General features: G+C 33.2%; 2 pseudogenes; both read right to left on the reverse strand.

Moving 5' to 3' along the window:
* Positions 1-34267: 34267 nt before the first annotated feature.
* LOC114204738 (ER membrane protein complex subunit 2 pseudogene) lies at positions 34268-35170 on the reverse strand (annotated as a pseudogene).
* An 8810-nt stretch (positions 35171-43980) lies between these two features.
* On the reverse strand, positions 43981-220049 carry LOC114204737 (small COPII coat GTPase SAR1A pseudogene; annotated as a pseudogene).
* Positions 220050-288358: the final 68309 nt, after the last annotated feature.

Consider the following 288358-nt stretch of genomic DNA (forward strand, 5'->3'; position numbering starts at 1 on the left):
GACTGCCTTCGGCTCAGGTCATGATCCTGGAGTCCCGGGATCAAGTCCCGCATCGGGCTTCCTGCTCAGTGGGGAGTCTGCTTCTCCCTCTGACCCTCTTCCCTCTAGTGCTCTCTGTCTCTCATTCTCTCTCTCTCTCTCAAATAAATAAATAAAATCTTAAAAAAATAAAATAAAAAATAAAAAAATGAAAACACACTTTGAATCGAGTAGTTAAATAAAACCCCAGATCAAAGTGTTATAAAGTGAAAAAGATATATATTTTTACTCATCAATAAATTTAATACCTTAACATTTGTGATAATTTGACTTACCCAATGGAAATAATTCTGGAACAATTACTGCTTATTTTAATAAAGCTCTACTTGGGAAAAAATATGCTATTCTTTATTTTATTTTTAATATGGCGTAAAAATTCTTTTCCTATTTTTCAATTTAAATTATTTTCAAGATAAAGTATAGGACATAATTAAATGCATGTTTAAATAAAGATATTTCATTATGGTTTTGATGTACAATGCTACAATATTAGAAGCATATTGTAAGCAATAAACTCCTCATTTTCAGCTGCTTTTAAATGTCAGGGATTACTTTCTAAGCCTTTTTTCTATTAAGAAAGCACAATTACCATTTCACTTTTTTTTACTGATGAGCATCACAGGGGAATTTATGTGTATAATTTTTTTTCCTGCTGTTGTTGAAACTCTATAAAATGTTATTCATACAGCACATGAACTTTCACAAAGTAGAAAATAAAGCATGAATAAAGCTTTAGGAAATGCCTTTCTAATACATTGAAGAATATCACAATTACCTTTGAAGAGTTAGGAAAATGATAAAGGGTTTTGATGAGCTATTCAATTATAAATTAATCATAACACTGATATAACATTTTACTTTAATGTCCATGATGGTTAATTTTACATATCAGCTTGACTGGGCTATGGAGTAGCAGATACTTAATTAAACATTATGCTGGGTGTGCTTGTGAGGGTGTTTCTGGATAAGATTAACATTTGAACTGGTGAACTATATAATTCAGATTGTGCTCCACAATGTGGGTGGGCCTCATCCAATCAATTCAAATCTTGAATAGAACAAAAATCAGAATAAGAAAGAATTCACTTTCTCTGTCTTTGAGCTGAGACGTTGGTCTTCTCTTGCCTTTGGACCAGAAGTTATACCGTCAAATCTTCTTCCTTTAGGCCTTTGTACTCAGACTAGAACTATACCATTTCTTTCCTACCTTGAAGTAAGGGGAAGTATAAAATGCCAGTAATGCATTCACTCATTCATTCAGCAAAACAGACTGAAGGTATGTTAGATGCCAGAAAATATTCTATATACTATTTTTAAAATAATAATAATGATAATTTCCTTCCTGAAGTTTATGTTTTGTTAGAGAAAGTGATTTAAAAATATGTTAATAAAATTTGTGATATATTATATGGTTCTAAGAAGATATATTTTTGTTGAGAATGTGGCATTTGAATAAAAATCTGAAAGAGGTGCATAAATGAGCAGTGTAGATATTTGAAGAGGGATACCTCAGGCTAATGAAAGAGTAGGAATACAGCCCTTGAGGGGAGTGCATATCTGCAGTGCCTAAGGAATGACTATTAAGTAATGTATCATGTATTATAGATCATTTTAAAGCTTTTGGTTTTTACTATGAATGAAATGGGAATAGAGTGGAGGATTCTGAGCAGTGATTAGCATGATCTGACCTCTATTTTAACAATGTCCTTTTAGCTTTTGGGTTAGGAATAGATAAAATGGAACACATGTAAAAGCAGGGAGACTGTCTATTGTAATTACCCAAAAGAGTGATGATGATGGCTTGTACTAGGGTGTCAGTCAGTGGATGTGTAAGAAATTAGTGGGTTTTAGACATATTTTGAAAGTAGAGAAAGGTTTTGCTCACACCTGAATGTGAGATAAAATGTATGGGAATACTCAAAGATGATTCCAAGTTTCTATAATCTGTGTAACTGGGAAAATGGACTTGTCATTTACTGTGATTGGAAAGATTGTAGAGAGATCAGGTGTTCTGTATAATACAAGATCTTTTGGACATAATTTTGATATGTCAAAAAAGCTAATAGGAGCCATAAAGCAGGGAGTGAGACATATGATTTGGGAACTTATGAGAGTTCTGGTTGGAAATATATATTTGGAATTTTCTGTGCACAAATGGTATATAAAAAGCTACAAATTAGACAAGATCAGAGAGGCACTAGATTAAGATAGAAAAGATAAGTCTTCTAATAAGTGAATCTGGGACATTTCAATATTAAGAAACAATTAAGGAGGAAACTTTAAAGGAGACCAAGGAGGAGTGGCCAATGAGATAGGAGAAAACCTTGAGGGTGTATTGTTCTGAAATCTACATGAAAAAAGTATTTATCTGAAGAAAAGAAAAAAAACTGGATAAATACAAGGAAAACTGAGAAATTATTAGTATGCAAAACAGCTAATATGCTTAGCATCCATGCTGGGAGAATACTGAAGGAGTAAAAGTCTGTTTGGAATGGTTCACAAAGTATTGGATGAGAAAAAATTGAGTAGAATTTTTTTCAAGAAATTCATAAATTGAAAAAGAAATAGGTGGAGGAGAAAGTGGCATCAAAAGAGAATTTTATGAAATTTGTAGGAAGCTGCTTTTTTTTTTAATGGAAATGATACAATGTATATGGATAGAATTGTCAATGCAGGTGCAGTGTAGGCAGTGAGTAGGTTCTATTTACCCAGGGGAAGAATTTGCTTCTGTCTGGACCATAGCTGATTCTTTCTAAATAAACCAGGTTCTGGGAACTTTCTTATAACTTGAAAAGTAAGAGAAGAAAATACAGTAGGGAAATATGGTACCTTTTCCAGACATTACTCAGGGTCTTTTTCAGGTATTATATTCTCCTGGAATATATTACAATTTCTAGTGTCCTGTTTCTCCATATCCTTCCTAGAAATGGGGAGTGCTGGTATGAACGGGTGGGCTGACGGGGCCATGTTTTGTTTTGTTTTGTTTTGTAAGTGTCCAATTTAGTAAGAAGATTAAACATAGTTCGTAGGGGTTCTTTTGATTCTTTTTGTTTCCACACAGCTTGGGGTATGGAAATTGAGGGTGCTTCCACTAGGGAGACTACCCAGGAAGATTCCTTTTCCCTTTCTTTGCAAGCTGCTTCATCTCCCAGGGGCTAACTGACACAGGGACTAGAGACACTACCTGAAGAATATTTGAGTAAGAGTCCTAGACAAGACCAAACAGATAGATATTGAATCAAAAAATATTTCTTGCCTCATTGTTATTATTTGTTGTCAGCAGGCAAATAATATATTAACATATTAATCTTTTAAAAGAATACAAAGGAAACCTAATTATTTGCTTTGTGGGCCTAATCTGTCATGCAGTCCAGGAAAAGGATAGTTCATGACATGGTTTAGCCCACATTAATATTGGCATTTGGATGCCAAATGTCCTGTTAAGGGGTGCCTGGGTAGCTCAGGTCGTGATCCCAGGACCCTGGAATCGAGCCCCTCATCAGGCTCCCTGCTCAGCAGGGAGTCTGCTTCTCCTTCTCCCTCTGCCCTGCTTGTGCTCTCTCTCTCTCTCTCAAATAAATAAATAAAATCTTAAAAAAAAACCCTGTCATGTTAATAAAGATGATTAGCTTCTCAGTCCCTGGATACTTCCCATATGTGGTCTTTGGAAACTTTTTGCATTTGATGGCTGGGAGCAGAAAGAATTCCAGTGTTTGTAAGCTTCTTTGAAGAATATCATGTCAATATCAACTATTAACATATTTACAATATTTTGGAAGGCAATGCAGAAAATTTCAATATCATGTGTTATCAGATTTTGTACAAAATTCACTTGTCCCAGGCTTTTTTTGTAAATTAATTATTTGAGAATACTCAGTTCCTTTTACACAAAAGTCACGTTAACCTATAGATTTAAACATCTTTTGAAATAGCATTAACTAATTTCCTTTCCCTCAAACACTATCTTGATAATTGACCAATTCAGTTATTGTAATCAGGAATAAGTTCCTTAGGTGCCAATGAAATATATTGCTATTCAAGTCAGTTTTTAATTCTGGCTTCTTATTTTTGATGGTACTCCTCTTTTTTTTTAAAGATTTTATTTATTTATTTGACAGAGAGAGACAACACAAGCAGGGGGAGAGGGAAAGGGAGAAGCAGGCTTCCCGCTGAGCAGGGAGCCAGACGTGGGGCTCCATCCCAGGACCCTGGGATCATGACCTGAGCTGAAGGCAGACGCTTAATGACTGAGCCACCCAGGTGCCCCCCCCTGTTTTTAATCTTTGTCCTTTAACTTCATTTCTTCCTGCCTATCTGGATCAGATAAACTCTGTTATCCCTAAGAATATTCAATTATAGATTCTATATATATATATACACAAATATTTTTAATTATTCCATATGAAAATGAATTTAAAACTGTAAAGTGTGTATCAACATAGAATTCACATATTGGAATATAAAAATAACTTTAATATTTAAAACAACTCAACCCAACATTTGCAATCGTAAAGGAAAAACTGAAGAAAAAAGAGCAATTGTCTTTTGATTTTATATCACCATTTGTTCTATTTTCCTGTGGAGAATTCATATAGAAGTACAAGGACAACAAATTGTCAAGTTCAAATAAAAATTTATACCTTGAGATAAAAACAAGAGGCACAAGAAAACAACATAGATCTTTTCAAGAGAAGGCCTCCTGTTGCACTTGTAGATGGTGATGCTATGTGGTCCAAAGGTCTATGAATTAATTACTCTCTTGACACTTTGTTAGGAACCTATTGCCAGCCTTCTTCCTTACAGAAAGCCTTTGATGTTTGGAAAAATAGGAAGCAAATTGTATTTTACCTTCACCTTAAAACTGAGGAAACTCTAAAGAAAATGCATTTTTTTGCCCTTCCATTGTTTTACATGGTATACTATGAAATGAAATATTTTGGGGGTAAAATTATGATTCTCCTAATTACTTAATACACTTTGTCATCTTAATTTCTGTCTTATTATCAAAACCACCATCATGGGAGCGACTGGGTGGCTCAGTCCGCTAAGTGTCCAACTCTTGATTTTACATCTGGTCATAATCTCAGGGTTGTGAGATCAAGCCTTATGATGGGCTCAGTGCTCAGCAAGGAGTCTGCTTGTCTCTGTCCCTCTGTCCTCTCCCTTCCCACCCCTCACTGCCTGCACACGCGCTCTCTCTCAAAACTAAATAAATAAAATCTTAGAAAAAAAAACACCATCATATTTCTATATTTTCAAATTGAAATCTTGGTTTCAGTTTTGATTCGTAAATCACTACCTTTGTTCAAAGAATCCCCAATGCTTTAGTTTCATTCTTAACTATTATTTTAACCATCATATCATAGTGTTTTCTATGACCAAAATCATTTCTATACTGTTATTTTTTCTACTCGTATCATTTAATTATGGAAATTATAATTGATCTCAGATTCATATTATCAATTCAGATGTGAGTTTTCAACTATTGAGAGTGATTTTGAAATCACATTAATCTCCTATTCAAAAAGGTCAAGAACTCCCCATGCACTGTCCAAATTCCAATAAGGTTTTCACATAAGAGACACAATGAGATCATTAAATATTGATCTAATGGAAATCCAACATAGGCACTTTTTTGTTATAAATGTTCTTTGAATAAGTGAGATATAAGGGTGCAAAAGATCTCCAAGACAATTTAGAGGTGACTGGAGTAAAAAAAAAATAGAAAGGATACAATAGATAGTTCAGAATCGTTTCCTTGGGGCGGGGGAAACATCACACATTTTAGCTACTATGGGATAGTGAGGGACACTACTATCTCATCCTCCTGTTGAGCACAATTTAATTAAGGCTCATGACTTAGTGAGCTTCTCAGTTTCTGCAATGTCAAATAGTCAGAATATCAAAATCCAAAGATAGGGACTTCAAGTCAATCTTCTCAGATTTTCCACCGCTGGATTTGAGACTCCAGAAATCTCAGAAGCACCTAAGAATGTGACATAAGTAGTAAGGGTCTCTTACTCAGAATTTGTTATAGATGGCTCCTTAAATCTATGTGTCTTCAAATCACTGCTATTGAGATTCCACTGTTCATAAAATAGTAGAAATCATTAATGTATCATATTCAAAGACTACAGAAAAAGTTAGAAGCAGAGTTTGGATTCAAGTTCATTCCACACAAGACAGATTACTTATGTTTTCTGCAATAATGTCCAGCCTATTCTCAACTCTGTCTCTTCTCTTAGATTATTGTTTCTCAATTATCTTTCCCTTAGTTTCCAAAAATGCCCACTGAATTTCTAATACCAATAGCTAATCATGTCACTTATTATTAGGCAGACATTGTGCTGGATGCTTGAAGTACACAATTTTAATCTACTGGGATATTAATCTAGTGGATTAGATATTATTTTAATTTTAATTAACCAGAAATTGATATCTTCAGCAAATTATACAAGATAAGATGGCAATATCAAGTGAGTGGAATGTATTGGTATGGAGTTTGGGAAATAGATCCAGCTACGAAGAGATATGAAACCCTCAGCATATCCATTGTAATTGATGACAAGAGAGAATATGGGATCATTCAAGGAAAACAAGGTACTAGAGAAGAGGTGAGAGCCAGAGTAAGATCTTGTTTAATTTCAGCATTTAGATGTCAATTGGAAAAAGAGAAGCAGAAAAGTAAGACTGCAAATAATTACCATAGACCAAAAACATAGAGTGAAAAAAGTAGAGTGAAGTAACACAGAAACCAAAAGAAAAAAAAAGGTTTGACAATGTTAAGCAATTTCAAATGGTCTGCACATTTTAAGTTACATAAAAATATAATTCTATTAATTAAATTTAGTGACACGAAAATCTTAGGTACATCAAATTCAATTTACCCAAAAATGAATTATACTTGATTTTAAAACTTAGAAAAATGGATAAATTGTTATCTTGGAAATTTATACATGTTCTAATAAAAAAATACTTGAAATTTCTAAAATTGAGGGATCCTATTTGCTTGAAGAAAATGGATACCACTTGAATTAAATCTTTCTATCCAAAATAACAAATGTAAGATCAATAAGACATAGGAAAAAAATCCCACATTATCTAAACCTTGATCATTATTACTAGGATATGGAAAATATCCTGACTTTCAAATTACTCATAAGCATAGAAATAGATGCCAAATTCCAACACAGTTACCACTGGAACTTGAGCCATTGCTGCAAGCCTTTTCAGATTGAGAATGGTGGAAGAAAACCTTTAAAAGTCAATGGAAAAGAAGACAGAACAGCAGATGTCTTTGACAATTCAGACAAAATCACGTCCAGAAAAAATAAATTCAACTTTAAGTGCAACAGTTGAATACAAATAGATGCAAGAAAAAATTTTATATTCAAAGTATCCTTCAAATATTATGAAAGAGCTGTAAATACACACAAATTCTGTCTATGCTGCACGGCAAACTGTTCTTACAAGCCCTTCCTTACACTAGAGAATGGACCTCATACAACCAAAAAGGGATTGAAAAGACTGGCAAAAGCACTGAAGGTCAGGTGTCATGAAGACAGCAGTGTTCTTACAAGGTAGAAAAATAAGGTAGAGAAAAAGGGGTAGAATAATATCATTTACTGTTGTGTAATAAGTAGGAGACAGATTATATCATGTAAACTTGACAAACTAGATATTCAGGCATAATCAATAGAAGAGGATTGAGAGCATTATAAAAGATATAAACAAGATACAAAATAAATATTCTAACCATTCTAAATACCACAAGCATCAAAAAACAAAGCTGCAAATAATGAGAAAGAAATAGAGTAAATGTAGCATATGAACATTATATAAATTATAATATTTAGTATAGCATAATATATTATAATAAAGTATACTATATAGTATAGAATAATACAGTATGATATAATATATAGTATAATAATCATAAATTATAGTAATTATAAAATAAAATAGTATGACAGAGTTCCTGTATAATTTATCAAGCATATCAATAATCCAAATGGGCTTTATTTAGTAATAAAAAAAATTCAGATTGGATCATAAGGCAATCCTCAGCTCTCTTCTCTAAAAAGAGCCTCATTTAAAAACAAATTATTGATACAAGTTGAAAATAAAAGTGTGGACAAGGATACAAACACACACAGGAGAAAGGAAATACTAATGGAATAAAAAATTAAGAAAGTAGGGATCATAATATAAATATAAAAAAGAAGAATCCCACCAAAAAAACATTAATAAGAGGGGTGCTTGGGTGGCTCAATTTGGGTAAGTGTCTGACTCTTGATTTCAGCTCAGTGATGATCTCAGGGTTGTGAGATCTAGTCCTGTGTGGGTCTCTGCCCCAGGGATGGAAACTGCTTAAATTCTTTCTCATCCTCCCCTTCTGCCCCTCCCTTCTGCTCCTGCACTCCCTCTCTCTCTCTCAAAAACAAAACAAAATGAAAATTAATGAGAAATATTTTTAGGGCTAAGGGACAAAAAAAAAAACACATGAATAGCTATTCTTCTAATAATATAGCAAATACCTATGTAAAGCAAACTGTAGAAAGTAAGTAGATATAAATTATTTAACATTGAAAATAGAACACATTAACACACAATACTCAGTTAAAATCAGGGCACATAGACAAAGAATAGATAAGATTTTAAAAGATTTAAAAACTTAATATGGTAAAACTTTAAATACAAAATTTATAATCTATAATACACCCATAAAAACATACAATTAAAATTCAGCATTTGGAAAGAGGGCAATGATCTGAGAGAAGACAACAAATAGATCCATTACACAATACAAAATAAGAAACTTCAAATTGATCATAGCTATAAATGTAAAATATAATCATATAAGCAGTAGAGAAAAAATATGGGTAGAATCCTTTGTATTCTTTTGTAACCTTGGTATAGAGGAAGGTTTTCTAATTATAACTGAAAATCAGGATGCAATAACAGAACAGATTGATAAATCTAACTAAAAATGTGGGAAAACATATTTATAAAATATGTCATAAGCTATTAAGGGCTAAGTACATAATAAGTAAAAGACTAAAAATTGAGGATATAAAGACCAAAAAAAAATGAGAGAAAAATAGGAGAAACATATGAACACATATTTCACAAAAAAGGATACAAGATGGTTCTTAAATACAGAAAAATAATTCAAATTCAGTTATAACAAAAGAAATGCATATGTAAATATACACAGATACAATTTTGTAAACCTTGGATTGCCCCAAATTCCAATATTCCTCAATATGCTGTTAATGAAGCTATTGGGAAACAGGCATTTACATGGATTACTGGTAGGAGGAAAAAAACATCCAGTCCCTACAAAGATGGCTTTAGTGCATCTGAAAATCTTATGTTTTCCCTTTATCCTTTCACACAGCAATCCTACTTCAAGGAATTTACCTTGGAAATAGACCTCTGATATCATGAAAATACACATACAAAAGGCTGTACATTGAGAGTAATTATGAAATATTGGGAACATTATAAGCATTCTAAATTTTGTGTATGAAGGATTTTTTGTCCACTTACTTTCTTTAATGAAAAACCGACACTAATGAAACTGGTAATTAACAAGGGTGGAGGAGCATGTGAGAGAGGGATAAGAACAAATAATCCCAAACTGAGAGCAAACTGAACAAATAAATCAAAGGGTATTTCAGGTGAATAAACTAAAAAATATAACAAGAATAATAAAAATAACCTTTCCAAGTAACATTTGAACATAGTACTTTAACTATAAACCCTCAGCTAAAACACATGTACAAACACACACACAAGTGCACCTACTGAAAGTTGGCATTTCTGAGATAATGATATGAGTTTAGTAATTTTTTAAAACCATAGTCTGTAATTTGTAAGATTGAGCAAAAACAAATATATTATTGCTTAGAACTGGGTTCCTCAGTGGGGAAGAAGGGCAATATCAGTCAAGAAGACAAGGAAGAACAATGTAGGATTAGAATAAATTCAAAGGTATAAATATAACTCCTGATGTTTGTGTATGTGTATGTGTATATACATTATTTCTGATATACGTATATATAAACATATCTATTAGAATACATCCTCATATATTTCAGAGTATATGTGTGTATGTGTGTGTGTACACCTTTCTAGCATAAAGTTGAGAAACAAAACCAATGAGTTAAAAAATTTCCGCAGACTCACATAGCTGGTAAATATTGAAGGTAATATTTAAAATCCAGCACATGCTTAAAAAGTATTCAGCTGATTATACTGTAGTCAGAGTTTAGGCATTACAGATGTATATTAATTTTCATTATGCAAAATGTGCACATTGTTGCCTACCAGTTAAAATAGAAACTAAAAGTTGCATTCATAATATTGAAACTGTGTTTGTTAATATCTGTTAAAAAAATAATTGTAGTCTTCTAAAAGTAAAAGAAAATAAAAAGCAAATTCCAGCACAAGTTCAAAAGTATATGGTCTGAATCATTTATAGATTGCTTTTCCCAAAAAAAAAGTTAAAGTAAAAGGAAATTGATAAAATTATGAGAGCCAAAGAGAATTTAAAAATGTATATTCCTAATATTTGACAAAGGAAATGTGCCCAAAACAATAACCGGAACATAATTGATATACTTGATAAACATAACTGATAAACTTGATAAACTGATATACTTATCAGATAATTTGATCTGACAAATTATACATATTATATACCGTGAAATATAAAGCATCCATGGAACATTTAAACATGATCATTTTATTTCACCAAGACAACTTCAATAGATCAAAATTTATAGTACAGTTTATGAAGTCATGTCACAAAATTCAGATTTTAAAAATAAAAATTTAACTATAAATTAATTTTTAAACATATTTTAAAGATTAAATTACATTAAACTAAAATTAACTAATTAATTAAAAATTGATACAGCTTCCAGCAAAATCTCTTTGTCTCTAAATATTATTGGCCATTTAGAGGTGAAAACATTAGCTACAACCTATCAAAATGAAAGAATCTCACTTATAAAAATAGATGGAAAAATACTGAAACAACCCCCAAATAGAATCTGTAAACATATTAAAGGAATAATACATAAGGACTAAATAAAATATGTTGTATTTCAGTTGTAGGAAAAAATAAACATTTACTCTCTTTAAAAAAAAGCCTTCATGTTAATAGTTTAAATCAGAAAAAAATACAATGAGACAATATCTAGATATGAAGAAGCTATTGTCAAATTGAATAAAAATTTCTTTCCAAAGAGTAAATCATGATACAAGAACATATGCCTTATCAAATTGAGAATCTCCAATTGAAGCCAACAGCCAAATCATACTATGGATAGGAACATATCTATTAAATGAAGATAAAAGCACAGATCAAAAGCTACTGCCATATTATTTATTCAATCTCATGCAGTATTATAAAAGTGAATACAAGAGAGAAATATTAGCAATGATGAAAAATGCCATTTCCAAGTACAATTATGATTGTTTCCATGTAATCCAAGAGAAACATTTTGATAGGAAGATTTAACACTACTTTATTAATTATCCCATAAACATTCCCAATTATTATACAAATCAATAAAAATTCCAAAAAAATCCATAATTATATCTGATTTTAATAGTCATTGGGTAATGGAGAATTAAGTTACAGAGGTTTAAATTCTGATGAGAAGGAGACAGTGGGGAATAAAGCCAGATAATACAAGGCCCTAAGTAGACTGGTGGGGAGTAGATTCAGAATAGAGTTAGAAAAATAAGACTTACCCAATATGAAGTATACATATTTTTATGAGAATAAAAGAAAGAAAGAATGTGAGATGAGGTGACATTATAGGATTTATGACAAAACATGGTGGGGAAAGTACCAATGACACATGTGAAAATGTGCATATATACACATATTTCTTCTATTAAATATATGTTGAAGATGGAATATCAAATCACTGAGAATTAGATGGAAAAAATAATTGACATTAACTAAGTTGGTGAAGTTAATTTTAAAAAGAAAAAAAAAAGAAATCACACCAGAAACCAAAAAATTTTTACATATATTGCAAATCTACATATATCAATTTCTTATGGTTGCTCTAAAAAAAAAAAATACCAGAAACTCAGTGGCTTCAAGTAACACAACTTTATTATTTCACAGTGTTGGCTTTCAGACCTGTGAAGTAGGTGGACAGGGCTATGTTCCTTTGGAGGGACGGGGAGAGGATCTGTTCCTTACTGTTTTCCAGGTCCTAGAGGCTGAACTATTCCTTGACTTCTGAGTCTGCATCAATCTAACATTTATTTTGGTCATCACCTCTCCTCCCAGTTTTGAAATTCATGCCTCCCTCTATTAAATAACCTTTTGATTGGATCAGGCTCCCCCGAGTAAGTCAAGATAAGTTCCCCATCTCAAAATCATTAATTTAATCACATCAGCAATATCCCTTTTGTTGTGTAAGGTGGACATATTCACAGGTTTAGATAAATAGACAAGGACATCTGTAGGAGAACTTTATTCTACTTCCACATATACAAAAACAAGCAAGACCAAAATTAAGACACAAGTGCTCTATGTGCTTCCTACAAGAGATGAGTTTTAGTCCTAAAACACCTGCAGATTGAGAGTAAGGGAATGGAGAACTATTTATCATGCAAATGGACATCGAAAGAAAGCCAGAGTAGCAGTACTGACAACAGACAATATATGGTGATTAACATAACAATAAAAATTAAAAAAAATAAATTAAAAAAAAACCAGACAAACTAGATTTTAAATCAAAGACTGTAGCAAGAGAAGAACAAGGGCATCCTCTCCAACATCTGTTATTTCCTGAGTTGTTAATTTTTGCTGTTCTGACTGGTGTAAGTTGTGGAGAACAGTTTACCATGCCAATGGACATCAAAAGAAAGCTGGACTAGCAATCCTTATATCAGACAAATTAAATTTTAAACCAAAGACTGTAATAAGAGATGAAGAAGAACACTATATCATAATAAAGAGGTGTATCAAACAAGAAGATATCTAACAATTATAAATATTTATGCCCCCAACTTGGGAGAACCCAAATATATAAAACAATTAATAACAAATATAAAGGAACTCCTTGATAATACAGTAATAGTAGTGGACATTAACACCCCATTCACAGCAATGGACAGATCATCTAAGCAGAAAATCAACAGAGAAACAATGGCTTTGATGGACTTAACAGATATATTCAGAGTATTTCATCCTAAAGCAGCAGAATACACATTGTTTTTCAAGTGCATGTGGGACATTCTCCAGAACAGATCACATACCGGGTCACAAACAGGCCTCAACCAGTACAAAAAGATTATGATCATTCCATGTATATTTTCAGACCACAATGCTATGAAACTTGAAATCAACTGTAAGAAAACATTTGGAAAGACCACAAATACAAGGAGGTTAAAGAACATCTTACTATAGAATGAATGGAGATTATTAAAGAAGAAATAAAAAATACATGGAAACAAATGAAAATGAAAACACGATGGCCCCAAATCTTTCGATGCAGAAAAAGTCGTTATAAGAGGGAAGTATTTTGCAATGCAAGCCTACCTCAAGAAGCAAGAAAAATCTCAAATATACAACCTATGCTTAAACCTAAAGGAGCTAGAAAAAGAACAACAAATAAGGCCTAAAGCCAGCAGAAGGGAAATAATAAAGATTAGAACAGAAATAAATGATATAGAAACAAACAAACAAACAAAATTCATTAGAACAGAAAGATGAAACTAGGAGCTGGTTCTTTGAAAAAATTAATAAAATTGATAAACTTCTAGCCAGACTTATCAAAAAGAAAACAGAAAGGACCCAAATAAATAAAATCATGAATGAGATATTCAACCAGCACCACAGAAATACAAGCAACTATAAGAGAATATTGTGAAAAATTATATGCCAATAAATTAGGCAATCTGGAAGAAATGGATAAATTCCCAGAAACACATAAACTACCAAACTGAAACAGGAAGAAATAGAAAACTTGAACAGACTGATATCCAGCAAAGAAACTGAGTCAGTAATCAGAAATCTCCTACCAAACAAAAGTCCAGGACCAAGTAGCTTGCTAGGAGAGTTCTACCAAATATTTAAAGAAGAGTTAATACACCTATTCTTCTCAAACTATTCCAAAAATTAGAAATGGAAGGAAAACTTCCAAATGCATTCTGTGAGGCCAGCATTAACTTGGTTCCAAAACTAGACAAAGGCTCCACTGAAAAGGGGAATTATAGGCCAATATCCATCCCTGATGAACATGGATACAAAAATTCTCAACAAAATACTAGTGAATCAAATCTAAGAGTACAGTAAAAGAATCATTCACCACAATCAAGTGGGATTTATTACTGGACTGCAAGTGTGTTTTAATATTTGCAAATCAATCAACATGATACACCACATTAATAAAAGAAGGGATAAGAACCATATGATCCTCTTAATAGATGCATAAAAAGCATTTGACCAAGTATAGTATCCATTCTTGATAAAAACCCTCAACAAAGTAGGGATAGAGGGAACATAACTCAACATCATAAAGGTCATATACTAATATCATCTCAGCTAATCTTAGCTAATATCATCCTCAATGTGGAAAAACTGAGTGCTTTTCCTCTATGGTCAGGAACAAGACAGGGATGTACACTCTCACCATTGCTATTTAACATAGTACTGGAAGTCCTACCCTTGGTAATCAGACCAAAAAAAAAAGGCATCCAAATCAGCAAGGAAGAAATCAAAGTTTCACTCTTCGCAGTGACATGATATTCCATGTAGAAAACTCAAAAGACTCCACCAAAATTTTGCTAGAACTGATATACAAATTTGGTAAAGTCGCAGGGTACAAAATCAAATTACAGAAATCGGTTGCATTTCTATACACCAATAATGAAGCAGGAGAAAAGAAATCAAGGACTCAATCCCATTTATAATTGCACCAATTTATAATTGCACCAATTTATAATTGCACCAAAAGCCATAAGATACCTAGGAATAAACCTAAGTAAAGAGGTAAAAAATCTGTACTCTGAAAACTATAGAACTCTTGTGAATGAAACTGAAGATGACACAAAGAAATGGAAAAACATTCCATACTCATAGATTGGAAGAACAAATATTGTAAAAATGTCTATACTACCCAAAGCAATCTACACAGTTAATGCAATCCCTATAAAAATACCAGTAGCATTATTCACAGAGCTAGAATAAACAATCCAAAAATTTGTATAGAACCACAAAAGACCCCAAATAGCCAAAGCAATCTTGAAAAAGAAAAGTGAAGCTGGAGGCATCACAATTCCAGACTTCAAGCTGAATTACAAAGCTGCAGTCATCAAGACAGTATGGTACCGACACAAAAATAGACACATATCAATGGGACAGAATAGAAAACCCAGAAATGGACCCCTAACTATATGGTCAACTAATCTTCGACAAAGCAGGAAAGAATATCCAATGGGAAAAAGGCAGTCTCTTCAACAAATGGTGTTGGGAAAACTGGACAGCCACATGCAGAAGAATGGAAGTGGACCACTTTCTTATACCACACACGAAACTATATTCAAAATGGATGAAAGATCTAAATATGAGACAGTAAACCATTGAAATCCTAGAAGGAGAACACAGGCAGTAACCTCTTTGACATCTGCTGAGGAAAGGGAAACAAAAGCAAAAATGAACTATTGGGACTTCATCAAAGGGTTTGAATCCTTGACTACATCTGCCTTCGGAGGTCATGAACCAGTCTGAAGAGGAAGGCAGCATTCTCTATGAGATTTTTGTACTTACCCATGGTTGAGCCTGAAAAATCATCCATAGGTTTTCAACCAGAAGCCATACTCCTCAGTCAGACCAGAATTTTGTTCCTTAGAGTTTTAGCTGACTGGTTTAAGGTAGTGCATGGATGTGAGTGCATGTGTGTCCCCCACCCCACGTCTAAACAAAAACAGTTCATGATGGGTATAGATGGTGGAAAATTCCATTTTTATATTTGCTTATTTAAACATTCTAATTTTGTCTATTAAACTGATATTACTAAGCAATATTGCACTAATAAGAGTTGGGGAAAATGTGAAATAAAGATAAATAGAGCCAGTAAAAATTTAATGTTTGTTTAAAATAATGATGACATGAAACAATTTTATAGTCCACAGAAGACAATAAAATTGTTCACTATGGCTGAAATTAAAAGTAATGAACCTGCTTAATGAAGAGCAATTGTCTAAGGGAATTTAGAATAATCAAAGAAGTAAGTGTACTTAAGTAAGTGTACTTAAAAAATAAGACTCTTTGTTCGAAGAAAACACAAATACAATTTGTCTACATATTCTTGAATACAGAAAAATGCTTTTCAACATTTTGCATATTTTAAGATTGTTAACAGAAACACATTTAGAAACATGGAATTCATTTCAGAGTGCATAGACTCCATTTAAATTATTTTTTTCAATAATACTCCGACTTCCATAATTGAAATATGAGCTCATACTCCGCACTTTCTCTATACATATGTTCCACAAAAACTTAACAAATAAAGAAATATGGGATTGCAAAAATATTATTAAAATGGTTTAATATATTGTAGGACAAAAAGCCTAGATATGTGTGTGTGAGTTTTCTATTGATTTGTCATATAAGATAAAGAAAAGTTCTGCTTAAAACTTGCACATATACACAAAGGCTAGACTGCTGCAAATCCATAAATCTGCTTAAACCTAAAGGACTCATCTTTGGGAGAACCACGCCTGGCTTCGTGCCCCAATAAATGACATCATGTAGTAATGACCAATCACAAAAGAGACTTTTCAATCACCTTCTGTAACTAATCAAATTGTATTTTTCTGAATCCAACCTTATTTAGAATGAAATTCCTCTTTTCAGCATTATAACTACCCTTCAGACTACACATGCCAAAAGACTCATTCTACTTAGATATGGGCTCTTTTGACCTAATAAACTAATAAACTCAGTCTTGATTTAAGTGATTATTTTGGTTTTGACGACTATTTAACATTTTCCTACTAAGAAGACATGATTTCAATGAATTTTACATGCTTCCTACACCATAATATTAAATAAATGTTAATTTAAAAATCTTTTCAGGGGCGCCTGGGTGGCTCAGATGGTTAAGCGTCTGCCTTCGGCTCGGGTCATGATCCCAGGGTCCTGGGAACGAGTCCCGCATCAGGCTCCCTGCTCCTTGGAAGACTGCTTCTCCCTCTGCCTCTCTCTCTCTGTCTCTCATGAATAAATAAATAAAATCTTTAAAAAAAAATCTTTTCAGCATACATATGATATTTTTCCTTTTGAGACTTCAACTCTTTTTCCTATTTTATTTTTGTTTATACATTGATTTTTGTCTCTTGTCATAAGGCATACCGAAGCTGTCTCTGTCTCCCTAAGCTCAAGTGGCTAGATCATCCTGTTCTTCACCCCATGCTGATAGGGTGTGACTAGTAATGTGGGTACCTTTTTCTCTCTACAATTGTTAATTTGGGGAATTTTTGAAGCCACCATGTGGGGAATTTGGGGAGATGAGTTGAAGTTATACATTTCAGTGAATATATAAAATCCTATACCATGTGGGTACATTGATCTTATTTGACTGACTGATTTGTGGTTGCTACTGTATATATCTCTGGAATTTTGTCAATTCATTACCTCCTACCCCCAACATTTTCCAAACAGATTTTTCAATTTACTATCAATTGATTTTAATTAATTGTCTCCATGCTTTTTAAAAAAATATCTGAGATCATATCATATCAATTGCAATTTATAATCCTGCCTGATAGATAAATTGCTATTAAACAGTGGGTTGTAGGGGAAAAAAAAACAAATGTGGGGGAAAGTGGGGGACTGAGAAATAACTAAATCACTCAGATTAGGCAGAAGTCTATAAACACCTATTAATGAGCCAGGCTGGTGAATTAGCTGACCATTTGGAATCAAATGCTCATTTAGACAAGCTCTTGCAAAATGTATTGTTGAAAGAATCCAAGAATTCTGAATGGAAGTGGCTGTTTTTGACAGTGTTCTGCAGGCTAGAGAAAACTTAAGACCAGGTGTGCGCGCGCGTGCACGCGCACGCGCGCGCACACACACACACACACACACACACACACACACACACCATATAAACTATAAATTTCTTAGCCTAAAACAGGAACTAAATTCAGGGATATTCTACGGCAGTGGAGAAACAAAGTTGACACTCCTAACCTCTTCAGGACAGAGATAACTAGAAATCCCATGCAGAATTTGGCATGGTAGGTTGTCACATTAGGACCTCCATTGGTTAATCCAAGCCTGGTTTTAATATACACAGTCCAAATAAAGAAAGATGATAGAAATGCCCTGACATAACCAAGAACAATTTTCCTCAATAACTTTCAATTCATGTCAAAAAATAAAAATTAGTATTTATATGACATCCCAGGCTAAGTAGAAAAGACTACTTATAACTCTAAAAGACCAATCCAGCAGACAGGCCCTTCCTAGCCCTTCCTAGCCCTTCCTAGGAATTGGGGTGGGGGTCAAAATATAAGCACACATTTATGTAGGTACCACACCCTATGTTGAGTGAAAGATGCATAAATATTTAGAAAGATGGAATTATTGGATCATGTGTTTTTGGGTTCAAATAACCTTTAACTATGATTTTTGAAATAGTGTAGAAAAGAGTCTCATTACTAAAGGTTCTATACATACTCTCAGCGGGAGGAAATTTCAACATCCATGGAAATCTTCCAGGCAAGTCTGTCTGCTGGAGAAGCTAGTATGAACTTCAATAATTAAAAGAGATCTGTGGTGATGACATAATCATTTCTGGTGGTTATGTGGTCATATATGTGGTTTCCTTAGAAATAAACAGATTAGTAGTCTAAATGACTAAATTTGTACCTCCCTTTAAAAGTCCGTCAATTCAAGCCTAGTAAGTAAAAGTTATAATGGAGCAAAAGGGTAGAGAATCATGATTTCCTCCCCCAACCATCTCCCATATTTGAGTCCAATCAGAGATGCAAAACTTATATAAAGAAATATATTAGATGCTATTATTCTGTGTATTTTCTATTCCTTTCTATTTGGTCCCATGACTTTATAGCCTCTCCCATCTGTCTCTCCCTTTGAGAAGTCCATATTTTCCATTTCTAAGTAAAAGTTTTAAAAGCCATCTTGGTAATGGCTCTTTTTTCTAACCCTAAAAGTGACATGTTTCAAAATGGACTGTTTCCTTAAGATGCATCCCAGAATGAAGAAAACAGGTGAAGTAGAGTCACAATCAACATGCAGTATGAAAAAAATAAAATAATTTTTTGTCTTGCATATTTCTTAGATTTTGGATTTGTATGTCAATGAAACATAACTTAGTAAAAGTTAATGAGTTTAGACAGGTGCCCAGGTATACTTGAAAAAAGGGTGTGCAGTAACAGCTCAAATAATGTTGATAGGTATATTTCTTCTAGTCTTCCCTAAAAGGATCTCTGGCTAAGTCATTTAAATATATACTGGTGGCACCTGTGTGGCTCAGTCGGTTAAGTGTCTGACTCTTAATTTCAGCTCAGGATACGATCTCAGGGTCGTGGGATCAAGCCCCACATCAGGCTCTGCTCTGGGCAGGGAGTCTGCTGGAGAGTCTTTCTCTCCCTCTCCCTCTGCCCCTGCCGTGCTTGCTTGCATGCATGTGCTCTCTGTCGCTCTCTAAAATAAATAAAATAAACAAGCAAGTAAATACTGAAGAAAGCAAAGCTCAGAACTTTCTAGAAATTTCATATACTAGCTCTAAATTATCATTAATTCCTGGAAACTCACAATATCACTGTAGCTCCATAATTAAAATAGAGACATTGAATTTTGATGACTAATGATATTTTGACTTCAGTTATATTCATGGTTACCCCAAAGGAACCCAAAACCCATCCTATGATTATTTCCTCAGTTTCTGAGTATAAAATAAAATATTTGGGGTCCAAAATTGTCAGGATTTGTTTTCTTTTTCTTGATTTAGCCCAGAAGTCAGGAAAGATAAGATAATCCATTGAGGAAGTGATTTAGCTCTTATATGAAGAGTAGGGGCTTTTGAAGTGAGAAGGTAGGAGAGTATCATCCAAACATAGGAAGCGTTATGGAAAGTAAAAAGAGGTAACTTCTAGAGAATGAAATAAAGCCGGTACTACCAGAACAGAGAATGGAATGGGAGGAGCACCTGTGCATTAATAAGACTATGGCTTTATGCTAAGAGCTGTAAATAGGAATAAACATATTTTAGCCACGTGATTAAATATTCATGTTGTAGTGGTCATTTTGTGTGGATGTTCAGAATGAGTCAGCAGGGTGCAGATAAAGGAAATGGTTAGCTACATTTCTATACTTAGATATGTCCAATTCTAATTCCTAGACATTTGCAGCAGCATACTTGAGAAATGATGCGGGGTAGAGAAAAGTGGACAGAGGGATATCAAAGTACATTATGAAAATCGGGGAGACTTAGAGGTAGATTGGTTAAGAAATGTAAGAGCAAAGGAGGTAAAAACTAAAACTTGGATTTCTGCATAGAACCCTTGATTATCTTACACACACACACACACACATACTTCTGTTTCTTCCTCCTTAGAGATTTCCATTTTTTATCCTGATTACAGCTCTATTTTTTCCCACACTTTATAAATCATTCTTATATTTCTCTGAATTTACAATGTAACATCAATCCCAGTGGTTGAAATTTCTTAACTTCTACCTTTATTTTTTTTTCAATTTTAAACATTTTGTTGAATATAAGTACATAGAGGAAATCCTAAAGGTACATGTTGATAGATTTTCACGAAGAGAACACACCCCTGTAAACAGCAGCTCCTCACAAAAAATTAACTAAAACTCAGGAGCCCCATGGGGCCACGTTTCATTCACAACCCACTGCTTCAAGAGTAACTGTTATTCTGACTTCTAGATTAGCCATGGTGTTTTTCAAATTTATATATGTTGCCCAAAAAGGCAGTGCACTGAGTTTTAATTTTGTTTTTCAAGGTGTTTGTTTTACATTGTTTGTAACTTTTTTTTAAAGATTTTATTTATTTGAGAGAGAGAGAATGAGAGAGAGCACGAGAGGGAAGAGGGTCAGAGGGAGAAGCAGACTCCCTGCTGAGCAGGGAGCCCGATGTGGGACTCAATCCTGGGACTCCAGGATCATGACCTGGAGCCGAAGGCAGTCACTTAACCAACGGAGCCACCCAGGCGCCGTTTGTAACTTTTAAATTTAATATAGGTAAGTCAAGTAATTCCATCCTACCATATTTTGGTTCATGCTTTTGTGGGCATAGGGCTGACTGTTTCTTTGAAAATGGTTACTGAAAAAAGCAGAGTGAGAGTAGAATATAAGGAAAATTAAAGACATGTACTAAATGCAAAGTTGTACATGTAAGAAAGAGAAATTTCAAGATAAGTTATATGTGTTTTCATGATGTTTGAATACTTGATTGCTGGTTTTTCCAATAAAATTCTAATTTAGTTTTAGTAAGGTTGTCAATATATAATGGCAATCCATGGTGATATTCACTTTATTTTTAATCATCACTAAAAAGAATTTATTATAGTATCAAAGAAAAATTTTAATGTTTATTGCTCTGCCAGTGGCTGTTCTAAATTCCTTAATGAGTGAATTCCTCAAGATCAGACAACTAAGTGTTCAGGTTAGAATTCCATCATGACAGGATGGCTTCAGACACTCCTGCACTCTTAGTGCAAGAATCTGAAATCCTCTTAAACAGGAGACTTGATACAGAACCAGTGAATGCACTATTCCTGGTAGTTCAGGGGTAGATCTAGGGGATTTTTATACTCTATTCTTGAATGTTAGAAGGAGGAGAATCTCTAAACTGTTTTAGCTAGTCTATACTCCTGAATACTTCTAACTGAACCTTAAACCCATTTCTAATATTTATTATGCTGTTTAATCGGAAACTGTTTAACGAATATAAAACATTTTAATCCAGTATGCTAATTAGACAGTGCTGATTGTTGAATAAAATATGGCTAACTGAAGGATATTTAATAGCCCAGTCCACAACATGCCTCTTTCTCTACTGCCTTCAAACTATGCGTTCTTGATAGAATTTGTTATCTAATTACACTTACAATTAAAGTAACTGACATATACGTAATAAACCTTTCACATTGGATATACCACATTGTGTGAAACCTGTTGTCTTCAAAAAAGGACTGTTATCAATGAGAATAAAATATATTCAATGTCTTACAATGCAAAGTATGCTTTTAATGTAATGATCCATCTTATTTAAAGAAAAATTTCACTAAGATCTTAGCAAGCCTAAAGCTCTAATAAAACACAGGAAAATTATATTTAAACTATTTTAAAAAATTATTCTTTGGCTGTCATACCTAGCAGTAGAATTTCATGCATATTAGAGAAGTGAGATTTAATTATGGCTGTTTTAAACTGCAAAAAGCTCATCACTTGTAAAGAGAAAATTGATGAATGGAATATGTTATTATTACATTTTAGATTACAAGTATATATATATTGATTTTGAAATGTAGGTTTTGGCAATTTTATCAGAGCCCATCAAAACTTTAAAACAATATTTTGAGAAAGTATTACTCTGGGGGAATAATGACAATACCTATAATGTTCATTTATCCTTGGTTTTAGTAGAAATACCACCCAGTAATTTCGAGAAATGAAAATGATACATCTCCATCACTTTTCTTTTTTAGCTGACACTCACTGCTCTTGAATTTTCTTGCCACTCTTGAATTTTCCTGTCAAGAATCATTATTGTTGCCATGCGTTTAAATGTGACCTTGCCCACCTGGCCCGAGGCCAGCGATGAGTACAAGTCACACCTTAGGAGAAAATGCGACATGCAATTCCTTAAAACAAAGGAAAACAATTTTTAAAAGTAGAAAGAATAGTACTTTAAAAGTAAAAAGATATGGTTAATGTTGAAAATGCTTTGAGCTCTTTTATGGTATGGACATTTCTTAGGCCCTTTGTGTCGATAGAGACCCCATTTATCCCTTTGATGCTTTCAAATCTCAGATGTTATTTCTGGGAGCCTAACATCCCCCCCATCTTACAACATAAATTTGATCATTACATAGAATGTAGGTTCTACATCTTCCCTACCCTGCCCATTTTTTCCAACCTTGTCTTATTAACTACCCTTTAGTCCTGTGCTCCAGCACAGTGGGCTGCTTGCTCTCCTACAAGCAAACTGAACTCTTTCCCACTTTAGGATTTTTGTACCTACTCTCATGGCTGCTTTTCCTCTCATCTTGGCTCTCTCAAAATATCTCACAAAAGATGCCGGCTTTAACAAAACACTAACGTGACATAGTCACTCCCTGAAACAAACCACTCAGGGCTCCCTATTTTCTTCTAGGTCAAATCCCATCTCTGATCTGACAGATGGAACGTCTTAGGTTTGCTTTTGGCAGAATTTTCCCCTTTCTTCTCCCTTTATTTCATTTGTCCATTTCCATACCCTGATAATTCCAGCTGGTTGACATTTTCAACTTTCATGTTGTTTCTTCAGCTTGAGAGTCCTTCCTCCACTCTCTTCCCTCCCTAACTCTCTTACTTTATGGTATTTCAGAGAACATGTCCTAACTTAATCTCAGCCATCACAAACTCTCCTGGTAGGTAGTTCTTCATATACTCCAATACCATCATGCATGCTTGGTATACACACCTGCCATACATATGTATGTGTGCATATATGTATATATATATAAGTACATGTGTGCATTAAAAAAAAACTTTACATGAATTGCATTGCAATCCCACATTCGCTGTTTCATTTTATGACCTTATATCACATTGAGCAAGACAAATCTCTGTGCCTCAATTTCTCCTCTGAGATCTGAGAATGAGAATCAAACCTAAATTAAGGGACTGTCATAAAGATACAACAAACCATGTTTTACTCAAGGAAGGCATCTGCTAAATGCTCCATGCTTATTTTGTTGTGATTATTATTTGTATCATGAACATCTGTTTCTTTGTCCATCTGTCCCTGTCAACTACCAACTCCTTGAAGACAGAAATCATGGCTTATTTATTTTGATGTCAGCATAGTGTACAACAATGGAAAGCACATACACTTATTCAAAACTTTCTTTAGTTAACAAATGGAAGAATAAACAAATTGAGTATCCTGAAAACACAAAAACTTTCCTACTGGTATAGCAGGTTTGATTTATATGTGCTTTTAGTGTTTTGCATATATTTAATCAATTAATATATATTAAAAAGCATCTACATATCATCTATGCATTTTAATAGCAACCTCTGCAAACCGTGCCTCAATTAAAAAACAAAAACCAAAAAAACAAAAAGCAATTACTGGAGAATGGCAGGCAGTGAAACCTGAAAATTATGCTTACAAACCAGCTTTGGCTTTGACTGTGGCTTATTTCTATTCTACCCCAGACTTTAGTTATTTTCCTGTAATGTGAGCTCTGTGATCCAAAAGGAATTTATTTTTCAAACTTTGAAATACTTAAGGATAACATTGAGTTGATGATGAGGAGGAGTGAACATTAAGAGATCACACTGCATTTTGTTATTATTCATGAAAATGGATGATTTCTTATTTGCACATGGTTTTGCTGAGATCTGCAAATGGCAAAGTAGTAGTGACTATTTGACAAATTGGCCAATCTAGAGTATTTTTTTGAAAACTCATGTGTATAGTCTAATAATCTTACACTAGTTATGGCTTGGAATTTTTCAATATGTAATTATGTGTGTGAATGAAATAATTGGTAGAGAGGAAAGAAAATATGTGTGTGTGGGGGGAAGTTAACCACAAAACAACATAATTTTAGGAATTGCATATAAAGCTGTAAAACCAAATGTTTCCAGAAAACAAACAAAAATCATCAAGATTGATCATTATGCTTACTTGAGTAAAGCTTTTCATTTGAAATAATATTTTTGACATCGTATAGTCAATAATTTTAACTAAAAGGCAATTTATTTGTTTGCTTATTGTTTTTAAGGCCTATACTGGAGATATTTATTTACAAAGTAATTTAAAAATCTCTCTTGTTCTGTTTACTGACATTGCATACTGCCCTATTCAAAAAGTTTGCAATTATTGAAACTCCAGAATTTTCTTCCATATTTAGGTATAATGCAAATATTATATAATAAATAAATATAACATATATACATAATACAGCACTTTGAATCATAAGTCTATAAAACTGTACTGACCTTTGTAGTCCAAGTTCATTTATAAGTGGTATATTAATCTAAGCAAGAAAAAACGGCCTTTGTGTCTCACACTCAAAATATTGTGATACTTTTGGAAAATTGTAAGTAAGGAAAGATCAGATAATGGCTTTTTTTGTTGAATATGACAAAAGGAAGAGAAAGGAAGTCAATTCATGGTATCTGGAAATTTGTCATAATAACTATGGACCAGAAGATCTTTGCTGTACCATGAAGAAAAGTGCAAAGGAAAAGGTCATGATTAAGAGTGTCCTGAGAATAGCTAATCACAAGAGGATAACTAAGATGTTTCAATTACTGATTCTTTTAAGTGATATTTCTTGTGTCAGCAAGACCAGGGTATACTCATAGGAATCTGTGAGGTGAAGAGAGAAAATATCATTGGTGGTATACAAGTGAAGAAACAGTTTGGGTGAATATATCAGTGTCCATCCATACGGATTCATCAATGTTATCTGAGAGTGATGGCATGATTTTGGATATATAAGAAACCTGTGAGTCATTTTTATGCCTATATATATATAAATACATATAGTTCCATCTTCAGTTCCACTCTGATTAATGTTGATTTGCTCTTCCCTAACGTCTATGATTTATTAGTTGTATGTCTTTGGGGTATTAAGTACAAAGTAAGCATTTGGGGAAATGAAAGAAAAGATGCTATTTCAACAAACTTATCGTCTGATGAGAAATAAAAATGAGTTGACAGGTTTGACATTATGCATTATAAATGTGAAATATTTACTTATGCATGTTTTTATTTTCCCCTATTTCATTTTGACCACGAAACCAAGATCTGTCTTATCTCCAAGTGACTAATTGTCCCAAGAGAATCAGAAAAGAAGAAAAAGTGTAGTAGGCCAATGAAATATTCTGAGAAAGAACCATCATTTTAATGCCATGCATTAGGGTTCTGAGGAGAACTGTATGCTGAAAAAAATTAGAGGGGCCCCTTATTTCTCCCCCCTCACCAACATGGTCGGGCAACAACAGAGTTATATGATGAGACAGCTGAACTGAATCTTTCTCCATTTACCAACAGTGTCAAGAGATGGACAAATTATCTTAAATATTGAGGGAAAAGCATGTGCTTTTAATCTCACTGCACATGAGATGTTATATAAAAGCAGTGAGATGAGGGTATATACGGATAACACAGCAAGTAAGAACACAGAAAGGTAAACAAATCTGAGACTCACATGGGATGTCAGTATGGAGAAAAGCAGAAAAGGTAACTCTTCTTAATGCCTGGAAATTGCATAATCAACTTAAAACTTAGAGGTTTTTCCAGTGTGTGCTTGCATGTGAGAGAAATGAAGAAAGGTCAGAAAGGAGAAGCTCAGAAGAAATACTGTGTTGTCTAGATACACCTTAATTTCAAAGATCTAAATCTTTAGCTTTTTTCCTCTTACATGGTACATGATGTTGATAGAATTAGACAAGTGATCTTTAGTCCTCCCAGTGTTCTACGTTTGTACAGCTTATCATAGAATGATCAGCAGGGGGCTATTCTATCGGTGTTGGAAGACTGGAGAAGCAGGAAGCACTGATGGAGATCCAGTTTCCATTCTGAGATTATCATACAAATGCAGAAGAACGAGTCCCAGGGAATTTTGCTTCTGGCAAATACCAAGGATTATCATGATTTGTGAGACACCTTTTCCAAGGCAAAAAAAAAAAAAAAAAAAGTAAGACTGACTACTTTGGTTTATCAAGGAAATTGACAGGAGCCTCTCATATCCAAATTACTTTTTAAAAGTAGCATACAAAAGATGCACAAAATCTCAAATTTGTGGTGTGTAGTTAGTAAAATGACAATAGGGTTTATTCCATGTCTTTTATTAATTTGAGAGTTAAAGTAGTTGAGGAAAATATTTATAGGTAGCAAAATTCAGTAAATTTATTAATTCCTAAATTTGTGATAAATATGACCACCTACTCCACAAAATAAAGTGGAAAATTAGAAGCCTTTTTTACATCAGTCATTTACATGCCTCCACACACCCAGCATCATGATTCAGTACTCCCCAAACTCCTGGTTATCTACATAATGACCAATTTCTTTTAATACAACCCTGACCTATTTAGCAGCATATCTTCTTCATTCATTAAATACTACTTTCTTAACTAAAGCCCTAAATACTCGTTCCTTGGTTTTTACTGTCATACCTTCTCAGTGGTTTCTTTAAGAATTGTCCTAAAATACAAAGCTTATCATCCCAGTCCCCATCTTTAAATTTATTGATGATTCACCAGATTCAGGATATTCAGCTCCCTGGCTTAGAACACAGGGCTTGTTGGGATCAGAGTAACTGCTGACCTCTCCAGTTCCCTTTCTCCCAGATTTTCTCCCATGGGTTCCTGGTCACTTTACATGCTCCACTTAAAAGGAATCTCAAGTACTATGACCACTGCGAATTTGGTACCCAAACTCTACTCCTACAGAGAGTTTCATCATTTAGCAAACACCTCAGGATTATGGTTATTTGTCTGTTGTTATTTCTCATTAGAATATAAACTCTTAGAAAACAAAAATTATGTCTTTTATCTTTATATCATGTATGTTTAAAATAGGGCAAGATTTATATTTACTAAAATAACAATAACTGCCAAATATTCAAATGTCTGTATGGATGCACAGATTCAGTGCTTGTAGGTTTCATATATTTTATTATATAAAAGAATACAAAGCACCTTAATCCCAGTGTTTGCAACAAGTTACAAGAGTAGTCAAATTTTAGAAACTGGTATGTTTTAGACAAAGGACTTGTCTTACTTGCTTTATTTTCCTGTGTGACAAAATTTTCATTAAGTTAAATATGAGTCCAATGTATTATAGATCTATACTTCTCCTACTCATGAAGGTTCAAAGATTTGTTAGCATCCGTAACATTAACATTTTCAGAGTGTCAATAATTAGGAAATCGAATACATAACTGATTATGGCCCAAAGCTCAGCCCATTGCAAGTTGAACACACCTATCCCTAGTATATTAGTGAAACAATGGGGTGGATGATAAAACAGTGAGGAGACTGAGATTATTAAATAAGAGAGTCAACTTCAATAAGAAAGAACAAAATAAAAATAGCAGATAAACATTTAGGAAGGCAGGAAAATAATTTTCAAATTCAGACATTTTAGTTTATGCTCCTTGTATAGTTTCATCCTTGCCAACATCTATTGTATCCTTTGTTGTTAATTTTAGTCATTTTGACAGGTGTGAGGTGGTATTTCATTATGATTGATTACTGTGTACTTTTTTTTTTTGAGAGAGAGAGAGCAAGTGGGGAGGGGCAGAGGGAGATGGAGAGAGAGTGAATCTTAAGCAAGCTCCATGCCCAGCATGGCCCTAAGGGGGGGCTCAAAATCACGACCCTGAGATCAGACCTGAGCCAAAATCAAGAGTCAGAACTTAACCAACTGAACCATCCAGGTGCCCCGATTACTACGTACCTTAAATACAACTTTTAATTACTTGAACAGTACAACATACAATTTTGGACTTTCTAAAATAAACACCGGGGATTTATTTTCCCCCAAGGGTAAGCATTTTAGTTCCAACCCCAAGGTACTTGAAATATTTCATTATAATATTGTATGTACATTTATATAGCATACTTGTTAATATGAGTAGGCTAATTTCTATAGAGCAGAGCCTGTGCGTTTTCGGAATAGTTGTATGAGGAAATAGTTGTTTATCATAATGTTAAAATTGTTATTAAAATATTTTTCTTTGTTTAAAAATCATATTATATAAAGGATTAGTTATATTTTCCCAAAATATATTAGATATGTAATCTCAGAAGAAGATATTCAAATCTAAAATGTGATTCTTTGTTCAGAAAATAAATTGTAGATTAGTTGAAATTCAAGTCATGGGATAGTATCCATTTATTTGTCATGTATATTGGTCAAAGGAGGTTGGTCAACAATTTTACTCATATCCTATTAAAGGTTAATAGATGATCTAGACAATCTTCTGAATATTGAGCTCATCTCACAGTTATTAATGTTTGTATCATTATTATGTATATAAAAAGAGATTTCACAATAGTTTGTTCTATAAATTTGAAAATAAATGCAATGAATATTTTAATAGCATTTAATAGGGAAGCCCTTCAGGGATCATAAGCAGTAATTATGCTAACAAGCTTTTTAAAATTTCACAGCAGTTGAAACAAACATGAATATTTGTATCATAGTATTTTTAACTCACATTTAGAATGAAATCAATTTCTTCAAGTAAAAGCATCTACTTTTTAAATCACATATCCATTGCTTTCAGCAGAGGAAATTCTTAAATACAATTCTGAAGCTGAATAATTTTTTGTCAGATCAGTTCCTCATTTGTATCAGAATAATTCAGTAATTATCATCACATTTCAAGTGGCCATCATGTTCCACCTGGGCTATTACAGTAGTCTCCTAATTTGTCTCCCTGCTTTTAACTTTCTTTGCTCTATAGCCTATTTTCTATAAGCAGGCAGAGTTCCTTCCTAAATGTAAATATGTTCATTCCAATTCCCTGCTCAAACCCTGTAATGGATTTCCCAAATTCTTAGGATCAAAGACCTTAATTCTGTTCTGAACGTCCAATATAATCTGACCACCATTTTTTTCTGACCTCATCGTCTGTTAACTCTTGCCACTTGTTCACTCTGCCCCAGACATACTGGCCCCCTTGATTCTTGGCCATGCCAAGAGTGCATAGTTTTTGAAAATGCTGGCTTGATTCTCTTTCTTCATGTATTTGCTAAAATCATCCTTAAAACTTAAGAAGTTCAGCCCAAATACAACTTAATCAAAAGACTTATTTGACTACCCTAAATCAAGTTTTATCCCTACTTCACTCCATATCCTCTTACCTTATTTTCTTTTTCTTTAGAGAACTTACTGCCTAGTGATGTATTATATGTTTCTCTTTTTTTTATCTGCTTGCTCTTTACTTTCTATGTCATTACCCCTCTACAGTGTATCATGAAAACAGCGATTTTTAAATTTTATTTTGCTTTTAGTTTTATATTGTGTTGTTTTATTTCTATTCTTGTTGCACTGTCTCTCAGATTTATAATAATTCTTGGCAAAGTATGGAGTTCAACGAAAACACATTGAATGAATTAGTGCATATTATCGTGTGATTAAGCAAGATAATAGGTTCGTGAATTTTCAGCATTTCCCTCTAGTCTGCATGTTTAAAAAATTATATTTTTAAAATGTATAGGGACTGAATTAATGTAGAATTCTAAGAAAGTTAGAAAAGATACATTTAGGAAATAGTTCAGATAAAATGTTTAGGAATTTGTCCAGCAGAGATGAATTATTAATTATTTTTCAGATGCATAGAAGCATGAATAGAACTAAGTATTTATTGGGTGAATAAATAGATACATGCATAAATGCATGAACAAGAGAGAAAAGAAATAAAATGAAATACTTCATTATGGACAGATGTGTTTTGTTTCCTTTTTGCTCCATTAGTGAGGGAAAGATTCCTGCCATAGTTTATGGGGATGGCTGAACACACAACACCTGACATTGGACAGATGGGATTGACAGCTGGTTAGTCACACACGCTTACAGCCAGGGGGCAGAGGACACTGTGCCACACAGGGCCTCATGGGGGTTTCACTCTAGAGCACAGTGAACAAGCAGGGCCTACAGGAAGTAAGCTTTGTAGTAACAAAGGGGAAGATGTGATTGAGTTATTTGAATAATTCTGAGAGTTGGCAGAAAATGAAATCTGATGCTAAGGAATAAGCAGCCATTGTGCCCAGCCTCTGTGATAAGGGGATTGTTTGGCTAGGGAATCTTATCCATAAGAGAAGAGAGGGCTTAGGCCATTTATCCCCTCCAAACTTTATTAGATTTTCAGGCAGCACATAATATTTAATCTTATTTTTAGGCCCTGCACCACTAGATGTTTATGCATAAAGAGAAGTAGGAGTGAAGACTGACTCAGGATTCTGAAATGGAAGATGGCGAAAGCATCAAGTGAGAGTAATTGCATAGAAACAGGAGGGATTGAGGTATAATGTGATATGTCAATTGTGCTGTTTGCATATAAAGCTTTTGAGGTTTGATTTTGTCCAAACAAAGGTTTAGGAGTTTTCACTAGGATATTTAATTCCAATTTGAGTACCAAATTTTATTTTTATTTATTTTTTATTTTTTTAAAAGATTTTATTTATTTATTGGACAGAGAGAGACACAGCGAGAGAGGGAACACAAGCAGGAGGAGTGGGAGAGGGAGAAGCAGGCTTCCTGCGGAGCAGGGAGCCTGATGGAGGGCTCAATCCCAGGACCCTGGGATCATGACCTGAGCCTAAGGCAGACGTTTAACAACTGAGCCACTCAGGCACCCCATGAGTACCAAATTTTAGTAGCATAAATAAGTAGTAGGGTTTATGATAAGCATGCGTATATGCACAATTTTAGAACATTAAAAGTAGAATTCGAACATGTTAATGTACCTATTAAGAGGCAGAAACTGTTGTGTAATTTATTTAGGGAAAAAATTAGGGGGCTTATTTTTTATCATTTTATAGATAAAGATATTGATTTTCAAGCCATCAAAATAATCTAGTCATGCTTCTGACAACTTCTATCATTTACCAAATCCAATAATCTTTCTAGCAAACCACAGTTCCCATTGTAAGTGCACTTTGAATATTTGTAGTATGTATCCAGGAGAAATTACCAAAATTTTTCAAGTATAAACTAAAAGTATCCAAATATTAAGAGAGTAAGAATATATGATACGAAGAAGAAATACTCAACCATATGTTTATTTTTCTTCAGTGGAAGAAGCTAAAGACTACGATTGGGATAAACTTGGGAGTGGGCTGAATAGGCAGTTGAATAACATGTCAGACAATCTACTTGACATTATATTATATTTGTTAAAGTATACATTTAAAAAATTTAAACATATGATGGTCATACAAATTTAAAATAAATAAATGCCAAAATTTTTCACCTGATTAATTAATGAGGGAACTAGCAGTAAGTTAAAACCAGTTCAATGATCATCTGAGGAGTTAGGTCTTTATAGGTAATTTATAAATAAATGTTAAGCTAAGAATTGTAGATACAAATTTGATTGTGAAATTAATTAATATTGTAAAGATAAAAAATTGATTAATATCTTAAAGAGCAAGAAATGTAACTTTTAGGATTATCTTTTCTTCAAGACAAAGGTGAAAAATGGTCTAATCAGTAGAAAACCAGTTAAAGATGTCAGCCCTATACTTCACTGAAAGAGCATTCAGTAATTTCTTTTGCCAATTTCCAAGTTTAGTTTACTTTTTCTGACACTTTCAATCTTTACCAAAAATATATGAAATGAATCTATGTAAATGTATTTCTCTTCATTTTACAAATGAAAAAAATAAAGCTCAAAAATTACAGAGTAAATAAGTAGAAAATATTGGATATTAATGAAAGTTAGTCCACTCATTTGTAAATCTATCATCTTTCAATTACAACAACGTTCTGCTTAAACCATTCCTAAAGGTGGACAATCACTCAGCAGAAATATATTAGAAGGAAAGCAAATACTAGATTGGTAGTTGTTTCTACAACCAATATGGATATGGAGTGAGGTTTAATATCCTCAGTATCACCTGATGACACTGTAATAATAATTTTAAAAGTCTACAAATTCCTAGCCATTGATCTACCCATCTTCCTGCAGCTATCTATGCATATAGTCTTCTTTCATACTACATACTATGGAAGCACTGCCCCCCTGCTCCAAATATGCCCAACCCTTTCACCTGTGAATTAAAACCCAACCTTTACTACTTACTCAAAGATACTGATGCAGAAATTCTATCTCCTTTCTCTTGCATGTCCAGTTTTTCCCCTTTCTCTCTTTAATTCCCACACAACAAACATGATGTATCTTTATTCATCTCTAAAAGAAATTGACCTAAATTTAGCTCCAACTATGAATCTATTTTTCCTCTTCTCTTGAGAGAAAATATTCTATGAAAATATTGTCTTTGTAGTTTCAGAATTCTTTCTTATATTTGTCTTAAATCCCATCTAGAGAGGTTTTCATCCCCTCTCCACTGAAATTGCTCTTGGCAAAGTAACAAATAATGTTTAAATTGTGAAATCCACAATCTATTTCTTAGTTTTCATTTTACTTTAAATGCTTTTACCTGCTTGGATTCCAGGACACAGCATTCTTCAATATCACTTAGTTCTCTTAGTATATTTTGCTAATTCTATCTCCCTGACTTGTTAATTTAGGAGGGTTGAAGAACTCACTCTTAAAATAACATCGATAAATTTACATTTCCAGAACTCCAGTCTCTTATATCCAATGGCCTATTCAAGGTCTCAGATCACATGTCAAACTGGCATCTGAAACATAGTAAATCTAAAATGAAGCTCCAAATCTTCCCCTGTCTCTCCTGCCATCATCTCCATTTCCTACTCCTCCAATGGCTCAGCCAAAATAAATTGACATCCTTGACTTTTCTCTTTCTCTCTCATGATTTCTATTTAACCTACCAGCAAATCTTCTGTTTTATCTTCAAAATGTATCCAGAATCCAACCATATATAACTACTGTCAATACTAAAATCTTGTCCAAGCTACCATCACATTCCCATTAGATTATTCAATGACATTTTTTTTGCAAGTTGAATAAATCACATGATTTATTTATGGGATTTCTACATCAGGTTGTGGTTTAAAAGAAGTTATATATGTGTGCTATGAAGAGAATGATGTACAATCAATATGAATCTTGTTAAATCTCTCTTCTGTGGACTTTCTCCATCTTCCTGCTTAGCAATAAAAGGCATTTTTAGGTCTACATAAACATTCTTTACAATTGCCCTCTTAACAAAAAATTAGAATATAAATAGCATTAGGCATTTAGTAGTCACAGGCCAGCAAGTTCAATTGTGCAGTTGTGAAATGTAATGTGAAAGAGTTTGAAACCTTAAGGTTGGGTGATCTGCAGTGTTTCCAACATGTCTTCAACTGCCTTAAGAGAGTATTTGGTTTCCTTCTTACTTAGACCTGCAAACTGATAAGCTCTTTTTATTTGACTAGCTGCCCAACTAGCATATTTCATGTTGTCCTTTTTTGTTTTTGCACTTGCTTTTGGATTAGAAGCAATATGACTTGCCGACACGTAAAACCCAAACAAAGCTCTCATATTTCTGTTGTTCAGTTTCAGTGCCTGAGCAAAATACTTTCTTGAAAGTTCAAGGTTTTCAAGTCCACCCTGGGTATATTTAACTTCAGCATACTGCTGACAGTATAAGTGGTTGTGTGGATTAGTCATCATTAGCTCCTCTAAACAAAAGGCTACTTTAGCATAGTCATGTTCATTGATATAAAGTTCTGCAAGTTCATGCCAAGCTTCTTGGTCCCCAACAAATTGTTCCAGATACTCATTCAGTTCCCGAATGGCCTCCACATTTTTCCCCCGGGCTTTTCGAATGGCAATCTTACGCTTTCTTGCAGCAGTGTTAGTTGGATCTTCTTGTAAAATTCTATCATATAGTTGTATAGCATCATCATATCTTTCCATGGCCTCAAATCTCATGCCAGTTAGTCTCTTGACTCTGTGACTGCCAGGGAACTGTCTTCTCAACTCCCGAAGACAAAACAATGCCAAGTCATCTCGACCATAGTCTAGGGCTGCAATCATCACTTGCTCATATATGATCCAAATATCATCTCCAAGCTTAGAAGTATATTCATTAATTAATTCCTCTCCAACTTCCACAATTTGCTCACTGTTTCGTGAGTTTTCTTCTCTCCATTTTCTCATTTTATCTCGCATTTCTTCCCAAGTGACATCGTAAAGCTCTGAGACCTTCGCCATCTTCTCAGAACCTGGAGGCAGGGCTATTCAATGACATTTTAACCTGCCTCCCAGCTTCAATTTTTCTTCCCCTTTAATTTATTCTCAATGAAACATCCAGAGAAGATCCTTATATATGCTATTTCTCCATTCAAAATCCTTAATTGAATTTCTATGTCAAGGACTTTCCACCAAAGTCTTTATACTGTTTGACAAGACCTTACATCAACTGACCTTTCATTATCTCTCAGGTGTCTTTCTACTTCTCAGACTCTCACTTGCTCTGTCTTTTTCCTTATCAATCTTCTGTTTTTTTACTAGAAAACTGCAGGAATGAATGCAACTCAGGGTATTAGTATAGGTTTTTCTCTTTAATGAAACTCGATTTCCCCAGTTATCTACATGGTTTATTCCCAAACTTAATTTCTGTATTTATTCTAATATGATTTCTGTTGGAGTTGTTTTTCCTAACAAAAGTATTTTAAAAATAAACATTCTTATTTCCTATACCATCATCCCTGAATTATTTTTTCCATTAATCACTATTAAGATCCTTTACATTTCAATCAATATGTTTTAATATCTGTATCCTTTATTTGAATATAAGATGTCTTCGTATAGAAATTTTGTCCTCTATTTTTAACTCTCCCTCCTCAATCTCATAAAATAGTTCCTGAATTCTTAGCATGTAATAGACATTCAATACGCATTTGTTCACTAAGATAATGAACAGTGAATAGATGAATAGCATCTGATCAATAGGTTATAGGTGCTTGTTAAACAATTTTCTCTTTTTTCTTGGCCCTTCATTCCAAACCAGATCAACCTTCCTATGATTTATTGATTCTAGATATTGTTCAACTTTCCAAGATCAGAATGACAGTAGATCTAAGAAAGATACATACATAACCTCTACTGCAAATTACTTTAATTTTTTTCTCAATGACATTTATATGCATACCAAATCTTTTTGACATGAATCTAAAGGAATTATTTTCTAATAATTATTTAAAATATTATAACATGCTGCCTAACATATTGACACTACTAGAAAGATAGAAAAACCTACTATGGATTCTAAAGTCTTGTTGTTCTCTCTTTTAAGGAACGTGCTAAAATCAAGGTGCTGGCAGGGATGCATTCCTTTCTGGAGGCTCTAGAGAAGAATCCATTTCCTTGCCTTTCCTAGCTCTACAGGCTGCCCATATTCCTTGGATCCTTAACCTTTTTTTTTTTTTTTTATTTTTTAATTTTTTTATTGTTATGTTAATCACCATATATTACATCATTAGTTTTTGGTGCAGTGTTCCATGATTCATTGTTTGTTCATAACACCCAGTGCTCCATGCAGAACGTGCCCTCCTCAATACCCATCACCAGGCTAACCCATCCCCCTACCCCCCTCCCCTCTAGAACCCTCAGTTTGTTTTTCAGAGTCCATCATCTCTCATGGTTCGTCTCCCCCTCTGACATACTCCCCTTTTCTTCCTCTCCTGTTATCTTCTTCTTTTTCTTCTTAACCTTTTATTCTTCAATGTTAACGATGGCCAGTTCAGTCTTTCCCATGATGTCATCTCTTTCTTTCTGACTCTTCTACCTCCATCTTCCCCACTTTAGAATCTTTGTGATTACATTGTGTCCACATGGATAAATCCAGATAATATCCTTTATCCTTCACTTTAAGGTGAAATGATTAGCAACTTTAATTCCATTATAATCTTGATTCCCCTTTGCCAAGTGACAGAATGTATTCACAGATTCCAAGAATTAGATGTATACATCTTTAGGGGATCATTCTGACTATTACATCTATAAATAGCAAAAATATCAACTATGTTTGGCTAGAAATGCAAATTATTGCACCCATTCAAGTTCTACTCCTTCAGAATCTTTGAGGGTGGGGCCCAGGATTCTGTTTTACCAAGCTCTCCAAGTCATTTTTAGTCACACTAAATTTTGGGAAATGATGGTTTAGGAGACACAAATCAAGAATAAGTGACTTTCTTTGTCTCATAAGAATTAACATCCTAAACTAAAAACATTTAAAGATATTAACTTATGTATTTTAGATATTTTTTCCAGCTCTCCCTTCCTTGCTTTTGCATTGCTCAATAGTCTACTACCAAATCGTCAAATGAGTTGCTGTTGCTATAGCTCTTTCTCTGATCACCTTCCATTCTCTGGTTTGTGGACATTAAATTTCTTTCCTTCCTCTTTTCTCACCCATTCCAGGGTCATCACTGCTGCTCTTACTCTCTCAAACCAAGATTACACCATGCCAATGCTTCTGGAAAATGAACAGTATTGGGGATTTCTAATCCAGAGTCTGGTTATTGCTATCACCTTTCTGAATATTGGTTTTGTCATTTCAATCTCTACTGCCAGGGAGCTGTAGTGCATTTTATGAATTGTAGCTGGGCATATCAATATTTTTTTCCTGATGGAAATATCCAAGAAACCAGGTAAAATCACAATTCAAATTCCATTAAATGTTTGTTTTAAAAAATCTGTTGTAAGAATTCTACCATTTATTATATAAAAAGTGACTTATAAGATTATTACAACAAAGATTACAGTTTTAAATAAAACTGAAGAAACAAAATTGCTTTCCTACTTTGCCACTTTTTCTCATGTCATCAGATATTTATTATCTAATTACATATTAGGTAGCATTATTTTTCTTTATCACTCAGGTAGAGACATTGATTCAAATCCTTTCTCAGATATATATTGGTTTCAATTCTTTCTCAAAATAAATTGTTATCTCTGTGACATTAGGCAAAAGGTTTAGGATCTGCAGGAATCTGGGAGGCAGAGACCAGTTAATATTCACATAAAGCCCTCCCTGTCTATGAATTATTTACTAAATGTAGGGCCAAGTAATACTTCACACTGATGTTCTTGCTGACTGAAAAGGAAATCCCCAAATATTCATAAAAGTCCAGAGCATCTATCCTGCTTAGCATTCTGAGTGAAGGGATATCTGTCACAGCCTGTGCTGAATGGATTCCTTGCTTATATTATGAAACAAATACATTTATGACTCAACCCCTGTATGATATTATTCCTTCAAAAAATTTGGGGCCTGATGTAATATCTAATAAAAACAATAATAACATAGTTCAGGGAATATTCTTAGCTTTTTTTCTGGGAAAAAATAAGCTTGATATCTAACCAGAGGATCTTTAACCCAGAAACATAGATCATGGAACACTTTATGTAAAAACAGCAGAAAAGGGGTTTAGTTATTTTACCCCGTCTAATATCCACTGGCAAAAAAGTTATTCTGGTGTCTTGAATTTTCCGGAGCCTACATCAAGTTTCTTTTCTTTCTTTTTTTTTTTAATCAAGTTTTTAAAATACCCTTACATTCTATTCTTCCACAGATGATATAGAACTAAGATCAACCTCATGCAGTTATTTTGAAAAATAAATGAAATAATGATGTACATAAAACCCTCAGTGGATTACACGACCTACATAAACTCCTCAGTAAATTGCAATGGGAATGAGATAATATATCATTATTTACATAATTAATGTCTTTATTTTTTATCTTATTTTTATGTTTTTAACTATTATTTAATTTTAAAATTATATATATTTAAGGTGTACAACATGACATTATACATATACATAATGAAATGATTATTACAGTCAAACTAATGAACATACCCTCTCACATATTTACATACAAATGGAAACAGGTATATGATCAACTCCACTAATCATCAGAGAAACACAAATCAAAACCACAATGATAGATCACCTTACACCTGTTAAAATAGCTACTATCAAAAACTTAAAAATAAATAAAATAAAATATAGTGAGTGTTGTGAAGGCAATGAAACTCTTGTGTATACTGTTGATGAGAACATAAATTGGTAGAGCCCTTATAGAAAACAGTATGAAGGTTACTTAAATAATTTAAAATTGAACTACCATATGGTCCAGTAATCTCTCTTCTGTGTATATACTCAAAGGAACTAAAACCAGTACTTTGAGGAGATAACTGTTTTTATTATTTTAACATGGCAGTCTACATTTAATTCCATGACTTTTGTCACTGGATCCTTCTTTCTTTTCTTTCTTTTTTTAGATTTTATTTATTTATTTTACAGAGAGAGAGTGTGCACAAGCAGGGGGGACAGCAGGCAGAGGGAGAAGCAGGCTCCCCGCTGAGCAGGGAGCCCTCCATGGGGCTCTGATCCCATGGGATCATGATCTGAGGCGAAGGTAGATACTTAATTGACTGAGCCACCCAGGTCCCCCGGATCCTTCTTTCTATGGAGATTTTAGATAATTAGGTAAAAGAATAAAATAGAGAATTTAGGAGTTGAAGTCAATGACCTTAAAAAAGATATTAATTCCTAGTATCTCCATTTTTCTTGTTTTCTAAATTGAAACAAAAACAACACAAACAAATAAAAAAACAAAGTGATCTACCTTTTTTTTTTTAACACAATTTGGAGACTCTTCAGTAAGTACTTGTTATAACACCATTTTCCCCTTTCCATTCAATTAGATCCCAGCCTTCTACACTGGGGGCATCTCTATCCAACACTTTTTATCACTTTACTCCTGTTAGTTGACACCATGTTTCCTCTCACCACTCCTGAAGTCGTTTTTGAAATATATTTTGAGTGCTATAAAACACAGCATGCAATTGTTTAAACACGAAGAGCAACTACTTTCTCATTCAGGGATCTTTGGTGGTTCAAAATATGTGCTTAATTTTAAAGAATTCAATGGGATGTGCTTTTTAAAAAAAAAATGGGTTTCCCTCTCTGTGATAAGTGCACATTTCCTTAAACACACACACATACACACACTAAGAAAATATCATAGGAGAGTAATCTCATTTGAATGTCTATTTTGTCATATCTGACAGATAATCATACTCCAATTTTGTACTTCTCTATATTGTTTAGGGTATTCTGTGACAGTAATGGGAACTCCATGGAAAACCAAGACAGTGATATCAAATCCTGAGTTACCATGGTAAGATAAATGATACAAATAAAACGAGCTGAGAGAAATAAATGTTTAATTATCTAATATCTTGTGATAAATATTTAGAAATAAAACATAAACCAGAAAAAAGCATGTCTTCATATAAGCCAATATATTACCAAGTCAATACATAAAGAAAATAGTTTTTTTTTTCACAGACATCAACAACATTAGTGGCAAATAATTGATTTTCTTAAAAGTTCTTTGCTTTCAAGTTATTAAAAATTTGAACAAAAAGGTTCACATTTCAAAAGAAAATGAGAAAATTGTTTTTGTCTACTCTACACATTCATTCAAAATGAAGGGTTATCAACTGGTATGTTCTTGTGTATGTGGTAGCTGTCTTCCCTACTATAGTGCATGATCTTGGAGGGTGGAAATGATTTATTCTTATTTGCTACTGAGTCTACAACCAGAAAGAGTAAATGGAATATTTTTAACTAAATAATAGACAATATTTGTTTTTCTTACTTGAAAAACTGTAAGGAATTACTAGGATTCTAAAATTTAAACTGTTCCCTAATCTAGGCAACCCTTGGGCAACCTAGGCCTTAAAAATATCCTAACTTTCTGCCTCTTCCTTTCTCTACCTCAAACCTATCTTCCCAATTTTCAGTTGATTTAGCCTATGTCTCTCTATATTTTCATATGACAATTAGTCAACCTGTTGTAGCTGTGACATTATTATTTAGGTTTAACTTCAATCACCAGTTGTTTATTTTTGATAATTATGTTTGATCTCCTTTCCAATAGATTTTTCCCTTTGAATAGGAGGTTTTAGGTTTACACTGACAAAATAAGGTTATATAGTCATCAGATGTGAAACATCAATGTATATTCTTACAGCTAAATTTTGCAATTACATACTTTTTCATATTTTTAAATACTTAGGAAATAAGCCATTAAATTAAAGCATATGTCCTACTTTTTTCTGGGTCATAACTATCCATTGCATTGTCCATGGTTTGACATTTCAGGAGAAAATTAAAGCAATACCTTTTGATACTGGATTTTTGTGAAAGCAGATTGATATTTGTCAAGTTCCGTGTTACATCTCCATAAGACAGCACCTTTGCTGGCACATATTTGATCCTCCATAAATACTCAATAATTGAATGACTTTAATTATTCTCCCTTCAGTGCATCATTTGGTGCAACCCTTCAATGCACTGCTAGAACTGCCGTACAGAGGGATGAGGAACAGCAGGATATGGCTGGAGAAAAGGAGCCAAATCCAAAAATCTGTTAGGGTAAGAATATTCTGGCAGATTCCACTTGTAGGTCTACAAGAAATTGTATAGAACTAAATATGTCTAAAAGTATCAGGTGGAGATTTTTGAACTAGGCAGGAAAAACATTCAGTTTAGAAAGTCAGGGAAGGTCAAAAAAACTACCAATCTGTCTACCCTCTGTTTTAGTTTACTTAGGTATTTAGTTTGACCAAAACCACTGAGATTTGCATGATGGAAAAATAATCTTCAGAAAAATAAGATGAAGTGAGATCATTTCCCAAATTACACATTTGGATCTGTCAAATTACATGTTTGGACCTATACTTTTAGGTGGCGCAAAAAAAAAAAAAAGTCACATAAATGAGTACATCAATACCAGCCCAGTCATAGAAATGAGTCCAATTCTTCATTATATTGTGATTTTTAAATGAGATTTTGTGAGATTTTAATATGGGTCCTCATAAAGATAATAGTAAAGGTAGTAAACTTTAACATAAATAAATAACATTATCACTATTGACAGAAATAGCAATATTCAGATATAAAGGCAAGGTTTCTGATAAACCGTGAGATAGCAAACTGTTTAATCTCTGTGCTTCCAACCAAATTAAATTTAACAAATTTAAAATTTCTATTGAAAAGCAATTCATATTTAGGGTTTTCTATATTAATGAAGGGTAAAGAAATAGGAACCAAATGCGTATCAGTGAAAGCATTTCCATTGGGGGTTAAAATATACAATCCATGTTAGTAGTCTTCCATGATTATCTAGTTTAATTCAAACACAAAGGGTGAAAATATATTAAAACAACATTTTCAAGACATTGGCAATAAGACAATGGAGACATTGATCTAGCCATAGAAAACAAACAATGTGAGTCCTACAATTGCCCCAGGCTATTGCCCTGTGAATACATTACAATCATAAGACAGAAGAATAAAAAGTAGATCATAAAGCAGGGAGAAGAACTCAGTCAGAGGCTGACAGATTCCCAAAGTGAGGTTATGTAACAGAGATTGCAGGGAGGCAAAGGTACTTGAGTTTGCAAGGCAGAGTGTCAGAGAAGAGAGAAATGAACAGAGAGAGAAATCTAAAGATCTACAGCAGGTCTCCCTCGAGGAGTTGGCAGTGTATAGATCAATACAGGCACGTGAGGCGACTACTCTAATTTGCAGAAAGAACATCCATTAAAAATTAGAGAATTTTAGGAAAGCTCGTGATCACGGCCCCTAGGTAGAGCATTCAGAAGGATCTCAGAGGAGAATAATTGGACCTAGACTACAGCCTGTTCTGGTCCCACCTAACACACTTTAAAAGCAAATCTCAAAAGAATCAGTTTCCAGGTAACTTAACTACACTTCTAAATGAAGTTCAATAGCACTTAAAGGAGTACAAAAAAAAAAAAAAAAATCCCCTGCAACTAACAAGGTGCAAAGCTCATAGTATCTGCCATCTAATCAAAACTTTTTTTTAAAAGGTTTTATTTATTTATTTATTTGAGAGAGTGAGAATGAGAGAGAGAGCACATGAGGGGGGGGAGGGTCAGAGGGAGAAGCAGACTCCCCGCTGAGCAGGGAGCCCGATGCGGGACTCGATCCCGGGACTCCAGGATCATGACCTGAGCCGAAGGCAGTCGCTTAACCAACTGAGCCACCCAGGCGCCCTCATCTAATCAAAACTTAACGGACATGTAAAAAGAGCAGAAAAATATAACCCATATAAGGAAAAAAAAAAAAAGCAAATGAATTGAAACAGACCAAGACTGAAACTGATGTTAACATTTTTATAACTTGCTTCATATGTTCAAAATGTCAGATAAAATATTGAACATGTTTAGTATAGGTATGGAATATATAAAAAAAAATCAAATTGGTAGAGATGTAATGGATGTAGTTGGAGTACATGGACGATTGAAATAACAAAAGGAGAAGACAGAGAGAGAAACAAAATAAATATTTAAAAACATAATAACCAAAAAAAGTCTAAATTTGATCAAAACTGTAGACTCACAAATCCAAGACTTTCAAAGAAACCCAACCACAAGACACGTGAAGATAGGGGCGCCTGGGTGGCTTGGTCGGTTAAGCGTCTGCCTTCAGCTCAGGTCATGATCCCAGGGTCCTGGGACTTAGCCCCACGTCAGGTTCCCTGCTCTATGGGGAGCCTGCTTCTCCCTCTCCTTTTGCCTCTTCCCCTGCTTGTGCTGTCTCTCGCTATCTCTGTCACTATCTGTCTCTCTCTACCAAATAAATAAATAAAATCTTTAAAAAAAAAAAAGGAAACATGAAGATAACCACACAAAGGATCATCGTGGAGCTGCCACACCAATCCCTGAACCACCAACCTCTGTATATTTTATGTATGTTTTTTACTAATAAATCCTATTAGGCATCATTAATCAACACTTTCCCAATCATGACCCTTATATTTCTCTAACTATTATCCTGTTTGACAGAAAGTTTATATGGGAGATTTCTTTTTCTTAATCTAGTTTGAAAGATTTTTCAATTGTTTTATGACCAGGAACCTGTATTTTTGCCTACTATTCGTAGTTTCATGTTTCAGCCGCACTATTTTATTTTTCTGTTATGTATTAGATCCATCTTATGCCTTGTTTTGGATCTTCGACCTCATTGATTTTGACTTTTTTTCCATTAGATAACCTGTTCATTTCAGGTCCATCTGCGTCCTCTAAGACATTCCCCTCTCCAACTATGCCAATCACTTGCAGAATCTGATGAAATACTGCAATACAAGGACTGGGATCTGGCTTCTTGGCAGCTGTGAAGGGAAAAGTGATGTAACCCCAAATTTCAGGAGTAACAATTCCCTGATGAGCAACTGTCAACCAATGGGGGTGGGGGACAAAAAAGGGAACTTCAAAAACATGTCTTCTCCATCATGCTGTCTAAAGGAAGACTTGTTTCTCTACGCCTGTCCAGTGATGTTCTGCTGGGCTGAGGAGACATGCTATGTCTCTAAGTGAAGCAGTGGTCACCTGGAATACATCACTTGTTATGTTCTCCAATCCATTCAAGACTGACTTCCTTTTTTCTTCACTTTCCCTGCTTAGATTTTACACCTCCCAAAAAAGCATCGCTCCTTGAGCTTTGCTTCAGGCCAAACACAATGTTGCTCGAAGTTTATTCTAAAGTTTTAGTGTGGGGGTGTGTGTGTGTGTCTTTAATCTCTGATTATTTGAGATCTATAACCTATTTTACACCTTTTACTTCTTTACATTTTGTATGTATTGAAATATGTTGTATTAAAATGCAATATTCTCAAGGTATAGAGATAATAGTCATTTCAATTTTTTTTAAAAAATAAGAAAAGAGGAGAAAATACAACTCAGAGTTAAATACGATTAAATTTTTAGCATATTTCCTTCCAGTCATTTTTCTGTATGTGTGTAAGTGTGTGTTAAATGGAGATGTATTTCCTGATAAAATTTCTATTATTCAATGTAGAGCTTATTTTTCTATTTAACAATATACGGTAATTGTTATTACATACTATTAAATATGCCTTCAATACATGATTAAAATTTTATTTCATAAAGTGGAAATGTCCTTAATTATGCATAAGGTGAATATCAGACTTTGTATGTGTGTGTGCACGAATCAGTTCTGGACAAAAATATCATACTGTTTTTCATACTTCTCATTAGGATAATTTATCTAAAATTGGTTCACTTGGTCAACGATTAAATGTTATGTCTATTCTTCAAACTCTTAATACATGTAAAGTACATTTAAAAGAATATTTTCAGTTTATAGGTAATATTCTATCTTATACATATAAGGAATGAGTATATTTTAGATTTAGTATATATTTTATATTTTCATGATTATTTATACTTCATGTACTGTGGCCTATTTGTACTGATTTAAATCTTTACTTTCTATTTGCTGGTTACCAATAGTCTCAGCCTTATGTGTTTCTATAAATTATGCATAAATTAAGGACAATAAACTATAAGAGGAATATATTCTAATAATAATATTTGAGTTTGAGACAACGCTGTAGCTCTGTAAAGATTTTACATAAAGCTCACAAATTCTTACAATAACCTTATAATACGTATAAATACCAGGGAAATTAGGCATCAAACAGTAAATAAATATGAAAAGTCAGCATTAGAATATTCTGATTCATTGGTCAAGTCTACATATTAAATATTCTCAGAGTCTTTTTCTTTCAAAGATGAGTTATAAATGTAATTACCTTTAAATATGAAAATATGCAAAAGTAATTTGGTTGGAAGCACAGAGATTCAACAGTTTGCTATCTCATGGTTTATCAGAAACCTTGCCTTTATATCTGAATATTGCTATTTCTGTCAATAGTGATAATGTTATTTATTATACTCCTTATTATGGTGAGTAATAACAGATGTAGTCTCATTTATATTTTCACTGTTAAAACAACTACAGTAATTTTGCTGTGGAAAATATACTCCATCATGCTGGCAAGGAAAAAATAATCAAGATCACACACATTTTTGGCCTCTTAATTCACATATTAGTGTGGGATAGCCAGTGAAAAGCATATATCTTTGGAGGAGCTTGTGGCTCAATTTTGACATTTTAAAATGACATTTTAATATATTCAAAGGAAAACACCTGGGCAAGCTGTTAGAGTCAGGCTAGCTCAGTCCACAATAGTCAAGTGTAGGATTTTTTTTTTTCATTTATGCAAAGTACCAAAACAAGAAAAAAAATATCATGCTATAAATCAGGAATGTGTTTATTCTTGTTGGGGTGGTGAAGGAGTGGCAGTGACAGTCAGAGGTGAAAAGAGGGGTTCTTAAGTACCGGTAAAATTTTATATTCCAATCTGTGTGCTCTTACAGGTGTGCTCAGTTTGTAAAAATTCATCATCTATGTACTGATAAATACTTTCCTCTATGTATATTTATATTTCAATAAAAAGTTAAAATTAAAAAAAAAGATGACACAATGAGCCCCAGGGCATTTTTCAGTACTTGCAGTGTTTGTATCAATAGCCTATGCTCTTACAACCTGTCATAACATGCTCATAATGAAAGTTTCTCAAAATGGAGATCAGGAGGGCTTTGGTAATATTTGCAAATTTGAATGTTTCCTTTCAAGAATGAAATTCTTGCTGCTCTCCACTATAACTATGTTTATATGCAGTACTACTAAGGTTTGGTCCATGCTGGAACACCTCTTATTATCTCTATCACAAGGTTAAGATATTGTTCTATATTTCTCTCTGTGCCTTGTTAAATAGTATCATGGTGAAACTTCCAATAATCTTCCACATCAGCAGTACTTCTACGATGAAGAATATGGTTTTGAATCACAGTGTATATAACACAAAGATATTTGTGGTTTACAATGTCTGGGTAGTTTTTGTTTATTTGTTTTACCTATTTTTAAACAAATAGTTGGAAAAATAGTCCAAGTAAATCTGTATATCTTTCATCTAGATCCACCAAAGGTTGATATTTTGTTATACATGTTCTATCATCCATCTATTTATTATCTATTATCTATCTATCTATCTATCTATCATCTATCTATCATCTATTTATCATCTATCTCATCCATCCATTTCTCTCTAAATAAATGGAAAAATATTATTATTATTCCACTTGAAAATATTTCCATGAATTTAACATAGGATCTTTCCCAGATCCAAAGTCATTCTTTTTCAAAAGCACAGAAAATTTAACAGTCATCTAACACAGACACAGTGGTATTTTATAATTTACGATCCATACTCAAATTTTGCTACTTATCTTAATAATATGCTTTAGAGCATTTTCTCCCAATCTAGCATACGATCTAGGATTACTCATTTTGTATTTAGTTGTTAGGTCTATTTAGTATTTAAGTTGGAAAAGTTCTTAACACTTTTATTTTTCTCTCATGAAATAGACATTTGTGAAAAGTACAAAACAATTTGCTTGGTAGAATGCTTATTATTTCAGATTATCTGATTGTTTTCTCATAATTGGATGTCGATTTTCCTTTTTTGGAATGATACTGAATAAGTGATACAAAATCCTATCCTGCTTATATATTTTGAGGAAGTACTGGATATCAAATTGTCTCATTATATTTATATAGTATTTGGTCATTTGGCTAAGGTAGCATCCATCAGATCTCTCTTTTCTAAGATTATATTTTACTTGTAATTAATTAATTGTCTGTGACTGGTTATTTTTCAAAACATAAAAATACAAGGGATTTGAAGTGAACTAAAATACTGGATGTGGATTTCATCCTCTTTGATTATTTTTATTGTGGTGAAAAGCATATAAAATGAAATTTACCTTCTTAACAAAATTTTAAGTGTACAGTATGCTATTGTTACCTATATACACATTGATGTATAGCAGACCTCTAAAATATGTCTATCTTGCATGAATAAAGCTCTATACCCATTCAAAAGAACTCCCCATTTTCCGTTTCCCCCAATCCCTGGAAAACACAATTCTACTTTCTAATTTATGAGTTTGAATACTTTAGATGGCTCATATAATTGGCATCTTACAACATTTGTCCCTCTCTGACTGGCTTATTTCACTTAGCATAATGTTCAAGTTTCATCCACGCTGTAGTGTGGGATGAGATTTCCTTTTTAAAGGCTGAATAGTATTCCATAGTATATATATATGGAATTCATATATATATATATATAATTTCCTTTTTCATCTGTTAATGGAAATTTCAATTGTTTCTACCTTTGATTATTGTGAATAATGATGCAATGAACATGGGAATGTGCCTATCGCTTTGAGAGCCTGTTTTAAATTTTTTGGATAAGTGCCCAGAAGTGGGATTGCAGAATATATGATAGTTATATTTTTAATTTATGAAGAATCTCCATCCAGTTTTCCATAGCACATGTATCATTTTACCTTCCTACTAACAATGAACAGGAGTTTCAATATCTCCACACTTGTTATTTTAATTCCTCACTCTGTCTTTCTCTTTCTTTTTGATAATGGTCATCTTCTAGGTGTGAGATAATAGTCCAATATCCTTTGATTTGCATTTCCTTGGTGACTAGTTATGTTGACCATATATCTCTTTCATATACCTCTTGGTTAATTGTATGTCTTCTTTGAAGAAATGTCTATTCAAGTCCATTGTCCATTTTTTAGTTCGGTTATTTGTTTTTTTGTTGTTTTTTTTAGGGTTTTGTTCTGTCTTGCTATTGAGTTGCAAGAGTTCCTTATTTATTTTGGAAATTAACCCTTATCAGATATGTGGTTGGCAAATATTTGTTTCACATTTCATAGGTTAGCTTTCACTTTGTTGATTCTTTCCTTTGCTGTGCAGTAATGTTTTAGTTTGATGTAGTCCCACTTGTTTATTTTTATATTTCTCGCCTGTGCTTTTGGTATCATATCCATGAAATCATTGCTAAGAGCAATGTTATGAACTATGTTTTTTTCTAGGAGTTTCAGTCTTTAGAGTCTTACATTTAAATGTTTACTCTATTTTGGGTTAATTTTAAGTATGGTATAATATAAAGGTCTGATTTCATTGTTTTCTTGTGGATATCCAGTTTTCCTAAAACCATTTGTTTAAGAAACTATCCTTTCCCCATGGTGTAGAACTGGCATCCTTGTGGGAGATATATATATATATATACATATACATATACATATATACTTATTTCTGGGCTCTCTGTTCTGGTGTATTTGTTTGTATGTTTGTATGTATGTATGCCACTACCATATTGTTTTGGTTACTGTAGTTTTGTTTAATGTTTTGAAATCAGGAAGTATAACTCCAGCTTTGTTCTTCATCATTGACATTGTTTTGGCTATTTGGTATCTTCTGTGGCTCATATAAATTTTAGGATTGTTATTTCTATTTCCAGAAAAAATGTCATTGGTATTTTGATAGAGATTTTATAGGGATAGCCCCCAGTAGATCTCATACTGTAATCTCTGAGAGAGTGGATATGTTTGCTTATATGGTAAAGATTTGCTGATGTAATGATGATCACTAATCAAGGACCTTAAAATAGGTAAACTGTCCTGGTGGGCCCTTCATAATCACATGAGCTCTTAATAGTAGAAACAGAAAAGGGAGCAAGAAAGATGAAGCAGAAGAGAATTTCAGAGATATATAAATTATGAGGGAGCCATGTAACTGGGAATGTGGACAGCTTCTAGGAACTGACAACTGACAGTGAAAAAGGAAATAAGAACGCAACTGACAACTAGAAAGGAATTAGAGACCTCTGTCCTAAAGCAACAGAATGGGATTCTTCCTGAAATGAGTAAGACTAGAGGTGGACTCTGTCCAAGAATCTCCAGGTTAGAGCCCAGGCTGACAAGCACTGCGATTTTTCCTTGTAAGATTCTAAGTTGCACAGAGTCACCTAGACTTCTGACCTACCTAACTGTGATATAATAAATGGGTGTTATTTTAAGCCACTACATTTGTGGTAATTTATTTTGCAGGAATAGAAAACAAAAACAGATTGTATGTATGTATGTATATATGTATGTATGTATGTATGTGTGTATATTGGCTTAGAAATAAAATTTCCGCCTCTGTATTAGTGATTTAAGTTACCTTGGGCGCTATTATATTCTTTAGTCACAAAATTATTTTGTCATAAATTCTGCCTGAGGGAGTTATATATGTACTAAACCCAGAAAATATTTTGGTTTTATTAAAGGTGTTCTACTTTCCCTAATTAATTATTGGTACAGACTACCAATCCTAACTTCTAATGCTTTCATATTTGGAGTAAAATATAAAAGAACTGACATTTTTAGTGATCCTTATCTTCATCTGAATGTGGTTGTGTTTTCCTCAGCTCTATTGGATTTTATTGTCAAAATCTTTATTCTTTCAATGCCACCTAAATGATCTTACTATTTGTATATGCTGGAAGCACACCACCAGCTTTCCTAAACTACAGCATTTAAACAATTTTAATTTGACTTACTTCTTTCTAAAATAATATTTATTCCATAATTTAAAATCTTGACCACCATAAAGATAATCATTCATGTTTAATCAGTCATTTAGAACTCAGTCATATGTATGTATTTTTTTTTCAGTTTCCTGAACTGTAACTGTAACTGTTTACAGAGAAAAATGTGTTTCCCAGAATTCAGAAAATAGAAACTAAATTAACACAGTTTCTTATGAAATATGATTGTAACATAGATATAGTCTTGTACAACTGGATAACAATAAGGGCAAACTGATTATTTTCAACCTCATTTATGAAAAATAAAACCTGTTACTTTAAAATTATGTTTACATATTTAAAAATATGAGGTTAATAATGTTCTTGTGTGACTGTGTATAAATATTTTTTTCATTTTGTGTTTTGACACTATATTAACTTTTGCTTTAGTTCTTAGAAATAATGCAATATAGTAATGATTTTTATTTCCCATTTATATGTTTTAAATATTTCCTATATATCTGTTTATATTCAAAGCAATCTTTTAGAAATTCATGTAGCATTTCCCCCCTAGAGGTTTAAATGCAAGACATTTTTATCTTTAGTGGTAAATAGATCTGACAACATGTTTAGCCACAAAGTCAACAAGATTAATAATATCTGTTAAAGGAAAATTAAAAACATTCTTTTCCATCTAAAAAGAAAAAGTAAATTACTGCCACAAATACGTTAATGCAGTTAATCCATTACATTTATAGATTCCATTATGTAAATTTATTAGATTTTTATCCAACATCATTTATTCAGAATAATACAATCTTATAAGCCATAAATCGAAGCTTGCTAATGGATTCAGATATGTTTATATTTTTTAAGCACTGAGGAATAGAAATGCAAATACTGTTGGGCCACAAGTGACTTAGATCATCCATCCATGAATGAAGACAAAAAAAACTCATCAAAGCTATAAAATGATGATCAGGATTACATGATTATCAGAACATGTTTTTGAGGGAACACTACCATCTACTAAAATCTGCATTCAATGTCAAGGAATGGGAAAAGTATGTGTCATTCATTCAGCTTAATGACTCCCAACTTTGTGTGAATGTTGGTAGTTTTGGTACAAAAGAAAACCTCTCAGGTTCTCTCCTGACAATTTATTTTTTCTCCCTATTTGTTTCTGTTTTCCAAAATTAATACTTAAGATAATTACAGAATTTCTAAAAGTGACTGAAGGTCAAAGATAAAAGAAAGGAAAACATATTATTTATTTTTGTGCTTTAATTAGATCCTACCAGCTATTATTCTCATTACAATCTCACCTATATGCTCAAAAACAAAAACAAAAACAATCTCACCTATATACTAAATAATTAGTATAGTCTCCAGATCCTGTAGCCCTTATTCTGAAAACCATTTTATTTATATTAAACCAATAGTGTTGACTTAATAGTCCTCTATGATAATTTAATAATATAATTACTGATAATACTGACAGATAGAAGTTATATATTTTTCTTTTTTTCTTTATTTATTTGACAGAGAGAGAGAGTGAGTGCACAAGCATGGGGAGAGGCAGAGGGAGAGGGAAAGGAGGCTGCCCACTGAGCAGGGAGTCCTATATTTTTCAATGAGTGTGTATTCGCATTCAAAATTTGCTCTATGTAGAACAGTATTTCTCAAATTATTTAGAAGAATACTTGCTAGAAGAAGTAACCTATAAAAGTGCCTCTATTTATAATATTTTTAAATACATAATTTTTGGTAGAGGGTTTGGAATGGGATCTAAATATACATATTCTAAAGAATATCTCAATAAAAACATAATACCACATCTATGGTTCCACTTGAATCAACACCATCATCGTAGGTCTATGGAACTCTAAACATGTTTCTGTAAACAGAAACTCATAATAAAAGTCGCATCTTTCTTTTGAAGTTGATTATCTTACATAATGAAAGTCCATGTTATATTACAACTATGGGGAAATTTTCAGTGTGCCCTGGGAGGACACTTAAATAAGCTCATTTTACTTTTAATTAGGTGACAAAAGAAAACAAATGGCATTATTTCATTTAAAAAAGAATTCTCTCAATGAGTGGTAGAGGTTTTAAGTATGTAAATTAGTGACAGGTCAGAAACTGAATATATGTATACATTATATGAATATATAAATAAATTGGTCTCATTTGTTAAAAATATATTAATTAATTTAACTAAATAATTATGCATAAAAATGCAAATATAGTTTAAATGAATGCTTTAACAAATAAATACCTAAAGATGCACCTATGTTAAATAAATCTTAATGAATATATGCACACTTTATTCAATATATCCTGTTCACATGTGGTCACTGCAAGTCCTTGCCCCTAATGAACAATGAAACAGCATGAAGAAAAATAAAAAAAAAAAAAAGAAAAGGGAATGTAAGAGTTGGGCTACAAAAGTTCTAAAAATTATGGAACAATGATATTCTACAGAACATAAAATTCCTACTAGGTATAACACAGATGGAAAATATTTCAAAGGTCCTGAGGTCCAACTCACAAGTAGTCTTTCTTAGAACTTACTGTTGCAGTAGTAAATTGACTAGCCCTAAGATGACTCCCTTTTGGGGAATGTAGTATCGTCTCAAACATGTACCTTCCTAAATCAATAATCTTGGATAAATTATCTACCTTAATTTCCATCAATGTATAAAAAATTGGATCAATGGTAGTATATATTTGTGTTGGTTTCAATCACCTAAGAAGATCAAGACTATATAAATGTGTGGGGATGTTAGAGAGAAATTGGAGAGAGAGTTTCATAAGATTGGAACAGCCATCTAAGCACAATTGAAGTCTGACCCAAAAAGGAGAAAAAAGAAGGTAGATTGGGTAGAAGGTTTGTAAACTGCTATGCAATGTGGCAAATTTCACAAGGCTGTTGGGGAGTCTTTAAGCCAAAAACAACCATCAGAGATATTCCCATCCCAGGAATGGGTCTCCAGCAGTATCCCAGCTGAGCTCAGTTATTGTCTGGGAGCAGCCCAAGTGAAGTGTGGACTCAGCACACATGCAGAGATGGATTTCAGAGCAGAGTAGCTGGGGTTTGGGTTGACTTTTCTCCTGGTAAGTGGGGGTCTATGAGGTACATTTTTGTGGCTACCACATTACCTCAGAGAGTTATGAATCTTATGAAGACAATTCCACAAAACACTTAAAATAGTTTTAAGACCATGCTTGGTAAATGCTTGTTATTATTTGAAAAGATAAAGTACCTGCCCTCAAGTAATGAAATAAGCTGCAGTTCACTTGTAGACACTTAGGACTTTGAAGATTAATAGTAGTCAGAATTGCTAAAGGAGAATGCTCAAGTACAAACAGGAATGCAAAGGATACATATTGCAAGAACAAGTCTCCTGCTTGACCTCATAGGTCTTTTTCCTGACCTAGCAGTAGCATCATCAGCCTCAAGATCAGACTTTCTAAGAGAGAAGACCAAGGGAAAATTGGATGTTTCAGGTTGCTCCTGACACAACATATTCACCAATTACAGAGAATAAATTGTATTAATGCAGTACAAACATAGAGCAACCAGCCTCCAGGGGCACATGAACAGAGGAGTCTTTCACAGTATTTTTGTAAACAAGTGAGCTATATAACTTTCTGACATATTTAAAAATGTAAATTAAGTTAAAATAATACATTATTTTTATAAGATTTTATACTTAGAATATGATTCAAATGCAAAGTCCTCCCTATGCACACATTTTTCTCAGGTTCTACATTGCAGTATTTAGATATTAGACAATAAAGGTACTTGACATTTCTAATGATGCATTTATATTCAAGGATAGCATTTTATATCTGTTCCATGATACTTCAGTTACAAAAGATACACTATATTCAAATTTAGATCATGCTCAAAGACTTGCATTATCAAATTTGAATGAATGTGGATGATGACAGGAGGAACACTCAGCAATGAGAAGAATATAAGAACTTAAAATTGCATGACATTATTGAGATAAGGACTATTCATCACACAGAGCACAGAAAAGTTTTGGGAGGTAAAGGTATTTATACATTTTCTTTCTGTAGTTACAGATTTCCACATGTGTAGCTGATTATATATATAAATTTTATTTTCATTTTGGCCATAATGGAGATTACCAGGAGTAGATTTCTGTTCAGGAAGCACTGTGATATCAACGAAAGGAATTGTAGTCATGAATCATTGCCAATAACTTAAACTTTCTGGGCCTCAGTTTTCATATTCATAAAGCAAGGTGGAAATAACTCTCATAATAATGCTCTTATATTAAATTTATAATATATGTAATTATTTACCATATGTCTAGGTCAGAGTAAGAAATCATAAGAAAAAAATTCTTAAACTCATTTAACGAACTATCACAGAAGGAGGCAGAATTTCCATATTGGTAGGAGCTTCTAGCTTGGTGAAAGCATCCATATCTTGGGAGGTCACACACCCCAAAGCCATGGCACAGAAGCTCCTGTGCTCTAGACCCTTCTGGAACTCACCTTATATACCTCTACATCTGCCTATCCTTCTATATCTTTTAAAATATCCTTTATAATAACAGCAAACATAAGACATCTATGAACATAAAAACTAGAAATCTGACTCAAACTGAATACATGAGTTATTCAGATAGCAAGTGAAGACAAGACTTATTTCCCAATGCTTAATTCTGAGATGGATAGAAAGAGTTTTAGTTTTATTTGGGGATGAAGTCATAACTACGGAAGAGTTTAACAAATTTTTATTTATGCAAATCATGTTTAAATTCATCTGGCTATCTCAATATACATCTGAATATCAATGTGTCTCAAGGAGGATAGAACCAAAAGTACACTGTATTTACCTAGAAGACAATAAAACTTTTGGAGTTGGCTGAATATATATGACTCTCAGTATAAGCCTAAAAATTTTAACTCTGTGGCCAAATTCTAAACAACATTTGGGTTCATCCAATTCTGAAAGTACAATTTCAGTCATGAAACTAGTGAAATCAAAGACTGTTACTTAAATCGTATATTAAATTCACTATATCTTAAATCTCATTACTACACACAACCCTATAATTTTCTAGCATTAGCATTTTACTAATTTTTAATTAGTAAGGTTATATTTTCAATTATTAACAGATGATTCCATATGTTGTTAAACAGAGAAAGTTTTGTAAATGCATACTGATTAAAATTCATGGTATTAACTTCTGATGATACAGGAATTAAACTGATCCAACTCAACTACTTTAAAGTATGTCTACCAGAGTAAAGAAAAAAGATTTTTGTATATCTGATTTTTAGATATTTTAGAATATTTTTTATACTTATATAAATTTTATTAGCAAAACTATGATTAATTATGCAAATAGCATAGCAAAATTATGATAAATTATGTTCACTTAAGAAAAAAAGTGTTCACAGAAAGGCAGGATAAATTTTAGGCTTGTTTATTTAATTGAATATTAAATCACTGGGAAAGTGTTAAGTCCTGCTCAGAAAGCCTATACTCCCCTAATAAGCTTGCATTATGCAATTGAAATTTTGGATAACTATTTCTCCGAAGTTTCCCCTTAGTTATTTCCTTTTCTCTCTTTTTTCTGTAATTCATTTTCTTATTTACACAAAAGTAATTTACTCAAACATGAAAATAAGGCTAAGGCAAAATGACAACTGATGATGAAATATTTTGAAGTGTGTTTTTTATAAGCTTACTTTCCACTCATCTGATTAAGAGATAATCTAATCAAGAGATATCTCTATATTTGACTGATGATTTCCAGCCCCATAAAGTTAGAAACTAGCTTATTGAAAAAACTATGAGTTGTGATTGTTTGTGGCCTATAAAAAGGATAAATCAAAACTTGCGATTTTGTTGCTCTGTAGAAAATTAACCTGTCATTTAGCTAACCTGACTTTCTTACTTGTACATTTCCTAATGAGTTCTTCAAATACCTATAGGTATGATTTCTTGCCTTTCTGCTGGTGCCTTATTAGTAATTCAAGAAAAACTTTGACCTGAGCCAAAATCAAAACCAAAACTAAACCAAAAGTCATTCAATATTTTGCCTTTACCCATTTCCCTTATCTCCTTTCCTTTCCTAACTTACCTTTATTTCTTCCTTCTTTTTCCTCCTCTCTTCCTTCTTTCCTTTATGGACTTTCTCGTCTTCATTTCCTTTTCTTTGCCTTCAATACTTTCTTCCTTCTATCTTTCCTTTTATTTTTTTCTAAGTTTATCCTTCTTTTGACGAAGCTGAATTCTAGATTATAACCAATTTTGTAAGTACTGACAATGTTTGTATCTCATTATAGCTTTACTACAATGCACCATGAAATTCTGCACAAATATCTTAATTTTGATAGTTCAATATACCTATATGTTCTTTTACTGCCTGTGCTATTTTTTTAAAAAGATGCATTTATTTGAGAGAGAGAGAGAAAGAGAGTGAGGGGGGAAGGGGCAAAGGGAGAGAATGTTCAAGCAGATTCCCTGCTGAGCGCGAAGCCCAAGGAGGATGAGCGGGGCTGCATCCCAGGATCCTGAGACCTGAGATCACGACCTAAGCCAAAACCAAGAGTCTGATGCTCAACCGAAGGAGCCACCCAGGTTCCCCTGTTGTCTATGCTATTGATTTCATATCCTAGAAATGATTACCGATGTCATAAAGCTTTTTTTCTTTACGTTCTCTTCAAGAGTTTTGTTTAGAGTTCTTGCACGACTTTTGGCTAATTTTTATATATCGTGTAAAGTAAGGATCCAGATTCATTCTTTTGCATGAGTATTCCAATTTTTCCAGGACTATTTGTTGAAAAGACTGACATTTCCCCATTGAATGGCCCTGGCATGCTATATTATTTTGAGTCACTGAAGTGTCAAATATGGTTTGAAGTTACCTTAGTAAATAATGTCTTATAGGTCGTAATGATTTATAACCCCAAACTGTAAATATTTATGGTATTATAAGATAGCACTTCTAGGTGCTGAAATATGTAATTTATTGTGAGGCTTTGGGTTTGATCATTTAACCAATTTCATTTTCCATTTATTTTTCTGAGATAAGTGAAAGTATTGATCATAAACCTCCAGCCTATAGGCCACACAAAACCAGATTTATATGGATAGTGAAATAAGAGAAAAGATATCATACTGAAATTTATAGTCATTTTTAACTGACACAGACTTAAAAGTGTTTAGTAGTATAAATGGAGAAAGTGCACAACATAGCAGTGTCAATTTATGAAAGGTTACACTTGTTTGTGTCAAGTGTCTGAGTCTCCCTCTTATATTTTTGGTTTGCCTGACTTTAAGAACCAGCATATTTTAGAGGTCCCCACTTCTAAGACCTTGTTCTGATAGAAGGAGTTTCCAACAGACTGGAAGAAATTGCAGGTAACTGACATTTACACAGTAAATTATTTCAACTATTGCTGTTTCTGTAATCACACACTACATGTCTGCCACTTCTAATAACAGCTTGGTGTCTGGCAGACATTCCTCTTTATCTCTGAATTTCACTGCTTATGTGATCCTTCATGAATAACTTAGTTTAGTCATTATGTACATTTTTAGATTCATGTTCACTCTAATTTCACTGCTCCCACGTACCTCTGTTCAAGACTAACTGGCACTGATGCTTGGTCTGATCTGACCTATGTTTTCCTTCTGCTTCGGGTAGAGTTTCCACAGACCAGGTACCTGCCACATTTATTTGTAGAAATTGCTCCTTGGTTCAAAAACAAAAACAGAAAAGCTCTCTCTTCTGTCTTTTGCACAGTTGTATTGAACATGACTTTGTGTTTCTATTTCTGAGTCAGCCTCAGAATCACCTTCTGTGTCTCTAGTAGACATTTTTTCTCTCTGAATTCTCTCTCTCTCCTATGTTAAATCAATAAAAGGGGTGCATTTTATTAACCTGTTTACTTTTAAAGGGTGTTTAATATTCCCAATTCTTAATTTAGAGTTGAAATAAAAAGAATATATGTGTATTTACAAAATAGTGATTCAACACTTCCATACAATACCGGTGCTGCAACTTTAACCTCTATCACCCTCTAAACTATGAATTGCAATATTCCTTTTATCCTTACTCTATAAAAACTTGCCACCAATGCTCTAATCAAATTGAATAATTTTTTTTCTTAAAACTAATGACTGCATCCTCATGCAGAATCTCTAATACATGCATCTTTCTTATTGAATAATTTAAATATCAGTTTGTGTTTTTTAAGCATTCTGTTAGACACACATTCATTCCTTCTAGATAAATCCACCTAAAAATTTTATATGTCAATTTGTGTTCACCGTATTTCTTCTAGTCTAGCCCACTTCTTAAAGTTAATGGAGTAGGAATATAAAGTTAGTAACAGGTATTTTTTTGGGAATTATTAAAGCTCAAAAGTCATAACTTTTGAGTAAAAATTAAAGAACTTGTCAGTATTTTAGTCTGCTTGTTAATTTATACTCAGTTAAGTTTCAAAGCATTTGAAAGTTGTTTATGCTTCATATGTTACTTGGTATTTTGGTTATAAACTATACATCCAAAGTTAAGAAACCAACATGCATCTATTCTTTCTGTATTACATATATTAGCTTTGTTTTGTTTTTTTAGATTTTATTTATTATTTGAGAGAGAGAGAGTACATGAGAGGGGGCAAGTTCAGAGGGAGATGCAGACTCCCCACTGAGCAGGGAGCCCGATGTAGGACTCAATCCCGGGACTCCAGGATCATGACCTGAGCCGAAGGCAGTCACTTAACCAACTGAGCCACCCAGGCACCCCCATACATTAGTTATTTTGAACTGGTATTTATTAAATAGTTTCAGCTAAAAGGAAAAAAAATTTGAATTGATTGATTATATTAGAAAGCTTTAACCTCTTTTCTAGCTTTATGTATCATCAATAAACTTGTAGTTTGAAGAGAGAAAATATTTATTGGTAAATAGTTTTATCATTCTACCACTATTACGTGAGTGTCATATTATTTTTCTTTCTGAAATATGATGTATCCAACTACATAATGAACGGGGAAAATTCCAATTCCAATTCCAATTCCATAAGAAGCAAATAATTCTAAAGTATCTATTTTTAAGTTAATGATAGTTAAGTCCAATATTGTTAATGATTACAAGGAATAAAAGCTATTATAATGCTACATAAACATATCCTTCAAAAGAACATTAGGGTTTACCCAGAAGGCTTCCATTTTACTGTGGTGTACTGCTATCCCATGAACAGATAGGAAGTATATAAAAGATAAGGCAGCTGGGAATGTTATACTCAGACAGTCAATCCAAAAGCTTTGAGATTCAAATTAAACCGGAATTCAGTTATTGATAGCAAAAGAAATCTTTTGCTTGGGAAACTCCATTTAACATTTAAGAAAAGAAATAGAAAAGTTAACTGATTTCCATAGTAACAATTCTAAGACTATTCTCTAAAAATGAAGAAAAGACCTTTTTAATTATAAAATTGATAGACATCATTTATCAGAAGGGAACTTAAAAATCTACTTTATTTGAATTTCTACATATATTATTATAGAAACCAAGTATTTTACAGCAAATACTTTATATAAATATTTAATATTATATCAAAATTCACTTTTTTAATAGTTTTTTTAATGTAAGATATTATAGACTACAAGTTATTTGAAGAGAGTCAAAATTACATTTAGAGAAGTCAAAGACAAATTATTCAAAAGTGCACATATCAGGCCTATTGGATCAGTTTTTCCTGGGGGAAAGTCAGAGGCCAAGGTAAATCACATGTGTGTGGGTTTCCAGTTTTCCTTGCATTCCAAGACATTACACTGTGTCTAGTAGACTGCACCTCACATATTATAAAGGAAGCCTGACTTTGGGCAGTGGGCTTTTTAGCTTCAGGGCTGGGAGAACATTAGCCCACCCTTTGACATGTTATATAGGATTCAAAGCTTTTATTACAGAGTGTTATAACAAAACAGGATTTGTGGCCTGAGCCACATCTTAGAATTATACAAGTTTGGTTAAATTCAGTACTTAGTTGAAGCATTTTCCATGAAGCATCAAGCTTCCAAGCAGGGCTAAATGCTGACATCTTAATGGCAGATATAAAATCATGACTGAAATGGGCCTGATGGTCACTCTCAGGGAGCAGGTCATGTTACTTGGAATCAAACGGAGAGATCTCTTTATAAATGTATGATACACTTATATGAGATACTTGGGTAGCCAAATTCATAGTGACAGAAAGTAGAATAGCAGTTGCCAGAGACTGGAGGAAATAGGGAATAAGAATTTGGTTTTGGCTTGTTTGTTTTTGTTTTTGTTTTTAATGGGTACAGAGTTTCAATTTGGGAAGATAAAAAATTCTGGAGCTGGTTTGTGATGGTAATTGCATAACAATGTGAATGTACTGAAAATCACTGAACTACACACCAAAATATGGTGAAAATGGCTCATTTTATGTAATGCATATTTTAACACACACTTTAGAAAATGACCAGTATACAAGATCCAGTAGAATATAGGTACCTAAATCTTTATAAGATTTAATATAGAAAAAAAAATCTTATTTCTTACTGGGAAATCATTTCTGAAACAATGAAAACAACTAGAAGGAAAATTGTAGTTGTAAGCTAGGACTATTAAATATACATCAATCAAAAATTAAAAAAATAAATTTTAACACCAAATACATAATGAAATCCAATTAATCTATGTAAATAATGCTTAGATAATGATATCAACTTAATAAGATTAAACAGAAATTTCCAATGAGTTTCACTAGCTGACAGCTATATGTATATATTAAAATGATATGCCATCTTTAACTCCAAAACTTGAAATCACCCCTTTTTTTAAGTTTGCAATGTTGAATAATGGCAAAGGTTTGGAAAATGAATGCTTTCTTCCTTGATTGTGGCAGATCAAATTGCCATGATGTTTTCAGAAATCATTTGAAAGTGAGGTTTTTAACACATCAGTTATTTTATATGTTTAATGTGTGGCATATTGGTTTAATCTTAACAATGGAGTAATCGATTTTTTATTCTTATATTTTAGATTTCTAAATTTTATAGACGCAATATATACTGGACAGATCAGCAGAAAAGGAAGCACTCGGTTGATGCTATTTTTTTGAGGAAAAATAAGTATATGTATAGTTATAAGAAAAACTATTCTGGTTAACCCTCGTGACATTCATTAAGGGCTCTTAAGGGGATTTTAGAGCTGAGCAAAGAAAGAGAAATGACCACGAGGTGGCAGTAGCACACACGCAAACTTTCTTGGTTGATGCCTGTACAGGTTTGCATGGAGGAAATTCTTCACAGCACCAAACTGTCCAGAAGCTACAACAAGGGCCACCAGAAAGAAGGTGAGAAGGTCAAGGGAGCTCTGGGCAACAAAGGGATGGAAAAGGGGCCTTATGTGTCTAGGTGATATCACTTGGCAGCACAACAGACATTCCTTGAGTCAGAAGACACTTGAAGGTAGCAGTGGTTTGTGGGTCTTTACGGCATCAGTCTTATCTTACCAATGGCTAGCAGATTCTGTGCACAATTTTGTTGGTTATGCAGAAAAATCAAGTTCTTAGTGGCTAAAAATTTGCTTATTTGGACTTTATTTAAAACAAATACTTGAGTAAAAACTTCGTACCGGTGAACTTTTTTTAAAAAGATTTTATTTATTTATTTGACAGAGAGAGAGAGACAGTGAGAGAGGGAACACAAGCAGGGGGAGAGGGAGAGGGAGAAGCAGGCTTCCTGCTCAGCAGGGAGTATGATGCAGGGCTCGATCCCAGGACCCGGGGATCATGACCTGAGCCGAAGGCAGACGCTGAACGACTGAGCCACCCAGGCGCCCCACCAGTGTGTTTTTGAGCTAAGAGTTCTCAGTGTGATGTGAAGAAATATACAATATAGGAGCCAATATACAGAAGCCATTTTTGGCCATCTATATAACACACTGGAAGTATATCACCTAAAGAAGATGCTCTGTAAAAATTTCACTTGCACTGAAAGAAACACTGTGACTTCACACTTCAGAAAATAAAAGGATAGCAAGTGGCTCTGTTGAATTCACTCAGCAAGCTAGCCACAGAGTCTGATCTGTACTGGGTTCCCCTAATGTAGAGCCAACTCTTCTTTCCAACACTATTCTTCCTTCAAATACTCTTAATAAAGTTAGTAAGTTTACACACATATTTCCAAATCCTTAATTTATAAAATTTATTCACCTAATTCAACTCCTGGTGTTTGAATGTTGAATACCAGGCTCTTTGTGTCATGTAAGGTATGTGATAGTGAATAAAACACAATCTTATTTTCCACTTCTGTGCATGGTGAAAGTATTATTGGTTAGCTAACTTTCAATTTTCTCTATGGGTTAAATATATCGATATATACATACAGATATGGATGCATTCTGAAGAATGTTTAAATATGGGACATTAAGTTTATGAATAAGGAGGGAAATTTGTAGCTAAATATTATTGATGTGTGTGACAGATGGTTTAGTAAAAAGAATTCTGAGTTAAAAGTTCCCTTTGACAAAATGTGAGTTCTGTTTAATTAAGCAAGGAGGCCAGTAGACCATGTTGCCTCTAATGCCATGGCGACCTATGTTAGCAAGCCAAAATCTAAACCTGTAAATATCTCAAGGTTGCAGAATTAAAGTGCTAAGGACAACCAATCACAAATAGCCAATGAGGCATTAAGCTATAGCCAATTAATGATCGCCTTACTTCGCTCCTGATTTTTCTTTCTAAAAGTCTCTCCCCAACATCTATTGGCATATCATCCTAGCCACTTCTGGTTTGGCACTGCCTGATAATTGATTTTTGCTCAAATAAACTCTTAAACATTTTAATATGCCTCAAATTATCTCTTAACAGTCCCAATTCTGGCTCATTCAATAACACAAAAAATTGATATTTTTAGGAAATACTGGGACTACGTTTTAAGTGTAGTATAAATCTCAGGGTATTTGTTAATGTGTAGAATCTCAAAAAAATAATAAGACTATTTACAACTTGAAGTCTTAAATGTACAAAATGGAAGGCTTTTATAGGCAGAAAGGAGGTGGGACAAGCAAATTATATCAAACCTTTCAGGCAATGTCACCGTCCTTTTATAGGGTCTCTCCCAGATGACCTCTCTAGTTTTGACCAGATAATTCCAGATTAAATGGTTAAAGGTTATATTACTATCAGAGGCTTAAAATGCAATTAGGTCAGGTATTAAGTCTTGGTTTGCTGACATGGGGCTTAACACAAGTGACTCCATTTTGGTTCTGTTGTCTTTATTTTTTATTTTTTATTTTTATTTACTTATTTTTTTTAACAAAGTCAAGAAGGAGAAAGGACTCCAGCAGAGAAACAATTTTTGAGAATAAAAAAATCAGTGACTATTCAGAGCTGCAGGTATAGGGGATGAAAAATCACTTTTATTTTGCCTTTCTAGGTTCTTGGCTGAGACCTCCTGTGACAAAAGACAGATTAACAGGAGAAAAACAGAAGTTTAATAACATGTATACCTTCTGTCTATGTAGGAGATACCAAGGAAAACTTGAGTAACACCCAGAAATGCTCCAAGCAACCACCTTAAATATTATCTACAGCTAAAGACAAAAGAAGATATTGGGGAGTTGGGACCCAGTTATGGGAAGTTATCAAGAAAAGCACAGTAAATATGGGCTGGGTTGTTACTCAGATTTAGGTCAGTGCCTTCTTCACTGATAAGAGATTCTAGAGATTTAGTTATCCCCTTCTTCCTGGTACAGAGAGAGGAAATGGAGATTTCCCTATAAATGTAAATGCATTTTACAAAAGGCTAACTTCTACTCAGTTTTCAGAGCTTTTCCTATGTTGCTGTTTCTTAAAAATAATCAGCCTAAAATAATCTTATGTCAAAGAGACATAATTTATGGTAGCGAATTCTTCTCCCCTTCATAGGCAATATATTAACTTGTTTAGAACAACAAATTAGTTTACAATATGAAAGTAATGCAAAAACATCATGTTATATCTGAAATAAAAATGTCTGACATACAAGCAGAAACAATTGTGTATAGCAACAGATTTAAAAGACGATAATATGAGGGTTGAAACAATGTACCTTCTCATATTTTTATTTTTATCCTAGGTTTTCCTAGGATGGTGGTAAAATAAGTTAAATCTCTATACACGTCTTTGGAAACTATAAAGTTCAACAAAAAGAGCAAATAAAACCACTCACAATCCACATGTAGGAAAGAGGTAGGATACAGAATCCAGTGACCTTCTATTTGTACTTAAGTAATATGACAAATTTCTGGAACCAGAGGAGTGGACTCAGGAGTCTGTAGCAGAGCACAGAATCTGGCATGAAAAAGAAGAGTGCAATAGAGTTCTATTGGTGGCAGGTGTAGATAACATCACCCAGAGGAGAGTCCTACTGAGGGAGGAAAACAATGAGAAGGGGAGGGAGACTTAGTGGAGCAGAGCACTGGCTGCTGGGAAATTGAAATAGGTTCTCCATGGTGCCTGTGATCAGAGGGGCAGCCTTGAGATGGCAATGCTATGGAGAGGAAAACAAGTTGAAAAGAGAGGCATACCTTGTTGAGTTTGTGTAGAATAAAAAAAAAAAAAAAGAATAAAGTAGTAAAAATAAGAGTCCTGCAGTAACAAGAGCTTCACAGTTCTGAAAACCATAGTTGTTTTAAATGGAATGTTTTGTTGGAAAAAATGCACTTCATTCTACTAATGGTAGGAAACAGTAAGATAATGAAACACCTCACACTATCCATAGAGACAAGGGTTACTGCCTCTCAAAACACTTAGCATAATAAACAGAAAAAGTCAGAAGTCATATCTTAAAGTTAATATAAGACAATATAAAAAGTGATAAGATTTCCACATGATGAAAATACTAAGCTGGCAGCTAAAGCTATTAAAAAAAAATCCCTTCAGGATAAATGAAATATCTTTAAATTAACAATTATAGCAACACGTGCAATGAATGTATTATACATACAATACAATCGTTTGTAGCAGTTGTACATAATGAATCAGCATTTTTTTTAAACTCACAGTAAGAATTTTAAAAAGAAAGACAAAATGTGAGAAGAGAATTCAGAAAATTCACTGAAGAAAATCACCAAATCAAAACAAACAAAAAAAAGGAAGATAGAGTTACAAGACCAGGAAACAATAAGTGTTACTATGAAAAGAAACAAAACAGTGAAGAGAATAAAAACAATATAACGTGCTAACCAATGAGAAAGTGAAATATTTAGAACACCTTAACTATAACACTAAACCTAATCCTAATCTAATCCAATGTGCAAATCGAGTTCTCAAAGAAGAACAAACAAAACAAAGGGATAGAAATAATATTTAAAACTATTACATACAGTTTTTATCCATATTCTGAAAGTTTCATTATGTAACTAGGAAAATTGTACATGACTGACAATTTTAGGACATATAACACTGTTGTACTGTAATTCATAGGGAAAAAAGATGCAAAACCTCCAGGCAAAATGATCAAGTCACTTCTAAAGAAAATCAGGTCAACAGCAGCTTCTTGACAACACATAAAATAAGACAACAGTGAAATAAGATTTTAAGAACCACAAAGAAGGAAAAAGAAAAACATTTTAGAATTCAGACAAGCTGTCGTTCAACTATCAAGAACATGAGAATAATTGATTTTTTAAGAATGTAGTAATGAGTCCTTTCTGAAGAATCAACTAGAGGTAAAACTGTAGTGAAGAACAATCCTCAGCAATAAACATATTTAATTGTAGTTATTGGAATCTAAGTGGGAAAAAATTAACTGATAATATTTAAATTTTATAAGTTCTATACAAGTAGAAATAAATAACATGAGAATGTAAAATAACCTCATTGATGATTGTATCAATGAGTGAGAGTTGAAGATATATAGAATCCCAAATAAATAGCAGCCTAAGGATATTATGAAATATATTACTGCTACATGATAATTTGAACAAAATCAAAATCCTCATAAATACCAGAATTAGTACAAAAGAATCAAGAAAGCACACTATATAAAGACATATTTAATACACACACGAAAGTAATTTAAGATCTCGTGAAAATATGGAACTAAGTATATCAATCATATCGAGATTTATAAATGGAGTTTAAGTCTTCTGCTTTTGAATTTGCTCACTAATCAAAATTTAAGTTTATTTTCTATAAGATACTTACCTAAAATAGAGAGACTCATCACGACTAAAGGGGTGGACAAAATTATACCAAGAAAATAGAAGCAATAAAAAAGTAAGGGTTGTAATATTGATATTAGACAAGGTTTTCAAAATATTTTTTGAATAAGGGAATGCCTGGCTTTGGAGAGGATTTGGTCTAAGGATATAAAAGCCCATGTCCTGCCCCTAACAGTACATGTATGTAGGTTGATATGGGTAAAGATGAATGAACAGCTAGATCAGATTTTGTTAAAATAAATTGATGTTTTGAATTACTGGATAAGCCATTCTTAGAATTAAACTATAGATTTAACAGAATTCAGAACATGTAATATTATTTCTTTGTTTCACACTAATTAGTATTATTATAGAAGTGCATGATAGTTATCTAGAAGTGTTATGCTTTTAAAGAATAAACAATAAAAAATCTATGCATATGTTAAAATTCTAAAGAAGTGGGAAATTGAGGAGATTGAAAAAAACCTTAGTTTTATGGATGATACACATACGATAATCACAGCCTAGATGTATTCTGCATGATTTTTCAGATAAAATCTCACAAACTAGAAATGTTGCTAATACAAACAGAGAAATGGGAGAATTTTTATTGCTTCTTAGGGTAACAGCAAATTCATGGTCAAATTAGGCTTTATACTTTCTGAAAGTAATATTCTAAGGCTTTTAGCAATGATTGAATGGTGTATGTGCACTTAGAAGATGATTACATCATACTCAGAAGAACTCAGCACACTGAATACAATGGTGAAGAGAAGAATAGTATCAGATAATGAAGATGTTGGTGGCAGAGTGGGGATGCATTACTGGTAGTAATGGATAGAACTCCTGTCCATGAAGACCATTAGCTTGTTCAGTGTGGCTATTCATGCTGCATTCTTTCAGCCAGAAAATTGGCTGATCAAGGAAATGAAGTGAAAGCAGATGTTTCACTAACATATCTTCAGACAACTTATGACTAATGCAGGCAAACAGAATCACATCTAGTTATTTACTATGGGAGGCTTTGACATAAATTATTTTAAAATATTGTAGTTGTGTTGCCACCATGTTTCTACAACAGGATTACACAGAAGAGCGTCAAGGAAAAAAAAACAAAGTGGAGATAAACCTCATTTCTGTACCCTCAGAACCACACAAGTGAGTTATATTCTTTGGCTTTGCCCACTTTGTTTCTATTTAAATTTTGAAAATAAAAAGTATATATAGCCAGTACAATGTTATATCTAAAACACTTCAATGTTCACAATCTAAAAAAACTCAGTGAGAATTCCTAAATCTACAAAATCAGTAACGTTATACAGATGATGATCTTTGTCCTGATTTCTGCTAACAGACATATAAGAACTATCAACAAATCTTTAGTATATTATAAGAACAATGCAATATGATCTCCACTAAGGAGTCAAGCAAGTAACTTGGAAAAATAAGCTGCATTATTTGTTAACCATATTTTATGATTAAATCGTTTGTATTTACTCAACACTACAGAAATAAATTACCATTCTCTGTCTTGTATGTACTGAAATTCACTGTGTAACACAAAGTAAATTTGGTCATAGTTAAATCTTGCTGCTTCCACTGCTTTATAATACATTGAAAACAGGGTTAGAGATGAGGAAACAAAATGTTTATCTTGCATTCACACAAAATCATGCTCAGTTTGCTTTTATAATTAATAAACAGTGATCGTATTTATTTGTTTATTCTGTTTTAAAATTATATCTTATTAACTTTATTCTTTTTGTCATCTGGTGAATCTTTATTCTTTTCCATATGTGAGATAAATCAAAGGAGTTATCTCTTTCATTTGGTTTTCAATTATTTTCTTCAATTTTGTTTTTTTTTTAAGATTTTATTTATTTATTTGAGAGAGAGAGAGAATGAGAGATAGAAAGCATGAGAGGGAAGACGGTCAGAGGGAGAAGCAGACTCCCCGCTGAGCAGGAAGCCCGATGTGGGACTCGATCCCGGGACTCCAGGATCATGACCTGAGCCGAAGGCAGTCGCTTAACCAACTGAGCCACCCAGGCGCCCAATTTCTTCAATTTTGAAGAGAAGAAAAGGGTTTGGATCTTGATTTAAGATAAAAATTTGACTTCTATGCTTATTAGAACCATGACAATAAAAAAGTATTTATGTGGTGTCCACTGTGTTCAGTATGGTGAATATAAATGTTATTCAGACACAATAATCTTTTCTAAGATTTTAAAATCTAAAATACTTAATAAGATACAGACAAATATAACATAGGATTGAAAAATATACGTCATAAAGAGTTAAAAATAGGAGTCATTATTTATTTAGAAAAGGGAGAAAATGCTTTAGCACACATTTTGAGAGATCAAGAAATATTTTGTCCCAGTTGAGACAGACTCTAAAGTGTAAGTGGAACAAAGGAGATGAGTCAAGACTGAAGAACATCTTTGTAGAAATAATGAAGATCTGAAAGTATAGGCATGTATTAAAAAAAAAATCCTTAGTTTGGACAGGCCTTGTGTTTCATTAAAAGGATTAGAAAAAGATAAGGCTGAGAAAGTTGAGTGGGGTTAGTTCAAGCAGAAAATTAAATATCAGGAAAATAAAATTGGGGTATTAAAAAAAGACATTGGCAATTTTGTTTTCTTTGGTGCTATTTGTTTACTTGGGAACTGAAATATCAGAGCCTATGGGAGAGACAGGAAAAAGAAATTGCACAGAACTTTATGGATATTCCAGGCAAGACACACTGAGATTATGAACTGAAGAACTGGAAGTAGAGAGGTGCCAAAAGGTAATTTTGGTTATATTTTAGAATTGTCCATGTATCTCCTTACGGCAGTGAAAAGGAAAAAAATATGCTAGTCTTTGTGTGAAAAGAGAAGCAAAAGTTTCAACTTAGCTAGTTACTCTAACATAGATTAAAATATACAGTAAGTCATAGATAATGTTATATTTTTGATCTTTGAGTCAAGCAAGAAAAGCATTATGATTCCAAAATAATTTCCAGATAATGTGTTTTAAAAAGAACCTCATTATTCTGACTGATTTTAGGAAAAACTCATACAAAAAGAAAATGCTGCTCCTTCCAGGTCCCACCCTACCTGATGAGGAACAATAAATGCTTATCCAGGCTAAGGCTTATCTACAGAGTACGAATGTTAAAATGCCCTCTTGCTTTTCATCACCTCTTGAGAATATCTCAAACTCAGTTACTTTCCACATATGACAGATCAAACACCAGCCATTGCTGCTCTTTTTCCCAAAGAAGTTATTCCCATTATATTCCTCACTAGCTTTATACATTTTCAGGACTAGTACACTGATAATTAAAATATCTTGCCTTAATTCTGAGGACTAAGTCAAGAGACAGTAGAATGAAGGAGACAGAAGGTACATAATGCCATAATTTGTTCTGCAAAGCTCCCTCCTAAAATATTTTAAAGAAACTGTGGCATGTAAATTGGTAGCAATAGCCTAAGTACAGGGATATGCCTCAACTTTCAGAAACATGGCATTCTAGCTCTATGGAAATGTCAATTACCACCATTTGTGAGTGACCTATTTTATTTATGTTGTTCTAGAATCTTAATTTTAAGATTTCCATATTAATAAATTATTTCTCTTATGGTTGTTACTTTTAATGTCTTCTCTAAAAACATGTCTTTATACCCAACTTTTACAAATTAGTGCAACGTGTTTTAAAACATTCATAATTTTGCTTGTCATATTTACTCTACTGTGTATACTGTGAGATAAATATCCAATTCTTTTTTAAATTTTGGAATAATTTAATCTTTTTCTATTTCTTAAGATCCTTTCTCCACTAGCGAATTGTACTACCTCTGACCAATATATTATTTCATCATATGGTCTAGTCTGTTTTTAAGCACTGTATTCTTTCCATTGTTTTATGTTTCTTTTTGTATATCAATACCATGTTGTTCTAATTAATATAGTTTTATTATAACCATTGACATCCGGAAGGGAAAATATCCCTCTTTGATTTTCTTTAGTTATGCATTGACAATTCTGAATTATTTACTCATTTATATATATGCTAGAATTATTCTGTCAGATATATTTTGTCCCATGCAACAATATACATTGAGATTTTCACTAGAACTGTATCAAATCCATAGTTCAATTTGGGAAGGACTGACATGTTTTCCATGCATGAATATTATTTATATTTCAATAAGTTAGCTTATTTATAAAATCACTCCATAAAATGTCATTATATAATGTTTAAAGTTTCTAAATATATTTTGTTAAAAATACACTCAGGTACTCTGAACTGTTATTGATATTATAATAATTTCTTCATTTAAATTATGCTGTTAATTGGTTTTTACATGTGTACAGACATGATATTGATTTTTGTATATATATATATTTTTTAATAAAAGTTGTAAAAATCTCTCCTATTCTAAGAATTTAGCTGTTTTGGAAAATTAATTTATGAGGATATGGAACTTCTATCATTAGTTTTTACATTTTGGTTAATAAAAGTTTATTAGATTTTATAAAATACTTTTTCTTGAGCTATTGAGGTGATCACATGAATCACCTTCTCCAATATGTTAACATGGTGAATAGGGATGATTTTTATTTATTTTTTTAATTTTTATTTTTTTAAGATATTATTTATTTATTTGTCAGAGAGAAAGAGAGCGAGTGAGCGAGCACAAGGAGGGGGAGCGGCAGGAGGAGGTTCAGAAGCAGGCTCCTCACTGAGCAAGGAGCCCAGGGATTTGATCCCAGGACCCTGGAATCATGACCTGAGCCGAAGGCAGACACTTAACCAACTGAGCCACCCAGGAGTCCCTAGGCATGATTTTTAGTAGTTCAGTAAACTAGTGTTTTTGAATAAATATTAAATTGTTATTATAACTAATTTCTATACCTCTATTTATATCTATCTCCATATTGTTTACTTCCCCCAATCTGTTTGAAATTATATTTTTTAGTTGTTACCCTTAAAATTAAGCATAATTGATATTTTAAAAATTAAGTATTTCAAAATTACTAGTGTTATTCCTCCAAATTAAAAAGACTTAAAAAGCCTAATTACCTCCAAAGAGTTTGCATGTTTTTGTTATACATTTTATTATTCTTCACTACTATTTTAAGTATCATCATCATATTCCTCATCTTCCTGATCATCATCATCATCATCATCATTTGCATAAATGTTATGTTATTCAGTAAATGTATATTTAAGCTTGTGTACTGTTTTTCCAATGTGTTTCTTTATAATTTTTCAGATTTTATTTTTCAAATATGTTGATTCTTTTTTTTTAATGTTTTATTTATTTATTCATGAGAGTCAGAGAGAGAGAGAGAGAGAGAGGTAGAGGCAGAGGGAGAAGTAGGCTCCCCGCCCAGCAGGGAGCCCAATGTGGGGCTCAATCCCAGGACCCCAGGATCAAGACCTGAGCCGAAGGCAGATGCTCAACCGACTGAGCCTCCCAGGCGCTCCTCAAATATGTTGATTCTTATTAAAGTGCATTCTTCATAATCTCTTTGTTTAATGTTATCTTAACTTTAACTGTAATGTTTACAGGTCTCCAAGAGATTCTCAGTGAGAGCTCTGTGCAGGCAATTTCACCAGTGAGAGGAAAAAACCCAAAACATTCCCTCCCCCACCGCCCACACAGACACCAGTTCTCTTGGTTGAAGTAGAAATTGTCTAAGAGAGGAAGGAGTCCTGGGAGGACATGAAGAAGGGACATTCTCAGTTTACTGTACTGTACTAAGAGATGGTTGCTATTGCTCTGATATCCTTACCAAATCTTAGAGAATTTCAGTAAATTTTCAAAGTTCGCATATTTATAGTGTGAAAGTCAGACTTGGAGACTGACCAAGAGCATACTGTAGAGTAAGCTCTCCTAACCATAGGTTTTACTGCATCCCAGGAGAACTTTCTCTCATGACCTAAATTATAGAGCCAATGTGATAAATATAAATATTCTCCAAGTCATTAATTGATGAAAACCTAGTTTGGGCTGAGATATCAAATTGGTTTTAAAAATATAGCAAAGATTATCCTCTATCCTATTACAAATACTATTTTAAATAGCAATTTACCAAGTAAATATATGAATTCTACTTCTCCGAGTAAATAGGATTCTCAAAATTCAGGATCCCTATTTATCATGGAAAAGAAAATTTTTGAAGAGGAAAGCATTTATGAATGCAACTTTTTTTTTCACCTCTGAGATATCTGATCACTACGTTGTTGACTGAAGTGACTGGCTGTTTTCCTTACCAGGCAAACATAAGCTTAATACTATTGCAAAGGCCATCAAGAGCTTCCAGAAATCAGATTTTAGAGCCAAATGTGCCGTGGAAGTATATTCTTTTCCTTTCATTTTAAGACTGCCATTCTGGAATATTCAAAAGTGTTATATTCATAACCAGAGACGGAACAAACATGCAAAACTATGGTTTTCAAATTTTGTTATGCATTTCAAGCTAAGTACTGTTTTGATTGCTGAAGAAAAATAAAACAGCTTGCAAACTGATACAGAATACAGAGCTGATACGGTCATTTTCTAGCATTTTTGGATATTTATGAAGGTTTTTTCTGAATTTTTATTTGGCACACAACTGGATTTCATTCCAATAAATTATCCTGTTTTAAGTACATATTTGCAACATAGCAGAGCTAAGAACCAAACGCAGTTTTTCTGCCCCAAAACCTACTCTATAACCCTTCCCTAAAAATAATTTGCTTTAATAAGAAAAATAAATAAATAAGCAGAAGAAATATTTCTAAATTTTAAAACACTATGGCAAAACTCTGTCCCATTATTGTCAAAAGAGGTACCCTTACATATGTTATGAGATATTTACACACAAAAGAAATTGAAATGTGAACTTTATCCATACACGCATTTGATAATTTTGTTTTATTTTCTCCTCTGATTTTGTGGGTAAGGGGTAAAAAGTGAACAAAGAATGACTTAAGGAGAGTTTGTTCAATATATGCAGAGAATGGTCAATTCTCCACTTGTGAAAAGGAGTAATATAAAGTATGTTGGTTTAACAGCACTCCAGCTGGTCTTAAGGGTTAACTTGCTTCAAGTTGACACACTCCTTGCTTGCTGACCTAAGGCCCTTGATCTGTAACAAATTTACTCTCTTTAAGATCTGCAGAGGACTGGCCTTGGGGAATGAAAGACTAGAACTTTCCCAGGCCAGAGAGGCCAGCAAGTCTGTTTGAAGCAGCCTCAGCTTTCCAATTCATCCATCAATTTTTTAGCAAAATGTTTTTTTTTTTTTAAGGTCACACAAATGACTTTACTGACCTCCCTTTGCACATCTGTAGGCCTTGCCCTCCTTTCCAGAAAGAAGAGAATACTCTTGGAGTGCCTGGGTGGCTCAGTTGGTTTAAGCGACCAATTCCAGGTTTCGGCTCTGGTCCTGGTTCAGGGATCATGAGATTGAGCCCTGTGTGGTGCTCCATGCTCAGTGTGAAGTCTGCTTGAGATTCTCTCTCCCCACCTCTGTCCCTCTTCTCTAAATAAATAAATAAATAAAATCTTAAAAAAAAAAAGAATACAAGTACTCTTGCACAACCACTGTGTACCAAGGAGCCAGACTTTGCATAATCTCTGAACACGGTGATCTCTGAACACAGTGAGGTAACTGTAGCTGGTATCATTGAGTCTCCATATAATCAAGAAATGTCACAGACCCCGGCCTTCCTTTAACTAATGTAATGCTTTTAAAAATCTCTGGGCCAGGCGGAAAACTTGGAGTTGGCTTTTGGACAAGAGTCCGCCTTCTCCCTAGTAAGGACTGGCCTTTTGAGCGACAACAGCCAAACCTGGGTTTCAGTAACACTGGTAGATCTCGGCTGCTGTAACAGAATATTATATATAGATTTGGTGGCTTATAAACAAGAGTAATTTATTTTTAGAAGTCTAGGAGTCCAAGATCATTTTTTCTGTGCATGTCTAAATTAAATATTTTCCCTAGACAAGCAGTATGTTATCCGTTTACACCATATAAAGTATTAACATTTATAAGCAAATGATAATTTTAGCTACTGCATGTAAGAGTTATAAGATGTTTTATCTTGTTCACAAAACATATTGGCTTTTTGGCACCCTGGAGAATTCATGGAACAGTAAGGGATATAGATTGATAATTTGTGAGATCGTTCTGTGATATTAATGATTTCTTTAAGATTTTATTTTTGATTAGTGGTATAATAGAAGAATTTGGTAATGTAAGGAATAACTATCAGCTGTGTGCTGCCTCAATTCTTCAGTGTATCATCCATGCTGGCTACCAATAGATAGCCAAGTCAAGGGATATACAAACTTAGTGTTGACCAAACTTTGCAACACCTGGTAGGTACATTTCTTGGTACTAGTGTAATAGCTTGTAAAATGTTGATTCTTATTATTGATCTCATGTACATATTTGTATAGACATTAGTGTGTGTATAATCATTTAATGATCATCTTAGAATGGGAACACATCTACACTCAAATTGACTTTTTACCCAGTCTCCAAGAATTTTTATTTTAATATAATTCTACTCTGACTTATGTTTTCATCTTCATATTCCTATGTAATGATTATTGCATAATAAAAGTGACATAAAAGCTACATAAAAGTGACACAAAACTAATGCTTATGTTTGGATTGTGCTTTTTCATAATAACATAATGGTACTATAATCATAGATAAGGAAACTCTGCCAAATTTTATTCTTAAATATTTTTATAGAAAAATTAATGCAAGTTACAAATAAAACAAGTGGCTATCAATCTATTCATCTCCATTTATGGCAGAAAATGGTCTCAAATTTGTTGACATTTCAATATCTCAGATTCTAAGTGATTCTGGAGGCTCAAAACCAAAACAGTGCATTATTTACATTCATAATTTGCCTGCTTTTGAGGAAAATGACATCTGTGCAATTTTTTCCTTCCAAAACACATTAATTTCTACATAGGCTGAATTTAGAGCTGGGAAAGCTAATGCAGAATACCAGTCCTATCTTGTCACATATAAAGTAATATCATTAAAAATATAAATTTATTTTCTAGTAGATATACTCTTCACAAAAAAGCATAGAACGATGTTTTATGCCATAAATATGTTAATTTCATAATCAAATTCCTTAAAGTATTTTTAAATAATTTTTAGCTAAAAATAATGCAATTTCTTTTTGGGGGGTTGGTTTCCAATTCTTTGAGTTTTAATATATGCAAAGATTCATGTGTCCATCTCCATAATCCAAATACAGGAAAATTCCATCACCCAAAAAATCCCCTCATGTAGTCAAACCCTTCCTTCACCCCATGTCCCTTACAGCACTGATCTGTCTTCTATCTTTATAGAATTGTCTTTTCCAGAAATTTGTAAAACTGGAATCATATTGTATTTGGCCTTTTAAGATTGGCTTCTTTAACTTAGCATAACATAATTTGTAGTTATTCCATACTATGGGTTGTGCCAATATTTTGTTCCTTTTTATTCCTGAACAGTATCCCATTGAATGAATGTATAGCTTATCCATTTACATCTTAAAGAACACCTAGCCTACCTCCAGTTTTTGGAGATTAAATAATGGTTCAATAAAAGTTCATGTTCAAGTTTTTGCATTACATGATTTTTGTTTATCTAGTTGGGATTCCAAGTTATATGTAAGTATATGTTTGGCTTTACAAGAAACTACCGAATTGATTTCCAAATTGACTGTACCATTTTTCATTCTGACCAAAAATGTATGAGATATAATTGCTCTATATCTTTGCCAGCGTTTGGTAATATTTTGTATTATTAAGTTTTTGTTTTGTTTTTGTTTTATCCATTTTATTTATTTATTTAAATATTTATTTATTTATTTTAGAGAGAGAGTGCGCACGGGTGTGCATGAGTTGGGGAGGGGTAAAGGGAGAGAAGAATCCTCAAGCAGCGTCCCCGCTGAGTGCAGAGCCCCAAATAGACTTGATCCCAGGACCCTGAGGTCATGTCCTGGGCCAAAACCATGAGTGGGCTGCCCAGCCAACTGAGTCACCCAGGCGTCCCTTATTTTAGCCATTTTAATAGGTAAATAGTAGTAGCTCATTGTGGTTTTAAGTTGTACTTCCCTAATCACTAATGATTTTGTGTACATTTTCATGTACTTTTTTCCCATCCATTTCTTTTCCTTGGTGAAGTTTTGTTCAATTTTTTGCTCACATTTTTATTGTTTTTTTGGTTTTGTTTTGTTTAATTTTGAGTTTTTGTATGTTCTGAACACAAGTCCTTTGCCAGATGTGAGATAGGCAAATATTCTCTCCCAGCCTATAGCTTGTCCTTTTATTTACTTTTTCATTATATGGTGCATGTATACTAAGAACATTTATAGTTGATGAAATCATAACTTATTTTACTCTACATATAGTTGTCTTATTCACATAAATCTGGGTGGCCGCAGGTTCTATTCTGTAGAATTACTGTGTAAGTTTGAATTTTGTATTTAGTTTAGAAACTGTGTGACTGGGGACCCTGGATGGCTCAGTCAGTTAAGCATTTGACTCAGCTTGAGTCTCCCCACCAATGGATCTCCACTTCAGAATATTCTAGTTCATCTTTGTGTGACTTCTCTTGACCCTGCCATTCTGACTTGTAGTAGCATTGATACAATGGATGATTCTGCGTTTAGTGTACCTTACAAATTTCCATTCACTCTTCCTTTAGAGTCATTCAACTTATGCTACTATACTTTCCAGGTCCTTCTCCCTCCAATTGTGGGTTTTTATCAAATGAAAGAGGAAGAAGTACAAGTAAAAATAACAGTTAATTTAAAACTTCATGAAGGTGTGAAAAAATAATTCTGAATTCTGTGAAGCTCATACATCTTTTTATAATAGAGGTCCAATTACACATGTGGAATGCAAAGTTAATTTTGGCCAGCCTGAAGTATTTTGAGAGAAAAGCTTATTGTTCTGGATTATTGGATAGAAGTTCCCCAAATGAATGGAAATTAGTCTTTCTGGAACTGTAACTTTTGGAGCCAAGAGTCACAAGAAGCAGCCATTTGGCCAGATTTGCATTGGAGGTACAGCATATTGAAAGCTTCATTTTAGAATCTTAGATTATACATTCACTGGTTGTAATATGGATCAGCATTTAGTTCAAGTTTTTGCATCAGGAAAACGAAAAATAAGGACATACTGGAAACAAATTTCTTCTGACTATTACCTTTGATAATATAAAACTCCTGCTCCAGTACCATATGGATCATTATTACTGTAATTATCCCATGCTTAAATAGGATTGATACAATGATAACATAGCTTAAATTAAATGGTGGTCTTATTTTTAATGTGTATGCATATAACCTATGAGTGAAAAAAATCATTGAATGATGTAATTATAAAAATGCTTTCGTTTAATGTTTTTAGTCTGACATAGTTTGAAAGAACATCTTTTTTTTTAAGATTTTATTTATTCACTGGAGAGAGCACGAGTGAGCGGAGTGGTGGGGGGAGAAGGGGCAGAGGGAGAGGGAGAAGCAGACTCCCCACTGAGCAGGTAGCCTGAGGTAAGGATTGATGCAGGGCTTGATCCCAGGACCCGGAGATCATGACCTAAGCTGAAGGGAGACACTTAACTGACTAAGCCACTGAGGCTCCCCATTTTGAAAGAACATCTTAAAGACTAATATCTTCTATGTTACTCTTGGATTTTACTCAAATATGATCCAGAGCATAAAACAGTAGTGATTCACTTTAGGCTTACTTTAGATTAGTCCTGGGTCACCCTACCATACATGTTCCTTCCTATCCCTGTGGCAGATGTGGCTATCAGTTGCAGCCTTATTTCTCCACTGAGCTTTCCTGGATATGGGCTCAGGCTCTTTCTCAATGCAAAGCTGCAGGCAGCTACTCCCGATGGATTGCAGATGATGTGCAAGATAAACAAAACAAAACAAAACAAAACAAAACAACTCTTTTTGCTCTTCAAAGCTGAGCAGTAAGCACCTAGTACAATGTGTTCTTATGGAATACCAGATTCCACGTCAGAAACTACCATAAATCTCTTGAAAAACAGTCGATGAAATTGAAGGAATATTGTTTAAATAGTAACCTGTTCATAATCAGAACTATCTTATTGACTAATAAAAAACCTGCATAATTCTAAAAAAACTTAAAAATAAATAAAAAATGTAGAAAGCCAGAGTACTTGAACGTACATTTTTTATTTTTCAAAAAAGACATGTAGATGGCCAACAGACACATGAAAAGATGCTCAACATCACTAATCATCAAGGAAATGCAAGTTAAAATCACAATGAAGTATCACCTTATACATGTCATAATGGCTAAAATCAAAAAGATAAGAAATAACAAATAGTGTTGTCAAGAATGTGGAGAAAAAGGAAACTTCATGCACTGTTGGTGGAAATGCATATTGGGGCAGCCACTGTGGAAAACAGTATGGAGATTCCTCAATAATAAAAAGTAGACATACCATATGATCCAGTAATTCCACTATTGGGTATTTACCCAAAGAAACTGAAAACACTAATTTGAAAAGATATATTCATCCCTATGTTTATTGCATCATTGTTTACAATAGCCAAGATATGGAAATTACCTAAATGTCCATTGATTGATGAATGGATAAGAAGATTAGATGTATATAACATATACAATATATAATTTATGCATCCATAAAAAAGAAGGAGATATGCCATTTGAAACCACATGGGTGGTGAATAACCACACACTAAGTGAAATAAGTCAGACTGAGAAGGACAAATACCATCTGATTTCACTCCTATATAGCATCTAAGAAACAAATTAATAAACAAGCAAGGAAAAAGCAGAATCAGACATAAATACAGAGAACAGATTGATGGTTGCCAGACGGAAGGGGTTGGGGAGAGATGGGGATGGGCAAAAAGGGTGAAGGGAAGTGGGAAATACAGGTTTCCAATTATGGAATGAATAAGTCACGAGAATAAAGGGCACAGCACAGGAAATTAGTCAATGCTATTGGAATAGCGTTGTGTGGTGACAGATGGTGACCATACTTGTGGTGAGCATAGCATAAAGTTGAAATGCTGTGTTGTACACATGAAACTTATGTAATGTGTGTCAACTATATACTGAAATAAAAATAAATAAAAATAAAATTAAAAAGTAAATCATACTCTGAAAAATATGTTGTTTGGAGCTTTTTTTCCCCTAAGGAAAAACAACCAAAACATCAAAATAAACACAAATACTCTATAAGAATATTTCCAATATATAAGCTTATATATTTAACTTTCTTTTCCATAAAATTATGTTATCAAGAATAAAACTTTAACAAATATAAAATAAATCCAACCTCCTGAGAATCAGGGACAGAGGCAATAAAAAATCATAATTAATTTTTATATTTCTAAGAAAAAGTTGATATAAATACTTTAAGAACATAATTGAGTAGATGAATATCAACCTTTTTATTAAATATATTCTAGACCAGAATATACAGCATAATAACATATGATCTACTCTTGAATATGCCCCAAAGAGTCTAATCATCTGTATGGAATGATATATTGCTCATGTCATTACTAATTTTTAAATTTAATTTAATAAACTAAGACATACTCCTTACTTCATATGACTAGATAAATTTTCTTAAATGTGTATTTTTAATAATAAAAGTCTCATGAAATATAATTACTTATGTTGAAAATAATTTAAAACAAATACCAATTTTGGAAAAAGAATCTTAAAGTACTCATTAATGCAAAGTCACTAGAGTTAAGAGAGACATTCAATAATTATTCTTTTGCAATAGAACAATGAAACTGATTGTGAGTCACTACATTTTTTTTATTAGAAAATTTAAGCAAGTCTGCTCTTGTCACTTCTATTTCACATTATACTGGATGTTCTAGCCGGTGTAATTGGACAAAAATTATAGATAGGTAGGTAGGTAGATAGACAGACATCATCTACATTGTAAAGGAAAAATAAAACTTTGCTATTTGCAGATAACATCATTCTATGTGTAGAAAATCCCAAGGAATATATAATAAAACTTCTGGAATTAAAACTATTTCATCACATCTCAAGATACAAGATGAATATAATAAAATCAATTAATTGAGTTTTTAGATACCAGCAATGAACTAAAAGATGAAATTGAAAAAATTCCATTTATAATAACATTGAAAAGAATAATTTAATAAAATATGTTCAAAACTTGCAACTTGAAAACTACAAAACATTGCTGAGAAATATTAAAGAACACCTAAGTGAATGGAGAATTTTCATTCTATATGTATGGCCTGGAGGAGTCAACATCGTCTAGAGAGAAATTCTGTGCAAATTTGTATTATATTCAACACATTGTTTTTTAAAATCTCAACAGCCATTTTTGTCAATATTGTCAAATTGAACTTAACATGGTTTTGGATAAGAATTATTTAAATATACAGTAATCAAGATAGTGTAGAGTGTAGCTTTGGTGAAAGAACAGGTATATATAGATCAATCAAACAGAATTGAGAGTCCAGAAATAACCTTTGCATTTATTGGTTGTATCAATCTGTAATAGGTTTCATTGGGAAAGGATATCTTCAAACTGTGTTGAAATAATTGGGCATTCATCTGCAAAATAAATTAATTAATTTATATTGTACATGAAAATTAACTCAAAAAGATGCATAAACCTGATTACAAAAATGAAACCTATAAAATGCCTAAAAGAATACATAGGAGGAAATATTCATGACCATGGGTTAGGCAAAGAGTTCTTAGCTGAACCAACAGAAGCATGATCCTTAATAAGAAAGAAAAAATAATGACACATTGGACCTTATCAAAATTAGAAACTCTTTGTACTCAAAAAACACCATTGTGAAAATGAGAAGATAAGCCGTATATTGGGAGAAAATGTTTAAAAAACATGTCTGATAAAGGAAATATATTCAGAGTATATAACGAACAGTTCAAACTCAATAATTAGATGCTAAGTAAACCATTAAAAATAGGCCAATGACTGAATAGACGTTTTGACTTAGGAGAGTTTTTACCTAAACATAATTTTATATATAACAAACATAATTAATTTTATTTCTTCTAACATTTATGTTTCTTTTAACACCTAAATGTGTTCCACTGATATATTTTTAAAGATTTATTTATTTATTTGAGAGAGATAGAGGGGGCGGAGAGAGAAATCCTCAAGCAGACTCCCTGCTGAGCACAGAACCAACCTGGTGTTCCATCCTAGGACCCCAAGATCATGATTTGAGCTGGAATCAAGAGTCAGCCACTTAACTGACTGAGCTGCCCAGGTGCCTCTCCACTGACATTTAATAAAGAACATTTCTTGAGGTTGTATTTTTCTTTTTTAAAATATCACATCATCCTATTCTAATTTGCTGGCTACAGAGCATGGCTACATGACTGTCTTATGTCAAAATGTTAGCTTGTATACCTTGGTTATTTAGATAAATTGCAACTTAAATTTTAAATGCAGGCATGAGGAGGAAGCATAATGTTTGCTTATAATGTATTATAACATTTATTGAAAATATTATATCTCATAGAGGTGGCATGTCAGAATATATTTAATTTAAAAATATCTCTTGAGTTTTTATTCTGATTTTTTAAAATAATTGAAAGAGAATTGCATGGTTTATATACATCTAAATAATTATATTTTATAAGTGAAGAAGGCCATGCTTTTCTAATATATTTAGAAACACACACCATGAATGTTAATGCAGATGACAGGGAGATATTTAAATGATATTTTTCTAAAGCCTTAGTTCACAGTTTATAATGATGCTTTAATGCAGATAAGTGATTGGATTGTGCAAGGTATCATTTTGATCCTATATTTGTTATCATGGATATACTCTGCAAACTTTTATTGTGCAACAAGCAGATCACTCTTAAATGTAAATTGGTGATAAAAAAAAAATAGGCCCCTAATGAAAAAAAAATGTTAAAAAAAAGAGAGAGAGAGAGAGACTATTTTAATAGCTGCATCTGTTCCTCAGTGACATGGGCTGCATGTTGAGGCAGGGTTCTAGTACATGACCTAATAAAAAAAATTACATATAATCACTTTTGGAAATATTGTAGTGCAGAGTCCCAAAACTTAAAAGTGTACAGAAGTTTGCAGAGTGGTAGAAATGAAATAATCAAGCCAGATGTAAGATTATGAAGCCCATTGATTTTTTGTAATGTCTGGTTTTTATTGAATCATGGAAACAGAAAATATGCTTTTTCCTTCATGAACTCTCTCTTCATGAGAAAAGAAAGAGAGAAAAGCCAAAAAGGAAGCATTGGTGATTAATGGCTGACACTGGGCCCGAATGTCAAAAAATCACTGGGTAGGAGTAGATAGGAAACGATGTGCTGTGCTGTGATCTAGCTAATAGATGACTAATGGATGACTGTTATTCAGCTTTGCCACATTTTTGCAAAGGGGTAAATGTATAATTTTGTCTTTTTTCTTTTTTTCTGAGAAGAGTACACATCTCAAATATTATGTGGTATTGCACATTTGAATACAAATTTAATTAACACACACACATTTGTGCACCAATATTTTCTTATCCAAATGAAATTTCAATTTAAGTAATGTAGAGCATGTACCTTGCCAGTTTGCAACATCTAATTGTAGTGATAGCGGAATTGTATGGGCATTTGAGTTAAATGTTGCTGTAAAATTCTTACCATGTTGTAAATTCAATGATTCGGAGTTTAAAGCATCAGTGGTCGATAATATGGAAAACTCTCAACATCTAGAATCCAAAAGCAATGGCTGTCTCTATTTGCAATTTCAGCTTAAAACATTAATACAGTATGCTTCTGGAAAGAAAGGGTTTGTCAGCTATTTTTTCTTTTTTTCTTGTATGACTGTGGGGCAGTCAGTAACGTCCTATGTGTCCTCTAAATATTTTGCAATAAATGAGTGAACCTACAAATCTATATAGCATTCTTTATATCCTTAATTAAATTATTGGAATAGGTTATTATAAGCCTCTATAAGATAAAGATATTCCTTTCTTCTCCAGCTTTTCATTTTCAACTCTGTCAAGTATATATAGGGGAAATTAACTTTTGGAACCATACAAAGCATCTGTTACAGACGTGAGTGTAGAGGAGAATGAGTCCCTATGGACTACTATTTCTGCTGTTAAGTGAATGTCATGAAGAAGTCATATCCATTATAATATAGTAATGGTGTAATTCCTGAAATAAAAAATATCCATAGAACCAAGAAATATTTAAGAATTGAGTATAACTAATTCAAATTTGAGGGTTTTTTATATTGGGATATCTTTATGATTGCTGACTCACAATTTCAATTAAATATATATGATAGGTGATCATGAATGTAATGATTCAATTAAAAAATCCTAGAAAAATTGCAGTTTCCTAGTTATAATAATAAAAATATTCCATTTAATCTAATTAGACTTCAAAGAAGATGACTGTACTTTCCAGCTCCACTTTTTTCAAACTGTGTTGTCAAGGTGAGATATTAATACAACTGAGCTATGTGGCAGAGTATCATCTTATACTGCACCAAACAAGTATGTGACTGCTTATTTCTTAAATCTTAAAACAAAGTAAACAAACATTTGAAATATATTTCCTCTTAAAAATTTTGCCATATAAAAGGACAAGTAATTTCCTCAATCAACGTTTCCATGTTAGTCGATCTCTAGCTTCTTCACCAATGCTCAGATAATTAGGTGGCCAGTAAATAATGCTTGTCAAAAAGCCTTGCTTTGGAACCTGGAAGGATGATCACTGTGGTTAAAGAACACTATTATACTGGACCTAGAACAAGATAGAATCGATTCACTGGTCTGTACAGCTAGTGCTGGTTACTTAAAGTAGAGAAAGTAGAAAGTAATGGATTTTTTGTTTTCTTTTTTTTAGTGTTCTCAAAGTTCAACACATTTGGCTTTAGATATAAGTTGATCACTTTGTAATCCCATCTATTCTTCATAGAGCCTGCTGATTATTGCCCCACACACTTATTATAAATAAAGGAAATACATTCAGTTTAAATAGCATTTCTGTGAGTTCCATTTGAGGCAAATATATTATACATATGCATTCTAAAATACTTTATATTTCAAATACTTTTCCGTTTAAAAATAATACTTTAAAATTTTATCCTTAAAAACTGAGATAAGGATATAGATATTATAACCAATAAAAAACTGAGAAAAATGAATGGTAACTGGAAATCATCAAGAGTGGAAAGAGTATGCTCCTGTTTCTGGGTAGGCTATCATAACTACAATTTACTCATTAGTCAAAGTAAAAAAAAAAAAAAGTGGGATTTTTTTAAGGATACTTAAAATATGGATTTTATTACTTTGAAGTTTCAAAAGAGTCTGCATTTTGTTGTCTCTTGTGAAAGAAAATCCTGAGCAATAACTAAATGAAAATATCACTCAGAGCAATATTTTGAAGCCAATAATGCAAATTATGAATGAATATGACCAAACTGTTTTTGCAACTCAAAAGAGAAAATTCTTGGCTGGGAGCAATGCAATGAAAAATATAATCAAAAAGCAAATTAATTAATTGCTTGGAGCTTCCTTTTAGAAAAGTTTGAAAATTGCCTTGATAAGTGAATTTTATGAAATAGATGAAAACTTGGCACAGCCCAGCCAGTAGATATCTGTCTTGTGTCAAAGAGGGCAGTCAACTCCAAAAACCATCACCTTAGGACATTACTTTTAAATGTACAAATGGGTACATTTAAAAGTTTACAGAACATGCTTGAAAATAATAAGAATACTAAAAAGACCAAGATTTAGGCTAATCTTTACAACTATATAAAGTGATGGATGTCATCTACTAAGCCTATTTCTTCATTTTTATTTATTTTATTCATATTGCTGACTTATAAAGTTGATAATTAACAAGGTGCTTTATTAGTAAAAACATATCTTTGAAGAAAAGAAAAAAATGACTGTTTTGGAAAATACTGAAATAACAGGAAAATATGAATGCTTGTATAGATAGTTGTCAATTCAGTGTGTGAAAAAGTATTAATTGTGCAAAAAGTATTAACAATATTCCAACCCTAGTTCCATTTTATTCTTTCTTTTCTCTATTATTAATGATATAAAGGGGGAAGTTTAAAAGACCCATGCCTTACATATTTGATTTGCATTATTTCAAAGGACAGTAAAATGTTTCTAGGATACTTCAAATAAATTAGAATTCAAATCATTTAAAATTTTAAGATAAAATAATATTTAACTTTTTGAAAAGGATGGAAACATATGCCGTATACTAAGCACAGAAAGATCTGAGAACTTAAAATAATTTATTTCATTTAATATTCAGCACATACCAGAAATTATGTTTTATTCCAATTTTAGAGGTGGCAGAAGTAAGGCTTAGAGAGGATAAGTAAGTTGACCTAGCTATCCCTTAGTAATATCAAGATTTAATCTCCTCTGCCTAGCAACAAAACAAATCCTTTCTCTGTTACATCAGACTGACTTCTCTGGTGGGGTGGATGTTACAGTTTCAGGTTTACTGAGAAATTTATTGTTGTTTCTGACTGTTTTTTTCATTATTTGGGACAGAGTTGTGATGGTTATAAATCTGTGCAGGGGAAGTTTCTGAGTTCACAGAGATACAGACAGCACTAGACAAGTGTGCAATATCCTTGCTAACATTTGAGGGTAATATGAGGATAGCATGTCCAGAAATGTTTGCGTTATCTATATAGAGAAAGAAAATGTCTTCAATTCCTTGTACATGTGATTCCTGAGTGATTTCAATTACTTTCCAGTAACTATGCTAGCAACTCTTTTAGCCCAGGCTGTCAGGTAGCAAATTAATTTAGAAAGGTCCTCCTGAGGGTGGATTTTCTGACTCAATGCTAGTTGCTGAAGAAAAATATAGTTAGGATTATACTACCTTCCTCTACACTAGAAGACAGCATGTGGCCCTTATTTTAAAAGTGATGATAAAGACTTAGTGATTTGAGTGTTTTTTCTAAAGGAATTTCTAAACTAACTTCCTAACTGATGTAGTATTGGTAATCCAAATTTATATATCTAATATATATGTTCATGTGTATGTGTGTGTGTGTGTGTGTGTGATATGTGTGTATATGTAATATGTAATATATGTGACATATATACAAGACGTATGATATACATCATATATGGGTATGTGTATTCATTGTCTAGTCTAGGATGCAAGCAGCAAGAAGCTTTGTCTGGAGGGTTTTGTGCAATGCAAATAGAATCAGAGTTTGGGAAACAGAAGATAAATGAACATACCCTACAGGTATTAAGACAACCTCATTTGTTCTCAACAGCTTGCATTTGCAAAGCACTTGGTAAGGAATGTATGTTGCCAAAGTTAATAATCTGTTTTTTTAAATGCAAATTCACAACAAAGACTTTTCCATTAAAGATTATAAATATTTAAAGTTTATAATTTTAAATATTTCAATATCCAATAGGGGTTCAATTTAGCTATATAAACCAGATAAAATATTTTTTGCATTTTTTTCTTCCATGTAGCTGGAGTTAGATTTAAATGGTTAGAATAGTAATTTTTTAAATGATCATATTTAAAAATAAATACTAATTTCCTGAGGTTTCTATTGATTGCTCTCATATAAAGTAGTATCTACTAGTAGATTTTTAAATATATATTCATACTTGAATGAGGGGAAGTCACAAGCAGTTCTATTGCCTGTAATGGAAATATGTATGCAGATTCTGTCATTGAAATGTTCCTTTTACTTTATCATATTTCACAGAACTTTATATCCAAAGGGGAAAGAGAAATTTGCAAATATTTCTATTCAATGAATAAACATAAGGACAATCCTCACAGCACTTTGCAGATTGTGCTAAAGCGTCAGACTGGCAAGAATGTAAAGGCTCCAAATGCTTTTGTTGGTCTATTTGGCATTTGCCAGCATGTATGTGTTCTAGTTGCCGACACCTGCTTCTCCAATTTATTTTGCAAAAATCTACCTAATTTTTAAATGAGAGGAAAGCAAACTTTAAAATTTAAAGACAATATATTACATGAAAAAAACCCCTCTGGCATTATGTCAAAATCCAACGCTTCTCATTCAAGATAATTGCATAAAAAGCGATATTAATGTAAGGCTATACACCTCAGGAATGATTCCTGCATACTGAGTCACTGAGAATTCATGCTGTATGAATTATTAGGAATTCCGTGTGCAACCAAGTTAACTGATCAAAAATATTTGATTACTTTTAGGATCACAGAGTATTTTTGGAGGAAAGATTTTATTTTTTTTATGGCTAAGAATAACATGTCAGCCATTTTGTCTCTGAACAAATATTTATTTTGGCAGACACTATTCCAGCCACCTGAATCATGTCATTAAACAACAATAAAAAAGACATTTGCTTTCATGGAGCTTGTAATACTGAAAAAAAATGATTAGAGTGAAAAAAAAAAAGTATTCCCATTTGCTTGTGATAGTTTCAATTTGTGCCTGTTTTCATGACATGTTAATAGCAAACTCTTCCATTCTTCAAATTCTACTAGTCAGATAATACGTTAAATGGTCAACTTATCAAAATAAATAACTAGATAAATTATATAGAATGTTAGGTGATACGTGCTCTAGAAAAAGAAATAGTGAAGTGGGGTGGATGGTATTGAGTGTGGGGGATGGTGGAGAGAAGGCTGCATGTCACCCTGGCTGTCAGACTAGGCCTCATTGCAGATTCAGAGTTTCAGCAAACATCAGGATGGCTGGCAATGGCCATCTAGAAAAACCACGTCTACACAAACGAAAATATCTTAAACTGAGCCTGTGCCTTAAGTCGCAAACACAGAATAGCTGGAACAGAGAGTAAGAATATGTGAGAAGAAGAGAGGCAGATCATGCGGCTCCTTGTAGGCCATTGTAAGGGTTTGGATGTAACTAAGAAAATTGAGAAAAACAACGGGATTAGTTTCAGCAGAGGAGTGACAGAAGAATCTTTGTGACTGTTGGTAGAAAAGAGATGGCAAGAGGAAAGAATGGAAGGGGAAACTGTTTTGGGGATCTTGCTTTTCCTTTTTCACTGGCCAAAGTTTTTAATACTAGGCTGATTTATTAATAGTGGTATCCTTGTTATTTTTACCTTTTTATGAAATGCTTTTATGTTTTCACCACACAGTACCATGGTTGTCCTATCCCTTTGATTTCTATTTTGGGAAGTTTTTTGTTTGTCTTTATTTTTGCTTCATATGGAAGGCGTTACCAAATGCTTCCTTCTGTATCTTGCTACATGCTTAGGTTGTTCCCCTTTAATATGTCAGTGTGGTGAATAAATGTGTATGTATGCATGCACGTGTGTATATATATAGCATCCTTTAAATACATTTTCTTATTTCTTTTTGAACTTTTGCATGTATTTTGTGATACATTTGACCATAATACTCATTTCTATTATCATCTCTTTTATTTTGATATCATTGGAAGAGTAGACTGACTTTTTCTACTTTTTGCGTTCTCTGAATAGTATAATATTGGAGTTATATTACCTGGAATATGTGACATAACTCATCTGTAACAGTGGGCTTTCTATTTTGTTGTTACAGTAATTTTTCAATATCGATTTATTTATTTTATTATTAAGTGTCTACACTTATTCATAATTTTGCTTTCTTAAGTGATATTTTTGTATAATTTTTTAAATTTAAATTACTAAATATATTGAATATATTGGCAAAATATTGATATTTTCCTATTTTAAGTATATGCTATTTTTATGATTATTTTGTTTTTCTTCTATACAATTGGTACTTGTGCATTTTTTTTCTTCTTTGAGAGAAGGAAATATTGCAAATGTTCTTCAGGTTTTTTTTAGATTTTTCTTAACTTATTTATCTGAAAGAGGTGGGGGAAGGGTAGAGGGAGCGAGTTAAAGCAGACTCAGCACTGAGTGTGCTGAGTAGGGGGAGCCTGACACAGAAGTCAATCTCATGATCCTGAGATCACGATAAATCAAGAGTCAGATGCTTAACTGAATGAGCCACTCTGGCATCCCATTCTTCAGTTCTTTTAAAATTTTATTTGATTTTAGTTTTTAAGCATTTGACTAAAATAAACGCTTTTGTAGACTCATTTTAATTTTGTAATCTCTTTAATTTCTTGTTTTAACTATTTACTTTTTGTTTGGATTAGCCATTAATTTTCATCTTTTCAGGTATATTCATTCATTTATGTCTTTCTTAAGTTCTAATTTAGTTCATAAGTGGTTCTTGAGTTAGCATTTGTGAAATTTTTATAAAGTGTTATTTTCATTATTATTTACTTCTAAATATATTTTCACTCTTGTTATGATTTATTTTTTGATTTGGGATATAGAGAAATGATCTTTAAAATTATTATTGTTCTATACAAAATTGTATTAAGTATTGTATGAATTTGAACTTAAATATATGTCATCTGGTAATGTGTACTTTATAAATGAGTTTAATAAATATTGCCCCACAAGTCAAATCGAGCCCCAACCCTGTTTGATAAAAAAAAGTTTTATTGCAATCCAGTCATGCCCATTCATCTACATATTTTCAATTCTACTTTTGCATTGTAACAGCAGAGCTGAGTAACTGTAATTGAGACTACATGGCAAAGATGTACATATTTACTCTCTGCACTTTTACAGAAAAAAAATTTTGACTCCTGTTATATAATGTTTTGAAATTTAATAAGAAAGACCTAATTTATGAAATAATACATAGAAAATGTAGTGGTGTATTCAAATCCATGTGTGCTTGAAAATGTGTGTCTTATAGTCATGTATTGTTTTATTTGTTCACTGCATAAGATTTATTATATGTTTTTTAAATCTATAAATGTGCTGATTTTCTGAATATGCTCAGTTAATTGTTGAGCGAGTTATGTAAAAAACTAAACACCTTGATGATAGGTGGGCATTTTTACTTTTACGTCTCTTAATTATTTTAATTTTAGTTTTGAGATATTACATTAGGGGCGGGGCATGTGAGCTTAAAATTAAATTTCCATCATGCTTTCCATGTTGCCTTAAAATCTTTTCCTTTTAATTTCAGGAGATCTACATCAACTTTTTTTTATTATTAGATTTCATTATATCTATATTTTTTCTCAGTATATCTATTTATGTGTTTTGGCCTTTATTCTGGTGAACAGCACATAGATGCAGTTGCATTTTAAACCAGCCTAAAAATATTTATCTTTCATTTATTTATTTTTTATTTTTTTAAAGATTTTATTTATTTGACAGAGAGAGACAGAGAGAGAGGGAATACAAGCAGGGAGAGTGGGAGAGGGAGAAGCAGGTCTTCCACTGAGCAGGGAGCCCGATGTGGGGCTTGATCTCAGGACCATGGGATCATGACCTGAGCCAAAGGCAGATGCTTAAAGACCGAGCCACCCAGGTGCCCCTAAAAATATTTATCCTTTAAATGAATAATTTATTTCTTTTATATATAATTTGATTACTGATTTATATTTATCTTTAAGTCACTTTTTATTCTTTATAATCACTTCACTCTATATACCAAAGTGTGTGTGTGTGTGTGTGTGTGTGTGTGTGTGTGTGTGTGTTTGTGTTTCCTCTTTTGGTTTTGATTTATTTTGTTTTCTAATTCCATTAACTTTTTTCTACTAATTTCAGAGTATACTCTTTTGAATTTTCTTAGTTGTTTCCTTCAATATACTAATTTAATAAACTATAAAGTTAAGGATAACGTTACTACACTTCTATAAGATACAACTGGAAAGAGCTCTCAGACTGATGATACACTTTCTAAATTATATGTCAACTTTGTAAAATAATTTGGCTTTTCTTTTTATGCTACTTGTTAGAAATTATTTCCATTTTAATATATCAAATTATTTAAGTTCATTGGCATGTTTAACTTTTTTTTAATGGATGTTCTTATTTGGACCTCAGAATTTCTTATTATGTTCATTTTCCTTCTCTCTGAGGTATATGTTTAAGAAATTCCTTTAATGATAGGCGCTAAATTGTACAATCTCACATTTTAGCTTGTATTTAAATGTTTTTTAATGTAATCTTGTGTTCATTCTAGTTTCTATTGTTATTATTAGAAATCAGCTGATAATCTAATTGTCATCCTTCTGTACATAACGTCCTCCCTCCTTCCCCAGCTACTTTTAACATAGTTCATTGCCTCTGGTGCTTTACTGCTTCGTGATGATATGACAAAATGGGAATTCTTTCTGGAATCCATTAGTCTTCATTTAAGAATTTGTGACTTTAAACACTTCTGGGAAATTCTCATTCAGTGTCCATTTGTATTTTGCCTCTTCCACATTCTCTCTATTAACTACTACTGGAATTCTAAAAAGTCATATGTCAAACTGTCTCATTTTATCTTCCATATCTGTTATCTCCTTCATGCCCTCCATTTCCTTGCTTATGCTGTTTTTGCTTTTCAGATCTATTTCGGGGCTTCTAATCCCTTTTCAGATATTTAAAATCTGTTATTCAACTCATATACCAAGTTTGTAATCTCAAATATTATATGTTTACTTCTTAAAATTTTAATTTTTTTCCAAATCTAGTAAGTTTTTGAAGATCTCTTGTTCCTGTGTTATAATTTCAAATCCATTTTTTTAAACAAATTAAAACATACTTGTCTTTTCTCTGTTTCATCTGATTACTGTCTAGAGTGGTTTGTTTTTTATGTACTTACTGCCTTTTTCACTGGAGTTGATATTCCTTTATGTGTTAACTTTTGAAAGCCTGAGTTTAAAGATGCTTTTCTTCAGAAATGTGGGTCTGTCATTGGCCTTGTGTCATTACAACTCAGGACTAGTTTAAGCCATCTTCTAGGATTATAGTTTTCCGGGACAGAAGAATACAGTGAATTCAGATCCCAACTTCTGTTTGTGCATATTCTGGAAACTTTTCTGATCTTTCCAAGGAAAATGAAAGTTTATAAAAGCAAGTGTATATACAGTCTAGCTCCATGTGGTGGATTTCCAGATTTATTCAATTTTTATGTATGGTATCCCCTTCCAAAGATTCAGCCTTTACTTGGGAGTCTATAATTTGACATTTACTATGTTGATTCAGGGGTTTGTTTTGTATCTTCTATATAAACAGATAATTAAAACCCAAACATAAGATCAAGTGATTATCAAAAACCCTAAGGTGCTACCAACTTCAAAGCTTATTTTCTTCTTTTAGTTCACACTTTATCATCATTTTAGGCTCACACATCTCCTTTATTTTCCTGCCTGCTGTGAAATGTTTTGGAAAAAAGTTTTCATATTATTTTTTTCTAGAATTTTTGATTTTCTATATTATGAGTTTTGTTCACACTGCTCAGATTGCCCATAAACATAACTAATCCAGTTTCTAATACATTTTCTGAAAATGGAAAATTGCTAAGACAAGTCATTGTTTATATTTTCTTATCCCATCTATTTTTTTCAAGTAAAGTTTCTGTATATTTTATTCCTCTTTTCATTTTAGTTAATTGAGGCATTAACATTTTGGTAATCCTATCTTGAACTAAAGTACTTATAACTGCCAAGTTTATAACCCTATGGCTTTTGTGTAGTACTCAACATAGACTCAGGAACTCAGTTATCTGGGCATTTCTACATAACTTTCTTCCCTTTGGGGTTTTGGTGGCAGACTTGTAAACAAATACTTGATATGTAATGAATTATTCTAATTATTGCTCCAAAACATCAGAATCCTTCTACATTATTTAAGACAATGACTTATTATTGAACCGTTCAGTTTTCCAAAAACTTACCAAATTATGGTAATAATGTCTCTTCTAGGCATTTTCATTAATGTTATAAAGGTACAATTTACCTTTTTTGCTCTTTTTGACCTTTGATAATAAACTAGTTTTTTTCCTGGAGCAATTTTGTTTCAAAATATTATAACTGGCAGACACGGGGAAATGGAATGAAGGAAAAGCAAATTTGACCAGCAAAGGTTATAAATGAAGATCTCTACATTGAAAGACAGAATAATTAGGTGAAAATTAAAAGGCTACAAATAAATAAATGTTATCCTATAATTTCAAAAATATGCTAGAAGTATCAACTAGTGCTGATATCTCTTTCTAAATCTAAAGCATAATAAACAATATTATGTCAATTTATAAAATGAAAGGCACAAAGCCTTACCTAAGGTAATAGATTCTTAGTGAAACTAGAAACTGGAAATGAATATTTTCAGAAAATAAAAACATAAGCTACTTCCCTTGTCTTGCAGCTACTTAAACATTATCATTAAATAAATTAATAAAGCAACAGATTTTTGGCAACCAACTTGTGAAAAAAATAATTTTTTTTCTAATTTCCATAAAAATGGCACTACAATAAACTCCTGAAATAAGAAAAGAAAATATGTACACATTAGATTATAACCAGGACTGTCAAAGGCTTGGTAAAACTGTATGAAAATAGAGCTTTCAATTTAATATTGATACTACTATTTCAGGTCCTTGCTATATATACTAAATACTGGCTTATATGTGCATGATTTTAAACTAAGAACCCAACTTCTTCTACTCTACTCTTTCCATTATGCTAAAATAAAGAACTAGTTAGGTTTTCTTTTTCAAGATTACTTGAGTTTAATTTTCAAGTTACTAAGGGAAGTGCTTCCTTCATTTTATTTTTAGTTTTAAAGATTTATTTATTTATTCTGAGAGAGAGAGAGAGAGAGAGGGAGAGAGAAAGAGCATAAGCAGGAGGGGCAGAGGGAGGAGAGAGAATGTCAAGTAGACACCATACTCAGTGCAGTGCTTGATGCGGGGCTAGATCTCATGACCCTAAGATCATGACCTGAACCAAAACAAAGAGTTGGACCCTTAACAAACTGTGCCACCCAGGCACCCCAAGAAGTACTTCTTTTAATTTCTATTTCAAAAACCTAAAATCAAAAAAATGAAGTTATTAACTGATTAATTCTTCATACGGTGCTTAAAATAATGAGAGTGTAAAACTAAAGGGGGGAAAAAGGCCTGTCCACCCCTGAAACACACACAGCAGAATATATAATATAATCTGGATTCTAAAAGATGGAGAGGATGATATTCCTATTACTCTGGATATATGGAAAGGTTATGCACCATACTTTGGGGTCTGTGTGTGTATAGGCAAGGGAGACTAGGTATCTTATATAAGCTTATAAAAACTTCTCAGGTAGAAAGTTGTTATAGCATAGGCAATAAAAAGGATTATGAAACTATTAACTTAATCAAAGGAAGTCTAAAATCCTGCTTTATTATTCACTTCTCCAATGTACTCCTGAGATTATATGAACTGCTGTACAGACTTTCTAAATATTATTCAGACTTCTATTAGCAATAGAGTGCTAGCCAATGGGAAATATACTGAGCAAATAAATGTGACTAAAAAAATAAATAAAACTCTCGTATAAAGCTTATAGTCTACTGAGTAAAGCATCAATCAAAAATAACATACAAAATCAGGTAAAATTATTTTTTTTAAAGATTTATTTATTTATTTGAGAGAGAGAGAGAATGAGAGAGAGAGAGTACATGAGAAGGGGGAGGGTCAGAGGGAGAAGCAGGCTCCCTTACTGAGCAGGGAGCCCGATGTGGGACTCGATCCCGGGACTCCGGGATCATGACCTGAGCCGAAGGCAGTCGCTTAACCAACTGAGCCACCCAGGCGCCCCCAAATCAGGTAAAATTATAATTATTGCCACAAGCACTTTCCTTAAAGTCAATATTTGAGGTGAGATGTAAGAATGAGTAAGTAAGTGAATGTGGTTAAAAAACAAACAAACAAGATAAAGCTTCATATTGGGAGCATGTTTGGCAATGAGGAGGGAACAGAACATGGCATTATTGGCATCAGCAAACAAGGAGCAAAGGGATATTACTCACAGAGGATGCTGGAGTGGTAAATAGGGACACAGAGTCTTTATCCTAAACCCAATTAGAAATTAATGAAGTTAGAGTGAAGACAATACAGATTTTTTTCTTTTTAGACTGCTCTTCAGATTAGGGCAGGAAGAGTGGTGAAGAAGGAATTTTATAAATTTTATAAATAAACCATTTAATTTATGCCACCCTAAAGATGCATATGATTTCCAGTAATTCTGTCTAGTAATAAAGAAAGGATAGTCTTTTCTGATCTTTCCCATTCTAATTCAAGCAGGTATACAGATATTCCTCCATTATCTGGAAAGTGAAAGAATGGCTTCTTCACCTCAGTTCAGTCTTGTTCCATGGGATATATGTATCCCACTACCTACTCAAACATATGGATCAACAATGTTGATGTTGGCCCAGTATACAGCAGATCACTGCATTTCAAATTCTTCCATAGACAATGGGATATGGTCCATTGAAGAAACAAAACTTACACTGACTAACCAGTGTACTACATGCCAACTCAAACTTGGGTCTATGTATCAGTAAACTGAGAGCCCCTTGAAGGCAAGCATAGCCCTCATACTAGGCTCCCAATCAATGATTATGGAAATAATAACTTATCCATCAAACATATGTGATATACATCTACATTTTCCCACAATAGAACAAAAAGCCTCACAGCATCATAAACTTTTTTTCCATACCTCTTAGACAATTTCAGTCCTGATTTATGATTTATAGTCTCAGGGTCAAAACATCAGTTATTAACTCAAATCCAGTAAGAACATTAGATCCCATAAGAAGGGTTATCTATATTGCTGGGCTCCGAAATTATTAGCCACATTACATTCTTAGTGGATTTGATAATAGACTAAACAATTATAGAACTATCCAAACAAACAAAAAAATAATAGCTGAGGAATTTAAGAATATACTGAGATTTATACAATAAGATTATTCTACTGAAAATATTTTCCTTAATTGACATAATGTATATTGTCTCAGAATATTCCTTAAAATAAACATGGCATAATCTCCTCCAATCTTCATAGCAATCAGAAATTAATACATATGGTATATTCTGGCTTCTTTGATCTTTCTATTTATTTAAAGTATTAAAATAATAAAAATAAAGCATATATATTTATGCATCTTTAAGGAAACGACAAAATTTAAAATACCACAGTCCTAGATATTTTATTGTTTTTGGTACAATTGTGAATGAGATTGTTTTCTTAAAAGCTTAATTATTAGTGTATATAAATGCAAGAGATTTTTGTACGTTGATTTTGTATCCTGAAACTTTACTGAATTCATCAATCAGTTCTACTAGTTTTTTTGGTGGAGTTTTTAGGGTTTTCTATAAATAGTATCATGTCATCTGCAAATGGTAAGAGTTTTATTTCTTTACCAAACTGGATGCCTTTCATTTCTTTATGTTGCCTGATTGCTGTGGCTAGGACTTCCAGTACTATGTTGAATAAAAGTGATGAGAGTGGACATCCTGGACATTTTCCTAATCTTAGGTGAAAAGCTCTCAGGAATAAACTTAACAAAAGAGGCGAAAGACCTGTACTCTGAAAATTATAAAACACTGATGAAAGAAATTCTAGATGACACAAAGAAATGAACATTCCATGCTCATGGATTGGAAGAACAAATACTGCTAAAATGTCTATGCCACCCAAAGCAGTCTACACATTTAATGCAACCCCCATCAAAATACCAACAGCATTTTTCACAGAACTAGAACAAATAATGCTAAAGTTGGTATGGGACAATGAAAGACCTCAAATAACTAAAGCAATCTCGCAAAGGAAAAACAAAATTGGAGGTCTCACAATACCAGATTTTAAGTTATATTACAAAGTGGTAGTAATTGAAATAGTATGGTGCTGGCATAAAAACAGACACATAGATTGATGGACTAGAACAGAAAACCCAGAAATAAATCCACAATTATACGGTCAACTAATGTTCAACAAAGCAGAAGTGAATATCCAGTGGGAAAAAAGATAAGTCTCTTCAACAAATGGTGTTGGGAAAACTACATGGCTATCTGAAAAAAATGAAACTGGACCACTTTCTTACACCATACACAAAAATAAACACAAAATGGATAAAAGACTTCGATGTGAGACCTGAAACCATACAAATCCTTGAAGAGAGCTTAGGCAGTAATCTCTGACATAAGCTATAGCAACAATTTTCTAGATATATCTCCTGAGGCAGGAAATAAAAGCAAAAGCAAACTAGTGGGAATACATCTAAATAGAAAGTTTCTGCACAGTGAAGGAAACAATCAACTAAACTAAAAGGCAACCTACTGAATGGAAGAAGATATTAGCAAATGACATACAATAAAGGGTCAGTATCCAAAATATGTAAAGAACTCATACAACTCAATACCCCCCAAAAAATTATCCAATTTAAAAATTAGCAGAAAACATGAACAGATATGTGTGTATTATTATTCAACCATAAAAAAGAATGAAATTTTGCCATTTGCAAAAACATGGATAGAGCTAGAGAGCATAATGCTAAGCAAAATAAGTCAGTCAGACAAAAAAAAATAACATATGCTCTCATTCGTATGTGGAAAAAAGAAAAACAAGCAAAGAAAAAAAAGAGAGAGAAGAGAGACAAACCAAGAAACTATAGAGTACAAACTGATGGTTACGGGGTAGGGGGGCAATGGGGGAAATAGGAGATGGGGATTAAAGAATACACTTACCACAATGAAAAAAGTAAAATGATAAAAAATAAAGATGCAATATTATTAAATTTAAGAGAAAACTTTTTAGCAAGTTAAAGTCATTTCAATTTCATTTCTGTTTTTTGAAAGAAAATTGACCTTTAAAAATGTATCATTTTTAAAAAGTGAAAAAAATCAGATTTGAATATCATGCTTTCATTGTCCCATACAGTTTGTATCCATCATCATTCCCTGCATTGACCCAAAAGTATATTTATAGGATGAACAGCCTATTAGGAATTATTTTATTATAGCAGAAAAATGGAATAAATACCTTTGATGATTCCATTGTGTCCTCATTTGGGCAGTGGGGGGTTAGGGAGGAGAAGGGACAGTTTGTCATTTCTATTAAACTTTACACAAGTTATATGCTGTCCTTTTCCCTTAGCATTTATTTTAAATGCATATCTAGGACATTTGTAGAAGTTGTAAAGTGACAAGCAAGTCAAATATCTAAGAAACATATGACATCCTTACAGAAAAACTCGTGGGTTGTTTGTTTGTTTTCATCTTGAAGACTTGACACCAAGCAGTTATGATGGTATCTCTCCTGATATATCATGTCAATTCAAGAATAAAAGCTACAAAACTACAACTTAGTAAAGAGAGTCTTTTCAAAACAAGTCCAGAAGTTCAATCAGATCATAAAATATCCTGATGCTTGTAATAGAACATTTTTATTTTTTTCATTGTGGGCCTTGTTTTTGTCACAAATGGCTAACCTCTATGGTTCCAGTAATACTTAAATGTAGAAAATACTTAAAACTGTATTGAGATATATTTATTCCACCGTTTCGATTATCAATAGTGACTGTAGAGAGTAATTATTTAAAATGGGCACGAGTTTGAAAGTTTGAAAGATTATTCTTTCCTATACCATCATTAAAATCTCCCTAAACTTGCTTTTTTCAGAAAGATGGCAGAATATTTTAACATGAAAAGAAGAATAATTATCTACCTGACAGTCCCAAATATCATATAAAGCATCAAACATGCCAAGGTGTGCAAATTATACTTTAATCAAAGCAGTTTTAATGACATCTATCTAGAAATCCAAGTCAAGAAACTTATGGTGGCCACCTATAGCTTTTCAATGGGCAATTATTAGGTTATAACTTCCCAACATAAATTTTGATTTTTGATCATTTCAGAGGAGTCAGAGCACACCATAATGGTCTTATTGATAAAGATCACCTGACTGCTCAATTCTTATTTTAAATACCATTCTTAATTAGAATGTAAGCCTATCTAGCATTCCAAATGTTATTTAGAAGATTATTTTATAATTATATAGCACACTGCTAATAAATACAGATTAATACCGTATCTATCTATTTATCAAGGTTTTTTATGTAGTGTCTTTGGGAAGTTAGTAAAAAGTTACAAGATCTTCCTTTGGGAATGCTGAAAATGAAGCAATGGAAGTAAAAGACTTCTTCAAGGAAATATGGGATATAGGGACTTTGGATCTGAAGTTAGACATCATTTTGAGGCCTGTATTCATTTTGACTAAAATGAATTTAGTCAACTAAATAATTTAAACTTTAAACTAAATAATCACTGTTTAGGCTATAATTCAAAGTTCTGTCAAAAGCCTTGCAAGCCTAACATTGCATGTTCCCATATGCATTGTTCTTCTTACTCACCATCTGCACCTGTGTCTATGGTGAATTACACAAAGAAAATGTAAGCATGGTGGTTAAAAGATCGCCTATGAAGACATTATAAAGTTCAACTTAGAGAAATTTGGCATAGCTGCATACAGCTGGGAAGTGAAAACAGCAGATGGGTTATGTTGACTTCCTAAAATCAGAAATGAGATGGTTTATATCTAACAAGAAATTTGCATAGCCTCTAAGGCAAAGGCATTGCAGGATTTGCAAATGATAACCAGAAAATAATAAGGTGACATTCCTGAAACTGCATGCCAACAATAATATAATTGGCAAGAATTTTATAGATAAATTTCTCCCTTCCTCCCTTCCTCCCTTCCTTCCTTCCCCCTCTCCCTTCCTTCCTTCTTCCCTTCCTTTTTCCTTTCCTTTCCTTCCCCTTTCTTCCTTCCTTTCTTTCTTCCTTCCTTCCTTCCTTCCTTCCTTTCTCTTTCTTTCTTTCTTTCTTTCTTTTCTTTCTTTCTTTCTTTCTTTCTTTCTTTCTTTCTTTCTTTCTTGTAAAAAGGAGAAGATACCAACAAATAAGATCAAAAACTATTTTTATGTCACAAAGCTTACTTTACAAATGAGTTTTCTCATACATGTACAGAATATATAAACTATTATAATTATATCACTAAAATAGAATATTTACTGAAGTAACTAATAAAAATTCACGAGCACAAATATGTATAGTTTTATTTCCTCGTTTTGTGTGCTTTCTTTTCCATTTTTGTATTGAGCTATAGTGTTCCTATAACCTAAGGACAGATAATCAAAAAAATGCTGGTACTTTGCAGATTGAATTTACAAGCAACATTTAGCATTCACTTAGTAAAGACTTCATAAGACCCCCTTTTCTGATAATGACTTGATCAATAATAGAAAATATAAGTTAAAGTGCATGATTTAACTTCTTCCTGCAATAGAATATTTAGCTACACTATAGTGATAATAATATAGTCTCTTTACCAAGTGCTATGACAAATTAAATTAAATATTTAATTTTATTAATTATGGAAATATATATATTATTTTATTTCTATGAGTTATGTTCAGGAACTATGATCAGCTAAATTTCTGCAGATCAATATCTACATAGCTAAACAATCATATTATTTATTATTGTAACAAGTTCAAATTACACAAAACTATTTAAAATTCTTTTTAAAAAATACTTTAAAAGAAAATTTTAGGGACCAAGATATTAGTATATTATTACTTGGTTTTAAACATTTTCTAATTCTTCCCTCCTTTGTGTGTTTATTTGGTTTTGCGTCAACTCCTAGTGTCTCTGAGAGGATCGGAGTGGCAAGGATCAAATGCTGAGTGGTTTCCTGCACTTATCATTCCCCCCCACTTATATAATTTCAGTATTGTTGGTTTTTATCTTAGTTACTTGAAAATCTATATAAATGAGCTTCCTTCTTTAACTGTCCTTTCATTTCTATGGCAAGAATAACTTTTCCCCAAATCTAAAAGGAAATGTTAGAGTTTACATGACTGCTTGTGTAATAAAAAATGTCAAAATACACATTTCTCAAATTAGTTTCATATTCCACAACCGCCCATTTCTGTTTTAATGGTCATTTGGCTGTCTGGAATCAGTATCCCAGCCCATTTGAAACTGTTTAGTCCTTGGTAAAATTGCTCTGCTGTTCTTTCTCAAACGGTTCAAATAGAGCAATCATTGTCAGGGTGATCTTGAGGTTTTGAAAGAGGAAAAAAATAGATAAAATTATCCTTTCTGAAGAACTATAAAAAAGTAAAATACACATTTAAGGAATGCCAAACATGACTTCTTCATGACACGCATAAAACTTTTCCCAAGGCCCTTACAAAGTTTTCTTATTTCAACATTGTTAAGAATCAGGTTACTCATTTTCAATTTTAAAATCTCATTTGTTTTTAAATTAGAATAAACAGCAGTGATGCTAGACACAGGCAGAATAGGTAATTAATTATCCACATGACTCAAGAGAAGCTGAAATGCATTCTCTTCACAAATGTTTTTTCAAATCTTTTGATGTTCCTTTGTGTCATTGTTTGATACGAATTCAGTAAAATACTTTTGTGATGAAAGGCAAGTAAACAGGGATTTACAGTATATCTTGTTTATTTACACCTTAGTACAGACTACGTTTCTTTTTCTTCTAGTTGTTAGTTAAGTTATAAAAAAATCTAAATTAGAACTTTGATGAGTTATATTGGAAATAGAAAGGTAATTTTAGAAAAAAATATTTTTTTCATATGAAGTCTAGGTAGATTGGCTAGGTCTTATAATAGGAAATATTCTAGGATATCAAGGAAATAAGATTAATAGACGATGAGACAAACAAAGAAGGAGGTAAAGGAATAACAAAAACACCATTATTGATTTGACAAATTTGCTGAGAGTTTTCCATAAGATTACATTGGATAAAAGACAGAAATAGTGTTTTTTTTTAATGTGCAAATGCTGACCTACTGGTAATGATTCAAAAGACTGTTGGCTATGAGTTTTGAGGTTAAATTGGAAAAGCTCAGTGATTTATGCAAATTGTCTGTGGTCAGCTCAGGAAAGCATTGTTGCAGTGGTCCAGCAGTGAATTTGGCACTCTTCCCTTTTTATCTACCTATTTATCTTTCCCATTTTGCTTTTTTCACTCATCTAGGCTTTTTTTTTTTTTTTTCACTCTCAAATGTGTCTTCTTATTTCTACCTAAGTTATATGGCATCTCATTTGGTTAATTTTTTCAGGCTACAGCCTATGCCAATATATTTTTATTTCTGTAATTCTGCAAACTATGATTGATCAGCTAAAATTTCTTTAACCATAGTTCATGACACTTTTTTTGAACCAGTACCAAATAAATTTCTACCAGATGATACTCAAAACTTTTTTGGCTTTTAACTCATTCATTGCATATTTAATTGAATCAATCATTTCACTTGCACATTAAATGCTTGTTTTTTTCTATATTTCATATCTTTGATTTATATTAATGAGTGTGTCCTAAAAGTTATCCTGTCTTAATTTCCTACTTAGAAAATTGTGTAACTGGGTCCTAGATTATTGGAAATTTATTCAGAGATATATAATTAGTTAATGGATAAAATTTGGAGTCAAGGTCATAGAGATGATTTTCCAATGTTTTTCAAGATCATCTGTAGATTTTTTCTTTTTTTTAGATTTTATTTATTTGAGAGAGAGAGACAGTGATAGTGAGAGAGAGAGAGCACAAGTGGGGAGGAGAGGGAGAAGCAGGCTCCCCACAGAGCTGGGAGCCCGATGAGAGACTCAATCCCAGGACCCTGGGATCATGACTTGAGTCAAAGGCAGACACTTAACTGAATGAGCCACCCAGGCGCCCTCATCTGTAGATTTTCTTGGTATGATACACCTTTTAGGGAGTTCTTGGTCTAACACACGTGTCATCACACTTTCGGTGTATTGGATGGTATCTACCAGTTGTGCGCTGTCAGTGTTTCTAAGCTACTGAATTTAGAGCTAAGTATAGACACTTGAATGTGGGTTTTCTCAGCTGAAATCTATGATCAGTTATTTTGATTAGAGAATCATCTAGAATTCGGGGCTTTAGTAACTTCTTGGGCTTTCTCTAGATTTCAACTTGGTGCTGTTGGGCATGAGTACTATTGCAAGAAAGAAAGGCTTTGATGTTACAGAGAACTGGGTTTAAATATTTTTTCCACTCAGGGTGTATTTGATCTAGAAATCTCTTACTACCACTCACAATAAGTTCTTTCAGGACTGCAGTTAAACCTCGGTATATTTTGTGTTAGGTGAAAGTATCTTATATGTGGTCTTGGCTGGTACTCATTGACTCCAACCTCTTATGGAAAAAATCCAAATCATATTTCGGGGTTTTGCTTCATCTAATTAAATACCCTCAAACTACCTCCTCTATGTTAGTTTTCAGCTTTCTCTCTAAGAGTTTCTCACTCTTATAATAAGTCATTGATGTTGGCTAGAATAAGCTTTCTTGAATAACAGATATTCAAGCAGACATATATGACATTTCATATTGTGATACTGGATTTATTATTATTATTACTATTTTTAGTGTAAGTGTGAGTCTTGGAGAGATAAGTCTAAATAAAAGCTGTGAATCACAAGTTATATTTTTGGAGACCATTATAGTAATAGACATGTTCCACGGGACATACTTCCTTTGAGTGAAGAAATTATTTTGGGAGGTGATAGGGTATATATGCATATATGAAGGCTAAATTGTTAGTCACTGGCAATTTTGATAGGTCAGGTTTTCCCTAACTTAAGACATTAGATACTTTGATGCTAATGTAAAGGCAACCAATATTTAACCACTGAAAAGCCATTAATTCCATTTGTGACATTTAAAAACAAATTTTTTCTTGCTGTGTCTCAATTATGGTGATGCTCATTGGTCCATGCCTACTTCACACTATATGGCAAGGGCTAATTACTTGTGGGAATAAAATCAAGGTACATGCTCTGGATCCTATGTTTATATTTCAAATAGAAGATACCATGAGAAAGACGGGATAAGACTTTAAGAAGAGTGAAGAAAGGCATTAACATATGAAATACATATCTGGAAAATGTTTCTAAACATCCTAACAAGGTGGTAGGCATCCTATGTAAATAGCTTAGTAAATGCATAAATTTTTTTAGAGTAGGTTCAATTTGGATTAGTAGAAATATTAGCAATGATGAATAATTTGTGCACTGAGGCACTAGTAGTTTTAAAAACATGAGACTCTCTTAATTTTTCTTTTTTTTTCCACAAAGAGGATTTCTTTTTTCAATAATAGAGGAAATCATGCCAATATAGTTGGATAGAACATTGGCCTTGAATTTGGAAGGCACTGATGGGAAGATAGCCATCAGGCTCCAAATACATTGAGTCACCTCTATTTTTGTATGGAGATACACCCCACAAACAGAAAAATCTAATACATTTTGGCTATTGTTATAAAGGAAGTTCATAAAAGAAAATGTCTATAAAAGTACAAGTTTTTTTTTTCTCCACAGCTTGCATAGTGCTCTTAGGAAATTCTTTACTAGTGAAATCTGTGTTGAGACCCACTGAAAAAGTCCTATATTAAGGCAAAGGAAGCAGCATGTATAATGGTAGAGAACTATGAAAATGAAAGAAACCCAAAGGTTTGGGACCAATGGAGTGTAGAGGGAAAATTAAAAAACCTGGCTTGGTATGGGAAGTAATGTGATGTCATCTTTGATGTATCTTCAAGGTTAAAATGATCCATTTTAGTATTTTGAGTAAAGAAATGATGCAAAAAATTACTTATGTTAATAAAAACTTATTTTGATAAAGACAGTAAAATAAATTGTGAGGAGATAATCCTAGCTAAGAAGACAGAAAAGTGACAATGTGACCCTGAATTACAGTACTGGTTTGGACATAAATAATAATGGGCAAATAAAACAGATATTTATGAGATAGAATTGTCAGCTTAATCGGTTGTAGTGAGTCAGAAAAAGAAAATATAGAATAAAGCATGTAAGATGTCTTCTCGATTTCTGGCTTCTCTAACTGTATGGATTCTAAGAGTCATCCACCAAGACATAAACTTTGGAGGAGCAATGGGTTTGTAGTGGGATGATGTAAAACATAAGATGCTTGCAGTCCATCCAACTGAAAATGTCTTTCCAGGCAGGAAGTTCTGGAGATTATGGAATATTGTTGGCTGAAAATGCAAATTTTGGATTCATCATTGTGTTGGTAGAAGCTGAAGGAAAACAATTCCTAGAGAAATAGCTGCACTAAATTGAATTCTGTCTTTAATGAAAGCTGTATTAGAGTTAATTCAGTTTGTATACAGTAAGTAATGTATACTAGACAACTAGAAATCTGGTGCTACCTAAAAGACAACCTATGTTGCAGATTCATATATATCTGTGAAAATATATTTTAAAGTTAAGGACAAAATTAACAGAATAGCTGCAATACTGAAAAAATACCTTATTTGGTAAATTTTAATCAGAAATATAAGTATTGTAATAAATATCCAATATAAAATATGCATACATATATTTCATATGAATGTATATCATTTTTAAAATTTTTTTGAAATTTGAACCATTTTTCTCAAAGTATTTTACTTTACCAAGAGTAATTGTCAGGAGCTAGTTCTGTGAGTACATCCTTTTTGTTGTTTCTGGAATTATTGATATTAGCCTTTAAAATATAATTATTTTCCTATACAGAAAATTGTATTTTGTATCTTTGTATTTTGTTTACTTTATGCTTAAAATCACAGCAGTGACTTTAGTCCTTGGCTTTACATAAACAGATTTCAAATTTGTTACTGCTTTTTCTAAATCCTAAAGGTCGGTCTAATTGGGCTTGATAATATGAGATACTTGCTCTTAGAATCACTAATGGATATTGGCATTTTTTTTTTTTTAAGTAAGCTTCATGCCCAGTGTGGAGCCCAAGGTGGGGCTTGAACTTACCACCCTGAGATCAAGACCTGAGATCAGATCGAGAGTTGGATGCTTAACTGACACAACCACCCAGGTGCCCCTGAATATTGGCAGTTTTAATAATAATGAAAAGTCATAAGTAATGTCTAGTATTTTCATATTAAAAAAATTGATGACCAATATTAATTTGTTCAAATTTGCCTAATGTACATTGAAAACACAATTATATATATATATATATTTTTTTTTTTTTCCTGATAGTGTCTTCTTTTCTTTTTTTTCAAGTTTTCATTTAAATTCCAGTTAAGTAACATATAGCGTAATATTAGTTTCAGGACTAGAATTTAGTGATTCACACTTACAACACCCAGTGTTCATCACAACAAGTGCACTCCCATCAGCCATTTAGCTTTACATCTATCTGCATTGTCATACTACATATTTAAAAATTTCATTTCTTATGTTTTTTCCTCCTCCTCCTCCTCTTTCTTCTTCCTCCTTGTTTTACTTCTCTTCTCCTATGTCTTCTTAATTTTATTGCCAGGCAGTGAGAAAGGATTACCCCTTTAGTCAGGTATTCTAGACTTGGCTCTGATTATCCCATTCTACACACTTTTTTTTTTTTCATTAGTTTCAGGTGTATAGCACAGTGATTCAACAATTCTATACATTACTTAATACTCAACATAAGCGTAGCCACCATCTGTCACCATATAATGCTATTACAAAATCATTGGTGATATTCCCTATGCTATGCTTTTCATCTCTGGGACTGTTTTATAACTGAAAGTTTGTACATCTTAATCCCCTTCAATGCACACTATCGTTTTTGATGCTAATAATTTACTTTCAGTTTTTTATTCTCAGTAACTTCCAGATTTTTTTTTCCTTCTTCTGAGGCTTGTTATATGACTCTCCAGGAGAATTTAACAATACCTTAAGTTGTTAAATTTTTCTGTTCAATATTTTTTCTTTCATTTATTTTCATGTCTTCTTTTCACATTTCTCAGTTTAGTTTTCTGGTTAAGACAACAATGTTTTGCAACTTGTCATTCTGTTGCAATAACAAGGTAATGTGAAGGTAATAACAGGTACCCCCCAACCCCTTTTCAAAGTTTGTGTTACACCAATTGGCTTTTATGAAAGCCCTACAGTAGTTTCAATTTTTGCTAACTGAAAGAAATCTGAAAAGGATTTTCACTTTTATGAAACAAGGCAAAAAGTGAAAATAGTGTTTAGCATTTGTTTTGCAGTGAGCACCCCGAGCAGCAAGAGTGACATGCCTAGCTCCTTCCCTGGGAACTATACTCAGCATCTCAGCATCAAGCCACCATAGCTCCCAACTGTCTGTGAGTATCTGTGCTTGATATTTCAATTAATTTTGTGCATCTGTTAGCAAGATGTGTCCTAAGAAAAGCCCAAGAGAGGTTATTTTTGGGGTCTGGAAACAATTTTTTTTCCATATAAATTAAATATAATTGCTTCTTCATTTTACACCATTTTTGCTTACAAAAGTTTGCTTAGGGTATGCCTGAGTGGCTCAGTCAGTTAAGCGGCTGCGTTGGGCCCAGGTCATGATCCCAGAGTCCTGGGATAACCCCCCCACCCATGGAGTCCCAAATCGAGCCCGCATCAGACTCCCTGCTCAGCAGAGAGTCTGCCAGGGAACCTGCTTCTCTTTTTCCTCATGCTTTCCCCCCCCAACCCCCTCTACTTATTTGCACGCTCTCTCTCTCTCTCAAATAAATAAATAAATAAAATCTTTTTAAAAATAGTTTGCTTAAGAACGTTCTACATGGATAGTGGGAGAAAACCAGTATATTTTCTGCTCTATTGTGAAACAAGGTGGTATTTTATTTGAGTTAACATTTGCCATAGTCATCAAAATTTTAAGCTTAAAATTTTTTCTATTAATATCCCTAAAAGGAACCCCTTGTTCTATTTAAGACATTTATAAACATAACCATAATACAATAATTAAAATACAAGCATGCCATATACTACATTTAATGTTACTATTATATTTATATACATAAAAAATATATGAATTCATGAGAAAATAGCAACATAATTATAAATAATCTGATTTAAATCATTTTGCTAGTAGTCTTTATTCAAAGATTTAAGAGCTAAGAATTGTACAGTTGCTGAATACAGCTAAGTAGATTTTTTTTATGCTAAAAAATCTACAATGATATAGAAATCTTTTGCCATGGCGATATATTGGAACTGCTCTTTAGGCATAGTATGAACACAAACTAGAACATATAATATACTTTACATTTATTACGAACTAGTTGCTTGGGCCATGAACTTCCAAAATGGGAATATTGTCTGGTTGACCTAAATTACTTTTTCTAGGCATATTGTCCCCAAAATTCTTATTATAATTTTTTATGATTAAATCTTTGATATGTTGCTATTCAAGTACTCTTAGTTTCTTATTTCTAATGGCAGTGGAGGAAAATGTAATTAATCTAAACAATTACCTATTTTATTTTACCTCTAGTTATTGTTATTTAGATTATTTTTAGGTCAGGGTATGGCAATGTAAATCACTCATTCACATACCACATGGTACATCTTAAATCACTGGTATTTGCATGTTGAAATAAGCATGGGTATAAGTGGTGTCTTTGATTAAATCTGAGTGGACTTCAGAGAAACCATGGAATCTATATGCTAAAATTACATCAGAAATTAAATAGAGCTTCTCAGCACCTTTGTTTTACATAAGATCCCTAGAAGTGAGACCGAATCATGTGAAAATTAGGAGAGAGAAAATGAAGATAATGGAATTTCTCTCATGCCAAGAGATAGATAGATAAAAATATTTATTAAGCAGATAATTTGTGAACAAAGATATTTACCCGCTTCAGATATTTTTTAACAGAACATAAAATGATAATCTATCATTGGGCAAAACTGTCTACCTTAGTGATATAATCTGCCCATTAGTGGAAGAGACAAAAATTCAGATTAACAATACAAAAGCAAAGAAGACATTGTACTCTCCTTCTTCACTTACAAAGCCAAACACCATTAAGTGCTTTACCCTTATTTTGTTAAAGAATCTAGAGAACGTTTTGTAGCCATAGGGATTATTTTTGAAGTATTAATCAATGACCCCACACTTAATGTTGTAATATTTTGTATTAGTTATTTTTTTCATCAAAAAATATGTTAAAGTCACTTGTTAGACTAAGTACTGATGATCCAACCAAGTTTCTCTTCATGAGATAAATAACGAACTGGATTTCAGTGCTGAATTGTGAGAGGACAAAGAGGAGGTAGATATGCATCAGTAACACAATTCAGACATATTTTGGGTAAGTCTTATTTTGGGGTGCATTAGGTTTTTTGTTTGTTTGTTTGTTTGTTTTAGCAGTGTTCCATCTGGGATGTCAAGAGAAGAAAATCTTCCTATGTTGCCAGTTTCTAATAGATCTTACTACTAAATGAATTCTCTGACAAGTCACTTCTGTGCAGGTATAAAAATGTTCAAAGAAGGTAAACAAGTGACATATAATTGATCACAGTCCTGTCAGTGTCCTTTGCCAGTAGTGTCTGCTATGAAACATGGTGAACTAACAATTGTTCCTTTATGATGATAACAGGTTTAATAATTTCAAAGAGCAATTTTCTTAATAGTTTGTATTGTTTCCCACTAAAATTTCATAGAGAACAAAATCAACTCAATGTAAAAGAAAACCATATGATTTTTCCATAGCATGATCTGCCCAATGGGTACTGATACAATTTCTGAGAATGTGAGTGAGTAGGCTCACTTATCAGTTCAACAAGTCCAATGAATATTAATTCATCTTATCTCATATCTGATCACATCCTTGTAATATCAGAAGCAGAACACTGGATGATTAAAGCTCTGAGCCTCACACACTGGGGGCATTCTTCAAAAATGCCCCTACATTTTATCATCTCTCTCCAACAATAAATAATAGCAGGATGGTATATAGTAATGATGACAAAAACTGTAGAAACATTATAAGTTTTGCGGATCTTATCAATACCCCTATAAAATAACTTCTTATAACCTGCTGACCATGGATGATGCAAAGTTTTGAATACATCTCACAGTGATCAATATTATGAACGGAGACCTATGACTCAGAAATAAAATGCTGCACCATCCCCTGAGAGAAAACAAGTCACAAAACTCATGTCTAAATGAGTTTTCATGGCCACCTGAAAATGAAAGCTGGTTCAAACTTGAGATTTTTAAAAAGGAAAACTCCATTATAAAAAAATAATATTTTCTTGTTAATGTTATCTCTGGAGCTCAGTACATTGTGAAAGCCTTGGCTTTCCATCAAAGATGTGAAGTTTGAGAAATTCTGGAAAAAAAAAAAAAAGAAATGGGGAAGGAGTGTCTCCAAGCCATTACATTGAAGGTAACTTTTCCCCAAGGAGGCTGTTGTCCACTATCTGTCCATATAAGTCTTTATAATTTCACAGGAGCAGGAAAACATCCTGACTGGCTTATAGAGCCTGGGATCATCATTAGAAACATTGTTATTTTTACATTTCAGTAAAAGAACCAAACCAAAACAAAACAAAAAACAGCATTTAGTTCCCAGTGTCTGGACTCTGCTGCAGATGAAATTTATAGAGCATTATGCTTGGTATAAAGGTAAGGCAGAAAAATCTATAATCAATTACATGTAACAAACACATATTTCCAACTAACAAATTACCAAGAAAGCAAAATTAAATTACCTTTAAAAGATGCACACATGAGTGCCTGGGAGAAACAGTGTCTTAATAGTGGAGAAAAGAAGACATAAAAAAAGATGGATCCTAGAAGGAAGAGTATGACCTAAACTTACATTTCCTTCCTAAGCCCTGGCCAAAAAGATTGGATAATATCTAAGCATCACTGAAATAAGTCTGAACAATAGGCATAATGGATCAAAGAAGTCACAACAAAGGCACATTATCTCATAGTGCAGACTTAATTTTAACTCTAACCCAGTCATATTTTCAGGAGATTTCCAAGAATTACAAGTCCAGTGAACTAATGTTTTAACATCATTGACTAAGTATGAAGCCTCAGGAAACAGTTAAAATGATTAAATGAGTATTAACTTCCATATCCAGAAACTTATCTACTGACATTAACCCTAGAGGTGAGGGACACATTTTATTGATCTAATTACCAGTGTTCAGGAAGCAACTGTGCCTGTGATATGATTTCCTGAATGCAACTTATAGCCCTGGTAAATTTACTTGATAAGGATTCTACTCTACTTCCTATCTAAGAGGCCAACTGTAATGAATATTTTAGACCAGATCCAAAATGCTAATGATAGAAATTTTCTAAGATGCTAAAAAGCATTCTGCTGTAGTTCTTAGATCCAAGGGATGTAACTATGGACACTACAACAAAAGCCCTTTAACACAATCATGACTCAGACACTTATGCCAATCACCACAAATCTGGCATGGAATGGTAAAATCAGGTCTGGGAAAGAAAGATGTATTTAAGGTTTCTGCACTCTAAAATTTATATTTAACTATCAACTTCATTATACAAGGAGGTTCCTAGGGAATTGAGACAATCCTGTTTTATGCTGGTAATGTGATCATTCAGAAAATATGAACCATAGATCCTATCACAGATTTGAGATCTGATGCCTTTACCACCATAGGTTGCACCTGAGTAAATATCTCAGAATGTTTAAGAGCAGAAGTATTTTTAAATGTCTCATCAAAGCTTTGAGACAATATCAATCAAGGTTATGTAGACAAAAAGTAACCTAATTTTGACCCTCTCTCAGTGTGTATATTATAATAATAACTGAATTCAGATTGGTCACATGCATTTTTTAATTCAAATCCCTTATAGAATTAGTTCTATAATGTATCCTAAAGTGACATATGATCCTGTGATCTCTTATTATCACATAATCAATCAAATTCAGTTACATTATTAAGGAACTGCAAGTAAAAATGGTTGTTTGTCCATAACCACAATCTTTAAAATTCTGGGTGGATCAACAAAAAACCATATGGAACATATCAATCCACTGTGAACTACTAGCATGTAGGTCAGGTATTCTTAATATTATAAAAGGAGTGTTAGGCATTACTATAACTTGGAAAAGTCATAACACCAGCCGTGGACAAGTTTTACAAAATCTTGAATTTAACAAATGCACCATTTTCATCATTACTGTACCTGGTGATCAAGTTCCCATTTTATTGGTATGGTAGTGAGAGCGATTGCCCCCTTTTTTCTTAGATCAAACAACATTAACACTCTGTTCCTATGCTGTAATTTATTTGGAAGGAATCCAAACTGGGCCATTGATTAAATTCTACTAGTTGTCAACCTGATGTATTAAATCAATAATATATTATTAATCAGGTTAACTGGAAATATTGAAACGAATACTCTAGATTTCTTTTTGCTGTGTATATTGGAACAAGTATGAACTATAAACACAAATAAATCCAAAGCATTCAACCAGTGACAAACTCATTGGGGTCCAATGTATGAGAACTATGTTTAAAGATTTGACATTACACCTAGCCCCAAATGCCTCTTTGGATACGGTAGACAGAGCACACATCCAGAGAAACCTATTTATATGATTATATTGGTTCATAAATAATGCCAATTAATATAGCAGAATGCAGAGCAGGAAGAATTTCAGTATAAGTGTAATTGGAAGTTGAGCGTATATTTCTCATTATGTCCATAGTAGATGGGCATGCCAGTACCTCAAACCTTTTGCAGACCTATAAGGGAGTTAAAAATGACACTTCCTAAAATTAGGGATGGAAAGAATGGTCATGTTAATTAAAATGTATGTGTAACAGATATATAAAGATAAACATAAGACTCCACCAACTAGCAGTGACTAGCACAGTACCTTATGAAATGGGTGATATAGAATACCAAAGCTAACCAAATAGGACAAGCTGAATAGCACACAGTCATAAAATGGGAAGTACATATATTGCACAGGGCTTCGCGTCATGCTACTTTTGTTAATGACCTTTGTCAGTTGATTGCATAAGATGAATTAACCTGGTCTCTTCCAGCACTTTTTGAAGGGAGACTATGAATGACTGTTGATGCTTTAGTATTACCTAGTCTTTGTTGAAAAGAGTGAATGTTATTCTTTGTTGGCGTCAGACATTTTCTAAAAGTGCAAATTTTAAAATAACTGTTTTACTCTATGCTGAATATTATCATCCTTAAGACAAGGAGATCAGTGGGGTTTATTTTAATAAGAAATTCTATAATATTATCTATATGATTAAGTTTAACTTAAGTTAGAAGAATAAAGTCATTTTTAATGCATACACTTCAACTCACTTCCAGCCAATCCTATCCAGTATTCTTAATCATATGTCATTCTGTTTCCTTTTTTTTTTAAGATTTTATTTATTTATTTGTCAGAAAGAAAGAGAGAGCATGCACAAGCAGAGGGAGTGGCAGGTAGAGGAAGAAATAGGCTCCCCGCTGAGCAAGGAGCCTGATGTGGGACTCGATCTCAGGACTCTGGGATCATGACCTGAGCCAAAGGTAGACACTTAACCGACTGAGCTGCACAGGCATCCCCATCATTCTGTTTTCAGTAAAGTCCTATTATAAAACAATAAAATAATTAATGAAAGGCCAAACTTCCAGTAAGATGAAACCCAATCTACAGGAAAGAAGTATGTTGATATGCCTCTCTTGGATGATTTTGTCCTGTGCTCAAGATTACTGACCTTTATAAAATTTGAGAATGTTTCATTGTGTTACTGTTGCTCAAAATATGACCAAGAAAGCCCATCTGATAAGGATCCTGGCATACCAACTAATGATTAGCAAGCAGTTTTGAGTCAAGCCCTTGTAGATTGACTTAAATGTTTGGTCAGGCAAGCATTTGTCTTCTTGAAAGGAGAGTTAGTCCAACTATTGCTATTGCCTTAGCATTAGCCACCAGATGAGGGTTTGGAATCAATGGTATCACTACTGGACATTAAAAGAAGCAAAGTTTAAGTTGTAAAACTAGTTTTAAGTAGAATAAAATTTGACAGATGCCCTTAAACTATTCTGATCTCTCCACTGTAGTAGCAATTGGCTTTACAGGCAATTGAATTCATGAGCTCATCTTCTAACATAGGATAAAATATCCATGGGTCTGACTTTGTTTTGTTATGTGCTGCAAGAAGCAAAAATATATTGATGAGAGAGCAGAATAGCAATATTTTTGGAGGTAACAACAATGTAGAAGAAAGATACTAAATTATGCTCCCTTTTACTGAACCCAAGGTCCATATGATTGGTGTGAAAGAATAATCATAGCTAACTAGAAAAGCGCAAGAGAACTATTGTTTTCAAAAGACAACCAACAGTAAGCCAGAGAGATAAAGAGATGGAGAAACGTTTTAAGCTATGATAAATAGAAATAAATTTGATGTAGAGAAACAGTACTTTTAGTCAGTGGAAGGCTTTGTGAGTGGGAGAGTTCAATACCTGGGTAAGACATCTGGGTTAGAATTTAAGTACAATGTAGGCAACATGCTGCTAGAGAACAAGTGGTTCTCAAACTTTAAGCCACATACAAATCAACTGAGAAACTGGCTACAGTGCAGATTCTGGTTCTGGAGGTCTGGAACAACCTCAAGATTTTGCATTTCTTATAAATCCTCCACATGATGGCAGTGCTGCTGGTTTGTGGAGGATGATTTTGGTAGCAAGGCTATAGGCCAAATGACTCATAGGCTTATACTGCAGAGCAAAACCAGGAATGAGGAAGATAGTTGCATCTTTTCTTTGAGGAAGGTGAGCACTAACTTTAGTAGTCAGAAGACAAATATTAAACTGCCAGGATGGATGTTTGGATATACGTTATTACTCACATATTTCCAAATGATTTGTGAGCTATTTAAGGAGAGAAATCATGTGGAATTTTAAAATATTTTATTAATTTTCAAGAAATGTCTACTTGATCCAATGGAAGTTCCAAATAAATGCCTCTTTTTTGATTTATTCCTTAGTGTGTGCCTTTTATCTAAGGGGAAAATGTATTTGTTCATGGGTGGATTGCATTAGCTGAATAATAAAGCAGTCACAGCATTTTTAAACAACTGTAACTTATTCATTACTTTGAATTAATATTATGCCACTTTTAGTGATTTGGTTTCATTTTTATATTTGTTATAGCCACTTATCACAATTTTAATTTAATGAAATTTTCCAAATATACTTCATTATTATGCAAGACAGAAATAGTCCTCAAGATAAATTGTACATGGAAGTGGTATAATATGTAATCTCATATTTTAAAACATCTGTGTATGTGTTGTATTATCATGAAACTCAATCGGTATGTAGCAATTATTTTTCTTATATAAATCCATATAACATTTTTCTAATAATATTGAATAATTTACTATTAAGCCAAATAAAATATACACTACTCACAAGTAAGCATTTAAATAGTATATTGCCTGATCCAATATCTTTTCTTTTGTCCTATTTGTTTGGTGGGATTTTATTCAATTCCATATAATGGAGCAAATATTTACTGCACAACTTTTATCACCATGCTCTGGGGATGCAATAATGAATTAAAGCTCATGGTGTTATTCACATTAGAATCGTATGAAAGCAACAGACGTCTAACTGCTACAATACATAGTATTCTGTGTAAGCAATGTAACAGCAGAGCAAAGTGACCCAGGAGTGCAGAGAATTAAAATGATTTGATTAATTACATATGAAGAGGCTTCAGAAGGGAATTTGTGCATTTGATCTGGACCTTGAAAATTAAATAAGGTGCACGGGGAAAAAGTGGGTGTTGGGGGGAAATAACATAAATTTCTTAGTTGGGGCAGCTATGACAAAATATCATGAATTGAGTGGTTTATAAACAACAGAAATTTATTTCTCATAGTTTCACAGTTTGGAAGTCCTAAATCAGGATGCCAGCACGATAAGATTCTGGTGAGGGCCCTCTTCCCAGTTGCAGATTGCTGATTTCTTGTATCCTACACGGTGGGAAAAGGGCAAGAGAAGTCTCTGGGGTCCCTTTTATAAGGGCGCTAATCCCAATCAGGAGGCCTCCACCCTCATTACCTAATTACCTCCCAAAGTCCCCACCAGCAAATGCCATCAGATTGGGGTTAGGATTCCAACATATGAATTTGGGTGGGCATAAGCATTCAGTCCATAACAATAAACAAAACCAAAGACATGTACATGTAGTGTAGGGAGTATTGTAGACAAGCAGCATGGTGGGCCTGGAGGGGGAAAGGTAGTCAGAATAGAAGTTTGGAAGCACAAAACATAATGGCACAATATCAGTATGGTTCCTGAAAAGATGATAAATGTATCTTGTTTGGGTTAGTAATAAAGAAAGAGGGTCCGATGTGTTTACACTGACCATGATTTTTATAATTGTTATTACATTTTTTGTCTGATATTTTTATGTAATTATGATATCCACAACCATAAGAAATTGAAAATATCAGAAAGGACTGAGTTTGAACTGAAGACTGGCATGTCATATAAAGCAGCCCTTATTTTCTTGGTGTACTCATTCAGCAGCAAGAAAGGCTTATTAGGGGTATTTTTTAAGTTGCAGCATTACTATGTTGTGTTAACTGTAGAAATACCAGTAGGTTTGATTTCATCAGTTGCAGTGATGAACATGGAAATAAGGAATTTTGATGAACCTGATTCTGATCATCCTCAGTTGGATAAAAGATGGGTGGTCTTTTTAGGGTTGGGTCTAGTACAGACAGTGACCTGGTGTCAAAGCACACTTGATTCAAAGAAGTTGTGGGGTTTAAAATTGTGCTGTGTATATGGAATATTATTCTATATATGTTGGAAAAGATCAAAAGGAGAAGCTGAACAAGGTTATGACATTAAAGAAAAGTTTTTCAGGGTGTCTGGGTGGCTCAGTTGGTTGAGCATCTGACTTTTGGTTTTGGCTTAGGCAGTGATCCCATGGGTTGTGGGATGAGCCCCACATCTGGATCCATGCTCAATGGGGAGTCTGCTTGAAGATTCTTTAACTCTGCCCCTCTCCCCACTCACATGCTCTTGCTCTCTGTCTCTCTCAAATAGGTAAATAAATAAATTAAAAAACAAAAACAAAGAAAAGTTTCTCAAAGGAGCATTAAAACGTCCTAGGGACAAGAGATGACTGGGAAGATGAGGCCCTAGAGAGCTAAGGAGATGTCATAACACAGACAAGGATGCACAGAACAACTGATGACAATTGTAAATTAGAATGTTTTATTGAATAATATCTTAGCTGGGGGCTGAAATGATTGTACAAAGCTGATTTTTATGAACTCTCTCTCTTTTTTTTAAGATTTTATTTATTTATTTATTTATTTATTTATTTATTTATTTATTTATTTAACACAGAGAGACACAGAAAGAGAGGAAACACAAGCAGAGGGAGTGGGAGAGGGAGAAGCAGGCTTCCCGCCAAGCAGGGAGCCCAATGTGGGGCTCGATCCCAGGACCCTGAGATCATGACCTGAGCCAAAGGCAGACGCTTAACGACTGAGTCACCCAGGCGCCCCACACTCTTTTTTTTTTTGAAGATTTATTTCTGGGACATCTGGGTGGCTCAGTCGGATAAGTGGCTGCCTTTGGCTCAGGTTATGATCCTGGAGTCCTGAAATTGAGCCCCACATTGGGCTTCTTGCTCAGCAGGGGGCCTGCTTCTCCCTCTGCCTGCTGCACCCTCTGCTTGTGCGCACACTCTCTCTGAAAAGTAAATAAATAAATGGGATCTTTAAAAAAAGTAAATAAAGATTTATTTCTTAGAGAAAGCACACATGCACACGAGTAGGGGGAGGAGTAGAGGAAGAGAATCTTCAAGCAGACTCACACCTGAGCAGAGAGCCCGACATGGGGCTCAAACCCATGGCCCTGAGATCACAACCTGAGCCAAAACCAATAGTCAGATACTCAACTGACTAAGCCACCCAGGCAGTCACTCCTGCACTCTCTTCTAAGTAAATGATTTGACTACATTGAATGCAGTGACTATCAACTAAGACTTCACTTGAAGTTATCCATGAAAACATCTAAGCAGTGTTGATGCCCATGCCTTATTGTAGATCAATTGAGCCAAAAATCTCAAGAGTATACTGTCATTTTTAAAAATTTTTTATTGTTATGTTAATCACCATATATACTGTCATTTTTTAAAGCACCCCAGATGATTCTCATATACAACAGGATTAAAAACTACTAATCCAATTGATGAAGAAATGGTAGCCAGACCAAAAATTCTCGGGAGTTGTCGCTAAGAAATTCACCTCCATCCATGCAAATTTTGGAGGTTTCGTGATGAAAGGATGGGAAAAGTAAATACACCTATACTGTTAGTTGAATGCAGATTGTTTAAAAAAAGAAAAATTTTGGTAGAAAACTTTGATAAAATATACTAAAATTAAGTATCTGAATGTTATAAAAAAGATCAATCCTGCTTCTGGCAAATGCCTTATGGAAATATTTGACACATCTGCCCAGGGTATTCAATTGAAGAAGATGTATCCCAGCATTAATTGTAATAGAGAGAATCAGGAAATAACCAAAATTCTTATAAAATAAGATAGTAGATATATATTTTGGTGTATTCAAACAAATGAATTAAATAAATGAACAATCATTACATATATCAATATGGGTAAATTTTACGTATGTGTATACATGTAGGGGTGTGTGTGTGTGTGTGTGTGTGTGTGTGTGTGTGCGTGTGCGTGTGTTCATTGGTTGTGTACCTTTAGTAAATGACTTTGTCAGGGAGTCCTGATACATTAAATGTATAAAGTAATTCATGAGAGAAGTATTACCACCTACTGAAGAGTGTTTGATATGTCAAGGGGCATAGAAATAGGATCAAGAAAGAATCATAGGACATTGAAGTATCTCTTAACATTTATTTTTTGAAAAAAATTTGAAGCAAATTTTGAAAAATGTAAGATTAGTTTTAGCTAAAGTGCCTGTTACTATTATTTTCTATGTTGGGATGTGCATAATAAAACACACATTAAAACATCAAATTTAAACAGTTCCTGGGAGAAAATTAATGATCAGTACCATTCCTGTTATTGTAGCCTGTCAGTTGAACACAGTTTTTCTTTGGGGGAAGGGGAGGGCAAGCCTAGCAACACTGAGGTTCCATAGAATGTTATGATTTCCTGTTTCTCTTAAATTTTTTTAAAGATTTTTTTTAATTGAGAGAGAGAGAAAGAGAGAGAGTGCCTCAGTGGGAGGAGCATGGAACCCAGCATGGGTCTTGATCCCATGACCCTGAGATCACGACTTGAACCAAAACCAAAAGTCTGGCACTTAACTGATTGTGCCACCTAGGCGCCCCTTGTTTCTCTTATATTTCTATGATCCATGCCAAAATGGAATTAAATGGGCATTCCCACTAAAATGTAAACTTCTCAGGTTGGGGATTTTTGTCTGTTTTGTTTATTTCTTATTTATATACAGAAATAAATACAACAAGTATTTAAACATTGCCTGACTCACAGTTATTCTCCAAATATTTTCTTGATAAAGAAACACTTTTAGTGAGATCACTTTATTTTAATCCCAAAGTCAAGGATTAAATATGATTTTACACAAGTTATTGAATAGTAAAAGAAAAAAATAATAAAATAAATCCCAGACTAAAAGTATTTGTTGTAGCAATTTTCTTGATGACCAATCATTATTTGAGTCTATTTTTAGGCACAATAACAGTCTAGGCCAGCATTGATAAAGAAAATGAATGAACTCTGAATGGAGTTAGGGTGAAGATAAGGACATCCTTAGCCAAAGCTTCAGAGAGTATGTGACAATGAGCTGCTTGTTCTGGTTTGATTCTCTCTCTCCCTCCTGCCCCTCACCCCTCCACCCCTAAAACAAACAAACAAACAAACAAAACTAGCATTATAACCTTGTTTATTGAAATGTTCTTGGATTAGAGTTGTTATTAACTAGGCATCCAAGTCTTTGAGGAGGAAAAACAGGAACTCTTGATTAGTATAAATCCAGGCTTTGACAATCATAACACTTGGACTTAAAAGAATCCAAGTCCATTCCCAACCAGGGGCACCAGGAACGTATGGTCATTCTGGGTTTGGTCAGGGAAACAAAGTCACTGCAAGCATGAAGGAAATACAGGGCACAGATTAGGAACTAGGGTGTCCATAGATGTGGAGAAGCTGGGAGAACAAAAGCTGGAACATTGCAGTGGGCAGGCAGATCAGAACATTGGAGCACTGGAGCTAGAAGATGAAACGAATCTTGGACAAAAGTGCACCAAGAGTTTTCTAAGGAAGTTTAGGAAGGTATCTGCAAAGTCTCTCCAAAGTGAAAAATGGCGATGGAGTAGAAAATTGAAAATTGTGGGCCCAACTGCATGGTCTTTGAACACAACAGTCTCAGGAGAATAATGCCTTCTTTCTTCCTTCCAACTTTCGAATTTGCCTCTCATAGCAAATTTCTGGGCCATACCAGAAATGGATTTTTGGAAAAAATATTTCCCATGATGGAAGGAAATGGATGTAATGCTTAGTTAATAATAGACAGCCCTGCACAACATATAAGCCCCAAAGTATATAGTCATAAAAATATATGTCAGTCAGAAATTAGTCAAGATAGGTGTGCCTGGGTGGCTTAGTAGGTTAACCGTCTGACTCTTGGTTTCAGCTCATGTCACGATCTCATTGGTCATAAGATCAGGTTGTCAGTTTCCACGCTCAGCAGGGAGTGTGCTTGAAGATTGTTACCCTCTGTCCCTTCCCCAACTCATGCACACACTCTCTCTCAAATAAATAAATCTTTAAAAAAATTAGTCTAGGATGCCTATGTGGCTCAGTCAGTTGAGTGTCTGACTCTTGATTGGAGCTCGGGTCATCATCTCAGGGTCATGAGATTGAGCCCTACATCAGGCTGTGCCCTCAGCAGGGTGTCTGCTTGAGCTTCTCTCTCCTTCTGTCCCTCCCCCTGCTTGTGCTCCCTCTCTCTCTAAAATGAATAAATAAATCTTTAAAAAAATTAGTCAAGACAAGTAGATGCTTACTAACTTCCTACTTTAATCATAGAACTGTTCAAGAGATTCAGTAATTACAAATTGAAAAAGGTAGCTGTTATTTTAAATGTCACATGACAGTTTTCCCATGAGACTTCTTTTTTAGACATTTTTAGACTTCTTCTTTCATATGACTTTGGTATTAGTGGATCTTTCCATGAAAATATGTGACAGTGGAGATGTTGGAGGGATACAAAACAGAGCATTATCTCATAGGAGAAGGTTCATATGTTAATATGGCATTATCCAAATAAAATGGCTGGATTTTTGGGAAAAGCCTAGGTTAAATGGAAGGACTGAATACAAGATTCCCTAGGGCAAGATGGGATAAGTCTTCGCTGGTGGTACTCAAAACTAAGTTGCCAAGTCCAGGATGCTGAAGTAAATTCAAATCCATAATGCTCAGCAGCATTTGATATCTAAGGGAGATTAGAGAATGAAGTTTGCTGGAGACCATTTGGATCATTATATTTTTAATACCAAATGAGCAAAATGTTTAGTCCCAGAAAGAGATTTCAGTCCTTTGAAGGGAAACAAAACAAGAAATAGAAATGAAATTAGAGTCCAAGTATGTGGTTAAGATCTATTTAAATCCAGAGGAAAAATTATAAATCCAAAGAGAAAATCTTTAGGGAGAATGAACAGACACACTGAATTATAAAAGGGAAGTAAATATGATTCCAACATTGAATTCTAGAGTGCCAAATTCACACCCGACCTAAAGCAATGCTATCGTAGACCCCTCCACCATCTTCAACTAAGTGTGAATAAAGGACAGGAGAGTGAAGTCTTCTCCCTTTTCCCCAGTGCTTCATACTGAAGCCTAGTTACTGTTTCCCAAATTCAAACAGTAGAAGTAGTAGAGAGTATGCAGAAACCCAGAGGTCTAGGTGAGGTTTATCTTTTGGTCTTGGTTTTATAAGAGAATACCCATCTAAAACCTACACAGTTAGGGGACAATTAGAGTAAACATTTCAATAAAGCAAAAAAAAAAAAAAAATCAACAATGGCATATCTGAAGAGGAAGAGAGAAACATGGTGAGAGGGAAGAGAAAACTCTTCTACTATGTCAATTAGAAGTGGTTCAGAATATTTTTTCAATTGAAAAATTATGGTCCAAATACAAAATTCAGTTTAAAGTGTCAATATTTTCAATGTACTAATCATAAAATTCAACTCTGAAGCAGACCACAAAAAATTAAAAGATAATGTTGAGAAAAAAGGCATTATTCATAAAAGTATCAGTGACACAGTATTGGAGACAACTATAATTAAGAAAATAATTATAATATGGGAATATGTATGAAGAATACCAATTCTGTATGTGTTATTTCTTGATTTTCAGATATCAATATATTTTTGTTTTAATTTATATGAATATGTTACCTTTTCAGAAAGATTTTGATTATTTTATTGATTTAAAAAAATTTGGGGGGAGAGAGAGAGAGAGAGAGTGAGTGGGGGGAGGGGCTGAAGGAGAGGAGAAAAAGAATCTTAAGCAGGCTCCACTCTCAGTGAAAAGTCCAACGCGGAGCTCGATCTCATGACCCTGAGATCATGACCTGAGCCAAAATCCAATCTGACGCTTAATCAGCTGAGGCACTCAGGTGCCTCATAATGTTAAATTTTAAATATGTTTCCTGTTGTAAATTACCACCCAGCTGGATATGAAAATCTATAAACAGGTATTTATCAAATATATTAGTCCCTTCTTAAGTTATGAACTGTGTATAATGTTTTAAAATTAAACTTACAGGATTCTAACTGCAAAAAAATTCTGATTTTCCTCTAAATTGAGAACTTTTATTTAACAAATATTTAAAGGATTTGTTTTATGTGCTAATATTATAACACAATACTGTGATTATAAAAAATATGTCATTGATTTTGATTCTACTTTTTAGGATAATCCATCCATCATGTGAGATAACTTGTGAACAAGTAGTTATAATTCAAAAAGATAATTCTTTTGAGAATAGAGTTTTTATTTTTAATTATTTGTGTGTGTGTGTGATTCACCAAAAAACATGAGTCAAGCTAACCCTTGTGTGTTATTTCAGACTCTGAACCTAAATTGATCCAGATAATAGTGATTTGACAAGGTTTATGTTTTTCAGCCTTTTAAAGTAGCAAAATGAAAATGATCCTATATATAAGACAATGATTCCATATAGGCACTTGAAATAAAAGGAGTTGCCAAAACAGTCAAAATATAATCAGAATAAAATATTTTTCAGTAGATATGATAATTGAATTGTTTAGTATAAATGTTCAATTTTATATTTAGAACACTTTAAGAATTGTATAAAATATAATCACAATTTACTCCATTGTTAGAAGCAATCAACCAGTAAATTCACCTAATGCTAGTTTGTACTTTTGGTTGAAGTTTATTGCTCTTTTGATCAAATTTGGTTTGGAAGGGAAAGAAACTAATAGCAATAACATTAATTGGATAACTACTAATTATTGTGAAAATGAAAATTACATTTACTCCTAACTTTGAAAGATTTGTGATATCAAATTATCCTAAAGAGCACATCTAAATGTGAGATTTCTAAAGAATGCACTTTTCCAACTGCTCAAAGTTTTTCAACAATCTTGGTGTGCTAATTATCTAATTAACTGGGATAGACAGTCCAATTATAATTCTGAGGTTCACAGTGGAAGTATAATTATTTTTGTAATCATTAACTTGGCTTAATCACCTTTAACACTAGTTTGTAGGTCCTCAACTAATTAGTTTTACTAGCTAATTACTGAATATAAAGAAATTTGATTTTCATTAAGATCTGATAATACTTATTGTCATCTGGGTAGGAATGTGAGGACATTGCGTACATAACACTAGATAAAGTTCACGAAAGGTCAAGTTTTGTTGAACTCAGAAATTCTACAGTATAATTGATTTACAGGAACACATATAGATGCACAGCAAGTAGCCCATCATTAGCTTCTAACAGAATCTTTGATTTTAGCTACCTGTAAATTCCTCTTCCATAAAAATTAAGTAATGTTGAAATGGTCAATTTCAGTTGCAGCTTTAACTAAAATGACTTTTTTTAAAGATTTTATTTACTTATTTGAGAGAGAGAGTGAGAGGGCACATGAGAGAGGGGAGGGTCAGAGGGAGAAGCAGACTCCCCGCTGAGCAGGGAGCCCGATGCGGGACTCGATCCCAGGACTCCAGGATCATGACCTGAGCCAAAGACAGTTGCTTAACCAACTGAGCCACCCAGGCGCCCTAAAATGACTTTTTAAAATTAAACTCTTAAGAGAAAAATGATAATGAGTAAAAAATAATACTTTATTTGGAAGGCAGTACAATTTTTCTCGCCCTATGTTTATTTTATTCATTTTAAGGTTTTCTTTTATTTCAGTGCCTTTCTTCTTTTCCCTAAATTTTTAAATTTCTATTTTTCTATTTTCAAGCCAATATGCAATATCCTCACCTTGTAACACCAGTTATCATCGTTTCTCTTAGCAGTGTGATATTCACTTTGAAAAGTCAGATCCTGAAAGTCATTTATGTTGGCAAACTATATTCATTATAAATTCTGGAACCAAGTTCAATACTTGTTCCCTTTGGATTGTTATTTGGATGTAATACACTGATTTTCTCCCAAAAGATGAAACAAAATATTTACATATTTATGAAAAATAAGTAGTCAAATATCTGAAATTATGCATATGAATACCCAATGGCACATACAATATAATTTAAATTTATAACTTTAAAGGTGTTGCCATCTGTCTTACAAACAGCAAGAGAACAGCCTAAAATATCTCTAATGTAATTTATTTTGACTAAATTTTATTGTTTGTATATTAAAATATAAAATATTTCACATACATTGACCAAAACCTAGAAATAAAAAAAATGTATCACCTATTCCTTTCTTATCTTTGTTTTAAACAGATTAAAAAAACATATTTATGAAAAAGAGTTTGAGAAATACTGTATGTATTTACTAATGTCAAACAGTAAGAAGTCAGAATAATTCACAACTTGTAGTGTCAAATACAAATAAGAACTAGCAATATTTAAACTACCACTGCCTATAGACACTGTTTCTTGCATTTATTTTTTTCACCAGGCATGGAGATGGATACCCAGAAAAATATATATAAATTTTGCTTACAATGAAATGGCATTAAGTCCTGTAAATTTGTGACAGTTCTCTATGAATCTCATTGCACTTCTACTGTGTTTTATGCTTCTCACTCCCAACAACCTTAGAGGACAGAAGAAAAATCATTGCTTCTTCCTTCAAGAAGAATTGTCATCTTACAAGTGAAACTAAATACAGGAAAAATTACCTAAATTAGTCATTGAGAAGGTGCCCAGCCATATTCATTAATTCAAGTGCTAGACACACAAAACTCTTGGCAATTCATATAAATTACATGAAATTTACATATTTTGAGTCATTTTTCTATTCTACATATTGCAATTTCTTTTAATTCAGACTAAAATAATTTGAAGACTGGAAAACATGTTGGAAATACCTTCCTCCTTGGAATTTATTATTATATAGTTGCCCTCTCAATTGATGTGACATACAAAAAAAATGTTCAGAAATTGCTGTGTGAACAAATAGGTAATAAGTGAAAGAGGTAATATATGCCTATGGGATAGAATTTTAAAAAGATTGAAAGGTATATTGTATACAGTAAAATTATGAACACTTTAGTTGCTCAGACCTCCTATCTTTTCTCAAATATCAACCATTATCTTTAGCACTTAATTACTATTTCTTCAGATATCAAAGTATATTTTATTTATTTAAAAACATGATAGCATATAGTATCCATTTGCATTTTGCTTTTTCATTTACAGGTATTATTTACCACAAATAATTTTCAGTAGCTACAGAATATTCATTTGGAAATTTTGTAATTATACATGTTTAATATTCTTCATACTGGATATATCTTAGTGCTCTGCTTTGAAGGATATTTTACTAAATATTATTATACCTAGGTAGGTCATGTCACACATGTCCAAGCATATTTATAGGAAAAACTATATATGAATAACTTCACCAAGGAATAAGGTAGTATTAATGTCTCTAATACTTCACCTTCTCCTGTATCCATGCCCTTTGAGGTGTAACTTTCAAATTAATTTTGATAAAGAGATGTAGCTTATTTCCCCACACCTTGATTCTGAGTGTAGCCAGTGGACTGGCTGTGGACCAGTGCAGTGTTGGAGAACAAGATGTAAACAGAAGCTTGGAAGACTTTCACAACTAGGCTTGTTTGCCCTTGCAACTCTGCCTTCACCATGAAACATGCCCCCAGGAACCTGTGGCAGTGATGTAAGAGATAACTGAAGGAGAGTCAAGTAACCCTGACTAACAGCCAGCTAGTCCCAGAAATGAAATGGAGGCCAGACAAGACCAGAAAAACTAACATGCCTAAATCACTGATCATAGTTTTGTGAGTACAAAACTGACTATGTTTAAGCCATTGAGTTTGGGATGGTTTGTTATGCACCATTATTATGGTAATAGATAACTGATATAAATGTGTGTATTTTTCATTTTAATATATATCATGTTATTAATAAGAATAGTACCAGATTTTACTCTAACCAGTAATGAATGAGAGAGCAAAGCAGTATGCCAATAATTTGTTGTTCTTTGCCAACTGGATAGATGACAATATTTTCCTTTATCATTTTTATTTCACATATTGTAAGTGAGATCTTTGTGCAAAATTAGAAATTAAAGTATTGGCAGTTCACCTGAAGGGTCTTATGATCCTTTTTTTACATCTCCCAAATTTGGTGTTTTTATTATATATAAATATAAATTATTCAGATAAAAATACCATTTTAATTTTGGTGGTATTTTCTAGATATAGCCATTATCATTTTCTTTCACTTAAAATTCCTGTATTCTTTTTTTTTTAAGTTTTTATTTATTTATTTGAGAGAGAGAGAGAGAGAGCACTCACGCAGGCGTGCACACTTGCCGGTTGTTGGGGGGGGCGGAAAGGGAGAGGGAGAAACAGACTTCCTGCTAAGTAGGGAGACCAGTGCCAGCTTGATCCCAGGACCCTGAGATCATGACCTGAGCCAAAGGCAGATGGTTAACCAACTGGGCCACCCAGGCACCCAAAATTCCTGTACTATTGTTTTTAGAAATGTCTCTTTATATTATATACAAATATTTTTCATCTAATCTACATTTAAAGGATAATTTTAGACCAATAATTACTATTTTAAATATATATATATATATATATCTTGATATATTCAACATCCTTTGTGTACTTTCTAATTATCTATGTCTACTTTTTTTAAAAGATTTATTTATTCTAGGGGAGGGGGAGGGAGAAAGAGAGCATGAGTGGGGGAAAGGGCTGAGGGAGAGGGAGAGAAAGAATCCTCCAGCAGATTCCCTTATGAGCAAGGAGCCCGACAAGGGCTTGATCCCAGGACCTCCAAGATAATGACATGCGCTTCAATCAAGAGTTGGCCACTCAACACACTGAGCCACCCAGGCACACCTATCTAGGTTTATATTTAAATTTTTGTCATTTTATTTGTTAAACTTTATCGTGTTATTTTTTACTGTGTTATTTTCCCTCTACTGTCTTGAAGTAAACTTTTACTCTTTTAGTATTTACATTAAGCATTTTAAATAAATTTATGTATAATAAATCAATTTTACTGGAAAAAAACAGAAAATTCTTTAACTTTGATCATTCCTCTTCAGTCATATATATTAATATCATCCAGTATTTTACTAATTCTCCAAATGAACTTTATCATCATTATCTTTATGTAGTCAAAGTTTGCTAAGGTTCATGTACATATTTATCAATTTTTTATCAACTTTTACATCTCAGAACTTTTTTAATGGCATACTATTTCTCTTTTCTAAAATACCACCTTGAGAATTTCCTTAATGAAGTCTGCCTACAATAAAATGTCTTAATGCTTTTTTGGCAAATGATTTCACTTTGCTTAATTCAAAAAGATGAGGACACAATTCTAGGTTGACAGTTACTTTATACCTTTTATATACCATAAAATCTATTGTTAGAGAACATTTATGTTGCTAGAAAAGTAAATAGGTGAAACTTCAGAGGATAAAATTCACATCTGTAAGCAAGATAATACAAGTAAATGAAATATCCAAGTGTGTTGCTTCTGTGAGTAACGAAATCTCTTTTCTTGGAAGTAAATATATTGCACTTGGATAACCACTGTAAGAGGGATTTCTATTAAATAAGTATAATGTTGAACTTAAAGACTTACAGGTTTTTCTCACCTTAAGTTTAGATATCACTAATATTGAGGCTTATAACATGAAACAATGGATAAAGAATATTTTATTTTGTGTTGCTTTCCTATGGAGATTTGTAGTCTGGGGAAACCAGGAAAAGTGTGACCTTTGGGTGATGAAAGACTTAAGTGAGGCTATTGTGAACATAATCTTATCTCCTAACCTCTCTGAGATGCTTTTTTTTTTTTTTTTTGGTAGAATGGATGTTAGCGTTAGGGGAACTAAATATAAATATCTAATGCAGCACTTGTCATTCTCCTTCCATTCTTTTTCTCTTTTTCTTCTATAATATAAAAAATGTATAAACCTCAGTGCTGTTCTTTCAATTTCACTCATTTCCACCTCTGGCTTCTGATACAATTTAGAATAGGTAGGTAATTTAAATGTTGGCACTTAAATAAATTACGTTATATATACATATTATATATAAATTATACAACATATATTATACAATGCATTATACATTATACATTGTTATATTCATATAGATCATACATTTTGTGACATTACTGTACATGAGTTCAATTCATGTTGTATTCCTGAATTAAATTTGCATGCATACTTGCCTCTAGGCCAGGTAGAAAAATAATTCAGGTTAATGACTCTGTGTTTATAAATATTTCAGTTTTTCTAACAAAATGATGGACTCCTCTTTTTGAGGCCAGTGATGACCATTGTTCTGGGAAATGAGACCTGAAAAATGTATCTAAGAAGGGACTTGATACTGCCTGGCAGGAGAATGGTAACAGTTGATAGAAGTTGCATAGGGCACAACAGTGGGAACTGTACTCTGCCCCAGGAGGTTTGCCTTGGGCAAGATATTTAACATTTCTGTTTCAGTTTCTTTAACCCTCCTTCATGATTCTTTTGCAATAATGCATCCAAATCCTTAATATGTGATAGCTATCATTTTAGATATCAAATTATAGATTAGACAATAGATTTTAGGGTCATATATACCTATGTTAAAACTTTGTGCTGAAGCTTAATTCTCTGTGAATCTGGGGCTGTTAACTTAATCTCTCATCTGAATATCTGAACTTGATTTTAAGTCTTAATAGTAGTAGGTGTTGAAAGATGAGGAGTGTCAAATATATGTGTGTAGAATTCTAGTTGTTTTAATTTACTTTCTGTAAGTGGTGGTTTTATAAACCAAACAACCACCACAACTAAAACAAAGGGCACATTGGTGGTTTAGTCAGTTAAGTATCCAACTCTGGATCTCAGCTCAGGTCTTGATCTTAGGGACATGAAATTTAATTTAAGCCTATGTTGGACTCCACACTGGGCCTGGAGCTTACTTAAAACAACAACAACAAAAAAAACAAAAAACCACAAACAGACAAAAAAAGATTTCCCAAAAGGTAATAGTAACTGGATCACTGTAGAAGAAGTGATGTTTCACTAAGTGAGTCAATAAGATTTTTAACATGCCTTTACTATGAGATAAAATTTCATGCATATAGGAAATTGTATTGTAACTTATGGTTAATAAAGAATAAAGAATTTGAAGCATCTTTAATAAAAGCAAATAAAACTATCAAGTCAGGTCCTCCAATGTAATAGACCCAGTTCAAATTAAATAGTTTCCAGCAGATTTGTATCACGTTATAGCTTCCCGCCCTCCATCTTTTCTCTACATTTGCAAATTTTTACATTTGGACTAAATTAAAACATTCATCTAAACTTTTATTTCCTCTTAGTGCTAATTAATATTGCTCTGTGCTCTCTGAACTATTTTCTGGCTCAAAAGATTCTCATAATCTTTTATTGATCTTATGTACTCTTCAGCCTTTCATAAGTTTCTACTTCATAAATAGCAAAATGAGTTTATGGCACATATTATGAGTCATATATGCTTAAAAAATTCAAGGAAATCTCTGGAAACAAAATAAGTTTGTGAATGTGAAGAAGTAGAAATGATCTACCCAAATAAAAGGGCTATTACATTTTTTAGTCTCAGGTTTTTGGTATTTTTTTTCCCCTCAAAACATACTCCCTAGCTACTTCATATTCTCCCAGAGAAGCTGCAAAACATCAAAATATCTGAAGTCCACTCAGTTTATTGAATCATAATTGTTGAGGACAGAACTAGATTTGAGTTAATGAAAAAAATCTTCTCATCTGATTATTCAATACTATTAAATATATTAAAGTCAATTTTATATTTTTATTGACTTATTAACTTATGTTAGTTTTCCATTTAAATGTTGCCTTTTAGAAAATACTTGCATAACTCAGTGCTATAAAATTAGTTTTCACTTCTGTGTATGTATCATTATTTTGAATTACTTATTTGAGTCCCCAGTTCTGATGATAAAAAAGATATGATGATTAATTCATAGTAAAGATTAGCTCACACAGGGCGCCTGGGTGGCTCAGTTGGTTAAGCGACTGCCTTCGGCTCAGGTCATGATCCTGGAGTCCCGGGATCGAGTCCCACATCGGGCTCCCTGCTCAGCAGGGAGTCTGCTTCTCCCTCTGACCCTCTTCCCTCTCGTGCTCTCTATCTCTCATTCTCTCTCTCTCAAATAGATAAATAAAATCTTAAAAAAAAGATTAGCTCACACATTGATAATCTTAAGAACATAATGTTTCATGTTATGAAAAGTCATTCATGGCTACAAGTGAAGAGGTCATGATGCGTCAACTGGAAGTATATGTTAACATAACCTTTCATTATAATAGTGAATACATTTTATTTATCATTTGTATTGTTTACTGAATGACATCTCACTATAGGAAATAACAGACAATATAAATCACCAAGAAAGTATAACTTATTCTACTTTCTAGACAATCTCTCTGTAAATATACGGATAAGATTTTTTAAATCACTAATAGGCCAATATATGCATCATTCTACTGTTAATAACTTGTTTCATGCAATAAAAAATATTTGTTTTCATAAATCACTCCATTATGCAGCAATTGAGACAAAACTAGATGACCTCTGATTCACATAATAGTAGTTTCAAAAAAGAGAATTAGAAACAAACATAGGATGGAGAGCATTAGAATAAATAATAGAGAAAGCTACACTTGGTTTGAAAAAACATTTGAGTCAAAAAATTATAAACATTCATTGAGATATAGGCAAGTTTGAGGAAAAACAAAAAAAGAGCTATTCACTTATACATATCCTAGTAAAATTTCTGAATTCTAAGTATTAAAAGAAAAGGAAAAGACATCTTTTTAAGTTTCTTGAGAGAGAAGTCACTGAGAAGGTAAAATTTTAAAATGTATTAAATTTCTCATCTCTAACACTGGGAGCTAGAAGAATATATGAAAAGACTCCTCTACCCAGGAATCATACATCAAGTTAAGATGACATTACTTTTTAACAGATATTTCACCTTCTTAGGATTGGAAAAAAAATTTTTTTGTAGATATGTAAGAATTCAAAGTCTATATCAAGATGCAACTCACAGAAAATACTTGACAGAGGACTCTACCATAAAACAAACTCAATGAGAAAAACAGACATTGATATAAAAGACAATGAAGAGAAAGTTAGGAGTGGTGACCTTACAACAATGAATGAAAAGGTTAACATGGGCACCACACTACTGAATTAAAAAATTCAAAGCTGGGTGTGGGTCTATAAAAACCTATATCCTTTTAATGTTGCAACAATGATTAAAATGTTAAAACACTGCTTTAAAAATATAGAAAGTATTTCTTCACAAAATAAGGACTCTGTCAGAATTCTTTATGTGACTTTTATTAGGATTTAAAATGTATGCATTTGAATTTAATTTTCCTTCCTCTTTCATCATTAGGATTAAAAGTACTAAGATGAGGATTTTTTAATCTGAGAAAAGAATAGCAAATGTTATCCTGGAGAAATTTCTAAACATGCAATTTTTTGAGGACAAATTTTGTTTTTAGTGTAGATTTTTCAGTAAAAGAAAATTTTCAGAAAAAAAATCAAAATGCAAAATAAGTAAAATCAAAACTACCTTCCATACCTAAACTAAATTCCCTTGCTTTTCTATTCTAGTTGCTTTTTGAAATCATATCCATTTAGTGACTGGTCACAAAGCCTTTTTTTTTCTTTTTGTCCTTTTCATATCTTTTACCTTGGGTATTTTAAAAAATAACAATCCTTCTGTAAGTAGATCTTTCTTCTTCAGTCTTTGTTATGCTGGCTATTCTGTTCTGTTCTGTGCTCTCTCCCAGGCACCCTGAACCACATAAAACATTTTTTTTTTTTTTACTTTTCATGTGATATGTTAAAGCTATGTTTTTTCACCTTTCCTCAGCCCCTAAGTTCTGTTTTTTTTTAATTTTTAAAATTTTCTCCTTCTTTCCTTCAGAGTTAGAAGAAGGAGAAGGAGAACATGAAGGAAGTGGAGGAGGAGATGGGGAAGGAGAAGGAAGGGAGGAAGGAAGGAAAGAAGGAAGGAAGGAAGGAAGGAAGGAAGGAAGGAAGGAAGGAAGGAAGGAAAGAAGAAAGAAAGAAAGAAAGAAAGAAAGAAAGAAAGAAAGAAAGAAAGAAAGAAAGAAAGAAAGAAAGAAAGAAAGAAAGAAAGAAAGGAAAAGAAAAAAGAAAAGAAAAGAAAAAAGAAAAGAAAAGGAAGAAGGAAGGAAAAATATACATAAACTCTCAAGGGAATCTTAGGAACAAAATTTTTTGGGTTCAAGAATTTTTGTTTTAACTTCATGTTTTTCACAATGGAACAAAACCCAGTCACTCAAGGACTAAGCTTTGAGTAACAGTGGGCTCTATGCATTTTTGTTTCAAGTTCCTTCTCCACTTCCCACATGTAATCAGTCACCAAAACCTGTGAATATCGTCAACCCCACTGTAACTCCTTGGATAAAGAGACATCATCTAAAAACAATTTGAACTTATTCTTTTCTTTAGGTTATTTACAAGGAAAACCCTATTCTATAATCATTGATCTATCTTAAAGACTTGCCTTTCTAAAATCGTTTCCCCTTTAAAATCTTCCATAAGCCTTGATGAGTTATGCAATAATTTGCCAACTCCTCAGCACCCCATTCTAAGACTTCCTTTAAATATCTTTACTTTTCTTGAGGATAGTCACTATTGCTTATTTTTTACATTTACATTTCTTCACATAACTTGAATGATATATATTCTCATAGGTTTTTATAATCCAGTTGATTTAAGTTACTATTAATTTTTATCATTTGGTTTAATATGTTGAGGCAATTTGAGAAATTGCCTTCTATACCTTCTTCCTCTACCTGTAACAACATGGACACTATGGTTTGTTATTTTAATTCATCAAATGTGAAAAAAATATGTTACATATATTAAGGAACAATTTTAAGTTTCCCCTTTTATTGTGAGACCTAATATGTTGATCAAATACATAGTTGATGAGGTTGTTACTACCATCATTTGAAAACAATATGCCAAGCAAAATAAGTTAGTCAGCAAAAGACAAATGCCATATGATTTCACTCATATGTGGAATTTAAGAAACAAAACATAAGGTAGGAAGAAAGAAAGAGGTAAACCAAAAAACAGAGTCTTAACTATGGAGATCAAACTGATGGATACCAGAGGGGAGGCGAGAAGGGGGGATGGGTTAAATAGGTGGAGGGGATTAAGGAGAGCACTTGTGATAAACATGGGGAAGTGCTGAATTGCTAAATTGTATACTTGAAACCAATATTAAACTGTATGTTAACTAACTGGAATTTAAATAAAAACTTAAAAAATTAAAAAATAATATATAAACAATTCACAGTGCTCACCATAGCACATACTCTCCCCAATGTCTATCACCCAGCCACCCCATCCCTCCCACCACTGTTGAATCACAGACCTGTACCCCTGAAACAAATAATACATTATATGGGGGGGAGGAGGAGGAGGAGGAGGAGGAGGAGGAGGAGGAGGAGGAGGAGAAGATAGCAGGAGGGGAAGAATGAAGGGGGGGAAATCGGAGGGGGAGATGAACCATGAGAGACGATGGACTCTGAGGAACAAACCGAGGGTTCTAGAGGGGAGGGGGATGGGGGATGGGTTAGCCTGGTGATGGGTGTTAAAGAGGGCACGTTCTGCATGGAGCACTGGGTGTTATACGCAAACAATGAATCATGGAACACTACATCAAAAACTAATGATGTAATGTATGACGATTAACATAACAATAAAAAACTAATGATGTAATGTATGGTGATTAACATAACATAATAATAAAAAAGTAATATATAAAATAAATAAGTTTACATGTCTCTCTTTTTTTTAAGATTTTATTTATTTATTTGACAGAGAGACACAGTGAGAGAGGGAACACAAGCAGGGGGAGCAGGAGAGGGAGAAGCAGGCTTCCCGCTGAGCAGAGAGCCCGGCATGGGGCTTGATCCCAGGACCCTGGGATTATGACCTGAGCCGAAGGCAGGCTCTTAATGACTGAGCCACCCAGGTGCCCCTACATGTCTCTTTTAATATTATTTAGCTATCTATCCATTTACCTACCTACTATTAATTGAATTTAGGTCCTCAAAAAAAATATGTTGAGGTCTTAACCATCCCACCCCCGCCCCAGTACCTCAGAATGTAACCGTTTTGAACTGAGGTCTATACTGAGGTAATAAGTTAAAATGAAGTCATTAGGGTGGGCCCTAATCCAACCTGACTGGATCTTATTAAAAAGGGAAAAACATGGACACAGAGGCAGACTTGCCAGAAGGAAGACCACATGAAGAGATACAGGGAGAACACCATAGAAATGTGGAAGATTTGAGTGACACCATCTACAAGCCAAGGAACACAAAGTAAACCACCAAAAGTCAGGAGAAAGGTATGGAACAAATTTTTCCATACAGCCCTCAAAAGAACCAACTCTGCCAAACTTTTGATTTCAGAATTCTAGCCTCCAGAGATGTAAAATGGTAACTTTGTTATTTTTAAGCCACTGAGTTAGTGGTAATCTGTTACATCAGCCCTATGAAATTATCTACAGGTCTAGGTATCATTAATGTATCTATTTACCTAACATCTATCTATTTCAGTTGCATTCCTGCTTTACAAATATATCAGCCCTGTTTTATTCAAAAAGGAGGGAGGAAACAAAAGTTGCTGGTTGCTATACTTGTAACACCCGCTACATGTAAATTATTTCATGGACATATTCAATTTTCAGAAATGATGCCCCATGTCCAGGTTGCTAAAAGCCCACAAAGTTGGGTGTGTGTATTTCTAATTGTGTAGCTCTTGTTTAATCACAGTTGTTATCCAAAATAGCATCTCTTGGATTATGTGGGTACAGTTGGGTTTTCAACCTCAATTTAAGTTGTTTCAGGATAAGACCTCATCAAATGTTCTTTGTGTGAGTCATGAGATGTCAGATAATACTCTCCCTTACTTCAAGGTAATTTTAGTTTGGCCACTTCCATATGCTTTCTTGTTCCTGAATCTTGATCAGAGTAATCTTGGACTACAATAGTACTTCTTAATCAAGATTCTGAGGCTCAGTTCCTATTCTCTCAAGAATCTAATGTGTAAATTATTCCACCTATACCCTAGTGATTTGCTCAGAGTATTAAAATGTCTGGCAACATTTGGTAGATACCACAAAGAAAATAAATCTTGTTACCCTCATATTCCAGGACAATGAGTGCCTATTGTGGGGGCCAGTGGGAGGCCCCACAAAATGCACCACAATGGCATATTGATTATTTTGAATTGAAGCTACTTGGGAAACAGCCAGTGGAGGGACACTCAGAACTTCCTCTGAAAAGCAGTAAATAAACTCCCCCATGAAATGTACCCTCCCAGTACTAAGAAGTAAAGAGACATCCTTTATCACCAGAGATAAGAAATTTGGAGCCAAGAAAGCTGTTATACACAGTGTTACTTTACTAATCTACTACCTCAGCCTAAACTGTGCTTAGAATTCCTTACTAATTAAAGCTCCCTGGGGCGCCTGGGTAGCTCAGTAGTTAAGCGTCTGCCTTTGGCTCAGGTCATGATCCCAGGGTCCTGGGATGGAGCCCCCTGTCTGGCTCCCTGCTCAGCGGGAAGCCTGCTTCTCCCTCTCCCACTCCCCCTGCTTGTGTTTCCTCTCTCACTCTCTTTTTGTCAAAAAATAAATAAAATCTTTTAAAAAAGTAAAAATAAAGCTCCCAAACATCTGCTTTCTTTATCCTGTCAATTCTTCATAAATTTATTGTTTCTTTGTCTAAAAAGTATAAAAACTGCCTGCCTTAGTCATTTGTTTTTGGTCTCAATTTCATTTTTGGGCCTCTGTGCGCACATAATAATTTTTTTTTCTTTCTTCTGTTAATGTGTCTCATGTAAATTTAATTCTTAGTCCAGCTAGAAGACTTTGAAGGGGAGAGGGAGAATTTTTCCTTCCCTACTCACAGGTAATTTATAAAACTATTTATATGGATGCATACACATACACAAAGGTACACATAAACACATGCACACATGCATGAGTCCAAACATACTGGATTTTGAAGAGGATAATATGGCATTTATTGAAATGATATGATCTAATTGGATGATATTTGTGGAAGTAATCATGAAGTGAAATATTTCAAAAAATCTCAGTTCATGGAGATGACATTTTCTCAAATCAAGTCATTCACTCTCCAATAAACTCCCAGGCAACATTTATTTTGTTCAGTGTGACAGCTCTGGAAAAATATCATAAGCTAATGCTGACAGTATCAATTAAACAGAGTGATGTTGCCAATGGAATATAAAAATAGGTAACAAATTATAAAATAAATAAGTGATGGGGATGTAAAGATGTATAGCATTAGGGATATAGTAAATAATATTGTAATAATTTGATATGATGACATATAGCAACTAGACTTATTGTGGTGATCATTTCCTAATATATATATAAACACTGAATCTTTCTATTGACACCTGACACTAATATAATATTGTATGTCAAGTATACTTCAATTAAAAAAAATAAAATAAAATATTATAAAGGGAAAAATTTTTTAAATGTAAAATAAATCTACCTTGCTGAATAAATTTGTGATTACTTGTTAAGATTGTTTTGTGTTTTTTTTTTTAATCTCTCTTAGTGGTAGTGTAGATGTTTGGCAATAGTGTGAAATATCCACAAATCTTCCAAGACGAGAAAAACCACATGTGGTTGAAGAATGTTAGTATTGTTAGAAAAATTAATGTAACATAACAAATGACCAAAATATGTCTTTTCAAAGTAGAAACACTACAGTTCAAATATTACCTCACCACTTCCATGTAGTAATTAGACAAACAGGAATAATTAATTTGATAAAACAAAGTACAGATTTCTCCCAACCCCTGATATCAAAATGTCCAATTATAAAGAAGTTGTACTGGAATGTTGAGTAAGAATATAAAAGTGGAATACTATAGCCTTCTTCATTTAAATTATCACTAATAATTTATTCAATAATTATTATACGTATATCATCAGTACCCTTCTGGTATTATATACACAATAATTAAATTCAATTATTTCTAAAAGTTCATGTTTATTCTGCCAATCTATTTCCTATTAATTGTAGACTGGCCTGCAGTGTGTGTTTTTTCCACAAAATGGAAAATTTGTAAATATTTTAATGGTCAAATATTAATGGATAAACCTTAATAGGTAAATGTCAGAAGCAAGGAATTTGATGTGCATTATGTGAGTTTTTGATATTCTATTTTTAACACTGTTATTATTTTTAAGCACTCCATTAAGGATGTACTACATTCTTAGCATTGTAAAATAAAATAAAATCGTTCTGTATATCAAAGATGTTTCTATATTTACATGCTTATGGTTAGATGATAATGCTCAATACTTAATACTTAAATGAAGTCCAAATAAACATTAAGCATTATTTTTTTCTTTTTAAATTTGGCTTATTATCATGTACAAGCCAATTTTTGTCTGCTTGTTTTGTTTCATATATTCCACTAGGACACCTCAACATTTTTTCTGTAAGTATGTGGTTAACTGAGCAATGAATACAATAAGGAAGGCCAACTGTTCTGGGAAATTCAAAGCATCATTTTAATAATTATTACTTTTCTTTTCTGTTTTTATTTTTTTTTCATTTGGACAGATGATAAGAGTATGCAGCCAAAAAATGAAGGGGAATAGAAGTATTATAGAGGCTTGTCAGAGAGTTACTTAATAGTTTTAATTCTGTTATTTTTCTGCATTTTTGTTTATGTTGTTTGCAAGCTTCAGAAATCTTGTAATTAGAATTATCACTGTATAATAGCATTGTTTATTACCTAATTTTGTTTGTGTATTTTATCACTCTTCTTAAAGTGGGCCTTACAAATTGCATAGCTGTCAGGCCTTGCAAACCCAAGTTTCTGTTTTGGGCACTGTTAAAGATGTGGCCCCGTGGTGGACTGGTGTCTTTATGTTCTCCAATCTGAAGGCTCATGACCTGGTTTTTTAAACCAGGCGCCCCACAGTTTTGATTTTTAAGAGTGATACCACAAATAAAACAAGATGTAAACTAGAAAAAAATTTTTCATTTTACTGCTGGAATAGGTGCACTGAGTCACCTATATATAATTAAAAACCCAAATACTCTGATTGGTCTCTCATATTAAAAAATAAAAAGAAAAGAAAAGAAAACACATATTGATCAAAGCGCCTCAAATTCTCTTTATCTTCTTACAAATAATCATTTTCAGAGTAATGACAGACCAGAAGTGTACTGATGATATACTTATAATTCCTGCTTCAGATGTTGCATAAAATAATTTATAAAACTCATCCATGAATATCATCCCATTCCACACAACTCAAAATTGACTCTGATTCTCTGTACTTCCTTCCATTACTAAGGCTCCTCTTGGTCAGCTAGTGTGAGGTGTTACGTTCCTCATTAGCATGTTAGGTCAATTTCTTTCAGACTAAAGACTAGTAAAATTTCACTCTTTGGCTCTGGTTTCATGATATGACCCTGTAATCTGGAAATCCTCTCTTTATAGAGGATTTATCCCTCAATCTGTCCAAATCTATTCACATTGCTTTTATCAAAAGCCAAGGGCAACCAAAAACTTTTGATGTCAATTGAATTAAACTGTAATAGGCGTAACATCATCTGACATTGCAGAGTCTAACAACAAGAGGCAATTAAACAAACACTTAAATATAATTATTTGTTGTGAAATTTGTGAAAATAAATTCTATAGAAATTAATCAAGAACTTAGTGGAAAAAAAAGGAAGGGGTATCAATTTAACATAATTTGTCAAAAAACCCCAAAACAACTTATTTTGTCAAGAAAGGCCTCTTTGAAGAGGTGACTCAGTGCACCTATTCCAGAAGTAAAATGAAAAACTATTTTTCTAGTTTACATTTTGTTTTTATTTGTGGTATCACTCTTAAAAATCAAAACTGTGGGGCGCCTGGGTGGCTCAGTTGTTAAGCGTTTGCCTTCGGCTCAGGTCATGATCCCAGGGTCCTGGGATCGAGCCCCACGTCAGGCTCCCTGCTCTGCCGGAGGCCTGCTTCTCCCTCTCCCACTCCCCCTGCTTGTGTTCCCTCTCTCGCTGTCCCTCTCTGTCAAATAAATAAATAAAATCTTTAAAAAAATAAAAACTGTGCATATGATTATGTGAATTAAATGCTATTTTAAACATTATATTTCTGAAGCCTTTTCAGGTTTTATATTCAATGATATACTTTTCAAGTTAATAGACTTCTATATGATTAAAATTTACAAAAGCTATTTCAAAAAATGTGACTGATTTCTTTCCAGTTAAAATGTTTTGACAGAGACAATTACTTGATCAGGAGAAACTTGATTCAGAAATAATTATTATTTCACACAAGCTAAAGAAATCCTATTGCTCTTATCATAGTCTCTAGAAAAGAAGTTGATCAACATACATAAACACTTTCAACATGGATGTTCTAAAATAATTTATTTGACAAGTATAGCTATTTCAATGATTTTTCCTAAGGTTTGTTATGTCTTTCCATAACAAAGTAGGTGTTTCTTTTCTCAGTAATATAGTATGACTACCTATTTCATAGTCTAATGATACGCATTTTTACTATATAAACTCAATTTTCATGGAAACAGGAATAACAAGTTCTTGGAAAAGCTAAAGATTAGAGTTTAGCATAACTGTGATCAAAACTGGATGTTTTGAAGCACTGTGGCTAACTATAATTATACAATTAAAACAGTGGAAAGAAATAAAATGGTAACATTTTATATTATCAAATGCTGTTTTCATTTGGCAATATTCATTATATGTGATTTCAAACTTTCCAGTATATTGCTCTAATTTGTTCTACAGATGTTCTTTTTAAAATATGCAAGAGGGTTAGAAATTCGATGGATTTTGAATACCAGCAAAATGGTTTCATTTTTTGATAAGTAGGTTCTGGAGATAGATAGTGGTCATAGTTGTGCAACAATATAAACATAGTTAATGCCACTTAATTGTATACATGAAAATGATTAAAATAGTGAATTTTGTTATGTGCATTTTAGCCCAACAAAAACAGCAACATTTTACTATGAAAATGAACCAACTAGCTCAATGGTTAAAATGTGAACTCTCAACATTAGATTAGCCAGGCTCAAATCTCTTCTTCACTATTGACTAGTTTAATAAACTTAGCCAAGTTACTTAATCATTCTGACCTCATTTCCTTTAACCCTGAAGTGAGCTTGATATAAATATCCAACACAAATAATATTTGTGAGAATTAGATGATATAAAACTGTTCTTAATTTATAGTAAGAACCATATATGAAATGATTCAAAATCCTAAACTTTCAACTGTGATTCCTGTAGTCCAGGATTTGTTAATAAACTCTATAATTTTATAATATGCTTTGTCAATTTTATTTCTATTTTCCAGTGATTAAATTATCATTTCTGTGAGAATTAGGAACTACTGTAATATTTCAGTGATGTTCTTAGGATTACCTACTACTTGCAGACACTTTTTACACAGTCATAAAATTAGAAGTGGTTCAAGAATATAGAAAGTCCCCAAGTAAATGCTAGTTTATGTCAAAAACCTATAGAAATACACTGATATGAAACATTCAGTATGGCATGGCCCAAGGTACTAGATTTTTAACCAAAAAGACTACATATACACAACAACAATATAAGTCCCCAGTTATACTGAGGCACATTTATGTACACTTTTGTTCTAAGATCTGCCCATAAACATGTATAAGAGCATTGTATTTCATTGATATTTAATACTAAACTATTTTAGAATCTCGCTGGAAGAATATGCTCTGCAATAGTTAGGTCTACCAATTTCAGCATCTGTGTTCTGAAGAATGCTCTGAAAGAAAAGTGAATACTCAAAAGCCTTTTGCACACTATTGTATTTTGTTTATGATCTCAATCTTGCTGCTGTAAGAAATATCAGTCAATAGTTAAGAACAAAAAAGACATGTCAACACAACAAAAAGTGCAAAAAGTAATGTTAAGTATTAACTCATTATATACATATAAAGTATAAATTATTACAAAATATGTAATTTTCCCCCAAAATAAAATGATTATGATTTAAACAATGATTGCAGCATAATTTAAATAATAAATTAATGAATACATTAAACTCTTGCAAATAAATTTTCAATATTGATGATGCACTATTTTTCTGAAGTATTATGAATTAATTACTAGTAATGCAAATTACTGTTTAGAGTTTACTCTCTCTTTTATCTTTTTTCTTTTTTTTAGATTTTGTTAAATTTCCTAGGTTTAAAATAATAGTCTTTGAAAATCTACACTTAACAAAATAAATTTTATTTTGTTAACTTTTTATTTAAATTCCAGTTTGTTAACACAGTGTAATATTAGTTTCTGGTGTAGAATTTAGTTGTTAATCACTTACATACAACACCTAGTGCCAAACACATGTGCCATTCTTAATATACATCCCCCTGCCCACCTCCCCTCTGGTAACTATCAGTTTGTTCTCTATAGTTAAGAGATTGTTTCTTGGTCTGCTTCTCCATTCCCCCCCCATATTTTCACCTGTTTTGTTTCTTACATTCCAAATATGAGTGAAATCATATCGTATTTGTCTTTCTCTGACTGACTTATTTCACGTAGCATAATATTCTCTAGCTCCATCCATCATTGCAAATGGCAAGATTTTATTCCTTTTTATGCCTGAGTAATATGCCACAACAAAATAAATATTAAATAATAAATAATCATACATGAAAACATTTTTGTGTGTGTATGTGTATATACACATACATATACAGTCAAATCCCATTATTCACAGTAGACATATTTTATAATATCAACACAAACACTGATTTTGCAAATAGTACATCATTGCTCCTAGGGAAAATATAGGATTTGAACCTCTCATAACATTTTTGTCAACTGGTCAATACACAGACTTTTTTTTACATGTGTTTCTGTTTAAAGACACCTTATTTAAAATAAACTAACGATTCATTGACATTGAACTAAGTGCCAACAGCACTTTAATTCATGCCTGAACACATATTTTATCAAAGCTGCTCACACTCTTCTTGTTCTTAGGAAACTTTTATAACACCTCAGAACTATTCATGGTGGCCATTTTATTTTATTTTATTTTGTTTATTTATTTATAAGATTTTATTTATTTGTCAGAGAGAGAGAGGGAGAGAGCACAAGCAGGGGGAGCTGCAGGCAGAGGGAGAAGCAGACTCCCCACTGAGCAGGGAGCCTGATGCGGGACTTGATCCAGGACCTTGAGATCATGACCTGAGCCGAAGGCAGTCACTTAAGTGACTGAGCCACTCAGATGTCCCCACGGTGGCCATTTTAAACAGTGAAACAACCAACAAAAAAACCCCAAAAGAATGCAAAATATGTAGCACTATATAGACCATGAAGAAGGCACTTACATGAGATCGGAAACAAGAAGGCAGATTTTCCCTTAGCTGGGAATGCTCATGCATGTGGCAGACTCAAAATTTTTACCTCTGATTATTTATTATTTAATATTTATTTTGTTGTGGAATATTACTCAGGCATAAAAAAGGATAAAACCTTGCCATTTGCAATGATGGATGGAGCTAGAGAGTATTATGCTATGTGAAATAAGTCAGTCAGAGAAAGACAAATATGCTACGATTTCACTCATATTTGGAATGTAAGGTTATTCCCATTGCATATATTCACAAATGAATGACAATGTAAATGCCACAAATACTGACTTTGGAGTTACAATAAATACATTTTTGTGAGGAGGAGAAATCACAACTATGGAATTTACAAATAATGAGGATTGACTGTACATACACACACAGTTGTGTGTATAGAGATTTTACCTCACATGGCAGGATAATTTGACCATTATTTATCAACATGTAACAATGCAATATATTTTCAAGAAATGAAATAAAATACATTTCTATAAGTGCTGTTTTTCTTTGCTAAAACAAATGTAATTAATGACATATAAAGGTTTGGGGAAAATAGAGGTTATTCCAAGACTAACAAATTTCCAGATATTTAGTAGCCAAGAGAAATTCTTGCCTTTATATACCTTTGATTCACTTTTAAGTGTGATGCTTTTTTCTAAGTTTTATTGAAAAGACTAGTCTTATAAATATTTAAGCTGACTGTTGGGAAACTTTAAATAGTTGAACACAAGAAAGTCATTGAAACATTTCATTTCTTAGGAGAGGAAGACTCACCACTTCGTGGAAAAGAAGCTTTGATATCTAGCGTCAGATACCCTGAAAAGGAGAGGAATCTCAAATTAAATGTAGAATATGTTCATAGAACATTTATCATTTTTAGTAACAAAAAAAGATAATTCAACCAGATGTATTAGCTAATAAAACTGATAAACATCACTGAGTAGAAAGACTTGACTAAAATCTAGTTTCTCACTTTGTCTTTTTGTTAACACACTCAACTGGGTGGGAGAAAAATATATTTCTAATAAACAACACTTTGATAATTTCAAAGCACTTGCCTCATATAAGTAGGTTTAATGTATAACTTAATAAGGACAATTGTTAAAAAGGCTCATGGCAAGAATTCCAATTATCTTAAAGCATGCTACTCTTAAAACAAATGTGGAAATATGAGACAATTATTGATATGTTTTCACATAAAATATGTAGATACCTTAGCCACTAAATTAAATAATCATATTAATACTATTTTTGAAATCAGGTTGTATAAATACACAAATGATAAGAATACTTTGACAGATCTGAAAAATAACTAATTCAACATTAACTAAAACAAACTAAGATTAATATACTGAGTAAATAATTTAGATTAGGTGACTAGGATCAGTAATAGACATTTGCTTTTCATTATACATCACTTTTGAAGGATTAAACTTAATGTTAAAAACAGCACATATATTTTATATTAAGATATTTATATATATTAATAAAAAGAGGATATAAAGAAAATACAGAAAACATAAAAGTTTTTAAAGTCCAATGGATTTACTAAGTGATAGTTAAACTGTTGACTATTAAACCAAAATGAAAACTACAGGGATGCCTGGGTGGCTCAGTCAGTTAAGCATCTGCCTTTGGCTCAGGTCATGATCTCAGAGGTCCTGGGATCCAGCCCCACACCGGGGTCCCTGCTGAGCTGGGAGTCTGTTTCTCCCTCTTCCTCTGCCCCTCCCCCTGTTCATGCTCTCTCTCTCTCTTTCTCTCAAATAAAATAAAATCTAAAAAAAAAAAATGGAAACGACAGTATAAAGTTTTCTGCAATTTCAACTCCATATCCAAAATGTCATAACATTTATTCACTTAAAATGAAACAAATCCATAGATCTATTTTTCATCCTCTAATTTTCATGAAAAAGAGCTTTATAATAATAATTATATATATATATATATATATATATATATATATATATATATATAAAGGATGTTTGTCATTTCACAGCACATCTTTTTTTTGGAGTACTTTTTGGTAAGCAGCCAGTGTATCAAGCAGTTAGACAATGATTTCATGGACTGGTCATGGCAAAATCAACACATTTCACAGTATGGCACAAATTAATGAAAACAGCTGCAAAAATATGAATAATGTCAAATGCCTTTTAGATGTTTCTAATGAACAAAATGAATCAAAATAAAAATATATCTAAATATGAACTTGACATTTCTTGTTTTATTTCCAAGGTTATACAAAACTATAGCAAGTGTATATGAATCAATTACTTGACTATACACTAAATTTTTAAAATGCTATTTTCTTTGATAAGAATAGATTATTTTTGGATATATCATATTTCTAAAAAATGCTATGTAATTGTTGCTTTTCATTTTTTCTCAATAGATTTGAATCTAAGTTTTCTTTGGCATTATGCACTTATTCCCAGTCTTTAAACACAAAATAATAAACAAAATCCAAAAATTGAAAACAATAAAATATACTTCTTAATATTATGTTTAGTTATAATTACAAAGTAGAATTAATAACATGACTCTTAGGGGTGCCTGAGTGGCACAGCCTGTTAAGCATCTGTGGTTTTGGCTGGGGCCCTGATCTTAGGGTCGTGAGATCAAGCCCCATATGGGGCTCGATACTCAGTGGGGTCTGCTTGAGAATCTCTCTCCCTCTCCCTCTGCTCCTCTCCACCCCTTCTAAAATAAATAACAAATAAATAAATAAATAACATGACTTTTATAAATAACAGAAGAGAAACATATAAAATATTATTCAGCTAAGTAATTAACAATGGAACCAATGAAGTGGTATGGCTGGCTCAAATTCAGTAATAAAAAAGAATGAAGTACTGATATATGCTACACTAGGAGAAAAATCATTAAATATTACGCTAAATGAAAGAAGCAAGTGGGAAAAAAAAAGACCACATTTTTTAAGATTCCATTCTGAAATGTCTAGAATAGGCAAATCTATAGAGGCAGAAGGTAGACGAAGGTTTGCCTAGGATTGGGGCTGGAATGAATGAGAAAGAAAGGCAGGGGAGGTTAGTGCTAATATATATGGTGTTTCTTTGTGGGAGAGTGATGAAAATTTTAAAATTCTAAAAGTTGTGAAACTTTGTGAATGTACTAAAAAACATTTACTTTACATTTTAATAGGTGATGTGTATGTATTTATTAAATTATATCTTAACAGAGCTATTTAAAAAAAAGAACCTAAGGTACAGAGGCTTTTTTTTAAAGATTTTATTTATGTATTTGAGATAGAAAGACAGTAATCAAGAGAGCAGGAGCAGGGGAGCTGAGGGAGAGGCAGAAGCAGGCTCCCCGCTGAGCAGGGAGCCCCCTGCAGGGCTGGATTCCAGGACTCCGGGAGCATGACCTGAGCTAAGGGCTGATGCTTAACGGAGTGAGCCTTCCAGATGCCCCAAGGTACAGAGTTTTATTTATTTATTTATTTTAAAGGTTTTATTTATTTATTTAATTGACAGAGAGAGAGAGAGAGACAGTGAGAGAGGGAACACAGGCAGGGGGAGTGGGAGAGCGAGAAGCAGGCTTCCCGCCAAGTAGGGAGCTTGATGTAGGCTCAATCCCAGGACCCTGGAACCATGACCTGAGCCGAAGGCAGTCGCCCAACCAACTGAGCCACCCAGGCGCCGCAAGGTACAGAGTTTTGAACAGTCTGTCAAAGAATGCTAAAATAGAGGCGCCTGGGTGCTGTTGTCAGTTAAGCCTTCCACTCCTGGCTTGGCTCAGGTCCTTATCGCAGGGTCATGAGATCCAGTCCCTTGTCGCACTCTGTGCTCAGCACCGAGTCGGCTTAAGATTCTCTCTCCCTTTGCCCCTCCTCCTGCTCTCTCTCTATAAAATAAATAAATAAATCTTTTTTAAAAAAAGAATGCTGAAATAAATTTTCTAGTAAATAAAAATACAGAGCATAAAATTTTAATCTTTGAAATGGTTAATTTTCAACTCAAAAAATATTTACAAGTTTATTTGTAACTTGACAGTTAGTGGTCTATAGTCAAAGAGCAAATAACAAAGTCAAACATAGGTATCTTGTCCTAGAAAATTAAGTAGTAATCACACTATAAACTTATCAAAGATGTTCCCAGTATGATATGTAAGAACCTATTTATTCTGTGTATCAAAGCTTCCAATATTATTTTTTTCTTAACAACTGTAAAAAAAAAAACAAAATAGGAACCACAGATAATGAGTAAAACTGACAAGTAGAAGCTGTTTACATTATTACTGAAGATTTCTGCACATTTCTTATTTTGAAGTTGAAAAATTTTTCTCAGCACCTCCTTTGTGCTGTTTGTGACCATAAATAATCTCAAAAGATTGTTCGTGATCATGCATGCACAAACTCACTCCACTGGTCTCATCCTGTTTTATATACGATCATTTACATAGGTGCAGCAGTAAATAATAATCAAGACATAGAAACCGTGTTGAACACTATTAAGGCAGGTGAGTTAACTTGAATGTACATTTTTGTAAAGAATGTGATAGGACATTCAAAAGACGATTAGTTGTTTTTCTATTCTGTCGCTATAAAACTAAAGTCAAGAATCTTTTCACAGAATCTACAGTCACAATATAGAGAATTTCCTCTTCAGGGTTCAGACACCCTTTTCACTTGTCAAAGACACAAATTTTGCCTGCAGTTTATAATAAAGCCTCCAGGCAAACTTCCAAGGAAAGAACAATTCACCTACTGAATGATACAACTAAATAAAAATGATTAATTTATTACAGTAACCAACTATCAAATTGAAAAAAAGAAAAAAATTCTCTATGGGGTATAATAAAAAATATTTCATAAGCACTCAATATTTTTCCTGATAATAAGATACATGTTGAAAAGCATTCACAAGGACATATTAGTAAGTTCTTTTTAGTTTATTTAACTTATATTATAAATAAGTCCACCGGCAGTGCATACACTTAGTTAATATTTTAACACATTCTGCTTCATTTCTTATTCAGATATTATAAATCAAGGGCATATAATTTGCCTCCCCCAAATATTTTATGCTTTGCTATGAATGGTAAAGACTTATTTGTCACTATCTCTTTCATATTACAGGGAAGATGGCATTTAATTTTAGGTGAACATTACTATCACTTTCATTGAAATGCAAAATACATCCTGTTACCTTGGATACACAGAGTATTTATCTGTTGTGATTGTTGATAGTGTATCCTCAACCACCTGTGCTAATTGTAACACACCCAAAGTTATTAATTTCTCCTTCCTAGAGAAAACTAGGATGTATGTATGTAACCGAGAAGTAGAAAGTACGTAATTGTATGCATATATTACACGTGAATATATTATCACATTAGCTAAGCTCATGAGGACATATCAATAGATCCATGCCCATGCACAATTCTTTTCCACTTGTTTAAAATTGCAAAATGTAATAAAATCATTAACAGAACTAAAAGACTGTAGCTACTCTGGAGCATATTAAAGTCAGAAGCAAAAACACCTGTATTAAAAAGATATATAGAAATCAAGCAAATATCCAAATATTATTGAACTGCATATATATTCAAAGGTTAAACTTCGGTAAGTATCTTGAAAATATGTTTTATCTGATCTACTATAAGACCTAATTAGTATTGATAGCACACATTTTGTCAAAATTACAGTTCTTTCATATTCAATATAATTTTTCAATTTTAATCTTAGTATATATTAGTAATTGCAGTTTATCTAATTCATGACTCAGTATTAGAATTTTGAAAGTTTAGTGTAACTAAGGGTTTTATGAGAGAACTAAATATTATTTTTAAAATGAAATGTATGTTTTCAATTCCCACACTGATTAAATCATTTCAAAGGGATATAGACATTAATTTATTGACATTTTGACAAGAACAACAACAAAATATTGAGCATATCTGGTTTGTCCAAAGATTCAGGTTAATTACATAAACTTAGATGTTTATATAAAAATATATCTGATCTCTCAATTTCTGTCAGGATGATTTTGTTTTAAAGTTTAGTATAAATATTATACTAGCAAAACGGTAGGATCAGAAGTCTTACTAGTGCTTGTTCCTCCAAAGAAACTCCAATTAAACAATGATATATGGACCAAAATACCTTTATAAGAAATCCAAAATAGCCAAGATGTTGCATTTGGCAGACAACTTCTAAAATAACTTAAGTACAATTACAAAACTCTAAAAACATGACTCTCCTACAAAATAGAAGGAATACATGTCAAAATCCTTTAGTTAATTATGGAACAAGTAATAGTTTAAACTTGGTCTAAGGAAGAATTAGAGAAACAGAAATTAATGTACTCAGCCAGTCAAAATAGTGTTAAAATGAATTTGCTTACATATACAAAACTGGTTAGTATCTTTCAGGGCAATAATGCCAGTATTTTTTGAGTTATCATTTTTGTCAGACAGAAATCTATAAAGCAACATTTGCACTATAATTAAATAATAAATTCCAAAGTCAGACACAGGTAAATATTCCTAGAGGCTTAAGTATTCCTCGGGAAGACATTAAATGAGGGCTTATGGTACTTAAAGGATATATATATATTCAATTTGATTTCTAAGTTTGAATAATTTTCTTAAAAAATATAAAAGAAAAATATATCTACCTAGTCTAATGAAATAATAGGTGATATATAGAATTAAATTTTTATACCATTGCTTAACTGACATATTCTTGACATATTCCATAACAGTCTTCTCATCTAAGAGAAGCAATTTTGGAAGATGTAAGAAAAACAATAATTGCAAGAAAATTATTACATTGTAAATTTATCTGGAATAGCCAAAATTTAGATCAATTATAAAAAAAATCCCCATATATATATATTGGCTTATGCCTTGTTCATAAAAGATATGTGTCTACAAAAATTACCCTCTCTCAGAAAGCAACAAGAATACTGGAAAATATATGAAGAAAAAGTTTTTAGACTTGAACAACAGGCAGAGCAGGGCTGTGATCTCTGAAAGAAATTAAATTAAGTAAGCCCTGTGATTAACCTAGCTTAGAGCAATTTCCAGGTCATACTAGACGGAGAAGAAAACTAACCCTCATCAGTGATCTCACTGAGTTGAGAAGTGGGGATTGCTTTTGGAGGATGATGATATGACTAGTGTTTGTGTGGCAGAATATCAGAGAAGAGATGCAAAGAGACAGAGCTACAAAGACCAGTTGTTGGGTCTCCTTGAATCTTTTACAATGGGTTCATTTGTGTGTAGTAGAGAACTCTATGAGGATTGTAAAAGAACCACTGTATGCACCTGGCCACATAATTTCCAGAGCTCATAGCTGGCTGGGAATAGTTCAGTTTCAACCAGTGGAAGGCGAGAGACATTGTAACATATAAAGCTTTGGAAAGTATCCAAAAGAATAAATTTTATTTTATTTTTTTAATAATAGCACTTTTTTTTTAGGATTTTATTTATTTGTCAGAGAGAAAGACAGACTCAGGCAGAGGGAGAAGCAGGCTCCCTGCTGAGCAAGGAGCCCAATGTGGGACTCAATCCCAGGACCCTGGGATCATGACCTGAGCCGAAGGCAGACGCTTAACAACTGAGCCACCCAGGTGTCCCCAAAAGAGTAAATTTTAATAAGAGGACTAAACTAGGCCTACAATAAAGATTACAGTGGACTCAGCCTAAGGAAGCTTAGAAACAAGTCATGGAAAGATTAAACGTATCCCAAGTAACTGATCTTCAACAAGGTAAATTTCACTTCATTAAAATTTATTCTGTTCTTCAAAAAACAGTGTTAAGAAAACAAAGGACAGGCTAGACACTGAGAGAAAATACTTGAAAAATACATACTTGATAATAAGCATGTTAATAATATATGAGAAACTCTTAAAATTTAGTAACAGTGAAGACAAACAGCCAAACTTTAAATAAACTGGCAAAATATTTGAAACAACTCCGAAAATGATATATATGGATGACAACCAAGTACAGAAAAAAAAAAAAATACTAAACACATTATTCTCTGGGGAAATGCAACTTAGCCATAGTGAGATACAACTGAAGACCCAATAAAATGGCTAAAAATTTAAAATCTGTAAATAAGGGTGCCTGGGTGGCTCAGTTGGTTAAGCGACTGCCTTCGGCTCAGGTCATGATCCTGGAGTCCCAGGATCGAGTCCCGCATCGGGCTCCCTGCTCGGCAGGGAGTCTGCTTCTCCCTCTGACCCTCCCCCCTCAGGTGCTCTCTCTCTCTCTCTCTCTCTCTCTCTCTCAAATAAATAAATAAAATCTTTAAAAAAATAAAATAAAATCTGTAAATAAAAAATAAGGCATTAAGAACAAGAAAACATAATCTTAATGGGATAGAGCTATATATTGCCCACAGTTCACCAGATATTGTCAGTAAGAACCCTTAATGAAAATATGGCATGAAACCAAAACAAGGTCTGTTTTATTTCCAAACACAACACAATGACAGTTTGGCAAACTTTTGAGATTTTCAAGGAAAAAGTAAAATACACTCTTCTTATAACAAACTCAGAGTATACACTCTGTCCTAGTGACTGAATCACTTCGAAAAAAGCACATGCAAATCATGGAAATCAAGAAAAACTGTTATAATTTTAGCTGATATCATTATCTAACTTGTAAACATAAAATAATTAATAGCTAGTCTATTAAAAGAACTACATGATTTCCTTAACTGCCCAAGAACAATTTAATAATACAAATAACAAGTGTGAAAAAAATAATAGGAAATGATTAGATTTACGTGATACCTTACTGAAGAATGAAAGAAAAGCTTGAAAATGTAGAATGATGTATCATGTTTCCATGGCTACATATAATATTTGAAAATTGTCAGTTTGGGCTCAAATTCAAAATATAGCAAAATAGCCACCAAATAAAAAATTCTAAAACAATTGTTTCTGGGACAGATTATAACATTGTAAAGTTCATCTGCAAGAGAAAATTTGAGTGTCTTCACCATAAAATGGTATATCATGCCATGAAATTTAATGCCATAGAGAACAGCGGATGATGGGAATAGATCCTTGAGGTAAGCTGGTACTGAGAGGTCAGTTAGAGTAGGAGGAGCCATTATCAATAAGATTGGAGTGAAGCTTGCAGTAAAATGGAGGACAGCCAGAAGTCTGCAGTACCACAGAAGCCAAACCAAGAGTGTTTTTAAAAGGTAAGAGAAATCAGTTGTGTTTCCAGTTAATTAAGATGAGAAGTGCATAGTAAACTTGCTAATGCACAACAAAAAAGATTTTTAAAAAAGAAACTAAGTGAAATGTAGGTACCACAGACCAGATTGTTGTAAATCAAGAATAGGTGAGCATATCAAAGAAATAAATGTTAAACGACATTGAAGTCTGTCTGGGGAAAAAAAACAAAAACAAAAACAGAAACAGATGTAGGGGTCCACCGGTCATGGACGCTTCTTCTTTTTAATTGGAAGTGTTAGTTTGCTATGGAAGGTAGGTGTTTTATAAGTTATTGAAGCTGATTCAGTGAAGAAGGACAAATGTTTTGTGAATGTTGAGGCCCCAGCAGTGGGTGTATGAGGAAGAGATAAAGCCCTCTTTGGCTATCTTTGAGGCAAAGATATTAATTGAACTTATAAATTAATGTAATGGCCATGTTTAGTCCAAACTCACCATGAATGGTAACAAGAGTTGGGGTGGGGGGTGGAGGGTAAAGAAGGAAATCTTGAGCCAAGAGGCAAAAATCAGTGGGGGGTGGCTCAGGTTGGTTAAATGTCTGCCTTTGGTTTAGGTCATGATCCAGAGTCCTGGGATGGAGCCCCATGTCAGGCTCCCTGCTCAGCAAGGAGTTTCCCTCTCCCTCTCCCTCTGTCCCTCCCCTTGCTCATGATTGCTCTCTCTCTTTCTCTCAAATAAATTAAAAAAACCTTAACACACACACACACACACACACACACACACACACACACACACACACAACCAAAAAACATCAATTGGGGGAAGAGTGACCAAAATCTTTCATATTGCCAGTAAGTCTCAAAATGAGCTATCCTCTGTACTTCCCTTAGTTCTCTGATTTCATCTCCCACTCCATTTTCCCCATTCTGTTGCAACCACACTACAGACTTTTTCTCTCAAATATCCAGCCATTCTTACTGTCTTTGCTCAAAGGTACTTTCTCCTAGGAGGTACACAGACTACATTATGTAAAATTTCAACACTTTAGCACTAAAATCCTCCATGTCCTATTTTACTTTTTGCCCAAATAGTTACCTTCCAACAAATCTATTAAGTTATCATTATTTATCATCTTTCTCTACCTACTACATTGTAAATTTAGAGAAGATGATAATAATAGGAGTAGCAGTACATAATATATTTAGGGGGCATGAGCTTCAAATAAGGGAACAGAAAGGAAGAAAACTAATTTGGAAGTGCCAAGGTGAAGTGATTAAAGTAAGTAATCCATCTCCTGCCCTGAAGCATGTGAAAAATGACTAATAAAACAAATCCCACTGGAAAGGACTGCAGCACCATTGGACGGCATACATTTCTCAGTTGGGTGAATCAGGTAAGGGGGGTATTCAGAAAAGAGGATGAGAATATAGAGGAGTTTGGGGATCACTTATTTTGTTGTCCAAAAATCACAGTAAAACTTTTGTGAGGATGTGAAGCCTTGGGGAAATAGTTCACATCAGGTGCTGTACACGTTGGTATGGGAATGATGGTTGCAGGGAAACAGATGACCTGAAAAACAGATTGCCGAGGCGTTAACGTAGGTATGGCAGCTGGTTCAATATATGGTTTTGAATACTCTGTTCCCAGCGACGTTAGTGATATTAGGAATGAACATACACTTTTCGGTTGAGATTAACTTAATGCTTAATCGATGAAGATGTCTTTAAACACTCAACCAATAGGGGAATAATAATACTTTCATAAGTTATCCTTTGTTGGGGAAATTTCTTTGGGCCATTCCCATTATAAATTCACAACGTTTTATAACCACAATGGCTGCAAATAAAATATATTTTCTCAGCTGTAAAATAAGATTAATTATTTCTAAATTGTGTTGAGGTCATATGATTTTATTCTTTGTTCAAGGTGGTTTGCAAACTGGTTTTTGTTTCTGAATTCCATGCTTAATCTCATTGGAAAATCAATTATGGAATTACAGAGGGCTGAAGACTATGGGCACAGAATTTTTTATTTTTTATTTTTTTTATTCTTTAAGATTTATTTATTTATTTTAGAGAGAGAAAGAGCATGAGCGGGAGGGGCAGAGGGAGAGGGAGAGAGAATCTCCAGCAGACTCTATGCTGAGTGTGGAGCCCGATGGAGGGCTCCATCTCACAATCCTGAAATCATGACCTGAGCTGAAGCCAAGGGTCAGATGCCTAACCAACTGTGCCACCCAGGCACCCATGGGCAAAGAATTTTTTAAAGGTTAATGGTGCGATCTAATAGCTAAAAAGAGTAACTAAACAAAGCAAAGGAGGTTATTAAATCATTAACCTCCTGCTTTGTTTTTATATTCCAAGGTAATGAGAACTTTTGTGTGACAAATTTCCCCAGATTCACCTATCGAGAGAGATGCAGTGGTCATGATATTTACAAAAAGTAATGAATTGACTCTACTCCCATTGACAGAATCATATTACCCTCACATTCATATTTCAATTCTGGCTGCTACAAGGGAAGTTTTTGGAGTTTCTCTATGCCCTAATCGATTTCCATAACTTCTATTTTCTTCCACCTCTTCTATATTATCTCCACTGAATGACTGAATGAAACACCATGTGATATTTTCTCCTGCTATTGACATTGGTATTGTCAAAATAGGTAGGAAAATTGATCTAAATCTAAATTGTTAATGCCCAGTGTTAAGTCCCCTCTAATTTCTTAGCATTAGATCAATTCATGGGTGTTCAGTCACACTACAGATTGATTGCCAGTGGCTTAGGTAAGCAATAATGATTAAATCAACTGATGTCAGTGTGCAGAGAGATACATTAGGAACCATGGCAAACTCAGTGGAGCACTTATGGGTTATTAAGTTTGGTGTTTATAGATGGAGAAGTTTTGTTTGTTTGTTAGAAGCAGGTATGGACCTGGTCAGCATTAGAAAGAAAATTATGGTAATTTGCTGCTCTCTATTTTTGAATTAATTTATTTTGAAGGACATTTCAATTGTAGCTAATGATATTTTAGTTAATGCTTATGCCCATTTTTTAAATCATCTTTTTTTGCCAACTGCATTCAAACTTTTAGGTTGTAGATATGACTACTGGTATCTGGATTGAAATGGAGACAAAATTCATTTAAACAATGTAGTCAGGGAACTGAGTGTTTGCATGATTTGTGGAACATTAAGATATGTCTGTATTGATTAATTACATAAGATACACTGAGCCACTGGTAAAAGGTAATTGAATGTTTCATAAAGGAGGGGAGACAGTTTTAATCTACAAAGTATGTACTAAAATTTTATGACAAAAGAGTGATAACAAAATAACTGTCATTATTTACAGATGATAGGTTCCTTTATATATGAAACTCTGATTTATTTCAATACATAGACATCATTATATATGCACAATAATTTTATAACAAAAATTATAATATTCTATTAAGAAATATAAAAAACAAAAATATTAATTGATAGCTTTAATACCATTCAGATCCTAATTATCTCATAACTGACTTATAGTTTTAATGGAATTTCAATCAAGAGGCCTAATAGAATTTTACAAAAAATTGATATTCTGATTCTAAATATATCATGTGAAGGACAGTGTAGGCCAGAATAACTAGGCCACTTCTGAACAGGAAGAATGAGAGGTGGTGTTCTGTTATTCTAGATATTAGAACTTACTGTGAAACTGTAGTAATTAAGATACTGTTGTATTACTATTGCAGAAATAGATATATTTCTAGTAGAGTGGTATGAAGAGCCCATAAAAATATCCAAGTTCTCTAGAACTTTATCTTATGAAATATATTGCATGCCATATCAGTGAGGAGAGGTAGTTTTCTTTAACACATGGAATTTTAAAAAAGATTATGTGTGCGAAAAATGAAAGCATATATTGAAGGCATGCCATATATATGCATATGTGTATATATACACATAATCTAAAATTAAAATAGATTAAAACCTAGGTTGATTAAAAAAATCCTTCAAATACATGAATAGAAAATATGGTTAATATCAGGGTAGGGAAGTATTATTTTAAATTACTAATTAAACGAAGAATGTATGAAAATTTAATTATGTTTAAATCAAGAGATTTTTTCATAAAAAGACACCCTAAGGAAATTTCATAAAAGACATTATAAACTTCTTAATGATGCTTGCAATTTTAAAGACCAAGAAACAATTATTATTAAGAATATGTAAAGGACTCTTACAATTTCATAAGAAAATCAGAAGCAATAAAAAAGTAAAGAGAAAATGGTTAAAAAGCATTAACAGACAGATCCCATGAGAAAGAATCACATATGGCCAATATATATTTGAAGAGATATTCAATCTGGCTAATGATCAGAGAAATTCAAAACAGTACAATTATCAAATAAAATTTTATACCCATTTAATTGACAAAAATTAGAAAGCCATATGTATTAGTTTCATATTCCTGCTATTTAAAGAAATACCACAAACTTGGTAATTTAAACAACATGTATTTATTAGTTTATAGTTCTGGAGGTCAGAAGTATGACATGGGCCTCAGAGGGCTGAATTAAGGTTTTGCAGAGTTAGATTTTTTTTCTGGAGTTTCTATACAGTTTCTAGAGGTTACCTGTACTCTTTTGCTCCTAGGCTCCCTTTGCATTCAAAGACAGCAATGTTCCTTGCGTCTTTCTCACATGGCATCACTCTGACTGACTTTCTTGCCTAGCTTTTCCACATATAAAGGGACCATGTGATTACACTGAATTGCAGGTAGTTGTAGGCAATGTATATCATCAGCATATATTATAGATAATTCAGAAAAATCTCCTTATGTTAAGGTTAGTGAGTAGTTTTATCTTCATTCCACTTGCAACCACATGTCTCCCCACTCCCTTGCCATGTAACATAATGCATACACAAGTTCTGGGGATTAGAATATGGACAACTTTGGGGGGGCATTGTTCTGCCTATAATAGCACCCAATAACAAGTATTGAGGAAGATGAAATTCATAGTCTTTTTTATTCATTGCTGGCTGAGTGTCAAGTGACAAAACCATTTTATTAGGATGACAAGAATTACATAACAGATAACCTCATTATCTTAATAGTTTAACAAGCTAATAACTTTATTCCTTGATCAACAAAGTATCTACTGGAGAAGAGTTTCTCAAGATGTATACTTAGAAAACTGGCACATCAATTGAACTCTTAGGCTTATATCTAAAATAAATGATTGCCTTTGTACTAAGAAACACATGTAATAGGTCCTGAGACCTGGAAGGAAACACCCATCAAACTGTAGTATATTCACATGTTGAATATCACATCTCAGCCAAATTAATACAATGTAGTGTATTCCCAAAATGAATATTGCATCTTAGCCAAAATGAATAAACGATGTAAGCCCTAAAGGCAAAAGAATGTTCTTGGGGAAGTCACTTGTTTCATACTATATCAGATTCAATCTTACATGGGGAAAAAAACCACAATCATTCTTTTTGAAATGAAATGCATAGTTATAAAAGAAAAAATGAGAGCAAATAATTTATAATAATAGGTTTTAATATAGCATTTCAAGTATTGTTTTTGCTTTGAAGTCTTTCAGGAATCAACCCTAGGTAAACTTGTGTTTGCAACCCACCTATATCTTCTTCTAACAGATTTCACTGCATTAAATTGATATTGTTTTCTTCTGAATCTTTATCTAGGCAGAGAGCTCTTGAAAGGATCTAACTTGTGTTTCTCTTTATTTCCAGCTTTTAAACCATGGGTATGCAAATTTATTTTGTAAAAAAAAAAATTGTTTTGCTGGGCCCATGTAGTCTGTATCACAACCACTCAATTCTGATGCTGTAACATGGAAATAGGAACAGACAATACATAAAGAATGGATTTGGATGTGTTCAAATAAAACTCTATTAGTAAAAACAAGTCAGGGGATACATTTGGTCAAGGGTCATAGTTTGCTAAAGGCCTGTCCTAGAATAACCCCTCACATCTTAACACAGAAAGTGTTGCTGGATTAGTTAGTTTGGTAAATGGTTTTCTTATAGAAGTAATTTGCATTGACTCAAATTGATACAACTGAAATGGTTTAACAAAAATGTGAGCCCACAAGCATGTTAACAAGAAAATGAGACTTCAATCTTGGTCTAAATTTTATATTGTAACTTATAGGGACATGGAAATAATTTAACACATGTTTATATGTGAGTATGTGTTATTATATGTTTTCATGGCATCCATCTACTAGTTTTCTATTGGCTATGCATCATTATCCAAACCATTCCAGAGGAATGGTGAACAACACACACCCTACTTTATTTTATAATGCTAATTTTATATAAACATACAAACGTTCTACATGTGGTCAATCATGCTTTTCACTTTACTTTGAATGTTCTATGTATTTCATTTATTATCTTGGTTGTGTTTGTATTGCTTTCTCCTTCTGTTTAGTGATTATATTGTTTACTTGTTTGTATCATTTAATATTTAGCAAGTCAATCAATTCTGTGAGAATTCCCTCATAATTGTCTAAAACATTTCAGCAAACTTAACAGGGAACTAATACATAAATAATGCATAATAATACATAACTAAAGGGAAGCAGTAAAACTTATCTATCTATTCTTGTATATATCCTGAAATTGTATCTTTAAATATCCTCAAATTAGGGATAAATATAGTTTCTTTAAGGTGCTAGTACCTCATCATTAGGTTATTTATGGTAACTGTTAAGTTAATGGCTTTCCATTTTTGCTGCGTATCATAAATTGTTAAAGAAATACATATTATAAAAAACAAGGTACTCAGGTATTTTATTTTAGTTTTCTCTAGTCTAATGATGGGTATTTTATTCCATTTTTTAAATTTAGGACACAGTAAATTAAACTGATTATGTGATTGAAAAGCTAAATGTAACCCTCAGTTTGAAAATCACTGTTACAGCACATAATGATATAAAGTTAGTGGTGAAAAGTCTTTTTTCACATACTGCCCATTACCTCATTTAGTTACATGCCATGTGCTTATATTTTTAAAATTAAGATGTTAAGACTTATAGAAAATTGAAAAGTTTTCACTTAATTCAGAAAATCCTGGGATAAGTAAGAAGATGACATCTTCTGTTTTGAAGATAACCTCCCACTGAATTCATTACAGAAATTTCAGTTATTTATCATGTAGTTCCTTTTATTAAGCTTTGTCAATTTTCTTAGTTATCAGTACTACTTATATTGGGTATTTTTAAAAATGACATACTGATACTACTATACTCAGAATCATTAAAAATAAATATTGATTTTTTTATAAATATCTAGTTATATACAGCATATAATTTTGTGAAAAGAAATTCATTTCTAGTGAATTGATAGAATCTATTGATTCATTTAGATTTATTTGATCTATCTAGTTGAATTTTTTATGGGAGAATGGCAATTTTACAATTTTATGATTTATTTCTCCCGATCACATATAGGTAAACTCCTCTGGAGAAAAATAAATTTTCTTTCTCTTCTTCCCCTTCTTTTTCCTTCTACTCCTACTCATCTTTTTCTTCTTTCTTTTCTTCTTCTTCTTCTTCTTTTCTTCTTCTTCTTCTTCTTCTTCTTCTTCTTCTTCTTCTTCTTCTTCTTCTTCTTCTTCTTCTTCTTCTTCTTCTTCTTCTTCTTCTTCTTCTTCTTCTTCTTCTTCTTCTTCTTCTTCTTCTTCTTCTTCTTCTTCTTCTTCTTCTCCTTCTTCTTCTTCTCCTTCTTCTTCTCCTTCTTCTTCTCCTTCTTCTTCTCCTTCTCTCCTTCTCCTTCTCCTTCTCCTCCTCCTCCTCCTCCTCCCCCTCCCCCCCTTCCTCCTCCTCCTCCTCCTCCTCCTCCTCCTTCTCCTTCTCCTTCTTCTTCTTGCAGCTGTGCAGTTCAGATTTGGTTTGCTAGTTTAAAAGATTTATTTTTATTTTTGTTTGTTTTACTCCATTTTATTTGTCTTTGTTTCAGTACCTAACACAGTGCCTGAAACATACTTGGCATGATATACATATTCATTGGTTCAAACAATGACTGAGTATCATAAAGCATTATAAAAATGCTATATGGAAAAAATGATTGCTCCATATCCAAAATAATCCAGACTCAGATTCCTCATGCTCCGATAAATTAGGACTCTTACATGATGCTTAACTTTCAAAAGCACTTGCACCCCAGGTAGAGTGAACATGCTTTAGTAAGAAAAATAAAACACCAGGAATCACTTTCTCTATTTTAAAAAGAGAAATTAATCATCAGGTAAAACACATAGATTTAAAGTGTTAAAAATTAAATGTATACAACAATGAGATACCACTACCTACCTTTTAGAATGGCCAAAATCCAAAATACTGGCAGTATTAAATTATGGTAAGGATATGGAAGAAGAATTTATTTATTACTGGTGGGAATGCAAAATGGTGCAGTCACTGAGGAAAATGGTATGGATATTCCTCAAAAAATTAAAAATAGAACTACCTTATGATTCATAATAACATTACTGGGTATTTACTCAAAGAATACAAAAAACACTAATTCAAAAAGATATATGCATCTGTATGTTTATTGCAGCATTATTTACAATAGCCAAATTATGGAAGCAGACCAAGTGTCCACTGACAGATTAATGGATAAAGAAGATGTGGTACATATCTATCTATATATACACACACACCTCCAAGGAGATATTACTCAGCTGTAAAAAATAATGGAATCTTGCCATTTGCAACAACATGGGTGGAGCTAGAGAGTATAATGCTAATTGAAATAAGTCAGTCAGAGAAAGACAAATACCATAGATTTCATTTACATGTAGAATCTAAGAAACAAAACAAACAAAGAAAAAAAAAGAAGCAAACAAAAAAGCAGACTCCTAACTATAGAGAACAAACTGATGGTTAACAGAGGGGAGGTGAGTGAGGGGATGGGTGAAATAGGTGATGGGGATTAAAGAGTACACTTATCATGACAAGCACTGAGTAATGTATAGAATTGTTGAATCACTATGGTACACTTGAAACTAATATAACACTGTTAACCATACTGGAATTAAAATTTAAAACATAAAAAAAATAGGGTGCCTGGGTGGCTCAGTTAGTTAAGCATCTGCCTTTGGCTCAGGTCATGATCTCAGGGTCCTGGGATTGAGCCCCACATTGGGCTCTCTGCTCAGCAGGGAGCCTGCTTCTCCCTCTCCCTCTGCCTGCATCTCTGCCTACTTGTGATATATATCTCTGTCAAATAAATAAACAAAATCTTTAAAAAAATAAAATGAATAAAAAATAAATGATGTAGTCACTTTGGAAGGTAGTTTGGCAGTTTCTTAGAAAATTAAACAGGGGTGCCTGGTTCGCTCAGTTGTTAAGCGTCTGCCTTCAGCTCGGGTCATGATCCCAGGGTCCTGGGATCGAGCCCCGCATCAGGCTCCCTGCTCGGCAGGAAGTCTGCTTCCCCCTCTCCCTCTCCCACTCCCCTTGCTTGTGTTCCCCCTCTCGCTGTGTCTCTGTCAAATAAATAAAATCTTTAAAAAAAAAAGAAAATTAAACATACTCTTAGCATATACTTAGGGCAGTTAAAATATTCTGTATGATATTCTAACTGTAGAAGCATGACGTGCATTTGACAAAACCCACAGAAATGGGAAACACAGAGTTAACCCTAATGTAAGTATGAACTTACATTGGTTCATTGATTGTAATAGTTACCATACCAACACAACACATTAATAATAGGACAAAATGAGAGCAAAAAGAAATGGAATAAATGAGAAGGAACACTGTACTTTCTGTTCGATCTTCCTATAAACCTAAATCTACTATAAAAATAGGCTATTTGTTTTATAATATCAGAATTAAAAAAACACCTAAATATATAATTAATGGTCCTTTAGTTGAATAGTAAAATGGTAACTATTTCTTTATATCTAACCATGAAAACTTCCTATAGTATCTTAGGAAAATTACCACCTAAATATCTAATCTTCTGCAAAGCAATTTATCCTACCAAAAGTAAAGGTCCATTCAGAGGATTATAGGGAAAGGGAGGGAAAAATGAAACAAGATGAAACCAGAGATGAAGACAAACCATAAGAGACTCTTAATCTCAGGAAACAAACTGAGGGTTGCTGGAGTGGAGGGGCAGTGGGAGGGATGGGGGGCTGGGTGATGGACATTGGGTAGGATATGTGCTATGGTGAGCGCTGTGAATTGTGCAAGACTGTTGAATCGCAGATCTGTACCTCTGAAACAAATAATGCAATATATGTTAAGGGGAATGGTAATTTAGTGCATGACATTTTACTGTTTATTGTATTCTCCTGCTGTTGGACATTGGTCCTATTTCTTAATTTGGGAATATACCTGCTATAAACATTCTTGTATACAGAGGCTTTAGGAACAATTTTCATTTCTCCTAACTAAATACCTAGGAGTTGAATTGCTGTACATTCTTTCAAGTGACTGTACTTGTTAGTGAACATATGGTGTAATATTAGTTTCAGGAGTAGAATGTAGTGATTCATCACTTCCATACAACACCCAGAGCTCATCACAAGTGCCCTTCTTAATACCTGTAGCCTATTTAACCCATCCCCCACCAACCTCCCCTCCAACAACCCTCAGTTTGTAAGTGAAGAACATTCTTTGGCCCCATGAATTATTCTTGAATTACAAGGGATGATGACAGCATGATTCTCACAATAAATTTCAAAGCCCCAGAAAGAAGACTAAATGAGTCATCTAACAAGGATATCCAAGTGTCTCTACCCTGTGATTCCCAGAAAAGAATGGGGGTAGTAATATCTTGTAATCCATTGTTTAAGGCCCAAAACACCCCAAACAACAAACAAATGACAGAAAATGAAAATGTCCCAAACTGCATTTCATTAATGTAGCTGGTTCACAGGGAATTAGGAAATGATCCCTAATTCAGTTGAACTTAATCTCAGTGCTCTGGGGCACGTGACAAGAAAAGAAGGGAAGAAACATAGTTGCCAAACAGAGCTTTCTATGACTCCAGTACAGGGTCACAGAGCAGAGGCTGTAATAATCAACATTCAGCCTTTCAGTTGGTATTATAATTTAGGGAATAAACCTTCCCAAGGAAAACAGTTCAGGAAATCAAGAAATGTTCACCCTACGACCTTAGGAACTTTCTAAGACCTTACTCTCTAAGAAATTTCTAGGAAAATTACTAATATTTTTAATAAACTCACAGTAAACTCACAGGGCCAAATACAACTATACTCCTTAAATATAAATCAATAGAAAATACACATATGGTGTTTTCTCTTTGATCAAAATGCTTAACAATGAAAAGATACTTAAAAAATATTATTTCTACTGTTGTTGTATTACAGTTTTTAAAATATGTTATGACACACAATGCATTATTAAAAATTATACTTTAGTAATATTTTGGTGTAATTCAAGTTACGTTTTAAACTACCATCATTTATTTTATTTCCAGTGATCTTTATGTATTTATTCCTTCCTTCCTTCTGCTTAACGAACTTCTGTTAACATTTCTTCTTAAATAGTTAATGCTGACAATGACTCCTCATTTTGTTTGAGAAAATCTTTTATTATTTCACTCTACAGAAAGGTATTTTTCTAGGTCTAAAATTTTAGCTTTCTCCTTAACTGTCAGCATTTTAAATGTTATTGCATTGTCTTCCTTTTTACAATATTTTTATCAGAAATATGTTGTATTTCTTAACCATGTTCCTCTGTATATAATGCATCTTTTTCTCTAGGTATGTGCAATTGTTTCTCTTTATCTTTGAGTTCTATAATTTGAATCTGATATGCCTAAATTTAGGGATTTTTTTTTAAATCCACCCTTCTTTTTGCATGAGGTTTTTGTATCTGCAACTGTGTGTCTGTCATTAACTTTGGAAAATTCTTGTTGCGTATTTATTTTTAGTTAGTATTTATTCTGTCTTTTCTTCTATTTCTTTATAGACTTCTGGGATTCTAACTACATGTATGCAAGGTCATTGGATATTATTCCACAACTCTTAGACGCCCTGTTCTCTTTTACTCACTCTTTTCTTCAGTGTTTGAGTTTGTATAATTCCTACTGACATATATTCACATTCAAACCAATTATTTCATTGATTATACTGAGTCTACTCATGAGCCTCATATACTTTTACTGAGTATCTATTTTCAAATTTCTTGCATTCCTTATTGATTTTTGTTAACTTTCCATCTCTCTGATGAGATTATCTACCTGATCTTGTATAATGCTTACCCTTTTAATTATTTGTTTCTTTTATGTTCTTATTTCCTATCTGATAGCTTCAACATCTGTCATATATGAGTCTGATTTTAGTAATTTCTTTGTCTCTACAGACTGTGATTTTTCTTACCTTTTGCATACCTCAAACTTTGTTGTTGTGTAGGACAGTAGATGCTCATACATACACACAGATAACACTAGGTTTTGAGCATGACTTCTTTATTCTAGGCCTTTATTTTCCAGGTTTAGGTTAAAATAATCTGGGCTGAGTTTAAAGTTAATTGTTTCTCTCATTATCTTCTCACTTGAAGTCCAGAGAATTCAAAATTATACTCTGTCTTATGTTTTAGTTGTGAGTTAATTTTCCTAAAGGAGTCTTCTATTAACATCTCCCTGTTTAGGTTTTTCCTTTTGTGCTATTCCTAAGAGAGGTTCTGTCTCTTGCACCTTCCAACTGTATTCCTCTGCCTCAGTGTTTTTTAGTATGGTGGTGGGAGCAAGTTAAGACAGTGTTATCTGATGCTCTGATTAAGACTCAGTCTTATGCAGACCACTGAATCCTGGTCATAGAATGTGTTCTTCATCAGTATTTTTGCTCCTGTTCCTGATAATAATGCTGGCTAGCATATATTCATGCCCATCTCCTAGATATAGCTTTGGATTTTCCTCTTTTGCCCCCACTGCACAGCTTAATTGGCTTCCACCACTGCCCTTCAAGTGCAGTTTTTTTCTTGTCTTTTCCTCTTCAGAGTAAGCCCCTTTCCCCCCATCTTTGGGAATACAGGAGAGATAGGTCTGGGTGCATGGTTGACAGTGACTGATGTCCCTTTGCCCAGCCAGAACTATTGCCTCACAAGAAGTTTTCTTAGTATTCTTGGTGATTTTCCCGGTGAACACATGGTGTTTCTTAGAAGTAGGTGTTAAATTTACCACATCTATAATCCCCTAGGGGCTTCACACTTTCATGCAAGTCTATAAATATACTTAGCAATTGATTAACAATCTCTATTTTAATCAACTCACTGGCATATATATTTCATGGCATTTATCATATGCAATAAAATGCTCAGGCCCTCTTGTTCCCCACAAGTTTCTCTGTTTGGATTTCATTTTGGCCTTGTGTCCATAGTTCCAGAAAAACTAATAATTTTCCATTTGTCCAGATTTTCATTTTGTAAAGTTAGGAATGATATATGTCAGCTCTCTGCATCTCCTGGCTGGAATGCAAATTTTGTCATTGTTGACTAAGAGAGAAAAGTTATATCATATAATTGGATTCTTTTAAAAATTTAAAATGTCAAGTCATTCATTTAAAAGTTTCTTACTATAATTTATTCCAAAGAAAGTTTCTTACTATAATATGCCAAAAATATAATATAATTTATCCATTAAGAATAATATGGAAATTCTACTTAATGGATCTTATACTTGAATAAATTATAGTTACATTAATTTTATGATGGGTACAAGCCAAGGCTGCACATTATCAATGCTACTGCTAAATATAGTAATACAAAATCCAGCCAATATTATAAAGATAGGGAAAACAAAGCTGAATTGAAATGTTTTGAAGACAGAAGATAAACTATTCTTATTGAAGATAATATGATCATCTTAAAAAATTGAGAGAATCAGTAATCTCAATATTTTCTTTTTTTTTAACTTTTTTTTATTATGTTATGTTAATCACCATACATTACATCATTAGTTTTTGATGTAGTGTTCCATGATTCATTGTTTGGGTATAAGACCCAGTGCTCCATGCAGTATGTGCCCTCTTTAATACCCATCACCAGGCTAACCCATCCCCCGACCCCCTCTTCTCTAGAACCCTCAGTTTTTTTTTATTTTTTTCATCGTTCTGTTAATCACCATACATTACATCATTAGTTTTGGATGTAGTGTTCCATGATTCATTGTGCATAACACCCAGTGCTCCATGCGGAATGTGCCCTCTTTAATACCCATCACAGGCTAACCCATCCCTCCACCCTCCTCCCCTCTAGAACCCTCAGTTTGTTTCTCAGAGTCCATAGTCTCTCATGGTTCGTCTCCCCGTCTGATTTCCCCCCTTCATTCTTCCCTTCCTGCTATCTTCTTCTTCTTCTTTTTTTAACATATAATGTATTATTTATTTCAGAGGTACAGGTCTGTGATTCAACAGTCTTACACAATTCAATATTTTAACATTATACTATATTTGAAGGCAATTAAAACGATAGCATTTGTTATGCATTAATTGCTGTCTCAAAATATAATAAAAGCAAGATAGCATAAATGTAGTAAGTCCAGGATTTAACTTCGAATAAGAATACAGAAAACTTCCACAACAAAAATTTAGGTTGAGGAAAGTTGCCTATCATATATGAATAAATACTATAAAACTATTTTATTAGTTACCTATTGCTACATAAGGAATTATGTAGCTTGAAAAAAATCTTCATTTGATTATGTCACAATTTCTGTGGCTCAAGAATCCAGGTATGGATTAGATGAATCATTTGCTTCAGTATTTCTCAGGAAGCTCTGATAAGGTGCTACCCTAGGTTTCCTTACAAATCTGCAGCAAGCTTCAACTGGGGCAGAATCTGCTTTTAAATTTACTTAGTGTTTTTGGATGGAGTTTAGTTCCTTTCAGCTCTTGGACTGACAACCCCAGTTCTTCGCTGGCTGTTGGATGGAAGAAACCTTAAGCTTTTTGACATGTGAGTTTCTTTTACAAGGCAGTTTGCTTCACCAAATCCAGCAAGAAAGAATCTGCCACAGTCTTTTATAACCTAAAAATTCCATTATGTTTGCTATATTCTATTGCCTAGAATACAGCAAATAAGTCTAGCTTCTACTCAAGGAATGGGAATTATACAAGGGAAGGTGGGGATTGTCAGAGGTCATCTTAGAAGTCTATCTAGTATAATTATAGCAACTGAAGGATAGAGAACACAAATATCATAACAAAAAAGATAATAAAAATAAGCTCATGCATTTATAGAAAACTAATAGATATTCAAAGGAACACTATATTTCAATGACATAAAATGTTAATAAAGTATCTCTCTATGGGAAAGAAAATAAAACTACATATATTCTTTTTTTTCAGATTTTTTAAAAAAGTATTTGACAGAGAGAGAGAGAGCACAAACAGGGGGAGTGGGAGAGGAAGAAGTTGTCTCCCTGCTGAGCAGGGAGCCTGATGCAGGACTCAATCCCAGGGCCCTGGGATCACTACCTGAGCCAAAGGCAGATGCTTAACTGACTGAACCACCCAGGCACCCCAATTGCATACATTCTTAACAGTATATGTAAAGCCGGATTCCAGGTGGATTAAATCACTACATTTGTAAACTAAAACTATAAACATAATAGAAGAAATGTTAAGAACATGTTATTTTTTTCTCAGGGTAAAATTAAACATCATTCTTAAAACTTCAAAAGTCTCAATGATATTGTAAGAAATCAATCTACTTATATAAAACAATGTTAATTAATGAAACAGATTAAGTTAATAGCAAGTTGGAAGAACAGATGGAGGTATTTATAATATCTGAAATAAAAAAACATAAATAAATGACAATACTACAAATTTACATAAACAGAAAAATTGATTTAATTTTATGGACAGGCTATTAACAAAAGATGAAATATAAAGATTAACAAGATTGACAGAAGTTTAAGTTCTTTATTTATCCAAGAAATGAAAGATAAAGAATTGATGAATATTAGTTTGCATTTAGTAAACTAGAAAACCTTGTAGTCAAAATTGTCACCAGGAGAATAGACCATTCTGGGGTATAATCTGGCATTACTCAGGCAAATAAAATATTAATTATTCATAAAGTAGCACTTACCCCTCTGTGTATATATCCCAAATAATTTCACTTAAATTCCTAACAGTATATGTACAATGATGTTCATTCAACTATTTCTGGAAGCAGGAATTTTGCAGGAATCCAAGTGTCAACTGCTGGGAAAGTAGGTAGGTAAAATGAGAAAAATGGTTGTCATCTGTTGTGGGTTGAACTGTGTTCTCCAAAAAAGTATGTTGAAGTCCTCACCCCTATTATCTGTGAATGCTACCTTATTTAGATATAGGGTCTTTGTAGAGGTGATAAAGTTAAAGTAAGGTCATAATCAGTTAGGATGTGCCCTAATACAATAGGACTGGCATCCTTGTAAGAAATGAAACAGAAATCCACACATATAGAAAGAATGCCATATACTGACAGAGGCAGAGATTGGCATGATGCAACTACAAGCCAAAGGATGCCAAGGATTGAAGACAACACCAGGAAGTAAGAGAATTTCCTGGAAAAGATTCTCTCCTTGAGTCTTCAGAAAGAGCACCGTTCTATCAACACTTTTTTTTAATTTTAAAATATTTTATTTATTTATTTGACAGAGAGAGAGACAACAAAAGCAGGGGGAGTGGGAGAGGGAGAAGCAGGCTTCCCGCTGAGCAGGAAGCCCGATGTGGGACTCGATCCCAGGACCCTGGGTTCATGACGTGAGCTGAAGGCAGACACTTAATGACTGAGCCATCCAGGCACCCTCTATCAACACTTTTATTTTGGACTTCTCACATCAAGAACAGTAAGAGCTTCAATTTTTTTATTTAAAGACATCTAGTTTGTAGTGCTTTTTCATGGAACCCCTACGAAACTAGTACAACATCAAGTAATAATCTGCAGTTAAGAGCTGTAGGTTGAATATATCTATAATAGCATAAGGGAATCAAAACAATACAATGCTGAATGCACAAAAAAAGTAAAAGGCAGAATGGAATATATAATCCAAATTATGTAAATTAAGATGCATGCATATATTTTATGTATGTGTATGTACTACAAAGAGAACATTCAAATACATTGCAATATTTATCTTTTGGGGGTGATGTAATGAATATGAATTATGAATATAAAGAATAACAAAAATAAGATAGTGGTATAAAAACTTACTGCAAATCTAGTTATCTCAGCATGGTTTAATTATTGGAAGGATAGGTGTATAGGCCAATGAAAAAGACAGTAAATAAAAATAATTCATACACATGTGGTAAACTGAATTACATCAGAAAAAAGTAAACCTTGATCATAATCTCACATCATTCACACATTCAATTCTAGTGAAGTATAAACTAAAATATAGAAGCTAAAAGTATAAAATGTTTAGAAGAAAATAACCAGAAATATAATTTTTAAGATATTAGATAAAGATGTACTTAAAAATCTAAATAATATGAAAAATAAAGAAATTATCAATTGGGCTTCATCAAATCTAAAAAACCTCTGCTCTTCAATGGAATATATTAAGAAAATAAAAAGGCATTCTCATGCAATACTCATGGGATTTAGACCATGTAGTCATTCTAGAGTGCAACCTAGCATTCTTGGAGCAAAAAAAGAGAGTAAGTATCCTCCCATATTCTCTTAACTAGAGAATGTTCTTCTATGTGTATATTTCAAAGAAGTTCTCGCAAAACTCATTAAGAATACATTTACAGTGCTTATCACATCACGTGCCCTCCTTAATGCCCATCACCCAGTTGTTGGATACAGTTTTTTTTAATTGTTTATTGTTATGTTAATCACCATACATTACATCATTAGTTTTTGATGTAGTATTCCATGATTCATTGTTTGTGTATAACACCCAGTGCTCCATGCAGAACGTGCCCTCTTTAATACCCATCACCAGGCTAACCCATCCCCCCACCCCCCTCCCCTCTAGAACCCTCAGTTTGTTTTTCAGAGTCCATTGTCTCTCATGGTTTGTCTCCTCCTCCGATTTTTCCCCCTTCATTCTTCCCCTCCTGCTATCTTCTTCTTTATTTTTTTTAACATATATTGTATTATTTGTTTCAGAGGTACAGATCTGTGATTCAACAGTCTTGCACAATTCACAGCACTCACAGTGTTATATACAACTAATGAATCATTGAACATTATATCAAAAACTAATGATGTACTATATGCCGGTTAATTGAATTTAAATTAAAAAAAGAAAAAAAGAATACATTTACAGGTATATACATATACTCAAGTACTATTTGTTGTAGTACGGAGCTGGAAGCATTCTGTGTGCTCATAGCTAGGAAATTAGATGGGTAAAATGTGGTATACTGAATGAACATAACTGATCAAAGAATATAAATCAAAAGTTAGGAAGAATAGATGAATGTTATCTAGATGAATATTAAAAACATGTGAATATAGATACATTAGAATTGTTATCCAACAGTAGACTGAATAATGGATGTGGAATATAAGAATAAAACAGGATAAAAAATAAGAAAAGCAAGTGAAGGAGCTTGTGTATACTAATGATGATATCTTGACATCAACTTAAGAGCTTGAGATATTCAACTCTGCTCATAAAGTTCTTCACCTTAAAATTTTCATAGTATAACTAGCAAAATCCAATTTCTATTTAATATATGTTGGTTATATTATCCTTCAAAATGCAATCTAGTGCCTACATAAATGTGTAATGATATGTGCAGGCAATACACGTCTAATTTGTGAATATTTTTCAGGCCCTAGTCAGCCTAATTGCTCAGTGAACATCATATTTATCTTTATACACTTTAATTTACTTTCAATAAAGGCAGCCAGTTACAAAAATAAACTTGATATGTAATGTGATGAACTATACAAAAATTGCAAATATAAATTTATAATCATTAGTTAAATTATAGGAACTTGGGTGAAAATACATTTTATTATATTCTGTCTTGAATTACAGGAATAAATAGCGTTATAAGCAAGACAAGTATATCTGTAATTGTTTTGATATACTATAAACGGGAGTAGGAAGATTTTCTTAAACTGTATCTATAAAAGAAAATAAATTTAGATTACCTGAAGTTGCTTTTTGTCTTTCTTTCTTGAATTTAGATTTTAATAGCATAGAATAAGTAATGCTTTATGTGAGCTAGAATACTGGTTAATTAAAATATATAAAATAGGGAATCTTTATAAGATTTGGAATCTTTATTTTTATTGTAGACATTTACTGCCATAAATTTCCCTATAAGCACTGTTTTAGTGTATCCTATATGTTTTGGTGTATTGTGTCTTCATTTCGATTTGTCTTAAAGTTTTTTTTTCTCAAATCCTTTTTGATATCTACTTCAACCCATTGGTTACTTAGATATGTGTTATTTAAAATATATATCTTTGTTACTTGAAACATCACAACATATTAGCCTTTCCCACAAATATGTGCTGATGAAGACACCCTGATTATTAACCCTGGCTTTGCTACCCATTATTAGAATTACATTCACTTTATGGGGTGCGTAGGTGGCTCAGTCTTTAAGTGTCTGCCTTTGGCTCAGATCATGATCCCAGGTTCCTGGGATCGAGCCCCGCATTGGGCTGCCTGCTTCCCCCTCTCCCACTCCCTCTGCCTGTGTTCCCTCTACTGCCATGTCTCTCTCTGTCAAATAAATAAATAAAAGCTTTAAAAAATTACATTCACTTTGCCTCTCTAATACTTAATTCTGTCTTCTAGACTCTTTAATTGCCAAGTTCCATCTTCTATAGTCACACTAATAATCTCATGTCCATGAAAATATTTCTTACCTCTAACACCAGCCTACACAGACAGCTACCACCAAGTTTCTTACAGACACCAGAGTCCTTTCTTACTAGCACATTCTTTATCATCTTTGTGTAAGGAGTGTCCTTTGGTCCCTCCCAGAAAATATAAGCAGGCATGGAATCTTAGATTTTACGTAGCAAAGTCATTCTAACATTTTTCACCTACCAGAATCTTCTCCTTCCTGAATAATACCAAATTAGTCATTTTCATTTCCACAGAAAATTTTATGCCAGGTTTTCTTGCTAAAATTCAGAATTCTGACTCACGAGTCAGTGTCCCCATGTTATAACGTGTTTTTCTATTCTAGCCTAATATTCAGCCCCACGAGCCATTTTTGTCCCCTTCCCTAAGTCCCTCACAATCTCTTTCTATTCATATTCCTTCTTTTCCTGCCAGCACATATTAGCCAGAACTATAATTTCTTTGGCATTCTTGACATGTTTATTCTGGAGAAGGAACTTTAATTTCTTGCTCATGCTGCTTTGATATAGATAATAAGTTGAGGCAGGTTAGGGTCAAAAGGAGAAGAAGTTTTATTTTATAAGCCACCAAAGTTATTATGTCTCTAGGCAATATAGGGCTATTTTAATGAATTTTTCACCTCAAAACACACTAAATAATAAAAGGGACATTTTATTTGTCATGGATTTAGAAAAAACATTCTACAATTTATTTAACACAGCAGTTTCTAATCAGAGAAAATAAAATGGAACCTAATTTTTTTTTGCTTTGCATGTATATGACAAATAAGGATTAATGTCTGCATGTTCTTCAGTATGTTAGAATGTTTGTTATTTCCTTGTTTTGAAGGCCTTTACATTCATTCTTTATTTTGTCCTACATTATTTTCTGTAAGTGCAGCATGAGGTACTCATGAGTCCTCAGAAGTTTAAAAATTGTTGAGTAAAATTGAACAAAAAAGTAAAGTGCACCTTTGAAAGAATTACATTCCCATAGCCCTTCTCGATCAACCATCAGCCATTCTGGTCTTCTGGTTCTACTATAGCAAGGGGGACAGTCCTTCATAACACTGTATCTTATATAGAAGCTATTGATTTGTTTATATCATTATTGATAACATAAAATATGTATACATTGTGTAACTGATATATGTTTCTACATGTGAAAACTGAATATCTCAAGAGAGATAAAACATTCATATTCTCCCATCAAAATTAACAAAAATATTTTATTTAACATAAAGGTTCTCAAGAATCAATTATTAAGCCAGAGACAGTTGTATTTGAATTATGAGAGAGCATATAGTCTAAACAAAATACAAAACAAACTTTATGTTATTGCTTCAAATAAAATTGAAGTAAGACCATATTAAGTTTGTTAGGGATGCTATATAACAACGTACTACAGACTAGATGGCTTAAACAATAGAAATTTATTTTCTCACTGCTCTGAAGATTTTGGCAGGGTTGTTTTCTTTTGAGGCTTCTCACTTCTTGAGTAATAGGAAGCAGTCTATTCCCTGTGTCTTCTCATGTTCTTCTCTTTGTAGGTGTCTATATCCAAATTTTCTTTTTTTATAAGGACATCAGCTAAGTTGAATTAGGACCCACTCTAATGACGTCATTTTAAATGAATTACCTCTTTAAAGGCCCTATATCCAAATATAGCTGCTTTCTGAGGTGTTAGGGTTTAGAACTTCAATGTACAAATTTGGGAAGGGGGTAGGAGGTATGATTCAATCCATAATATAGACTTATATTTACAACTTGATGTATAGACTTTCAAAATATATGAGAGATGTCATTGTATGTTCAAGGAAGAAGACAACAAAAAGTAAACCCTATTTCACATACATTATTTAAATGATTCTAAGATAGACAGCCAGAAAGCTTCAGTGAATAGGAGAATGCCAACTGAATTCTATTTTTGTCTTTTTCATGTCATAATTGTCTGTTGTTTTTGTTGTCAGTTCTTTCTATTATATTAGGTGTCAGCAAATTATGGTCTAACATCTCTTTTTGTAAATGAGGTTTTATTGGAAAACACTCATATATGTTTATTTATGTGTTCCCTATGTATTTTTTATGAAATTGTAGAATTGAATAATTGTGACAGAGACTTTATGGTCAGCAAAACCTATTTATTTTCTGGGCCATTAGAGAAAAAACAACAAAAACCCTCTGGTACATTGTTGACTTGTTTCTCTCTTTTATTCCTGTTATTACTTCCATGGCTTAAGAACTGGAAAAAAAGATAATAAAAGAAAAAAAAATCAACTGATTCCATAACCTCTATTTTCCACTGGGATTTAGAAAAAGCTGAAAAGTTGATATTAAATGTAACAGATATAGTTATTAACTTCAGTAATAACACTTTCTCTTTGTGACTTACTCATTAGGATCTTTCCAATAATGACCAATCATATCATCTAACATATTCCATTTAGAGGGTTTATTGAAACTATAAATGTCTCCAATAGTTTTTTTGGGGTTATTTTGTATGTTTTTCTGTTGTGGAAAAAAAAGTAAAGCAATAAAATTAATTATTTTTACCATAACTTATTTTTAATGCCAAAGTATGGCACCTTAGTTTAAAGTCAGGCACTCAGCTCCCTAAATAATCTACATTCTTCCATGATGTTTACCTTAGAGTGCACAATAATGTTTGTACATATCTGTTTAGCTTGTTTAAAATAGTTTGACATATGTGTATTGTCTTTGACATTAGCAGGTGTTGGTATACTATCACATATATTAGGTACTGATATTATCTGAACATATTAGAAAAGCATTTCATAGACTGCATTTAGAGAGATGTGCAATAATTCACTAAATTTTATGTATCTTGTTGAAAGTGGAAAAAGAACAGAGATTCATGGTAGAGGCTGATATGTGAACTGTTAGCTAAAAGGGTACATCCATGTTAAGCTCACAAATTAAATAAAATTAGGATAAGTTAATTACATACGACTACTAATGGAACTGCATATCAATGTTAAACACTTTTTTTGCCTTTACTATGCAATTAATCTACCTACATTTGATTAACTATTTTATTGTATTTTTAAATACCCATTAATTATATTCAATAATACAGAATTTTGAATACTGTCTTGTGCATCTTAATTTCTTATTCTCAACATATCTACTTTGAAACTTTTTAAAAAGTAGACCTAATGTATTATATGGACAGAAAAATTACCAGAAGAGAAAGGAGGTCATTAAAGGCTTAGTATAATTTAAAAATATTTTATTCCATTACTTGCAGGTTTTAAAATTATAAATAATAAAAATGAATAAAATAAATATAAATTTTATATGAAGTATTTCCCTTTTCTATATTTTTAAAATTCAACTTAAAGATTTTAGTAGTTAATTTGTTCAATTCTCCTGATTATATTCATTAAATTAATACAAAGTGAAAATGAGAATTAAAAATATATTCAGTTGTATAATTAAATATATCTTGCATAGTTTATATAAAATGATTGTAGTACGTTAAAATAGACATAGGCTTAAGGTATTAAATGTCTGTATACATATTGATCTCAAAGTCAGATGCTGTATTCTTTACTGAGCAAGAAAAAATTTTGGTAAAATTTAAATCACACAAAGTATATCCAGTAAAATTCAATGAGTTTACTCTGAATAATATTGTGGATGTATTTGTTCTTTCAACAGAAATAACTATGACAAAAAGACAGAAATATTTATGGGAAATTTTTGTATAGACTCTGAACTATATTTTATTATAAAGAACAACTATTTCTCCAACTTTTTAATTTAGGCCATGAGTATGCATTATTTTTATCTTTGCCACTTAGGAAAACTAGAAAGGTGTCTGATATGGTAGGATGCTAAAAGAGAAAGGATGTTGAACATGGTTAAAAGTAAACATATTCACAGAATAAACAGTTGAAAAACTAACAAAGTGCTGGATTGCTAAATTGGTGGTAGGCATGTATATTCAAATTGAATTTCAGTCATAATAAGAACTATTCAATAATCATTTTCCACTAAAAAAAGAAAATATACTTTATTATAGCTAAACAGAAATTATTTTTCTCTCTGACCTTGATTCTGGTGCTAACCAACTGATTGACTTGTGACTTGTGCTGAATGATGGGGCAGAAATGCAAAGACTTTGCAATTAATAATTCTCTGCTGCTGCCGCTGAGTACCAAGACCTTCATTTTAAATTATGCCAGCATGCTTCACAATTTAATCATAGCCCAAGGAATGAGCACTACATTTTTTAATCAAAGATTTTTTCTGACTGAATAAGTATAACCTTCTACAATATTTCAATACAAACCTAAAACATATTTTAATAGTATTTTTTTCCAAAAATGCCCAAATTATATTTTGGTCTTTATAATTTTCTTTATTCATTTCCTTTTGTTTCACTTTAAACTGATGTCCATCCAACATATACATGGCTAACTACATACACACATTTAGATTTAAGTGTCTATTTTGGATGAATAAATGTTCACACTAAATCACCATCTTTTGCATTCTGTAAAAATCCTTATCTGTTGCCACATATTTTCAGTGAGAAATGAATTGACTGTCAAATATTGGCATTTTTTAACAAAAATAACATATATTAACTTTAATGACTCAAAATATTAAGGTGTGGTGCCAAGCCTAAAAGTCTTTGCATAAAGAACAATTTAGCCTAGTCAAAGATTGAACAACATATGAAATATTTATATATCTTTTAAGTGTTTTGAAGTCAAGGAACATAATGTTAAAACATGTTGGGCAGTTGCTCTGAGATAACTTGCAAAAAACCAAAAAGATATTACTAGAAAATTCTGTATATTAAATGAAATTTTGTTTTATTAGGAAAAAAAGAAACAGAATTTGAAAGGATAGTGTTGAAAGTTCAAACCAAAATTGCTTTTAACATTGTTCATTTTAATGGCAATAAGGGCAGTTTAGTAAAGCATGGTTTTAGTTATTAGGTTTGGCTTTTTGTTTGTTTGTTTTTAAGATGCAGACTCCCCAGTGAACAGGGAGCCCAATACGGGACTAGATTCCAGGACTCTGGGATCATGACCTGAACTGAAGGCAGATGCTTAATGGACTGAGCCACCCAGGCGCCCCTATTTATTAGGTTTTGTTGTTGTTAGTTACACATAAGGAAAACTGTCGATTCTTAATGACAATGTACAATTTACATTTTTAAAAAAAATTAGCTCTATGTTCTACTCCACCCCCTCTTCCTTCTCTACATATTTCCTTTTCTTTCTATTGTCATTATTATATGGCTTCCTTTATACTAATATGCATTCCTTGGTTTTGTTAAAATTGTACCTGTAAGATGATGAAAAATGCATTCATTTATCACAAGTATAATGTTCTTGAAGACTTAATTAACCCAACTTTAAAACCTATTTAGGAATATTGAGGCAATAGCAGTAACCATCCACACGTGGGCTATACTAAGGTCTGGCTACTCAGTGCTTTATTGACTCAGCATGTTTTAAAGACGACTCTGGTCAATGTTTGTTGAATTACCCCAGTGTGAAAGAACTACATTCAGGCAATGAGGAATCAATGTCAACAATTCCTTAATTCAGGTTTAAAGGATTTTTAAAGAGTATAATGGACTTTGTTTGTTTGTTTGTTTTTAAGTAGGCTTCACAGCCAGCATACAGCCCAACACGGGGCTTGAACTCAGGACACTGAGATCAAGACCTGAGCTGAGATCAAGAGCCGATACTCAACCAACTGAGCCACCCAGGCACCCTCAGAATAATGGAATTTTTAGTAAGTAATTTTCAAAAGAATAGTTACAAAATTTTATTGTGCAGGTAATAAAATATATATATATAACCACAGTTCAAGGAGAACTTGAACATAAAAACAAACTGAAAAATAAAGATGATTTCCTTTCCTAAATGAGAGTTTTCATTAAACTGTCCATCAGACTAAGAACTAACACGTTGTCATATGGCAACATAGTAATGTTTACTGAAATTGAAAGAAGACTCTCCATACAACTGCAAATTGAATTTTCCAAACCCCTTTTAATTAAAAAAAAATACATAAAAGCTTAAGCTACTTCTCAAAAATGCCATAGAGTTTACATTGAATAAATCTAAAGCCTTGAAATTATGTATGGAGTTTATATTCAATATGAATGGTGTTTGTGTCTATTATGCAGGTTTATAAAAGTAATGAGAATTTAACTTTCAATGAATACAAATTCAACTTTGTTTCTGCTGTATTTTATTATCTTTCTTATAACATTTAATTTTACCTTTCTCATATCTGTTACCAATCAGATTATATTGGAATAAAATAATATGTCTGTGCTATGAAGATGGATTCTGAAGCTTGGCTAGATTGTAAGGTTTTAGACCAGTGATCTCATCAAATAAACCAGATTATATAATTATTTAGATAGAAGAGAGTTCAATGATATTATCTCTGTGTTATGACACTAAAGCCAGTGTTAAGAAAAATATGTTTGGTTGATTTACACTTGGTAAAGACAATATTGTTGTAAGAAAATAAAGCTTAGATGGCTTAAAGATATTTTTCCCCAAAGTCACAACTCTAATAAAAAAAAAAAGTAGGAAGAAATTGACTAGTGGGTGGTCTTTCGGATTTTTAAACTTAATCTTCAACTACTTAAAACACTGGCCCTATTAGCAGATGATGTCAGAGCACTTTTGACTGGCTAAGTTTAATTAGGCTGGCTTTGTGATTAAATTTTCCAGGACTTAGTTGAATTCACATCACAATTAGATTAAGTAATAAGTTGCATAATCAGCTTCATTTTTTACTGTCTATGTAACTGAGATAAGCATTGCAAACACACATGTAAATTTTAAGTTGGTATAAGTAGTGGTAATCTTCATAAGATACCAACCTTGCAAATGTCTGTCTGCTAAAAATGTACCATAAACTTATCTGTAAGAGCATATCTTTAGCATGGCATATTTAATAAACTTGCAGACCTCCTTTGTCTTCTCCTTCGGGGCGGCAGCGTCACTGAAAGAGCTGGTAGTTTTCAGAGTTCTGTATGCTTACAACTCTCAAATTTTAAACCTGGATATTTCACTGTATCTCTAGAGACATGTAAATATATCCTTGATATTTCCCCTACCTTCATTTGCAGTTTCAGCAAAATATTTATTGGCCTATGCACTAGTATGTAGCTCTAGGAGTTGGGATACGCCACTAAATAAAACATTCTGCTTTAAAATGAAAGAGGGACACCTGGGTGGCTCAGTCAGTTGAGTGTCTGATTCTTGATAAGGGCTCAGGGTATGAGCTCAGGGTCCTGAGATCGAGCCCCATGTTGTGTCAGTCTCCCTGCTCAGCAGGGAGTCTGTATCTCTCTCCTTCTGCTTCCCACCACTGCTTGCGTGAGCTCTCTCTCTCTCTCACTCTCTCTAAAATAAATAAATAAATCTTTAAAAAAAATGAAACCTATACAAGAAGTGGGAAACATATATACAAGTAATGGGAAATATTTGGTGGCGTTCAGTGCAATGGAGAAAAACAATAAAGCCGAGTAAGAAGGAAAGAAAAGTTTAATAGATGAAGAATGGACTTTCTGTAATGATGGACCATGAAGCTCTCACCAGTAGGAACATAATTAGCAAATACCTGAAAGAAGTGAGGAATGTAACAGCCATGTAACTATCTGAAGAACCAGTACATACAAATGCCCAAAGGTAAACCATGTGATTAAGGCTGAAGCAAAGGGGGGGGTGGAGAGAGAGAGAGAGAGAGAGAGAGAGAGAGAGATAGCAAATGGAGCAAAGGTAAGCATGGTGCAAGATCATGTAGTGGCTGATACATTATTAAGAGAATCTTTAATCTTAATTCTAATGATATATTATTAAAAGAATCTTTTAATTTAATTTATTTATTTTTAAAGATTTTTATTTGAGGAAGAGGGAGTGAGAGAGCACAAGCAGGGGAGGGGCAGAGGGAGAGGGAGAAGTAGGCTCCTTGCTGAGCAGAGAGCCATATGCCGGGCTTGATCCCAGGACTCTGGGATCATGACCTAGCTTAACCTACAGAGCCACCCAGGCGTGCTTTAAGAATCTTTTTAATGTTAAAGTGACATCATAAGGCATGGGGTTTTAAACAGAAGAGCAACACAATCTGAATGCCATTGAAAAAGTATAGTTGTGGTTCCTGTGTAAAGAATAGAATCTGCTGATTTTTTTTCCCTTGTATCAGCTTTTCCAATAATCTTCCCTATCTTTGTAAATAGTAACTATTTTTCTAGTTGCTCAGTCAGTAATGCTTGGAAAAAACTGTCAGATGGAAAGATGTGCACATAACAAATAATTGAGTAAAACTAAAATCATTGCAGAGAAACACAAAAATTCATCAAATACTAGAAAGTAGAAATACTCGACATACTGGATCAAACAAAACCAGAATTTAGAATGAGAACCACTTCCTAACAGAGAGGTACATACTGAACACATTAATAAGATGCTAAAATGTAGATCATGAATTTAAGTACATACATACATGTACTCTGTACATATATGTACTCATTAATATATGTATGGCATATACTACATGTGTATATATATTTAGGTGCTATGCCTGTATGTATATATGTGTGCAAATATATATACATGATATAATACACATAAATGTGTGTGAGTAAATATATATAGCTATATATTTATACATATATAGAGAGAGGACTGAAAAGCCAAATGGACTAAATTAAAAAGCAAAGAACTTATGATTCCATTTGCACTAATAAATACATAGGGTGTTCACTGATGGGAATAGTCAAACTGAGGATTCTTAAAAGGATAAGTAGTATATATGAATTAAGTTTGTGAATACTATGCAACCATTCTAATCATAAGTAACAATTATGACTATTTTGTCTATCAATCAAGTTTACTGGAGAAATGCCAACAAAATTAATGACAATCACTTGTATAAAGTAAAATGGGATTAGAAAAAAGGGCTAAAAGAAATCATTCATGTTTCACAAACTGTAGTTCTCCGTTTATTACTTGTTTAATATAAGAGAAGATAATTTTCTTAAAGAAACATTAGTTATTCCAAAATGAAAGACATGATTTGATGATGATATTCATTCAAATTTACTTCTTGGTTACTATCACCAAACACAATTAGCCATTTTCAGGGCATTCAGTTTCACCAAGATCTCACATCTTTTGTTTAGCAATACAATGTCATCTTTGTCTTAATGAATGTAAATTTATAATTATGTGGTTAAAAAAAAATCAAACCAAGTATTTAAGTTGTACTTTTCCTTGAGAGATTCTAGAAATTGACTGCATAAAAATTATTTTCCTTCTTCCTGATTGTGTTAGGTACTTATATTAACTAGTTATATATTAGGATAATCTGAGAAGCTATAGCAAATGGACCAAGAAATGTAATCACTAAACACAATATATATTTATTTGTCTCTCCATAGCAAATCCAGGTTGATAAGTCCAAGAGAGCAGTGCCCTATGCTGGTTTTTCAACCAGCTCCATTATGTCACTCTCAAGGTCTTTTTGTTCATCATTTTCCTAGTCCACCAGCCTAGAACAGGCATATATTATTCCCACACATTCCACTGGTGTGCATTTATTCACATGGACATGTCTCACTTGAGCTGTGGAATGCTTTCTATTACAAACAGAGAAGCGGAAAGGATTTTGATAGAAAAATAACTTTTTGCCACACTGAAAAATTCAAGTAAGGCAAGTGATGATTTCATTTAATCTATTTATATTTACATAGCAAATAATATTTTTTAACAAAAATGATCCTAGATAGGATTTTCAAGCATCACTTAATCATCAGCCTAGTATACTCAGTCAAATTTCATTATCAATCAAATAAACTTTCTACTTTTCAATGAAAATAATATACTTTTCATACTTATTACAGATCATCAATATCACAACTACTATTTTAACTTCTTTTGGGCCAACCTAAGATCTCTGCTAATTTAAATATCTCCCAGTCAGAATATTTAATTAAAGAATTTTTAATATGCAAACAAATCAACTTTATTTTGCCATTGTTGTATTTCATCATTTTACTTCAACCAGAGTTAAAGTTTTCTAACTTTTATGTTACTAGTACAAAAGCTAATTCAGAGATATTATTAAAAATTAAGTATGATGATACATTTCAAAAAAAGAAAAGTTGAAGCTTTGTTTTTACATTTCAAATGTCTCAACTTAGCATAATTTTAAAGAAAACACTTATAATTAGTATATTGTGTTCACATGCACAACCCAATTTAGAGAGTTATTTGATCAAGATATTTCATGTTGGTGCTTGTTTCATCTTCTTTCATTTTTAAGTACTGATAAAATAATCTAGAGAGCCACAAAACTGTAATTGGTTTTCATAAACCATAGCCTGAAAGATACACTTTATATGGCATCTTTCACAGATACTTTCCTCATCTGTTTATCATTCGTTTGGTTTTTTTCCAACTCATAAGAAGTGTGCTTGCACATTTGTATTCTGTTCATATCTAAATTCCAGTAAAGGTCAGCTTTCCCATAAAAAGGAGTATAAATAGTGCATAAAATGATGATCCAAGCTAGCACATCAAGAAAATAAAAGCATAAAAGTAAAGGTCATTTTCACAATTTTTACTTGAAGCCCTCTCAAAAATATATAGTGTGAAAACTTGTCAAAGTTTTCAAAAGAGGAGTTTGGATAATGAAGTTCTTTTTTTTCCTTCCTGTTTTCTTTTCTATGACCTTCTAGAAATAAGAAAAAATAAATTTTATATTATTGAGGTCACTATTTTTATGTTGGTTTTGTTATTAGAGTCATTAGCCCTGATATTTAATCAATTATCAGAGTAATACTTCTTTAGGTTGAAAATAATTCTTGCCATGGAAACTGCACTTAGATTTAGTGACATTAACAATAGATTAAGCATATCAGCATTTCCAATATGAACAAAAAGAAAGCATTTATTACTTAAATTACTATTTAAATGAGACATCCCTCTAAATCTTCATATTTTGACTTTCATTCAGTGAGTTTATCAGGAAAGCCAGTCCTTATACCAGAAAGATACTGCACTTATTAAATTAACTATGTATTCAACTATCTACAGTAATGATTTTGAATCTGGTCAATTTGGGTTGACAACTGATTAATGAGTGTGAGATTGAACTTTTGAGTGCCTTGAGAAAAGCTCCTATGTGAGCTTTGATTCCATAAAATATTTAAGCAACATGAGCTTGCTTCAGGTTTACTATATTTAGGGTAAGGATAAAACTTTTGATAAGGTCTATGGAATCAAACCAAGTAACTCTTTTTTTTTTTTAAGATTTTATTTATTTATTTGACAGAGAGAGACACAGCAAGAGAGGGAACACAAGCAGGGGGAGTGGGAGAGGGAGAAGCAGGCTTCCCGCCAAGCAGGGAGCCTGAGGTGGGGCTCGATCCCAGGACCCTGGGATCATGACCTGAGCTGAAGGCAGACGCTTAAAGACTGAGCTACCCAGGCACCCCAAACCAAGTAACTCTTTTACCAACACACAGACACAGATGTGGGAGAATGAGCTTTCTAGCTCACCAGATATAATAGAGCATTATTGTTACAATATTTCGTCCTCTCTTCCTTAACCTACTGAGCCTCCGATATTTTTTCTTAACCTAATAGTCTCTACATCTTATTGCAATTATTTATATGTGTGTGAGTGTCTGTAATAAAATTGTTAATTGCTCTGCGTAGTGACCACATCCCATCCATCGTTTTGTAATCTAATCATATATAATATTGTATACTCCCAGAGCATGTTTTCAATTACTTGAGTTAATGAATATATTTTAAATAAATGTAATTAATGAAGGATTCCTCAGTATCAGACAAAAAATAAAGTAAATAAATAATGTTGGTTCCAAACCTCAAACACTGTTAGTGTTAATAGGGGAGGTGAATATTTTTAGTATGTTTTATACATACACAAAATGAGATAGTAAAAAAGTTGAAAAAGGAAGTTGTGATACATCCTGTTTTATGTTTTTGCTTTAATGGGTTATAAAAATTTTTTAAATAAATTTTTATTGTTATGTTAATCACCATACATTACATCATTAGTTTTTGATGTAGTGTTCCATGATTCATTGTGCATAACACCCAGTGCTCCACGCAGAATGTGCCCTCTTTAATACCCATCACCAGGCTAACCCATCCCCCCACCCCCCCCAGAACCCTCAGTTTGTTTTTCAGAGTCCATCGTCTCTAATGGTTCGTCTGGGTTATAGAATTTTGATAGGTAGAAGGTTTGGGATTAACATGATAGGGAAGGAAGAACATAAGTAGAGGCAGTTCTGGCTGGATTTTTTTTTTTTTTTAGATTTTATTTATTTGACACACAGAGATAGCGAGAGAGAGAGAGGGAGAGAGCACAAGCGGGGGAGCGGCAGGCAGAGGGAGAAGCAGGCTTCCTGCATGAGCAGGGAGACCGATGTGGGGCTTGATCCCAGGACCCTGGGATCATGACCTGAGCTGAAGGCAGCGGTTTAACCAACTGAGCTACCCAGGTGCCCCTGGCTGGATATTTCTATACTGAGTTAATAAGTAATTAACTACAGGACCCTAATCCTGAGTAAGCACCTGTCATTATAGTGACATATTTATTTACAGATATAATCATTATGAGTAGTGCCTTGCTTGGTAGAATTAACCTATCATTTCACTCAGTACAATACTACAGACATTGACATTTCACTTTGATACTTAGTAAAAAAAAAAAATTAACATTTAAAAAATTATAGGGTGCCTGGGTGGTTCAGTCAGTTAAACGTCTGCCTCTCAGGTCATGATCTCAAGGTCCTGGGATCAAGTTTCACATTGGGCTCCCTGCTCAGCGGGGAGCCTGCTTCTCCCTCCTCCCATCCCCCTGCTTGTGCATGCTCTTTCTCTCACTCACTGTCTCTCTCAAATAAATAAAATCTTTTAATTTTTTTATTTATTTTTATTTTTTTAAAGATTTTATTAATTTATTTGAGAGAGAGAGATCATGAGAGGGAGAGGGTCAGAGGGAGAAACAGACTCCCTGCTGAGCAGGGAGCCCGATGTGGGACTTGAACCTGGGACTCCAGGATCATGACCTGAGCCGAAGGCAGTCGCTTAACCAACTGAGCCACCCAGGTGCCCCATAAATAAAATCTTTTTGAAAAAATTATAGTCATATATCGTAACTGTAACTGTAGCAGAAAAGGACAATGCCTATATTTTCCCCATATAGTATTTTAAAGAATATTAAATAATGAATGAGAGACACTTAACACATTTCAAATTGAGAAGAATCAAATTCGATGCATAATTACATATCACTATAACCATTATATTGGCAAAAATTATTTTTTAACTAATAATAACAAGTATTGGTAAGAATATGGAGCAACTGCTACTTGCATCCCCTGCTCCTGGAAATATAAATTGATATACTCACTTTTGATAACTCGGCCTATCTATTTAGCTGAACATATATCACCCAGTAAGTTTGCTCCTACTTATATATCTAATTTTAATGTATGCATATGTTCACCAAAATACATGTATCAGAATTTTTAGAGAATTGGTATTTGTAACAGACAAAATTTGGAAATAATCCAAAAGTCCATCAAGAGTGAAATATTTTGCTATCTTCACAAAATAGAATATTATATGACAAAATGAATAATTTGCAACTGCATGCAAAAGTAGTCTTATAAAATAAGTTCTATGACAAGTTATAAAACAGGCAAAATGCATTTAAGATTTTTAAAAGTCATGACAGAGGTCCAGGGGGCAGTGGCTGTTAATAATGTTAGCATTGTCTCTTTTTGTTTTTCAACTCCAAATTTTTGGAGAAATTTTAGATATACAATACAAATGAGAAGAAGGTACAGAGTTCCCATACACAGTCTTCCCCCACACATGCATAGTCTCCCCATTATCAACATCACTCGCCAGAATGGTACATTTTTTTTTTTTACAGAGTATGACCTACTTTGACATATCATAATCACTCAAAGTTTATGGCTTTTCTTAGGTTCACTCTTGGTATTGCATATTATATGGGTATGAACAAATGTATAACATATATCCATCACTATAATATCATATAGAGTATTTTCACCGTCTTGAAAATCCTGTGCTCTATTATCTTTGTCTTCCTCCAAGGAAACTTTTGATCATTTTACCATATCTGTAGTTTTGTCTTTTCCAGAATGTCATATAGTTGGAATAATACAGTATGTATCCTCTTCAGATTGGCTTCTTTCCCTTAGTAATATGCACTTAAAGTTCCTCCATGTCTTGTCATGCATGACTAATGGCTCATTTCTTTTTTAGTGCTGCATTATATTCCGTTGTCTGGATATAACAGTTTACTTACTGATTCACCTCCTGGTAGACATCTTGGTTGTTTCCAAGTCTGGCAATTCTGAATAAAACCTATAAATATCCATGTGCAGTTTTTATTTGGGCATACATTTCTAACTACATGGGGCAGAAACCAAAGAGCAAAGAGTGTGACTGCTGGATCATCTGGTAAAAGTATGTGTAATTTGTAAGAAATCACCAAAATGTCTTCTAAAGTAGCTGTGCCATTTTGTACTCCCACCAGCAATGTATGAGAGCTCTTGTTGCTACACATTCTCCTTAAAATTTGGTGTTATCAGAGCTCTGGACTTTGCTCATTCTAACAGGTGTGTAGTGGTATCTTGTTTTGATTTTAATTTCCCTCATGACATATATATGGAACATCATTTCATATACTTATTTGCTTTCTGTGTATCTTCTTTGGTGAGATGTCTGTTAAGGACTTTGGTCTACTTTTTAACCAGTTGTTTACTTATTGCTGAGTTTTAAATTCTCTGTGTATTTTCACAAGTATTTCTTAGTTTTTCTCCCCCTTTTTTGTGTGACAGTTTGACCAGAGAGAGTTGGATTTGAATATTATAATTTCCCATGTCATTTAGGCTCTGAAAATACCCCAGCAGGTTTTTCTGGTTAACCAGTTGAAAAGACATATTTAATTAATTTTTAAGGTTCTATTGATTAAGAAGAAAAGTACAATCAATAGTATTCCAAACTTAAAAATAAAATAATAATTAATTTTAAGTGTGAAATTAAAAAAATATATAAATTCATAGTGAAAAAATGAAATTTTTAAAGAAATTTCATTATCTATTCAATGGGCTAATACTTTGAAAACATTCAGTAGAGACCAATATGTAGGTAAAAGCTATTTTCAAAATTTATGATTGGGCTTTAAATAGCTAAAAATCTTTTTGAAGAGCAATTTGGTAGTTCCTCTTCTACCTTTGGTGCAATTCTTTGTCACCCAAATATTGCTTTTACTTATGAAAAATCAACTTTGAAAAGATATACATGAATAAGAGTTAAAAGTCCTAATTGTAGATTGAAAGGAGGTTAAGTAAAATATTTTAATCTTATATTTCCTTTATAAATATTTCCTTTATAAATTATGGCATCAGTATTTTTAATAGTGGTACAACATTCACTGCCTTGATATAAATATAAATGTATTAAAATATATATTTTAATATATAATAAAATAGACATAGAAATACAATGTAAATGAAGTGAATTTGTAATAAAAATCAGGTTCCAATTATGAAATGAATTGAAACAGTCTCATTGACAAGGGTTAATAATTAAATCAATCTGGTACAGGGAGCTCTCAATTTATAATAATAACACCAAATTAATCATATACTGTACTGCCATAAAAACTGCAAAGGAAAATTAAAATATAGGTAAATTTTTTTCTTTTTTAAAAAGTTATTTATTTATTTGAGACAGAGAGCGTGCATGCACATGTGTGTGTGAGTGAGTCAGGGGAGGGGCAGAGGCAGAGGGAGAAGGAGAGAATCTGAAGCAGACTCCCCACCGAGCATGGAACCCCTAGGTAAATTCTTTTCAATCAACACTCCACAGAGAAAAAATGTCCTATTGACTATAATTGATAGAGTATCTTTTATGAATTCCTGATGAAAGGAAATGGATAGTAAATAGTTTATAGTAAGTTCAAGTTTATGGGAGTAATGAAAGACCTGGGAATACAATTACATTAATTTTTAGTGAAAAAGATCTATCAATCTTTATTTTTACTTCTGAAATTTTTTCTTTGAGGTTTTAGGAATTTTTTTTTAATTTTATTTATTTGACAGAGAGAGAGAGACACACACAGCGAGAGAGGGAACACAAGCAGGGGGAGTGGAAGAGGGAGAAGCAGGCTTCCCGCAGAACAGGGATCCCGATGCGGGGCTGATCCCAGGACCCTGGGATCATGACCTGAGCCGAAGGCAGACACTTAACGACTGAGCCACCCAGGAACCCCAGGAGGACATGTTTTTTTTTTTTTAAAAATTGAATAATAGGAAAAACCAGACCATCCCCCAGAATTAGTATTGCTCATATTTTAATATTTCCTTTCTTTTATAATGCTCTTTGTAAAAGATACTTGATCATATTGTACATGAAGTTTTATATATTTTTAGTCTTATAAATGAAATCTTATATTTTCATGTACAGTCAGAAACTGAAAACACGTTGAGTTGAAAACCCCCTTGGAAAACAGAGTTTGGGACACTGGCCCCCTGCACAGTTGAAAATCTGCATATAACTTTTAACTCCCTGAAAATTTAATTACTAATATCCTCCTGTTTTCTGGAAGCCATACTATTAACATAAACAGTCCATTATCACATATTTGGTATGTTGTATGTATTATGTACTGTATTCTTATAACAAAATAAGTTAGAGAAAAAATGTTAAGAAAATCATGAGAAAATAAATTTACAGTATTTACTGTATTTACTGAAAAAGATCCACATATAAGTGGGGGCCTGCGCATTGAAACCCGTGTTGTCCAAGGGTCATCTGTACTTCATATTATAGAAGGGCTCGTTATATGAATGAAGTGTTAGAATTGTTTCTTCCTGATTATGAAAATACTTACAGATTTGGAAGCTATAGTAAAGAATATGAGGTGGAAAAACCCCTTCATAACCCTACCACCTAGTGATTTGATGTAATTTCTCCCAATTTTAGTTTCTCTCCCTGCAGAGTAATTTAGAGATTATGTCTATCTTTGTATTAATCCTTCAGTATTCATAAAGGTATTTATGATTGTCTTCATTATTTATTGTTTAGGAGAATTGGCTTTTTACCTACCATGATTGAGAAATAGATGCAATATCCAAAAATTTTGAAGCCTTGGGTCAGGGGGGCTAGTTAGACTTCTTTTTGGGTTGTTCCCAGTCTGGGGACTGTTTTACTTAGATAGTGCTATGGGGAGGCTCTTGGCGCAGAAAGTCTTTTCTGTCTTTAGGATCATCTCCTGTGAGTAAGTGTCTGGGGGCTTTAGAAGGTGTGTCCCCTCTCTTGCAGACCATTCTCCCTGCCACTGCCCAGGACGTTTATTACCAGGACGAGATTGGCAATGTTTCCACCAGCCACCTCCTTATTTTGGACGACTCTGGAGAGATGGAAATTCGGCCTCACTTCCCTCTGTTTGGCAGGTGTAAGACCCATTACATCGTTGGCTACAATCTCCCAAGCTAGGTACCTCTATAATTTGGGTCAGTCTTTAGTAATTAGGGAGTAGAAAGGGGAGAGACTATCATTTTCTTTTGTTTCTTGCATTTTTGTTTCTAGTGGTGTTTTTTTCTCTTTAAATTTTTTATTGTTATGCTAATCACCATACATTACATCACTAGTTTTTGATGTAGTGTTCCATGATTCATTGTTTGTGCATAATACCCAGTACTCCACGCAGAACGTGCCCTCTTTAATACCCATCACCAGGCTAACCTATCCCCCCACACCCCTCCCCTCTAGAACCCTCAGTTTGTTTTTCAGAGTCCATCATCTCTCATGGTTTGTCTCCCCTTCCAATTTCCCCCCCTTCATTCTTCCCCTCCTGCTATCTTTTTTTTATTAACATATATTGTTTTATTTGTTTCAGAGGTAGAGATCTATGATTCAACAGTATTGCACAATTCACAACGCTCACCATAGCACATACCCTCCCCAATGTCTATCACCCAGCCACCCCCTCCCTCCCACCCCCCACCACTCCAGCAACCCTCAGTTTGTTTCCTGAGATTAAGAATTCCTCATATCAGTGAGGTCATATGATACATATCTTTCTCTGATTGACTTATTTCACTCAGCATAACACCCTCCAGTTCCATCCACGTCATTGCAAATGGCAAGATCTCATTCCTTTTGATGGCTGCATAATATTCCATTGTGTATATATACCACTTCTTCTTTATCCATTCATCTGTCGATGGACATCTTGGCTCCTTCCACAGTTTGGCTATTGTGGACATTGCTGCTATAAACATTGGGGTGCACGTACCCCTTCGGGTCCCTACATTTGTATCTTTGGGGTAAATACCCAGTAGTGCAATTGCTAGATCGTATGGTAGCTCTAATTTCAACTGTTTGAGGAACCTCCATACTGTTTTCCAGAGTGGCTGCACCAGCTTGCATTCCCACCAACAGTGTAGGAGGGTTCCCCATTCTCCACATCCCCGTCAACATCTGTCATTTCCTGACTTGTTAATTTTAGCCATTCTGACTGGTGTGAGGTGGTATCTCATTGAGCTTTTGATTTGGATTTCCCTGATGCTGAGCGATGTTGAGCACTTTTTCATGTGTCTGTTGGCCATTTGGATGTCTTCTTTGGAAAAATGTCTGTTCATGTCTTCTGCACATTTCTTGATTGGATTATTTGTTCTTTGGGTGTTGAGTTTGATAAGTTCTTTATAGATCTTGGATTCTAGCCCTTTATCTGATACGTCATTTGCAAATACCTTCTCCCATTCTGTCAGTTGTCTTTTGGTTTTGTGGACTGTTTCTTTTGCTGTGCAAAAGCTTTTTATCTTGATGAAATCCCAATAGTTCATTTTTGCCCTTGCTTCCCTTGCCTTTGGCGATGTTTCTAGGAAGAAGTTGCTGCACCTGAGGTCGAAGAGGTTGCTGCTTGTGTTCTCCTTTAGGATTTGGATGGACTCTGTCTCACATCGAGGTCTTTCAACCATTTGGAGTCTATTTTTGTGTGTAATGTAAGGAAATGGTCCAGTTTATTCTTCTGCATGGGGTTTTAGGAATTTTTAAGCCTAAACTTAGACAGTTGTATAATCCTGTTATATACTATAAACTAGAAGTGTCTTCTTTATAACATTATATAAAATTAGAATTCGTAGATTAATGTAGTAAATCTTTTCCAAATAATATTCCCAATTTGAAAATCTTTTGAAATAACAGGAAAAAAAAAAGGAAAAAGGAGACAAGTTTGCCCTAAAGGTTTAGGTAGACAAATTCATGATATCATCATGTTCTTTATGAAATGCTTCCATAATGTGATACAGCTGGATGGAAGTTGAATATAAAAGGAAGTTGATTACTTATATTATTTTGATTTTCTAAACAGATGTTTCCTTGTGGTAAATCACATTTTAATAATAGGGAAGGAAGTGAAAAATGTAATATTTCAAGATAAGTCTCTATTACTTACCAAAGATTCTGCCAAAATCATTTTCATCATTTCAAAGTAAGTGTTTTACCTTGAAATTCACTCATTGAACAAATATTTGCATCATTACTAAACATCATTATTGACTTACAGAACTGTCTATATTATACATTTGAATCACTCATTAATTCAACAGCTAATCATGATTAACATAAATCATAAGACATATTAAAGTAATTAATGGAAATGAAATTAAAGGATGGAGAAGTATTCTAATAAACAGTAACATACAATTATTTTAAATATTCCCTACACATAATTGCATTACAGTTATTGTCCTAAAATAAAAATACCTGGAAAAAGGTACTTCTATTGACTTACCTTATTCTAAATTTTTTGAAAGTCATAAACAAAACAATCTTTTCAATATCAAATAAGAGATAATGTTTGGTTTAGAATTAGCATGCAATTGGTACAAATATCTAGAAAATACAGGCATGAAAATGTAGGTCTTTATTTATTGGGAGGTAAAGAGAACTCTAAAAGCACACAGTCTAGTCCTGGGACAAATGAGAAATTTCACCTTTTCCTAGTGCACTTGTTATATATCCAACCTCTTGGCTGAACTCTCTTATTATTTATTTTCTTTTTTTAAAAAAATATTTTATTTATTTATTTGAGACAGAGAGAGAGTGAGAGCACAGAAGGCAAGTGAGAGGGAGAAGAAGACTTCTGCTGAGCAGAGAGCCCGACATGGGACTCAATCCCAGGACCCTGAGATCATGACCCGAGCCGAAGTCAGATGCTTAACCAACTGAGCCACACAGGCACCACTTTTATTATTATTTCTAAAGAGAAAAAAAATGCTCAGTTTCAATGGATAAAATCACAAATATAATGAGGGTTTTAGGTGTTAATTTTTATCATTTAATCATAATTTACTTATTTTAATGATCTCCTAGGATATTCAATACAATATCCAACAGAGTTCCAAGAGTGGGTATTATGATTTTTCCTGTTTTTAAGAGGAATATTGCTAATGTTTTATGATCATATACTACAGTCAAACACACACATATTTACCCCAGCACATGCCACTGTTAGACATACAACATTGCTAACTGAAGCTTTGCCCTTTTTTTCACCACGCATGTTCAACTATACATAGTATAATGACCTTTTGACCGCAAGATATTTCAACTCATTGGCATTTCTACTGTATTTCCACTCTGTCTTCATTTTTTTTCTAATTTATTTTAGCATTTCTTGTCCATCATTTTAGTAGTTCTTCTATTGATATACAAAATTCTTATTCTCTCTGTCTTTTTCTCAAATTTTGCCTGAAAAATTTTAAAGTCTGGATGATTCCAAGTCTTTACCTGTGCTTATATTCAAACAATTTAATATTGTTTGTCACCCCCAAATTTTGATGTTTTATACTATAAACTCAGAATAGGCACACTTAAATTGTCCTACAACTTCGATAATCATGCCTACTGTCTATCTGGCTAGGCCTTCCCATGGTAAGTTTTCAAATGCCCTTTAGTTTTATCCAACTTCAATTTCCCAGATTTTCACTCTGACTCATAGCATACAGCCTCATAAGAAAAATAAAAGACTTCAGTAATTTCCAAATCTCCTTGTTTCCAATCATATAAATTTCACTACATTCATACTCATCTAACTCTCTTCACTCCTATTATAAAGGAAGAGCTGATCTCTACCAGCAATTTGGATTCCACTCCTTTTTACTCTTCAAGAAATTTTTAATACTGGTGTCTAATAAACTTGACAAGACACTGTGTTAGTCCTCGCATTTTCTGTAAACTGCAGCTTTTTTTTTGTTTCTAATTTTCTATCGCTTTTTAAAAAAATTTGCATGTCTCATGGTTTTGATGACTAAGATATCAGTTATAATATAGAATAGGGTCACTGAAAAAGTGAATTTAATTTATTTTGTCCATTAAATGGGAATGGTTGCAATATTCACCAAGAATATATAACAATTACAAACATGCACCTAATACCAGAGCTCTAAAATGCATGGAGCAAACTTTGACATAATTCAGGGGGAAAAAGTTTTTATAATAAAAGTTGGAGGCTTCAATACTTGACATTCAGTAATGGAGAGAACAGATAGAAAAGCAAGAAGCAAATAGAGGATTTGAATAACACTGTAAGATGATTGTGCCTAACAGACATACAGAACACCCCACCCAACAAAAGTAGAGTACACATTTTCTCCAGTGCATATGGAACATTCCCTAGTATAGACCATAAGCTAGGTAACAAAACAAGTGTTAATAAGTTTCAAAATACCAATTTGGCTGGCTAATATCACAAAAGCAAAAAAAAAAAAAAAAAAACAGAAAATGAGTTTATTAAGGATGTGGAGAAATTGGAATGCCTCTGCATTTCTGATGGGAATGTAACTAGTATGGCATTTCCTCAAAATAATAAATATAGAATTACTAAATGATCCAGCAAGTATATGCCCAAAAGATCGTAGCGATTTAAGCAGATATCTGTACACCAGTATTTATAGTAGCATTATTCACAGCAGCCAAAAGGTGAAAATACCCCAACTATCCATTGGCAGATGAACAGATAATCAAAATATTATATATACATACTATGGAATGTTATTCAGACTTTAAGAAGAAATAAATTCTTATACATGCTGCAACATGGATGAACTTTGAAATATTATGTTCTGTGAAATAAGCCATCCAAATAAGGACAACAAGTGTATACTTCAATTTACATGAGGTATCTAAAATAGTCAAATTCTTAGACAGTAGAATATATAATAGGAGTTGGGAGGTTTGGGGAAGTATTGTTTAGTAATTTGGATGATAAAAATGTTCTGGAAATGGATAGGGTAAGAATCACATAATAATGTGAATGTACTTGATGCCACATAATTATAGACTTAAATGTTTAAAATGCTTAATTTTACTTTATGTATATTTTACTACAACAAACAACAGAAAAAAATAACACAAATTAGCCATAATAACCTTTTATGTGTATTACCCACAAATCTATGGGTTAGTTGGGCTCTTCTTTTGATCTGAGTTGGGTTCAGTTGATTCATGAAACCTGAGGGTCAAAGAGTTAACTTTGCTAATGTAGGGTGTACCTTCTCACATGTGTGGAGTTTGGCTGGGCAACCAGAGTGACTTAGCTCATTTTATGTTACCTTACTTTCTAGCAAGCGAGTCTGGCTTTTGCTCGTGGTGGAGAAAGGGTCTAAAAAAGAGACTGGAAGCACACAGTCCTCTTGAGGCCTGGGTTCAGAAATATTACATCTTTCCTATCATATTGCATTAGTCAAAGTAAATCACAAGGATAGCTCAGATTCAAGAGATGAGAAAATGGACTCTACACTTTGAGGACAAAATCTTGAAGTCAAATTTTGAAGCGATGAATAGAAGGAAAAGTGTAGAACTGCTATTAATCTACAACAATAATAAATCATCTTTTAGTATTTTGCTAATATATGACTTTGGATTTAAAAAAAAGTAATAAATAATATTGTCCTGAACTTTTTTTCACTACTATTTTCCAGTTTACTATCAGGATTTTAAAAGTGTTATGACAAGCAGTTCACTGTTTCTTTTATTTTTATGTTCTGGGTTAGGGCTATTTATTTAGGATTAGCAGTACTGAATCATAAGATATCTACATTATTTTAAAGATTATGATTTTAATGTATTCTATCTCTTCTTAACATTTTCTTAACTTCTTATTTTGTGGAGGAATTTCCAAAGTTTATGTTTTTATAGAGATACTTCATTTCTTGTCTATTTGAATAAACTCTTATACACATAGACATTTATACCATATTTATATGTTACAGATAAGTACATTCTAAATACACATTATACTATAGATAAATATATTAGAAATATGTTATAATTATCATAGTCCATATAATTTATATAATATATTCCATATGAAGGATATCATTTTCACATTGTATGTATGCACATGTAACTTATAATGTGAGCCCTCCACAGTTAACACTCAAAATTCTAATACCATGCTTACTTTTAATTTGTTCTATTTTCAGTTCATTTTATTAGATATTATGAGGACAGAATTTGAGCAGTCTATTATGCTAGAGAATAAAGAGTTTGGAGAAAATGAACATATTATTTTGTTCATTTTCATGAAGTTTTTTTCACCCCAATTCTTCAAAACATAATAATGCTATTGTAGAAAGCTATCCATCAGTTGCCAATTTGCAACTTCAAATAGGCTACTCCACCTTTGGAATAACATTTGAGAAATATATAAATTACACTGATATATAACCTATCCTTTATTATATTAGAACATCATGCCATCCATCCACTTTCTCATTATTTTAAAGAAAAAACAGGAATGCCAGTCATATTTAGGAGATTTTATTTCTGAGTTTAAAAAGATTTTTCCTATACTTTCAAAATTACATAGGATGCCTACATTTGTGTCAATTTTATGTGTCCTACTCTCTGATCAAAATTTCTTATGTTTTCCAACTGCTTTGCTTTCATAAGTCAATTGCAGTGAGTTTAAAAAGATTTTTCCTATACTTTCAAAATTACATAGGATGCCTACATTTGTGTCAATTTTATGTGTCCTACTCTCTGATCAAAATTTCTTATGTTTTCCAACTGCTTTGCTTTCATAAGTCAATTGCATCTATTTCCCATATTAATGGCATTGCAATCCATTGATCCTATAAATTTTAACCTTATTTTATGCTGTTTTCCATACTTATTCAAGTTAAATACATATTTGATTATTTTCTTAGTCTGCCTCCTTCCCCCTCACCTTTTAATCTTGGAGATGCCCTTTTCTCTTCTCTGTCTACACTTATTCTGTTAAATTTTCTTTTTTTTTAAAAGATTTATTTATTTATTTGAGAGACACAGAGAGAGAGAGCAAGGCCCAGGGCGGAGGGAGGCATAAGGAGAGGGAGAGAGAATTTTAAGCCAGACTCGGGGCTCAATCTTACAACCCTGAGATCTCAAATTGAGCCAAAAAGAAGAGTTGGACACTTAACTGACTGTGCCACCCAGGCATCCCCATTAAATTTTCTGATCTTAAGTATCATTTGTGTATCAGTATCTTCCAGGTTTATATTTCCAGTGTAGATTTGTTTTTCCTGAACACCATACTCACAAATACAACTATCTGCTTGATACTTCTACTTGGATGAATAACAAACCTTCTAAAACACCACACATCAAAACTGAACTTTTAATTTTCCATCCAAACTGGCTCTTAAGCATCCATTCATATCACAGTGAACAATAACTCCATCCTTCCAGTTATCTGGGCCAAATGCCTTGGAGTCATTCACGACTCTTCTATTTCTTCTCATCATCCATATGCAATATATTAAGAAATATTGCTGGTTCTATTGTTACAACATATCCAGAATCAAACCACTTCTGACTGTCAACACTACTGCCACTATGAGTCAAGACATCATGAAGTCTGACTTGAGTTATTTCAATAATTTTCTTTTAGGAGTTGTAAAATCACTTTAATTCGGTTCTCCCTTCATTACAAGCCATAGGTAGGGGTAGGCAGTGAAATGTGCCATGCTCCTTGTCACAATACTAATCTATTCTGTTATTGCTTTCCTATAGTCTATTTTCAACAGTGAAATAAGAATGATTCTACTCAAATTCAAGTCATTTAGGGTCCTACGTAATCTGGCTTCAATCTCCATCCCGATTATCATACCCTTCTGGACTCTTACTACTTTCTCTGTTCCAGCCACATTGTTCTCCTTATTCTTTTGCCACACAAAACACACTCCCACCTTAAGTCTTTTACACTAGTTGCCTTCTTTGCCTGCAGTGATCTTTTCACAGATATGATGCTGGTAACTTCATTTCTTTCAAGCCTTTCCTAAAGAATTGCATTACAACAAAACCCAATCCTCCATGTTATTTAAAATCGCAAGTGTCAACTCTTCCATCTGCCCCAAACATTTGGTTTTCCCAATACCTCATTCCATGCTCTATTGTTTTTTCATAGAATGTATTGTTTTCTAAAATACTGTATAATTCACTTATTTTCTATATCTAAGATCTGTTGTCTGTCCTCTCCTAAAATGTAAGTAAGATCAAGATAGTGATCTTTGCTGTTTTCTGTTTATTTTACTGATACATCTATACCAGGAATTTAGAACAATAAATAAGACAAAGTTGTAGATCAATTAATATTTGTGGAATGGAGACTCAGATCTTTGGAGAGGGAGCACTGTCTGATTGGAATTGGTATGTCAGGGCTTTGAAGTTGGGGACCCCTGGGGTTGAGAATCCATCAACAGGAAGGAGAGGGGATTTGTAATATGGCTATATCATGTACATTCTTGTGGGGAAGTTTAACATTTGAATCATTTGTCATTTCTGGGTATGACACTTTTTAAAATTTATTTTATTTTATTGTAGTAAAAGCACTTAACATGAGATCTATCTCTTAACAAATTTTTAGTACAGTACTGTTAACTATAAGCACAATGTTGTACAGCAGATCTAAAGAGCTTATTCATCTTGCATAATTGAAACCTCATGTTCATTGATTAGCAAATTCAAACAATCAACAGAGTGACTGAGCAACCTACAGAATGGGACAAAAGGATTTGCAGACCATATATCAGATAAGGGGTTAATTTCCAAAATGAGTAACAAACTCCCAAACTTCAATAGCAAAAAACAAATAACCCAAATAGAAAATGGGCTAAAGGTTTGAATAGAGATTTCTGCAAAGAAAATATACAAATGGTAGAGTGATTTTGATGAGATAAAGAAGATAGGAACAGCACAGAATTCTATGTCCCCTTCCCAGCCTCCCCCGCCCCAGCATTTAGTGCCTTGTATCAGTGGAAACCAAGAGGGACTCAACTGACAAAGGTAAATATGTTTTGTTAACATTTGAACATAGCATCAAATTGTAGAGTATATGAGATGACTTTCACGTGTTTGGAGTTGAAAAATAATAGTTTAATTTTTGAAAAGGTTCAGCTGATGAAAAAGGCCAGAAATTTGAGTAATCAAAAAATATAAAACAAAAGTTAGTGGAAAAAAAGCAGAGATATTAATGAACATTCACTTTTGTGTAAATAATATATATGAATACATATTTTACCACACTAAACATTTTTTAATATTAAAAAATGTAAATCCAGTCATTGTGTTCATGAAAGTTTAGCACTTAACAATTCCATTCTATCAGCACTGGTTTTATATTCCATATCGAGCTTCTATTAAAGTTCAATATAAAATTCCAGTTTTAAAATGTTATGTTCTGATTTTGAGCTTTCTAACAATGTATTTAAATGTTTAATGTCATAAATATTTTAGCTTTATAATTGGTTTCAATATTTAGCATGTAAACCATACTTTATTCTGTCTATATCTTATTTAAAAGGGCTTGAAAATCAACATATTATTTTTGATGAAAAAATTACAAGGAGTAAAAAAAATAGTTTCCAGAATTGACAAGAAACTTGCATACCCACACTACACTAAAATTAAGTGTTTTTACTATTCATGCCTTTAAGGAAGTTAAACAATCAATGAATGTCAATAATTCTGTTCTTTGAACTATATTTATGGAAGTCCTAAAAAACTTTATGTTAAAGCATCCCCATTGCAGTTTTACTGTTAAAAATTAGACTAGAAAAAAATTGGAATTAAATGTCATACAGTTGAGGATTTATGGTTAATTATGCTTGGTGATGATTCAATATAGATAATATTATATTGCCATTATTGTTAGAAACGTGTTGTCAACAAAGAAAACACTCATGCTAAAAACATGATAAAAAATTACAGAAATATGTCTATGATATACCACTTTTGAAATATGAAAGACTACATTATGTTGAACTACATGAAATAGTTCGTATGCTCAAATGGCATCACCTTCACACTGTTCAACCTAAGAGACAGCATATGAGAAAGAGAGAGAGAGAGAGAGAGATTGATTAACTGTGATTATCTTCAATTAATAAACTAAATTAGTCTAAAGGTAAATTACTTGGGATTAAATACAGGATTGCTGATTATTCAATACTGTGCCTTAGTTTCTTCATTATCAAAACTTTAATGAGAGCAATAGGACACATTTCATAGTGTGGTAAAAAAATGCATTCAAGCCCTTAGAACAGTGTCTGGAATACATTTGACTCTCTATAATTAGTAAAGTATTTCATTTTTTTCTTTATTTTTTGCAATGGGCATATATTATTCAGTAATAATATTATTCAATAATCATAAAGTGTTTTAATCACACAAAGTAAGTATTTTAGCCATATAGAGTCATCAGGCAAGGGAGTTATGTTAAAACTAAATAGCAGAACCTATCAATGTGATGAAGAAATGTATGATGTGGATCAAAGACTAAGGAATGGAACGGCTAGAAAGACATATAAAAAACATCATTGCCTAGTTGAGCACAAACAAGGCAATAATACAGTTAAATAGCAGAACTTAGATAAGGGATGTTAGTCTGTCAGGGTTTCTCAACCTGGACAATAGTGTTACTCAAGGCCAGATAATTCTTTGTTGTTGGGTGTCGCCCTCTTGCACTGTAGGATATTTAGCCACATCCATGGACTCCAACCACTAGATGACAGTACTCCTCAGCACCCACATGCTATGGCAACCAAAATTGTTTCCAGACATTGTCAAGTGTCCCCTCGGGGGCTTGGCAAAATCATACTCTTCCCAGCTGAGAACCATGGTAGTAGACTGAAATGAATGTATTAATGTTTTCTGCAGTTGAGAATAATTGTAATTAGTTAGTGATATTTGAGCAACAACTTTGAGATTAAGAATTCTCAGAACTTATTAATAGATACCCTGATCTGAGATAACATTCCAGTTTGCATTTCCATGAGACACAAAATGGGATCTGATGCAGAAGCCAGAACAGAAATAATTTCCAATTTTGTCCCTTACATTCTTACAAAGAGGAGGCTATTCTTATACTTAAATATAATAGTTATTATTTGGAGGTTTTTTTGTATAAGTTTACTTTAAAATGCACAAATAATGTATTTGGAAGTGTAAGTAGATTCTATAAAGACATGAGTAAAAGAACATTTTTAAGTATTTTTATAAGTAAATTTGAGAATTAAGATGGTTTCAGTTATTGCCTACATAAGCAAAATAATTTAAAGGCAATCAGCCTAATGGCTTTACATGCTACATTTGCACACTGGGAAGGAAAATCAATTCCATACCATCTAAATCTATAGAAAACCAGAATAAACTGCTAATTTGAAATACAATTTTTCATGATTTTTATATGTTATAATTTTTTTCTCCTCATCTTTTGCACCTAATGTATGAGATTCATAGATTACATGAATGTATGAGAAGCATACATTTGTAAACTAAGCAGATAAGTTCTTTTAATCTTTCTACCCACAGCATTTAATAAAATTCTAACATATTATGACTGCTCAATAGTTGTTTAATTGATTTGTTTTGTTGGAGAGTATAAACTCTGCCTGCCTTAAAATTTTGTTGTTATCTAACTTTTCCCTCTTAAAGTATGCCCTGAACTCAAAATTATGTGGAAAAAGTTTTCCTGAGCTTCCTAATAAAGCAATGTAAAGGCTTTCTCTTCCATCCATTCTTCTTTTACTCATGGGCTATACCCTGGACATTTAGTTGCGTTGTATTGGTTCTCTTATTGATTTTATCATACTCTTAGTCATTTTTGTCTAGACTTCTCTTGTTATGACTACCTTTTAATTTTTCCAATATTCTTATTATTCACCTTTATCTTCTAATATATTTTACCAAAATCCCAGTATTTTCAACAAAGATAGTGTACGGATTATACATATGTCTACAATATTGAATAAATATGCAAACTGAGGATTAAAATTTATTTGATGAATCATCAGAAGGCATCTTTTTCTAATTTCTTTAAAGTTGTATTTTTTAAATACAAGTAAAACAAGTAATATTTATTTTAAAACAAGTAATATTTATTAAAGTCTATAATATTCCTGTAACTAATTGCAATATCCTCCCTGACTCTTCACTTACTCCTAATTGGAGTTACACTCATCCCATTTTTTTTTTTTTTTTTGACCAATGGATTGTGAGGCAAAGTGACAAAGAGTCACTTTTGGATAAATCTTAAGAAGTATCATGTATTTCAGCTCACCCTTCTTGTTCTGACCCTCTACCATTAGAGCAACATTTCTGAAGTAGTGGCTTTTCTTATCTATTCTATCATGAAAAGAGAAGATAACGTTGTGCCAGATCAAGCTTAACTCAGGTGAGCTCACAGAGCCAGCAGAGTCTAGAAGAGGCATAATTAAACAGAAAACCTCTTGTGAAATGAGCAAGAAATATTTGGTGATGAAAGCATTGGAGTGTTGAGATTTTTTTTTTTTAAGATTTTATTTATTTGACAGAGAGAGACACAGCAAGAGGGGTAACACAATCAGGGGGAGTGGGAGAGGGAGAAGCAGGCTTCCCGCGGAGCAGGGAGCCCAATGTGGGGCTTGATCCCAGGACCCTGAGATCATGACCTGAGCCAAAGGCAGACGCTTAACAACTAAGCCATCCAGGCGCCCCGAGATTGTTTTTATACTGCATAACCTACCATAAGCCAGCTAAAATAATCCCCAATAGCATCTTTTAATATTATTTCAACATTCCAGAATTTTCCCTTCCTATTATATCATGGTCATAAATTACAAAATAGAAAAAAATTGACAAAAACAACTCCAAAGGCATTATCAATTACTTTACTGCTAATCAAACAATTTATAATGTTTATTATACATATTTTAAAACATTGTTTCTGATTTCTGTGAAGACAAATCCTATGAAGAATGTGGATATTTTATTTTTCCAATAACTAGTGTAGATTAAATTCTCAAGGTTTAATCCATATATTTGCCCTTGTGACAAATTCAGTAATTTGAGAGCCAGTGTTAGGAAGAAAAACTGACTTCCAAGAACACAACTATTCCAGCTTATTTTTAGTAGAAATGAAATCATTAACTTGACCTGGACAAAATAATCACTAAAATGATTTGATCAGATTTCCAGTAATATGGTTTCTCTCTACAACTTGTGTCAAATAAATCCTCCTTTTACTTTTAATATGATCAGATGATAGTTGATCACAAATAATGAATAGTAATATTAGTGATACAGATATTTACAGTGGGATTAAATCTAGCAATTATTTTTTTTAATGGCTAACTTTGCTTTTCTTATCCTTACAAGCTCAGACTTTCTTATTATTTTATAGGATCTATGTGTAGGTCTTTGAATTTCTTAAATATTGATCACAGACCTATAGTTTTCTTAGGTTTGGGAAGGATGTATATAGCCTCTCTAATCACATTTTATTAGTGTAGAGAAGCTGATATTTTCCTTTGTAGTATTACACCTGCTCTTCAATGGTCTCAAATGAATTGGCCCCCTGGTCATTTTTCATTTAGTTTGTAATATTCTGCTCTTAAATATACTTTCTCTGATATTAATAAAGCCACTCCATCTTTTTGTTTAGCATTAGCAAGGTACATTTCCCCCCCAATCTTTTATTTTAACCTTTGAATTTTTATATGGTAAGCTTTATGTAGGCAATGTATAGTTGAAACTACATTCTTATCCAATCTGACAATCTCTTCCTTTTAATAACATGTACATACCATTTATATTTAATGATTACTGATATAATTGGTTTTAAATCTACTATCTTGCTTTTTGGTTTCTATTTGTCCAATATGCTTTCGTACTTTTTTTTGTTGTTTTGGAAGAAATACATATTTTGTATGATCCTATTTTATTTTTCTCTGATGCATTAACTATTATTATTTTGTGTTATTTTTGTGTATATTTATAGAACTATCACTATTTTATCTCAGTCTAATTTTAAATGATATATATAATAGTACATATATAAGAACATTAAAATGGTACACAACTATTTCTCCTTTCTCAGTCTGTGCATTTTTGTCACATTATTTAACCAATATATATGCAATATTATTACTTTTTATTTAAGTAGTTCATTGTTGCTTAAAAAGATTAAATTTTAAAACCTTTATATTGGGGCACCTGGGTGGCTCAGTGGGTTAAATGTCTGCCTTCGGCTCAGGTCATGATCCCAGATTCCTGGGATGGAGCCCCGCATGGGACTCCCTGCTCGGTGGAGAGCCTGTCTCTCCCTCTGCCTGCCACCACCCCCCCACCCCCGCTTGTGCATGCTCTTTCTGTCAAATAAATAAACAAAATCTTAAAAAAATAAAACTTTTATATTTATCTATGTCTTAAGATTTTCTGGTGCTCTCCATTCTTTTGTACAGATCCAGAATTCCATCAAGTATAACAAGCATAATGTTCCATATGAATGTAGAAATTCCTTTATTTCTTGTAGTTGAGGTCTAGTGGTGATGAAAACTTTTGGTCTTTGTATGTCTGAAAAAGTATTTATTTCACTTTTGTTTTTGAAATTATTTTTCCTGGGTAATGCATTCAAAGTTGACTGATGTTGTTTTTACTTCAATAGTTTAAGCATGTTGTTCAATAGAACATGCTTAAGCACGTAAGTCTTCTATCTTACATTGTCTTCAGTGAAAACTCTGCTTTTATCCCTTTTTGTTCCTTAGTATCCGATGTTTCTTTCTCGGTAGCTGCTTTAAAATTTTTTTTATCATTGTTTTTAAACAATTTGATTACATAATTGTTTCATGTTTCTTGTACTTTGGTTTCAAAGAGCATCTTAGCTATATGAGTTTACAGCTTTCATCAAATTTATAAACACTTCAGACATTATTTCTTCATCTAAAAACCAAGTGAATTTTCCATAGCAGTAGAAATAAATGCAAAGATTTTTCTATATTCCTTTGGGTCAGTTTTTCATTCTCCAGTGAGTCATCTTCATTAGCACTGAAAACTCAGTTTGGGTCAGTAAGCAACTGAATACTAGTCAATGTCTTATCCATGGTTTCCCACAGAAGTATGTCTGTGTCAGGAAAAGTTTGTCCAGGGGACAAAGTTGCATTATAGAAGTCAGTATTGAATGTAAGAAATTCTGGGATGGTTTCATTTCCTGGAACATATAGATCTGTAGTGGCAAAATGGAATATGGAAGGGGTTGAATAATAAGACGACCCTTTCTTCCTTAATAAGCATTACATTCTCTACCTCTTCCTCTCCCAAATGAACCAACCAAGTTTCTAATGAAGAACCTGGTTTCTATAGTGACCACAAATTTTCTTCCTTTCACATTTAGTGTAGATTTATCTCTGAAACTACTGACTGAAATACTGAAAGGGGGAAGGAAACTCTGCCCATTCAGGATGACTCTAAGATAAGTCATCATGAAAAGTTGGGCCTGAGGCAGCACACCAAGCTAGCAAGGAAGTCCACTCAACCTGAAGATCAGGTCTTTAAACATTCTTTCCAGTACTCAATCTGTGACTACTTCGCCAATCCCTTCTTTTAATAGGCAATACTGTTTGCTAATATTATTTGATTAACATGTTTACTGTCAATTGTCATGAATTTCCTTCAAATAGCAATGACTGCTCTCCAAGGCCCCTATCCTTCCTGTTTTGGAAATTTATGTTTCCTTCAGCCTCCTGTCTTCTTATCCTCAGCACCATAACTGTCTAAAACTGTGAAAGGTGTGAAATTTTACTCCACTTGCAAGTTTACAATTTAATCTGTCACAGTATAATGATGGTGGTGGAAAACACAAGACTCCTGGATTAAGAACAAAAAAATCTTTATTTTAACAGAAATAGCAGTGGCCCATGTAACAGCATTTTTACTGATTCCCCAAGCCCCAGTACTCTAAGGGTAACAGAGAAAAGGAAAGACTGCACACACAGTGGATTACATTACAGAAGGTTAGGAAACTCAAATCTTTTAGAAAGGGCAGTAAATATATAGTTGATTTTTGAACAATGTGGGAGTTAGGGAGCCAACCCCCTGAGCAGTCAAAAATCTACATATAACTTTTGAATCCTCAAAACTTAACTACTAATAGCCTACTATTGACTGGAAGCGTTATTGATAGCATAAACAGTTAACTAACACTATTTTAAGTTATATGTATTATATACTATATTCTTAGAATAAAATAAGCTAGAGAAAACAAAATGTTATTAAGAAAGTCCTAAGGAAGATTAAAAAATCCACTTATCTGTACACTATACTGTATTTATAAAAAAATCCATTCATAAGTGGACGTGCACAGTCCAAACTCGTGTTGTTCAAGGGTCAACTGTACAAGCTACCTTTGATTTTAGTTGTATTCTTGGAAAATTCCATTTATTAAAGTTGCACAAAAAATACTTGACTTTTATATATGAATTACTGTCATTTTCTAGTCTTAATAAGCAATATTTCACACATGATTGATGATCCTTTTTAAGATAGTCAGCCATGATCATTGCAAGGTGTCTAGCAATATTGCCCTCCAAATGATGTTAATTGAAAACGTGGTCACAAAATTCTAAAATATTCTTTAGGTAGATGTAGTTGTCCCACCTCATGCTATTGTTCTAAAAGAACACACAATCCTTGCAATTCATAGAGATTCTGGGCAACAGGCATAGAAAACAGAGTAAATGGAAAGTTTTTAATGAGAGTGATCATTCTGGTAAGTCATGTTTTTATATTCCACCCTGTCTGTGTTATCCATATTGGTGGAGACTTCTATGCATCAGTACTTTCTAAATTGAATATCCACAGCCTTTACTATATATGGTAATTGTTCATATATTGCATTGAATGATTATCTGGCCACCCAAGTTTTCAAAGCCTTTATAAGATTTTTCCAAACCACTGAGGACTCTTGTGCATTGATCATGTCTCTAGGATGGAATTTAAAATAGCTTCATTGATCCAATGTGCTCTTCTATCTTCTAACACAAGAGTACCCTCTACTTTGAAAAACACTATTTGGGAAAAAATAAATAAGAAGGAAAAGGAGGAGGAAGAGAAAAAGAAGAAGAAAAGGGAGGAGGTAGAGGAGCTATCATCAAAGGAGAAGGATAAAGGGAAAAGACATACACATATAAAGTATATATATGTATATATATATATATACACACATATATGTATATATGTATAAATGTATATATCTTGTTACCATTTTCACAATTATTTCTGAAAAACACTGATAATGAAAGATTAACTTTCCCCATTAGGAAATACAGGACACTATTTTTTAGGCTCAATATCAGGCTTATAATCATGAATTTCAATACTATCATATTCAATCTACATTCATACTTCCTTTCTGCCTTTCAATCAACTGGCTATCTCATTTTATGCATGCATATTTGCTGCACTGTATCATGATACTGTATGAGGTCAGGGACCATATTTGATTTATCTTACTCACTCCAGCCCATGGAATTATGTTTTATATTCAGCAATCATTAAATATATGTTAGATTTAAAGTGATTCTGAAAATGCCAAATTCAGCATTTTCTATTTTTCTAAAAAATGTAGAATACCTATGTCATGTGTTTCTTCTCACCATCTGTCCCATGTCACTAATAGAGGCACTCCAGACAATGGTCTGGATGAAAACTTATAATACCTCTGTGGCCAATATATGTGGTGAATGGAGCTCTTAATTTATGCAGCTTGCTCTGTTTAAAATATATTTTAAAAATATTTTAACTAGATTAAGTTGCTTAACAGAGAGCTAATTAATGATAATATGCCTTATTTAAATAGAGCAGTTGAAGGACGAAGTATGTTTTTTAAATCTATAGAGAGGAAACCATGTGAAGAAAATAGTGTGACATGTTAATTTCCTACATCAAACATTAGAAAACATGCAATTTAAAGAGGCTGCAAATGTCCTAACGATAAATACAAAGATACCCTCAATATGATTGTACTGTCTTAAACCTTGTACACTAATGTTCATAGCAGCAGTATTATTAATAGTCAAATGGTGCAAACAACCCAAATGTCCATCAGCTGATGAAAGGATAAGCAAAATATCCATACAGTTGAATATTATTCAGTCATAAGAAGGAATGAAGTACTGAGTCAGGCTGCAACAAAGATGAAAGAAGCCAGTCACAAAGGACCACACATGTATAATTCCATTTAAACAAACTGTCCAGATAGGCAAATCTATACAGACAGAAAGTAGATTAGTGCCTTAGAGGTGTTGTGGGTGTGGGGGAAAGTTGGAGGAAACAGGGAGTGAGTCCCAATGGGTTGAGAGTTTTCTTTTAGGAGTGATCCAAATACTAAAAATACTGAATATACTAAATACCATTGAATTATACACTTTAAATGGGTATATTGTTTGGTACGTGATATATATCTCAATAATGTTATTTAAAAAAAAGTGTGAGCCACTACCACCTGTTCTATCAGAATCTTTCAGAATCCTATCAGAATCTTTTGTGGACAGAACCCAACTCTGAATTTCCCCAGGGCATACTGAATGAAGTTCAAAATATAGTTGTTACTTTAACAATGTGGGTGGTAGGCACCAACCCTTCACCAGTGCAGTCAAAAATCTGTGTATTTTGACTTCCCCAAAACCTAACTACTAATAGTTTATTGTTGACTGGAAGCCATAACAATAACATAAACAGTGGACTAACACATATTTTGTATATTATATGTATCTCATGCTGTATCATTACAATAAAGTAAGCTAGAGAAAAAATGTTATTAAAAAATCATAAAAAAATACGGTTACAGTTCTGTACTACATTTATCAAAAAATCTGCATGTAGGTGGACCCATGAAGTTCAAACCTGTATTGTTAAAGTGTCAACTGTATTTACTATTTTTTCCAGTGGGAAAAATTATCCCTATCTCCAAAATCTGTTCACCTTTGAATTTTCCTTGAAAAGATAGTCCAGAACAAAGGGCAATCAAGCCTTCACCTCAAAAGACATACAATAATGTGAGAAACTATGAAGAATCATCTTCCAACATTTAATATGTCTTAAAATTCACTAATCTTTTCTTCTTTAATGTTTATCTGTTTTAATCCCATGCAGTGTATGTTAAGTATTTTTATATCTTCCCTATATTTACTAAATATCTTCCATCTTTATCTTCCTTAATATATAAAGTTCTAATGCCTCTTTGAATGCCTCTGTCTACTAATTTTGTCATCTATGTTATTGCTGATCAGTTTGAGTTCATTGATTTTTCTCGTTATGGATTTTATATCCCTGCTTCTTTGCATGCCTGTTAATTGTTATTGGATGCAGACAATGTGAATTTTAACCTTATTTTGTATTGGTAGTTTTATATTTCTATAGATATTCTTGAGTTGTTTTTTTTTTTTTTTTTCTAGGACTTGGATAGACTTACTGGGAAAAATGGATCTTTCTAATTCTTGATTTAAGATTTATTAGGCCCAAAACTTCATTCGTCTAGAACTAAATTTCTGCACTACTTTGGCAAGGCCCTTTTTAGGACTCTGATGTTACCTGAATTATGAAGTTTTCTATTCTAGCTGTTGGCACTATTCCTGGTCTCCTGTGATTCTGTTTTGTATAATTATCTTAGTTGGTCCTTTTCCCTGCCTTAGAGAGTTTCTTCAAATACATATACTCATCACATTCCCCAGAATACCTAAGGACTATTCAAAACAACTCTCTGCAAACCCCTGAAGTCTGTGCATCTCTCTCTTCTGTGGTTCTCAGTCCTGTTTACTTTAGCTACCTTGGCTTGCATGGACTTCAAGCCCCATCCCATCACCTGACGGAGATTTCTGGGCTCCATTGTTCAGCATCCTAAAAAATTTTTCTAGTCTATAAGCTGGGACATTTCTAAAGCTCACTTCATTTGTTTCTGGTTTTACAGGGATAGCTAGCTGTCCTTCATTTCCTGATGTTTGATATATTAAGCACTGTTGTTTCATATATTTTTCCCATTCTTTTAGTTGTTTCTGGTGGGAGGGTAAATCTGGTCCTTGTCACTCTATCTTCACCAGCAAGTGAAATTCTAATTTACCTTTTGAAAACTTAAATATGACTTTAACAGTAGCATTCAATGTTTCCATCTATATCTGATCATTTTATCCATCATCAAGGTTAGAATTAATCCTTCCCACCTCTAGGCTCATGTCACATTTTGCATATTATTGGACATTTTTATAATAATATTCGCTAACTTATACCACTCTACATTTTATTTGTCTTCTCTCTCATCTCAGTTTTAAATATCTTCTGAGAACAGGGTTTATTTATTTATTTATTTTATTGTCCACATGATTTACATGTAGTAAATTGTCCAAAAATGTTGTCAGATTGAATTAAGTGTAATCATTCCCAATCAGTAGTTAGAAAGTATAGAAACCAAACTCATTGTTTATGTGACAATATCCAGATAATAGAGGAATATAAAGAATAAATTTGATAACAAACAAAAGTGGAGCTCTATGGCCTGAGCCATTTGAGTTTATGCTAGATTTTTACCTGCATCTTATTTCTTAACTTTCTAAACTTTGGTTTCCATGTTCCTTATTTGTAAGAGAAAGACTAAAATACTTTGTATTTTATAGGCACTTTGGATTGACTAATTAAGGTAATGCATACTAGTCTTGTTACAGAGTAAATTTTGAATATATTCATGCTATTATTAACAGGGCATTTGGGGTATGAGTGGCAGAATAAAGTAAGTAAAAATTGTTTAAAATTCAGGATTGTGTTTTTCTCCTCTCATGTCAAATCCGGAGGTCAGGCAGTGCCACAGTTAGTTATTTCAGCAACTCGATAATGCCATCTAGGGCCAGATTCTTTCTATATCGTCACTGTCCCCTAGTACCCATGGGATTTCACATTTAAGTTTGTCCATTCATGTTCACACACGGGTGTCACAGTTTCATTAATCATGTTCTTACTCAACCACACTGAGTGGCAGGAGAAAGAATAACTTTTCCTTGTGCATTTGTTCTCTGCAATGACAAAAATATCCCTTTCTTGAGGAATCTCAGCAGTTTTTAATCTATGCAGTATTGGTCACAATTTCTTTGCATGGGTATTCCTAAACCAAATGGACAAAAAATTGTAATTTTCTTGAAAGGTATTAGACTCAGCTCTTCCTCAGTTTGCTTGGCTTAATGGAGGGTGACTAAAATCAAGTTTGAAGATAGCACATAGGCAGGCAAGTTGTTAGTCACTTTTTTTTTAAGTTAAAAGCTAGTATATAGCAAGTAATAGCATCTTTCATTTAGAAACACAAAAAAAGTGGCAGAAATATATTTTTCCTAACATTTTTCTAAATGCCAATGCTTTTTATATATTTCAACCTAGCTTACTCATGATTTAAATGCCATGAAAATTATGTAAGGTAGTATGTCTTGTTATAGTGATACATTTTCATTAAAATTTAATGAAAAAGTTCTGAATAGCACAATCAGAGACAATTAGGATAAATGTGTTTTGAAATGCATATATTTTAGTAAATTAAAATTATCTTTATGGAAAATACCTATTTTTCTGTCTTGGTATGGTATTGCATTAGTATATTCGGGATGCCATGACAATATACCACAGATTGTATAACTTAAACAACAAATTATTTTCTTAAAGTTCTGGAAGCTGGAAGTCTAAGATCAAATTTCCAGAAGGTCTGGTTTCTCCTAAGTCTTATCTCCTTGGCTTGCAGATGGCCACTTTCTTGCTGTGTCTTCAGATGTCCTTTTCTCTGTACATACACCTCCCTGGTGTCTCTTCCTCTTCCTATATGGACACGAGTCAGATTGGACTTGGGCTCCCCCTTTATTACCTTACTTAACCTTAACTACCTCTTTAAAGGCCCTATTTCCAAATACAGTCACACTGGAGGTTAGGGCCCCAAGATATGAATTTTAGGAGAACATGATTCAGTCAATAACAGGTATATATATTTCTCTAGGTTGACTGAAGTTGCTACTGATCTCTGAGTTATCTTTGTGCCTTGCTGCCACATTCCAAACTGTATTTTATTAATCTACAACACGTTGTAAACTCAAAGGTAGGTGGGAGACTATATACATACATTCCCTAATCTAAATCAAAAAATGATTTTTTCAAAAATATTTAGAAAACACAAATAAGCTTTAAAATTTTTTTTCACCTATCAAAAGTCACTAGTAAACCGAAACTGAAATACTTTCCATCCTTTCATTAAAGGTGTTATAATGGTGAGAAAGAACTTTTCAGATATCAGAGTTTTAGCCTTGAGAACCCCCACGACTACTAATCAGTCTGGATCTTTTCCCGACATTGTTATTTAATTTAAGGCATTCTGGACAAAGTGCTTGAAACAACTTTCTTACAAAATCAATTCAGTAAGAATGAAATCCATGAAATGCACTTCAAAATGAAAATTATAAACCAGTGTTTTCCTCCTGACTGCATTCAGCAATAAAATATTAAATGGAACATTAGGAATAATAATTAAAGAGCTTAGCTTTTAAGCTGTTTGGTGGTGTGTAAGATTTGGTTCTTTATTGGCTATTAGAAAAATTACCAAAGATTACTTTAGTTATTCTAAGTGAATATAGAACTGCCTGCTCAGCAGTAGTGACAAGAAGTACTTAATGAGGACTAACTAAACATTCTTACATTTTCATTTTGGAAAAATTATTTTGTAATTTTTCAGAGTTGAGTTTATTTAGTTTGAAAAAATTAAAAAATGTTGATATTATATATATAAAATAAATCTTTACAACTAAATTGTTCCTAACCCTGGAAATGTTTGAAAAGTCATTTCTAATGGGTCTGCTCCAGGGCAGTCAATCACATTAAAATGTCCATTTAATAAGTCCTTAATTAATATTAATAGGAAAAAAAATCCATAGATAAGCATAAGGTAAGAAAAACACTGCGGTTTTAAGACAAACATAATCTATAAGAAATAGCAGTGAGTTATAAAACAAACTATATATGTCTTCTATTTTTAATCAATTGTACACCTGAAATGGAAGTGAGATGATTGAAGGGGGAGGGCTTTTAGCACCTGGTTGCTTTTGGTTGCTTAGGTACACAAGATAGAAAGGATAACAGAATACAAAGTGAGGAGGAAAAAAAAAAAACTCTCTGGATGTGCTACAACAAAAATAAGATTTTATTTCAGTTCATAAGAGTTCTTTCTTTCATTCAGCAAGTAGTCTTAATTCTTCAAAAAATAACATGCCACTCTATGGTAACACAGCCTCTCATTTTCAGTCTCATAGTAAAAGAGCTCTGGGATTCAAGGTGGTAAGACTCTTTATCAAGTGTTTTAGTAGTCCAGGAAATGAGGGGCAGTATAATCACGGCCCTCCAGCAGTGTTGTGGTAAGAGAACCTCTACTACATCAACTCCACTGGATGTACTTCACTAAAGTCTTGTTTCAATGAGGTCAGACAACAGTAATTTGTTATGTGGGTCATGGCAGAATCCTTCTTCTAAACACTACAAAGAATGACTCCTTTGTCAATATAAATACATCCTAATGCATTTAGTCTCCCTGTTGTCTGTATTATACACTCGAGAGCTATCGTGTCAAATTCTGCCACTCAGCATTATAATACCTTTTCATCTTGCCTTTTCCCCCCACTTTATAGTAGAAGTGAATAAAACACACACAAATACAAGATGAAGATTGTTTTCTTTTTAAAAAATATTTTACTTTGCAGACATTATAGAGAATGAACATCAGATTTAGCATGTTAGCAGATGCATTTCAAAGAACAGGACATAATACAACAGAAATATTACATTAAGAATTCAAGTCATTCATATTTTCCCCAAAATATTTGTTTCTATAAATCTTTTATTATTTCATCCTCATCCAAATAAATATGTATATGTAAAATAAGAAAACTGGAAGAGGTAATTTTCCCACAAAATTGTAAATTGAAATAATATAATAAATAGTGACTTTAGAATTACCTGAATCAATATAGACATGTCTTTCAATTGTTACTAGTAATAACATTATTCTAAATTTCCTATCTTTAAAATTCTTTGAATTTCTAAAATATTAGATTTAAGTATTGTAAAGCAATTAGAATGAATGTATATTAAAAACTATAATATAATCTACACTATGATGAAAATTTTTGTTATATATGTACTTAGTCTCTATTCTTATCTGTTCATTCATAAAGAGAAAGACTTGGAGATTTCTAGAGTCTCTTCAAATATTAACTTATTTTATATTACTTGTTTTTCTATTCAATCTTCACTTAATAAATCTCCACATTGACCCCTCACCTCTGAAAAAATGTGAACATACACACACTAACAGACAACTCAGAATGGACAATGGACTGATTAGAAATGTTGGGTTTCAAATTGGTGGATACTGTTCTATTTTGACTGCTCTGAGAAAAGGCCAGGTTTTGAAGTACTTATGTGATGTAGCTTTGAGACAAAGAATGTTAACTCAGACAAACTTTAAAAATGTCTTCGTCAAAAATCTGTATAAATAAATTAAAAAAAAGTCAACCTATTCTCAATGGGTCATAAAGCCTAGAGGCAAAAAACCTTAGACAAGATGTCAAACAAAAGTCATTTGCTGTTTTAAGATTCAAAGATATTGTACTCCTCTTGTTGTCTGAAACCTAAATTTTAAAAGATGTAGTTATAGCAGGTATGTTTTACAAGTTTGAACTTGAAAACTTAACTCCAATTTCTAAATATTCATTGGTGATAAACTTCAAAAACAAATACACACTACCAAGTAGCACTTCTCTGATGCTGGGTAATTTGAAGAACAAAGTGTTATGCATATGTGCTTACATTCTGACACTGATCATTACCAAATGTCTGATATTTGAAAATGATTTTTAATAATAGCAAAATTATTCCCATTGAAGCTTATAAGTACTTTGATAAGTAATTTGCAAAAATGCCTTATTAAGTATTCACACTTGCTCTCTGATATAAATGTTATTGTTACTGAGAAAGTACCCAAGAGTTAAGACTCAAGTATAGACCCTCAAACAATGTGGAATGGGAGATGGTAAGTAAATACTCTCCCTCCCCACCCTTTCTGAAACAAATCTGATGTATATTCAATACAGTATATCAGAAAGTCCCCAGGAGGTAAGATCTGCGTTATTAGCCAGGAAACATTTCTCTTCCACTTCTTCCACATTCCTGGACAACCTTCCAAATAAACTGCTTGTAACATAATCTTTGGTTGAGAGTCTACTTTTAGTAAATTTGGACTAGGACATTACTATTAGAAGTGACCTTAGAAAGCACAATCTTGGTTTAAGATTCAGGAATTTCATCAGATAGCAATAAGGATTCCATCAGTGGTAGTAAGTGGTTATAATAACCTCTCGCATGCTACAGTGTTATATTTCCTAAGATTCATCCACTGGGATGGATTGTTTTGCACACTGTTGGGGTCTTTATGTAGGTTTCATCATGTAGGCATGATCAAATATTAACTCCATTTACAGCCCCACTATAGGGTTTGGAGAACTTCCAGGGTTGGTGAACACAGGGAGGTGCAGAAAGAGTGGCAGTACTGGAGAGGGCATAAAAGCTCTGTGCCCCATCCCACAGAGCTTTCCTAATGCATCTCTTCCATCTGGATATTCATGTGTATCCTTTATCATATATATTTATAAAAAAACAGTAAATAGTAAGTAAACTCTTCCTGAATTTTATGAGATGCTCTAGCAAATTCATCAACCCCAAGGAGGGGGTTGTGGGAACCTCTGGTTGGTCTGAAACACAGATCACAGCCTGGACTTGTGATTGATATTGGAAGTGGGGAGACCGGCAGTCTTGTGGAACTGAACCCTTAATGATGGGATTCGTGGGATTTGATGCTATCTCCAGATTGATGATGTCAGAAATGAGTTAAATTTTAGGTGTCACAGAGAGTTGCCTGGTGTGGGAAAAACAAAACAAACACCTATCCGGTGTTGGAAGTGTGAGTATGGTTGTAGTGTGGGAGTAAAGGAGGAACACAGGAGGAAGACTGAAATTTTCCTACACAAAGGAGAATTTCTACATCTTACAAGAGCTATAGGAACAGAATCTGAGCTAAGAGTGATATGAAGTGATCTAGACTGCCATCATGCCCTGCCCTAGTAGAGCAGGAGTATATGGAATACCATAATTCAGTCTGTTTCAAGCTCATCCTATAGTAGATCCAATGAATGTACAGACACACCATGAGGTCAGTACCTTGGTTCTTGAGTTCATAATTATGATGAATATTCTTAGAATCCAGAAGAATCTTCACATTGCTTTCCTGATATTTGTCATAAGAGAATGACAAAAAGGCAGAGTAGAAGCCCTTTAAACTGCTTGTCTCTACCAAGATCATTGGTATTGCATAAATCAATAAGTTGTTCCTTTTTTATCCCTAAATAATTAGTCCATTGTATGGATGCAATACAGTTTGCATATCCATTCATTTGTGGAAAGACATCTTGGTTGCTTTCAGTGCTTTGTGATTATAAATCAATGAAGTTTCTATAAGCATGAATACACAGGTTTTTGTACAAAAATAAGTTTTCACTTTCTAGGAGCATGACTGTCTGGTAAATCTATGTTTAACTTTATAATAAACTGCCAAATGACCCTTTCAAAGTGACTGTACATTGTTTCAACCAGTCATGAATAATATTTGCCAGCATTTCATATTATCAGGGTTTTTTTATTTTTGGATTTTAGGCCATTCTATAGTGCACAAAGGTTATGCTCATGTGATGTAATATTGAGACAAATAATGTTAACTCAAACTTTAAAAATGTCTTCCTCAAAAATCTGTATAAATAAATTTAAAAAAAGGCAACCTTATTCTCAATGTTGTTTAAATTTACATCTCCCTAGCGACAAATGATGTTGAGAATCTTTATATATGCATATTTGCAATCTATCATCTTTGATGAAGTGTCTATTGATATCATTTATCTACTTTTGTACTGGGTAGTTTATTTACTTGTTACTGGTTTTTAAGTGTCTTTATATATTCAGAAAAAATGCCCTTAATCAAATACATGATTTGTAAATATTTTCTTCCCATCCATGGCTTGTATCTTATTTTTTCATGAGAATGTTAACAAAGTACAACTTATTAGTTTTTTAATATATTGTACTTTTTTGTTATATATAAAAACTCATCATCAAACTTAAAGTCAAAGCAATGTCTCCTATTTTTATTTCTATAAGTTTTATAGTTTTACATTTTATATTTAGGTCTATGATCTTTTTTTTAAAGATTTTATTTATTTATTTGAAAGAGAGAGAGAAGGAGAGAGAGCACAGAGGGAGAGGGAGGAGCAGACTCCCTGCTGAGCAGGGAGCCCGATGTGGGGTTTGATCCCAGGACCCTGGTATCATGACCTGAGCTGAAGGCAGATGCTTAACCGACTGAGCCACCCAGGAGACCCTTTAGGTCTATGATCTACTATGAATTCACTTTTTGTGTAACTTGTAGCAACCATAAGTGCCTCACAGAATCTATCGGAGACTCACTGGAAGAAATCACGTTTACCTTAACTCAAAGATTAATTCAAAAGATCATTTATTTTTAGTAATTGTATAACCAGGATACAATTAATATTAATCTAACTCTATGGAAACAAAGTACCATGAATGAGAATAGGAATAAAACATGATGGGCGCCTGGGTGGCTCAGTTGGTTAAGCGACTGCCTTCGGCTCAGGTCATGATCCTGGAGTCCCGGGATCGAGTCCCACATCGGGCTCCCTGCTCAGCAGGGAGTCTGCTTCTCCCTCTGACCCTCTTCCCTCTCGTGCTCTCTATCTCTCGTTCTCTCTCTCTCAAATAAATAAATAAAATCTTAAAAAAAAAAAGGAATAAAACATGATGTTTATTGGGATTTTTTTTGAAGATTTTATGTATGTATGTATGTATGTTAAAGAAAGAGACAGCTGGGGGAGAGGAGCAGAGGGACAGCGACAGGCAGACTCCACACTGAACACGGAGCCGCATATGGGGCTCCAACTCACGACCCTGAGATCATGACCTGAGCCAAAACCAAGAGTGGGACGCTTAACCGACTGACCCACCCAGGTGCCCTTGGATTATTATTTTTTTTAAATGCCAGGTTGAAACTATAGCCAGGGAAGAGGAGTCACTAAAAAAACCAAAGACAAAAAAACAGAAAGAAAAACCTAGATTAAAATAAGATCTACAGGGACACCTGGGTGGCTCAGTCTGTTAAGCGTCTGCCTTTGGCTCAGATCATAATCCCAGGGTCCTGCGATCCAGTCCCCCATCGGGCTCCTTCCTCAAAGGGGAACCTGCTTCTCCCTCTGCCTGCTACTCCCTCTGCTTGTACATTCTCTCTCTGACAAATAAATAAAGAAAAACATCTTTAAAAAATAAAATAAGATCTACAAATAAAAAAAAGCTAATTTTAAAAAAATGATTTTAACAGCAAATTAAATTCAGCTAGAGAGAGAAAATTTAAAAAGTAAATGTTGTCAGATTGCAGTATGGAAGAACATAAAAACATAAAATACAGAAAACTGATTAAGAGTTATAGAGAGTTGAGGTGCCTGGGTGGCTCAGTCGGGTAAGTATCTGCCTTAAGGCAGCTCAAGTCATGATCTCAGGGTCCTGGGATCGAGCACCGCATCAGGCTTCCTACTCTGCTCTGCTTCTTCCTCTCCATCTACCTCCCCCCCGATGGTGCTCTCATGCGTGCTCTCCCTCTCTCTCAAATGAATAAATAAAAAATCTTAAAAAAAAAAAGTTAGAGAGGGTAGAGCAAGGATCTAACAAAGATTTAACTGGAACTCTATAAGTCAAGAGGCAGGTTGGAGCCAGAATATAAAGACAATGTCTGAGGATTTTCCAGAATTGATGAAAGACACAAACTCATAATTCCAAGAAGCCAGCAAATATAAAGCAGAATAACCATAAGTAAATTCATTCTTAGACACATCATAATAAAATTCCAGAATACAATAGCTAGTGGGATGGAAATAGATGGGGGTGGGGAGAGAAGACTGATTACTTTTTGTAGGAGGAAGAATTAAATTGACTATTAACGTTCTATAGTAACCATGGTAACAAGGACTTAGACCAAAAAAATTATTTCCAATGATCTGAAAGAAAATAACTGCCTATCTATAATTCTATTTTCTACAGATACTTTCAAAAATAGACAAAATATAAAAATCTATGAGAAGGTAAAATTAATCAACCAGAAACAAGTCAGAGAACTTGAGAATGAAAAAGCTGTTATAAAATAGTTCTAGTGTGCAAAAGTTTTGTTTCAATAACAATAATAATACCTAATACCTAATAGTAGTAGTAATAATAATAATAACATCTTTGGAAATTGTGGTTGTACAACAGAGGTTAAAAATCAGTGTTCCTCTGTCACCCATTCACCCCAGGTTATTTCCCTCCATTATCTCATAGTTTTAACTTATTTTTCATAGTCTTCCTTTCTTTTCCTATTTTTTCCTATTCTTTCATTTTTTCTTTTTCTTTTCCTTTTTTTAGGCTCAATCCAGAGAAGTAAAACTCTTGTTTTCACTGTCTGAACATCAATATGCTGGGAAAGCCAGCAGAAGCCCTTGTCATAATAGCCTTGCTTCTTGAGCACAGTGCAAGTAACACTTCCATGGGGCACGTATTCAGCTCCTTCAGGGTCACATTCCCCTTCCTGTGGTCTATCCATAAAGCCCAAATATCTCACGGAGCTTTTCTTCACTGATTGCATCTGTTCTGTTGTTTTTGTTACCCAAGGTAAGGATGGGCACATTGGATATTGTTTCATTCATTGGTCATTAAAGCATTTAGCTCAAGTGTGGTTTCCACGAGGTGAGGACAATCTGCACAATCCACCAGAAAGACAATCCCATTGATTGCTGGGAGATAATTTTTCCAGACCCGACATGCTTGCTCATGCCCTCCAAGATCAAAAGTTGTAAAAGTCATTCTAGCAATTGTCAGCTCTTCTGATGTTGGAGCTAATGTTGAAACATGTTTGCCCAATCAGTCATTGTTGAGTATGTGTAGAATGGTTTTGCCTGCGTTGTCCAAGTCCAAGAATACAAATTTTCCAGGTTTCTGATAGAGTCCTTAGGAACTGGAGCACACTGTTGATCCACTCAAAGAAGAAAGACATTATTAACTCTTCCTGTGGCCAAGGGTTTCCTCTGGCAGCAGCAGGAGGCTTCGACCCTCCCTCACAGCATATAGCCCAGCAGCACCCCCACCCCCAGGACCACCAGTTACTCCTCTTTTCTTATTTTTCTAACCGTCATCCTTTCCCTTGACTACCATGTGCACAGATAATCCATCAAGATCACATTCACTCAGTTTCAAAGATCTTTTCCTCATTTGGTGTTAGTCACTATTCCATGGTTTTACCTTTAATTTTGATTTGTTAACTGCACCTTCTCAGAGATCTTGGTTATTACACAGTAACTGAAACATGGCTGTCCTCTATGATACTGTTTTCTATGGAACTAATGTTTTACACAGGGAGACATAATTTTTTGAAGTGTTGACTAACTTTCAGTTCCCTTCATCTGTTTAAGGAATTAGAGTGAATAAACTACTTGAATGTTTGCTGAACACATTCATTTTTATATATAAAAATATAAATGAGAATTACTAAAATAGTCTTATGCAATTAATTTGAATATTACATACATTTTTAAAAAACATCTGACATAGGACTAAGATTCTGTATGTGTTCAAATTTGGAAAGACTTAACTTTATTCCATCAGATGATGTCTCCCTTTGTGCGTCTTAAGCAGGATTTTCCTCTTTCTTTGCTAAAGATCTGTTTATCCAGGTTTCTCTTGCTGCTTTAAAAAAAAAAAACTGATAAAAAAGCAGAGATATGCACATTTGCTGCCATTGACACTTTGCTGTGTATCTCATTCTAATTTCCTGCCACCAACTCCCAAACTGATCTATATCTTGGCAATTCTCTGAGACAATCCGCTCAAAGTACCATCTTCAGGTTTAAAGATAAAGTCATTATTTTTACAACCAAATAACAACAACAAATGACCTTTACGCTTTTACTAAAACAATGTCTGATGATTACTGATATGTTTCCAGTCAAGACTACAGCAAACAACCCTGATTCATGTTACAAAAATAGTAAAATTAATTCAAATTTGAAAATGTTCCTCTTGTACCTTCTCCCGTCCCCATTCCAGAGATAACTTCAGTCTCATTGCTAAACTTGCTGCTCTGTTAATGCCATCAAATAAGAAAAAGAATAGGCAAATGAACATTATTGTTCAATATACCACCTGAATCAGAAAAATAGCTCAGAAAGTTATGAAACATATTTCAGGACTTGTTCCAGTCATCTCACTCCACCCAAACAATAATCCTTTCCTCCTATTTCTGAGTGCCAGAGAGCAGTTGCCCTTTTAGGTCTGGAGGGGACTTGGGTAGCATAAGATAAATTAAATTCTTGGTTTGGTTTATTGGCTTCTTTTTTCCTCTTGTCAGTGTTCCACTTATGCTCTTTCCTATTGTGCACCCCTTTTCCCTCTTCACCAAAGGGCTGACCCCAGAAGACAGAAGAAAAGAGCAGGTTTTGTTGTAAGCTAATTAGAGAGGGTAGATTCCTGGGAAACTGGCTACCAGCAACACAGTAACTCCTGAAGATCTTTATATTTAACAAACATTTACCAAATACTTTAGTATGTGCAGGACTCTGTACTAAGCTCATTTTTTTTTCTTTTTGAGGACATGGCCAAAAGCTTGAGGTGCTTACATTAAATATGTCATACAACCTTATTGAATCTTATTCAAAAATCTTAGAAAACTATGTATTAATTGGGCCAGTAAAAGACTGCTATTTGATATTTAATATGGGAGCTGACTTCTTTGTTTTCATACTTAAAGAAGACATATATATAAATGCACACACATATACACCATGAAACACAGGGCTCACACACATATACACACACACACACGCCTATATATGCTTACTATACTCAGTTCTTAATGTCTTGAACTTCAGTCCTAATTTATGAAGTAAACTTAACTCAAATCATCAATTTGAAAATGTATTAGTGTGCAGTAATGACATGTAAATTTCAGAGTTTTTTCTCTTTACATATAAAAAAGAATAAAATTCAATTATGTTTTAGGGAGTTGTTTATTTGGTTTTCACCGGTTTAAGTAATCTAAAGGAAAATACATAACCTTGGAATTGAAAAAAAGGAAGTAAATTTTTATTTATTAGGAAACATAAACTTTATCAGGCTCTAAAACCAAAAGGTATTATAACTAAATTATATAAATTGAAGTGTTATAAGCTGATTTTGATATGTGATTATGGCCCAGTGCTACAAAATCATTATTCCATTCTCTTTCATGTATTTATTTAATGATTTGGCAAAATGGGTTACTATGGGCTGCATTTCATGCCCCCCCAAAATGTATATGTTGACATGATAACCCCTAGTACCTCATAAGGTGACTGTATTTTAATTAAGTTAAAATTCTGGCACTTTACCAAATTGACAAGTGAGAAATTTTTGGCAGCAGTTGATTTCTATTTTCCAAGAAGTCCACTAAGTACTGCCCATTTTAAAGCAATATTATAGATCTTGTGCTTTCATATATTGTATTTGAATGTTATTAACTTTTTAATATCTTGTTATGTGTAGCTATAAAATAAATAAACCATATTAATCATCTATGGGAGATCAATGGTTATCGAGGTTCCCTGGAAGACTTTTAAATAGTTCTTATCAATTTTCTAGAAGACAACTTAATTTTATAACTATTTTTAAAGTTTTTGTTCAAAAACCTAACCATATTTAATTTACTATAAACACATCAATGTTTTATGTCAAAATGTGTAAGAGTTTTTGATCTGATTGCATGTATACAATACCTATACTTTCAAGTCCGCTGAGGGAAAAATGAGGTTGCTAAACTCAATGCCTATAATGCCTATAAAGAGGCTATATAATGTGTTCATCTAAAGCAGATCAATCATTGAGGATTGTAGAAAACTGGAAATACTGGAAATTGATCAACACATATAAAGATATTTATAGACGCTTTTGTTTGACATAGCTAGTCAAAATGAACATTATCATGAGATGATCAAAGATATCTGAGGTCTAAATAAGGCCCAATGGTAATACATTTGGTGTCTTCACATAAATTAAGTATTCATGATTCTCTATATTTTCAATATGAACAGCAATAAAATATGAACAAACTGAGGGTTGCTGGAGTGGTGGGTGGTGGGAGGGATGGGTGGCTGGGAGATAGACATTGGGGAGGGTATGTGCTATGGTGAGCGCTGTGAATTGGGTAAGACTGTTGAATCACAGACCTGTACCGCTGAAACAAATAATCCATTATATGTTAAAAAAAAAAAAAGAAGAAGAAGAAGAAGATAGCAGGAGGGGAAGAATGAACAGGGGGACATCGGGGTGGGAGATGAACCATGAGAGACTATGGACTGTGAGAAACAAACTGAGGGTTCTAGGAGGGGGGTGGGGAGTTGGGTTAGCCTGGTGATGGGTATTAAAGAGGGCACATACTGAATGGAGCACTGGGTGTTATATGCAAACAATGAATCATGGAACACTACATCAAAAACTAATGATGTAATGTATGGTGATTAACAGAACATAATAATAATAATTAAAATAAAATAAAAAAATAAAAAAAGAAATTCACTATTTCTGATTTCACTTTCAATATGTTCCTGACAGATCCCATTTTCAATATGATTAATTAAATAATTCAATTGGCAATGCCTGTATATCAGTGAATTATGAAATTAAATTGAGAATATATGCTACTCTATTATGTAAAATACAAAACATCAGGGAATGGAATATTTACATGGTGAATTAAACTAGTAGAGATAGATGAGCTTTACAAGATTTTTAGCTCCGAGAACAGTGGCTAACTCTTCATACTATGTATGTTTTTCCTTTAATCCATAAACTAGATGTAGAATGTAAACCATTATCTCATTGACTATGTATACTTTGCCTTAACTCATTAGTCTACATTTTATGTGATAATAACCCAGCAATAGCAAACATTTGACCTTCCAAGTCTATAGTATTGTGCTGTCTGACTAAAAGTAGTAATAGGTATTCTCTTCCTCTGGTTCACTAATCTGATGATGCATTTTTAATTTCATTCATTCCATTAATATAATGGAGGAATGAAGTTGGTTCTCTGCCTGCAAACAAAATGACATTTAACATTATCAAAAAATTTAAATAAAGGATTCTGAAATATAACTTGGAAGGTCTCCAAAAAGCTTGACCTTTCTAGGCTTTATGTATAAACAAACACCATGAGATTTTATTCTAAAGTAATTTTATATAAGAAAAGCTCAGTGCACATAATAATGATAAAATTAATAAATCCCACATTTTTTTAACCAAATGGCTGAGTAACAGTTTAACTGGACTATTCTTTTTTTTTTTTCCTTTTCCTTATCTCACTTTAAAAAGGTCAAAGCTAACTCAGCTTAATGGTTCAATCTTTTAGGGACATGCAGAATGACAAAGTAATAATGGTAGGGACACAAAATTGCAGGAATCATACTTACAAGTGATGTAGTGAATGGGATAATTCATTTACCAAAATTTATGCCATTCTCAAACTCGTATATATGGAAAATAATAAAATAATGTTTAGTGGACAAACCATTACTATTTAAGAATTTTCAGATATCCACAAAAAGTAAGATGGTGAAATGTTTTGATCAAATTTAGCGTGTAGTGGCATTTAATTGTGTTTCTCTTTCCTGTTATATGTGACTTTTTTACTGAATTCACTTGTGGACCTAAATACCAAAAGAGTAAAAAAAATGGAAATGTTCTATAGTATGCATAATACACCACACATAATGTATGTGACAAAAATCTATATAAATAGAAGTTTCTTTTTTCTAGAGTCAGTTGAACATATTATTCTATTTTTCCCACAATTTATTCTTCATTTGGATCATTGCAAATTGACATTTCTAACACAAATTTTAATTATAGGATTAATGAGATGCACAATAAAATAATATTAAGTGTGGTTTTATATCTCACCGGAATTTAAATATTATTATATTTAGTCCACACTTCACATCTGTAATGTACTTAACTATGCCTTTCCTTTTTTGGCATGAGATGAAAATGAGGCATCAAGACATTTGGAAGCCTATGTAATGCCATACAGCCGATACAGGTGAAAGCTCAGATTCATTCACTTGAAATTTATCTACTATCAGCACCAAACTCTCATTTGATATTCATATCTCCTTCTCCTAAATTTCCTATTACCTCTCTAGTCTGTCCATTTTGATTTCCTTGTTGACTCTCCTTGTTTTATTTAGTTTCTTTCAATGGTGGTACACCCACAAATCTTTCCCGGGCCCCCCTTTTTACCCACAATCCTATAGTTAGTCCTGGGAGATTCTCATCTATTTTAAATGACTTCAGTTACCATTTTAATGTGGAGATGGTTCCAATTTATATTTTAATCCAGATCCTCTCCTTCATGTGTCTACATAGCAGTGATTATTATAGTGCTGATACAGAAAGATAAATACACAGAAATACACACACACACATATATAGGTAATGTGTGTATGCATATTTGTTTTATATTTAGATGTGTGTGTATCTATATACCTGTGTATGTCCATGAAGTACATACAAATACGTATTTGCTCTCTGGCCTATGCTTACTATTTCCTGAAATGACTTGTTAAAGAATGTCAAATTGGTTATTTATAACAATTAGTAGTCATATCACAGAAACAATAAAAATCTCACAATCTTTGAAAACTATCTGAGGGTGTAAGTTTTTTTAATTAATCTTTCTTGCTTGATTGCATTTAACTTCCACACCTTCTATTTTTAGACATCATGAGACAGTTCACGGTAACTCTATTTACAGACTATATAAAATCATAAGAGAAGAAAATGAGTCATGGAAATAAGTACATGTTATTCAGAATGGTAATAGCTATCAAATATTATGCAAAATGCAGCATGAATTTTCAATCATTTGATTCTATACAAAGACACCTTTTTTGATGAAGTCATCTGTGAACAGCAATTTGCTGAAACAAGGCATAAAAATGTCCTGAGAATTCACACACCTACCAAAATTCCTAATAGTACTTAGAATTAGGCTATGGGATAGTATCCCAAAGGATGCTTAGAGGAAGCCTCATTGCTTTAGTCATTTAAAACTAGGTTGCACAAATCATGGGGGAATATAACTGAGGAAATAATGCTCTACATTTCCTAAAGATCGTCACACTGATTTAATGGCCTTTTTTATCATTTTGAAATTCTATAATAATATGAAGCTTTCAACTCACTTTTATGTTCAGTTTCTGTAGCTCTCGGGTTCACTCTGTAAAGTATATTTGTGGACATTTTAAGGAAAGGAAATGTTCTGCAGCTTTGTTGATAATTCTAAGAATGCTATCTATGTGCAGTATAAGTTTATTTCACGGATTACTGATAATGCATATATTCTCAAAGTTTTCATCATGTTAACACAACATCACAAATTTGTGACAAAAAGTTGTGAAAGAAGGAGTCTATTTGGATATCAATTTGTCATATTTAGAATTTTTTTAAATCTCAGCTTTTGCAATGGAGAAAGATAGAATGCTATGTAAAAGTATACTTATGCTAAGTAAAGGAAAATATTTAAGAAGCACCTGAATTTATTAACTTTTTAATTGATTGATGGCTAGAGGAAGGAGAAGCAGTAACAATTTAAAATATACTAAAATCTGCAAATAGGGTGGAATCACTTTATTAGTATTAGTATTGATATTATTAAGAACCAGATGAGGGAGTTTACTTAACCGCTTAACGGGAAACAAGAAAGGAAGAGGGTATGTTCTTTAGGAAAAGTAAATATATACTTAATCCCAATAACCAATCATGGTGTCAATATTTTTTATGAAATTTTTCTAGTCTTTTTTCTAAGTGAAATCATATAAATATAAAAATATATAATGTTTAATATTTTTAAGATATTAAATAAAGAAAAATAAATATCCATTTTTTTTTCAGTTAAAAATAGTATTTTCTCAGCAAAGCTGGTGGCATCACAATTCTGGAATTCAAGCTCTATTACAAAGCTGTAATCATCAAGACAGTATGGTACTGGAACAAAAACAGACACATAGATCAATGGAACAGAATAGAGAGCCCAGAAATGGACCCTCAACTCTATGGTCAACTACTTTTCAGCAAAGCAGGAAAGATTGTCCAATGGAAAAAAGACAGTCTCTTCAACAAATGGTGTTGGGAAAATTGGACAGCCACCTGCAGAAGAATGAAACTGGACCATTTCCTTACATCACACACAAAAATAGACTCAAAATGGATGAAAGACCTCAATGTGAGAGAGGAATCCATCAAAATCCTTGAGAACACAGGCAGCAACTTCTTCAACCTCAGCCATAGCAATGTCTTCCTAGAAACATCGCCAAAGGCAAGGGAAGCAAGAGCAAAAATGAACTACTGATACTTCATCAAGGTAAAAAGCTTTTGCACAGCAAAGGAAACAGTCAATAAAACCAAAAGACAACTGACAGAATGGGAGAACATATTTGCAAATGACGTATCAGATAAAGGGCTAGTATCCAAATTCTATAAAGAACTTATCAAACTCAACAAAGAACAAATAATCAAATTAAGAAATGGGCAGAAAACATGAACAGACATTTCTGCAAAGAAGACATCTAACAGCCAACAGACACATGAAAAAGTGCTCAACATCGCTCGGCATCAGGGAAATCCAAATCAAAACCTCAGTGAGATACCACCTCACACCATTGAGAATGGCTAAAATTAACAAGTCAGGAAACGACAGATGTTGGCGAGGATGCAGAGAAAGAGAAACCCTCCTACACTGTTGGTGGGAATGCAAGCTCGTGCAGCCACTCCAGAAAACAGTATGGAGGTTCCTCAAAAAGTTGGAAATAGAGCTACCCTATGACCCAGCAATTACACAACTGGGTATTTACCCCAAAGATACAAATGTAGTGATCCAAAGGGCCAAGTGCATCCCAATGTTTATAGCAGCAATGTCCACAATAGCCAAACTATGGAAAGAGCCAAGATGTCCATCAACAGATGAATGGATAAAGAAGCTGTGGTGTATATATACAATGGAATATTATGCAGTCATCAAAAAATGAAATCTTGACATTTGCAACGACATGGATGGAACTAGAGAGTATTATGCTGAGCGAAATAAGTCAATCAGAAAAAGACAAGTATCATATGATCTCACTGATAATGAGGAATTTGAGAAACAAGACAGAGGATCATAGGGGAAGGGAGGGAAAAATGAAACAAGATAAAACCAGAGAGGGAGACATATCATAAGAGATTCTTAACCTCAGGAAACAAACTGAGGGTTGCTGGAGTGGAGGGGGTGGGAGGGATGGGGTGGCTGGGTGATGGACATTGGGGAGGGTATGTGCTATGGTGAGCACTGTGAATTGTGTAAGACTGAAGAATCACAGACCTGTACCCCTGAAACAAATAAGATATATTTTTTTTACTATGTTATGTTAATCACCATACATTACATCATTAGTTTTTGATGTAGTGTTCCATGATTCATTGTTTGCGTATAACACCCAGTGCTCCTTGCAGAACGTGCCCTCTTTAATACCCATCACCAGACTAACCCATCCTCCAACCCCCTCCCCTCTAGAACCCTCAGTTTGTTTTTCAGAGTCCATCGTCTCTCATGGTTCATCTCCCCTTCCGATTTCCCCCTGTTCATTCTTCCCCTTCTGCTATCTTTTTTTTTTTTAACATATAATGGATTATGTGTTTCAGAGGTACAGGTCTGTGATTCAACAGTCTTACACAATTCACAGCGCTCACCATAGCACATATCCTCCCCAATGTTAATAAAAAAAAATTTAAAAATAGTATTTTCTCAAGTTAGGAAAACTACCAAGGATGGAAATGATGAGATTTTAACATCAGCTAGATCTGGTCCGAAACACTTTCTTTGATTCTAATTAGCTAAGAGAATGTACTTGCTGGCAGAATTCTGGATTCTGGAAATACCATGAGTTTTATTCAGAGACACAGTACATTTTCTGCTGTATACTTTTTTCTGTTTCTCATTCTCCTTCTTGGCAGGTAAAGTGTAACAAGCTATCTTTTATTCCCTTGAGAAAGGCTCCACTCTTAACTTTTTCTCAGATTTATCAGGTTAGATATATGTTATCATTCTTTCTCTTGTCTTATCTATTTTCTTGTATGGCACATAAGTTGAATCCTATTGAAATCTAGGCCCTTTTGGATTATCATGGAATTAATTTTACCCTAACATAGTTTTTTTTTTCCTCCAAAGGAAATCAAACAATTTTTATAGCTTGCCACTTTCTAAAGCTTATATAATATATATTCTAATTCTTGTTTTAGAAAATATTTAATACATTTGTTTTTCATTCCTTACGTTAAATTCTCTTAAAAACTACTGAATCAATCTTGAGAAAGAGAACATTAATATTTATACATGCATGTAAAGAAAAGTCTTTAAATTTTAGGAATACTTTAATTATCACTAGGAATTTGGAGAGTGAACACTACATATTAACTTAGCCAACAACACAAGCAATACATTAACAGTTTCAGATTGAAGATGGAGTAGAGCATGCTTGGACTGAAAAATCTCTAAATAACATAGGATTGATTATTAGAAATTTCAGTCCACAAAGTAAAATTTCTATAATGTTTCCAGATAATTTTACCTGGTAAAATTGGAGTATATCCACTTTATTAACTTCATAGTATGTGGCTTCTAAAGGATTATTCAGACCAATAGATGGAGTCTTTTTATTTGATTTATACTTATAAATGTGCTAGAGGTATTCCATTCTGATCATTTCCCCCAATCCTGATTAATGGATGTGCAGATTAGGATTCTTTGTGTCTCAAGAATTCATGCTTGGAGGATGCAAAATTCCAGGCATTACTTTAATAGAATATGGCCCCTCTGCCTATGATCTAACCTGAAAACCTGTAAACTTCTGGTTGTACACAGACATTCTACTGTCAGTTTACCTGATTTCTTTCACTTCTTTGTGCCTGTTGTATTCTGTTCACTTTGGATGGTCTTCTAATACTGTGATCAAACTTCACTACTATATGGGCCAAGGGCAGGCAGCCCTAAGATGGGCCACTTTGGCATGAACATTGTTTTGAGTTAAATGCAATAAAAACCCAGCAGATTCAGGAAAAGTTCTTTACTTCCCCCTCAGCTGCCTGCTGTACCAGGAAGAGAGCTATTAACAGAGATTCCTCTTTACCTAAGAAACAAATTAACATAATAGGGCAACCTTTGTTTTCCAAACACCTCCTCTCACCTTCCTGTTAATGGTCTTTCTCCACTTCATTTTTTTAAAGATTTTATTTTTATTTATTTATTTGATTTTTAGAGAGCGTGTGCTGGGAGGCAGAGAGGGAGAGAAAGAATCTCAAGCAGACTGCTCACTGAGCCCAAGGTGGGGCTCCATCTTACAACCCTGAGATCATGACCTGAGCCAAAATCAAGAGTCAGAGGCTTAACTGACTGAGACACCCAGACGCCCCTATTTTTCTCCACTTTGTATCTTCAGACTTCTACCTCTCTCCTGTTACCTCACTGACTTTGGAATTTCATCTCTATATGGATACCCCAATTTTCTCCTGTTCATCAGTCTCATGTCAAAGGACCTTGAAGGGAAGAGAAAATTCTTTCTTCTTGACACTACCCTGGAGCCTTAAATCTCTACTTGTGAAGATGTGAATTATATGTTCCAAGAAGCATGTGAGGTTCCTAGAAAGAGCATTAGGTCTGGCCCAAATGGAGCAGGGAATTAGTGTATAGAAGGTTAACCAAATACATGATGCAGGAAAAGGAGACAGAGGTCCTCTCTAATACAACACAAAATATTCTGTTCTATGTCTTGTTTTTCCTCTCAATCTACTAGATAAGATCTTCAAGTATCTACATTTAACAAAATAAAATGTTCATTACTAATTAATTCTATTCAGTCTGTATTACTGTTATTCTTATTTAAAGCAGGTTAAGAAAACACTATGAATATTCAAACATTTGCAAACTGTATCTCAAATGTAAAAACGTTGGAATTAATTAGAACTCAGGCCTTTAGCCACTGCATATTTGATTATAATTTCTAAAGGTTATTTCTTTTATACACACACACACACACACACACACACACACACACACACACATATATTAGAGCTCCATCCTCTAGAGTAGAATGAGAGAAAAGTAATTTTTCCCATAAAATATTTTTTACTACTGCCTATAAATACAGGGAACAGAAAGAGTATGGAAGTAATCTATATGAAAAATCAGAGAAGATAATAATTAGAGATTGTAAATGATATTAACATGGTTGACTGTCAAACATATCCACTATATTTTGATCATTACAAGGTGCAGAACCAAAGTAGTGCTCATTGGAATGCCCAGGTGGCTTAGTCGGTTGAGCTTGGTTTCTGCTCAGGTCATGATCTCATTGGTTGTGAGATTGAGCCCTGCCTCTACCTTGGCTCTGTGCTCAGTGGGGAGTCTGCTGGAAGATTCTCTCCCTCAGCCCCTCCTCCAACTTCTGAGCATGTATGCCCATGTGTGTGCTCTCTCTCTCTCTCTCTCTCAAAATAAATAAAAAAATCTTTAGAAGAGAAAAAGTAGTGTTCATCAAGTCATGCTCTTTTTCTGATCTTTGAAAAGGTGAAATACAAAATACCCACTGTATATCAATGTAATATTTAAAGGCACCTTATTAACATTTAAATTAGGAGGTTTACAAATATGTAAGTTTCAGAAGCAAGGTAATTTGATAAGAGGCAAATTCACTATGATGATTAATATAAATATTCATTTATCTCAGCCACTATTTGTAACTATAGACATTTTAGATGTTGCCAAATCACTATCTATAAAGTTTTCAATAATTTGTCTACACACAGAATGAATATATGAGAGTACCCTTTCTTCATATACTAATCAACCCTTGATATTTCCTTTTTAAAAAGGTGACTTTAAAAATACTTTCCAATAATACAAATGGAAAATTGTATTTTATGATTCATAGGTGAGGTAAGCATTATTGCATTCATTTCTGGTTTTGATATCTATTTTTCTTTGATCTGTTTGTTCTTATATTTTACACATCAGGATAATATTTTAATCTAAATTTTTATTTGCACATTAAGAACTCAGCTTTTTGGTTAACATTATCAACACTATCCAGCTTATCTTTTTTTTTTGTCTAAATTTGTGGTATTATTCTCACATACTAACATTTATCTATTCATTTATTTATTCTTAAATAATAAATCCTGTAACTGTTTTACTGAATGTCTGAAGTTGGTAGACACATCAGGAAACCTCTATATAGTTCCCAACCACAATGGTCCAGGCCCATCTGTAGCCTCCAATACCTTCTGAATTCTCAAATAGACCCCAGATGGTTTCCAAACTACAGGTATTGGAAAACCTCACTTGAAGTGATTACTAAGCACACTCTAATCAAAAGTAACTTTTTAAATTGCATTCAGTTTATTTTTCTACACACAGCTCTACCCACAATTCAGACAAGACCCATGTCCATTTGTTTGTTGAAGAAAAGCAAAGGGAAATAAGACCTTATCTTTCGCCTTTCTTATTCCACAGCAACCCTTGTTGTGCTAGATGCTGCTTCTAACTCTTCTAGGGTTGAATTTTTGAAGGATGATGATGTCCTCTGTGTGGATGTTACTCACACATCTGCACTCTTTCATTGCCAGCATGAACTCTGTCAATGCACACTAATGGTGGCCACTCACAGTTTACACTGACCAAGACCACCTTAAAATTTCACTCAATTTGACTAACCCTACCCACTCACCACCCCCACAACCTGATAGTATTAGAAGATGAGACTTTCGGGATGTAATTAAGATGAGGTTGAGGGTGGAGCTCTCATAAATAGGATTAGTATTCACATTAGTCAGGAGAGAGTTTGCTTCCTCTTTCTGCTCTCTGCCATATGAAGATGGATACAAGAGAAACCAGTCTGCAACTCAGAAGACAGCTCTCAGCAGAACCTAAGTGTGCTTGCACTGCATTCTTGCACTTCCAGATTCCAGAACTATGAGAAATAAATTTCTGCTGCTTTCAAGCCATCCAGTTTATGGCTTTTTGTTATACGAGCCTGAACTAAGACACCCATCAGTCCCTTCAAAGACACTGGCTTACTCTTACCCTTCACTGGCATTTTTTACACAGTGGCTGGGATTGAATAATGGATTAAAAGTGGAGAAAAAACCCCTAATTTTGTCTACTTCTCAGCAAGTCACATATAGATTACCATATTTGTGCAATATGTGAATTTTATTCAGATACTGTTCTCTTTCTTTTTTTCATACTTCAACTCACTTTAATGTTAATCATAGTACATCAGAAACAAGATGGTATTAAAAAGGGCCAGAGAGAAAGAATCTCTTTTATAAAGAAACAACAATTAGATTGAGGGTAGACGTTTTCAAAACAATGGAATCCAGAAGACAGGAAAAGAACAGAGAACTGAGAGGAAATAACTCTCAACCTAGAACTATGTACCATCAAAACAATTTTTCAAGAAAAATGGTGCAAAAAGAACATTTGTAGGCTAGCAAAAACTGAGAACATTTGCCATCAAGAAATCTGTACTAGACAGATTTGTAAAGGATGTTCTTTTTTTAATTTTTATTTTAATTCCAATTAGTTAACATACAGTGTTATGTTAGTTTCAGGTGTATAATATAGTAATTCAACACTTCATACATCACCTGGTGCTGATCACAGATATTGTTCTCTGTAATACTGCGTTTTCCTACACAGGTACATGAGTGACTTTAAATTTTGTAACTGTCTTATAGTAAAAGTTTAAACATTTTCATAAAGTATTTGTATAATTTCACTAAGTTTATTCCCGGATGCTATATTTTTACTGATACCTTTAAGAATATTTACTATTTCTGATTTGCTAATTATATCCTATAAAACACTTTAATTGCAGCTAATTTTCTCTCCTTTTGTCAGAATGCAATTGGAAATTGTTATCATTACTATTTTTATTTTATTTTATTTTATTTATTTTTTTAAAGATTTTATTTATTTTTTTAAATTTTTTTATTGTTATGTTAATCACCATATATTACATCATTAGTTTTTGTTGCAGTGTTCCATGATTCATTGTTTGTTCATAACACCCAGTGCTCCATGCAGAATGTGCCCTCCTCAATACCCATCACCAGGCTAACCCATCCCCCTACCCCCCTCCCCTCTAGAACCCTCAGTTTGTTTTTCAGAGTCCATCATCTCTCATGGTTCGTCTCCCCCTCTGACATACTTCCCTTTTCTTCCTCTCCTGTTATCTTCTTCTTTTTCTTTTTTCTTAAAATATGTTGCGTTATTTGTTTCAGAAGTACAGATCTGTGATTCAACAGTCTTGCACAATTCACAGCGCTCATTTGACAGAGAGAGACACAGCGAGAGGAGGAACACTAGCAGGGGGAGTGGGAGAGGGAGAAGCAGGCTTCCCGCTGAGCAGGGAGCCCGATGTGGGACTCGATCCCAGGACTCTGGGATCATAACCTGAGTTGAAGGCAGACGCTTGGCGACTGAGCCACCCAGGCGCCCGCAAAATGCCATTTTAAATCTCACTTGTAAGTGACATTTTATTTTCTCTGAAAGGTTTAGTATTTCTGTTTACAACTGGCTTCTGATACTTCTCAGTGATATCATTTGGTGGATTTCATTTCCTTTCACCTATCTTGACATTTATTAGTGCCTTCAATCTAGCAGCATAGGTCCTTTAGCTGAAAAAACTTTTGTATTATTTCTTAGGAAAAATAATTTTCTACATTTTTGTTGTTGCTATCACATTCTGGAATACATACAATTTTCAGAACTTCTGGGCCAATTTTAAGGTATATTATTTTTCTCTAACAGCTATCTTTTTGCTCTAGCTTTTGCCATATTTATTCAACTTTATATTACAACCTTGCTATTAATAATTTTTCTCCAAAATTATCTGTGATGTTAAAGCTTAATTTTATTCTCTTCACTTTATATCATATTCTGATACAGTTTGATTATAAAATTTCTTTCCAAATACATATTTAGTCAACCCAAACTTTTTTCAAGTGTTCTTTTGAATCTTTTATTTTTTCCTACATTCCCTAGAGTTTTATTTTTAACTTATATGCATTATTAATCACTCTCAGTTTTGGAAATTTTCTTCAATTGTCTAAGGATCTTTGACTCATAGGTTTGAATGGAAACTTTAAAATTCCATGGAAACTTATTAAACATGGTGGCTTAATGTACTACTTTTCTTTAGGTTTTATTTCTCCAGAGAAAAGAAAAAAGAAAATTATCAAAGGTGCTGCCATTACATTTGATGCCTACTACATTTCTTTACAGAAATAGAACATAGGGACATGTGGTTGTGCGTGTATGTATGTATGTTTGTGTGTGTGTGCATGCTTGTGGGGGCAAGGAGACAGAGAGAGAGACAGACAGAGTAGGATAGGAATAATAATGGAAGCCAGGATTTTAATATGCTTCATTTCATGGCAAAAGTGAAAATCATGATAAAAGTTTGCAATTACTCCTACAATTTAATTTCAGAGCAAAATTAGCAACAGTGCCAGAAACATCAAGTGTTTTATTCTCTGTACTGTTTCATTTAATAAAGTGTGTCTGTGTAACTGGTAGAATTGACATTTCTCCAAGTACAGACATGATTTCTTCAAGTAAAAGTTTTTTTGTAATTTATAAGTCCATACTACTTTGATATATTTTTTTGCCTTAAATTCTTCTTCCAGGAAGCATCAATGACTTTTCAGTTTTTATTTATTTATTTATTTATTTATTTATTTAAGATTTTATTTATTTATTTGAGAGAGAGAGAATGAGAGATAGAGAGCACGAGAGGGAAGAGGGTCAGAGGGAGAAGCAGACTCCCTGCTGAGCAGGGAGCCCGATGTGGGGCTCGATCCTGGGACTCCAGGATCATGACCTGAGCCAAAGGCAGTCGCTTAACCAACTGAGCCACCCAGGCACCCAATTTTTCAGTTTTTAAATCATAAATTTTAAGTCAAATCTATATTTAAAATGTTTGCCTGAATGGGGGCGTACAATGTAAACCTACTATTCCAGCTGTCTCACCCAAATTGTCTTTATTTCATTGTGTATATATTTGTGACATATTGGAAGAAGTAGTTAGTTTTGATTAAGCAGATCAGTTCTCAATACAGAAATTATAGTCAAATCTTTCATACAATGTCAAAGAAAACAAATTTCCCTATCGATGCATGGATTGCAGACACTTAAATGCAAAACCAAGTTTCTGCTGTATGACTGTCTGGAAAATTTGTGATATTGTGTCATTTTAAGTGCTCTCAAACTCAGAAGAGTAATCAAACTACTGAGGTACAGCGCAGAAGATCCGCTTAATAAATATCAAAAAGGCAGCTGTATTTTCAGAAACAAAAATATCATCCTAAATTAAGCCATATACAAGATGATTACAAAATAGAAGGTTAGGAGGTGATAGGGCTAATTTATGTATTAGTGGTGATTTTTTTCAAATTAATTGGATAGAGCTACAAACATTTAAATAAAAACATATGACATTAAAAACAGCGGTAGAGGGTGCCTAGGTGGCTCAATCAGTCGGGTCTCCACTTCCTGCTAGGGTCATGATATCGGGGTCCTGGGATCAAGACCCACATCAGGCTCCCAGCTCAGCGGGGAGCCTGCTTCTCCCTCTATTCCCCATTTGTGCTCTCTGTCACTATGTCTGTCTCTTTCTCAAATAAATAAAATCTTAAAAAAATAAAAAAAATAAGTAAATAAATAGAACTGTAGAATGAACACTGTGTAAATCTCCTCCTCAGTCTTAGATTCTTGTGCTGGCCTTCTTCTTCCACTTGAGTTTACCAGTAATAGAGGAGGACTCTCCTGCTAAGACTAACTGAACTAAAAGGAAATAATTAGTGAAATGAAATAACAACTGATTTATTTCTAATCCTTTGAATCTATTTTTTGCAATTGTAGTTAAAACTTCCTAAACAGTCTGTTGGTTTCATCTCATTCCAATCCATGGTACCAATAACCACCTTACTTTTAACTCTTTGTTTTCACCCTTCATCACTACTTTTTCATGCTTCTCTGGTTTTATAGCAATAGTCATAAGGACTGGTACAGCTTTTCCTGCTATTTGAAAGTAGAGCATTCCTATGAAATCTTTCATAAGCTGAACTGGCATAAAGCAAAGAAGTAATTACTATTTTGTAAAAGTGAAAATCCTCTTTGGATTTCTTTCAGTTAGCAAAAACAGGTACCAATGTAGGTTTTTCATTAGATTAAAGTGTGATAAATTGAACTTTCAGATAGTGGGAAAACCTGTATGTAATCCCCACAACATTCAACTAAGAATGTCTTAATCTTCAAATCATTAAATTCTCCCGCAATCACCCAGTGTGGTAGGCAGAATAATGGCCTCTGAATGGCAAAAAAGGATTTGTAGATATGATTAATTGAAGTATTTTAAAATTATGCAATTACCTCGTATTATCCAGGCAGGTGCAATCTAATCACATGAATCCTTAAAAGGTAAAGAACCTCTGCTGATTATGATGAGAGTGAAATATGACGAAAAAATAATGCTCACAGAGATAAAAGATTGTTAGAGGAAGAAGATAGATGAAAGAGAAGATGAACCAAGAAATGTGAGCAACCTCTAGAAGTTAGGAAATGGAAGGAAATGGATTGCATTCTCTTGAGCATAGCAAGAGGAAGTCACCAAGAGTTGAGTGAAATAATCAATGAAGGAATTAGCAATATGCATTTGATTTTGTAATTATACCTTAAAAGTTAACATAAATTATTTATTAGAGTTGAAAAATTATTCCTCAGTAAACATCTCTTCAATTATTACCTGTTTTGATTTTGATGACAATAAAATTGTCTATCAACGTCATCCAAAGATTCTGATGCATGATTGAATTTGACCATTTGGTGGCAATGGCCAGAGATAGGTAGTGGCAAGTAGACCTACAGTTAGAAAAAGACTCACCGCACTCAGCCTTTTGGGCTGAGAATAAATTATTTGGATTGTATGCAAAAATAGGAATGTGGACACAGGTAAAACAACATCATTTGATTTGGGTGGAAAGAAGAAAGAAACAGGTATCAGGAGAAAGAAGTTCTAATCCCAAATCTGTAAACCCATCACATTTTAGCTCAGTGACTTTGAGAAAATCTTAAATTTCCTGCATGTCTGTTTCTTCACATACAGTATGAGGATTTCGCATCAGAAGGACTTTGTGGCTCTAATTTTGTTTCTTAGATCATAAATTCTCATTATTGTAAGAGTTAAATTTGATAACAAAAAACATAAGACATATAGGGGTCAACATGCACATGAGAAAGGCATTTAATCATCAATAAGAGGCTAGCAGACAATTTTTACACACATTATCACATTTCTCATGAACTGCATTTCTTCTGCTCCTGGGTTAAGCTGATAGGGATGCTCTTGGCTCAGGCATAATTTTGCTTCCTTAGTAAATAACCTTATTGTTTACAACCTGACTGTTCTCTCTTACATGTTGCACTGCACAATTTTCCACTCTGATCTCTTCATGTGGTGGGAGTTCGTCAAAAGACTCAGACACCAGATATATATAGATATATGCACATTTCAGAAGAAATGTACTGAGTTCAAAAAATAGTGGAATTTTTAATTTATTTTTCATTGAATCACTGATTCGTGTACAAATCCTAACATTCTATAGTAATTTCATAACCTCAAAAATATGCAATGTTCTATTCTTAATATAAAATTTTAGTCTATACTATAGAGCTAAATATTTATCTATATAAAGCTTCTCTGTATTATTTGCTAAATTAATTTATTCAAATTATAAGTAGTGGTACCATTGTGAATGCTGTTTTATTTTTAATAGTAGTTGATTATTACTGTAGATTATATGGTGTTCTTCTATGTAGCAATACTGCTAAACTTTCTAATCAGTTTCTATAAATTCTCAGTTGTTTTTTCTATATAGATAATTACATTACTAATAATTGCAGGTTTATTTCTTCTCTTAAAATATTTCTGCTTCTTATTTCATTTTACATTATTGTAGATTACACTAGCTCCTCAGAGCAAATAGTAAAAAGCAGCAATAATAGTTAATAATAGTTGGTCTGCTTATCTTTTTTCTTTTTTTCATACATTTGCTATAGGTTTTTTCTATTATCTTTAACAAATTGAGTAAATTCTTTTGTTTCTAAATTGATGAATTTTTTGAAATATATATAAATATAGGCACATACATACATATATATGATTTGAACTTCTTTTTGAAATAGAAACAGAAGGAAATTTATCTTTTCTGTATATATTGAAATAATCACCCAATTTTTAATTTATTCATTGATAAATTAAAATACATTGACAGAGTATATAATATTGAGTCATTCTTTCTTTGGACAAATTTTGCTTTAATCCTGACTCAGATATTCATTTAAATTTATACATTTTAGAAATACTATTGACTAATTTCATTTTTCACATCTATTTTTATAAAGAAAATTACCTTTTAATTTCCTTTTTTTAAAATTAACATGCTGAGATAATTGTAGAATCATATTATAAGAAATAATACAAAGAGATTTTTTTGTAGCCTTTATTATTTCTCCTAGTGGTAACATCTTGCAAACCTATAGTATGATATCACAATCAGGATATTGCTATTGATAAAGTCAAGACACAGAATATTTTTATCACCAGATAGATCCTCCATATTGTTCTAGGATAACCACATTTACTTGTCTCCAACCTCCAATCCCCAGAAACCAATAATCTGTTTTCCATTTACAAAATTTTGTCATTTCAAGAATCTTATAAAATGGAACCATATAGTAGGTAATCTTTTGAGATTTGCTTTTTTTTTTTCATTCAACATAATTCTCTGGATATTCACCAGGGTTTATTAACCTTGTATCAAGAGTTTATCCTTTTAATTTTTAGTTAGTATTCCATTGTAAGACAGCTTGTTTAATCACCTGTTGAAGGATATCTGGGTTGTTTCCAATTTTAGGCTATCAAGATAAAGTTGCTAAAGTCTATGTACAAGTTTTTGTGTGAACCTAAATTCTCACTGTTTTAGGTCAAAATGTTAAGGAATTCAATTTTGATTCACCTGTTAGGTGCATGTTTAGTTTTTCGGCTATCTTAACATTTCCACATATGATGTATAAGCGAGCCATGTTTTCTGAATCCTTGTCATCATTTGGTGTTGTCTCTATTTCTTATTTTAGACATTCTGATAGGTGGGCAAAAATTTGTATTTTCCTAATGTCTAATGATGTTGAAGATCTTTTTACGTGTTCATTTACCTTTTATGAAATGTCTCTTCATGTATTTTGCTTATTAATCAGAAATTTCTATTATTGAATAATAAAAGTTCTTTACATCTTCTTGATACTAATGTTTTGTTAGATATATGGTTTGAAAATATTTTCTGTCATACTGTAGCTTGCCATTTCAACTTCTAACAGGGTCTTTCATAGAGCAAAAGGTTTTTTTTCCCCTTTTAATTTCACTGCTTTCCAAGTTATCAAATTTTCCTTTTATGGACAATGTTTTTGTTATCAACTTTAATGATTCTTTACATAGTCATAGATCAAACAGCTTTTCTCCTAGTTTAGTTTTTCCTCTAAGTTTTGTTTTAATAAATATTTTATGGTTTTAAATTTGTCATCGAAGTACACGATACATTTTGAAGTAGTTTTTGTACAAGGTGTGAGCCTTATTATGTGTGTCTATTTGTGGTTTATTTATTCTGTACCATTTTTCTATTGATGATGCATCATCAAGATCACACAATCTTGATAACTCTATATAATAATTCTTGAAATCAAGTAGACTACTGATTCCTCCATCTTCATTTCATTTATGTTATTATAAACACATTAAATGTTAATTATATTAAATATATTTATATATACAAAATACGTATTCCATTATATTTTAATTAACATATTTTAATTTTGGTATCACAAACTTATTGTTAGTATATACAAATACAATTGTATATTTATCATGTATCCTGTTAAGTTGCTAAACTCAGTTATTATCTATAGCAGTTAGAAATACTAGTTTTGTAGATTCCTTGGGATTTTCTACATAAATAATCATGAATCTACAGATAAGAACAGTTTAATTTTTACTTCTGATACAGAAAACTTTTATGTCCCCTCCCCGCTTCTTTTTCTTTTGGGTTTTTTGCTTTAGCTAAAACTTCCAGCATTACATTAGATAATAGTGTTGATGGTGGATATTATTGGCTTGTTCCCATTTTCTACTGGTTTGTTCCAATTCTAATGTGATAATTATATTTTTGTTAGTGTTCTTTACAAAGTTGAGGAAGTTGTCCTTTATTCCCATTTTCTGAGTGTTTTTTCTTGAGGTGTTGAGTTTTACCAATTTTTTATATCATTTGATATGATGGTGTGATTTTTCTTCTTTAGTTAATATGGTAAAATACATTGATTGATTTTTTTAATATTAACCAACCTGTCTCTCTGCAATAAATCCCACTTGGTCATGGTGTATAATGTTTGTTTGTTTGTTTTTTAAAGATTTTATTTATTTATTTGACACAGAGAGAGCATGAGCAAGGGGGAGGAGCAAGGGGAGAGGGAGAAACAGGTTCCTCACTAAGCAGGGAGCCCGATGTGGGGCTTGATCCCAGGACCCTGGGATCATGACCTGAGCCGAAGGCAGACACTTAACTGACTGAGCCACCCAAGCACCCGTGTATAATATTTTTAGATGTTACTGAGTTCTACAGGCCAATATATTTTTTTAAGATTTTATTTATTTATTTCACAGAGAGAGACAGCAAGAGAGGGAACACAAGCAGGGGGAGTGGGAGAGGGAGAAGCAAGCCTCCAGCTGAGCAGGGAATCTGATGTGGGGCTCAATCCCACGACCCTGGAATCATGACCTGAGCCAAAGGCAGACACTTAATGACTGAGCACCCAGGCATCCTTACTGGTCAACCATTTTGATAAGAATTGTTGTATCTACATCCATGAGGATACTGTCCTCTATTTTTCTTCTTTTATTCTGTGTAGTTTTCTATCAGGGTAATAGTAGCTTCACATAATAAGTAGAAAAGTCTTTCCTTCCTTTCTGTTTTCTGGAAGAGATTATGTAGCCTTAATGTTAAGTCTTTATTAAATGTTTGCAGTTACCACAGGGGCCAGCATTCCGAAGAGCCCCACACTAAGTTTAATGCTCTGGCTGTCACTTTCTCGAAATTAGCAATAAATTTGGGACAACGATCCCAGGTTATTCATTTTGCATTGGGTGACCCAAAAATTTTGTAGCCAGTTCTATTTGTGATGGATAAGCATGATTACTGATGAAGAAATAACTGACTCATATTAAAATATGTAAGACTTCCAGAATGAAAATGGATAACTCATTTCTTAATTGGCAATGATCTGCAATGAAGGACACATTTGAAACATATTCTTTGGTGTTTATTAATTTCATGTTTATTGCATATCCATAAAATTATAGAGCTATTCTATGTGTCTTCTCTTATTGATTTAAAAAAATATATAACATGATACTAGATATTTTAATTTGCATATTTAATTATGCATGAGTTAGAAAATAACTACTGAGAAGAAATAGTAGCTTGAGTCCACATTAATGTATGAATTTTCTCATTATAATAAAATTTAATTATAAGTTTGAATTATTGATTTCTTGCTTGGGTAAACTAATTCCTCCATTACCAGTGGCAATGTAAACATATCATAATTAGAGGATAGAACTAGGTAATGGAGATGTGTCTCATCAAATAATTATACCTCTCAGTTTGATGGATCTTAAATGAGGATGGAGAAAATGATATCAGTTACAACAATCTATTTTATTTGCTTAATTTCCTACTTATAAATTTATAAATAGTCTATGTTATGTGAACATTTTTCTTCTCAATTATTCAGGTGATTAAGAGAGAAATAAATATATTAAGGTGATATTAACATTAATTTAAAAATATAAATCTTATAAGTTTATACTTCAAAATTAATGTTAAGATGATGTCAGCAAGATGGTGTAATAGGAAGTCCACATTCTTCATTCCCTCCCCATAGGAAACATAACTTGTTGGTCATCCAAAGAAAAAAATGTGCCTTTGTGAGAACCTTGGCACCCAGGTAGGAGGTTGCAAAACTCTAGTAGTGCCCAAGATTAAGGAGGGTCACTTTGATAAGGCAGGCCCACTGTCTGTGGCTGGCCTGCTGACTGTAGTGTTGTTCCAGCTGTGAACTTGAAATCAACCTCATCTTTCTATTGACTCTGCTATAGTCCCACTTGTCCATGGTCCTCTGACCAGCCCAATCCAGCAAGGGATGTGGGAGGAGCCTCAGCTGCCAACATACCCAGTTAACAAACCCACCTCTACACTTTGGAGCAGCACCATAACCTAGCTCCAGCCCTGCTGCACTCTGATCCAAAGGTTGTCCCATCAGGCTGATAATCTGACAGAAGAAGGTCTTTATTTGTAAAAAAAAAAAAAAAAAAAAAAAAAAAAAAAAAAAAAAAAAGGTGCTTAAAGACTAGAAGTAGTATCTGCTTCTTCAAAAGCACAGACAACACAAGACTACACATATCATGAAGAATCAGGCAAACATGACATCACCAAAGGAAACCACTATTATATCTTTACATTTGAATTTGTACAATTTTATCTCCTCTTTTTTTGTAAGAAATTACAATTGAAACACATATATTTTCTACTGAAGTTTACACCACATCATACAATTTATGAATAGATATATGCTTATCAGAGTGATTAATAGGCAAGAGAATATGTTTTAATTCTGTTTTATGAACTATTCATAAGTCACCATTTGGTAATGCAAAAAGATGATTAAAATAATGATGATAACAATAAAAACATACTCAGTTTGAAAATATATGTTCAGTTAAAAAAATATATATGTATATATTCAGTTTACAATATGCCAGTAAGTGTGGTAGGGATTTGAGTATGGGGTATCATTTGACTCTCATGTGTTATTATTATATCAATTTACACTTTAAGTACCTAAAACCTATTAAGTTTCTATAACATTAAATTTATTAAATGGAATAAGTAATATTACTCAGCTTTTAGAAACCAGGCTTATTTAATGTAAGAAGAATGCTCTTAGCTACTTCATTTGTCTGCACAAATGTTATTTTATAATTTTTAAAAAGATATATTTTCTCACTTAAAAATATTATCTTTATTGTCATGTAACTAATAAAATAATACAGATTTTTTTCTTAGAACATTCATTCTATCAAAATAAAAATCAGCCACAATCTGGAGATTTTTTGAAGAAAAAAATAAATCAGTTGCTAAACATAAAGTCTTTGAGGAAATATCTAAGTAGCAGAACAGATGTATATTATGTCATCACAATAAAAGTGTCTGATATCTGGTTGTGATGTCTGAATGTTTGTTTGTTTTTGCCAGGACAACCTCTGAAATAACATTTACATGTAATGGTTTACATTTACATGTATTGGTTTATAATGTAGAACAAGTCCCCTTCTCTGAAAGTTGAATATAAATTTTATAAGTACACATTTTCTACCCATGCCTTTTTTTCTTGATATCTTGATTCTTTTTAATAGAGAGTATTCACTATCCCCTTAAGATTATGATACAGTTATAGTTATTAATCAAAATCTAACATGGAAACAATGGAATAAGCTCAGGGATATAAGAGTAAATCTAGAAAAAGTTATTGCATACCTTATTTGGCTCCTATGCCATTTCCCTGAGACTTAAAGAGAAAGTAACTTTCCCTACCCAACAGTCACACACAAATATAAAAGAATTTTAAAATTTGCCTGGCCATGCCTTAGTAAATATAGTTTATGCATATGAGAGCCATGTGGGAAATTAAGATTGATTTTGAGTTTGATTATTTGAAACAATGAAGAAAAGAATTTTAGTTGATGTAACTATATAACTCATAGATGTATTAATAGAAAGGCAGAAAAGTGAATCAATACTTCAAGGAAATATTAATATATCAGAGGATGTACATACAAATAAAAGAACACTAAACATTGTCAAAATTTATAGAATTTAGAAAAGTTCCCAGGCTACCACATAAAATGTTTAGCTTTATAAGGCCAACTCAGTACTCTAGTGGCAATTATTCTCTTCAGATATAAAATAATTGAGGGGGAAGAAAAGCTGATAAAATAATTTTTGTCTGGCTCTACATCTTCTATACCATTCTTATATTTTTAAGGGGGTATAATGGGCATTAATAAACAAAAAGTGTGTGGTAAATTGTTGTCAACCTAGAGTTAAATATAGTTCTATAAAAAATGGTGTTTTGATAGCATAAACCAAATTTGAACCTGAAATGAATCTCAAGAGCCTAACACAGAACCTGACACAGACTAAGCCTCATCGATATCTGTGCAGTACAAAATCAGAATAAATTAAAGATGGCAATTATCTAACACTGTACCTATTCCATGAAATGAGCAATATATGGAAATTCTTTCTGGTCATATCTCATTTCATATAGCAATGAGATATAACTTATTGTTAATATTAAGACACAACACACTTTTTTGCCTCTAGAAAATGAAACCAGCCAAAAATAACATGAACATTCAGAATTGTCCTCAGGTTTTAAAATCACATTAAAACTAGGTACTAGGAACTTGAAATTGCAAGTGAATACACTGTGATAGTATGGAGTCAAGAAAAAGGATAGTGGGTACATTTTTCCTTTCCTAATTTTTTTTTGTAGCAAATAGAAAAAATAAAGTGATGACTCGTTACACAGAATACTTTTAGATACAAATTGGTGTCTTGAAATAGCTTTTGTTTTTCCCTACAAACACTGCCTAAGTCAAACAGTAAAAAAAATAAAAAAATAAAAACAAATAAAACCACCAAAATTTTAGAAGTGAAGTGGCCAAAAATATATCTTGTGTAATAAATTTCAAGTAGAAGAATACAAGTAATTTGCTTCTCTTTGATGAAATTATATGTATTTAACTTAGTTTGATCAACATTTTCTGAAATCATGATGTGAATAAAAAATGAGGAAAAAAAAACCCACACTGCAACTGTTTTGAGGAGAACGGGTTTATGAGGAAAATCAAAATATATTAACTCTACTCTATGGAACATAATACTTATGAAGGTAAAATTGCTTTCTTTAACTTGAAAAAAAGTGTTGTTGCCTTGCTAAATAGGGAAAACTCAGTGGGAAAGAATCATTAAATGTGTTATTTTTTTCCTACTTTTGGAAGATCACTTGGTCAGTGATCTATACCTTATACTGCAGTATACCTTATCTCTGCCAGCTAACAGAACAGTCACTTTATATTTTCAAGGATTAGAAAGTTTAACCCAAATTAAATTAAAAAAATGGATCTTATTTTTATTCAAAGCTACTACATTCCTGCTCAAACACAATTCTCTCCCAAGGTCTGTGACCGCCATTGAAATGGAAATTTTGTTTGCTCACTTTCTTCATTTCCTACTACTATCTTGGTCTGGATCACTTATGATTTGGCTGAGAAAAAGAGTGAGAGAAAACACACAAAACAAAGGCAAAACCTTACCAGTCTTAACATAATTATCAAAAATTAGCATTTATTAAAATATAACTAAACCAGAACTCATATTTTTGTCCATTTATGAGAAACAGTAAAATGAATTAATATCATTGCAAACAAAAACAGTTATTGTGTTTAAAGGGAACAATGTCATGTTTTCCACAGTTTCAGGTAAACCAACACACAAAGAAATTCTTGTCATGAAAGAGGTGAGAAAAAAATTCAATTGGCAATAGTTCAATAAAGTTTTGTTGCATGCACTTTTATCATTTCATTTAGAAAAATACATATTTCATTTAACAGTATTTGAGACGCTTTTCCTAGTCAGAATAACATGAAATAAAAATGTACTCATACGTTTGAAGTTGATCATATTATTTTACTGAGAAATAATTTTAAATATAGTTTAGCAACTGGAGTATATATGATTAAAGAACCTCCCCTTCCTCCCCCTGGGAGGAGCAGAACGAGAGCACATCACAGGACTCTGCTGGGTTTGGAGACTCCACACGGGGTCAAGTGCTAGAGATAGAAATGCTCGGTCACGGGCCGGTGAGCATGGAGTGTGGTTGGAGACCAGGGAGACAGGAGTGATTGACTGCTTTTCTCTGGGGCTCACTGAGAAGTGGGGCCCCAAGTTCTCTGCTCCTCCGGGGTGGAGATTGGGAGGCCGCCATTTCACTCTCGTCCTCCAAAGCTCTAAGGAAAGCTTGCCAGGAACAAAAGCTACCAAGAGCAAACCCAACCAGATAACTTAGCCCGCCCCAGGAAGGGTGGGGCAATTCTGCCTCCAGCAAAGACATTTGGGAACCACGGCAACAGGCCCCTCCCCCAGAAGATCAGCAAGAACAGCCAGCCAAGACCAAGTTTACCCAACCAGGAGAACAGGAGAACTCCAGCACTAGGAGAATACTGCACATAGAATTCATGGCTTTTTTCCCATGATTCTTCAGTCTTTCAAAGTTAACTTTTTAATTTTTTTTCCCTTTTTCAACCAACATCTTATCAATCCTTTTAAAAAATCTTTTTTATTTTTCATTTTTAGAGTCATATTCTATACCTTCATAGTAGTTAACCTTATTTTTGGCATATATATATATATATATGTTGTCCTCTCTTTAAAATTTTGGGATACAGTTTCTTCTAACAGACCAAAATATACTCCAAATCTCTAGTGTATGGCTTTGTTCTAGTCTCCTGCCTGATCACATTCTCTCCCTTTTATTTTTTTCAATCCTCTTCTTTCCTTTTTCAAACAACTTATCAATTCCTTTTATAAAATCTTTTATAATTTTCATCTTTACAGCCATATTCCATCCCTTCATCCTATTTACTCTTATTTTTGAACATATATAAGTTTTTCTTTCTTTAAAATTTTGGGAGGCACTTTCTTCTAAGAGACCAAAATACACCCAAAATCTAGTGTGTGGCACTGATCTATGCACCAACCTGATCATATTTGATCATATTCTGTTTTTTTTTTATCTTTTTTTCCCCTTTTTTCTTTCTTTCCCTTTCTTTTCCCCAGGTTTCAAGTCTCTTCTCATTTGTTTAGTGTATATTTTTCTGGGGTCACTGTTACCCTGTTAGCATTTTGTTCTCTCATTCATCTATTCTCCCCTGGACAAAATGACAAGATGGAAAAAATCAACTCAAAAAAAAGAACAAGAGGCAGTACCAACTGCCAAGGACCTCATCAATACGGACATTAGTAAGATGTTGGAACTAGAGCTGAGAATGACGATTTTAAAGATACTAGCTGGGCTTGAAAAAAGCATGGAAGATATGAGAGAAACCCTTTCTGGAGAAATAAAAGAACTAAAATCTAACCAAGTCGAAATCAAAAAGGCTATTAATGAGGTGCAATAAAAAATGGAGGCTCTAACTACTAGGATAAATGAGGCAAAAGAGAGAATTAGTGATATAGAAGACCAAATGATGGGAAATAAAGAAGCTGAGAAAAAGAGATAAACAACTACTGGATCAGGAAGGCAGAATTCGAGAGATAAATGATACCACAAGACAAAACAATATTAGAGTGGCAGAAGGTATATTGGAGCAAATTATAGCAGAGAACTTCCCTAATTTGGGGAAGGAAACAGGCATCAAAATCCAGGAGGCACAGAGAACCCACCTCAAAATCAATAAAAATAGGTCAACACCCCGACATCTAATAGTAAAATTTACGAGTCTCAGAGACAAAGAGAAAATCCTGAAACCAGCTTAAGACAAGAGGTCTGTAACCTACAATAGTAGAAACATTAGATTAGCAATAAACCTATCCACAGAGACCTGGCAGGCCAGAAAGGACTGGCATGATATATTTGGAGCACTAAATGAGAAAACTATGCAGCCGAGAATACTATATCCAGCTAGGCTGTCATTGATAATTGAAGGAAAGATAAAAAGCTTCCAGGACAAACAAAAACTAAAGGAATTTGCAAACACGAAACCAGCCTACAAGAAATATTGAAAGGCGTCCTCTAAGCAAAGAGAGAGCCTAAAAGCAACATAGACCAGAAAGGAACACAGACAATATACAGTAACAGTCACCTTACAGGCAATACAGTGGCACTAAATTCGTATCTTTCAACAGTTACCCTGAATGTAAATGGGCTAAATGCCTCAATTGAAAGACATAGGGTATCAGATTGGAAAAAAAAAAAGACCCATCGATATGCTGTCTTCAAGAGACTCATTTTAGACCCAAAGACAACCCCACACTGAAAGTGAGGGGGTGGAAAACCAGTTACCATGCTAATGGACACCAAAAGAAAACTGGGGTGGCAATCCTTATATCAGACACACTAGATTTTAAAACAAAGACTGTAATAAGAGATGAGGAAGGACACTATATCCTACTTAAAGGGTCTATCCAACAAGATCTAACAATTGTAAATATTTATGCCCCCAACATGGGAGCAGCCAACTGTATAAGCCAATTAATAACAAAAGCAAAGAAACACATTGACAACAATACAATAATAGGGGGGGACTTTAACACCCCCCGGACTGAAATGGACAGATCATCTAAGCAAAAGATCAACAAGGAAATAAAGACTTTAAATGACACACTGGACCAAATGGACTTCACAGACATATTCAGAACATTCCATCCCAAAGCAACAGAATACACATTCTTCTCTAGTGCCCATGGAACATTCTCCAGAATTGATCCCATCCTAGGTCACAAATCAGGTCTCAACTGGTACCAAAAGATTGGGATCATTCCCTGCATATTTTCAGACCACAATGCTTTGAAACTAGAACTCAATCACAAGAGGAAAGTTGGAAAGAACTCAAATACATGGAGGCTAAAGAGCATCCTACTAAAGAATGAATGGGTCAACCAGGAAATTAAAGAAAAATTAAAAAATTCATGGAAACAAAGGAAAATGAAAACACAACTGTTCAAGATCTTTGGGATGCAGCCAAGGCAGTCCTAAGAGGAAAGTATATAGCAATACAAGTCTTTCTTAAGAAACAAGAAAGGTCTCAAATACACAATCTAACACTACACCTAAAGGAGCTGGAGAAAGAACAGCAAATAAAGCCTAAACCCAGCAGGAGAAGACAAGTGATAAAGATCAGAGCAGAAATCAATGAAATAGAAACCAAAAGAACAGTAGAACAGATCAACGAAAGTAGGAGCTGGTTCTTTGAAAGAATTAACAAGATTGATAAACCCCTGACCAGACTTATCAAAAAGAGAAATGACCCAAATCAACAAAATCATGAATGAAAGAGGAGAGATCACAACCAACACCAAAGAAATACAAACAATTATAAGAACATATTATGAGCAATTGTATGCCAGCAAATTAGATAATCTGGAAGAAATGGATGCATTCCTAGAGATTTATAAACTACTGAAACTGAACCAGGAAGAAATAGAAAACCTGAACAGACCTATAACCACAAAGGAAATTGAAGCAGTCATCAAAAATCTCCCAAGAAACAAAAGCCCAGGGCCAGATGGCTTCCCAGGGGAATTCTACCAAACATGTAAAGAAGAATTAATACATAGTCATCTGAAACTGTTCCAAAAATAGAAATGGAAGGAAAACTTCCAAACTCGTTTTATGAGGCCACCATTACCTTGATCCCAAAACCAAAGACCCCATCAAAAAGGAGAATTACAGACCAATATCCTTGATGAACATGGATGCAAATATTCTCACCAAAAAACTAACCAATAGGATCCAACAGTATATTAGAAAGATTATTCACCATGACCAAGTGGGATTTATCCCTGGGCTATAAGATTGGTTCAACATCTGCAAATCAATCAATGTGATACAATACATTAATAAAAGAAAGAACAAGAATCATATGATCCTCTCAATAGATGCAGAGAAAGCATCTGACAAAGTACAGCATCCTTTCTCGATCAAAACTCTTCAGAGTATAGGGATAGAGGGTACATACCTCAATATCATAAAAGCCATGTATGAAAAACCCACAGCAAATATCATTCTCATTGGGGAAAAACTGAGACCTTTCCCACTATGGTCAGGAACACAGCAGGGATGTCCACTATCACCACTGCTATTCAACATAGTACTAGAAGTCCTAGCCACAGCAATCAGACAACAAAAAGAAATAAAAGACATCTGAATTGGCAAAGAAGAAGTCAAACTCTCACTCTTTACAGATGATATGATATTTTATGTGGAAAACCCAAAATATTCCACCCCAAAACTGCTAGAACTCAGACAGGAATTCAGTAAAGTGGCAGGATATAAAATCAATGCACAGAAATCACTGGCATTCCTATACACTAACAAGACAGAAGAGAGAGAAATTAAGGAGTTGATCCCATTTACAATTGCACCCAAAATCATAAGATGCCTAGGAATAAATCTAACCAAAGAGGCAAAGGATCTGTACTCAGAAAACTATAAAATACTCATGAAAGAAATGAGGAAGACACAAAGAAATGGAAAAACATTCCATGCTCATGGATTGGAGGAACAAATATTGTGAAGATATCAGTGCTAGCTAGAGCAATCTACACATTTAATGCAATCCCTACCAAAATACCACCAACTTTTTTCAAAGAAATGGAAAAAATAATCCTAAAATTTGTATGGAACCAGAAAAGACCCCGAATAGCCAGAGGAATGTTGAAAAAGAAAAGCAAAGTTGGTGGCATCACAATTCCGGACTTCAAGCTCTATTACAAAGCTATAATCATCAAGACAGTATGGTGCTTGCACAAAAACAAACACACAGATCAATGGAACAGAACAGAGAGCCCAGAAATGGACCCTCACTCTATGGTCAACTAATCTTTGACAAAGCAGGAAAGAATGTCCAATGGAAAAAAAGACAGTCTCTTCAACAAATGGTGTTGGGAAAATTGGATAGCCACATGCAGAAGAATGAAACTGGACCATTTCCTTACACCACACACAAAAAGAGACTCAAAATGATTGAAAGACCTAAATGTGAGACAGGAGTCCATCAATATCCTAGAGAAGAACATAGGCAGCAACTTCTTCAACCTCAGCCACAGCTACTTCTTCCTAGAAATATTGCCAAAGGCAAGGGAAGCAAGGGCAAAAATGAACTATTGGAACTTCTTCAAGATAAAAAGCTTTTACACAGCAAAGGAAACAGCCAACAAAACCAAAAGACAACTGACAGAATGGGAGAAGATATTTGCAAATGACATAGCAGATAAAGTGCTAGTATCCAAAATCTATGAAGAACTTATCAAACTCAAAACCCAAAGAACAAATGATCTAATCAAGAAATGGGCAGAAGACATGAACAGACATTTTTCCAAAGAAGACATCCAAATGGCCAACAGACACATGAAAAAGGGCTCAACATCGCTCGGCAACAGGGAAATCCAAATCAAAACCCCAATGAGATACCACCTCACACCAGTCAGAATGGCTAAAATTAACAAGTTAGGAAACGACAGATGTTGGCAGGGATGCAGAGAAAGGGGAACCCTCCTACACGGTTGGTGGGAATGCAAGATGGTGCAGCCACTCTGGAAAACAGTATGGAGGTTCCTCAAAAAGTTGAAAATAGAGCTACCCTATGACCCAGCAATTGCACTAGTGGGTATTTACCCCAAAGATACAAATGTAGGGATCCAAAGGGGTACGTGCACCCCGATGTTTATAGCAGCAATGTCCACAGAGCCAAACTATGGAAAGTGCCAAGATGTCCATCGACAGATGAATGTTTAAAGAAGAAGTGGTATATATATATACAATGGATATTCAATGGAATATTATGCAGCCATCAAAAGGAATGAAATCTTGCCATTTGCAACGATGTGGATGGAACTGGAGGGTATTATGCTGAGCGAAATAAGTCAATCAGAGAAAGACATGTATCATATGATCTCACTGATATGAGAAATTCTTAATCTCAGGAAACAAACTGAGGGTTGCTGGAGTGGTGGGGGTGGGAGGGATGGGGTGGCTGGGTGATAGACATTGGGTAGGGTGTGTGCTATGGTTAGCGGTGTGAATTGTTTAAGACTGTTGAATCATAGACCTGTACCTCTGAAATAAATAATACATTATATGTGAAAAAAAAAAAAAGAAGATAGCAGGAAGGGAAAAATGAAGGGGGGTGGAAATCGGAGGGGGAGACGAACCATGAGAGACTATGGGCTCTGAGAAACAAACTGAGGGTTCTAGAGGGTAGGGGCATGGGGGGATGGGTTAGTCTGGTGATGGGTATTAAGGAGGGCACATACTGAATGGTGCCCTGGGTGTTACAAACAATGAATCATTGAACACTACATCAAAAACTAATGTATGGTGATTAACAAAAAATAATAAACAACCCACTAGATTTGAAGTAAACAAGAAATAAACAGCAAATTTAGAAATAATGACCCCCTTTTCATTTAAAAGTGCATTCTTTATTAAATCAGACTCATCTTGCTTCTTCAGCTGAATTCTGCTAGTGTGCTGGTTTTCAGATACATTATTGGTTTGAGTATTACATATACATGAACCATCCTCAAATGACAATCTTGATAGTAAAAGTTACCATTTTTTGCTCTTCAATTTTGCTGGTTGTTACTGGGCCTCTAGACAATTTTTTTTTCCTAGAAATAACTATCCAATGATTTGATTATTAGATAACATTTTTTGGGCAATATATGGGCAGTTCTCTCTTAATTTGTTGATGCCAGGAATCCTCCTTCTCCCTGACCTTAAACTGATGTTCACCTCTTACAGGAAACCCACTTAGAAAAACCAGTTAGAGTACCTGATTATAGTAATCAATTAGTGGGAAAAGAAAGTAAGCATAAAATCTTCATGTTTTAACCTCTTTTGTCTTTTACACCTTCAAATTTAACACTATCCTTACATTTTTAATGTCTCTTTGTCATTTCTCTTCTTCCCCCAATACTTATCAAATGATTTTTGCAGCTATTATGCAATGTCAGTTATAAAAAGAGGCATATTTACCTGTGTGAAAATCATATTTACAAGCTATAAAATCAGTTTAACTCAATTCAACAAGTACTGTGTGTGTGTTCTTACCATATGCTTAATTGTTAGATTCCCAGATAATCTGTCTATAAGTCCTCAGAGTATATTAGGTTCCCTATTTCTAGCTACATTAATTTGAGCAAAACTCAGAAAGGAATTCAATTAGATTTAACATTTACTGTATACCTCTTAAGCACAAATAATTATTTTACATGTTTTTTGCATGATATCCCATTTAAACCTCATAACGACCCTTTAGAGATATATGATATTCATGGAAATTGAAATGCACAGATACACAGTAACTTACCCTAAGCTCATGAGTTTTCCACTAGAACATTTATTTAATAACCGCTAATAGCTGTTTTGTGTATTTTACTAAAGATAATAAATATTTTCACAAATCATAAACAGAAAGACCTGTCTCTTGTTCAAAACAAAACAAAACAAAAATAAACAAAACAGACATTTCTCCAAAGAAGACTTATAGATAACCAACAGACTTATGAAAAGATGGTCAACATCACTTATCATCAGGGAAATGGAAATCAAAACTACAATGAGATATCGCCTCACATGGGTCGGAATGTTTAAAATCAAAAACACAAGAAAACAAGTGTTGGTGAGGATGGGGAGAAAAAGGAACTCTCATGCACTATCGGGAATACAGGCCGGTACAGCCACTGTGTAAAACAGTATGGATATTCCTCAAATGTTAAAAATAGAAGTACTCTACAATCTCATAATCATATGACTGGGTATTTACCCCAAAAATAGAAAAACACAAAATCAAAGGGATACATGCACCCTTATGTTTATTGCAGCATTATTTATAATAGCTAAGTTATAGAAGCAGCCCAAGTGTCCACTGATAGATGGATGGATAAAGAAGATGTTTTATACACACACACATACACACACACACACATTCAGCCATAAAAAAACAATGATACCTTGCCATTTGCACAACATGGATGGAGCTAAGTGAAGTAAGTCAATCAGAGAAAGGCAAATACCATATGATTTCACTCATACATTGAATTTAAGAAATAAAACAAGTGAGCAAAGAAAAAAAAAAAAGAACAAGAGAAAGAGAGACAAACTAAGAAACAGACTCTTAACTATAGTGAACAAACTGATGGTCACCAGTGGGGAGGTGGTAGGGGAATGGGTAAAATAGGTAATTGAAGAGTGCACTTAAAATGATGAGCACTGGGTAATGTATAGAATTGTTGAATCACTATATTGTACACCTGAAGCTAATAGAACACCATATGTTAACTACACTGGAATTAAAATTAAAAAGTTTTAAAAAATAAAATAAATGAAACAAAACAAAAAGTGATAGAGTAGCAGTTAGCTAGATATTAGCAGGAAAAAGAACTAGAAGGCTATTGAGAAAGACAGAAATAACCAACCAACTCCAGAACACAAACAGCTGGAGAAAACCCCAGGATACACACAAGCACTCTTCCCTATAACCGCTGCCCTAAAGTAACCTATAGTTTCATTAGAATACATTTACACTGGGGTTTTGAGCCCCATTGGGGGGGGAGGGTGCTGCCATGACAGTTCTGATAAGAACCATAGGGCCAAAAGCTTTCCCTCCCCACCTGAGGAGGAATCCTTGAGATGACTGGAGGCAACATCGGTTACAGACAGCCCTGGCTATGACCCCTAACTTATGCAAGTATAAAAAACAAAACCTCGATCCTGGGTGCAGTTGGAACCTCTGGGCCTGCCTGCTTTCCCACCTTAAGAGTGCACGTTCGTTTTGACTGCTTCTTGGCCACACTCAAGAACCTAGGTTGAGGTACAGGACTTGCTGCTAACACAAGAAACAAAACAGAGCCTTGATAGTAGTTAAAGCAGTAAAAGTGGGTTTTAATCAGGAACTCTTGCAGTAGGGGGAAGGATACCTTAGTATAAAATGGGGCTTGATTCCAAATACAAAAAAGAAGAGTGGTGATTTATAGCCAAGGGAGATTGAAGGGGTTAGTGGATGGAAAATTACCAAGGGTCGAGGGAAATTCTTGCTATAAGCTGACCTAATAGGATTCTTCCTAAGGGCAGGCCATGGTGATCAGCTATTTATTACCTGGGGGATGATGAGGCATGAGAGATTTGGTCAGATATTGAGGGTGATCAGATATCTAGGCGGGAGATTCTCTAAACTGATTAGCAAGATTCTTGCTAAAACAGGATTCTACAAGAACAGAGACAGAAGCTCAATATTAATTAAACCCAATGCAGCAGAGGGCTCACAGGAGTCAGAATAAAGTTTGGTCAAGAAGAAACTCTTTGTTACCCTGAAAATCGTTCATCCCTGGAAGGAAAATGTCTCATTATAATAATGTTCAAAATGGCTTCAGGAAATTTGTTTTATCACAATCTTAATGCTCCAGTCAATGAACAGCCCCCAAAGTCTCATTAATAATGGCAAAAATGTCTACACATTTATCTGACATTTACTTTCAGGTCAAAAGTCCATTTGGATCTTTTTAAGTGATGTACTAATAGAGAGACCATAGTCAGATCAATTTAACAGAGGGCTGGGATTAGACTCCTTTACAATTGTTTTTTCATTATATTTGGAAGAAACCTACATGTAATACACTTGTATTTTCAACTCTATGGTGAAATAGAGGGATCGAGGGAGTAAGCGGTGACTTTTTCACGAGGCAAAGGCTTCTTTTATTCTCCAGTGTAAACCTAATGAGAGAATTGCTTTCTGTGCAGTACAGTGAACTGAAGGTCATCATCAATTCTGTTTACCCCTGCTGCAAGTGACTCCACCGCTTGTAAATAATTCATGATACTATGTTATAAACATTTTATGCAAAAGAAAACCATGCCTGGGTTTGCTAAGTGTTTCTTTAATCTTTAGAAATATATTAACTCAAATACCTTCCACCATTGTATATAGCCTTAGTTTAGTCTCACAAAAATGGCTTTCTGAATCTTTACTGTGAAAAATATGGGATGCCTTATTGTTGAAGTATAGAGAACTTGCTGTATAAAAGTAAATTGGTAGGAATTCTGGCTTATTATTTTTAAGCTATTTCAAGGAGAGGCAATATAATACAAGGAATATTTATCTGAATAACAGGAATACTCAAAAGAGTCATGAAGAAATAGATTATAGGCTAAATTTCATAAAATAAAAATTTAGGCAGAAGCAAACACCTACACTCCCCAAAAATCCTGGTATTTTTTTCCTTTAAAAAATAAGCAAAAAGATTTTGAAAAAAAAAAGTTTTACTTTGCCATTTTTTTCCTATTAAAATGAACTTCTCAAGGGGTTTTTAAAATTTACAGAGTAAAACATTTTTCCATAAAAATCATTTCCACTTTTATTAGATAAATATAGCCACTGAATTCATAAATAATGAAGTAGACCATATAAATATCTTCATAGTTCAAAATTACTTTGGAAAATCCTTCTAAAAATATTGTACAAAACATTTTGCTTTTTGGTATTCATTTCCGTTTCCTCTCAATTAAGCCTTACTTAAAACTTCATTATGGTTCAGAGTTACCTAGAAAAGAAAAAGGATAGTTAAAGAAATAGTTGCATTTAACAGCACATGAATTTATGTGTTTTATTATATATTTTATTTTATAGTTTAGATGTGTAAATAGATGTCTCACAGTTTGTTAAAAGATTTGACATTTCAAATATGTGCCTATCAAGAAACCAAGCTATACATTAATTTTTTTTAACTTTTCGGTATGGTCAGGGCTTTCTGAGGAAGTAGTCTGGGTTAAGGAAAATTGAATGATAAACATTCCTTACAAGTTAGAAGTTGTGTATTTCCCCAGAGCCATTTGATCACATTCTAATGGCAATATACCCAGAACCATTGCTCTCTTTCTCTCCTTCTCTCCTGATGGCTACTGTCTAAGAAGCTCCTATATAAACTCCGAGATTGATATGTCAGGGTTTTTGTTTGTTTGTTTGTTTTGTTTTTTTCCCTATGGTAAAGGAATTTTCCCTCTACACGTTAGCCCTGGTTCCCATGCCCCAACCCCCAAAGGTCAACATGGACTATCACTTCATTTATACATATATATATATATATATATATATGTCCATAAATGTGTGTATACATACACACACACACATACACACACACTGTTGCTCATTACTGGCATATAGGAAAGCAATTGAATTTTGCATAATAACCTTGTATCCTGCAACCTTGCCAGAACTGCTTATTAGTTTGAAGAAGCAAATAATGGATATATATTCCATGGTCATGGAAGGAAAGACTCAATATTGTCATAATGTCACTTCTTCCCATAGTTCTATAGATTCCAGCAATCATTGAAAATCCCAGCAAGTTACTTGTGTATATTGTGAAATTGATTATAAAGTTTACATGGAGAGGCAAAATCCAAAGTAGCCATCATAATATTGAAGAAGAACATATTTGAAGGACTGACACTAGTCAACTATTAGACTTACTGTAGAGTTGCAGTAATCATGACATAGTGGTATTTTTTTGTTTGTTTCAAGTTTTTATTTAAATTCTAGTTAGTTAACATATAGTGTAATATTGGTTTCAGGAGTAGAATGTACTGATCCATCACTTACATATAACACCCAGTGCTCATCACAAGTGCTCTCCTTAATACCCAGCACTCATTTAGCTCATCCTCCACCCACCTCCCTCCAGCAACCCTCAGTTTGTTCTCTATTGTTAAGTCTCTTACCGTTTGCCTCTCCTTCTCTTTTCTTTCCTTCCTTCCACTATGTCCATCTGTTTTGTTTCTTAAATTCCACATATAGTGAAATCATATGGCATTTGTCTTTCTCTGACTGACTTACTTTGCTTAGCATAATACACTCTAGCTCCATCCACAGTGGTATTTGAAAAGAATAAACAAATAAATAAATTGAACAGAATATAAAGCCCAGAAACAGACCCACAATATAGTCAGCTGATCTTTGACAAAGAAACAAAGGTAATACATTGGAGAAAAAATAGTTTTTCCATCAAATGATGCCGGAGCAATGGATATCCTTATGCCAAAAAATGAATCTAGACAGAGACTTTAAACCCTTTCCAGAACTTAACTCAAAATGGATCACAGAACTAATTTAAAACACAAAACTATAAACTCCTAGATGATAATGTAGGAGAAAACTTAGATGACATTGGTTACGGAGTTGATTTTTAGATACATCATCAAAGTGTAATTCATAAATGAAATAACTGATAGACTGGACTTCATTAAAATTAAAAACTTATGATCCATGAAAGACATTGCCAAGAGTATGAGAAGTCAAGCTATAGACTGAAAGAAAGTATTTGAGAGACTCATGTAATAAAGGAATGTTATCCAAAATACACAAAGAACTCTTAAAACTCGGGAGTAAGAAAAAAAATCTTAAAAAGATAAGGCAAAGACCTTAAGAGACACCTCACTAAAGAAGATATACAAATGACAAATAGTATATTAATAGATAGTCCCTGTTATACATCATCAGGGAAATGCAACAATGAGAACTACTACATACCTATTAGAATGGCCAAAATCTGAAACACTGACCATATCATACTGACAAAGATGTGGAATAGGAATTCTCATGAATTTCTGGTAGGAATGGAAAATGTTACAGCCACTTTGGAAGACAGACTGGCAGTTTCTGAAAAAACTAAACATACCCTTACCATATGATCCAGCAACTGTACTCCTCTGTATTTACCTGAAGGAGTTGAAAACTTATGTCCATGCAGAAACCTGCACATGAATGTTTATAGCAACTTTATTTATAACTGCCAAAACTTGGAAGCAACCAAGATGTCTTTCAGTATGTGAATGGATATACAAATGGTGATACAGCAGGGCAATGGAATAGTATGCAGCACTAAAAAGAAATAAGCTATCAAGCCATAAAAATGACATTCAGGATCCTTAAATCCATATTACTAAGTGTAAAAATCCAATATGAAAAGTCTATACATTATAATTACACAGCATTCTGGAAAAGGTAAACTCTGGAGATGGTAAAATATCAGTGGCTACTGGGATGGAGTTGGGGATGACAGGCAGATCACAGAGGAGTTTTAGGGCAATACTCTGCATGATACTATAATGGTGGATATGTGTAATTATAGGTATTTCCAAACTCATAGGATATATAACACTAAGAGTAATCATAATGTAAACTTAGGAACTTTGGGTGTTTATGATGTATCAATGTAGATTTAAGAACTGTAACCAATATACCACTCTCTTGGGGGATGTAGATAATGGAGGGATCTATGCATGTATGGTAGTAAGAGATACATAGGAAATCTCCATACCTTCCTCTCAATTGTGCTCTAACCCAAAACTCCTCTAGAAAAATAGTCTCAAAAAATAATTAAGTTCTGAGATATTTTAGAACATGGATGAACTTTGAAAATGTTCTAAGAAAAACACAAGAAAGAAAAAAGACTAGTCACAAAATTCCACATATTATATGATTCCATTTACATGAAAATCTCTAGGTAGAGATAGTAGATTAGTGGTTGCTTAAGATTACAGGGGAGGCGGTTGAAAGCGTGATGGCCGAAGGTGATAAAGATTTTCTTTTTTTTTTAGGTAATAAAAATATTCTAAAATTGACTGTGGTGGTAATTGCACACATCTGTGAATATACTGAAAACCATTAATCATACTCATTTTTTATTGGGATGTAAATTGACACAAAACATTGTGTAAGTTTAAGGTGTGAAACATGTTGATTTGATACACTTATATATTGCAATATGATTACCACCATTGTTAATTAACACCTGCATTACCTTACATAATTATCATTTCTTTTCGGTGGTGATAACATTTAAGATCAAGTCTCTTAGCAGTTTTCAAGTATATAATACATATTTTTTACTATAATCACAGTGCTGTGCATTTGATCCCCAGAATTTATTAATTTACAAAGTGCAAGTTTTCCCCTTTGATCACCATCTCCCCAGTTTCCCCACATCCCAGCCCCTGGCAACCACCATTCTATTGTCTGGTTCTATGAATTTGACTTTTTTAAATTCCACGAAAAAGTGAGATCATATGGTATTTTGTCTTTCTCTGTCTGATTTACCTAACTTAGCATAATGCCTTCAAAGTCTACCTATATTGTTCTGCAATTGGCAGGGTTTCCTTCTTTCTCATGACTAAATATTTACATATATCGGTGATGTTGAGCATCTTTTCATGTACCCGTTGGTCATCTGTATGTCTTTTTTGGAAAATGTCTAATTAGTCCCTCTGCCTTTGTGTGAACTGTACAGTGATTTCTGTCTTGATAAAATTGTTTAAAAAAATGGAAAGATATGAGAGCTTTTAGGATGTAAGAATATGCATATGTATCTGTGTCTCTCTGTATCTGTCTTACTCTCATCTACTCATTTACATTTATATTTATGTCTATCTATAATCCACATATCTATCATCTATCATATATCTACCTACCTATTTCTTTATTATCTGTTTTAAATTTTAACTTTAAGTTCTTTGCCAGGCATTCTTTTTTTTTTTCCTTATGGAGTATTTTATTCTCAGGATGTATACATTAGTATTTAATTTATTAAAATTTGGCCTTTTTATTTACTAGTGTTGTCTGAAATACCTAGCACTATGTAAAGCAGAATTTCATTAAAATTTATTAATCAGTAAGTAAAGAAAATTATTATTAGCAATATTTAATGCAGTCCAAAAATTGGCATTGAAGGCAAAATGGGCTACAACAAATGAAATACCCTTGAAAAAAGCTATTGTATTTTTATGTGCTTCTCAATTATTAAATATATTTTTATGCTTATGAATTGCTTATTTAATCATCATGAATTGTCATTATTTAGTCTTTCTTATGTGTTTTGTTGGCTTGATTAAACACTACAGAATAATTACAGTTTTGTGAACTCTTACAGGTTGTACATTTTATGAAAAATTTGAATGAAACTACCAGCTGGAACTATATTTCTTAGATACCATTTCATATCTAAAAAAAATCATCTTGTTATTAATGAGAATTAGCAAGTAAAATTAATACCTATGGTGCATGAAGCAAAGGCCTTTAAGTTATAGTAGGTATAGAGCATACAGAGACGTAGAATAATACATAGTATATATTTCTCTGTACATAGTATTCAGAGAGATAGAAAGAAGGCCTGGATAAAATCCTGTCACTGCTCATTCTTAATGGTATGACCTTAGGAAACTGACTTATTTTATTTTTGTGTATGAAATAAGAATAGGTTTAGAATCTGAAATTCAATCAGATTTCGTACATAAACACTTGGTAAACTGCCTTCTAAAAGTTAAGTAATGAATATTATTACAAGGATATAAATACACGTGGCATTTATAAAGAAAATACAATTATTTATATACACACATACACTACATATTTATACATTTGCCTATCATAGGCAAATGCCTCTATTTTACATAAGGTATGTGTACTGGTATTTTCTCCTTTTAATAATTATTAATGAATCATTTTCAGGTTTAAAGAGTTGTATTTTTACCTTTTATCACATACTAATTGACAGATTTTTAAAATTGTTATCAATACTTTTTGACATGTACATGATTGAATCTTATGTAGCTGGACAAACTTTATGAAATATTGAAACAGTGTATATTTGCTTTTATGCAAAATTCTAACAACCTATTTTTAAGATGTAACTATGAGTAAAATGTGATTGTATGTAGAAATTATATCATCTGTCCTCATTACACTGTTGGTTTCCTCTTAAAGGAAGTAAGCAGGCTAGAACTTCCTTGTCTATTTGGAATATATGTATTAAATATTTATCATTTAATATATTTCAGGTAGAATTATATTTTCATGTTTTTCATTTTGTATTTCATTTCTCTGCAATTACTGAATTTCTGAATAGTCCTTTTTCCATCTGACTGGAATAAAATATTTATTTTATTTTTTTAAAGATTTTATTTATTTATTTGACAGAGAGAGACACAGCAAGAGCAGGAACACAAGCAGGGGGAGTGGAAGAGGGAGAAGCAGGCTTCCCGCGGGAGCAGGGAGCCCGATGCGGGGCCGATCCCAGGACCCTGGGACCATGACTTGAGCCGCAGGCTGACACTTAACTACTGGGCCACCCAGGCGCCCCAGAATAAAATATTTAATCACAAATGTATTTTATTGTTTAATATGTATCTAGGAGAATTTATAATCCACATTTTTATTATTGACTTCCTAAGCCTTTTTGCTTTCAGAATGTTTTCCTTTAATTGCATCATTCTGTCTTTTATTTCATATTTATGATCAACCATGTTTTATTTTTAAGCACCACCCATTTTACTTCAAATGTGTGCATTATTTTAAGGCAATTTTGGTGAAAATTTGAGAATTTGTATTTCCACTACAATACTTATTTTACTTAAATATATAAACAACTTTTTAAAAATCATGTATTTTAAGTTTTTCCCAAATATTCTGGTGATTTGGAAAGAATAAAATTATATTTTCAAAATAGCATAATAAAATTAATAACCTATACAATTATATTGCCTACAAAAGGATCCTGCAAGCTCAGTCTGCTATATCTAATTTGGGTGAATGTTTGTTCTCTAAATAATTTCTGTAAAAATAGAATAATTCTGTTACCCATAAAACCGATAGAAAAATATATAAAAACACATAAAATGTTTTTAAACACAAGTTCCCACATAAAGTTATTACTTATACATTTAGTCATTTAATTATCCTTGTTGATTTATTAGGTAGGTATATTCAAATCATTGCAAGCAACAGACATAGTATACCTAAAAGTTACACCTATACCTAAAAGCCTGAAGTTATTTAATACACATGAATTGAAATCTGCCTTCATGTTTTAAATTAAAATTATTTTGATGAAAAAACTGGCACACAAATTTGTTTACTTTTTTTGTTCAACTAATACATTAAATAATATTAATACCTTAGAATTGGTATTATTGATTTCAAATGGCAATAAGCTAATATCTTCAAGATCTTCTATTTGTCCCAAAGCAGAATATTTAGTACTTATTGAAGGATAACCTCCTGGTAACGAGCAGAAATATTTTCTTGTATTCAGAAGCTTAGACCTAATAATGATAGGGCTGTACTTCAAAAAAGCAATGAGAGATAGGAGACAAGATGAAAGGTATATGCAAAGTTTCAATCTTTTTTCCTCCTTTAATTTTAGTGCTTAATGCTGATCCTCAAGGAAATTGTCATATCTCATTAAGGAGTATTAGTGAAGGAGTATCAAAAAACAGTGTAATTGGGAAAACATTTGAGTGAACCTTTGACATTTAAAAACATTCTAATTTGATACAGGATGTCGGGAAACCTTGGATCTAGTCATGTTTTGCCCCTAATTATCTGTTAGAAGAAGAGTTTGACTTGTGATTTTTTTTTCCTCTGATATATTCTTCTATTCCGTTTCTTAATTGCAGACTGCAGCACACTAGGACAAATGTGCGTAACAAAGCTAGTATCTGTCATAGGAACTAGAGAATGGAGATTACTTTGCTAGAATTGTGAGCTATGGGAACAGGATCAAAGTAAAGATTTTCCTAAACATGGGCAAGTCAAGATGCTCATTGATGTTTTATTCAAACAAAATTGTTTTCTAGCTTCCCTAAGAACATCTCTTTCACAGTTGCTGACACCTTCTAGTGTTGAAAATCCATGGAGATCACCTATCTGTCCCATGAGTCAATGAACTAACCCCTCTTTTATTTATTTATTTATTTATTTATTTATTTATTTATTTATTTATTTATTTAGCTTTATATTTATTATTTAGCATGGAACCTGCAATTTTATTTTATTTTTATTTTTAATTTTTAAAAATTTAAAGTTTTTATTATGTTCAGTTAGTCAACATATAGTACATCATTTTCAATGACAAACTAAAGAATTTCTGTGAAAGAAATGATACAGAAATATATTTGTAATCTGCCTCTTTTGCTTTTATTTCAAAATTGATAAGAAAAAAAGTCAAATCAAGAGTCTTGAAAATATTGGCAACTTCTCAATAAGAAATATTGCCCTGCCTAATTAACTATGGAAAAGAAATAGTATGAAATCCTCACAGTGATGAATTATAATGTAGGTAGAGACCTCTTTTACAAGAGGTCATGGATGACCAGAAAGGACAAGCGGCATGCCCTGAAATCCCATTTGTCCTGCATAAGGAGTCAATCAGTTTTTAAAGCTTTTCACAGAAGATTTTTCTATTATCCCCACCTAAATGGTTTTTCTTATTTTTACTTTTTTCACTGTGCATTTTTAGTTTAATTACATTTAAAAAATATTTGAATAAACTTCACATTTTAGGATAGTTTTAGATAAACGGAAGATGACAAAGATAGTTCAGAGAGTTCCTGTATCCTTCATATTCAGTTTCACCTATTGTCAACATTTTACATTGCTATGGTACATTTGTCACATAATGGAAATCTAATGATACAATGTTACTAACTATTTCATACTTTATTCAGATTTCCTTAGCTTTACCTAATATCCCCTTTCTGTTTCAGGATCACATCAAGAATACTATTACATTTACAGAAGGGAGGGGGGTGGGGATGGGGTAGCCAGGTGATGGGCATTAAGGAGGGCACGTGTTGTATGAGCACTGGGTGTTATACACAATTAATGAATTGTTCAACACTACATCAAAAAATAATGATGTATTATATGTTGGATAACTGAACATAATAAAAAAGAATACTATTATATTTAGTAGTCATATCTCCTTAGACTCTTCTTGGTTATGGCAGCTTCTCAATCTCCTTGTTTTTAATGACTTTGCCAGTTTTGAGGAGTACTGGTCAGATATATTTTAGAATATCCCTCAATTCTGTTTTTCCTGATGTTTTCCATGGGGTTATGGGTTTGGGAAAGAAGACCACAGAGGTAAAGTGTGATAGATTCTTTCATAATAGGATATTTATTCATTCCTAGTTGGCGTTCTTTGGTTATGGTAAATAAGTACAATGTACAAATCCATGCAGAACTTTAGTCAGATTCAGATATATTGTGATTATCATTGACTGAGAAACTTAGTATTATTTCTGTCCATGTACATAAATATTTTCAAAATAAGAGAAAATAAAAAAATCATTATATATTTTTCAAACCCTAATAATACCTCTGACAAATCAATTTTTTTAGGAGTGTTCTAGTGGTTGTAGCTAGAGATAAACTGATCAACGATCACACAATGGGAGTAATGGGGATAATATTTTATAGGTACAATACATTCAGAGTATGGTAGACCAGGTGGAGAAATTTGATTTTATGTGGCAATCACCTGAAAGGATAGAATCGTAGTAAATTAGTTCAAACTCAAAACATATTGGGTAGATGGAGTAAAGAAAAACTATTATGGAGGATAGGCTGGAAAATACCTCAGTGCAAAATTTTCAAGAATAGAACAATAGTTAATATTAAATAAGAATACAATAAAACTGTATTATTCTCATCAACTTCTAACTCACATCAAGATGTCTTAATTAGATGATTTTTCAGTTAAACCAGGATGTATCATTTTCTATGTTTGTAATATTAAGTTAAGCCCTCCAAGATACTTACTTTCTCTTCTAGACCAACATTTATTTCTAGAAACAATTCTATAAGTTATGTTCATATTTATTCATATATCACATTCAATAATTGTTCACTTCCTTAAAACAGGTGTTTAAATATGAATGGCTTCTGTAATATATGTCTTCTTAGATATAATGCTTATAATATCTTTCTTTTTAAATGCATTTTTCTCATAATTTAAGGATGATATACCAACATATACACACAAAGACAGATTTTTTCTTTGAGTTTTACATTATTAATTAAGTACAAGATAAACAACAAAGAAGATCATTTTATAAAGACATAACGTAAAATGGCTACAGTAATGACATAAGCTAAAATCAAGAGTTGGACACTTAACCAACTAAGCCACCCAGGAACACCAATAGAAGAAGTTTTAAAGCAGACTGAAGAATTTGAACTAACTTCATGAAATATAATTTGAACTTTTGATTACATCACATATTAAGTAGGTAAAGCTGAAGAATAGCATTTTATATATCATAAACAGATACAGCTAGTCTCACCAAGATAGTATTTCCCAAGAACTGATAAATATAATAATTGCCAAAGATACTCTTTTAATTACTTCTGTTGTAATTCTAACTAATATTCTTTCTGATGTTGCTATTGATTTGTCAATATTAAACACTATATTTATCACTGGACTACCTGCTCCCTTTTTTATTTTGAGGTAGAACAATTATATCTTATTTTTGCAATATATTTTATGTTACTCAATTGATGAATGAAATATCCTCTTGACACTCCCTGAGTATCTTCATTCAGGTTTTTACAATTTTGTAATCTTTAATTTTTTAATGTTTCTTAATTGCCTATTCTCTGGTTGGTTTATTGTTATTATTTTTCATTTTGGCATTTCTTTTTTATGCTTATTTTTTCTTGATCGCCTGATCTTATTAAAATCTCAAGAAATTGAAAGTTGTGTGATTTTACTTTGCTACAACATATTTGAACTAATAGTTTTAGATTTTTTAGATATTTATTAAAAGAGTACTTCTATTTCCTCACAGAGGCTTATGCTACCTGCCTAGATAGGTGGAAGTCATTCATAAGTGGTAGAGTTGTGTATTTTCAGGCTATTGTTCATCTAGTTTTTGGTACTCTTGTCCTAGGCACCCACTTTTCCCTCCCTGACTAAACTTAACATCTTTGTTTTGTCATCATGCCGGTGAATTATCATCCCCTTCTAAGGATTTTTATGGAAAAATCAGGGCTGCAATTTTTCAACTTCTGTAATCCGAAAATACAATCCTATAAATGTTCTGTCTTACAGAAACTTTTATAAACTCTACATAGTTGGAAACATCTAAGAATAACTTCCAAGGGTATGATACTAATTTTCTATTTTTTTTTAGTCTTGGTTAATTGTAAAAGGAAGACTTTAAATATCTATGAATTGTACGATGAAATCTGTGTGTGTGTGTGTGTGTGTGTGTGTGTGTGTGTGCATCTGGTATATCTGATAATTCAACTGGAAGGAACAACTGTAATGTAACATTTTACCCAGTGCTACTCGGAGACTACTAATTGAGACATATTCGTATTTCTAAATGTATCTCTACTTAAAATAAGTCATCTCTGCAATTTATCTTTAAATTTACTTCTATGGAATAATAAGTATAAAATATACAGAAGATGCTGGAGAGGTCTATTTCCTTAAATAAAGAAAAAGATAAACTTTTTTTTTTTTTTTTTTTTTACAATTTTTACATCTACACACATACAAAAGAATGGTTTCAGGGAGGAGGGAAGAGAATTGTTTTTCATTGACCCAAACTTGATCTTTTGTCAGCAATCTCACTGTGGTTTTCAAAAGTGAATTGTTACCTTCTAGAATATTATCTTTCAAAATATTTCAACTGGTTGTTTTTTTACTTTCACTTCAGAAAAATGTATGACCCAACTGACAGTAATAAAGTAAAATCTGTAAAACGATCAGTGCTTATTTGATCTTAAGCAAAGATTATATTAACTGAATAGTGACTTGGTTCACTGGGAGATACAATTTATCATTCCTTTTGAAAAGTTAAAAGCAGGAAACTATATATAAATGTGAACAAAGAAATATTTGGTTGGAAATTCATAACAAAATTGAACTCTTTGCCTTTGCACTTGTTCTCAAAGAAGAAAGAATGATGTGATACATTTAATGTCAGCAGAGTTAAAAAAGTCATTCTTGGACTAAACATAAAACATTTGAATATTTCTTGTCTGCTCATGTCATGAGAAAAAGTCAAAATAATCTATTCTCCTGAATAAGAAAATATTTTTAATTATGAATTCTGAATATTCTACTTGGATTTTAAATAGGGGTGTGCTGGCAAAAGTTCAAAAACAGGCTCTCCCTGAACAGGTGGAAAGAAACTATGATTTTAGTATTTGTAATTTTCATGATGAAAATACTCTCCTATTTTAACCTGCCTATATGGCCTCACTAAATGAAAATGAAGAAGAGATACTAACAATAGGCACTATGAGCCACTAGAAACTGTCTCCTGCACACCACTACTCTAAGATAGTTATGGTGAAATGTAAAATTGTTTAAAATTACGCTCTTAGTTAGATTTTCCTAATGGAACAGACTTGAAATACTAGGTCTTTGTGGCATGTAGTAATCATTAAGCATACATGGATCATCCTTTTCTATGTTTGTATTATGCTTATATAATCTCTTCTGAAAATAATGATTATGTTGTGTTATAGATCAATATGTATTGCTTTCAAATATATAATTGATAGTTCTTTACCATTACTTAGTTTTGTGTGCAGCCTGCTTCATCATCATAAAATGACTTAAAAGCAGGGTTAATAAGTATATCACACTTTTACTTGGATTTAATATAAGGTTGTCCTTTCTCATGTTTATCACAGATCTGGGAAATGTGATTAGTGGTCAACTACATTCTATTGCAATTTTCCTAAATAAATGGATGGTTTGAATTCTGCCTCTTGAGAATATTTTGAAAAATTTATATATTTAAGTTTACTGAGAGCTTTTTTTTCTCAGCATTTCACCTTATTTCCAAAAGAATCTTATTTACTTATTACCAACATGATACTATATGTCCTTCAGGATCATTATAGGTGTTTTTGCTATGAAATGAATTTGGAAAATAGAATGAAAATAACCATCTTTCAGTAGAGTAGAGGAAAGAAAATATCTTCCCAATTTCTATCTTTTGTGTCTTTGGGATACTAGTGTTTTATGTTTGTTTGTTTTCTTTTAGTGTGTGTGTGAGAGTGTGTGTGTGTGTGTGTGTGTGTGTGTGTGTATGTGATGTGTTCAAGTTGACTCAAGAGCTATGTGGAGAATTCCACTAATTTATCAAATCTATGAATCTGAAACCCTATTTATCTATCTATTGGTAATTGGATATAAGGGAAAATATTGAATATTAGTGTGATAATTGTAAATAATATGCAGAGTAATTAGAGTTTTCAAAGAAAAAAGTATTTTGAAAAAGAAATTGTATTTATAGTTTGAAAAAGATAGTTTGAACTATTAGAGTCATTAGACAGTAGGCAATCCTGGTGAAAATTTCATTACTCCAAACATCAAGAACATATAATCTTAAAAGTTTACTGAAAGATAAAAAGAAGATAATGTACAAATGAATAGGAAACATCAGACACAGCAATTATTCACAGAGACTCCACCAAAAAATTGCTAGAACTGAAAAAGGAATTCAGCAAAGTCACTGGATATAAAATCAACACACAGAAGTCAGTTGCATTTCTGCACACTAACTATGAAGCGGAAAGAGAAATCAAGGAATTGATCTCATTTAAAATTGCACTAAAAACTATTAGATCCCCAGGAATAAATCTAACCAAAGAGGTAAAAGATCTGTACTATGAAAACTAGAATACTTATGAAAGAAACTGAGGAAGACACAAAGAAATGGAAAAACTTTCCATACTCATGGACTGGAAGAAAAAATGTTAGTTAAAATGTCTATGCTACCCAGAACAATCTACACATTCAATGCCATCCCAATCAAAATACCATCAGCATTTTTCACAGAGCTAGAGCAAACAATCCTAAAATTTGTACGGAACCAGAAAAGACCCCAGATAGCCAAAGTTATGTTAAAAAAGAAATCCAAAGCTGGAGACATCACAATTCCAGACTTCAAGCTCTATTACCAACCTGTAATCATCAAGACATCATGGTACTGGCACTAAAACAGACACACAGATCAATGGAACAGAATAGAAAACCCAGAAATGGACCCTCAACTCTATGGTCAACTAATCTTCAACAAAGCAGGAAAGAATATCCAATGGAAAAAGTCTCTTCAACAAATGGTGTTGGGAAAATTGGACAGCCACATGCAGAAGAATGAAACTGGACCACTTTCTTATGCCATACAGAAAAATAAGCTCAAAATGGATGAAAGACCCAATTGTGAGACAGGAATCCATGAAAATCCTCAAGGAGAACACAGGTAGCAACCTCTTTGACCTTGGCATCAGCAACTTCTTGCTAGAAACATCGCCAAAGGCAAGGGAAACAAAAGCGAAAATGAACTATTGGGACTTTATCAGGATTAAAATGCCTTTGCACATCAAAGGACACAATCATCACAAGTAAAAGTCAACCTAGGTAATGGGAGAAGACACTCACAAATGACATACTGGATAAAGGGCTAGTATCCAAAATCTATAAAGAAATTATCAAATTCAACACCCAAAGTGCTACTCACATTTTCCTTGAAAGAAAAGCATTCCAAATCTATGCATAGATGATATTGCTACAAATCAAAGGAGGAAAATCCATAGCAAAGTAGTTATACACAATCAAAAGTAATGAATATATAGTGACTGATAAATATATCTATGAAATGACATGTAAAAATTAGGTCAAGTAGTGTCTTGTCTAAAGAACTTTAGGGTAATTATGAATATACCTAGCTTTCAAACTGCCATAAGCTATTTAAAAACAAATTTTAAGAGAATATTTCAATATATTACATAAATTATTTATGGAATGAAAAAGTGAGTATTGTCATAGATCATTTCATGAGTAGGCAGTATTTTATGTCATTTCTGGAATAAACAACACACAGGAGCCCTCTCATCAAAGTATTAAAAGAGAGCTCCCTCTTTACTTGTATTTTGTACATGTTTCACTAACTCAGACAACTACATGCAATATCATAGCGGTGACATTCTTTGGAATCTGATCATTACTGGTGTACTGCAGATCATAACTTAGTACACTACAACAAATATTATGTCCTTAAAAACATAAAGACCTTGGGGTGCCTGGGTGGCTCAGTCAGTTAAGCGGTGGACTCTTGGTTTCATCTCAGGTCATGATCTGAGGGTCCTGGATCCAGTCCCACCTCGGGCTCTGTGGTCAGGAGTCTGCTTCAGGATTCTCTCTCTCCCTCTCCATTTGCCCCTCTGCCTGCTTGCACATGCTCGCTCTCTCTCTCTCTCTCAAATAAATCTTAAATAAATAAATAAATAAATAAATAAATACATACATACATACATCATTATATAGTAAGTAAATACCTATCCATATGCCTTATATATCTACAGAAATCTAACTGAACAGAAATACAAAAATTTAGGCAATCAGATCAGTCTTGTTTCCACACAAGAAGTGAAAAACAAAGAGGGTGAAATAGTTCCTGAATTTCATCTTAAGTGATAGTTTTGCTCACAGTGGTTTTATTGTGGGAACCACATATCTCCACTATAAGTAGATAGAGAGTAGCTTGGAAAGAAAATGAATTATTGACAAACTAACAGAGTGTCACTGAAAATCATTTCAAGGGCTATCTTTGTCATATTTTCTATAGGATAATTTAGCTTGCTCAGTGGCAGTTTGCCATATCTCGACACTCTGGCTCAGCCAAAGCACTTGACTCCGGAATTGGCAGTTGATTCCAACTTCTAACTTCTTCTAAACACTCCCAGATAAGCTTCACCTTCACTGTAGTCCATTAGATACAATTGCAAAAACACTATCCACAGCCTCCATTCTGACCCCTCCCTACCCTCCCCCACATTGCTGTTTCCCTCGTCACTCCTCCATTGCTTGGCCCCATTTTCTCCCCTTTTGTGTTCTCACACACAAAAAATGGTAACTACTTTGTGGAGTTCTTCAACGTGGGTTACCCCAGTGATAAAATTCTGATAGATAATCCTCTAACACTTATGTAACTAAATCCCTATATTGAATTCCCATTCTTGAAAGACATAATTTGCTTATAGATATATTTAAATATGTAATTTATATATAATATATAATAGTGTATATATATACCTTTTTCCTGGTTGACATACAAACTTTACATATCATTTCTTCTAAACTAGTCTATGAAAAAATGCCCTTTTTAATATTCTGACACAAACTCTTTTAAATCGATGAGCAAATTTTCTAACAGCTAAAATTAATTCCAAATTTTGGTCATTTCCTTAGAGTTTTCTATTTTTTAAGATTTTATTTATTTATGAGAGAGAGCAGGAGCAGGGGGAGGGGCATAGGAAGAGGGACACAGACTTCTGCTGAGCAGGGAGTCTGATGCAGGGCTCAGTCCCAGGACCCCGAGATCATGACCTGAGCTGAAGGCAGATGCTTAACTGACTGAGCCACCCAGGCACCCCTTCTTATAGCTTTCTTGAATAAAATTATTTTTTCCCATGCCAAATATTCATGATTTCATCTTTGACGTGAAAAATTTGAAATACCCTATAAACTCACACCCATTCTGATTTCTTTCAAAAGGTATAGCTTAACCCACTGAAATTTTCAGGGATTGAGTAAGTATTAAAGATAAAATTAATTTGTCTGCATGGTTTTTATTTTTAAGGATTATTTTTCAAGGTTTTTATCATATATATGAAGTAATCTTAACTCACATGATTAAGTGATTGATAACAAATTTATAAATGGGGGAAAAGCTTATATCCAAATGACAGTTATAGCCACTATTTTTTAAACATCTGTTTAAAAGGGAAGATTAAAATAAAGTGTCATCAGACAATATTACATTTTAATATTTTAGATATTAGAATTCTAATATTAGAGGTTGGTGCTTTTTTTTCTTTTAAATGGAATTCAGAGGGCTTGCATAAGAAGCTATGTCCAAAATAATAACAGCATTTATTTATTTATTTTTAATTTTTTTATTGTTATGTTAACAGCATTTATTTTTATTTGGGATCCACACGTCAGAGACAGGAAATTGTACCTGAACTATTCATGGCAAAAAAGAGCTGAGTAAAAATCTCAAAAAAAATATGGTATCATTTTGGTATTAAAGACAATCTATGTCTATACATTTTCCAAAAAATCTTTTTAAATTTGTTAGAAATCTCTTTTCAAACCTTATTTTTTAAATAAAACTCTATCATCTCAAATACTGAAAAAAATAAATTTGACTATGGCAAATAAAAAAACAAAGCCTCACTTAAACATATAAAAATAAATAACATTTAATGAATTCCTACAATGATCCCTGCACTCTATCAGCCCTGATTAACCTCCTTAAAATCTCTAAAACTTTCCTTATTTGCATTTTAGAATAAGAATTTCAATAAACATAGTGCTCTGAATATTATAATTGTGCATCACCATCTCAAACATGAAATGTAAAAATAGAAAGTGTTTCTCCCTCTTAGCAATTCATGTGTAAGTTAGATATTTACAGATGCAATTTCCATGCAATAACTTTAACACATAATTTATACTAAACAATTAGTCATCTGTCATATGGTCGAACATGCATATTTTTTTTAAAAACTGATGTAAAAATGGGCCCTTTTCTAGATGATTGACATGTGAGCAATTCCCAGAGACCCTCACTGAGAGAATAAATTAAAAATTATATATTTATCGTTCCATGAATGCATCTGTATACCTTCTACTATGTAGAAGGCTCTCTGTTAGACACTCTGTTAGACACCTTCTACTATGTAGAAGGCTCTCTGTTAGACACTTCTACTATGTAGAAGGCTCTCTGTTAGGAAAATTTTTCAAGTAAGACAAGCTATCTGACTTCCCATTCTTGTCAGAAAGAACAAGAAGACAATTACTTCCATGCATCCATGCATCCAGATATACTTCCACGTGTACACTCATAAACACTAAATATGATGACTACTTGTGATAGAGACATGAGAGGAAAACTTAAGTCAATATTGGAGGGTACATCAAAGAAAGCAAAGCTTAACTACAACATGAGTTTTTAATATTGCTATACCAAAGGTAGGCAGATGTTTTCTATCAAACGCTAGACAGTACATCTTAGGCTTTTTGCGACATATAGTTTCTGCCACAACTATTCAATGCTGCTTTTTAGCACAAAAACAGCTATAGACAACATGCAAACAAATGACCATGGCTGTGCTCCAGTAAAACTTGATTTATGGATACTAAATCTGAGTTTCATATAAATTCACATGTCACAAATTTTCTTCTTTTGATTTGTTTCAGCCATTTGAAATGTAAAACCTATTTTGTGTGGCTCATGGGTCATCACACAACAACAGATGGCAAGCTGCATTTGGCTCATGTGTAATCATTTGCTCACCCCTGTCTTATATACTGACTCATGAAGGCAAAAAGGACTTTATTACATAGGTATGTTTAAAAAGATGAAGAAATTCTGATAAATTGACCACCCAGGAAGTTAAGTGAAAATTAATATAGTGGATCGCAATTTCCTAGAACACTACTTCCATTAACACATTCATTTAATCATTCATTCAATTAAAAATCATGTACTTGACACCATGTGCCTGATGCTGTTCTACGTGCAGGTGTTACAGCAATAAACCAAACAGGCAAAGCCCTTACTCTCATGGAGCTTACATTACGCTACAGAATTACTTACTTTATAAATAGTCCTTACCTGGGTTCTCCCATAAGGGAGAGTAATAATATAGAATAAGCATATTGAGTACAGTGAAAACATAATCCACTGAACTTCTTTTGTTTTTCCCTTTGTCAGAAAAGTTATTCTTTTCAACCACAGATAAAAAGGGAAATATAGCAAACATTCCATAATATGCACTCTATTCAGAATTAGCATGTTTGTTTTTAATTTTTGCTTCATTTATGTTATTTGTATTATTGATAAAATTAAATTAAAATTTAAAACTCCTTTATTTTATTCAGCAATTTAAAATTTTCCTTCTGAAGAACTACTACCATGGCTTTGTTATGTACTGCTACCAAAGCATATTTTTATCCATTATATCACATTATTGTGCTATTCATATGTATGTGTGTGATTTAATTATCCTATTGTTCTCAACATTCATGTTATATATAAACTTTATATTTTATGTATTATTTGCTGTGTTTTTTTTATCCATAGTTGTATTACAGTTATTCATGATGACATGTAGAAGTTTGCTCAGATATAAGCAACAATATGTAGTTTATCTAATGACAATTTAATTTGACCATTTTTCTGATAATTCTTGAATTATGCAAATAATATTTCAGGAAATATTTTTAAAGTTTTCACTTGGTGTACACTTACAAAACAATTTTCAGGGCATACAGATATGAAATTGTTAGGTTTGAGAGAGGTATATATTCAATACTGCTAAATTTTATTGCTTCCCAAAACTGTACAATTTATACATCAACTGATATTATAGAAGAGTCTCTTGCTCTACCATCCGCAGATGAAGTTATAATTGAAAAAAATGTATTTTTGTAAGTCTGATCCCTATGAAATGGTATGCAACTGTTACATTTGAATGCAACTTTTAATACTTTCACTGGTATGCTCTTGAAAATTGATTTTTCATATATATTTGCCTTATTTTTCTTTTGGTGGTTTTTACTATGAATATATAGAATCATTTAATATATTTCAAATATTGTTCATGCATGATGCAAGTACTGCCATATATGATGCAACATTTTTATCAATTTCTTTGTTGTTTTCAACATGGTTTATATATTAAATATTGTATAGAAGATTTAATTTTGAAGTAAAACATTTCATTAATTTATGACTCGAGATCAGAAAGACACTCTTCTTTCCTCAATAACTTAAAATACATATAAAATTTCCTTGTGTCTATGATTCAAAGTAGTGTTTATTTTTTCTATAAAAAACTTTTTTTTTATAAAACAACTTTTCTTAATTTGTAGATATTACATCATTCCCTTGATTTGTAAAACCACCTCTTTCACAACCAAGTTTCTATAAATATTTGCATCTGATTATAGGACAATGATTAATGTTTGCTAATAATTATATACAATATTTATATAATATAATATGTAATAATGAGATATAATTTTTTTGGTTTTTTAGATATGCCTTAACTGTCCATAAATACTTACACCACATTTTATAATCAACTTCTCTAGGCCTTTCAAAATAAATTAGAGTTATTTGGATTAATATTTATTGAATTTTTGGTGATTGTATGAAACTGGCATTTCATAACACTTTTGGAACTTTCTAACTAAAAAACATGTTAATCTATCCTTTGATTTGGATTTTCTTTACATATATCAATGACATTCAATTTGTGTATAGTTGCTGGAAATTTTTTTCTGGATTGCATATAATTTGTGTCTGATAACTTAAGTACTAGTGAACAGTAAATTTTGATTTAATATAATATTGGACTCAGTCAACATTTTGAAAATTCTTCGTTGGGGCACCTGGGTGGCTCAGTTGTTAAGCGGCTGCCTTCAGCTCAGGTCATGATCCCAGGGTCCTGGGATCAAGCCCCGTATCAGGCGCCTTGCTCCGTGGGAAGCCTGCTTCTCCCTCTCCCACTCCCCCTGCTGTGTTCCCTCTCTCGCTGTGTCTCTCTCTGTCAAATAAATAAATAAAATCTTAAAAAAAGAAAATTCTTCATAAACTGTTCCAGCAGTTTTATTAATTATTTTTATTAACTGAGTATAAGAAAATACTACATATTTTCCTTATAAACTATGGACAAGATCACATAGCCTGAACCTCTTGACATTTTTGTATTAATATTTCACATCTGCATGCTTCATTTATTTTACAGCTTGGATTTTACTGATTAGTGCTTTGGTGCTTAAGTACAGTGTTGAAGGTTATGTTAATAACAGACATGGTTTACATTATTTTTCTCAATTTATATAGTATGCTTATAGTGTGCTTGCACAATATTTATGGTAGATTGAATTATTTGATCCCAAATACCTTCTTACTCATTTCACAGGATTAGCACCCATGTCCATTCTCATGTGACTGACCCATGTATATTGCATGAAGTGAATTCACTCCTGCCATGATAATGATCCCATCTAAGCAGAAACTTTAAATGCAATTGCATGGTTTTGATGGGCTCATCTCACTCCGTCCTCCACTATGACAACAACATATCCAAGCTAATCCTGTAGGCTGCATTCCAAAATGGGAAGACGTATAGATCTGGGTTTAGTCCACTAAGTGTGGCTCATCTGTATCCTTTATATAAAAACAGTAACAAATATATGTCTGTAGTGGTAAGCAATTGATGAATCTGGGCTAATCATTACTCAGCAATAACGGTAAACATGATCTATTAATGTGGTGTTTAAAATGATGTTTTCAGGGGCACCTGGGTGGCTCAGTCAATTAAGTGTTGACTATTGATTTCAACTCAGGTCATGATCTCAGGGTTGTGGGATCGAGCTGGCCAGTTCTGAGCTCAGTGGGGAGTCTGCTTGAGATTCTCTCCCTCTCCCTTTGCTGCTCCCCCCACTCACAAGCTCTCTCTCTCTCTCAAAAAAATAAATCTTTAAAATGATGATATCAATTGTTACATCAATAAATAAAGTCTTCCATGGCAATTTAACATTGTTGGTCACAAATTTTGCTTTCATATTAATTCTGGTGCCATGACTTGAATAGAGGTCATCATTGGAACTCTCAACAATGCCCCCAAGTGCACTGACTAACTGAACAGACATCCACTGGATCCAACTTGCTCCAAGTTTTAAAAGTACCTCTTGTCATGAATATAATGGAAAATGTACTTTTCCTCTGGGTAAACCCAGTTAGCAAATGATGGTCTGTGATCTCCCTCACATTTAGCTTTTAAAAACCCTTCCCTGACCTTTGTTTTTATTTTGGCAGGGTTAAACAGACTAAGTTCTGGCCTGTTTTCCTTCTTGCAATAGCCTTGAATAAAGTCTTCCCTGCCTGTTTAATATGTCCAGTGCAGTTTTTGCTTTGACATTAAGAATTACTCGAGGTTTTCCTTTCAACTAGTATATAGTCTAACTTAGACTATATATTACAATGTTCTCATCATGAGTACTAGAAAACACTGGGTAAATTTTTTAAAAAATGCATTATTAAATTAGTGAAGAGCTGAGAATGCAAGAAATCTAAAGAAATAATGTGTACAGGAAGTCAGTCCTACCTAGGTGATCAGATTGTTGGCCACTGGGAGAATGTGCTGAGGCTGGGAAGTTTAGGCTGATATAGACAGAGGAAGTCTTTTAGAGTAATAAGAACTATTACAGCTTTTAAGGTTAAATTAGCTGACATGACAGATTGCAATTCTAAGGTATCCAAGTACAAAGATAATTTTTCTCTCTCTTCCATATTTTACTTTCTTGAGTTCATGGTGGCATAAAATCTGGGGGACCTGCACTGAAAAGTAGAGATAAGTATTTGTATTACCATGCTTGAAAGCCCAAAATCTTGCAACATGGACAGACCTACTGTAATACAAAACATATATTGTCCTCAAAATATTACAGTTGAAGCTGTAACAGCATTAATTCAGTTAAATTCCTAACTGGAAAAAATAATAGGACCTCAGCTTAATTTTCAGATAGAAGTATGTGAATTTTCTCTGTTGCCAAACAATATTCACTTAACGACTGAGCCGCCCAGGCACCCCAGTAATGGTAATTTTTAAAGATTTTTTTGTAGTATGATTTCTAAGCAAAATGGAAATAAATGCCTTTGGCAAATGTTAATTTGCTTTATATATTTCTAGTTAAAAATGAATATTGCTTTTGGTACAAGTGTAAATGGGATCGATTCCTTAATTTCTCTTTCTTCAGTCTCATTGTTAGTATATAGAAATGCAATTGATTTTTATGCCCTGATTTTATATCCTCCCACATGGCTGAATTCCTGTATGAGTTCTAGCAATTTTGGGGTGGAGTCTTTTGGGTTTTACAAATAAAGTATCATGTCATCTGCTAAGAGTGAGAGTTTGACTACTTTGCTAATCTGAATGTCTTTTTGTTGTCTGATTGATGAGGCTAGGACTTCTAGTACTATGCTAAATAACAGTGGTAAGAGTGGGCATCCCTGTGATGTTCCTGACCCTAGGCGAAAAGCTCTCAGTTTTTCCCCATTGAGAATGGTATTTGCTGTGGGCTTTTCATAGATGGCTTTTATGATTTTGAGGTATGTTCCCTCCATTCCTACACTGTGGAGAGTTTTAGTCAAGAAAGGATGCTATGTTTGGTCAAATGCTTTTTCTGTATTGAGAGGGTCATATGGTTCTTGTCCTTTTATTAATGTGATGTATCACACAGCCAAACTGTGGAAAGAGCCGAGATGTCCATTGACAGATGAATGGTTAAAGAAGATTGATACATATACACACACACACACACACACACACACACACACACACTAGAATATTACGCAGCCATCATAAAGGATGAATACTTACCATTTGCATTGATGTGGATGGAACTGGAGTGTATTATGCTGAGTTAAATAAGTCAATCAGAGAAAGACAATTATCATATGGTTTCACTCATATGCGGAATATAGGAAACAGCACAGAGGATCATAGGGAAGGGAGGGAAAACTGAATAGGAAGTCATCAAAGAAGGATAAAAACCATGAGAGACTCTTAACTATAGGAAGCAAACTGAGGGTTGCTGGAGGGGAGGTAGGTGGGGGGATGGGGTGATTGGGTGATGGGCATTAAGGATACGTGATGTGATGAACACTGGGTGTTATACACAATTGATAAATTGTTGACCACTACATCTGAAACTAATGATGTACTATATGTTGGCTAATTGAATTTAAATAAAATTAAATAAATAAATAATTAAAATAAAAATGCATATTGCTTCATTACTATTATCCAAACTTGAAATAAGATATATTTTGTTTTATTTGGATAAAAACCTACTGGAAATGAAATCACAGATAAAGCACAAGTCTGATCATTTATTAAACATACATACTATTACTGGATAAAATAAAAAGGATAAGAGAATACCAAAAAAATTATAAATTCGGGGGGAGAGTTAATACTATTGTTTACCATATGTGTTTAAAACAATCTCTTTTTTTTCTACTAGTGTATATTACATATAATCCCAAATTAACTATGAATTTGAATTCAGGGCTTCATTTCAATTATTTTATCATTACAAAGACTTGGTAATTGGAAGGGTGTATTCATGATTTTAAGAACCAGAATAGAATGTATAGAAGAAATTAAAGGGAGAATTAAAAATAAAAAAAGTTTCTTGAGACAAATGAAAATGGAAACACAATACACCAGAACTTGTGGGATGCTGCAAAAAAGAATGTGTATAGAGTATCTGTATGGTGCATCTCACTCGACAGAACCCCACACCATTAGCATTTCATTTAAGAAGAATTAAAATTCAATAGCAGAGAGAAACGGGAAGAGCAATTAAAGCACAGGCTAATTAAAGGGACTTATCAGTGGATTTCTCTATGCCAATAAGCATACTGAAAATATATTAAGAATCAGGCTTACAGGGGCGCCTGGGTGGCTCAGTCGGTTAAGCGTCTGCCTTCAGCTCAGGTCATGATCCTGGAGTCCCTGAGCCCCCAGTGCTTCTCCCTCTACCTCTGTTCCTCCCCTGCTCATGCTCACGCTCTCTCTCTCTTGCTCACTCTCTCTCTAAATAAATAAAATCTTAAAAAAAAAAGCAAAACAGAATCAGGCTTACACATCCCACCAATGAAGATATGTGGGGCAGAAGGGTAGAAATAGAAGCATAGCTGAAATCCATGTCACCCTTTTCCATTTATTTACTTTTCATAACTCTTCTCATTAAGCTTAGATCAAATCCTATTAAGATTACTTTTTGAACATTTTTGAAAATTTTCCTCACCATATTATTAAATAAATAACATTCCTTTCAATACAATGATCTATTCAAAATTATTTTTAAAACTGGTAGGTTGTGCAGATGATTTATTTGATGAAAGAAATAATAATTTTTTTCTACCTCATTGTCTCCATAACAAGATTTTCATATTCCTATAGGGATCTTAGATTGAGAACATCTGTGAACATTAGAAATGTCTTATATGTTTGTCTATCAACAATATTCATCATAAAATTTATCTGAATAAAACTGGATGCACAAATTAATACAAGGCATCGTTTTAACGAACCCAGTTGACCTGTTTCAGTCTACAGGTAAAATGGCATAAGTTTACGTTAATTATACTTGAATAAAAAATAGCATAAGTTTAACATCTGAACTCATTATTATCTATCAGAAATAATATGTTTATAAAATACTGGATTGAGATGTGTCTACTTTCTTCATTAGCCTGTATCATTCCGAGCATTAAACAGAATTTAAAGAATTAAAGAATCAGGCTATCATATAAATATTTAGTTGTTATGTGAAATATATTTGTAAAAGGCAATTTGGAATTTTGACACAAATTTTTTTTCTCAGTTTGTTCCTTTGAATGGAAAAAACATAAATCCAAATCTCTTTCACACATAATTATATCTATACCTCAAGAATTAGAAAATTGCCATCAAACTCCAATATCACTTACTTACTTGATTAAAAAAATCCATACTTATTGCTTGGTTTATAAAATGAATGTGTTCCTCATAAAGTTTCTGCTTTTGTCTAGAACTCATTTCACTGAACTGCCAAATCTCATCAGTAATTCCTACTGTGCAAACTATAGCATGTTTGGTTTATGAGAACATAGTAGAACTTTGCAAAGTTTCTACTCCTGAACCTGTAATGGCATCTCTATTCACATTCCATTTGGCTAAAATTTGGCCATATAGTCATGCCCAGTGCAGAAATGTAGTTTTTCTCTTTGATCACAGGTAGAAGGAAACACAACATTCTCTGAACAGCTACTAATCTGTACCACAAGTTTTATGTGCAAAAATTAGAAAATAATAAAGTTTGAAAATTAAATTCACATGTTGAGAAAGAACAACAGAAGAAGCCAACATAGAGAAAAATAAATTTAATTAATATAAGAGCAGAAATCAGTATAATAGTGATTTAAGAAAAATGAAGTTTATCAACAGTAGCCATAATTTTGAAGCTTTTAAATGATTAGGTAAAAACACAAAACGCTGGCAAGATTAAGTAAAATAACACAGGAATAAATATTATTTTCAATAAAAATATTTTAAAACTTTAGATTTAATTATAATTCATAGAAAAATAATTATAGCATACTTATGCAAAGGACAAATAATCATTATATAAATAAATTTATTAGCAAATTTACCAACAAAATGCAGAAAATTTCACAGTGAATCATGATAAATCCTTAAGGTACAGCAAGGATTAAGTAAAGGACTAATATGTGTTTTATTGAAAAACTGGATAAGAATACTTTAGAAAAAAATATAATTTATAAATATGGATGCAAACATTTTAAATATAAATTGAGAGTACAAACATGGCTGAAAACCACTGCATCTTTCACCTCTAGCTGTTCACAATTTGGTACACAGGTCCATTTTTCACTGGAGATTTCCCTTTCCCTTTTCTAAGGACAGCTCTGACTTAGAGTGAATTTTTCTTTATTATGTTCACTATTTTATGTGTCTTCCATGAGAGGCATTTGGATTATTTCAACTTTAGATATCCATATTGCTGATCTGGCCATTGTTCTTATTAAAGGTGTGCTAAGGTTGCTTCTCTATTTCTTAAAATATAGACGTCATATATATGGCCTTCTTAAAGCTTCATTAAGATTCTTGATTGTTTTTTTAATTTAATATTTGATATCTCCAAAGATATATTTATAAGAAATTTGTCTTTTTATATTCAAAATCAGGACCAAGGAAGACAGAACTAGGTTTCATCATTTGTCAAAAATTTCCACTCGCTGAAAATATTGAAGGAGTCAAGATCTTACCTTAGTTTTCTGGCATAGTCACTCCTTACTGGAGTTTGGTACTTCAGCTCTGGTACTCATTACTGCTGAATGACTGATTTCTTGTCTTCAGGAAGAGGGCTGAAAAACAAGAGACCAATATATGGTTACTTAATACCCCCTTTTATTTATTAAACTCTGGAGATAGTTTATGCACATATCCTGGCCAATTTTCTTAAAGCTGGCCATTATTAATCAGAATCTATTTTTAGTTGGATCTCTGACTGTATTAGTTTCAGTCTGGGACCCAGCAGAAAACATAGCATTCTTAAAAGGACTATTTAGAGAGATACGAGAGAAGGGTAAGGAAAACGGCAATGGATGTTGAAGCGCTCATGAAACAAAAATGGTGAGAAGTCGAAACTACTAGTGACCTGAAGAAACAACAGGAGAGAACAAAATTACATGGGTGCAGCAATTTCTGGAAACTCAAAAGAAGTATTTTCTAAGAGGTGGCAAGGGAATGCACTGACACAGACAGGAGAGAGACAGGAAGAATAAACAAACAGCTTGTTTCCAATATTCAGCAGGTGTCTAAGCACAATTTTACCACAGAACAAAGTGTCCACATAGTTGATTCCATTAGAACATCATCCAGTGGGCATTGTGCAAGGCAAAGAAGGTAAAGAACAGATCTTGGGAGCAAAATGTGATTAACCAGCCTGATTCTCACAATGTAGACTAGGTAGAAGTAAATTGGTTACTGGGTAAGTTTACTTGGTCTGGAGTTCTTACTTTTTTAGTAATATCATGTAAAAATGGTTTGTCATGATGTGGTACTGGAAAAATAATAAAAATAAACATCAATGTAATATAATAGCTTAGAGATAGAGGTCAATTGATTTCCAACAAAAGTTCTAAGCTAATTCAACAGGGAAAGGATAATCTTTCAACAAATGTACTACAACAATTGGTTCACTAACTACAATATGAATTTCAACACTAATCTTAATCAAAAATTAAACTGAAGTGGATCACAGACCTAAATATAAAGAACTAACAGTACCAAACTTGTAGAAGAAAACAAGACAAAATATTAGTGACCTTGGACTGGGCAAATATTTCTTAAGTAAGATGTAAAAACACTAAGTATAAATTTGAACTTTGACAAAATAAAAACACATTTGTTCTCCAGAAGACAATGGTAAGAAAATGGAAAGATAAATTTCAGAGTGGGAGAAAATATTTATAAAATAAATATTTAAAAATTATTTTTATCCAAAAAATACGAGCTCTTACCACTCAATATTAAAAGTGACAAAAATGCAAATTAAAAAAAGAGCAAATAATTTAAGCATTTTGCCAGAGAACATATACAGAAGGAGAATGAGCATACATAGAATTTTCAGCTATCTTATACATTAGAGAAATGCAAATAAAAAAACCAGAATGAGATACCACTCTAAATCTACTAGAACAGCGACAATTAAAGACTCCATGAAGATGTTGAGAAAATGAAAGCCATACTTTTTTGATGAAAATGCGAAATGGAACAATCATTTTGGAAAATAATATGGTAGTTTCTTATAAGGGTAAAAACACACCTACCCTATCACTAACCTAGTTTCTTATTAGGGTAAATACACACTTACCCTATTGTTAACCAATCCTGTTCCTAGATGTTTAACCAAATGTAATGAAATATATGCCCACATCAAAATTTGTTAGTAAATGTTTTTTTTTTTTCTTTTTTTGCAGTTTTACTAATAGAAGCTAAAAACTAGGAACATCTATTATGTGAATCAACTGATGGGCAAACAAATTGAGGTGTATACTTGCAATGGAAAAGTATTCAGCAATGAAAATGAATGAACACACATTCCACACGCACAGACAAATCTGAAACACATTATTCTTAGTGAAAAAAAGTCATTCACAAAAGAGTAAATGCTCTATGATTCTATTTTTCTGGTTCTAGAAATACAAAACTACACTGATAGAAAGCAGATCTATCACCAAGATCCAGAAGGTAGGGGAAGGTGATTAACGACAAATGAGTGGTGCAAACTTTCTTGTAGTGCTGAAAATGCTCTGTATCGTGGCAGTGGTGCTATTTCATTGTCTGTCAGACACTGTTAATTGTCTTACAGTACCTACCTATTCTAGCTTTAATCATTTAGTAAAAAAAAAAAAAAATCCTCAAACTTTAGCTTTGTATATTACCATCAAGAAACAGATTCCATATCATAACCTCACTTGCAGCAACTTTGACCATGTAGCTAAATTCTGCCCAATGGGATGTGAAACAAAGTAAATGACCACTTCTTTGTCATGTCCTTAAAATGATATATGACTGCCTCTCTGCTTTCCTCAGTGTTTTGAACATGTGGAGGAGGATAATACTTAAGTTGATGACAGAGCAGAACAATAGGAAAGAAGGAACTAGATCCCTTAATGACGTTGTAGAATCACCTATCCCCCTTATACTGCTCAGTTACATCTGCTTACATAAAAAGAATAAAGTCTAGGATGTCATGTACATAGTCTAAAGCACTTTAACCCCTATTGTGTCAAGCTTATAGTTTTATCATTATACTTTCTTCTCGATACCAACATAATATTGATATCTTCTACATTTCTTTCTCTCCAACCATATTGCAATAATTGTACATGATGTTCTAACATAAAATACATAAAGACAAATACCATGGAGAGTGAGGTTTTGTTGGGGGTTGGGGAAATTTGGGGGGCTACATTAGAATTACTATCTATGAAATTTAAGGGTTTTTTGCTTCAGGTATTTATATTTGTTTTTTTTAATTTTATTGTGTTATGTTAATCACCATACATTACATCATTCGTTTTTTTTTAATTTTTTATTGTTATGTTAATCACCATACATCATTAGTTCTTGATGTAGTGTTCCATGATTCATTGCTTGTGCATAATACCCAGTGCTCCATGCAGAATATGCCCTCTTTAATACCCATCACCAGACTAACCCATCCCACCCTCCTTCATCATTCGTTTTTAATGTAGTGTTCCATGATTCATTGTTTGCATATAACACCCAGTGCTCCATTCAATAGGTGCCCTCTTTAATACCCATCACCAGGCTAACCCATCCCCCCACCCCCCTCCCCTCTAGAACTCTGTTTGTTTCTCAGAGTCCATAGTCTCTCATGGTTCATCTCCCCCTCGGAATTCCCCCCTTCATTTTTCCCTTTTGATTCTCTCTGGAAAATACCCCATCTGATCATGTAGTTCTTAGCTCAATTACCATCTCCTCATAGATGTCTATGCTGTAAAATCTATCTTATATTGCCTAATCCATCATTTATTTACTATGTATTTTGCTTATAAATACTGAAAATTTTATCATTGATTTATGTGGGATTTTGTTGTTATTTTCACTTAGTATATGATCTCAAAGAGAGTCGGAACGTTTTTCAACATTATATATCCCTTCTAGTATGTTAAATGATATCTGGAGATGCTAATGATGCCTATATAGCAGGAAATAAGTAAACATTGTGGCTTGAACTTATTTAGATAATTAATGCTTACAGACTAGAATTTGAAAGCTCCGTGTCAAAGAGATAATATTATACATTTATTCTTTTAAAAAATTATTGAGAAACTACTGTGTACTGAGGCTTCAGAAAGGCTCTCCCCTCTCCCCTCTCCTTATATTCTAGAAGAAAATAGGAGGTATATAGATAAAATATGTGTTTCATGTAGATAATTATGGCTATAAAACAAACAAGCATGAGGCTCTTGGTGCATTGAAAGGGGACTAATGAGTATCATAGGCAGGTAAGCTGAACACATAAGCTGATATCTGAGGAGAAAACAAAGAGAAGTATAGGAAGGTAGTTCAGGCAGATGGAACTGAATGGGCAAAGTCACTGAGTTAAGAGGTTTTTATTTATTTATTTGGGTGAGGGGAATACTTTTAATAACAGAAAGAAGACTAATATCTCTTGGTAGTGCCAGGGGAAAACAAAAGCGCTTATAGAAAGGAATGGGAAGTCACTGGGAGCAAGAACATTTACAACATTCTAGCTCAGAGTAAAAATGCTGGTTTTTACATTATATTAATTAGAAGCCATACACAAATCATGATCTTAATTGATCTTAATATTTTTATAAATGTTTGATTCTGGGCTGGATAATTTAAAGGTGGATGAGTGGTAAGTAGGAAAAACATTTAGGAAGCTACTGCAATAATCAAGTTGATATAAATTTGTGGCTAGAGCAAGATGGAAGCAATGAAGGTGGCTAGGAGTGCTGAGATTCTGGATGATAGAAACTATAGAGTATGCTAAAAGATTATAAGCCATATGCAAAAGAGAGACCAGTAGCAGTGATAAATCTCTATTTTTCCCACAGAAGATGGAGAACTACAGAAGCTTAGGGGGGCTATTTACTGGCATGAAGTAGACTGGAAATGAGTAGGCTTGGGTGTGGAAGAAAAATCAAGTTTTGTTTTCTTATGTGCAGATTTGAAGTGTCTTTTAAGCACTAGATGGAGTAGTTGTGTAAGTGGCTTC

Source organism: Eumetopias jubatus, unplaced genomic scaffold (genome assembly GCF_037043125.1).
Source record: "Eumetopias jubatus isolate StellerSeaLion01/CBP00866 unplaced genomic scaffold, mEumJub1_p1.0 scaffold_5, whole genome shotgun sequence".
Taxonomy (NCBI): domain Eukaryota; kingdom Metazoa; phylum Chordata; class Mammalia; order Carnivora; family Otariidae; genus Eumetopias; species Eumetopias jubatus.